The sequence below is a fragment of the Acromyrmex echinatior genome, chromosome 6, assembly GCF_024713525.1.
Source record: "Acromyrmex echinatior isolate Ae372 chromosome 6, ASM2471352v2, whole genome shotgun sequence".
Classification (NCBI taxonomy): Eukaryota; Metazoa; Arthropoda; class Insecta; order Hymenoptera; family Formicidae; genus Acromyrmex; species Acromyrmex echinatior.
Genome location: NC_141857.1, coordinates 9,120,882 through 9,409,239, shown reverse-complemented (window position 1 = coordinate 9,409,239; position 288,358 = coordinate 9,120,882). Strand labels below are relative to the sequence as shown.

The 288,358-nt window shown below is 37.6% G+C and overlaps 13 protein-coding genes, 3 long non-coding RNA genes and 1 pseudogene across 31 annotated transcripts; 10 read left to right on the top strand and 7 right to left on the bottom strand.

The window, feature by feature from the left end:
- The first annotated feature begins 1,315 nt into the window (after positions 1–1,315).
- On the top strand, positions 1,316–1,755 carry LOC147909367 (uncharacterized). The gene is made up of 2 exons (XM_087407228.1): positions 1,316–1,519; positions 1,630–1,755. The coding sequence occupies exons 1-2, from the start codon at positions 1,316–1,318 to the stop codon at positions 1,753–1,755; spliced, it is 330 nt and encodes a 109-aa protein (XP_087263354.1).
- On the bottom strand, positions 1,709–10,228 carry LOC147909366 (uncharacterized). The gene is made up of 2 exons (XM_087407489.1): positions 9,418–10,228; positions 1,709–6,852 (listed from the first exon to the last, which is right to left on the bottom strand). The coding sequence occupies exon 2, from the start codon at positions 3,568–3,570 to the stop codon at positions 3,172–3,174; it is 399 nt and encodes a 132-aa protein (XP_087263615.1). The 5' UTR covers positions 3,571–6,852; positions 9,418–10,228; the 3' UTR covers positions 1,709–3,171.
- Positions 10,229–11,206: 978 nt separating this feature from the next.
- Positions 11,207–11,752, top strand: LOC105150406 (uncharacterized). The gene has a single exon (XM_011063443.2). It carries the CDS (start codon positions 11,207–11,209, stop codon positions 11,750–11,752), a length of 546 nt encoding a protein of 181 aa, XP_011061745.2.
- A 12,907-nt stretch (positions 11,753–24,659) lies between these two features.
- On the top strand, positions 24,660–25,448 carry LOC147909365 (uncharacterized). The gene has a single exon (XM_087407227.1). It carries the CDS (start codon positions 24,660–24,662, stop codon positions 25,446–25,448), a length of 789 nt encoding a protein of 262 aa, XP_087263353.1.
- Positions 25,449–26,800: 1,352 nt separating this feature from the next.
- Positions 26,801–27,382, top strand: LOC105150404 (uncharacterized). The gene has a single exon (XM_011063441.2). The coding sequence runs from the start codon at positions 26,801–26,803 to the stop codon at positions 27,380–27,382; it is 582 nt and encodes a 193-aa protein (XP_011061743.2).
- Positions 27,383–45,131: 17,749 nt separating this feature from the next.
- COX7B (Cytochrome c oxidase subunit 7B) lies at positions 45,132–48,777 on the bottom strand. Its single transcript, XM_011063422.2, has 3 exons — positions 48,558–48,777; positions 47,683–47,849; positions 45,132–45,337 (listed from the first exon to the last, which is right to left on the bottom strand). Exons 1-3 carry the CDS (start codon positions 48,604–48,606, stop codon positions 45,272–45,274), a joined length of 282 nt encoding a protein of 93 aa, XP_011061724.1. The 5' UTR covers positions 48,607–48,777; the 3' UTR covers positions 45,132–45,271.
- Positions 48,778–50,948: 2,171 nt separating this feature from the next.
- NitFhit (ntrilase and fragile histidine triad fusion protein NitFhit) lies at positions 50,949–61,871 on the top strand. Of its 7 annotated transcripts, none has more exons than XM_011063420.2 (8): positions 50,960–51,114; positions 51,584–51,742; positions 52,124–52,265; positions 52,346–52,501; positions 52,599–52,802; positions 53,207–53,419; positions 55,058–55,236; positions 55,527–56,544. In XM_011063420.2, the coding sequence occupies exons 3-7, from the start codon at positions 52,155–52,157 to the stop codon at positions 55,223–55,225; spliced, it is 852 nt and encodes a 283-aa protein (XP_011061722.1). In that variant the 5' UTR covers positions 50,960–51,114; positions 51,584–51,742; positions 52,124–52,154; the 3' UTR covers positions 55,226–55,236; positions 55,527–56,544. The 7 variants fall into 7 exon arrangements, 5 of the variants coding, with proteins under 5 accessions (XP_011061721.1, XP_011061720.1, XP_011061722.1 ...); XR_015545322.1 differs by lacking the exons at positions 50,960–51,114; positions 51,584–51,742 and adding exons at positions 51,747–51,865; positions 61,741–61,871 and having other exon boundaries at positions 55,527–55,631; XR_015545321.1 differs by lacking the exons at positions 50,960–51,114; positions 51,584–51,742 and adding exons at positions 51,747–51,865; positions 57,328–58,476 and having other exon boundaries at positions 55,527–55,631.
- Positions 61,872–119,586: 57,715 nt separating this feature from the next.
- On the top strand, positions 119,587–120,228 carry LOC105150389 (uncharacterized). The gene is made up of 2 exons (XR_846710.2): positions 119,587–119,727; positions 119,809–120,228. It is a non-coding gene; the product is annotated as an uncharacterized LOC105150389 (long non-coding RNA).
- A 995-nt stretch (positions 120,229–121,223) lies between these two features.
- On the bottom strand, positions 121,224–123,313 carry EMC3 (ER membrane protein complex subunit 3). The gene is made up of 3 exons (XM_011063414.2): positions 122,936–123,313; positions 121,918–122,174; positions 121,224–121,778 (listed from the first exon to the last, which is right to left on the bottom strand). The coding sequence occupies exons 1-3, from the start codon at positions 123,082–123,084 to the stop codon at positions 121,405–121,407; spliced, it is 780 nt and encodes a 259-aa protein (XP_011061716.1). The 5' UTR covers positions 123,085–123,313; the 3' UTR covers positions 121,224–121,404.
- A 1,800-nt stretch (positions 123,314–125,113) lies between these two features.
- Positions 125,114–221,831, top strand: Ptp69D (Protein tyrosine phosphatase 69D). 3 transcript variants are annotated; one of them, XR_015545532.1, is made up of 12 exons: positions 125,114–125,779; positions 149,550–149,861; positions 150,052–150,639; positions 151,005–151,298; positions 151,486–151,745; positions 156,813–157,611; positions 157,687–157,933; positions 158,318–159,329; positions 159,712–159,999; positions 161,182–161,610; positions 163,586–164,257; positions 221,567–221,831. XR_015545532.1 is itself a non-coding variant. In XM_011063412.2 (11 exons), exons 1-11 carry the CDS (start codon positions 125,692–125,694, stop codon positions 163,664–163,666), a joined length of 4,398 nt encoding a protein of 1,465 aa, XP_011061714.1. In that variant the 5' UTR covers positions 125,114–125,691; the 3' UTR covers positions 163,667–187,336. The 3 variants fall into 3 exon arrangements, 1 of the variants encoding a protein (XP_011061714.1); XR_846709.2 differs by lacking the exon at positions 221,567–221,831 and adding an exon at positions 167,057–187,336; XM_011063412.2 differs by lacking the exon at positions 221,567–221,831 and having other exon boundaries at positions 163,586–187,336.
- Positions 126,625–135,626, bottom strand: LOC147909364 (uncharacterized). The gene is made up of 2 exons (XR_015545533.1): positions 129,097–135,626; positions 126,625–128,953 (listed from the first exon to the last, which is right to left on the bottom strand). It is a non-coding gene; the product is annotated as an uncharacterized LOC147909364 (long non-coding RNA).
- LOC105150403 (uncharacterized) lies at positions 208,682–209,161 on the bottom strand. The gene has a single exon (XM_011063439.2). The coding sequence runs from the start codon at positions 209,159–209,161 to the stop codon at positions 208,682–208,684; it is 480 nt and encodes a 159-aa protein (XP_011061741.2).
- On the top strand, positions 215,774–221,696 carry LOC147909363 (uncharacterized). Of its 8 annotated transcripts, none has more exons than XM_087407443.1 (3): positions 218,205–220,447; positions 220,528–220,948; positions 221,510–221,696. In XM_087407443.1, the coding sequence occupies exon 1, from the start codon at positions 218,205–218,207 to the stop codon at positions 219,102–219,104; it is 900 nt and encodes a 299-aa protein (XP_087263569.1). In that variant the 3' UTR covers positions 219,105–220,447; positions 220,528–220,948; positions 221,510–221,696. The 8 variants fall into 8 exon arrangements, with proteins under 8 accessions (XP_087263576.1, XP_087263569.1, XP_087263575.1 ...); XM_087407449.1 differs by having other exon boundaries at positions 218,205–220,616; positions 220,697–220,747; XM_087407448.1 differs by having other exon boundaries at positions 218,205–220,616; positions 220,682–220,747.
- Positions 221,832–230,397: 8,566 nt separating the features above from the next.
- LOC147909362 (uncharacterized) lies at positions 230,398–230,787 on the bottom strand. The gene has a single exon (XM_087407226.1). The coding sequence runs from the start codon at positions 230,785–230,787 to the stop codon at positions 230,398–230,400; it is 390 nt and encodes a 129-aa protein (XP_087263352.1).
- Positions 230,788–248,383: 17,596 nt separating this feature from the next.
- LOC105150385 (uncharacterized) lies at positions 248,384–266,282 on the top strand. The gene is made up of 6 exons (XM_011063411.2): positions 248,384–248,661; positions 264,287–264,513; positions 264,599–264,737; positions 264,867–265,022; positions 265,426–265,552; positions 266,089–266,282. Exons 3-6 carry the CDS (start codon positions 264,705–264,707, stop codon positions 266,271–266,273), a joined length of 501 nt encoding a protein of 166 aa, XP_011061713.1. The 5' UTR covers positions 248,384–248,661; positions 264,287–264,513; positions 264,599–264,704; the 3' UTR covers positions 266,274–266,282.
- Positions 266,283–266,284: 2 nt separating this feature from the next.
- Positions 266,285–267,709, bottom strand: LOC147909361 (uncharacterized; annotated as a pseudogene).
- Positions 267,710–280,796: 13,087 nt separating this feature from the next.
- Positions 280,797–287,390, top strand: LOC147909360 (uncharacterized). Its single transcript, XR_015545468.1, has 3 exons — positions 280,797–281,621; positions 281,718–282,084; positions 287,002–287,390. It is a non-coding gene; the product is annotated as an uncharacterized LOC147909360 (long non-coding RNA).
- Positions 287,391–288,358: the final 968 nt, after the last annotated feature.

Sequence of the window (288,358 nt, the reverse complement as noted above, 5' to 3'; positions counted from 1 at the left end):
AAAAATATGGATTTCTAATGATAGACAAGGACAGTGCGCTTAAAGACGGGAAGTATAGAAAGGGATTTAACGAGTTCGCGATATCGTAACGTGACTAGTCGTTATCGACACTTCGCCAGAGACGAACATGAATGATGTGCGCGAGCGTGAAAAAATCGCGAGAGATATTGAGAAGACGAGCGAATCGATCAAGAAACATCGCGCTTTGAAAACCAAAGGTAGAATCAAAGGAGACATGGTATCGAACAAGCATTTTAAGCCTATTATCAAACCTGCGACAGATCGTTGATCCGGCGTGCGATAAAGAGACAATCGCACGACGTCTGGCTCCAAGCGCGAGAGAAAAGAGGAGGAGAAGGAGGGGGAGGAGGAAGGAAAGGGAGAGGAAGAGAAAGCGAGCGAGATGTTTGAGCGTTCCGCAACCTCGCGTAAATCCGATGATCGATCGCACGATCGTGTACAGCCGGTAACCTCCACCCCGCGTACGACAATCGTACCGACGATAGAATCGTTGAAGATCGTTTTTGAAACGGACGATTCGCTAGCAACAAATCGTTCAAAATCGTTTGCAAACGTCGGAAGGTCGAGAGGTATTGCAAGCCGGTTTGGACCCACTGGGTCAAAAGTACGTCGAGTCCTGAGGGGAGCGCGAGATAAATAGAAGAACGGTATAGATTATGTATACGGCGTTTACCTACACAAGGATGGATTGATGTTTGACAATAAACATTTCGACGATGATGCGGACAACATATCTTATTATTCATCATGTCTTATTATAAATTAAATCGCGAATCGACGAAACGAGTCAGTCGAATGGCGTCAGCGAAAAAAAATACTTTTGCCCTTTGTATTATGCGTCGAATCATGAAAAAGAGATCCAGCAAAAAGAGAAAAATTAGCTCCGAGAGACGTCGGCTCGTCGAGGAATTGCACTCTCCGGAGAAGAAATTTTCCGCGAAGGTGCGTCATAGTTCGAGGATATGATGATCTGTGGCAGGCTGATATCATCGAGATGCGCCCATACTCGAGCTTCAACTCGAAGAGAAGCTACCACTACATACTGTCATCGAGTGTTAAGCAAATACGCGTGAGCCGTACCGCTCAAGAGCAAGAGTGGAAACGAGATGGTTGTTGTTATCGCTGAGATAATTCGAGTGAGTGGAAGATGTCCGAAAAATTTATAAACGGATATGGCGATGGAGTTTTACAACGCCGATGTGCAGAAAATCTTGAAAAGACACGACGTTAATCTACATATTCGACATTGAAAGCGTCGGTAGTCGAGCGGTTCAATCGCACGCTCAAAAACGACATGTGGAAGATGTTTACATTCAACGGCAATTACAAGTGGATTGATGAGATGCCGCGTCTCGTATCAGATTACAACGCGCGAAAGTATTGCACTATCGGCATGCGACCCGCCGACATAACTCCCGCGATCGCCGAAAGATTCTTGGACACGGTGTACAGCGTGATAAAAATCGCTGGCCTGGCAAAATTCAAAGTGGGCGATTCGGTACGCATGAGCAAGTACAAGACGATTTTTGAGAAGGATTACACGCCAATTGGACCGAGGTGTTTACGATCGTTAAGCAACGTATCAATCCCATAACCTATCTACTCTAGGACTATCGCGGAAAATCCGTCGCTGGTGCGTTCTACGAGCACGAGTTGCACCACGCTACTCATCCAGATGTGTATCTCGTGGAGAAAGTATTGCGCAGGAAGGGAGACAAGGTGTACGTCAAGTAGCTGGGATTCGAGGGATCGCACAATTCATGGATACATAAAAACAATATCATTTGATAAAATTTTGATTCGTGTATTTTTTCTACATGTAAAAAATATATTATATCAATATAATTATATAAACGTATATTTTTTTTTATTACTCCCTATTCATCATCTTCATTTTTGGAGTATATTTTAGATATAAAATACATAATTATTTGTAAAAACTTATGTATGGAGCAGAATATATATGTACATAGGTAGTTGTCCGAGAGTAAGAAAAAAAGAGAGAGCGAGAGAGTTTGAGCGGGAAGACGTTTTGAGCGAAAATTCCAACCAACGCGAATGTTCACGTAACAGATCACAATTTTATTTTCAACAATTCACAGAGTTGATAATTTCGCAAAAACCATGCAACAAATTTTTAAATGATGAATTTAATACAGCACAAATAAACACGAGTGGAAATCAATGTTTCTTTTACAGGCGAACACCCTTTCGGATTTCTATCACGAGTCGAACGCAGCGGTTTTCTTTCGGCGTCTCAGAGACGATTGATCTAAATTGCAGAGCATTAACTGCAACTAAAAACAAAGAAAAAAATTTGATCACTGCTCGGTTCGACTTTTTATCGATTAGATAGAACAGAGACTCCTTTCGTCAATCACCATGAGATTCTCCTAAATTATGAATTTTGAGGTGACCTCATAATTCGGACAGCCATTGGCAATTTTTATAATGATAGGCAAGCGACACATTATTGCCATGCGCGCTCGCAAAATCAGCGATTATGATGTTGAATCAGCGAATTACGCGTTTCGCGTTACGCGAGTGCGCTGTAATCGATCAGAATTGTAAAAGCTGTTTTTAACAATTGGTTTTTGTATATGTACAACATGCGACTTTGACTTACTCTCTTGACTTCAATAAAGAAAGGTGATTGCCAAGTTCAATTGGAAGCTTTTAGAACAATTTTAAATGATACAGCGTTTCTAGACGTTTCCAAATCATATGCCGCATATACACTAATTCCATAAAATCGGCTTTACGGATGCTAATCTCGGACAGTAGTAATACATAACAGTAATACTTATATAAATGTAAAAAACATACGTAAAGTGTAAATCAAAAGAATAATAATACATAATGATACGCATAAATGATAAAAATATGGGATACATAAAGTGTAAATTAAAATACTAGTAATATATAATACGTATATAAATGTTAAAAACATACGATATATATTATATGAAAATACAATAATAGTAATATATAATAAATGTTATTACATAAAACATACTAATAATATTGTACTTGTATAAATGTAAAAAAAGATGTAAGTTACAATAGTAATACATAATAGCAATATATACTACATATAATATACATAATACATATAATACATATAATACATATATTACAAAGCCAATGCCCTTACGGTAACGTCTCCGTCGAGTCCGGTACGACATATCGTTTGTCGTCGTATGAACTCAGAGCGATTTTCGATATCGTGTACACCTCGTGTAATCTAGATCGTATACACGATTGACGGCGAGTCATTTCGATCTCTTCGTTCAAACATCGCGTGTAATCGTCGAACGTTATTGTTAGCGCTATGGCATTATTCTTTACGCCTTTCGCCTTTTTAATGTCCTTCTTGCTGTCCACCCTCACCGCGTACATCTTTGCTCTGAGTCCAACGAATTTGATCATTATCGCATCGTTATTCTCGTCCTTCATCAGACCGGATACTTTTTTGTTCACGAGAGGCATTCCGTACACGTTATCTGCCGGATAATCGCTCGTGTCGAATCTAGCGATATCGCGTTTCATAGTCTAGTAAACATCGTCGCATTCTATATGATAAATGAGACTGTCCGTGTCGATGTACATGATCTTGCATTTGTCGCGATACATCGGTGACATGTACTTGTGAAATTCGTACAGACTTTCGACATATCGAGTATGCATATACCCACGTAAATCAGCTTGTCGAACTTCACCTCGAGTTTACGCATTTCGTCGGCGAATCAAATTTTCCGCAAAGACGCTGCGACTGTGGAAATTCGGTTTCGCAATCATTGCCTCTGCGCCGTATCGTCCGTTCCATTTTGTTATTAATTTTACATCGGCATGGTTGCGCACATTCTCCATGGTCTTGTCAAATACTACGTTGTTCATTTACAAATTATACAAGTTTACAGTTTATACAAATTTTTTTCAAAATCATTTTTCGCATGCGTTCTAAATTGTGTATTGAATTTAATGTAATCGCGGAGTCATGGAGATTGAGCGAATTGTAGCACCCGGTGGATCTATGTCACGCGAAGACCGTGACGAGTACATTGCTGCAGGTTGCGGTAGTGGATGACGTAATGCTGCTTATATAACATCATTAGAAGTTTATCTTCGCGCTTGCCGGGTGGTTTATCGCACGTTAGACAGAAAGGTAGGTCAGTGTGTCGATCGTGTAGATACTGCGGATACTCGAAATCGACCTTGAGAATATAACCGGTAGGTGAATCCGGAGCGATCGTCGCGCTCACGTCAAAGTTCGCAGCGTCTTCGATCCATCGAAATTCGGCTTATAGCAAAGATTGACACATCGCCCATCTGTACAAATTATTTACACCGTAGTACATCAAGTATGACGACGGTTTCGATGAGTCGAACGTACACATGTACTTGATATTAGCCTGCGCGTATCTATCGGAACATTGATTGAGGCCGCCGCATATACAGCGCTCGATGAACATAATCATATCAATGTCGGTGAGCAACTCTTACGCGCGTATGTTTCAAGTACAAAGCACTGTACTTACCGAGCGTTCGGATGGAGAATCGCTGCCATACATTCACGGCGTAATCGCTCTCGGATACGGTATCGTCTATGAGTGAAAAATAATTCGCGCGGTGGTAAGCGCGTGTCCTGCAATTTTTCGATGCAGTCAATGTATTCGTACAGAAAGACACTTTTTTGTGCAAGAAGATCGAAATTTTCTGCGCTGACCTTACAAAATTCAGAACGTATAATTTTTATTGGGAGTACAAATTAGTTCAGTCCGTTTTTTGTGTTCAAAAATGCATTTATTTCAAAACAAAATGAATGAACAGATTAATTAAAGCTACTTTTTCCCATCTCTCAGGCAATTTTCGAATTCCATCTCGAAAAAATGACTCGTCTTTGGAGGCGATCTAATTTTGGAGTCAATTTTCGATTTCTGCGAAAGAAGTTAACCGGTGACGTGGTGTCCTTCGGAACAACCAATAATCAAAAGGAGCAATGTCCGGAGAATACGGCGGGTGCGGTAAAACATCCCATTTGAGCATTTTCAAATATTTTTTTACGACTTTTGCGACATGAGGCCGAGCGTTGTCATGGAGAAAAATAACTTTATCATGTGTTTGCTCGTTTTTCTCGCAATGCACGGCTCAAACGAATCGCTTGTAGCCATGATACCGATCGCCCGTAATTGAATCGCCAGGTTTCAGCAGCTCATAATAAACAACACCCTTTTGGTCCCACCAGATAGAGAGCATGATCTTCGAACCATGAATGTTCGGCTTTGGTGTTGATGTTGAGGTCGATAGCAACGATTGACCGGGCTTAGCGTAGTATTTTTTCTTCTTAGGGTTGTCGTAGAATATCCACTTCTCATCTCCAGTCACAATCCACTGCAAAAAAACTTTTTCTTTGTTGTCTTTGAATCAGCTGTTCGCAAGTAAAAAATCGCCTTTCAACGTCTTTCGGTTTCAGTTCATAAGGCACTCAATTTTCTTGTTTTTGAATTATTCCCATGGCTCTCAATCGTGCAGAAACGACTTGTTGAGTTACTCCCAATGATTCTGCAAGCTCCTCTTGCGTTTGACTCTGATCTTCTTCGAGTAATGCCTCTAATTCTTTGTCTTCGAATTTTTTTGGCTGTCCAGAGCGAGGCTTGTCTTCAACACTGAAATCTCCATCTTTGAAACGTCGAAACCATTCTCTACATGATTTACTCTACATGACAGTTGGAGCAGTGTCACTATAAACTTCGATAAGTATTCGATGGGCTTCAGTTGCATTTTTCTTCCAATTAAAGCAGAAAATTAGAACCTCCAAATACTGCTTGGTTAACACAAAATTCGACATTTCAAACACAGTAAAAATCAAGGTTTTTGTATGAAACTCAAAGCGATATAAACTGAACATTATTAGCAGATGTCTAACCTCTCTGAAAACCAGCCAAAATCAGTTGTCACTATGAACCATTCACAACCGGAGCCATCTTTTGGAAAACGAACTAATTTGTACTCCCAATAATTTATCTTTGTCGAGACGCCAATTTATCGAGGTTTGCATTTAAAAATTTGAAAGAATCAATGAACCTTAATTTTACACAATTTTTCTGAAAATTCTTTTCATTTTTGTCTTTGGTGCTATCGACATGTTTAGTGAATGAAATATATTTTTCTTTGATTATCGGTAGTACATCTACATATCCATCGTATGCGATAGCAATTTCCTTAATTATAAAATGCGCGTCGTAGCCTGATAAATTGTGAAATACAACCAGAATATAAAACGAATTTTTATTATAATTTAAGTTACAATTCGAATGCACTGGATCGCGGTGTCTACCAGTGAGACAATGATCGGGACTCGCGTATCGTCCGACGCGAACGGTTTCTCGCAAATGTGACAACGCGTCGCGCTACGTCTCCCATTGCTGTTTAAACAACGTTTTCATGGGCACGTTGGCGGACAATATTTTTCACGCAATGCGCCAAATTGTTATCGCGCGAACCAGGCTACAGTCTTCATCGCGATGGAAGTGATACGACGATAGAGTGTCGTAGTACGCGTATCATACATAGTAGCTTATGCTAAATGCTTGTTTGATGCTATTGATACGCGTACGATGACGCGTCTTCTCTGTTGGATTCCGTCTTCCGTAGGACGTATTCCAGGTCAGCATAGACGATGAACGGCACTCGTTCCCAATTGTTATAGTTGCCAATTTGGATATGCACTTGTCATCCTCGCTCGGCAGTCAGATGGCGCAGTCGTTGATCTTCTTGCAGTCCACTTCGTGCGACTGCAATTTTTCGCACAAGCTGAAGTAATGGAGACACCTGTAAATAGAGAAATCATTTTTTTGTTGCTTTTTATTGGTTTTTTTATCGTACTTATCGGTCGCAAAAAAATTTCTTGTTCTTTTTCCTACTAATCTGCGAGCTCACGAGACGCGACAGGTTCTTGATCCACGCAAAGTGTCTAATGTTGTCGTTGCGTGAATCTTGAAGGTACAAGAGATTTACATGCTTCTTCTTCTTGTCGCCTGTGAGCCATAAAGGAAGGACCTGCTTATCTTCGATGCTGTACACGTTGATCGATATGTTGTTGAGATTTTCGAATTTCGGAATGCTTTCGAACGTTCGGAAATTCGATATCCGCAAGATTCAACTGTCATATAATGCGGATACGATGATTTTCTATCCACATGACTTTTAGGCGGGTATAGAGCGGCTATCATCAACCACGCGAAGCATACATTGTCCATCGAATGCACATTGATCACCGTTTTCTTAAGTATAATTTCTCGCGGCACCTCGAAGTGACATCCCGCGCAGGGGATGATTTTTAGTTTGTTCACGTCAAGTTGAGGATTCGCAACAATGCCCGCCCGCTGTCACGTCGCTCTTCGAGCGATGCTAGTATAGACTCGACGACGTGTCGCTTGTACCACTCGCGCATGTCGGTGCATTGATATATCTCGCTGTTCTTTGTAATTATACTTTTATTAGCACGTTTATCCTTCGTCGCAAACTCGCCATTGAACGCGGTGTTCATTTTTACACTACCGTGTCTTTCTACAGCGTCTCGCATTCGCTCTACATTGCCAACGTTTTCTAAAAACTGCCGCGGCTCGATGTAATTAAAATTTATCACCGCACCTGTCAATATACGACTCTCGAACGCGGCATTGATTTCTCGCCAGACAAGAGATCGTTCATTGCCACTCGTCACCAATGTGCATAAAACATCGCTCCAATTATGACTTTGCACCCGCGAGTCGCGCGATCCTCGTCACCGTGGATTTTGTCTGTGTCCAATGGTGAGGCGCGGACGCTTGGCACGACAAAGTTCTTCAAATTGCTTGATGTATTCGTCGTATCATTGCAGCCACGCGAAACACTCCACCAGAGTAGCGATCTGGCCGCACTGTTCCAACCGTTCGCATTCCACTCGCTCGTGGTTTTCCATACTTCTTTTTCGCACTTCCAGTCTTTAGATCACACTCTTATACGGAGCACTTGACTCGTTCACACACGTTGCTGCACGTTGCTTTACATCTAGAATGTCATAATGTTTTATCATCTTGGTATTATGTTCGTCTACTAAAGTAGATTCTTTAGTACACTCTTTACAGGGGTAGCATAATTGATTACGCATATACTTATCACACAGGTCATGAAACACTTTTTTAGCAGGATTCTCCTCGTGGTCGTAGTATGGCATCACTAACTTGTCCGTTATCATCACTTCTCACCACCCGCTGGAATCTTAATACGCCTGCAGCTATATTGAATCTTTTCTTCACTTTTCATTGAATGATAACACTGTTCTTTTATTAAACCGAAAGCTTTGTACCAAAATCTCTCTTTGAAGTCAATGTGCACCGTTTCGTCTCCTAACCGTCCGAACCAATATTCTTTTTCATCATCGTTATCGTCATTGATGACTCCCTGTTTCGCACGACATGTATCTATTTCTTGATCGCGTAGAAACTGCACCGGCGATATTCGCGCATCTTTGTCTCTCCTCCGCGAATCACAATGTTCAGACACTTTTTTTGCATTCATTTTTTTAATGTGTGCAGAGTGCATATACTGCACGAGAATATAAATAAAGGCACTCTGTAATTCGTGCACAATCTGCCGTTCAGCCTATCGAAAGAATCGGTCTCATGCTTCCTGACGTGATACATTCCTTCATTGTTAATATCAGCTATACGAATTATGCATGATGTGCATACGGTTAAAACACCGTTGTATAATAATTGTAGATCATACAGTACGAGAGTTCAACGTATGAATTTCTGGAGACGACACGAATTTTTCTACGCGATCCATTTCATCGCTCATATCATTAGCACATTCACTATCGTCGGATAGCATTTCTTCGTCAGACGACTCTTGGTCCATTATATTCTCAAAATCTACTTCCATTTCATCAAACTCTTCGTCTTTAATATTTGCGTTTCCGATATTCTCGAATTCTACATCGTCCATGTCTTCAATGTTTTCGATATTCTCAAACTCTGCATCGTGCATATTCTCAATGTTTCTGATATTCTCGAACTCTACATCGTCCATTATGTCCTCAATTCTATTTCCATTGCTTTAAATAACTTGTCTGCATTTACCATGTTCGCACGATGGTCAGCCATACTTTTCGCATTACACTTATTGCGATCGATTCGATAATCTTTAATGGCGCCAATTGAGGTGCCGCGCGCTTATGACCCATTATATATTTCATTTGCGACTTCTTTGTCGCTTTGTATACCATCCCTATTAGGTTGCAGCATCGAACATGTCACCGATCTCTTCTTAGAAAAAATATCGTTATCGGTATCTCTTTTTTTGCGACCGATCTCACGGTTCTAGATAAATATTATTATCAATGCTTCTGACCTTGAAAGAAAGAACTGTGAGAACGCACTATGCTTTGGGATGGGTGTGGGATCTACGGCAGCGACCCGAAACGCATTTTGTGGTCGGTGGCGGTGGCGGCGGTGGCGCCGACGCCTGCAACGGGGACTTCTCGCGCCTCCCCCGTCCCTTCCTCTGCGCCTACGAGTACCTCCCACGCCCCGCGCCCCCCTCTAGCCCCATGGTCCAGAACCCGCCTAATATATCTACTAAGTAACTTGTGAAGTATACTTGTGCAAGTAAATTTTGTGACAATTTTTATATGTTGTTTGAAGAAAACTAAAGCTATTATTTCTTGTGTTGGAACAGGAAGACATTGAATGAAAATATTTTTTAAGAATTAAAGTTACTATTTCTTAAGACGTTGAAATAAAAAGGCCTTCAATGAGAATCTAAAAAGATACGTAACATCATATAGTAAAGTACCACTTGGGTCTTTCTTTTTAATTTTACTTTTAATAAATATAACTTTTTTTTTCGACACATCATTTATTCACAATTTTTAAAGATTATAATGTAGCTCCAATTATTGATATCAGATTTTTTATATACCTGATATGTTGTTTAACGGCACAAGCACTTTCGTGATTGTACTGTAGTTTTAATTTTGGACGCGTCAGGAATATCGAGATAATTACACTATCGTTGAATCGCAAAAAATCTATACCTTTGAGCACGATTGCTAAGGTCTCTTTCACTTCGCGATAAAGTCGCGCCAATAATAACGCACAGTTCTAAATACGGTATCGTATCTTCAACGATGAGATCTCGCATATGCTATTATACATGTATTTACAAGATGCTGCGAAATGAATACAAGGACAGGGTTTTATAAGTGTTGGACCGCTAACCATCAGCGTTTGCATGCTGAACGATGCTATGCTCATACGTTTCTTCATCCGTACGCATCATAATAACCGAAACGACACTACGATGTATGTTTGCGTTTGACGGATGTATCGATGTAATTCGAACGATTAGTCCGACTCGTCGATACGGTCGATGTCAAATATACGCGATTCTCCAACATCGCGTTCGAAGATACAATACACGATAGTAACATCTTTAACAAACATCAGCACATCGATTACAAGCTATTGGTTTTAGTTTTTAATACAAAAAAGAAACAATGTAAATTGATAAAAAATTTTTTCGTTCACATCACTATATATGTATTTTCTTTACTTCCCATCCATCCATCCATTCATCCTATACCTCGACGCGCTATCGTATTCCGTTTAGGTAAACAACAGCCAACATTTGTTTTTTTTTGTCGTTTCACGTATGATGTACGTATGTACGCATGTATTTTGTAATTTTGACCTAGGCTTGATAACGTATTCGGACGTAAAATTTTCCGCTATTTTCATTTGTGATGTCATGAATAAGGATTTACATTTGTAAAACGGTACTTTGACCTTGAGTTATGCCCAAGGTCGACCTCAAGGTCAAATTCAAGGTCACCATCAGATAGATCTCCCGAAATCCTGCAAATTTTGTCTGAACCATTTTTTTGTACAAACACATCCCTACCTTTTAAAAGGGTGGTACGGGTGCTCTGAGACCCAGTACAAGGAGTGTGAGTCCATACAACAGCAATTACTAGAAAAAGAGGGCGAATTCAACGACAAGGACGCACTAGAGCAAGAATGTTGCGAGGAAAGATATTTTGAGGTAAAATCTTTGTTAAAACGATGCATGAAGTTATCGTCGGCGTCGGACGCTGTACCGCGGTTATTCGGTTGTTGCAACAGCAAACCGAGCTCAAGAAATGCGTCGCGATGCTCAGCACGAAGGCGCGGACGCCATGACACCGCGTAGTAATAACGAGACGTTGTCGGCCATTCTCGCGCGACAAACCGACATACTTGACCATGTGGCAAACAATGCAAGCACGATTAACGCAGATACTAGAGTAAAGTTGCCTACTATCAAACTACCGAGATTTGATGGCAAAATCGAGGATTGGAAAGCTTTTTCTGACAGCTTTCGATCAATTATACATGTCAGACTGCAACTGTCTGATGTCGAAAAGTTTCAATATTTAGTTTCGTCAATCTCAGGGGACGTCGCTAAAATTATTGAGTCAATCGAGCTAACGGGTCAAAATTATTCAATGGCGATTATTCGATGGGAATTACTGCTAAGTAGATATGATGATCCTAGGTCGCTCAAGAAAAAACATATCGAATGTTTGTTCACAATGCCCGTCGTAGCAAAAGAGTCAGCGAAGGCTCTTCGCGAGTTAATCGATTATATTTCCAGGCACCTACGCATGTTAAAGATTCTAGGATTATCTATTCGATTCATGGGATGATCTGATCATGCACATGATGGAAGACAAGTTCGATGTGAAAACTCTTCGAGCATGGGAAGAGGAAACGAAATCTAGCGAAACAGTGACGTTAAACGACATGCTGGAATTTCTAAAAAATAGAAGCCTCATTTTAGAGCGTATCGAGTCACGATCAAATGACAGGGCTCTCAAAGAAAAGGAGCTGCGCAGCAAGGGCTCTCATGGGCATTCTAAATTGCAAGCTGGAAAGCTCAAAACAAGTTCTCTAACCTCTTCTCTGAATAAGTTTTCCTCTGCGATGGATCACATCTTTTATTTGTTTGTGAGAAATTTCTAGCTCTGTCGGTTGCCGATCAAATCAAGGAAGTCAAGCGTCGCATAAAGCTATGCATAAATTGCCTCAGAAACGACCATTACGTAAAGGCATGCAAAAGGAATTCCTATCGAGAATGTAATGGGAGGCACAATACATGTCATCAACAGCAGGCTGACAAGGACTCTGCAAAATCAGAGCCGCAGGACAACAATCATCAATTAGTTGCTAATGTAGCGGTTAATCATGCATATCATAAGGTAAAAAGGCAACGAATTCTCATAGCTACTGCAAAATTAGAAGCAATGCGATGTAATGGCTCGCTAATTCCGATTTGCGACTTCTTGATAGTGCCAGTGAGGCAAACTTTGTCACTCAAGCTGCGTACAACAAACTAGGGTTGAAGAAAAATAGGGCCTTCGAAATTGTGACCGGTCTAAACGAGATTGAAAACAAGATTCACAGTATTTGCGAAGTTCATGTAAAGTCGAGGTGTTCCAATTTCCAGGCCAGTGTTCAATGTCTGATTGTATCCAAAATTACCAAGAATTTGCCGTCCACGAATATAGATCGTGACAAGCTACAGATACCGAGTAATCTTGTATTAGCTGACTCAGAATTCCACAATAACGATCCAATAGACATGTTACTAGGGGCGGAATATTTCTTTGACTTGTTAGAGGTAAAATCAAGCTTGGGCAGGATCAACTAGTTTTACAAAATACGACTTGGATGGATCGTAGCAGGTTCCGTTAATCCCGGCAGGGATTCGGCCATCGACAGGGGAGCGACAAGCGCATTAGTTTGTTCGGTGGAGCCTCGCGATGGGTTAAAGGAATGTCTGAAAAGATTCTGGAAAATTACGACAGCGACAAAACGAGAGCGTTATCAATAGACGAGAAAAGATGCGAGCAGCATTTCGAGCAAACTGTCACGCGAACAAGCAATGGTAGATTCATAGTAAAATTACCTTTCCGCGATGCGAATTTACCTATTGGTGATAACCGAGAAGTAACTTTGAAGCGTTTAATGCGTTTGGAACGCACACTCAAGAACAATGAAGTCATGCGAGATCGTTATGTTAAGTTCATGCGAGAATATATCGAGTTAGATCACATGTCAGTCCTGAAATCTCAGTCTGATGATTGCAAAGGCGCGGTCTATTTGCCTCATCATGGGGTGTTAAAAGAATCTAGTACTAGTACAAAATTACGTGTTGTATTTGATGCATCCGCTAAAAATAATAAGGGCGTCTTTAAATGATGCTCTTTTGATCGGACCCGTTTTACAAGATGGCTTAATCGACATAATTATTCGTTTTCATACTTACAAAATCGCTTTAACGGCCGATTTACAGAAAATGTATCGCCATGTGTTGGTTTAGAAAGACGATCGCGATTTTCAACGAATTTTATGGAGATTTTCGCCTGAGCAACTTGTACAAGAGTATCGCTTAAATACTGTTACGTATGGCCAAACTTGTGCGTCTTACTTGGCAGTACGTTATTTGAGACAACTAGGTGAGGAGGGTAAAGAGAGTTATCCGCTTGCGTCTCATATTTTATTGAATGATACTTATGTCGACGATATAATTTCGGGGACTAGCACGATTGAAAATGCTCGTTCTTTGCAAGAACAGTTAACTATGTTATTACGAGAAGAAGGATTCGAAGCGCACAAATGGTGCTCTAATTCTGACGACGCACTGAAAGGAGGATTCCGCACGAGCTGAATCTAATCCGCACTCTGTGAATCTAATTCTAGTTTCAAGATTGATGCGAATGATACTATTCGGGCTTTGGAGCTCGAATGGAAGCCAAATTCGGACAGACTTCAGTTTACCACAAATACAATAGATCATGCGTCCACAAAGCGCGAGATGCTGTCTGCAATTGGTAAACTATTCGATCCTTTGGGATTGATAGGTCCCATTTTAACGGTAGCTAAAATCCTGATGCAAAGTCTTTGGGAAATCAAGACAGGCTGGGACGATCCACTCCTAGATTCGGTGCAAGACAAGTGGAAGGAATTCCGAGATTCCTTAAATAATACTCACGAGTTATATGTTCCTCGATTAGTTGTAGGTGTATCAAAGAATTGTCGATATTCCATTTTGTGACGCTTCCGAGAAAGCATATGGCACATGTATCTACATACGATCGGTAAGCGAAGAAACGACAGTTAGGTTATTATGCGCGAAAGCGAGAGTAGTCCCTTTAAAGAAGCAATCTATACCTAGGTTAGAACTATGTAGCGCGTTATTACTATGTAAATTGATCAATAATGTAAAACACGCCATCCACATTGAAATCGATGAAATACGGGCATGGTCTAATTCCATGGTCGTGCTGTACTGGTTTCGTGGCGACATAGTGCGTTGTAAAACTTTCATATCCAACGTGTGTCGGAAATTAGCGAAATATTGCCTGCTATTCATTGGAACCGTGTAAAGGGTTCGGAGAATCCCGCAGATCTGATCTCAAGAGAAGTTTCACCTGCTCAGCTGAAGAATAATTCCCTATGGTGGAATGACCCTAAATAGTTGTCATATATTCGTCCCAACACAAGCGAAGAAAGTTTCGATTTGGAATTCGCCGAGGATGTACACAGAGCCGAGATTGAAGCTAAGCAACTCACAGCAGTTTGCAATCGTACCTCAATTATTGGTTTCCAACGAAACAATCAACACACTCATCACAAACTGTTCAACGTTCACAAGGATTGAGCGAATACTTGCCTATTGCATTAGATTTCTTCATAATTGCCGCAAAGGACATGAAGACCGAGAACTATCTAAATTGACTCTATCTAAGTTGGAGTTATCAAGACGCGAGGTACTTAAGGGGATGCTGGAGTGTCTTGTTTTATCATTAAATTTTAAAAGCACCTTTCTCATAACTGTGTTTATGGACTGAAAAATCCTTCTCCACAATTAAAGTATCGACAACAATGCAAATCGCCAGCTACATTTGAATACGAAAAACGAAAAAAAATTAAAGACTTACAGTTTTGTTATCGGCTTCTGTAGTCAACACATCACAATATGTGTTGCATATAAGAGTTTCAGATCTTGCACGTTCATGAAAAGTAGCTGGCGTATTGCGGAAAACCTAAACGAACAATCCCATGCTTTTAGAAACGCGGTAGGAGTTTTAGTTTAAGAGAAAGGTGCATCTAAAAATTTCGTTTGTATATTACGAGTGAAATTGACGTGAAGCCATGAAACTGAGCAGTATTTTAGTTCCGCGATATTCCGACAGCGGTGCTGTCATGAAAAGTGCGTCGCTGAACCATAGAAATGATCTGAATTGACCTACTCAGGCCCATATCAATAAACATGCCCTGGTCAAAGTTTTTTCTTTTGAGAGGAAAAATAATAATAAAATAAATATGATATTTCAATTTTGTTGAAATAATTTCTTCCTACACAAAAAACATAACATATTATTTACATATGAATACAAATGAAGATAATTATTTTAATTATACTGTTCTGTCTTTTACATACATTTTATTTAGTAAATTATTGATACATATATATAAAATAATATATTAGGTGTTGGAATTAATTCGTAGCGTTTTACAAGTGATGGGAAGTACTTTCATTAATGTATTTTTTAATGCTCATGTGAAATAAATAACATTCTTTCATTAAAAACGCTACGAATTAATTCCAACACCTAATATATATATATATATATAAAATAACATACATATATATATATATATATGTGTATGTATGTATGTATGTATGTATGTATGTATGTGTGTATATATATATATATATATATATATATATATATATTAGGTGTTGGAATTAATTCGTAGCGTTTTTAATGAAAGAATGTTATTTATTTCACATGAGCATTAAAAAATACATTAATGAAAGTACTTCCCATCACTTGTAAAACGCTACGAATTAATTCCAACACCTAATATATATATATATATTATATATATATAATAGCATAAATACACACGCGTGTGCGTATGTATGCATGTGCGCGCGCGCACGCGCGTTTGTATGCGTGTACATATATACAACACATGTCTAAACTTTATTTACTGAATTATTTACACATGCATATATCAAGGTTCGGAACGCGATGTGTGTTTCGGTTTAGCTTTCTTTCTGCTCGGATGTCGGAACGATAAGCGGCAATCTCGTAGCAGACGTAGCATATAAATGAAATTTTCGAATACACTTTGCTCTTATACTAAAGCTTGTAACTCGTTTCTGCAAGCATAGTATTGTTATTTGAGGTTTTCTGTAAATCGCCAGCTAGTTATGCAAGATCTGAAATTATTGTATACAGCACATTTTTGACTCGACTCGGATGTCGAGTCTTAGTAAGAAGCGCCATTCCTCCTATCGGTCGCGCGCAAACGAAGTAGTATTGCTATTCAACTATAGAAATGGATTGAACTATTGTAAATAAACCAGCAATATATTATCAGCCGGAAACGCCATAATAATATATTTTTGTATATATAGAAATATATATCAGGATCGTTGTTTAGAGAAGGAATCGTGCGTCCTTGCTGCATCGACGATGATGCCAGAATCGATAGAAATCACATTCTTGAATTGTAGAACGAATTATTGAAACAGAAGTACGACAGAGTGAGACAGAGAAAAAACAAAAAAGGATGGAAACTCCGATTGTAATCGGTGAGACTCCGCATGCCGAGCTGGGCTCGTCGAACGAAACAGCGAGTCTATCCTTCAGAGTCAGTCTCTCTCTCTCTCTCCCCCCTCCCCTCCCTCTACCTCTCCTCTCCCTCTTCCTCTCCTCTCCTCCCCTCCCCTCTCCCCCCATCTCTTTACGGTCGCTTGTTTCTAGCGACCGAAAATACTTTCTGGAAAATTTCAGCCGCTCAACATGTATAATTAAGAGGAGAAGGAACATTATAGATAACATATAAATTTTAATAAATTATGCTAATCCTATATCCCTCCAATTTATGTATAATAGCAAAAATAATTTCAAAACACGATAATTTATGGGATATTGATATTTCTATGATTTTCCATGAGACTTATATACCACGTTCATAAAAATGATTGCAAGACCTCAACGTGGTCTCACGCGTAAGATGCGAGATCTGAATGTTAGAGATCTCATGATCAATTCCTTTTTTCTTTTTTCATAATTTTTTTTTTTTTAAATAAGTGACATTGTTAACAAACATATATTACAGGCTAAATATATTTTTATTTAATTATTGAAATTATATGTGTATTTCTAAACGTTTTAATTTATCTTTAGAAAAAATCCAAAAAAAAATCATGTTTCTGTAATAATGTTACGTCGATCAGTATTTTCTGTGAAATGTTTTTTTTATAATTATCATCCGAAAGAAAATTCTGATAATCAATCAGATTGCAAAAGTGCGATTAATATAATTATAAAGATGATTAATATAATTATAAGGATGATGTCAATATAATTTTATAATTAACAAATCAAAAAGCCTTTATATGTGCCTTTATATGCAACATACAAATAATTTTTTATTTATCTATTAAAGTGATTCGGTATTCTTCCTATAGTTATTGGAATATATGTTAAATTTTGAGTTGACTTTTGAAGCATCGCTTTCTTTCCCCTCGCCGCCGCCGCTCAATGCTCGACGGCTGAGCAGCACCGGATCGCGCGCGGATGTGTATCTCAAGAGCGTTGCACTAAGAAATATGCTCCGTATCTTCTAGCAAATTATCAATCCTTTACTTTCATTAGTCTTTTGTGATGTCTTCTTTATTCAACATGCCTTCTTTATTCACATGTTGAATAAAGAAGACATCATGGAGTTGTTGAAGTTGAATCATTCCAGTTTAAAATTACGCATCTCGTTCTGTATCGACTTTTATTAGTCTTAAATTGATATTATCAGTATTCTATATTAAAAGATATTACATTTTGTGGCACATAAGCGTCAGTAGCTCTTTGAAAGAAAACCGAATGTAATGTATGAAAATAATAAAGTAAATATTTTAAAAGTACATAATATTTAGTAAAATGTATATACATATTAATATGATGTTCAATCACTATTATTAAGAAAATAACAATTATGTAAGAAAATATTTTTATGATAATTTTCATGCTAAAATGTTGTCATGATAATTTTCATGTTGGAAGGTATGATAGCAGCATGTTTCTTATACTGTGACGCTCCTGAGATGCACGTCCGCGCGCGATCCAGCGGTTCAGCCGTCGACTGTTGAGCGGTTGTAAAGGAAAAATAGGCAGCTTCAGAAATTGGCTCGAAATGTGTAACTAGTTCCGAGCACACTAAAGTACACATATAATTTCTATAATTTTATAAAAATATATTTGGAGTAATATGTTCATTAATAACATTATTTGTTTAAAAAAAAAATTAAGAAAAAAAGGAAAAAGCAGGATTGAACATAGGATCCTCAACATTCTGATCTCGCACCTAACGCCCGAGACCATGCTAAGTTTTTGCAGACCGCCTCTATGAACGTGGTACATAAAATACACGGAAAATCGTAAACTATATCTCGTTAACTATCATGTTTTGAAATCATTTTTGCTATTATATATTAATGAGAAAGGTATATGATTAACTCTTTCACTAATATGTGAGACTCGTGGTAAAGAAATCGGGCCAAACATAAGTATCATTGATGAGAGCCGTGGTATGTCTATCGGGCCAAACATAAACAATATGTTCCAGGCTGTTAATTATGGCACGCGCCATCGTAACTTAAATCATAGAGCAAAGGATTAATATAATTTAATAAAAATTATGTATTGTCTAGAATGTCTCTTTCCTCCTTATAATACACGCCAAGCGGTCGAGATCGTCGAGAAAATATTTTCGGTCGCTAGAAACAAGCGACCACAGAGAGAAGGACAGAGACAGATGACTCATTGTTTTGCTAGCGGGCCCAGTTCGGCGTGTCCGCGCAGAGACTCACCGATTACAATCGGAGCTTCTATCTGTTTGTTTTTTCTCTGTCTCGCTCTATCGAAATAACAGAAATTGAAAGAATTTTAAATCACGAATACGGTTGCCAGATCTCCGTTTTTTTTTTTGACAGACTTCGGTTTCTTGGACTAATATTCAATACTCCAGCAGATGTGAAAATCTCCAATTTTTGTCGAATTAAAATTCTTTCATTTTGTTTTTATTAAATTATATTAATCATATATCTTTCTCATTAACGTAACAAAAATGCAAATGCAAAAATGATTTCAAAACGTAAACATTGATGAGATATACAATAGTTTCCGTGTACTATATGTATCGCGTTCGTCGAGGTGATCTGCAAGAACTCAGCGTGGTCTCGGGCGTTGGGTGCAAGATCAGATAATTGGAGATCTTATGTTCGATTCTGCTTTTTTCTTTTTTAATTTTTATTTAATAAATAACATTTTATTTATCAAATTTTATTAATAAACATATTACTCCAAATATACTTTTTATAAAATTTCAAAAATTATATACGTGTACTTCAATGTGCTCGAAATTAGTTGCGCATTTCGAGCCGATTTCTGAAATGCTGCCTACTTTTCCTTCACAATCGCTCGACGCTTAACGACCGAACCGCTCACGCGTGGACGTGTATCTCAAGAGTGCACAGTATAAGAAACATGCTGCGACCATACCTTCCAGCAAATTGTCATGAAAATATTTTCCTTCCTACATAATATTGTATTTTCTTAATAATGGTGATTGAACATCATATTAATAACTTAATGCATTTTACTAAATGTAATGTACTTTTAAAATATTACTTTATTATTTTTATGATACATTCAGTTTCAAAGAGTTACTGATCATATTTCTATGCCACAGAATGTAATATAAAATTTTACTTTACCGCATCATACATCTGGTCATCTATTTGTATTTTTTTTTAGTGGAATAAACCTGGAGAATACATTTAAATGACGTATCAATAATAGAACTTCAAAGATAATAGAGAGTCTTTTTACAATAACGTGGATTTAAATACGGTGAACGCCTTTTCTTAATTAGTCGCTAAGGAAAAGATAATGTGATCATGATATCGATTATGTATCTTTTTTCTTAGAGTGATAAATAACAATTTTTTGTATGTATGTGTATTATATATATATATATATATATATATATATATATATATACATATACATATATATATATATATACATACATATATCATTTTACGTGACGCTGTATGTGTAGAAAACAACGGCGTTATACGAGTCAATCAGCTGTAACCAGTATGGCCCGCGTTCACAGTATCATTGCCGCACAACAGTATTGTCAATGTAGTGTAGTGTAGTAGTGTTCTACACACACCATATATATATATATATGTGTGTGTGTGTGCGTGTGTGTATGTGTATATATGTGTGTATATGTGTGTATATGAATATATATATATATATATATATATATATATTTATATAGTATTTTTTGTCCACAAAATAGAAAAAATGTAATAGCAGAATATTGTCTGCCTTTGATAAGACAAGGTTATGGGTGCTTTATAACAAGCGACTCAGTACAATACAGTACAATATCTCATCCTTGTATTATCGAACAAGATTGTAATGATGCACCGTGTCGCACTGTGTCTCTTGTTGGAAGGCGCTGTAGAAGGCCAAAATTGGTTATTGTGATGTGTGTTTCTTGTTGGCACCCTATAAAGCCAGAATGAGAAAGGTTAGCATCTTTATGTTATTCGTGAAAATATCACTTTTATTTATCATACAAGTGATATGATTAAATTTATTGTTATAACAATAAATTGCGCTTTGCCTAATTATGATCCAATGTCAGAGGCGTTCATCGTGGGCTGACTATTTTTAATTTACTGCCAGAGGCGTTAATCGTGAGCTGGCTAGCTATAATAAAATGTCACAGCCATAAATCATATTTTGGCTAGTTATAGACAAATGTCAGAGGCGTTCATCGTGGGCTGACTATTTTTAATTTACTGCCAGAGGCGTTAATCGTGAGCTGGCTAGCTATAACAAAATGCCACAGCCGTAAATCGTGCTTTGGCTAGTTACAGATAAATGTCAGAGGCGTTTATCGTGGACTGACTATTTTTAATTTATTGGCAGAAGCATTTCGATTATTAAATTTGGTGAAATACAATTACGGAATCAATTTATAGAATTTTGCGTCTGCAATTAAAGAAATGCAAATAGATGCATTGTCATGATGGAATCAAAAGCTAATTGCTTGACATAACCGAAACAAAGAAACTAATGAAGAAAAAAAACTGAATATCAGTAAATAGCTTCTTTGAAACCTTACAACTTTTGTCTGAAGCGTTTTTTCTAAAAACGTTATGTAATAGCCTCAGCATAAGGATGGTCGTAATTGAATCGTAGAACGTGAATCATAGGGCAACGCATTATATTTTGGCGTACTATACATGTCGATACAAGTTCACATTCCTTTACGATTAGTTATAGTCACTTTTATATTCAGCTCTTAAATCCGGAGTCTTTTTGGACACCCTATATAATATATATGTTATACATATATGTATATATATATATATATATATATATATATACAACATATAATACATTACACAGTCAATAGTCACATGCATAATTTTTGTACGATGCTATACGTTTATGAAATGTATGTAAGTATATTATATTCAAAGTGTTTTAGCAAATATATACACTTACAGGTCAATGTACGTTGACTAACAGCAAGTTACAATAAGTATATTTTTACTAAATGAACACTCTGACTGTGACTTAGATATATTTTCGAATGCAACCATGTATTTGAAATACATGTATACACGTATAATGTAATAGCACTTTTTCCTTTATTCCCAATGTCATTTTAACTTAGGATGTAACATGTATTGTCAGTATGTAAATACATTGCACATACATATGTAGCTATTCCATCTCTTTTTATTATGTTTAATGGGCCTTTTACAATTATAAACCATAAATCAGCCATAAATAAGAAGTCAAAAATCGCTAAAAATTGGCTGTGATTGATCAATTTTTAGCTTCTGACTTCTGATTTGTAACTAATGTGTTATTGTAGAAGGCCCATAATAAAAAGAGATAGAAGTTACTCATACTTAGCTTTTCATGCAGATATAATATAGACACAGTCTATTAGTGAATATTAGAATTATATTTTATGTGCATTATGATGTGTACACATATTATAAAATATATTTCTAATTCATATTCACATACGTGTGTAGCTACTTCATCTCTTTTTGTTACGTATAACAAAAAGGTGTACTGATGTCCTCTTTTTTCTACGTTTAATAAAAAGAGATATATTTTTTTATGATCAAATATTAGTGATATATACTTTTATATTTTCAATATCAGAATATACAACGAACATAAATCAAAGCTAACGATAGTCAAACACAGATGATCAGACGTAACATCTTAAAAAAAATAATCAAATTACGAATCCTCTGATAAATCCTCATTTTATGTGTGTGTATATATATATATATATATATATATATATAATATATATATATATATATAAATGAATACGACATTGCACATACATAATGTAACTCTTTTTACTCTGTCTAATAAAAAGAGATAGATACTTATAGTACTTATACATTACTAATATGTCGACTATATATCTAATATAGAAAATTGTATGTACATTATACTATGATAATTCTAACATTGTTGTAATATATAACAAAACATTATTAGTGAATATAAATTATAATTATATTTTATATGTATTATAATGTACATATACACAATAATGTACCCAAAATATAATTTTAATATTGCATATATCATTAATTCACTAACATGTTTATGTCTTCACTAATATGTCAATAATAGTATAATATTTTTTGTGTTATTATGTATATACACATATATTATAATACACATAAAATGTAATTGTAATTCGTATTCATGAATGTCTTTTTATATACAACGTTAGAATTACATTTTATATATCATTATACACATTATAATATAAAATTTTAATATTGCATAAAAATGGACGTAGAGAATATCTGCATGAATATATATATTAGGTGTTGGAATTAATTCGTAGCGTTTTTTAATGAAAGAATGTTATTTATTTCACATGAGCATTAAAAAATACATTAATGAAAGTACTTCCCATCACTTGTAAAACGCTACGAATTAATTCCAACACCTAATATATATATATATATATATATATATATATATATATATATATATAATGATATAACTAATCTGTGCTTCGCGGGTTTTCTCCATGTCTTGGTCCATTCTTGATGTGCCAACGTTTCGTGGCCTTGCAGTCCACTTCATCAGGGCGAGGAGCAGCCTGATACTGAGCTGTTCCTCCAGGTCCTTCCTTTTTATGTTACGCTACTTGTTGAGGTGGGAGATTTTGGTGGAGGGGGGAGGGTTAGAGTGATGGGAGAGACAGATAGTGGAATCTTGGTCGGTCTTTGCTGGTCGGGAGGATGGTCTTCCATATCTTACTTATGTTATAGCCATTATCCCCCTGTTTAGATTGTTAGGGTGTTTTTGTATTTCTATGGCTTCTCTGTATTTTCTTGGGAAGTATGATGTGGTGTTGGTTATCGTGGTTGCTTGGTCAAACAGTATTTGATGTCCTGTTTCGACGTTATGTTCTGATAGTGCCGACTGTGTGACGTGTTTCAGTCTAACGTCTCGTTGGTGTTCTTTTATCCGTAGGTTTACCATTCTCCCGGTTTCCCCGATGTATACTTGTCCGCAGGAACATGATATTCTGTATACTCCTGCGGAACTGAGTGGCGGTCTTGGATCTTTGGGGTTTTTTAAGATTTGTCCTTACAGGTACACCTAAGAAGGTTCCAAAAGAGGAAATAATCAGCCAAATAGAGTCAACCATTTATCGGCTTCCTCCAGAGCAGGCAGATGATATCCGCAGACAGGTAGCCAACGTCCTGTCCAAAGCCAAACCCCCGTCATCAAACATCACCAGACAGGAGCGATTGGCCTTACAAGACCTAAACAGGGACACAGACATCATCGTGCTACCAGCCGACAAGGGCAACATGACAGTAGTCATAAACACATCAGACTACAAGAAAAAGATGAAAGGTCTACTCTCGGATAAAACGTATAGAAAGCTTGACAAGGATCCAACCAACACAATCACACAGAACACCAGGGACCTTGTGGAAAAAAGCAACATCCCAAACGAAACCAAAAAAAACATTAAAACCCACAAACCCTCTCCCACCAAGACTATACTACCAAAAATACACAAACCCAACGTCCCCCTCAGACCAATTGTTAGCGCCATAAAGTCCCCGACATTTAACCTATTCCGCTTCCTAGCAAAAACACTACAACCTCTGACTGGAAAAACAGAATCACACATAGCCAACTCAACGGACTTTATACATAAAATTCAAGAAATCCGACTACAGCCCACAGATCTACTCGTTAGCTTCGACGTAGAATCCCTGTTTACACAAGTCCCAATAAAAGATTAACATAATAGACGATTAACATAATAAAAACCTCACAAAAAATCTCCTCCGAGCTCATCCCACTAATAGAGCACTGCCTAACGACCACGTACTTCTCCTACGACAACCATTTCTACGAACAAACATCAGGAGCAGCTATGGGCTCTCCGATTTCTCCTGTAATCGCTAACATCTTCATGGAACACTTCGAGAAAGAGGCTCTCAGGAAAGCCCCAAAGAAACCAGAAGTCTGGTTCCGGTACGTAGACGACACATTTGTAATATGGAGACACGGCAGATCTGAACTCCGAAAATTCCTCATCCACCTCAACAAACAACACCCCAATATCCGTTTCACCATAGACATAGAGGAAAACGGGAAACTCCCATTCCTAGATGTGCTGGTGTCAAAGGAGGCCAACGGCACCTTAGGGCATCAAGTGTACAGAAAAACAACACACACGGACAGATACTTACATGCTGAGTCACACCACCACCCAGCACAAAAACAATCAGTAATAAACTCACTGGTACACAGAGCCTTCGCCATCTCCGACAGAGGACATCTACGGACAGAAATAAACCATCTAAAACAGGCCCTACAAAACAACGGACACGACAAAAAAGACATAACCAAAATAATCAACAAACACACAAACAAGACAACGGCTCCGAACACACAAACAGACGACAGGACTCTAACCATTCTCCCTTACGTCAAAGGAACTACAGACCGGATCGGCAGGATATTGAACAAACACAATATCCGAACTATCTACAAACCACCCAAGAAAATAGGACAAATCTTAAAAAAACCCCAAAGATCCAAGACCGCCACTCAGTTCCGCAGGAGTATACAGAATACCGTGTTCCTGCGAACAAGTATATATCGGGGAAACCGGGAGAATGGTAAACCTACGGATAAAAGAACACCAACGAGACGTTAGACTGAAACACGTCACACAGTCGGCACTATCAGAACATAACGTCGAAACAGGACATCAAATACTGTTTGACCAAGCAACCACGATAACCAACACCACATACTTCCCAAGAAAATACAGAGAAGCCATAGAAATACAAAAACACCCTAACAATCTAAACAGGGATAATGGCTATAACATAAGTAAGATATGGAAGACCATCCTCCCGACCAGCAAAGACCGACCAAGATTCCACTATCTGTCTCCCCCATCACTCTAACCCCCCCCCCCCTCCACCAAAATCTCCCACCTCAACAAGTAGCGTAACATAAAAAGGAAGGACCTGGAGGAACAGCTCAGTATCAGGCTGCTCCTCGCCCTGATGAAGTGGACTGCAAGGCCCACGAAACGTTGGCACATCAAGAATGGACCAAGACATGGAGAAAACCCGCGAAGCACAGATTAGTTATATAGAAAGCACCCATGGAAGCATAAAGAAGATATATAATGATATTCATTTATGATAATATATTATCGTAATCTAAAATGGCATTGGATGTAAGAAAAAAATGCTATTACGATTTCGTATCGATATATCTATTAATTAAAAATCTGTATTTTATATATATTACAGACTTTTAGTACTGGTGATATATATTAGAACACGGCCTACATTGCATGTGTATATAATACAACTAAATATGTATATAATGCAACTAAATTTCTAAGGTCCGATTCTACAAATATAAGATTAACTTCAATTATGTTTATTTTTTTTTCAATTCTAAAATTGGAAAATTTTCCAAAATAAATCTTACATTGTGGGACCGACCCTAATACACGTCCCTGTTAAGATGGTAATGTAGAAAACGGAATAAAAATATCGATAATTAATCGATCAAATTTCCTGCATGATCATATTAATTTCAGAGGGCGTAAGCAGCTTATACATTGGAAATGAAAACCTGTAATATCGACCTTGATCAACTTCGGCCTTCGCTCCAGCATCCCCTTAAGCATTCACAACGTGTCTACTTCGCGGAAGAACTAAAATGCCTTCAAACGAGAAATAAGCAAGACTAGTCCATTACTTCAGCTACATCCATTTCTAGATGAACATGATATAATCAAGGTGGGCGGACGACTTCAGGCGGAGTTTCGAAAGGAAACATCCCATCTTACTGCCCGCACAATACAAGATCATACGTTTGCTGATCGAAAGAGAGCATCGTGCTTTACTACATGCTAATCCACAATTGCTGCTGGCATCAATACGCCAGCAATACTGGCCGCTAAACGCAAGAAATTTGGTGCGTCAGGTTTGCCGTTCCTGTGTCTGGTGTGCTAGGCATAACCCAAGAGGACTAATACAAGCGATGGGATCCCTTCTCAGCGATAGAGTGCAGCCATTTAGAGCATTCGCCGTCACGGGAATCGATTTTGCTGGATTAATCACTACCCTTATCAACAAAGGACGAGGTCGAAAAACATGCAAATCCTACATAGCATTATTTATATGCTTCGCCACCAAAACCATTCATCTCGAGGCTACAAGTGAGCTATCTACGACGGCCTTCCTAGCCACGTTACGCCGCTTCATTGGTCGGCGAGGTTCGCCTCGAAAGATTTGCAGCGATAATGCCATCAATTTCGTGGGTGCTAAACGCGAATTACAAGAATTGTACGCTTTTCTCCACACATCTATCATTTGGAAAGTTGGCGGCGCGTTGCAGGAGAGAGGCATAGAATGGAGCTTTATTCCTCCATATTCACCGCATCTAAGAAGTCTATGGGAAGCAGGAGTCAAATCCTGCAAATATCTCCGCAGAGTCATGGGCAATACTTTGTTTACCTTTGAGGAATTGACAATGTCTCTCGTGCAGATTGAAGCGTGCCTGAATTCGAGGTCGTTGTCACCTCTATCCTCTGATCCTTCTGATCTGTTAGGTGGGAAATAGTTCAACGCTCGGTCCAAGAATTTTGGAAACGGTGGGCAGCCGAATATGTCCAATTTGCAAAGCCGCGTCAAGTGGAAAACTCGTCAGGAAAATCTCCAAGTCAACGATCTTGTGCTCTTAAAAGAGAATAATCTTCCATCGTCAAAATGGAGAATTGGACGCGTTACCGAAATTCATCCTGGCAGAGACAATTTAATACGTGTCGCGACGGTGCGCACGACCACTGGTATCGTTAAACGTGCAATTGCTAAACTTTGCAAGTTACCAGTGAATGATTCTAAAGGAAGATTAATTGATTAATCTTGGTGGGCGATATGTTAGCGCGTTGACTATGTATGTTATCAATTCATCGATCAATTCATGCGCTCCATGCCCGCGCTCATTAGTAGATAAGTCCCGTCGTGGTAGGACCCGTTGCCGAGAGAGGGAGTTGCCTCGGTACACATGTGGCTGTTGGAGCGACTGCTGTGCAATATGGCGCTGATGGTTACCAACGAAAGGCGAAGGACAATTGGCGGGAAATTAGGTTGAGAATGAATGCTACTCACTGCTTCTGATTTTTATGCCATAAGGCGATTTAATGCAAACTCGATATTAAACTAACTAAATACTAAATACAAATATAGATTAGAAAATAGAGACGTGATTGCGCGTGAAAGACGGCTCGGATACCGGCATTGTGTCGCGAAGTACAATACAAGAACTATGAAAATACACTCTAAGAAATTATCTGACAACGCTAATAATTATCACAGACATGAACGGTGATCGGTCTCGCGGAATACACAAAGTAATTCGGAACCTTAACTCCTGAGTTCTAACTTACTGACTATCGCAGAGACTTACACGAGGTCCACACGCGGCACGCCATGACACCAGAGAGAGCGAACGGAAAAAGAAACGGAAAGAACGACCACATCAGCGCTGCAGCTAACGCTCGCAACGACGCAACCAACGCTCGCAACGCTCACAATACTCCCCTCCCAGTATAAACGTTAAAGAAAGAAATACTGCTTACAATATCGCTAGAACGAGAATAACAAAAAAAAATAAAAATAAATGGAACAAACAGAACTTATACATATTGGTTTGCTTAACGTCGCTCAGTTCCTGGAGGATGTGGTGGCTGCCCTCTTTCCCAATAGGGAAAGGGAAATACCGGAGAGGGTCGGCCCCCCGTCCGAATGGACGGAGGAGCTGGGCGTCACCCGGGAGGAGATGGTGATGACCTTCGCTCGCCTCAAGGGGAGGCCGCGGGCGCCCGGACCCTCTGGTGTACACGGAAGGATCTGGCTCGCCGCGGCTCCCATAGTGGGCAGCCGTCTGAGGCGGCTCTTCACGAGCTGCCTCAGAGACGGCATATTTCCCAGGCCGTGGAAAAGGGCCAGGCTTGTCCTCCTCCGTAAAGAGGGCAAGCCAGCGGAGAGTCCCTCCGCTTATAAGCCGTTATGCCTGTTGGACGATGCGGGGAAATTGCTGGAGCGAGTCATCGCTGCCCGCATCGTCCGGCACCTGTCCCGGGATGGTCCCAATCTATCCCGCGGTCAGTATGGCTTCCGGGAGGGTCTATCGACTATCGACGCCGTCAGGCAAGTCAGGGCCCTCACGGAGCAGATGACCGCGGGAGGGGAGGTGGCGTTGGCGGTATCCCTTGACATCGCCAACGCCTTTAATAGCATCCCATGGGGCCGGGTAGTGGGGGCGATGAGAGGACATCACCTCTTGCCCCCCTACCTGGTCGCTATTATAGAGGACTATTTCCGGGACAGGCAGCTGGAGTTCCATAACAAAACGGGACTTCAGCAGCGGAGGGACGTGTCGTGCGGCGTTCCACAGGGGTCCGTGTTGGGACCCCTACTCTGGAACGTCGCATACGACTACGTTCTCCGCGCGGCCCTACCCCCCGGCTGCCACGTCGTTTGTTACGCGGACGACACGTTGGTGGTGGTCGGGGCCACGACCTGGGGGAGAGCCGTCGGTACGGCAAACGTCGCAGTGGCGTGCGTGGTCGGCTCCATTAAGGAGTTGGGCCTGAGGGTGGCCCCCGCTAAATCGGAAGCTCTTTTCTTCTACGATGGAAAGAGCGGGGTGCCCCCTCAGGCACATATAGTGGTGGACGATGTCCGCGTCCCGGTGAGGCCAACGATCAAATATCTGGGCCTCACCGTGGATAGTCGCTGAGGCTTCGTCGAACACTTCGACGAGCTAACCCCGCGGTTGGGCCGCCGAGCAGACGCTCTGCTCAGCCTCATGCCCAACCTCCACGGTCCGAACGGGTCGGTCAGGCGGGCTTATATGCACGCCGTCCTGTCCGGGGCCCTTTACGGGGCCCCGGTATGGAGTGGGAAGGCCCTGGCCAGCCGCCGAATAAAGCAGAAGTTGCACAGCGTGCAACGGCGGCTGGCCTTGCGCATCTGTAGGGCCTACAGGACGGTGTCGTACGCCGCCGCCATGGTCCTCGCGGGGATCCCCCCTGCCGAGTACGTGGCCGACGCCCTGGCGGAAACCTTCGCCGGGGTGAAGGCCATTCGGCTTCGGGGGGGGATCGTTACCCCGAGGACCACTGACCGACTGAGAAGGAACGCCCGTCGGCGAGTCTTCGAAGAGTGGCGCTCCACTCTCGAAAACGATCCGCCGACAACGGGCGCTCGGACCGTGGAGGCCATCCTCCCCTGCCTCGAGGAATGGGTAGGCAGGGGATGGGGCGGACTATCGTTCCACGCGACGCAGGTGCTCACCGGACACGGATGTTTCGGGGAGTACCTGTGTCGCATAGGTAAGGAGCCGACCACTTGTTGTCACCACTGCGACGGGGACCGGGACACCGCGCAGCATACGCTGGAGACCTGCCCGGCTTGGGCGGGCGAGCGCGATGTCCTAGTCCGTGAGATAGGGGAGGATCTCTCCCTGCCGGCTGTCGTGAAGGAGATGTCGGCAGGGAGAGTGCTTGGAGGGTTTTCTCCTTCTTCTGCGATCGGGTGATGTCGCAGAAGGAGGAGGCTGAGAGGCAGAGGGAGAGGGCACCGAGAGATCGGGGCCTTCTCCCACCCCCGCCGCCTCCGGGTGGCAGGGCTGACGGGGGGGAAGGAGATGCGAGGGGTGGTGGCGTTGGGAGTCAACGCGGGCGCCGGCTCCAACCGGATCGCTCGCGCCCCGGGTCACCCCTCGCGCGTACCCGCCGCCGGGATTGCCCCACGGGGCGAGAACGACGGCGACCTCCTTCCCCCATAGATGAGAGGAGTGAAGAGGAGGACGGTGGGGTGGTGTGCGGGAGTGTCGGGGTCAGTGAACCCTCCACCTCCGCCGCCACCATCATCAGTGACGGCCCCGCGTCTCGGACGCGGGGCGCAGTGAAGCGGCGGCGGATCGCCGACCCTAGGGTCGATCCGCCGCCGGAAACAGGATGACCCTCCGCGTGCGCGGGGTGCAGTGGCTCATCATCCTCCGGCCGCGTCGAATGCGCGACCGGGCGGGGAGCCCTGCGCCGCCGCGCGTGGGGGGTGCGCCGCGAGACTTCCTCTCGCGGCGCCGAAGCATGAGGGGCGCCAAACTTCTGATTGGCGCCCCTCGGGGGGCTGGGGATCGCGGCAGAGGCCGTGATCCCCAACTCCCGCCCCCCAACACCAACTGGGGCGGCGGGCGCAGGGGGTGGTGTCCCCCCAGCGACCGAATAAAGTCGAAGGTGCCAAGCACCGCCCGGGGTCACGTCGTCTCTCAGACGACGCCATAAAAATCCCCGGGCGGGAATAGAAGTCGGCAATAAGCCGACTGGCCTGAGGGACTCCCAGAAGTATGCTGCACGCGTTCCTGGGAGTCCCTCATGCAAGGCCAGGTAAGGACACTCGAAGGGGTTTTAGTGGGTGCAAGCCCCACATAACCCCGGGCTCTCCCCCGAGGCTCGGGGTATGCGTCAGGCATTTCCTCTCCGTTATCAAAAAAAAAAAAAATGGTTTGCTTAACGTAACATTGCGCGAATTAATTCTTAAAACTAATAGTCTTTCGCTTTGTTGCTGGACTAGAATATGTTTTTGCACCTTGCACTGGAATGTCAGTTGAAGACGGAGACACAGTGGACGGAGTAGTTTCTGAATCTTGGATTAGTACGTACGCGGGTTTAAGTCTGTCGACGTTGCTGGATTTGCTCGATTTCAATGGCGAAGATTTTGTCCGAGATGCGCTCTAGTACTTTATGCGGTCCGATGTATGGTTGATCCAGAAGACGTCTGTTGCCTTCTACTTTGAAGAAGACGTGAGAGCAATTATATAAATCTTTGTGAAAAATAACTCAGGTCTAATGTGATGAGAAGTTGATCTAGGTCGCAACTTTTGCATAATTATGCGGAAATCCTCGACGAAAATTCGTGGGTCGCTCGGCATTTCTTCAGAGGAGAAAAATTCATCTGGTATCTTGAGCGTAGTGCCGTACACTAATTCCGCTACCGAAACGCCTAGATCTTCTTTGAGACAAGTTCTCAGTCCTAGTAATACTACTGACAGTGTATTAGTCCATTGAATTTCACCGTGACACATTAATGCTGTTTTTAGAGAACGATGCTATCGTTCGATGATGCCATTAAACTCTGGGTGGTACGCAGTTGTCCGACATGTTTAGAACTTATGAGTTTGGTTAATGTGTCGAACAGCTGCGCTTCGAATTGCGAGCCTTGGTCGTGATCAAGCGTGGAGCTCCGAATCTGGCTACCCAGTGAGTGAAAAATATCTTCGCCACCGTGTTTGCTGTACAATCCTGTAATGGAATAGCCTCCGGCCAACGAGTAAATCGGTCAATCATTGTTAATAAATACCTGAAACTTTTGGATGGAGGTAGAGGACCGACAATATCGATATGTACATGCTCGAAACGAGTATCTGGTACTGGTATTTTGGTAGGCGGGTATGGTATGGTTATGTCGATGAATTTTAGATTGTTGGCATGCTAGACAAGTGCGGGCCCACTCTTTAATGTCCTTAGCCATGGAGGGCCACACAAATTTTTACGCAATTTGCCGATGAGTTGCTCTACCGCTTGGATGCGACATTTGAAGCACTATGTCAAAAACTCGTCTTCGAAGTAATCTAGGAATATAAGGTCTGATCTCTTCTTCTGAAGTGTCACAGTAAATATTGGATGCTGTTTCCGATAAAGTAAACTTTTTGAGCTTCAAAGACGTCGATGTAGATTGCTTCAGTTGCTGCAATTCATCATCCGAGGCTTGAGCTTCTGCAATCTCTTGCATATCGAGACTAGTTGGCATCACGATAGTGTCGGCGCGAGATAATGCATCTGCTACAATGTTATCGGCGCCTGAAACGTGACGTACATCGGTTGTGAACTCCGAAATGAAGAGTAGATGACGAGTTCTTGGCGACATTTGCTCTGATTTCTTCTTGAATGCATAAATGAGGAGTTTATGATCCGTGATAATGTGAAAATTTCGTCCCTCTAACATATATCGAAAATGTTTGATAGCCATATAGATAATAATTCTCTATCATATGCACTATACTTTGTTTGTGTAGGCGTGAGTTTCTTTGAAAAGAAGCTGAGTGGTTGTAAAAATCCGTTGCTGTACTATTGCAATACCGCGCCGATTGCTTTGTCTGAGGCGTCTGTTTGCAACGAGAGTGTTGCGTTGTTGTCTGGAATTGCGAGCGAGGTGGCTTGAGTGAGATGTTCCTTGACTCGTTGAAAGAATTATTTGAGCTCAGAAGTCCATTCTATTTTCGCATTGTTGTTGCGTTTACGCCCAGAAATTACCTTTAGTAATGCCTGTATGCTTGCAATATCCTTTAGAAATCGGTTGTAAAAGTTAAGCATTCCCAGAAATCGTCGAAGTCCTTTTTCAGTAGCTGGTTCCTGGAAATCGATAATTGCTTGACCTTTTCGGACAAGGGCTTGATGCTTTCGGCGCTGATCACATGTCCAAGGAAGTTAACGCTCTTCTGCCTGAACACGCATTTATTCGGGTTGATCGCGATTCCATGCTGTTGCAGTCTACCAAACAGAATCTTTAAGTGCTCTTAAGTGCTCTGCGTAGATTATTAAACGAGGTTGACCTAGGTGATCGTCGCCCGTTATAATTACTCCGTCGGATGTGAGATCTCGCGCAAAATGGCGCGTCAGAAGAGGTTCTCAAATCTTTATGGCTACAGCGCTTACCACAACAAGTGCAGGCTATACTAGCGACGAGCAAGCACGAACTCGAAGAGCTATCGCAACTAGCAGTCCGAATAACGGACGTGCTATCCACTGGCGTTAATGCCGTCGCAGCGGTTGCGCCGACGAAGGCTAATTCAGTAAATTCGCAAATATCTGCGCTTGTAGGTCGAGTGGAGATATTGGAAACTCGTTTATCGCGCGATAGATCACGGGCCTCGCGAAATCCTCGTCGCAGAAGCCGTTCAAGGTCACAATCGGAGAATAAGCCATGCTGGTATCATCGACGTTTTGGCAGTAAGGCCGCCAAGTGTACGCAACCCTGCAGTTGGGAGCCGAAAATGAAACAGGAAAACTAGGAACCGAACGATTCCCGACGGCAGATGGTTTGGCCGTGGCGAATCGCCGTTTGCTAGTCAGGGACCGCGTTACCGGCATTAAATTTCTGGTGGATACCGGAGCGGATGTCTCGACCATCCTCGCCTCAAGACGCGACCATGCGCATGTTGGCAAATAGGTGCTCTACACGGCAAACGGGACGATCATTCCTACGTACGGACAGAAATTACTGCGGCTCGATTTAGGATTCCGCAGGGTTTTTCAATGGCCCTTGGTTTTTTGATCTATCGCGGAAGTGGATACTTTCATAATTGGCTCAGATTTTTTAACGCGTTATAACTTGCTGCCTGACATTCGGCATAAGCAACTGATGGCGATACATTCCTTAAGGTCAATGCCCAGCTCGTTAGTAAAACCATTCCACGGTTGACAGCGTTTGCCGACAACTGCCCTTTTAAAGAAATCTTAAACGAGTTCCCAGAAATAACCCAGGCATCGATTATGCACAAACAAGCTGCACATGGAGTGGAACACGTTATCGAGACAACGGGTCCCCCGGTGTCAAGCAAAGCCAGACGACTCTGTCCAGAGAAATTAAAAGCAGCCAAACAGGAGTTCGAATATATGGTACAACAAGGCTTATGCAGGCTTTCCAAGCTCTTGGGTCAGTCCACTGCATCTAGTTCAGAAGAAGAACAGCGAGTGGCATCCGTGCGGGGATTACCGCAAGCTCAACGAAGTAATCGTCCCGGTCCGTTACTCGATTCCATTTCTACAAGAGAACACATTTTCTACACGGTAAAACCGTATTTTCCAGAATAGATTTAGTGCGCGCATATTAACAGATTCTAGTCCGCGAATCAGACATTCCGAAAACCGCCATCATCACATCATTCGGGCTTTTCGAATTCCCATACATGACTTTCGGACTTCGCAACGCAGCACAAACTTTTCAGCGGTTTATGGACCAGGGTACGTAACCGTAGGCTTACTCGACTTTTGCTTCGCCTACATCGACGATATCCTAATCGCTTTGCAAGACGAAACCCAGCACCAAGAGCATGTAAAGATCCTGTTCAGCAGACTGCAACAGCACGGAATTGCGATAAACCCGAATAAATGCGTGTTCGGACAGAAGAGCGTCAACTTCCTTGGACATGTGATCAGCGCCGAAGGCATCAAACCCTTGCCTGAAAAGGTCCAAGCAATTATCGATTTCCAGGAACTAGCTATCAAAAAGGACTTCGACGATTTCTGGGAATGCTTAACTTTTACAACCGATTTCTAAAGGATATTGCAAGCATACAGGCATTGCTAAAGGTAATTTCTGGGCGTAAACGCAACAACAATGCGAAAATAGAATGGACTTCTGAGCTCAAACAATTCTTTCAACGAGTCAAGGAACATCTCACTCAAGCCACCTCGCTCGCAATTCCAGACAACAACGCAACACTCTCGTTGCAAACAGACGCCTCAAACAAAGCAATCGGCGTGGTATTGCAACAGTACAGCAACGGATTTTTACAACCACTCAGCTTCTTTTCAAGGAAACTCACGCCTACACAAACAAAGTATAGTGCATATGATAGAGAATTATTATCTATATGGCTATCAAACATTTTCGATATATGTTAGAGGGACGAAATTTTCACATTATCACGGATCATAAACTCCTCATTTATGCATTCAAGAAGAAATCAGAGCAAATGTCGCCAAGACAAACTCGTCATCTACTCTTCATTTCGGAGTTCACAACCGATGTACGTCACGTTTCAGGCGCCGATAACATTGTAGCAGATGCATTATCTCGCGCCGACACTATCGTGATGCCAACTAGTTTCGATATGCAAGAGATTGCAGAAGCTCAAGCCTCGGATGATGAATTGCAGCAACTGAAGCAATCTACATCGACGTCTTTGAAGCTCAAAAAGTTTACCTTATCGGAAACAGCATCCAATATTTACTGTGACACTTCAGAAGAAGAGATCAGACCGTATATTCCTAGACTACTTCGAAGACGAGTTTTTGACATAGTGCTTCAAATGTCGCATCCAAGCGGTAGAGTAACTCATCGGCAAATTGCGCAAAAATTTGTGTGGCCCTCCATGGCTAAGGAGACTTAAAGAGTGGGCCCGCACTTGTCTAGCATGCCAACAATCTAAAATTCATCGACATAACCATACCCCGCCTACCAAAATACCAGTACCAGATACTCGTTTCGAGTATGTACATATCGATATCGTTGGTCCTCTACCTCCATCCAAAAGTTTCAGGTATTTATTAACAATGATTGACCGATTTACTCGTTGGCCGGAGGCTATTCCATTACAGGATTGTACAGCAAACACGGTGGCGAAGATATTTTTCACTCACTGGGTAGCCAGATTCGGAGCTCCACGCTTGATCACGACCAAGGCTCGCAATTCGAAGCGCAGCTGTTCGACACATTAACCAAACTCATAAGTTCTAAACATGTCGGACAACTGCGTACCACCCAGAGTCTAATGGCATCATCGAACGATAGCATCGTTCTCTAAAAACAGCATTAATGTGTCACGGTGAAATTCAATGGACTAATACACTGTCAGTAGTATTACTAGGACTGAGAACTTGTCTCAAAGAAGATCTAGGCGTTTCGGTAGCGAAATTAGTGTACGGCACTACGCTCAAGGTACCAGATGAATTTTTCTCCTCTGAAGAAATGCCGAGCGACCCACGAATTTTCGTCGAGGATTTCCGCATAATTATGCAAAAGTTGCGACCTAGATCAACTTCTCATCACATTAGACCTGAGTTATTTTTCACAAAGATTTATATAATTGCTCTCACGTCTTCTTCAAAGTAGAAGGCAACAGACGTCCTCTGGATCGACCATACACCGGACCGCATAAAGTACTAGAGCGCATCTCGGACAAAATCTTCGCCATTGAAATCGACAGCAAATCCAGCAACGTCGACAGACTTAAACCCGCGTACGTACTAATCCAAGACTCAGAAACTACTCCGTCCACTGCGTCTCCGTCTTCAACTGACATTCCAGTGCAATGTGAACCAAAAACATATTCTAGTCCAGCAACAAAGCGAAAGACTATTAGTTTTAAGAATTAATTCGCGCAATGTTACGTTAAGCAAACCAATATATATAAGTTCTGTTTGTTCCATTTATTTTTATTTTTTTGTTATTCTCGTTCTAGCGATATTGTAAGCAGTATTTCTTTCTTTAACGTTTATACTGGGAGGGGAGTATTGTGGCGTTGCGAGCGTTGGTTGCGTCGCTGCGAGCGTTAACTGCGGCGCTGCGAGCGCCAGTGGCGGCGCTGCATGCATCCGTCGCGGCGCTGAAATTGGTCCTTCTTTCCGTTTCTTTTTCCTTTCGTTCTCTCTGGTCATGGTATGTCGCATGCGGACCTCGTGTAAGTCTTTGCGATAGTCAGTAAGTTAGAACTCAGAAGTTAAGGTTCCGAATTAATTTGTGTACACTGCGAGATCGATACCGATCACCGTTTATGTCTTGTGATAATTGTTGACGTTGTCGGATAATTACTCAGAGTATATTTTCATAGTTCTTGTATTGTAACTCCGCGACGCAATGCCGGTATCCGAGCCGTCTTACACACGCAATCATGTCTCTATTTTCTAATCTATATTTGTGTTTAATATTTAGTCAAGTTTGTATTAAATCGCCTTATGGCATAAAAATCAGAAGCAGCGAGTAGCACTCATTCTCAATCTAACGATTTCCCGCCAATTATCCTTCGCCTTTGGTTGGTAACCTCGGCGCCATATTGTGCACAGCAGCCGCACCAATAGCCACACACAAGCGTTGGCGCGACGCTAGCGAGATCACGCTGGGTCACTTCCACGTGAATCGAGAAAGCGTGCAGAGCTTCGCGATTGCCATTTAGACATAAAATTAATTAAGTGAATTGTATTCGAGTCAATTATCCATACACAACAATTAGAAATTTTACTTAAAGCCAATAATCTATTGTATATGAAACTGTGACGACAGATAAATCAGTGCCTGAGTGTAATGATAAGTGGGAGAAAGAAGATACAAAGGCAAAGAAAATTTTAATAGTAACGATAGATAAGGGACCGCTTCTACACTTGCTCAATTGTACGACTGCATATGAAATGTGATCAAAAATTAAAACAGTCTTCGAGAGAGACAAAAATGAGCAACAAAAATGCAACTTATTACAGAACTTTTACAGCATATCGTTTGACAAGGGCACAGTAGTAACTTATATAAGCTTAAAAATCTTGCCAACAGGTTGAAAACATTGAAAGTTGATCTAGATGATAACATGATAGTTTCCAAGGTGCTCGTGACTTTACCTGAAGAGTTTGCATTTCGCAACTGCATGGGATTCCACAGAAAATAACAATAAAACATTGGAGAACTTGACGGATTGATCGCAGAGGAAATGCGAATCAAAGCAAGACATCAAAAGGATAAAAGAGTTGCTTTCAAGATAACTAGTTCAAGTATAGTAAGTTAGGCTACATCGCAAAAGACTGTAGGATAAAAACACCTTCAACAAACAAACAGATATGTTGTTTTCGATGTAACAAGACAGGTCACATAAGAAAAGTTCTGCAAAGAAAAGGCGCAAAATGAAAGTAATAAAGGTTGCAATATTTGTAAAAAAAATGAATTACGTGGATAAAAATTGTTTTTTTAGGAAAGACAAAAACAAGAAGCCTAACAGTGAAGAAAAAGTATCGTTTCTTGCCTCAAAGACCGAGGAAGGTGATCAGAGAATTGTTAACTCTGGAGCAACTACAAACATGACCAATAAATTTGATAACATCAAATTCTTCAGAAAAATGAATACGAAGTTCGGTGTGGCTAAGGCAAATGAAACAATAGTAGCCAAAGGACTATTGAGTTAAAAAACTGTAAGTTAAAAGAAGTTGTGTATATTCCGGAATTAAGCAAAAATCTCTTGTCGATGAATTCTATTACCGAAAACGGAGGTAAAGTAATATTTACTAAAGAAAAGGTATATTAGTAAGTTATAATAATAAAATAATATTGAAGAGTGATAAATTGAAAAACGAACTCTTTCAAGTAAATCTGAAAGCAGAAGAAAGTAATAAAACCTACCTGACAGAAAATACAATGAATACAGCCACCTTGTGACACAGAAAACTGGATCATATCGGAAATGATTGTTTGAAGGATCTTTTGAAAATCAGCGATGGAATAGATCTTTCTTTGATTGACATAGAAGAAATGGACAAGGTTTGCAAAATTTATGAAGGCGAAACAGACAAGAAATTCAATAATACAAGAGTAAGAGCAAGTAGACCGCAATTGATACAGATCTATGTGGACCCATATCATGAGATGGAAATAAGTATTTCATAACTTTTCTCGATGACTACACGCATTATTCGATGGTATATCTTCTCAAATCAAAACAGGAAGCTGCGGAAATAAAAGAGTATGTTTTGAGAATGAAAGCTGAACTTGAAAGTTTCCAAAATAAGATGTGACAACGGGAAAGAATACGTGAATAACAGTGTTACTTCTTGGTGCAAAGAAAAAAGAATTGAAATGAATATGACAATGCACGCCTCAGCTGAATGGGAGAGCTGAACGCTTGAATAGAATTTTAATATTAGGTGTTGGAATTAATTCGTAGCGTTTTTTAATGAAAGAATGTTATTTATTTCACATGAGCATTAAAAAATACATTAATGAAAGTACTTCCCATCACTTGTAAAACGCTACGAATTAATTCCAACACCTAATAGATAAGGTGAGAGCTTTGCTGTTTGATGCAAAAATGGATAAAAATATGTGGGATGAAGTGCTGTTTTACAGTAACTTATCTAATAAATAAATCCCCAACTCAGACTTTGAAGATTACTCCATATGAAATGTTCAAAGAAAAAAGACCTAAACTGTATAATCTTCAAGTGTTTGGCTCCATGGTATATGCTAAAGTACACGGTGCTTTAAAAAAATTGGATAAGAGAAACAAAAAATATAAATTTGTCAGATACGTACTTATTGACTACAGATTGTGGGATGAAGAGAAGAAAAATATAATCATAGCAAGAGACGTAAAATTTAGACTTACTGAACCGATGGAAAAACAGGGAATAAAAAGAAATAAAAGAACAGTAAACTCCTCTGATGAAGATATTGATGAAAAAGAAGAATTTAGAAAAAAATCTAAAAGAACTTGAAGAAGTAAATCAAAGAGACAATAGTAATGAAGAATAAGACCCCTATGGAAAACAAACTGAAGAGGATGAATATTATTCTGTAGAAAATGGAAAAAAAGTGAAGAAGATAATGAACATAATGAAAAAAGGCAAATATAAGAAGATCAAAAAGAATTAGAAAAACTCCTGCGAAATTAAATAATTTTATGTATCTTACCTATGAAGAAGCTGTAACAGATTTAAACAGAGAAAAATGAACAGCAGCCATAAATGAAGAGAAAAATTTTGAAAGAAAATGATGTTTGGGAAATGTTGCAAGAAAAAGATATGGAGATAAGCAAGCAAAAACTACTTCATTGTAAATGGATTTTTCATGTGAAACAAGACGAGAAATACAAGGCTGGACTTGTTATTAAAGGTATTAAAGGTTATTAAAGGTTATGGGCAGAGAAATGAATTGGATTATCAAGAAATATATAGTCCAGTAATAGGACAGAACGCACTCAGAAGTTTTTTCGCTGTAGCGACATCGAAAGATTACAAAATATTGATCTTTGACGTCAAGACAGCATGTCTCTATGGAGATCTGGAAGATATAGTTTATATGTATTCATCGAAAGGCTATAATTACAAAGGGAAAATTTTGAGGCTTAAAAAGGCTTTATATGATCTCAAGCAAGCTCCATTGAAATGGAACATAAAATTTACGAACTTTCTAAAGGAAAAAGATTTTGAAGTAGTTAGCAGTGAACAATGTTTGTTCAGAAGGATAAACACTGAAATGGTTCTTGGAATCTATGTTGACGATGGTTTGTTAGTAGGCACAGATATTCACAAAAACATAATTATGAAACATAATTATGAACATAATTATGAAACAACTTAGTGAAGAATTTAAAATAAAAATCGCAAGAGAAGTAAAGAGCTTCGTAGGATATGAATTGTGTGAAATCAAAGGACACTTTAATATTAAAAAAAGGGGATTACATACATGGTGCATTCTAAAAGTAATGCGCATTTTCTGGGAAAAATAGATTTATTGATCGTAGCGGTACAAATGCTCAAAATTCTTCAAAATACTCTCCCCCTGAATCAATACACTTGCGGAGACGTGTCTGCCACGCCTGGAAGGCACGCTGAAACTCCTCGACGGAAATGTCTCTTAGGAATGTTGTAACATGCTTTTGGATGTTTTCCACGGACTTCCAATGCTTTCCTTTCAGCTCTCTCTTCAGACGGGGAAACAAAAAAAAGTCGCACGGAGCCAAGTCGGGACTGTAAGGGGGCTGGGGGACCACCGGGGTGTTGCTCCGGGCCAGGTAGTTGGCAACGATGAAGGCCGTGTGGCTGGGGGCATTGTCATGATGGAGCTTGATCGCAGATTCTCCGTCACTATCCCATGTACCGCAAATGTGGACATGTTTAGGGTGTCAGCGATGTACTGGATACTCAATCGACGGTCGGAACGCAAAACTTCGCACACACGATTCACGTTTTCGTCGGTTCTGGCCGTTGTTGGGAGTTGTTCCAAAACGGGGTTCGTCGGCGACCTCCTCCCGGCCCTCCTTGAACGCCTTGTGCCATCTCCCGGACTGTGACCTTGAAATGCAGTCGTCCTTGAAGGCCTCTTGAAGCATCTGGAATGTTTCGGTTGCATTCTTTCCAAGTCGCACGCAAAACTTGATGGTGTATCGCTGTTCAAGCGAACGCTCCATCGCGCCGTGTTACAAAGTCGAAAAACACACTTCACGTGGAGGCACGTCTTTCCACTCAGACTGCTCGGAGCAAACTGGCGACCGGCTGCCTTGGAAGGGCAGACCCCCCACCACATTTCCCGACCCATTTTACCCCGCTGCGATGGATATTCGCGTCACAATAAAATCATGCACATTACTTTTATAATGCACCATGTAAAGAAAATGCTGGAACATAGTAATATGGACAATGTTAAACCTGTAAAAATTCCTTTACTTCAGGGAAAGCGAGTAAAGATTGTACCTAAAAAAAAACAATTATCCCTATAGGAAAATGGTAGACTGTTTGCTCTATGCCTTCCCAAAAACAAGACCGAATATTGCATTTGCAGTGAATTTTGTTAGTAGGTCTGTGGAAAATCCAATGCAAGAAGACATAAATGACGTGAAACATATTTTAAAATATTTGAAAGACAATATAAGCTAGGGAATAAAATTCCAGAAGAATGGAAACCTCAAATTATTGCAAGAGTACTCAGATGCTGATTATGCTGGAGATATGGAAATCAGAAGAAGCACAATAGGTTTTATAATATTCTATGGTGAAGTACCAATTAGTTGATGTTCCAGAAAACAACCGAATAGCATCCATTACCGATAAATCGATCACTGAAGCTGAATATGTTGTGACTGCAGAGTGCAAGAAACTGGTTTATCTAAAATCTATGCTGGAAGAGCTATTAAAGAAAATTAAGATAGAACTAAATATGGATAGTCAGAGCGCAATAATGTTGATAAAAAACGGCATAGTGAATAGGCGAAGCAAATATATTGATGTTAGATTCAGATATATTGATCTGGAAAAGATAATAACTTTAAAATGACAGATATGCTGGCAGACATACTCACTAAGCCGTTAAACTTTACAAAATTTACTAAATTAAAGGATGAAATTGTTTGCAAACTCGATGTAATTAAGGGAGAGTGTTAGAATATATAATTTAAACCGAGTTTGATCTAGGGTTTTTAGAGTTTGATCTAGGGCTTTAATTTCACAATTGTTCAGAATTAAGTTATACCCGTGTTATTCTATTACTTTAAGAGAGCGCGTGCGTGAACAGTAGAATGATATTATCACGATTTGCAACCATTTTTGATTATTTTTTTTCTGGCGGTGAGCTCATCATCGCGGTACGATGATTAACGGATTAAGCTGTAATAATCTGCGAAATAACTTAATAATTAGTGACACAAGCGACTTTAAGTAATCTGTATGATTGAAAGAAAACGTATCAGATATACATATTTCTTGTAACTCAGAAGTATTTAAAACTATTTCCTGTATATATGATATTTCTGTTGACTGTAGAAAGCAATTACAGCGGTATATTTCCATTTTACAGAATTAAATGTTTACTATTTCAATAATTAAATACACTTTAAAGTTTTGAACAGAATGTGAATTAATTAATTTATTTGTTGTCTAAGTCTGGAATATAGCACTGCCAACATAATAACTACCAACATTTAACAAAATAATTGACTACTGTCATACATCTTAGTATGGACTTCTTTTTAGAACTTAGATTTTTGTAGTAACAAGATGATCATTATGTAAGATATCCCAGATAGCCAAGTCTGTAAAAAACAGATTTTTTTAAACGTCTGCTACACACTATGCCAATAAAATAACAATAGAATTAGATGTACATACATAATACTGTTGACAGACTGCTAGAAAAAACGTAAGAATCTGCAAGTATCAGATAATGTCAGCAGGATCTACCAACAATTTGCCTTCACATTATGTCGACAGGCAATGTTAACAGAACACAAGCCTGCGGACGTAGATTGATGGCAGACTGTCGTCTTCTGTTCGAACCTACTGATAGTTGCTAGAAGACTGCAGACATTTTACTATCTGGGTATCATGCGCTGTTAATTATCTTATCTTCAGAATATTTATTTATTTTGTATATTAGGAATAAATTTTAATTTATGTAAATTGAAAAGGACCGAAATCCTTGGTCAAAATGTTTGCACTTTTAGTTCAGAATAAATAATAAATTTTTGTGCATTGTTAATCGCGTTGGCTCTCTGTGGACAATTTTTTTCTCCTTTTGTATTAGATTCTTTTTTAGCACGTAATTGGTGTAGAAATCAAGATTTGACAAGGTGGGCCCAATTCAATAAAAAAAAACTTGAAAAACCCAAGATGAAATGGTGCTCAGAGCCGAAATTGTATCAGTGCCACGAAGTGCAATTGCTGATGGAACGTTCAAAATAATAAAAGTTTTTGACATATAAAGATCGAAGATCAAGGTTTTTTATACAAAAATTTTTAAAAATTTTGATTTTTTCAAAACTAAAAAATTTCAAACTGGCAAATTTTTGTTTTATAAATCACAAAGTAAACAAACAAAAACTGAAATTTTTGCTTTGCAATTTTTACGTAAAATTATTAAAAGCTATGTATGTGTGTGTGATTTTTCTTTCAATTATTTATTAAATTATAATATTATAACGTACAAAATTTGATTTCTCAAAAATTATTTTCTTGAAAAAATTCACAAAAAATCTATTATACATAATAAATATTTTGAGATCTCATGATAAAGTTTTTTCTCAATTTTTAGAAAATTGAAAAATTGTTTAATTTAATTAATTTTTAGCTTTAATTTTCATCCTTCAAATATTAGTTGTAGTAAATATAAATGTATTAATGTATTAAGTATATTATTTATGTATTTTTTTTTAACAAATTTGTAAAAAAATCTATACATAACGAACATTTTAGGACCTAATGTGATGAAACCATTTTATAAAAAAAAAAAATGAATTGAATAAAAAATGATTAGACTTAAATCCGACTGATCTGATATGATATGGTTTCTTATACAGATATATGTGCGTATTCATTATATTAATTAATAAATTAAATAAAAAATCAAATAAATTAAATTGAAATTAATTCACATAATACAATATAATTATGTTATGTATTATATTGGATAGCAAATCTTACTTATCATTAATGGACTATAAAGAACAGAAGCGCAAAAAAACCTAGATTTTTTTTTAAATTCTCTCAGAGTCGATTTTTTTTAAACCCTGATAGAAATGCTTTGAGAACATTGTAGAGTAGTTTAAAATATGTCTCTCAACACTATGCCATTTTTAATTAAAAAAATGAAATGGACAAAATGCATTTTGAAAATCTGTTCCTCATATGATGTTACGATTTTTTATCATGAAAAATTATTAACATTCAACATAATAAAAAGTGGTTATTTTTACATAAGCCTTTCACTTTTTATGAGATTGTATCATTTTTTTGGTAAGATATATTTTCATGAAATAGATCACTTCCTGAACATAATCATAAATATGAACTATTTATTGAGAACAATACAAGTTATTGCATATTACATTCGCACAATAAAGTAAATAACATTCTCAGCAGTATGGCCAGATTGCTGACTGATCTATTTTTCTCTAATTTTATATTTTTAATATTTATTTGTTTTCAATTGGTTCCTCGGGTGGGCCAAAGTTAAAGAAGATAACGCCTGATATTTTTAACTGAAAATAAAATGCAGGATTTATATATATATATATATACACACACACATACACACACACACACACAAATGATATAAACCATCTAATTTATAATACAGGGTGTTTCATGTGTTTCATGTTTTAAGTGATATAGTCGATTATCTCGCGAATCAATAATTTTATTGAAAAATTTTTCGAACGAAAGTTGCATGGCTTAAAGGGAGACATAAAAATGTGGACCTTGAGTGATCTTGTTAAAATCAAATTAATGTTTTTTTAAATGGAAACCCCTATTTTTTATTACATATTCTTGTAGCCAAAACACTATAATAAAGTTACGTTTCATTAAATACTTTCCGAGTTATGGAACTTGAAAGTTATAGTACCGCCGGCGTTATTCATGTACGCATGCACGCGGGATTCTTAGGCGCGCGCGTCTCCGCGACCTATTCACACTGCTTGATATACACTCGCGCAAGGAATTGAGTCCAATCCTTTCCAATTGAACGATTCAACTTTCCTCTTTTTTTTGTATAGCTTTTTCTTTTAATTTTTTACATTAGTGGGTTTTTTCAAAGCTTTTTTCAAAATGGCCACTTACAGTTCAAATGAAATCGTTGATATTATTCTTATGCTCGATGAAGCTGGAAAAAATTATTGTAGAGCAGAAAGATTGTATCGTAATAGATATCCGTTTAGACGACATCCAAATGCAATGCAGAATTTTATTACGAGAGATATTGAATTGATGCCTTAGTTGACCGGATTAATCCCGACCTTGCCTTAATCGGCCGAATCAGTGATCGGTCTTGTCTTATAATTTAAAAAGTATTTAAAAGTAACTTTATTATAGTATTTTGGAAAGCTCTCGAGATAAACTACAAAAATATATAATAAAAAATAGGGGTTTCTATTTAAAAACACATTAATGATCTAAACCTGATTTTGACAGGGTCAAGTCCACATTTCCATCATGTGTTCCTCTTCAAGCCATGCAACTTTCGTTCGAAAAATTTTTTAATAAAATCATCGATTCACGAAATAATCGACCATATCACTTGAAATGAAACATCCTGTATACAACAAAATATAAAATTTAATATATATATAATATAATACAAAAATTCATTATAATTGGATCGGGGAAAGTTTCTCCGTATTTAAAAAAATTTTTTTGCAAAAATTTTTCATTTGTTGCAAAATTGTTACAATTATATCATTTGCTAGAGCAAAGTTTCAGCTTTAAGAATCTATTTTTTAAATTGCGGTATGATTTTTATCAGAGTTATAAGCAATCAAAGTCAGAATGCTCCTTTACTTAACTTGCGAATAACTTAGGAAAATTATAGGAACATTTTTTAAAAATAATTTTGTAGGAAAAGCTTCAAGCTTTCACGATAGGTAGTCGAAAATTTTCATAAATTTTTTTTGAGCACGTGAGAGACTCCCAAAGGGAGAAGAAAATTTTTCATCTTTTTTAGCTCATAGTTTTTTAAATGTAAAAATTATCAAACTCACAGAAACTCAAAAAATATAATAAGATTTCAAGATTTCAAGCTTTAAAACTCTTTTTTTAAATTTAAATTTTCTTCATTTTTGATAAAGATATCGTATATACAATTTTGAATAAAAAAATTTTAAATAACTCCCTTCCTTTTCTCAATCTCAAAACGAATCTGGCAAAAAAAAAACGCGGCAGTCAGTCTCGTGTGAATAGAATTATTAAGTGTTAAAGTTGGAGATTTTAGAGATATCAAGATATCCCGATTCGATACAGCTCTATATATATATATATATATATATATATATATATATATATATATATATATATATATATATACACACACACGTTCTGCATTAATTACATAAATTCACTGCTTTAAAAACATAAATTCTTTGCTTCACAAACGTAAATTCACTGCTAATGCAAAGAATTTGTGTGCTTAAAGCAGTGAATTTATATTTGTAAAGCAATGAATTTGTGTTTGTAAAGCAATGAATTTGTGTTTTTAAAGCAGTAAATTTGTATAATTAATGCAGAACGTTTACATAACGCTATATTGAGTCGGAATGACAGATAGCTTAACCTCTAAAATCTTCAACTTTAACGCTTAATAACTCGAATCATGAGGCCAACCGCGTTTTTTTATCAGATTATTTCGATTTGAGTGAAAACACGTCGAATAAGTGTATTTTTATTAAGATTTGAGGTGGGGAAGAGGTTATTCTATAATAAATAATTACCTTAAAAAATACAAAGAAATGTTTTCTCTGATCAATATATCAAGAGACATGCATTATAAGAATGAGATTTTATAATCTGATATAGTTAATATTATCTGAAGTAACATAAATTTGATACATACATAAGCTATGCTACCAATTAGTATACCAACACCAGCAATTAATTGAGTATTGTAAACTTTCTGTCTTGCGTCATAATGTTCTTTCCATGGTCCACATGGTCCAGGTATGTCATTTACTGTTGGCAATTTAATATCATCCACGGCTTTTGAGCTGGAGGAACGACTGCCTTTACAATGAAAAATATATGTTCAGATGAAATATTATTTTTCTTATTCTTAATTTATATGCAATTTATAGATTATTTCTGATTTATATATTTTTGCAAAGATAATTCCAATTTCAATATTAGGCCTGTTCATGTTGCTTGAAATCCTCCAAAATTTTTTAACTTAAAATAGAGATAAATATACTTAGGCATTGAAAAGAGAAAAAGCAAAGATGCTGAATACAAAAAGTGCAAGCAATGCAAACAGATCTAACAACAATCCTAATTAAAATAAAAAATTTCTTGTATCAATTTGAAATATCTGCTTTAGATAAAATGCTACTGTTAAATATTCGAATACATTACATTAAGTCGAAGTTATATCATAGAAAATCAGAAACTATAAAGTCTAATGTTGAGGTAAAGAATACATTTTATGATAAATTACTGTACTTTTACAAGAGCATTTTCTTATTTAATTCACAATTGATTATTTTCATAAATTCACAAGTCTAAAGTAATTGACAGTCGAAAGTAATTGGTAAGAAAACATTAATTAAAGAATTTATCATTAAGATAAGCGCAAAGGATTTTTATATTTATTATTATTATACGGATTTACACAGAATAACCTTTAGCAGGCATACATAATAGCAAACATTATGTAAGATATAGAATCGATTGTATCACGGATTAACACGAATGGCTCTAAAATAAGAAAAATCTCACCACTTCTGATAAAGTTACGAGTGATCGGTCGCAACACGTGATTAAGCATTTCGACGTAATTAACTTGTCCTCGATACAGTCACAAAAAATCTACGAAATGTGACACAAAGCAGATGAAATCTTTGACAATCGTTGACAATTTGACCAAGAGACATGTGAATCGACAATGGTCGATAAAAGAACAGTGTTGCCACAATATAAGCCTAACCGAGAGTTTACACCGAGGGTTCGATCCGAGTCGGAATGTAAGGGTAAAATCACACGATGTGAAAAACGACTGCGGTATAGGGAATGCGTCATAAAAGCCAATCAGCGTTATTCTGCGTTATTCCGAATAGCACTAATTGAATTCTCTATTCCGCAGTCCTTTTCCGCATCCTAAAGGTGAAATCACACAGTGCGGAATAGGACTGCGTCATTGAAATAACCACTCAGCGCTATTCCATATTTGATTGCGGAATAGCGATTGCGTTATTGTAATAAACCGTCATATTTTGAGAGGTTAAAATAATTTGATGTTGATTGATATGATGGAATTGCGTAATGTCGAGACGAATGAAGCAAAATGACAAAATCTGAGTGCATAAATACCAAAGTCAAAAAAACAATGCATTACGTGCGATTTCAGTATGCTCTTTTCCGCACTTTTTCATCACACCAGTTTTGTATGCTATATTCACACGATGAGGAAAAATGATAATAAATGCGTTAAAGCAGTTCAAAAAATTGTTATGAGATTATAAATATTAATTGTAAAACATTAAATATTACAACAGTGATAATTGTTTTTACAATTTGAAAAATTATATTTCATTTTAATAAGCAAATTATTGAGTCATCTAAAAGTATCCGCGGTACTTTATCACTAGATATATGACCATCAATACACATCTAGTGACAAAAAACCGCGGATACTTTTTAGATGATCCAATATTAACATGAAGTTAGTAATTTTTAAATTATATTTATGCTGGATATATCTTTGACGCATCATGTGAACATAGCACACAAAACTTGCATGATGGAAAAGTGCGGAATAGTGCTGATTGGTTGCTTCAATAACGCATTCTGTATTTCGCAGCCCTATTCCGGACCGTGTGATTTCACCCTTAGAATTTCAACCTATCAGAAATCATGTATTGTGGAATACACCATTTTTGAGATTGAAATTCTTAGGCCCGTATTCAGAACGCGCTTTTATCTCTAAAATTCTATATGCGTAACGTAAATTATAGCATATTAGCGCGCTAACATCGTTGTAAGCGCATTCTGAATACGGGCCTTATTCTCTGTTCTTTATTCAATTCAATCAATCGTTCTTTATATCATGGAAAGGAAGGAAATGGAGGACTTCAATTGGTTTATTTTTTTATGCATTACGTGTTATGCATTATGTAAGAGTTTGTGCTCCTCGCTTAACAGGGAAATGCTCGACTGCAGTTGGTTGGTTTTTGCATTCTAACCTGGATAGAACTCTCTCAATGTAAACTAGGCCAGTGACAAAGTATGCCTTCCAATAAGCGACACAAATGACATAATGGATCATTACATCCTTGTTATTTGTCAATGTTAAACAAAGTTGGTCATTGTGTCGCTTCGTGTCGCTTGTTGGAAGGCACATAAAGCTAGAACAACATTTGTGTCGATTTGTGTTATCAAATAGAAAACACCCTATAAGATTTATTCGCGTCGCATGCTCTAATGGCTCTTACACACAAAACGCGATAAAGCTTGCCGCACGGCGGAAGTTATCGCACTAACCAATAATTCTATGTTCTTAAGTCGGCCTTACCATGCAAAACTTCTAGAGATGATGTAATATTAGTTCCGCCGCGTGGCAAAAGTTGGATTGAGTTCAACTTTTTTTATCGCGCGATGGAAATTATGTATCTATTACTTCCAAGCAAGCAAGACGTTGATTGGCTGTCGCCAATTTCCGTCGCGCGGCGAGCATTGCCGCGTTCTGTGTGCAGGAGCCATGGGCTGTGGTCAAAGTCTTGCTACAAATACTTTGAAGCGTTTGATGGACCAGACGAAAGAATTTTACAAACTGATCAATTAAAAAACGCTTCAAAGTGGTTGCAACATTGACCATATCCGATCTCCTTGGGTGTAGAGAGCCTGTAATTAGAGTGGCGCCATACGAGAGGATGACGTCATATTTTAGCGAAATTCTGCGAGAGAGAAAGAGATATACGGTCTCAGTCTATCCAACACACTGTTTGTTGGATAGACTGAGACCGTATATCTCTTTCTCGCAGAATTTCGCTAAAATATGACGTCATCTTCTCGTATGGCGCCACTCTGATTACAGACTCTCTACTTGGGTGCAGTCGAGTTACCACTATAAATGCTTCGAAGCATTCTTTGATTGGTCAAAATTCATTCTTCCGATTGGTTAATCAAATGCTTCGAAACATTCGTAGTGGCAACTTGACCACACCCCTTTATTATTCTATCAGGGTCAGACTCTGATTAAATGAATCATGTGATCTCTAATCTAGCTTTGCTTTTTGATGATGAATTGTACAAAAGTGTACGAGCAACTATTTTTACGGTAATTATACGGTTTAGCACAACTATCTTAAAAATCAATGAAATTAGGCTTATTCGACACGTTTTTTAAAGTGAAAGAATCTGGCAGAAAAAAAGTGTCGCTTTGTCCCCCGAACCGAGATATTGAGCATTAAAGTTGGTAACTATTGAGGTTAGGAAATCTGTCACAGAGACCAAATCAGACCGGTAATTCTTCAGAAGAGCTACCTCCGATTTCGAAATTAGGATCATTCAAAGAATCTGGCTGAAAAAAGTCCAGGACTGCTCTGCGAAGAGTTACGTAATTAACACTTAGTAAAGTAACACTTCAATTAACTTTAACGCTCAGTATTTCGCAGGGCAGAGCGATACTTTTTTTCTGCCAGATTCTTTTATTTCATGAAAAAACGCGGCGAATAAATCTAATTTTATTAATTTTATTGATTTTGAGTGATTGGTCTAAATTGTATAATTACCACTTTTACTTATAGCATTTTCGACCCAAGAGAATGGATTTGCTCTCATTTAGATTGGATAATATTCTACTGTTGGTTGATGTTACATATTCCATCAAAGGAGAGCATACAATGTCATTAATCCAACCTAGATTGGTACAAATCCACTCTGGTTGAATATGCTATTAGAAAGAAGTACTTATATTTAAATATTGTACAGAATAAAAAAAAGTTAGATTACGTATATTTCACTGCGTGTTTACTTATGTTCGTCAGAAACTGTGAAAGTAGTTTTGGCAATTGTCGCTCGTCGATTAAGTAATTCAATTTGACGTCGTTTGAGAATTGTGAATAAGTTCATCTAGTTGATGTAAAAGATTCGTTTATTTTACTCGTTCGTTCGCGAATTACTCATTTACAAAAAAAATTGCTCTTTTTGTTATATTAAAATTATTTTTATTTGTTATTGTGTGTATTCTGTTCAGAACAACAACCGTTTACTGAGCACTCAGTGAGCAGTTGTCATTCTGAATGCATTTATTATGTTTATGAAATAACCAAGTTCTTGCATTTTAGCATACAACCAGCGAAACGTTACATCAACACAATGATACATCCACTAATTGCAGTATGCCAAATGCGATCAATAGCTGACAAAGTGAAAAATCTACAAGTTGTGAGCGAATTAGCAGCTGAGGCCAAACGCAGATCAGCCACAGTATATACTTTACAATAAAGTGTTTCATATTCTAAATTGCATGACATTAACTTTATTCTTCTAATTTATATATATTGCAGATAGCATTTTTTCCTGAAGCTTGCGATTTTTTGGCAGATAATAAAAAGGATATTGTCACCATGGCTGAACCTTTAACTGGACTGACAGTGACGGCTTATAAAGAAATCGCTATTAAGAATAATATCTGGTTATCTTTAGGTGGAATTCACGAAGCTGTAAATACTTTAATTTTCATTTTACACTAATTCATTTAATTACAAAAGATAAAATAATTATTTCTTCAATGATATATAAAGATATTCATCATTTCAGTCAGACAATGTGGAAAAGATTTACAATACGCATGTATTGATAAATAATGAAGGAGAACTAGTTGCCATGTATAAAAAGTTACACTTGTTTGACATGGATAATAAGGATACCGGAGTACGTCTGATGGAATCGGACTATGTGCTTAAAGGAATTGAAATTGTGCCACCTGTGCCTACACCGATCGGCAAGCTCGCACTTAGCATTGTATCCTTAATTAAAATTAACAATCATGTCATTCCATTTTTAAAAATGATCTTCATATATGATATTAAAAAGTTGATTTTTGTTAACAATTTTATCATTATTTATGTTCTTACTAAATTTAACTTTAACGTAACTTTTTGTTTAAAACACTTTTTGTAAAATTAAAAAAAAAAAAAATATTGGAAGATGGTTGATTAAAGTGGGATTAATTGTACAAATTTGTCTTAAAATTGGGTTAAAATTATAAAAGTAAGTAAATTCACTAGGCGTTGACCAATGAAATTATAAGTATTCTAGTGAATTTGCTCACTGTTGTAATTTTTATCTCATTTATGATATACAATCGAATCGCTGCATATATAAATTATAAATATATAGCAAAACACAACTTAACAACGATACAGTGTTACGACATGCGGTTTCCCGAGTTATCGATAATATTGCGGAATATGGGAGCACAGATTCTCACATATCCATCAGCATTCACATATGAAACTGGCGCTGCACACTGGGAGGTGATGCTGCGAGCACGAGCAATAGAAAATCAATGTTATGTCATAGCTGCAGCACAAACTGGCGCGCACAACCAAAAAAGAAAAAGCTGGGGTCATGCCATGGTAAATAATTATGTATATAGAATAAAAATAAATATAGCATCAGGAGACATTAAGAGTCAGCGCTAGTACTGATTTGCGCAAAAAAATAATAAAGATATAAATTTAATTAATTCTGAACGTTCCAGCTCTATTTTGAGTCATATCTTCAATAGATAAATATATAAAGAATTATCGCAATGGAACAAATATACTACTGATTAATCAATTAAAATCATATTTCATGTAAAATCATATTTCATGCTTTTTCATATGCAAATTGCATGGGTCATGCAGTGAGATGCGATCATTCTCAACATTAACCAATGTTGTAACACTATAGTTTCATAGTTGAGTCGTGATGGATTGCCAATCTCAAAACTAAATCAAAAGAAAATATTTTTCTTGTGTTAGAAATCGGATGGAAATTATGATCTTAAAAAGTTGCTCACCTCACAATCTGCATTGAACAACAGTTCATCAATTAATAATACAAGGAATACACTGAATATTGAACAATAGTCAGACATTAAAATTAAGAAATTGATCGACAAAAAAATTGCCATGTCTTATATTAAATGGTCAAAATGTGACTGTCAAGTACAATGATCAAAATCAGAGATGGTCAAATCAAACAATAAACAATGCTGTTATGACTTATTCAGTATCTCCCTATAAACATGATTTAGACCTGTATCAATTTTCAAATTCAGTCTATCAGGTTGGTAATTAATGTGGAGCATTTTCAACATAAGTCGTTTATTGTAAGACCTCTTTACATCCAAAATTTTTACATTTTTCCAATTGAGATCATGATTGCAATGCAAGCTATGACCTGTAATCAGCGAACGTGTAGTGATTTTTTCTGTGTGTATGATTGTAGTGTATGACTAATCTAGTTTTTAATTTTCTGCCAGTTTTGATCAATATAGAATGCACTGCAATTATTACAATTTATCTTAAACTGACGGCACACGATGCTTGTTTTCCTGCTGAATTGCTAGTTGGATTAAAAGCCACCGTAATGGCTGTGATGCTGTTAGTGCCAGTATCATAACCAATACGATAGCAAGATTCTAATCCAGTTAGCAAAATATTACATCGACCGGGAGTCGAACCCGGATCTCTTGCATTCCGTGCGCACGGATTCCGGCCGATGTAATATTTTTCGAAATAAGAATTAATTATTTATAGATTTTTATATGTCATTCAACATTATTATGATTGTTTTGAAGATGCATCAAAAAATTGTTAAATTGCTAGTCAATTTAATTCGTGATATTACTGTGATAGTTTAGTAGAGTTAACGTTTCAAGACCGAAAAATCATTTCGGCGTGCGTTTCTAAGGACTACATACGTAGTGTATAAATTCACACACGAATCATACAAGCATTAAGATCCAGTTAGACCGTTTAAAGATTTTGATTTCTATAATTTGTGTTATCACAAATACGGTCCTATAATATATTATATTGTTTAATAAATTGATTCAATTATTTAAAAATATAATAACTTACTTTTTGGCACACTATTTATAAAATTGAATTTTTATATTCCATCAATGAACGGAACCATTTAATTGTGTATATAGTATAGTTATTTTTTCGATAAAATTAAAAAATTTCTCATTATAATTAAAAGCGTAATCCGTTCATTTTCAGATTGTGGATCCTTGGGGTACTATTATAGCACAATGTACGGATAAAATGGGTATAGCTATGGCAGAAATTGATCTCACACTACTGGAAAAAATTAGGAAAAATATGCCGTGCGAACAACACCGCCGTAATGATTTATACTCAAGAATGGAATGTCGAAAGTCCACTTAACACGATTAAAGGTTAATTAATAAATAATTATCATAATTATTGTATATTAAAATTCTTGTTCACTCAGCACTACTATTTCAAGGGTGCTATTTCACTTGCATATTAGACTTGTTCGCGTTACTAACACTTTGTGCACTCAGCATCTTTGTTTTCTTTCTTTTCAATGCCCAATTATACAATCTATCTTATTTTAAGTGTAAAAATATTCGGGGATTTCTAGTAACGCGAACAGATTTACTGTTGCAATTGTCGACTGTCAATCGCAACTTCTCTGTAAGAAGTTTTTATTTTTTTTTTCTAGCGCTGTGATTGGTTTGTGCACAATTGGCTCGTGTGCAATTGATATACATCCTATTTCAGATTATGATATCAGAAGTGAGAAAATACACAATAAAATTCTAGCTAGGTAATATTTTTTACAATAAATTTTTTATAGGTTTAAGGTTTAATTTTTTATAGATTTTATGTGTGTCAGTAGCATCAAAGGGTCTAGCCGAATAAGCATACGAAAAATGCCCTTAAACCAATCCAATTTTGAATATGTCACATTGTTAAGCTCGATAAATGATTATTTTACATTAAATTTCAACCTGCTAACTTATCTAACTTATCTATGCAGGAATAATGCAGGAATAATGAAAAACATAAATTTCAATTTTTTATTTTTATTTTTTCTATCGTGTAAATTAAAAAATCTGAAAAATTTGACACACTCTTTAGCATATTACATCTAAAAAAAATTTTGTTTAGATTTTTGACGAAAAATTTGAATAAAAAAAAATAAAAATTTTAATGAATGTTTTTTATTGAAAATATTTAAATATTGTCTTCAAAAAATTATTGTGAATTAATCATTCTATAATATGATGAATGAAATATGTCGTATTCAGATTTTTTAAAGGTATAAGGCACCCTTCCTCCCTCCCTTCCTATGGAGGAAGGGGGGGGGAGAAAAAATGGTAATTTACATTCTTTTTAAAGTGTGACCTAACCGTTTAAATATGAGAATTTATATATTATTAAGTTTACGTAAAAAAACTTAATCACTGTAAGAAATATCAAACATATTAACTGAGCCACACAAAAATTATTTAACACAAACGACATTATTGTAATAATTAAAATTAGAAAAAAAATTAAATATATATATTTTTCTATACTATAATTCATTTAAAAAATCAGTTACTTCTAAATACACATATTGTATAAAATATTTTTAAACAATGTACGCATAATTATGATAATGTACCTATGTATAAATATAATAATATTATATTAAATATATTTCTGGCGGGAAAATATAAATAAAAAATATAAAACTGTTTTTTAATTTTTGCAACAATGCTGCATACCTTTAAAAGATCTGAATACAACATATTTCATTCATCATGGAATGATTAATTTATCATATTCATATTTTTTTGAAGATAGTACTCAAATATTTTCAATAAGAAATATTCATTAAAAATATTTTCATTTTTTTTAAATTTAAATTTTTCGTTAAAAATTTAAAAAAATTTTTTAAAGCTCCTGAGTAGTTACTACAGTCATAGTGAATCGTGACGTCAGAAGCGAAAAATGACACGTTAATTTTGATTACATGCCATTTATAAATAAAGACAATTTGGATAAAATGATGAGATTGATAGTAAATAATCGTAAAAAGTGATAAAAGGCATATTAAATGCTTTTATTTAATGTGCATGTGTAGCTTATTTTCACTTGCACTTGTCTTTTATGACTTTTTACAATTATTTATTGACTATTAGCGGGGATAAACATAGTTTTCGTCCATTTTTACAAATGTTTTAAAGCAATCTCATTATTTTGTTTTATCTAAATGGTCTTTATTTATAAATGGCGTAATAAAAATTAACATGTCATGTCTCGCTTCTGACGTCATGACTCAATATGGTTGGTGCTTCTCTTATTTATTGCTAGTTAACATATTTATATTAGCGATCTTGTTCTAAATTTATAATACTGTTTATAACACTGTGGCTCGCCATCAGAGGTCCAACGGGACTCGCTCGGATTTGCGCGAGCATCGTAGCCACGCGAATATTCCCTTTAAATAGAACATCAATTTAAATTCATTCCAGGCGTCTAAGGCAGGGCCCACATTACATCGCCTTACTGATGAATTTAGTAGTGAGGGACCGAGACGAAACGCCGTGGTCGACCAAAAAGCTTCGAGTCAAGCCTCCTTAGTGGATACGAATATCATTTTCATACAGACATCCACAATACAATAAAAACTCTTGCAAAACATATTAAATATGTTTCAACACACTTACAATCGATAGAACCGCTTATAAAATATATTAAAAAGTCTTCTGTTTCATTAATTAATAAGTAATTATATATCTAGGAAACAATCTCACACGCGCGCGCACACATACGCACACACACTTGGTTCGTGCGTACGTGCGTGCGTGCGTGCGTATGTGTAATAAGAAATATTCAAAAACGAAATAATCTATGTTTATAATTACAACTATGACAAACTAAAATTAATAATATACAGAATATTTCCTGTAACTTTAATTTTAAAATTGTTCAGTTCGAAGATGCACATATTATGAGCAAGAAATTGTCTGCAAGATCATGTTTTTAAAACTTCAAGGTTATCTTCACGATTTTCAAGATAAAAGAGCAAACGAACGCCTCCGATTTGTAATGTCGAACGCATCTGGTAAATGTTAATATTTGTAATAAATAAGTGCATCTGAAACTTTCCTGGGAGCTGAAGGTGTATCATAATCGGGTCATGAAGTGGATTTTAAGATAAATGAAGCCAATATGCAACATGATGCAACAGGTATATGTAATGAAACTGATCACGATGATTGCGAATCAATATAATAACATTCGCAAATATTAATAAGAAGTAAATTGTAAAGAGAAGCTATTTATAAATGTTATTATCGTATTGTTAAGTTTACTACTTCATCACATGTTAGAAAGACCTTGTTTGTCACTTATGTTTTGATTCAGTATCAATAGATTTTTTAATATTAATATTTTTTATTAAAATCAAAATCAGATATTAAGTATTATATTTAGTAATATTGTATCAGTGCAATAATTGTAAATCTTGATAAAGGATAGCAGTTCTTAAAATTTGTTATCATGTGTACAAAATGTATATTGATATATTATAATATTATAAATTATCATGTTTATTAATGACAGATACAGTTGAAGACTCACAAGAACTTGCATTAAATTCTGATAACAAAAACCTACAACATGTTTAATATTTTATCGTTGCAACTGCATTACATCACAGAATTTGGAGAAGCTGTTAAGAAGTGAACAGTTGAGGGTTAAAATGAGAAAAAAGCTTGTAACTATGAAGAAGGAATTGAAGCGTTTAAAAAATGAAGTGCCTTTTGTCAAAGATTTTTAATAAAAGTCAGACAAAATTGCTTTTTAATGATTATAAGAGAAATACCGCATTGGTGTAAGGAAACTCTAGTAAGAGCTTATTCACTAAAGTTTGCATGTGATACGATGGGATACAATGAACTATTACACCAAAATTTTTCTTTACAAAATATTAGAACTTTAAGAAGGAGAGTAGAAAATTTTAAATTTAATAGTGGAATAAGTGAGAAAATTTCTCCATTTTTAAAGATTAAAGTTTCTCAATTTAAAAAACAAACAGATAAATGTGTGTTAGTGCTGGATGAAATATCCATTATTTCGGGGAAATTTTACGACCATAGTTCCAGTACTGAATATGGACATGTCATAATAGGTGTGTTCCCTTTTTACTGGCAGTGCAACCATCATGACATCACAACAGTGCACTGCCGCAGCCGTTCCAAAATTACTTAGATACTGCCAGCACTACTGTAACATCGTATTTCGAAACGACTTTGCAGTAGACTGGCAGTAATGTAAACAGATATGGATAAACCTACTAAATTGTCAATAAATTTTGAACAAAAACAGCAGCGATAGTTCTTCCAAAGAAGATGAATTAATTATGGGATTACCAATTCAAACAGTTTGACCTCGTGATAATGGACACAGTTAATGAATACTTATTTAGATGTGGAATTTAAGAGTCATTTTTGGTAACATGAATATATGTGCATCTTTTCTGCAGTTAAATATAATGTATATATTTTTTTATTTCCTGGATCGAATATTTCGACGCGTTATGCTTCTTTAAGCGATGCCATATTGCATTGTAACCTCATTTCGAAAGCCGCAGTAGTCGCAGTAGCAATATGGCTATCATTTATGATGTCATTGAGGGAACTAGACGCAATCGCAGCGCGCTGCATATTAATAACGAAACAATTTTTCAGTACTGCCAGTACTGACAATATATATCGGAACTATATCAGAGAAGGAACAAAAGAATACTGCAATTCATGCATTGTGTTTTATATTAGCTGGATTGGCTAGTAGATGAAAGCAAATAGTGGCATATTATTTTACAGGAACGACCGCAGGAAATGTTTTGAAATTAATTTATAGTAATCAAAATTATTTCAAAGGCGGAAAATATTGGCCTCTCAGTTCAAGCTGTCTCAGATATGGATACTAACAATGTGGAAGGAATTCAGCATAAAAATATTGCGAATACAGATTAATCATTATTGCCAACATGTTTGCGATGCAAATCGCAAATTATACTTTTGTTCAGATGATCCGCATGCATTAAAAAATATTGTTTGCGGTCTTCTGCTGAATAAAATGTTCAAAATATCGCAATATGTCGTGGACAAGTATAATCTGCCAACCTGTGATGTTAGAGCTTCATACTTATCTGATGTGACGTAATAAAAGAAGATGAAAATTGTGATATAAAATTAGCTTCAAAAGTTAAGAAAGACTACGTAAAGAGAAATAAGTTCTATTTTTAAAAAATAAAAGTATCTTACGCTATGAGCATTATGAGCTATCAAGTTAGTTCGGCATTGCGATTTTTATGTAACAATCTAAAAGATGAACGTCAAAGTACTACGTGGTTTATTTCAGTTGTAAGCAATGGTTTGATTTAATGATTAACCGAAAGTTATCATTGGTTTTAAGTAAATTAAAAATTAAAAAGAAAAGTTTCAAGAAGTTATAGATTTTCTTAATAAAGTAATAATATTCAGAGATTTAGCTATAGGAGATAAAGGTCATTGGAAACCGTTCTAAGGTGCTGTAATTTTATCAACCATGATTTGACTGTAATTGATTTATCACAATATCTTAAATGATTGTGATTTTCTATTTTTTTTTAACATCACGTTTAACTCAAGATACTTAAAAAAACTATTTTCTGCTATCAGAAGAAAAAACATAATTTCAAATTCAATTTAAGAAATTTAAAATTAATTAGTATTTCTCAATTTATAAAAGATATTAAAGACAGTAGTTATTAAGAAGATAATCAAAAGTATCTTTTAGAATTTTTATGTGTCATACAAAACCGTACTTCAAGGTACACATGATACAATTCGATCAGCAATTTAAATCTCGCACAGAGATTTAGTCCAGATTTACAACAGGTGTTTTAAGTCTTAAGTCCATAAGAAATTGACTAATTACAGTCGAATGCGAGGAGAATAAATATTGGGTCATCTAAAAAGTATCCGCGGTTTTTGTCACTAGATGGAGTTGACCATCAACACTATCTAGTGACAAAAAACCGCGGATACTTTTTAAATGACCCAATAATTATGATCCATTCTTTGTGGCTTAAGGCTTAAAAATCTATTGTAGATCCGAGGTAACAATTCTTCAAAACACGTACTGTTACTTTAAACAATACAAACATAAACAAATTGCACTATGTATCTAGTTATTTATAATAATAATAAATATTTTCAAAAACGAAAATGCAAAGCATATATGTTTGCAACAGGAAATAAAAATGCAAATTTTTATTACTATAGTACATTAGAGCTCGTCAAAATAATATCTTATTTTTTATTAATGCAACAACATTACATTTTTTCATTCAAATTGAGACAAAGTTTCGAATATTTCAAGAATATATGAGCAATCACAAAGAAAGTGGCAACTTAAAGAAAGTTTTTATGGAAATCTGCCAAGATATACCATTCTCTTTTCCACCTTGTCACAAAACTACCTTGTTCGAAAACTAAAATTATTTGACGATACTATACATTACGTATGAGATTATTATTTAAAAAAATACCTGATAAAAAATATAACTTATTCTAATAAGAGCATGGCAATGCATCATTACGTATTGTGATTTAAACATTTTAATTTGTGATAAATGTTTATTTTTATGATGTTTAATGATAAATGTTTATTTTTATTTCATAGTTTATATAAAATTTATAATTTTTTATTATAAATTTTATAATAATAATTATACATATATTTTATTAATATAAAATTTATAATAATTTTATTTAAAAGATTATATACATTTATAATAAATTTGTTTAATATACTCTTTGTGTTTCCCTTACTTCTTTATTTTTTTCTTTAATTATGGTGTTAGTTACTAAGAACTAAACTATCTTGTATTTCAGGTGATGCAATCGTCACTTTGGACCGATTTCACTAACATCGATTAGTTTAATGAATAATTATCCAACATATTGAATAAGGAAAACACATGTAACATTCCTTATTTTATTTAATATATTGAACATATATTCAATTATTCCTTTTATTGTGTGTTTAAACCTATTCCTTTTATTATGTCAGCTTTAATATTTGCAACTGCTAGATTACGTCTTGGTGAATTATCGCAATTATTCTCATTTGTACACACTTTTTAAAAATTGAATAATATAAAATTTGTAAGAAGAATTTGATAATAAACAGGATTAATCGCATCTGCATAAACAAACTAATCCTTGCATAAATTCTCAGGGAAATAAATTTATCCTCATTCAGACAACAGCACTTTGACACAGAGCGCTGATTGGAAAGCTGGTTGTAGGGGTAAAATTTACTCTCATCACCCGTTTTTCATCAATCAGCGTTCGGTGTCGCTTTGTTTCCCGTACGAGGATCCGGAGTTGCTTTCCATTTCCACACTAAAGCTTAGGTAATTTTCATTTGTAACATCATGACTTAATTGAATGCACGTTTCTTTTTCATTCTAACAATTCAACCAAGTTTTTGCCAAAAATTGCACAAGCTCGAGACTGTGTGTTTTACCAAGTCTTGTTAACTCGCATTAAAAATGAGGTTATAAACTTGTTAAAGAATAAACGTAGATCATGGTTGTTTTGTAAAAAAAATTTTTTTTAAACAAATGTTTAAAACATGTTTTAAACATCAGATTAAATTACACATGCTTTTTTTTAAAACAATTTAAAACAAATGTTTAAAATGTTATGTTTAAAAAATGTGTTTTTAATACTATTTAATAGAAGAGAAGATGATACTTCAATTACATTTTACACGATAACTTGGTTTACTTGGTTAATAATGAATATGTATATTTAAGTTTAAAACTTGACAATTACATTCATTAAAATGTTGTTAAATCGATTCTGGGCTCAAAATTACAAAATATTTATTACTTAGGACTATTAATAAAAATGTGGCGACATTGCATAATAGCGAATCGAAGAGAAACATGGATGATAATGTAGCCTTCCCTAAAAATAGTTTTAAAAAGTTAATTTTATTTAGAAAACAATAGTTTAGTTATAAAATTAACAAAAAAGTAGAGTGTATTGCAGAATATATGCATGTATACAAATGTATATATACACACATGTATAGGAGAGACCGGGGCTAATAGATTCATTTTTCAGTTTCGGATTTTTACAGACAAAATTAAGAAACTTATCGAAAAAATGAATTCTACACCAGTTATTACATATATTTGACTATCTAATAATATTTTAATAATAAGGGGAAACTGATAACTAATATGAAAAAAATGCATCCTAATGCATTCCATCTGATTCAACTAGCTCCGGGACCGGGGTAATTCGACTAAGATTATTAAGATAAAGATTAATGTATTTTAAGCTACATCTTTGGCTACATATTAATAAAACTTTTATAAAAATATATTTTAAACACAAACATTCGCTTCGCAGGGCAAACAATATTTCTTTTTGCAAAATTTGTTCATTTTGTGCAAAAACACGTCGAATAAGCCTAGTTTTCGAGATTGGACATGAGGGAACTAAAGTTATAACATTTACCACTGAGGAAAATCTCTTTAAAGGAATAAAATTTTGAGAATTTTTTATCAACTTTTTAGTACTGCATTTTCTCATTTTTACCAACAAGAAAATACGGTATTAAAAAATTGTAAAAAAATTCTATGAAAAGAAAATTAACAATTTTTGTCTCTTGCAGTTTTTCTGTAAAGTTGATAGCATTCGAATAAAAAATTATTGAAGACCAATTTTCGGCAATTTTTATCAATTAATATCTTGTTAATTATTGCGAAAATTGCAAAATGGTAGAGGACTTTTCTTCTCAGTTTAGTCCATTCTGCCTCTATGCGAAAGATTTATTATTATTTTTCAAATATCCTGTATACCGGGTGTCTCAGAGCACCCGTACCACCCTTTTAAAAGGTAGGGATGTGTTTGTACAAAAAAATGGTTCAGACAAAATTTGCAGGATTTCGGGAGATCTATCTGATGGTGATCTTGAATTTGACCTTGAGGTCGACCTTGGGCATAACTTAAGGTCAAAGTACCGTTTTACAAATGTAAACCCTTATTCATGACATCACAAATGAAAATAGCGGAAAATTTTACGTCCGAATACGTTATCAAGCCTAGGTCAAAATTACCCTTAGAGGTCATGTGGAGGTCAAGTTACTTTTAGAGCACCCATACCAACCTTCTAAAAGATATGGATGTGTTTGTACAGGGTGGGCCATCTATTGGTACGTTTTTAAAAATGCGATCAAATGAGCATACATTGATATTTTTTATTAATTTTTTTTTTGTTGTGAAGCTAAAAGTATCCGCGTCAAGAATGAAAAACGATTTCGTTCATGTGGCTCCCTCTACTGGCCTTACAGTATGCCATTCGGTCACCCCAATTATTAATGACATTTTGGACTACCTCGGCGCCAATTTCACTCAAAACAGTCGTAATATAATGTCATCCACTAACATCCCTTTCTCACGAACTTTCCTCACCAATTTGCGTATAGCTCCTTCGGTGGGTGCTCTATCACGACCCATATTTCTTTTCAAAATTCGTACAGTTTCGGCGACACAGCACTGACTTTGAAAATAAGTTTTTAAAATTTCAAAACGCTCTTCAAGAGAAAACATGTTGTTTCGTGCCGCGGACGGTATGACTAATAAACTGTCAAAATTTCGGGTCTGTAGCTCGTTCGGTGTTGCCATACGACGAAATTCAAAAACGTACCAATAGATGGCCCACCCTGTACAAAAAATAGTTCAAACAATACTAGGTATTTACATAGCTATGATGCATCCATCTGCTGGTGAATTTGAATTCTACCTTTAGATTCATTTGTAGTCGTGTACATCGATTTTTAAAGATTCCTAATTATCAAGATCTTGAACAGTCGATGCCGCCTGTGTCAGCGTTACCCAAGATGTACCACGTGGAGGTCACAAGGTCGGACTTACACCTCGTCGGGGTGTTTTTTAAGGTGGTTCCCCTTGCCGTCACCTTTGTTTGTACGCATGTGTTCAGTCTAGATTTTCGAAGTGTCCTCCACGTGCATGTATGCAGGCTGTTATTCTTCGTTGAAAATCATCCGTCACCCGACGAATTTCGACAGGATCTAGAGACTGAATGGCTTCTCGAATTCTGTTCTTCATGTCTTCTGAAGTCGTAGGTCGTTCGCGGTATACGAGGTCTTTTATTCTTCCCCACAAATAAAAATCCAAAATTGTAAGATCCGGTGATCGTGGTGGCCAGTTATGTGGACCATATTTACCTATCCATTGGCCGCGAAATATGCGGTTCAGTTGTTGACGAGCAATGACAGACATGTGGGCTGGACATCCATCCTGTTGAAACCACATATTTAGACGTAGTTGAAGTGGAATATCTCCAAGTAAACGTGGGAGTTCGTTTTCGAGTATATCGATTAAACTGAATTAAACTACACTAAACTAAACTAAACTGAACTGAACTGAACTCAACTAAACTGAACTGAACTAAACTTACTTGTTTGTTTTGCTTTTCTCCCTTTGCTCGCTTAAGAGTTTTATAAACTGTCGGTTTTTTTTTTAGGTGCGTTTTATACCTAGGTAGGTAGATACTTAAGTACTTCAATATTCGGGGATTATTATTTATAATATTTATAGGTAGATATGTCTTACTCAAGCGAAGAAGCTGCGTTAATGTTGTCGGTTTTGGGTAGGGCTGGAAGTTTTCGCGAAGCTGAAAGAATGTGGCGAAATGAATATCCCGATTGTACACCGCATTCGCGTAATCGCGTTTTCAGTCGTTTGCAACGGCGGATAATTCAAAAAGGTATCGTCCAACCGGATTATAATAAAGGAATGCAAATTCATCGTCCGCTTCGTGCAGTACGGGCACCTGATATAATTGCTTCTGCTCTTGTAAATCCTACCGATTCTTTAAGAAGACGAGAAAGAGATAGTGGAATAAGTAGAAGCATTATCAATAGAATTTTGCGAGAAAATTCATTTCATCCATATCGAATGTCACTTCACCAGGCCATGACATTGGACGATCATAGACAAAGACTGATATTCTGTAATTGGATTACTCAACAATTACCTACTTTCCATAGAAGTATCTTGTTTTCTGATGAGTGCACCTTCAAAAGCGACGGCGAAGTGAACACACATAATCTCCGTTATTGGGCGCAAGAGAATCCACATTGATATCGAGAAATCGATCAACGTATCTGGAAAGTCAATGTTTGGTGCGGAATTGTTGATACGCATATCGTCGGACCATTTTTCTTTGAAGAAAATCTAAACCGTTTTCTGTATGTCGATTTACTCGAAAACGAACTCCCACGTTTACTTGAAGATATTCCACTTCAACCACGTCTAAATATGTGGTTTCAACAGGATGGATGTCCAGCCCACACGTCTGTCATTGCTCGTCAACAACTGAACCGCATATTTCGCGGCCAATGGATAGGTAAATATGGTCCACATAACTGGCCACCACGATCACCGGATCTTACAATTTTGGATTTTTATTTGTGGGGAAGAATAAAAGACCTCGTATACTGCGAACGACCTACGACTTCAGAAGACATGAAGAACAGAATTCGAGAAGCCATTCAGTCTCTAGATCCTGTCGAAATTCGTCGGGTGACGGATGATTTTCAACGAAGAATAACAGCCTGCATACATGCACGTGGAGGACACTTCGAAAATCTAGACTGAACACATGCGTACGAACAAAGGTGACGGCAAGGGGAACCACCTTAAAAAAGCACCCCGACGAGGTGTAAGTCCGACCTTGTGACCTCCACGTGGTACATCTTGGGTAACGCTGACACAGGCGGCATCGACTGTTCAAGATCTTGATAATTAGGAATCTTTAAAAATCGATGTACACGACTACAAATGAATCTAAAGGTAGAATTCAAATTCACCAGCAGATGGATGCATCATAGCTATGTAAATACCTAGTATTGTTTGAACTATTTTTTGTATAAACACATCCATATCTTTTAGAAGGTTGGTACGGGTGCTCTAAAAGTAATTTGACCTCCACATGACCTCTAAGGGTAATTTTGACCTAGGCTTGATAACGTATTCGGACGTAAAATTTTCCGCTATTTTCATTTGTGACATCATGAATAAGGGTTTATTTGTAAAACGGTACTTTGACCTTGAGTTATGCCCAAGGTCGACCTCAAGGTCAAATTCAAGATCACCATCAGATAGATCTCCCGAAATCCTGCAAATTTTGTCTGAACCATTTTTTTGTACAAACACATCCCTACCTTTTAAAAGGGTGGTACGGGTGCTCTGAGACACCCGGTATAGATAGCTCGGCAGTCTATAAAAATCTACAGTAACGTAAATTATAGATTAATATTAGAATTACAATTAGTTCAAAAATAATTATTTTAAAATAAAAATCTCAAAAAAGAAGCTGTGAATAATCAATACTCATAAAGGACTACATTAACAAAATGCCATGCTATTGTTTAAATTTGCATAACTTAAAATATATACGATCAAATAAAATATTAAATAGCAAACAATACATTCAAATATACCTATATTCATGTGATAATACACTTTAAGTTTAAGAAAAATGAGGAAGTAGGTGGATTATAAATGTTAAAATGTATCTCAAAAATGTTTCAAAATAAAAAAAAACAGCTTTTAAACATATATTCATTATATTTTATTATAACGCATTTTTATTTTCAAAATACTTGAAAATAAAAATGCGTTATAATAAAATATAATAAATATATGTTTAAAAGCTGTTTTTTTTTTGTTTTAAACATGATTTTTTCTAAAGCTGTTTAAAACATATAAAACATTAAAAACATGTTTTAAACAAAAAAACTGAATGTTTTGTTTTTTAAAAAAAGAATACGTTTTTTATCAACTCTGACGAGATGTAGGAGAAAGTGCCAATGTGAGTTGATACCAGTTCTTCTCGTGTGTAATCCAATGTATACAGGGTAGCACAAATATACCCCACTCATCCCGAGCAGGTAGAGCGAACTAAACTGAGTAGAAAAGTCCTTTACTATTTTGCAATACTCGCAATAATTAATGAGATATTGACGTTTAAAGATAGCCGAATACGCGCATCCGCCCTATTGTCCGACTATTGTCGAAGGTACGGTCCATCGAGCGCACGGCGCGCAGACCTCTAAGCTCGAACGGCGCGGCGCGCCTGCTAGGCTATTCCCGCTCCTCACGACCCGCGCGCTATGGGGCCGTATATTCATGCCATTCTGTATATTAAAAATGTGATACAGACGTTTCAATTGGGTCTCGTATTGGGTCCTTTTCAGTTAAATCATGTATGATAAATCATGTAAGGAATGGTTTCGACGTTTCAAGAATAGAGATTTTTCAAAAATTTGAAGACAAAGAATTAGAGGCATTACTCGAAGAAGATCAGAGTCAAACAAGAGGAACTTGCAGAATCATTGGGAGTAACTCAACAAGCCATTTCTGCACGATTGAGAGCCATGGGAATAATTCAAAAACAAGAAAATTGGGTGCCTTATGAACTGAAACCGAGAGACGTTGAAAGGCGATTTTTCACTTGCGAACAACTGATTCAAAGACAACAAAGAAAAGGTTTTTTGCAGATTGTGAGTGGAGATGAGAAGTGGATATTCTACGACAACTCCAAGAAGAAAAAATACTACGCTAAGCCCGGTCAATCATTGCCATCGACCTCAACACCAAAGCGAACATTCATGGTTCGAAGATCATGCTCTGTATCTGGTGAGACCAAAAGGGTATTGTTTACTATGAGCTGCTGAAACCTGGCGATTCCATTACGGGCGATCGGTATCGGCTACAATTGATTCGTTTGAGCCGTGCATTGCGAGAAAAACGGCCGGAATACGAGCAAAGACATGATAAAGTTATTTTTCTTGATGACAACGCTCGGCCTCATGACGCAAAAGTCGTAAAAAAATATTTGGAAATGCTCAAATGGAATGTTTTACCGAACTCGCCGCATTCTCCGGACATTGCTCCTTCTGATTACTGGTTGTTCCGAAGGATGCAGCACGATTTGGCAAGTCACCGGTTCACTTCTCCAAAATTGGATCGCCTCCAAAGACGAGTCATTTTTTCGAGATGGAATTCGAAAATTGCTTGAGAGATGGGAAAAAGTAGTAGCCAGCGATGGACAATACTTTAATTAATTTGTTCATTCATTTTGTTTTGAAATAAATGCATTTTTGAACACAAAAAAACGGACCGAACTAATTTGTACTCCCAAATAATACAAAATGTAGAGTCAATCCATGATGTTAATCAAATATATAAGTAAAACACTCATTCGTTAAATATCGTTAAATCTATTGGCACTAATTAAAATATCTTCAAATGTCGTCTGTTATATTTTACTGAATATACAAACAAAACATATTCAAAAAATCACACTAAAATAAAAGATTTATGATAAAATTAATAAATTAAAAAAAAATTATTTTAGTCATAATTATTAAAACTTACATATCAATATTGTTCGACAGCGAGTTAAAGCGAGAGCGATAGCGAGAAAATTTTGAGTGAGACGGCGTTTTGGCTGAATTTCGATTTACGCGAATTCTCGATTGCGAATCAAACGCGGCGGTTTTCTGGTGACGGAGCGTCTCTTAGACGGTTGCACTTGTAGCAAAGTGTTGACTCTAACCGAGAACAGCGAAGAAGAAGGCATTGCTGTTCGATTTTGCCTTTTATTCTCTTTAAAGAACAAAGGCTTTCCTTTACAATCGCCTATGAGATTCTCGCAAAATTAAAAAATTTGAGGTGACTCTCTGTTTCGGGCAGCGATTGGCAATTTCGAGCGCGATGGCCAAGCGGTACGCTATTGCCATGCGCGCCCGCTAAATCTGGAATGATTGGGATGTACGCATATTACGCGTTTTGTGTCATGCGAGCGCGCGTGCGCTGCGACTGATCTGAATTAGCTTGCCGTTATAGCGGTTGAGATTTGTGTACGTACGACATGCGGCTTAGCTTATGTTTTTTGACTTTATTGACGAGGTGATGGCCAAGTTTATGTTTTGGAGATCTCTAAAGACGCTTGGAATCCTTTTAGAAGCTTCCGATCCGCATGTCGCACGTACGCTAAATCTGCTGTTAGCTGTATCTCGAACAAATATATTTAACGATGGTTTATTATAATAATGCGAGATGAATACAGAAAGAGAGAGAGAGAGAGGGGGGAGAGGGGGGAGAGGGATACAATGAGAAAATCAAATCGCGGTAAGAAATACGAAAGAATAAAGAGAACGTTCGACGATTAAATTAAATATAAACATAAATTATTGGGAATAAATATATAAACATTAACTGATCTATTAAAAAGGAAATGTCAATCTTTAATGACTAAGTCGTAATACAATGGGCTCAATAATTCTGTATTATTTTATAGGTTTAATCCATTTTTTTGCCTATTAATAAATATTGCCTCAGAGATTAATCTCTTATTATAATTTCTTTCCTCTTTTCCAGAACCCTGACATTATCCCAATCAAATTCATTCCTGCTAAAAATTCCAAGCATGTCCGTATATGAATTTGAACTTAATAAATATTCTTATTAGAAAGAGTATGTTATGAGATCATTTTCTGAACCACATTTTGATTTCTATAACATAATATCACATAGTGATCATTATATAAGAAGTCTAGTAAAGGAGTTCTTTTAGATATTCTATTTATGAGATCTCAAATTTGGATGTTACAACGATATCTTTTGAATGATATAATTAATATCAGGTTTAACATAACATTTTGATATCATAAATGAGAGTTTCCATTTTACTATATAATGAGTATAGTTCAATGCATATATACACATATTTTGTTTATATCTTCCTCAAAATAAATTTGAATAAATCAAATTAATATGAGAAGCGCCGGTTACGATTAAGATTAGATGTTAAGAGTAATATACATTTTTAGAAATCTATATAGTATTGTATTATATTTTACATAAAGCTAGAACATTTAGTTTTTTATTAAGATTCGATATTTATGGACTATCTGAAATTAATTTTTTCTTTATATTAGGTGTACAAATAAGTTTCCGCCATTTGACAAAAGACGGCGCCACTAGCAAGCTGATTAAAATTGTCTGATGTAAAATATTCATCACACATCGTAAGGTTGGACATCTGTCAACAACATAACCTTGAAATACTAGCGATTTTGTATCAGCATTATATATTTTTTTTTGTGCGAAAATGCCGAGTTTTGAGCCGAATAAGCGTCATTTGCGGGAACTTTTGATTTACTTCTTTAATTTGAAGAAATCTGCAGCTGAGGCTCATCGATTGTTTGTAGAAGCATATGGTGAGGCTGCCTTAAGTGAGAGAAGTTGTCGTGAATGGTTTCAAAAATTTAAGAACGATGAATTTGACGTCGATGACAAAGAACGTAGCGGAAGGCCGAAAGTGTACGAAGACGCGGAATTGGAAGCACTATTGAATGAAGATTCGTGCCAAACGCAAAAAGAACTTGCACTTACATTAGGAGCGACTCAACAAGCAATTTCACATCTTGAAATCATTGGGAATGATTCAAAAGCAAGGGAATTGAGTTCCATATGAACTGAAGCCGAGAAACGTTGAACGCCAATTTTCCATATGTGAAATGCTGCTTGTCAGGCATAAACGAAAGGGTTTTTTACATCGTATAGTCACTGGTGATGAAAAATGGATCCATTATGATAATCCAAAGAAGAGGAAATCATGGGGATCACCTGGCCATGCTTCAACATCGACAGCCAAGCCGAATATTCATGGAAAAAAACTTATGTTGTGTATTTGGTGGGATCAGCTTGGTGTCGTGTATTATGAGTTGCTCAAACCGAAACACTTTCGGCCTTCCGCTACATTCTTTGTCATCGACGTCAAATTCACCGTTCTTAAATTTTTGAAACCGTTACTGGGGCTCTCTACCGAACACAATTGATGAGATTGAGCCGAGCACTCAAGGAAAAACGCGCCCACTACTACTCCAGGCATGACGAAATTATTCTCCTGCATGATAATGCACATGTTGCGGCGCCGGTCAAAACCTACATGGAAACACTCAATTGGGAAGTTCTACCCCACCCGCCGTATTCACCAGACATGCCCCTTCCGATTATCTATTCGATCGATGGCGCATGGCCTGTCTGAGCAGCACTTCACATCATATGAAGATATCAAAAATTGGATCGATAATTGGATAGCCTCAAAAGATGAAGCGTTCTTCTAACGCAGTATCCGTATGCTACCAGAAAGATGGGAAAAAGTAATGGCTAGCGATGGATAATACTTTCAATAAAACATTATGTATTGTTCTTTCACAATAAATGCTTAATTTTTGATAAAAAACGGCGGAAACTTATTTGTACACCTAATAGTTTATTTAAATATTCATAAAAAATTTTGGCCAATCACATGGGATTTGGTTTTTTTTATACATCAATGATTTTAGGGAAAATTTGTGAAAACATAGGAAAACCATTTATCTATTTTAAATAATTAAATAATAGATATGATTCCATTTTAAATGTAAAATGAAAATGATTTTTCAAAAATAGAAAATACAAAATGCCATTTCCATTTTAAATATATACTTAAAATGGAATTATTTTAAATACATATTTAAAATGGAATTATTTTAAAATATTACCCAGTCCTGTAATTCGCAAATATTATTGAACATGAAACTATGGATGAAATATCGGAAAGTGAACTATTGAACTATGGAAGTTTATTTGATTTTACTCAAAGAACATTCTACTCTTCTTCAGAAAAAGAGTCTGATGTCGATATCTCGCAAGAAAATGGTATAAAAATTAATTCTATCAAATAAATATAAGATTTATACATAACAAAATATACGTAATAAAAAGTAATGATACAAAATTAATTCATTAATTTCTTCCGATATTATAAAAATTATAGATAAATATTCCAAGGACATTTTTAAATAATCTTCACACAGTGATCAGGAGATTACTTCTGAAGTTATTATATAACAAAAACTCCAGTACTTACTTTGTTGAAGATCAATTCTTCAAGAATATTACATAGCAATCAAAAACTCTTGAAATGCAATCGAAAACTTCAATATTTAACGAATTTAAAAATAGTTCTTCTATAATATCACCATCTTCATTTTATAACTCCTCAAAAAAAATCCGAAATATCAAAAGTTGATATTTTGAAGAAAATTTCAAAATCATCTTTCTAATGATCAAAACTTCTGCAACGAAACCGATTCTAAATATAGAGGAAACACGTTGTTGTCATAACGTTTTCTCATTAATTTCATTATTTTTAAAATAATTTTGTATTCTTTTTTTACTTGAAAAGATATTTCGTTATCTCAACTACATGCGTGTGATGGTCAACATAAAAACAGTTCTGAAAATAACAATTTATTCTTACTTTTCAGAAATGTGTCGGACGGAGATATTAAAGTTATTTTACAAATTGTAACATTTATAAAGTAGATTGTTTTGGATTTACATCCAGACTAGCTGCATGAAATAAAGGAAATAAATAAATTTGAATTTATCAGTTTCAACCATTGAAGCTTTAAATCAATTCGAAACGCTTTTAGAAGAAAACGACGCTGCTCAATTACAATATGTGAGTATTTTTTTAGAAAATAAATTAGAGGAAATTCAAGAATTTCTAATTATTTATATTTTATAAAGGTGACGAATTGATTGTTTATAAACATCTCTACATCTAATACTTTTAATACATTTAGTAGTTATATACATATAATACATTTAATAGTTATTTAAGAATAATACTTAATTACTATTATACTGGTTATCTCTCTCTCATTTACATATTTAACATTTTATTTATTTAATTTTTATTAATTTTTTGACAGAAAAAAATGTACTATTGGAAAACCATGTCCAAAAAAGCACGTTCGCACTTAAATTAACTCTTACTGATAACGTTGTTTATAAATTATTTTTGACAGGACAAAAACCTCTATCCAAGCAAAGAACATGAAATTCATTAGTTTTCTTATTAGTATATTGGTTATATTTTATTTATATTAAAATCTAACTTTTATTTTCAATTATTTTATATATACGATTTCATTAAACAAGTATTATATTAAACAATTATAATTATATTATACTCGTATAAACGAGAAGCTGAAAACGACTTTTGAAATGGTTTTTTTTTCTAATTTATATAAATATTTAATGAATAATTATATATAACCAAATAGTTAAAAATAGTATTATATATATTATATATATATATATATATATATATATATATATAATATTTGGATTTGTATGTCTTTATTCATCTTTATATTGTATATGTATTATATTCTTTGATTTCTTTTATGAATTAAATAATTAAATATACATGACAAAAATTCTCGACCAATTTTATACTATTTGCATCTTTAATTTTATTTTATATGCATTGGCATCAATTGAATTCTGTTTAAAGCGTATTGAAATTTGTGGAAAATGAATTTTCTGTAAAAGTTAATACTTCGAAAATTAATGACTGTTTATTTTTATTTTTAGACACAATCATTAAAACCCGCCAAAATTTTACGAAAGTTTTGGCTCAGAGTGTAATAAAAACATGACTTCAAACACGCCGGTGATCGAATAAAAGAAATATCTAAATAAGAAAATTCATAACATAAAGTTACTTAAAAAGCTTAAGTGATTATTTTTTAAATACATTAAGCTCTTCTTTGTATAATAATTTTTTATAAACTAAATTTACTTTATATATTGCAATTTATAAAAAATTATGTATGCAGTTCTTAAATAAATATCAATATTATTTGTAAATATCAATATAATCTTTAATTTCTATCTTTTTCTACGAATAATAATTAAATGTGGAAATTAATGTCTGTTGGGCGTAATAAATAAGAACTCTAATAAAAGTTATCTTTTAGATATCATGTTAAACAACTCAGTTTTACGTGCACTTTTAGATATCATTTACATGAGATCCTTTTCCTTTTTGAACTCGACGCATTGGATAACATTTGGAGAACAATTGATTCTTTTCTAGAGACCTCTTTTAGATGTCCAAATCTGAATTGAGATAGATTATAGAAATCATTCGGATAATGTTTATTGGGAATTTACCTGATCAAATGTGATTTTTGCACTAGGAATCTTGTTATATCCAAATTGCATATGGAGTTCTAGATATGTTCCATGTCAATTCTTATCTGTAAATCTCGTTTTGTTCGAAGCATATTTAGAATTCTAGATCATTCAAGTCGAATTTGCTACACGGAAATTCCGTTATGTCCCAATATTTGGAGTTCCAGATATGTTCCATGCTAACCCTTGTCTGCAAATCCCGGTCTGTCCAAACCATATATTTGGAATTCTAGATCATTCAAGTCGAATTTTTGCACGAAAATTCCGTTATGTCCCAATTCTAAGATTATAGTTCCTAATACATATTGGGACATAATGGAATTTCCATACAACAAATTCGACTTGAATGATCTGGAATTTCAAATATGCTTTGGATAGAACGGAATTTGCAGACAAGAGTTGGCACGGAACATATCTGGAACTCCATATGTAATTTGAGTATAATAGGATTTCTAGTGTAAAAAAGCACATTTGATCAAGTATGCTCAAATTCATATATGGGCATGCTTGGAATTTTTAGCAGGGTACGCTAAAAATACATATGAGAGTTCGCGCGTATGCATGCACGTACACACGCACGCATACACACACACACACACGCGCGCGCGCGCGCACACGCACGCACACATGCACGCACGCTCAAGCACACACAGCATACTATTTAATATTCAAGAATACATATATGCGTACGCCGATCTATTACACATAGAAAAAAATATCTTTACAGTTATCTTAGAGATATAGCAAACACTTAGATTGTGACTTCGGAGCTGCATATCTATTGACTCATTAATTTTCTGTGCTGTATTATAAAATTTTTCACGTTTATTGAGAGGTTTACATTCATGAGAAAAAGGAGAGAAAAACAATTATAAAGACACACTATTATCACCCGACAATTAACAATCAAATACCATACATTAGAAATTGTATCAAAGTAAGGCTCAAAGCAAGGCATATATTAAAATAAGGCTCCATCTTTACTTCTGTACACTGGAAGAATTATCCATACAAACAGCGAGCTCCAGGTAATTGGAGATCAAAAGTTTCCACATGGGATTCTTGCACAAATTTTCTAGGAGTAATTATTGTCAAATTACAAAAAATCCGAAAAAGAATCATATGATGAACAAGATTATAAACACCATATAAAACTAAGCAAGCATGATCAACCTTCTGCTATACCAGTATTGACCCAGGTAGCAAATGTTCGTTGAATGTTTGTTTTGTATTATACTTACTATTTGATTCTGAACAGTGTGACGTTTTTCGTCCGTCACAAGGGTCGCATGGTCTGACCGAACAGTGCAATCTAGCGTCCTGAGTCCTTCCACATTTTAGGGGGCGGACGCATCTGCGCTTTTTCCGCGACATTATTTGCGTGTCTTACACGTTTCGCGTAGCCGTTTTCGTTTCCCTTTTTCTGTGTATTCCCGTACCAAGAGTTATAGAAGCCGGCGACTCCCGCGATCTTGACAGACTGACGTCGTCTCACCGGATTGTGAAGGAAGAAGAAGGAGGACGGTCAGGAATGGGAGTCGAGTGACGACCGCTGCTGATAGATCCGGGGCACACAACATCCTACCCCGGGTCGCACGCAGATAATATCATTCATTATTACGCCCTTTTTGTCGCAAGGCATCTTCTATCGCATTCTCTTTCAGGCACAAGGCGGACCGAGAATTTGGCCGGACGGAGGTGGCCACTCTACGCCCAAGGACAGCGAAAGCCTCGAACAGGCGCCTCGAGGCCACGAGGCGGCCCGAAAAGATCCTGCGGCCTCTCGAATTCGCGCGCCAGGACATGCGACACGGGCATGATGCGGTTCTCGCGATTAGCGGAGCCGCGGAGCCACGCGCCAATCAGGCACGGTAAGGCCCCCTCGCGGGGATAACGAGCTCTGCGTGCTCCCGGGAGGATTAGCGCCCGGCACTTGTGTTGTGGCCCGCTTGGCGAAAGTACGTGGAAGGACGCAGGACGCCGCGGAGACAGGAGCATTTCGGAGACGACCAGGACAAGCACCTGCGGGGGAGTCGCGGTGAGACGAGTGTCACAACCGTACAGTCACCAGTTTCCGAATCCGGGAGGCTTAGTTCTATCGTAATCCTATCGGGCGTATTACAGTAAGCGCATGTGGCATTGCCGTGCATTAGATTTCCGCGGGATTCGAGTACGCGTGTCGCCTCCCGGAACGGTCTTTTATCGTCGGGGAAATCCTATTGCGTTCGCGAAGGCCACAGCCTCGTCATTCGTTGTAAGCTTTTGTCGCGGACCCTGTTTTGTATCGTAACGTGTCGAAGTTCCGTACTGTAATATTGTCGCGTATCTTGTCGTTTTGGAAGCCCGTAGCGTAAGATCTCTATACCTATTAAAGCGTCGGCCCTCTGTGTCATAGCAATTAATGATAATTTATGATAGCAATTAGTAATTGCGCGTATTTTGGCGTATCGAGATTGTGTAATGTCGAGTTTGCATATATTCTATCTTTCTCTGAACCTCGGCTGAACGGCGCGAAGCCCCGCGAGCATGCACGAGGTCACGCCGTGTCCACGCTACAATCGTTGCCGAATTCCGTAGTATTTTCGAGACGGCGAAGTCTTGTTCGTATAATTCGCGAGAGTATCCCTGGGTGAGCTCGTGTCGCGGGAATCTAATGAGATTGATACGTCTAGCGTAAAATTGGGGCCTATGTGAAGCCGTTATCGCGCTTGATCAGAGCTTGTCGTCACGATTTTGTCGGATGTAAATGCAAGTCGAAGACTTATTCAATATATACTTGTTACTTTTGCTATTATTGATTCTTGTGTGCTTTATTGTCGTCTCTATTCGCTCCTCCAAACGATTCGCTATTCTCGACCACGAACCGCCCCCTCTGCCATTTCCGAGGCTGAGAGCCCGTCGACGTTCACAGCTTCGAATATGGCATAAAGAAAATATCGCGTAATTTTGAGAAAGAGTGGCACGCTCGCTCGTGCCTGGCGCCCAACTATTGTTTTGCGATTGTGTGTCGCTCTTAAGAGCGGCCGCGCGAAGACGCATTTCTGTCGCGTCTCGTAACGACATCCGTCATCTGATTGCATAGGAAAATCTCAGCTATGAATGCGCGACGAAGTTGCGCCACGCTCGTGAGTGCGGTTGCAACAGTTAGCTAACATTCCGAAAAATTCTAAGTTCAATGAGTAGGATCAAAACGTTGAACAAACGTTGCAAGTATACTGCTTCGTTATCGTTATTTGTGTTTGATGCGAATTTTTTCGAAACATTTTGCTCAAATACTTCTATCAAAATAAACAAAGGTACGAGGTCCGAATTGTTCTAAAAAACAGATCAGAAAAATATTAAGAATAGGAGAAAAGTGGTAAAAAAGATGTGCGAGAGCGCACCGCGCGGAAAGATTCGAGTGAGAAAACGGCACAAGGTTGATATGATGCACGACAGTAAAGAGAACTCCGTTTCTTTGTAATTTAACAAAAGAATTTTCTTTAATATGCTCAGTTACAAAGTCAAAAATATAATTAATTAAATATTAGATTAACAGAATATTAAATGCGGTCACCTTTTCCAAATGATATTTTGGAATCGCGGTAATGGAAAATCTCGGCGATTTTCTCGGCACTTCTCGAAAGATTCGTTTTATAGCGATTTCACTAAGCGGTTAGCACGGCGATTTTACGAAGCGAGATTATGACTCTAAGAACTCTAAGAACTTTTAGACTCTAAGAACTAAGGACTCTAAGAACTTTTTCGAAGTAAGAAGGAGGACGGCGAGATCGAAGCATTTATTGCTTTCGGCCTGAGCTTTCCTTTTTGGGAAAAATCCAATAAAAATTTGCCACAATCGTAATTATTACGTGGCATTAGGTGTACAAAATTGATTGGCGCTTTGGATTCTTTTCTAACGACGTTCAACGTAACAGTCATACGCGACAGAAAATCCGTGCGTGGGATTGGTGACAGCACGTGACGTATTCGTCGGAGCGCGGCGCTCGCGTGCGCGAATTGAATCGTTCTAGAACTTTCGATTGTCCGTTGCCGGTAACGACAACTTGTTTGCGTGTAACGACTTGTTTTAAAAAGAACAAAGAACGCCAAATCGCTGATTTTTTATCGAGGATTTAGATCATGCTCGAGATGAAATCACGAGCTCACTTTATGCGTGCGTTCAATGACAATTACTGTCGGTCGACTGAAAGAATTCTTGCTTTTCTTTTCGAATTACCGATCTCAAACAAAAGATGAGAGAGAAGGGAATTGTGAGTTTGTTTTCGACCGGGCATACACATGTATATTCTGTTAAGGGTTTTGTTAAGGCCGTAGCACAGACTTTTGTATAACACAATGTATACTATACATAAAGAATTTGATTAGTTTATTAACACATACAAGAAAATGGGCCAATGAAATTTTTTATATATATGCATTATGTGTTCTGCAAAAGTCTGTTGTCGCCCTCTTTATCCTTTTCTTCTTTTTTTTTCTATTTTTTAATGGCGCTCGCCGATGAAATGCCGGCGAATCCGGTCAGTAAGCTCTCCTTAGCTGTAGCGTGGCATTGTGGCAATGTGACTGATCTGATATCACAGCGCGCCATAAAACACTTTTACATGGCGTCGAGCATTATGAGCTTGCTACTCGCTAAAACAGGCCATGTGATTGACGAATCAAAATTGACGAATAGTAAGTTCACGCTTGACGCTCCCATGATGTAAGAAGACAAAATGTTACCATTCCCGAGGATGTGCAGTAGAAGAGTGAATTGTGACCAAAATTTGATTAGCTATTCCAATATGTCAGCACTATTATACGCAAGAAAGGGCATAGAAGCCAAAATTTGATTAATTGTTTCCAGTATCGCTATTATACGCAATGGTACACCTTGTTTTCTTACATCATGGGCGTTCCCATGTATCGGCCCCTATACGTCACATGTCACCGGTTGTTTCATTGCTGTAAATAGTGTCGTGAATGTTTAATATTTTTCCAGTGAACTGCAGATTATACCAGGTAAATCTAGTATCTTTTCTTATCCAGCCTATCCTGCAAATATATTTACACAAACTTGCATAGCAGCATAAACATGCATAAAGAAAATTATCCAATCGTGCTATTTTACGTACTATTTTACATACTTATGATAGAAATATGATTGGATAATTTTCTTTACTTATATATACGTTTGTATGGCTATGCAAGTCTGTGTGAATATATCCTAACTCGTTATGCAGTATCGGTATATGTATTGTAAGAAATAAGTACTGTGCGATTCATCAGAAAGCGAGAACGATTGATATCAAATCTACGACAAAAAACAGTGAGATTTATCGATGTACCGATTTGCGCGAATGGTACGAGCAGCGCGTCATCGAGCCCACGTTGTCGTTTCTTCCAGGAACGCAACAGCGGATGGGCGCTGTCGCGAATCCTTGATTGTTAACGTGAACAAACTAAATCCCATGCATGCAGGATGCCACATCGAAGTGAGAAATTATGTTGAAGAAGTGATCAATGTGAATTCCATGGATAATGCTTCGCGTGATCGGTGCTCGCCGCTCTGTATCCAGCAGAAAGAAATGTGAATCGTAATTTATCATATCCACATTATATTACAGTGTTAAATCTCGCGGACATCGAGTTTCCAATGACTTTAAAAGACATTCCAAAATTCAAACGTTTGAACGTGTCGATCAACGTGTATATCGAGAATAAACAGGTCTTTCTTCTACGGTGACAAGAAGAAGAAGTACGTCAACATGTTGTATCTGGAAGATCCAACGATGATGTCATCCAATTTATGTGGATCAAGAATCTGTCTCGTCTTGTGAGATCGCAAATTACTAAGGACAAGAAGAAGAAATTTTTCTGCAATCGGTAAGTATAATAAAAAATTATAATTTTTTTGAAATAATAATAATATATAGTAATAATTTATGTTTTTCAGATGTTTTCATTATTTCAAACGGAATTCATTGCGTAGTTTCATTTTTGTAGACGATTAAAGCGAACAATCTTTGTATTTTTTGCAAAATGGAAAAAAACGAGTTTCGTGCAGTGATCAAACATATATATATGAAAGGTTTGAACGCCGAAAGAAATCAAAGCTGAGTTGGATAATGTACATAGCACATCTGCATCAGCGTTTGCGATTGTATACAATTGGGTGAATGAATTTAAACGTGGTACATCCACATGTGATTCACCTCGTTCGGGACGTATAATTGAGGCTGCTACGCCAGAAATCATCCATAAAGTCCACGATATTGTTTTGACTGATTGATGAGTGAAAGTGCGCGAGCTTGTTGAGGCCACAGGCATATCACATGGCACAGTGATTTCAATTTTGCACGAACAATTAGGTATGAAAAAGTTATCGACAAGATGGGTGCCGCGTTTGCTCATTGTGGACCATAAGCACGACCGTGTGACGATTTTAAAACAATGTTTGGAGATGTTTCAACGTAATCCAGATGAATTTCTGCATCGATTCATACTGTGGATGAAACATGGATCCATTATTTCACACCCGAAACGGAGGAACAGTCAAAACAATGGAAAACTTTACCGAGTGAACTAGCTCCGAAGAAGGCGAAGACCGTGAAGTCGGCCGGAAAGGTGATGGCCATAGTTTTTTGCACGCGATATAATTCATGTTGATTACCTTCCGTCGAAGCAAACGATCAATGGCGATTACTACGCTGCCTTATTGGACCGTTTCAACAATATTTTAAAGAAAAAACGTCCTCGTTTGGCGAAGAAGAAAGTGCTCTTCCAAGACAAAGGGGTTCACACGTGCTCGGCACTGATGGCCAAATTCAATGAATTCCACTACGAATTGCTTCCCCATTCAGCATATTCGCCAGATTTAGCCCCCTGCGACTATTTCCTGTTTCCAAACCTGAAGAAATGGTTCAGAGGAAAGAGATTCACTAGAGAGCAGCTCATCGCCGAAACAGAGGCTTATTTTGAAGGGTTGAACAAATCATATTATTCGGACGGCTTGAAAAAGTTAGAGAATTGTTGGATCAAGTGTATCAAGCTGAAAGGAGACTATGTTGAGAAATAAAAATGATAAAAAAAATGTGTTTTACTATGTTTTTCTAAAAACTTATTGACTTGCCCTCGTAGCATTATCGAAAGAACAATGGGAGACATCGTAGCGTGACGCGTTGTCACATCTGTGAGAAACCATTCGCGCCGCATAACACGCGAGTACGCGATCATTGTCGCCTCACCGGTAAATATCGCGGTCCAGCGCAAACTGTAATCTAAATTATAAAAATTCGCTATATATTCCGGTATTCACAATTTATCGGGCTACGACGCATATTTTATAATTAAAGAAATTGCTACCGCGTACAATGGAGATCTCCTTCTTATAATGAAGAAAAAATACATTTGATTCACTAAACATGTCGATAATATCAAAGATAAAAATGAAAATAGCTATCAGAAAAATTGTATAAAATTAGGGTTCATCGATTCTTTCAAATTTCTAAGTACGATCCTCGATAAATTACTTCGATAAAAAAAAACTAAAAATTACACAGTCAAAATTTTGCAAACTCAGCGCAGAAGATTTCGATCTTCTCACACGTAAAGCCGTCTTTCTATACGAGTACGTTGATTGCGTCAAAAAGTTAGAGGACGCGTTTATCATCGCGTGAATCATTTTTCAATTCTTTGACGGGCCACACCGTATCCAAGAACGATTACGTTCATGCCGCGAACGTCTGGTAGCATTTCTCTATTCGAACGCTCGGCGAGTACAGTAATCTGTACTTGAAAATCGATGTCTTGTTATTAGCCGACATTTTTGAAAATTTCCGCGAAAGTTGTGTTGTGAGTTACAATTTCAATCCCGTGCATTACTAATCCTTGCCGAGTTTCATGTGAGACGCCATGCTGAAACATACGCGTGTAAGATTTGAGTTGTTCGCTGACATCGATATGGTTCTATTTATCGCGCGGTATACGTGATGGCTTCAGTCAATGTTCAGACAGATACGCGCAGGCTAATAATAAGTACATGTATTCATACTTGTCGAAATCATTGTCGTACTTTATGTAGTACGATGTGAATAATCTGTACGGATGGGCGATGTGTCAACCGCTACTATACGCCAAATTTTGATGGGACCAAGACGCTGCGAATTTTGACGAGAGCGCGATCGCTCCAGATTCGTCCATCGGTTATATTCTCGAGGTTGATCTCGAGTATCCGCAGCATCTGCACGAACGGTACACTGATCTATCTTTTTGCCGAACGCGCGATAAGTCGCCCGGCAAGAACGAGGATAAACTTCTAGCGATGCTGTGCGTTATAAACAACGTTACGTCATCCATTATCGTAACTTGTAGCAATGTACTTTTGCGTAACAAACATCGGGTGTTAATTCATTCAATTCGGCTGGCTAATTACATTAAACTCAATACACAGTTTAGAACGCGCGCAAAAATGATTTCGAGAAAAATTTATATAAATTAATGAACAACACGGTATTTGGTAAAATTATGGAAAATGTTCAAAATCATGCAAATATACAATTAATAATAAAATAGGACGGACGGTACCGTGCGGAGGCAATGATTGCGAAGCCAAATTTCCACAGTCATAACGTCTTTGCGAAAAATTTGATCGCCGTCGAATTGCGCAAATTCAAGGTGAAATTCAATAAGCCGATTTACGTGGGTATGTGTATAGTCGACATATCGAAAGTCTGTTTGTACGAATTTCATCACGAGTACATGTCATTAATGTATCGCGACAAATGCAAGATCATGTACACTGACACGGACAGTCTTATATATCGTATTAAGTGCAAAAACGTTTACGAAATGATGAAACGCGATATCGCTAGATTCGACACGAGCGATTATCCAATGGACAATGTGTATGGTATGCTTCTCGTGAATAAGAAAGTACCCGGCCTGATGAAGGCTGAGAACAACCTTCATGGTATGATAATGACCGAATTCATGGGACTCAGACAGAAGATGTATGCGGTGAGGGTGGTGACAAGAAAGATACTAAAAAGGCGAAAGGCGTAAAAAGTACCGTCATAGTGCAAACGATAACATTCGACGATTACACGCGGTGTTTGAACGAAAAGATCGAAATGGCGCGTCATCAATCGTGTATACGATCTAAATTATACGAGGTGTACACGATATTGGAATCAAAAATCGCTCTGAGCCCATACAATGACAAATGATACGTCATACCATTTTTTTTTTTTTTTGGTAACGAAGGGGAAATGCCTGACGCATATCCCGGCCTCGGGAGAGAGCCCAGGATTATGTGGGATTTGTACTCATTAAAACTCCTCCGGGTGTCTTGACCGGGCCACTGAGGGACTTCCAGGAACGCGTGCAATATACTTCTGAGAGCCCCTCTGGCCAATCGGCTGTTGCCGGTTCTGTCCCGCCCGGGGATCGTCGGAGAGACGGTCCCGGGCGGCGCAGGGCGCAGACTCCAAATCGAGCGTTGAGGGGGGGGGGGAGGACACCACCTTCCGTGCCCACCCCTCCGGTTGTTGTTAGTGGGTGGGGGTTGGGAATCCCGGCCCCCATCAGGACTTCCAGCCCTCCAAGGCGTGCCAAACAAAAGTTTGGCGTGCCTCATCCTCGTAAAACATGCTGTGATTTTCCGCCGCATCCCCCGCGCGCGGGAGGGCGAAGGCCCCGCCCCGGTCACACAGTTGTGCTAACGGGGCGACAAGAACGGAATCCCAACCCCACACGCGAAGGATCAATCCGAGTCTGACGGCGGTGCGCCCCGAGGGGGGCGCAACTCGCCGCCGCTTCGCGGCTCCCCGCGTCCCAGATGCCCCAGATGCGTCCAGATAATAATGGGGAAGGAGGAGACATTGATCCTGCCTCCTCCGTGCCATCTTCGTCATCTTCTTCTTCACTTTCCTCATCTTCTTCTGGTATTGAGGAGGGAGGTCGCCGCCGTTTTTGCCCCGAGAGACGATATCCCGGCGGCGCGAGCGCGCGGGAGGGAGCCCGGGGCACGAGCAACCCGGCTTCGACCGGCGCTCGTGTGATCTCCCGCGGCTCTCCCGCCGCCTATTTCCCTCCCCTCTACCACTATCGTCGTCGGCGGCGGAGGAGGGCCGCCGTCCCTCTCTCTCGCTCTCTCGACCTCCTCCTTCTGCGACATGATCTGTTCGTAGGAAGAGGAGAATGCCGTCCAGGCGCTCTTCCGGCCGACCATCATCCTAACGACGGCCGGCAAGGAAAGATCGTCCCCAATTTCCCGAACAGGACACCGCGCTCGCTTACCCAGGCCGAGCAAGCCTCAAATGTGTGTTACGCGTTGTCCCGGCCCCCGTCGCAATGGAAACAACGCGCGATCGGCTCCTTTCCTATATGATACAAGTACTCCCCGAAACAGTTGTGTCTGTGAGCATCTATGTCATGCGGTACGAAAATCCGCCCCACTCCCTGCCTACCCATTCCTCTAGACAGGGGAGGATGGCCTTCACGGGCCTGTTGTCGGCGGGTTATTCTTGAGAGTGGTACGCCATTCCCGAAAGACTCGCTGATGGCCCTCGAGGTTACAATCCCCCCCCCCCCCGTAGCCGAATGGCCTAGTATAAGTCTCCGCCAGGGCGTCGGCCACATTCGGCAGGGGGGATCCCCGCAAGGACCACGGCGGCCGCATACGACACCGTTTTGTAAGCTTTACAGATCCTTAGGGTTAGCCACCGTTGCACGCTGTGCAATCTGTCTCTGATATGGTGGCTGGCCAGGGCCTCCCCGCTCCATACCGGGGCCCCATATTAGGCTCCAGACAGAACGGCGTGCATATACGCCCGCTTGACCGACGCACTCTGACCGAAAATTGGACATGAGATCGAGCAGAGCATCCGCCCGGCCGCCTAATTGCTGTTGAAATGCTCGACAAAGCTCCAGCGACTATCCGGGATGAGGCCCAAATACTTGATGTTGGGCCCCATCGGGACGCGGACTTCGTCCACCACGATGGACATCTGAAGGGACACTCCACTCTTCCCGTTATGGAAAAAAAGAGTTTCCGTTTTGGCGGGAGTCAGGCCCAACTCCTTTATGAAGCCGACCACGCACGCCACTGCGACATTCGCCTTGCATACTGCCTTTTCCCAGGTCGTACCCCGGGTCATCACCAGCGTGTCGTCTGCGTAGCAGACGACGTGGCAGCTGGGGGGAGAGCCGCACTGAGAACCAAATCGTATGCGATGTTCCAGAGTAGGGGCCCATCAAACCTAAATGAAACAATGCAATGATACATGTATTAACAAAGGAAGTATCACAACAGTCTGGAACCGATTTGATTCTCCATGAAATATATAAAAGACAAAAATCTAAGAGACACGTATTTTTTTATACGTGCGCTAACTCATGTTTAAGAGGTGAAACATTCCCCCTTTGAAAAAAAACAATATTTTTCTTCCGAATCGAATATCGTCGGGAGTATAAAAGATACAAAAAAATTTTTTAAATAAAAATTGTACGATTTCAAGAATGCTTTAAAGTTATAAAGAAAAAAAAATTTTTATTTTTTTGTTTAACAAAATACCCTACCACCCATAATTTTCATAAATTTTTAATCTTTTTTTTTATCAAATTGAAGATTATTTTTTTACAAATTCAACCATGTGTAATAAAGTTACAATATACACATCATTATACATATCATTTTCAAGAATGAATTATTAATGCTTTCGTATATATCGATGCTCATATGCGAAAGTAATTGTCACCGGAACAATAAAATACATAAATCAACGAATAAAGAAATTGACATGATTGATATTTGCAACATTACAAATTATAAATAATATTAAGAGTTATAATAATTTTTATTATTTCTCCTTAAAGTGAGTAAAACTTTTTTATTCATTTCTGTACATTATTTCCTTATAATATCTTAAGATTATTCTCTTAAAAAATTAACACAATATCGTGGCTTATTTCGAGCTATAATTAAATTAACTTTAAATTAATATAATTAACAGACGTTTCGGCTTACAAAGCCTTCTTCAGTGTTACAATATAGAAATACAATCTTACATTAATGAATAAAGAATAACGGATATAAAATTTAACTCTTTAATAAAAACTCTCAATGATGAAATGTCAAAGTATAAAAAAATATAAAAGATAAAAAAATATAAAAAAATTCGAACGTCAATAAGTATTCCGCCAGATGACAAAAAGTTAGGTACATTTGGATACTTCAGTCAACAATAGATCAATTATGTTCGATAAAATAGATTTGCCAAATTCCTCGGTTCAGATCGAGAATTCTGTTTGTCACTTGTATCAAACAATTTGAGAATTCTTTAATTACGAGTATTTTATGATATTCTGTAGAACAAATAGATTTAAGATAATATATTATTAGTGTGAAAAAGAGGTACAGAATCAAATAATAACTTACAGTAATTTATATAAAATAATCTAAACTCTCCATCGATGGAGAGTTTTTTTTATATATTTTTTTATATTCTTTCATATTTTTTTAATACTTTGACACTTCACCATTGAGGATTTTTAAATTTTGTATTCGTTATTCTTTATTCGTTAATGTAAGATTGCATTTCTGTATTGTAACACTGAATGATACTAGCAGGGCTTACTCTTCGATTGTGATCTTGAATGGTACCTGCGACGAGCATTCCGCGAGGCCTGTGACTTGCCACGCGATAAACGAGTTTTCCAATTTCTCCATTCGATCTAGAAGCACAGACATTTGCGAATCTGCCCTGGATTGGCTTTTGTCGGTATAACTGCTGCGATAGCGTTAACGCCAGCGGATAGCATCTGCTAGTTGTGATAGCTCTTTGAATTCATGCTTGGTAGCTGTTAATGTAGCCTGCAATTGTTGTGGTAGGCGATGCAGCCAGAAAGATTTAAGCACTTCCTCTGACACGTCATTTTGCGCGAGATCTCTCATCCGACGGAGTAATTGTAACGGATGGCGGTCACCTTTTTTTTTTTGATGGGGAGAAAATGCCTACGCCGGGGAGGAACGAGGAGGGGTGTGGGACTTGCACCCACTAAAACCTCCCCGAACGTGCATTTTATCCGGGCAGTCCCTCCGCGCCACGCTTGCGCTCTAATCTCAGGGGGGGGGAAGAGGAACCTCGCTGTAGCGCAAGGCACCCCCCCCCCCCGCCCTTTGAACATCTCCTGGATCGCTACCCAGAAGAGGGGGAGTTCTACCGGGGAAGCTCTACTGAGGGACACTACCTTCCCCTCGTCCCGCTCTATCGTGGAGGGCAGAGGTCGCCTCGCAAGTACCCCGCTCAAAATGACCCCCATCTTTCTCCTCGCGCGATAAGGGATTAACATTCTATACTTAACAAGAGTGACAGAGAACGCCGAGAGGCAGGGGAGAAGACAGTCGTCACGAGCAAGAGGCTCAGTGCGACTGGTTGCCGTCCTCCCCTCGCTGTCGTCATAACATTTTCGGAGCCCCACTCGGCGCAGGACTCGCCGGCGCGAACGAGGACGACGGGGAAGCTCTGCATTCGTTTCTTCATCTACAATGCTATTATATATGCAGGAAATCATCCAGCGAACATTTGTTGCCCGCTTACATCGCGCTCTCGTTCAACAACCTCTTTCTGCAACATTACCTCCTCATAGAAGGAGGCTATTGCCTTCCACAACCTTTCGTGCCGAAGCATGGCCTATACCAAGCTCTGAAGCGAGAGGTCCTCGCCGATTATTGCAACCAGAGTTAGATTAGGTTATAATGGCGGCCCCTCTCGTGGGTTGCCACCTTGTCGTGGTGAGGGGCTCCTCCTTGGGTCGCTTTGCGGCTCGGGGGGGTCTAAGAGCAACCTGTATGAACTCTTCCGTTACAGTCTGTACGCCGGGTCTGGCACTCCAAAGGGGTCTCTTTCTCCTCGAAAGACTCTTGAGGGATCTCGTTCTTTTAGGACGGATTCCCAATGTGCCGATAGGGATTGGCGGCCCTGACTTCAATCGTCCGGTGGCACGGCACCGTCAGAGCGAGGATTGCTTCCTTCCCATGATGTAGAATTTCGACTTCCACTGTGCGTGGACCTCTGTAGGGCACACTACTCCCTCCCTGTGGGGTGGAGCGGTTTCCTCGGGATTTTGCGCGCAGAAGTGTCGACGCGGATGATCCCACAAGCGAGCCGGCCCGTGTGCTAGGTGCTTCTGGCTGCGGGCTGGCTCACGCCATGGATAGATGAACTTCCAAGAGCTTCGACTCATTGCACTGGAAGCTCTCTTGTGAGATGCGGACTTTGTCCGTAGAGGAGTGACGAGGAACCGCACGGACGTATTCCGTGGCGAGGTCCTCGCCCCTCCAAGAAAGGAGGCCACGTGGCCGCTCGGACGTGTTCTGAGGTCGGGGCCGAGGGCGATACGTCGTAGCTCGGCGCACCCGCGACGGCGTCCCTTCCGAAGCGGATGCGCTGGGTGGGTGGTTGTTTGCCGTGGGATATGTAGCCCCACGGTGAGCGTGCTGGTCGCCACGGCGATTAGCGTCCGGAAGGAGCACCGCTTCCGTGGCCTGAACCGTCTGTGAAGTGGCGCCACCAGCATCGATGCTGTGGCGTTGCGAGCGTTAGTCACGGCGCTGCGAGCGTTGGTTGCGGCGCTGCGAACGTTAGCTGCGGCGCTGCGAGCGTCAGTGGCGGCGCTGCATGCGTCCGTCGCGGCACTGATACGGTCGCTCTTTCCGTTACTTCTTCCATTCGCTCTCTCTGGTGTCATGGCGTGCCGCGTGCAGACCTCGTGTAAGTCTCTGTGATAGTCAGTAAGTTAGAACTCAGAAGTTGAGGTTCCGAATTACTTCGTGTATTCCGCGAGACCGATACCGATCACTATTCATATCTGTGATAATTGTTAGCGTCGTCAGATAAATTCTTAGAGCGTATTTTCATAGTTCTAGTATTGTAACTCCGCAACACGATGCCGGTATCCGAGCCGTCTTACACGCGCAATCACGTCTCTACTTTCTAATCAACATTTGTATTTAGTATTTAATTAGTTAGATATTAAGTGTGTATTAAATCGCCTCATGGCATAAAAATCAGAAGCAGTGCGTAGCGCTCATTCTCAACCTAACGATTTCCCGCCATTTGTCCTTCGCCGTGGTTGGCAACCACCGGCGCCATATTGCGTAGCACGTGATCCAATAGCCACAATGCTGTGGGAATAAGTGACTCAATTGACAAGTTAAATTCTCAAGACAAGCTCACGCTTGTTGTGTGATGTGATGTAAGGTGTAATGATCGACACTTTTCTTGTAACTAATAATAATGTATTTTATTGCTGGAACACGAATGAATATGACCGTAGAGGATGAGCGCTATAATCTATCTGACTTCTTATTTTTCTCTGACGCTGCTTGTAAGCAACTCGCAACAAAATCCCTAGGCTTTCTACACTCGCTGCGCTAGTGAGATATTGAGAACGTAGTTCCCTACAATGCCTCGAGGTCGAAGGCGAAGGACCTCCGAAAGCCGCAGGTAGCGGGCCGTCCACGTTAAATAAGGGGCTGGAGGCGTCCCCGATTGATTCCGGGAACCCAAGCCATATGCCAAATCCCCGGAGAAATTTGGGGTCCCCCCCTCTTGAACATGTTCGGGGGAAGGGTGAGGATACACCCTGGCTGGAGTCGATGCGGGGAAGGGGATATTCAGTGATGTACTTGCAACAACAATCAAAACCGACGCATAACGAGGAGCAGTCTTACTCGATGGGAGAATCGAGCAGCGAGATAAAGGACGATCGCAGTATGAAGGGATCTGACACTGAGTCAGGCTCCGTCTCGCTGGAATGGGACAGCGAGGGTAAAAACCTCCTGGAGAGCCCCGATAGGGCTATTTATGTCCCCAAACTGGGAAGAAGAAGAGAAACTTTTCTACCATTAGGAGGAGGATTCTGCGCCCGGCATGGACAGTCTGTGATTGAGAGGTGGAATAGGCTTTCTTCCGTCAGAGGACCGACCGGAGAGCTCACCAGTGCCGAGCCCGTCGGAAAAAACGAGGCCTCGTCCCCGAGGATACGGCCAACAGCAATGCGCCCGGGTCCTTGGTTCACCAAGGGACCCTGTGCCACTAGGGCCCACAATAGAAGTCAAACTAGACTGAAGAAGGACAGCACCTCGGATTCGGGGCACTCGAAAGAGGAAGGAAGGAGTAGGAAGAAGCCAGGCTCCTTCTTCCGAAAGCCCGGTGACAACGAGAAGGACGCACTGAATTCCGGGAAATCCCCCGACAAAATCTTAGTGATAGAAAGCGACTGCGATACACTGGACAGCCAAGCTCCTGCAGAAACCATCAGGAAGAGAAAGTTGGGAAGACCACTCAGTCAAGCTCCACCGAAACCAAGTAATACAATGGAGTATTACATAAGCAAGAGGGAGGCAATCAAAATGGCCAATGAAGAAAAGGAGAGGAGCCTCCAACTGGCTAGAGAGGAAATGATAAGAGGCCTATCGAGCAGTGAGCTCCTCAAAAAGTCGAAGCTCGATCTCGACAAGCTGAGGAAGAAGGTGGAGGATAAGTCAAATGAGGACTTGGTAAAAAAGATACACAAGTACCAAACAAAAATTATGAGAAGCATATTATGAGAAAAAATGGCAGCAGCCGCGACATTCGGATGCATGGAAGTGTTCCGTGCTCGGGCCAAAAAGTCTCTGAAGGAAGGGATGAGCAGATACAAATCCTCAGTAAAGAACTTGAGGATTTGAAAGAGACAACAAGACTGGAAAGGGAGAAAGATCACAAGAAATTAAAGGAGGCAATCGACAAAGCAGACAGATATCTCGCGGAGCTAAATACCCTAAAAGGAAGGGACAAAGAAAGAGGCGAAAGTATAGGAAGGATTGGACTAAGACTCAACAAGGAGAACAAGGATAGGAGACTTCAAGCAACTCCGATGGAGATCGAAGACGAGAAGGATCATGGGGACAAGGTAGCCTTATCCCCGAGAGAGAAGTGGTCCCCCGCAATACGACCGACATATAGTATGGGATATAGTATGGGCAGACTATCCAGCGGACCAACCATCCTCGCTTCAATGCGAAGTTCTTGTTCTGGGGCTCCGCCCATATCGATGGGAAGAATTCTCGAAGAATGGGCGACAGCAGTGGGGCTCTGCTGCCTGAACCAGGGAGGGGTAAATACATTCGTGAAAACGACTGGGGAATCCGCTATAGACATCACGTGGGCTTCTCCGTCGGCGGTCTCTAAGATCATGAGCTGGAAAGTACTCCCAGACGAAATGCACTCAGATCACCTCTACACAGAGGTAGGTCTGAGGGAGACCCAGGTGCAGGCCACAAAGCGCGGTCAAACTAGGTCGCAAAGATGGAGCCTCAAACAATGGACGAGGACCTACTGGAAGCGGCGATCCTTGCGGATCTGGACCACAACCAGCGCGGAAAAAGATTCGGACGAACAGGTGGTGGAAATTCAGAGCATGCTCGAGTGTGTGACATAGCAATGTCTACCCAACGACCCAGAAAAGCAACGTACTGGTGGAGCGACTCCATTGCAACAATGCGACACGCTGCCATGCGGTCCAGGAGGGGAATTAAGAAGGCACGAAGAGGTGGAGGCCAGAGTAGAACAATATAGGCAAGCCAAGAAAGAGCTCAGAGTAACCATTTGTTGAGTTATTTATGGAATAATAACAAAGAGTCTACGAAATTAAAGAAGCTGTTATTAGGTACAAGCCTCGTAACGAACTAATTATTGATACACACAGCGTCTCGATCGACGCGCTCGGTACGCGATAAGAAGTAAAAGCAATAGCGTCGCGTTGCGTGCAATATCATAACTGAAATAAAATCTGCTTATATGATAAGATTATAATCGTACATTGCGTACATAACACACGGAATAAAAATATCATAATTTCTAACACTTCCACTTTCCAAGTGTTATCATTAATCATCTAATTCTTCAACACCAATTTTGGATCGCAAGAATTTGAATCTATCTTTCGCGATGTTCTTAGTGAGAATATCTGCGAGTTAATCAGAGGGCACGTATATAATTTCTATTGCTCAACTTTCATATTTCTCACGTATAAAATGAAATATTACATCGATATGGTTCGTGCGATTATGATATTCTGGGTTCTTAATCAGTCTGATTGCGCTCTGATTATCAACATACAAAGTGATTGCCTTGTCGTATCTGGTTCCTAATTCGGTAAGAATTTTATTTAACCAAATACATTCTTTAATTGCGGTGCTCGTTATGTATTCCGCCTCAGTCGTGCTTAGACTTACTGTCGCTTGACGTTTCGAAGCCCATGTAATTGCTCCGCCTGCGAGTTGAAAAAGATAGCCTGTGATTGAGCGTCGCGTTTCAATATCGCCTGCGTAATCCGCATCGAAAAAATCTTTGATATCAGAAGTATTGCAATCACGATACAATATCGTATTTTTCGGTGCTTAATAAATACTTAAATATTCGCTTTATCGCGTTCCAGTAACTTATATCAAACTTATTACAGAAGCGACTTACCAATCCTATTGCGTATGAGATGATCGGGACGCGATCATTGCTCAGAATAGCAAACATCCTACGGCCTCCCGGTATGAGATTTTGTTCGTTTTCTCACACTCATTCTCAAAGATCTTTAAAGTTACATGTGGAGTAGAGGGTACGAATACACTCTTTGCTTCGCATAAACGTTTCAATAATCTTACTACGTATGAAGTTTGATGAATAAATATCGTTTGTTCGATGCGATTTCGCTCTATTTCTATGCCTACAAAATTATTCACATCGCTCTCAGTAATATCAAATCTGTTTCGTACTTTAGTAAAGAAATAATCGATTACAACAGTACAATCCGCTAACACGAGCCCGTCATCAACATATAGGACCAGACAGATCTTTCTTTCCTCGAAATCGTCAAAATAGACACATTTGTCAGACTCGCTTTGCTTTAGATTAAATTTTCTCATAAAATCATTAAACCGATCGTTCCAACATCTTGCTGCTTGCTTTAATCCATATATTGATCTATTTAATCGGCATACTTTATTATGATCTGCACTTATGTCATCAGGAATTTTTATGTATAATTCTTCTTTGACTCTACCATTAATGAAGGCAGTTTTAATATCAAATTTTCGCATTTCCAAATTCTCGATCGCAGCGATAGCAAGCAACAAGCGTATTAAATCATATCTCACTACAGGTGAGTATATTTCATCAAAATCAACGCCAGGTTTTTGCGAAAAACCTTCAGCACACAATCGTGCTTTATACCGAATTGTTTTATAACTTTCGCATAACATTGATTTTCTTTTGAACACTCATTTGTAATCAATGATGTTCTTTCCTTTCGGTGAATCGACTATTGTCCAAGTATCATTCCGTTCGTGAGCTTCAAGCTCTTCATTAATCGCGATAGTTCATTCTTTCGATTCCTTATCGTTTATTGCGACTTCGTATGTTACTGGTAACTGGCTCGCCGTATAACGCAATGCATGCTTCATATCAATCCGGTCGTTTTAAATTATCGCGATTACGCAATTTATAACTTTTGTTTGTTTCGACGACATTCGGTTTCGGTTCATTATCATCTCCGATATTTTCAATCTCATCACAGTTCATTTCGCTAAGAGAATTATTTAAACCGATGTTGAAAGAAACATTGTTCTCATTCTTTTTATATCGAGCCTTCTCGTTAAAAATTACATTAAACGATATTATTATTTTGTTGGTAAGTAAATTAAGGGGATGCTGGAGTATCCTGTTTTATCATTAAATATTAAAAACACTTTTCTCGTAACTGTGTTTATGGATTGAAAAATCCTTCTCCACAATTAAAGTATCGACAACAACGCAATTCGCCAGCTACATTTGAATACGAAAAACGAAAGAAAATTAAAAACTTACAGTTTTGTTATCGGCTTCTGTAGTCAACACATCACAATATGTGTTGCATATAAGAGTTTCAGATCTTGCACGTTCATAAAAAGTAGCTGGCGAATTGCGGAAAACCTAAACGAACAATCCTATGCTTTTAGAAACGCGGTAGGAGTTTTATAAGAGAAAGGTGTATCCGAAAATTTCGTTTGTATATTACGAGTGAAATTGACGTGAAGCCATGAAACTAAGCAGTATTTTAGTTCCGCGATATTCCGACAGCGGTGCTGTCATGAAAAGTGCATCGCTGAACCATAGAAATGATCTGAATTGACCTACTCAGGCCCATATCAATAAACGTGCCCTGGTCAAAGTTTTTTCTTTTGAGAGGAAAAATAATAATAAAATAAATATGATATTAGTTATTTCAATTTTGTTGAAATAATTTCTTCCTAAACAAAAAACATACCATATTATTTACATATGAATACAAATGAAGATAATTATTTTAAAAAATGTAAAAAACAATTGTGGTTATAATTTCAAAAATATGAAAAAAATAATAATTATTATTTTAATTACACTGTTCTATCTTTTATTTAGTAAATTATTGATGCATATATATAAACTAACACACATATATATATATATATGTGTGTGTGTGTGTGTGTGTGTGTGTGTGTGTGTGTGTGTGTGTGTGTATGTGTGTATGTATGTATGTATGTATGTATGTATGTATGTATGTATGTATGTATGTATGTATGTATGTATGTATGTATGTATGTATGTATGTATGTATGTATGTATGTATGTATGTATGTATGTATATATATATATATATATATTAGGTGTTGGAATTAATTCGTAGCGTTTTACAAGTGATGGGAAGTACTTTCATTAATGTATTTTTTAATGCTCATGTGAAATAAATAATATTCTTTCATTAAAAAACGCTACGAATTAATTCCAACACCTAATATATATATATATATATATATAATAGCATAAATACACACACGTGTGCGTATGTATGCGTGTGCGCGCGCACGCGTGTGTGTGCGTGTACATATATACAACATGTCTAAACTTTATTTACTGAATTATTTACACATGCATATATCAAGGTTCGGAATGTTCGCGATGTATGTTTCGGTTGAGCTTCCTTTCTGCTCGGATGTCGGAACGACAAGCGGCAATCTCGTAGTAGACGTAGCATATATGTAAATGAAATTTTCGAATACTCTTTGCTCTTATACTAAAGCTCGTAACTCGTTTGTGCAAGCATAGTATTCTTTGAGGTTTTTTGTAAATCGCCAGCTACTTATGCAAGGTCTGAAATTATTGTATACAGCACATTTTTGACTCGACTCGGATGTCGAGTCTGAGTAAGAAGCGCCATTCCTCCTATCGGTCGCGCGCAAACGAAGTAGTATCGCTATTCAACTATAGAAATGGATTGAACCATTGTAAATAAACCAGCAATATATTATCAGTCGGAAACTCCATAATAATATATTTTTGTATAGAAATATATATCAGGATCGTTGTTTAGAGAAGGAATCGTGCGTCCTTGCTGCATCGACGATGATGCCAGAATTCGATAGAAATCACATTCTTGAATTGCAGAACGAATTATTGAAACAGAAGTACGACAGAGTGAGACAGAGAAAAAACAAAAAAGGATAGAAACTCCGATTGTAATCGGTGAGACTCCGCATGCCGAGCTGGGCTCGTCGAACGAAACAGCGAGTCTATCCTTCAGAGTCAGTCTCTCTCTCTCTCCCCCCTCCCCTCCCTCTACCTCTCCTCTCCCTCTTCCTCTTCTCTCCTCTCCTCCCCTCCCCTCTCCCCCCATCTCTTTACGGTCGCTTGTTTCTAGCGACCGAAAATACTTTCTGGAAAATTTCAGCCGCTCAACATGTACAATTAAGAGGAGAAGGAACATTATAGATAACATATAAGTTTTAATAAATTATATTAATTCTATATCCCTCCAATTTATGTATAATAGCAAAAATAATTTCAAAACACGATAATTTACGAGATATTGATATTTCCATGATTTTCCATGAGCGTTATATATAACTTTCATAGAAATGATTTGCATGACCTCGGCGTCTCACGCATATGATGCGAGATCTGAATGTTAGAGATTCCATGATCAATTCCTTTTTTCTTTTTTCATAATTTTTTTTTAATAAGTGACATTGTTAATAAATACATATTACAAGCTAAATATATTTTTATTGAAATATATAATTATTGAAATTATATGTGTATTTCTAAAAGTTTTAAACTGACAATTGTAGCAAAAAATAATTCGACGTAGTATGCGTCGAATAGATAGAACATCAGTATTTTTATATGTAAAAATATATGTAAGATCTGTTTACCTTTAGAAAAAATCCGAAAAGAAATCATGTTTCTGTAATAATGTTACGTTGATGACGATCAATACTTTCTGTGAAATGGTTTTTTTATAACTATCCGAGTGAAAATTCTGATAATCAATCAAATTGCAAAAATGCGATGATTAATATAATTATAAGGATGATGTCAATATAATTTTATAATTAATAAATCAAAAAGCCTTTATATGTGCCTTTATATGCAATATACAAATAATTTTTTATTTATCTATTGAAGTGATTCAGTATTTTTCCTATAGTTATTGGAGTACATGTTAAATTTTGGGTCAACTTTTGAAGTGTCGCTTTCTTTCCCCCCGCCGCCGCCGCTCAATGCTCGACGGCTGAGCCGTACCGGATCATGTGCGGATGTGTATCTCAGGAGCGTTGCACTAAGAAATATGCTGCTACTTTCCAGCAAATTATCAATCTTTTACTTTCCTTAGTCTTATGTGGTGTCTTCTTTATTCAACATGCCTTCTTTATTCACATGTTGAATAAAGAAGACATCGCGGAATTATTGGAGTTAAGTCATTCCAGTTTAAAATTACGCATCTCGTTCTGTATCGACTCTTATTCTTTAGCCTTAAATTGATATTATCAGTATTATATATTAAAAGATATTACATTTTGTAGCACATAAGCGTGGTCAGTAGCTCTTTGAAAGAAAACCGAATGTATCATAAAAATAATAAAGTAATATTTTAAAAATATATATAATAATATTCAATAAAATGTATTTACTTATTAATATGATGTTCAATCACTATTATTAAGAAAATAACAATTATGTAGGAAGGAAAATATTTTCATGATAATTTTCATGCTAAAATGTTATGTTAATTTTCATGTTAGAAGATAGCAGTATATTTCTTATACTGTGACGCTCCTGAGATGCATGTCCGCGCGTGATCCAGAGGTTCAGCCGTCGATTGTTGAGCGGTTGTAAAGGAAAAATAGGCAGCATTTCAGAAATTGACTCGAAATGTATAACTAGTTCCGAGCACACTGAAGTACACATATAATTTCTATAATTTTATAAAAATATATTTGAAGTAATATGTTCATTAATAACGTTATTTATTTAAAAAAAAAATTATGAAAAAAAGGAAAAAGCAGGATCGAACATAGGATCCTCAACATTTTGATCTCGCGCCTAACGCCCAAAAACCACACTGAGTTTTTGCGGATCACCTCTATGAACATGGTACATAAAGTACACAGAAAATCGTAAACTATATCTCGTCAACTATCACTAGCAAAAATGATTTGAAATCATTTTTGCTATTATATTATACATTAATGAGAAAGGTATATGATTAACCCTTTCACTTACAATATCATGTGAGATTCGTAGTAAAGAAATCGGGCCAAACATAAGTATCATTGATGAGAGCCGTGGTACGTCTATCGGGCCAAACATAAACAACACGTTCCAGGCTGTTAATTATGGCACACGCCATCGAAACTTAAATCGTAGGGCAAAGGGTTAATATAATTTAATAAAAATTATGTATTATCTAGAATATCTCTTTCCCCCTATGATACATGCCAAGCGGCCGAGATCGCCGAGAAAATATTTTCGGTCGCTAGAAACAAGCGATCACAAAGAGAAGGACAGAGAAAGACTCATTGTTTTGCTAGACGAGCCCAGTTCGGCGTGTCCGCGCGGAGACTCACCGATTACAATCGGAGCTTCTATCCGTTTTTGTTTTTTTTCTGTCTCGCTCTATCGAAACAACAGAAATTGAAAGAATTTTAAATCATAAACACGGTTGTCAGTTCTCCGTTTTTTTTTTGACAGACTTCGGTTTCTTGGACTAATATTCAATATCCCAGCAGATGTGAAAATCTCCAATTTTTGTCGTCTACTAGAGTATTAAATATTAGTCCAAGCAATCGAAGTCTGGTAAAAAAAAAAAACGGAGAACTGGCAACCGTATTTGTGAATTAAAATTCTTTCATTTTTTTTTTATTAAATTATATTAATCATATATCTTTCTCATTAACGTATAATAGCAAAAATGATTTCAAAACGTAAATATTGATGAGATATACAATAGTTTATGACTTTCCGTGCACTATATGTACCGCGTTCGTCGAGATGATCTGCAAGAACTCAGCGTGGTCTCGAGCGTTGGGTGCAAGATCAGAATATTGAAGATCTTATGTTCGATTCTGCTTTTTCCTTTTTTCATAATTTTTATTTAATAAATAACGTTATTAATAAACATATTACTCCAAATATACTTTTTATAAAATTTCAGAAATTATATACGTGTACTTCAATGTGCTTGAAATTAGTTGCGCATTTCGAGCCGATTTCTGAAATGCTGCCTACTTTTCCTTCACAACCGCTCGACGCTTGATGGTCGAACCGCTCACGCGTGGACGTGTATCTCAAGAGCGTCATAGTATAAGAAACATGCTGCGACCATACTTTCCAGCAAATTGTCATGAAAATATTTTCCTTCCTACATAATATTGTATTTTCTTAATAATGATGATTGAACATCATATTAATAACTTAATGCATTTTATTAAATGTAATGTACTTTTAAAATATTACTTTATTATTTTTATGATACATTCAGTTTCAAAGCGTTACTGATCACGTTTTTATGCCACAGAATGTATTATTTTACCGCGTCATATATCTGATCATCTATTTCTATTTTTTTTTAGTGAAATGAACCAGGAGAATACACTTAAATGACATATCAATAATAGAACTTCAAAGATAATAATAGAGAGTTTTTTTACAATAACGTGGATTTAGATACGGTGAACGCCTTTTCTTAATTAGTCGCTAAGGAAAAGATAATGTGACCATGATATCGATTATGTATCTTTTTTCTTAGAGTGAAAAATAAAAATTTTTTATATGTATGTGTATATATATATATATACATATATATATATATATATATATATATATATATATATATGCATACATATATCATTTTGCGTGACGCTGTATGTGTAGAAAACAACGGCGTTATACGAGTCAATCAGCTGTAACCAGTATAACCCGCGTTCACAGCATCATTGCCGCACAATAGTACTGTCAATGTAGTGTAGTGTAGTAGTGTTCTACACACAACCATATATATATATATATATATATATATATATATGTATGTGTGTGTGGGTGTGTGTGTGTGTGTGTGTATGTATATATATATATATATATATAGTGTTTTGTGTCCGCAAAATAGAAAAAAATGTAGCAGCAGAATATTGTCTGCCTTTGATAAGAGAGGGTTATGGGTGCTTTCTAACAAGCGACTCAGTACAATACAATACAATATTTCATCCTTGTACAGGGTCCGGCAAAATGATCTCCCACATTTTGCACCGCCACTGTCCCCGAACCACTAAAGAGAGGGGGAGCTTAGCATAGTCGGTTGGTAGCTCGCGCCTTGCCATTTCAGTTGTCGTCATGAATTGGACGGGCGAGCATCGTGCCTTCGTTATCGAAACATTTATGAAAAGTAACGAATCTGTGATTACGACGCAAATCTCGTTACGTGGAGACGTTGGGTGGCCTGCGCGTTCACCCGATCTTGCCCCATGCGACTTTTTCCTTTGGGGCTACCTGAAAGCGAAGGTTTTTCAACACCACTCCCGAACCATTGACGAATTGAAAACAGCAATACGCCAAGAAATTACAGGAATATCGCCTCAAATTATTGCTCGAGTGATGGAAACTTTTAGAAATCAGCTTCGAATGTGTATCGAAAAAAATGGTCGCCACTTGGACTCTGTAATTTTCAAAACTCAATAAAAACAAATGGCATAGCATAAATTTTCAGTTAATAAAAATAAAATCTAAATAGCATTTACAATGGCGTTTTTATTAAAGATTAAAATGTGGGAGGTCATTTTGCCGAACCCTGTATTAGCGAACAAGATTGTAATGATGCACCGTGTCGCACTGTGTCTCTTGTTGGAAAGCACTCTAGAAGGCCAAAATTGGTTATTGTGATGTGTTTCTTGTTGGCACCCTATAAAGCCAAAATGAGAAAAGTTAGCTTTCTTTATGTTGAAAATATCACTTTTATTTATCATACAAGTGATATGGTTAAATGTTATAACAATAAATTGCGCTTTGCCTAATTATGATCCAATGGCAGAGGCCGTCATCGTGGGCTGACTATTTTTAATTTACTGCCAGAGGCGTTAATCGTGAGCTGGCTAGTTATAACAGAATGTCACAGCCGTAAATCGTGCTTTGGCTAGTTATAGACAAATGTCAGAGGCGTTCATCGTGAGCTGGCTAGCTATAACAAAATGTCACAGCCATAAATCATGTTTTGCTAGTTATAGACAAATGTCAGAGGCGTTCATCGTGGGCTGACTATATTTAATTCACTATCAGAGGTGTTAATTGTGAGCTGGCTAGCTATAACAAAATGTCACAGTCATAAATCGTGCTTTGGCTAGTTACAGATAAATGTCAGCGTTTATCGTGGACTGACTATTTTTAATTTATTGGCAGAGGCATTCGATTATCAAATTTGGTGAAATACAATTACGGAACCAATTTGTAGAATTTTGCAATTAAAGAAATATGAATAGATGTATTGTCATGATGGAATCAAAAGCTGATTGCTCGACATGATCGAAACAAAGAAACTAATGAAGAAAAAAAATTGAATATCAGTAAACAGTTTTTTTGAAACCTTACAACTTTTGTCTGAAACGTTTTTTCTAAAAACGTTATGTAATAGCCTTATAGCACAAGAATGGTCGTAATTCAATCATAGAAGAGAACGTGAATCATAGGTCAACGTATTATATTTTGGCGTACTATGCATACCGATACAAGTATAATTAACATTCCTTTACGATTATAGTTATAGTCACCTTTATGTTCAGCTCCTAAATCCGGGGTCTTTTTGGACACCCTATGTATATATATATATATATATATATATATATATATATATATATATGTTATACATATATACAACATACATTACACAGTCAATAATCACATGCATAATTTTCGTACGATGCTGTACGTTTATGAAATGTATATAAGTATATCATATTCAAAGCAAAATGTTTTAGCAAATGTGTACACTTATAAGTCAATGTGTACGTTGACTAACAGCAAGTTACAATAAGTATATTTTTACTAAATACACTCTGACTGTGACTTAGATATATCTTCGGATGTAACCATGTATTTGAAATATATGTGTACACGTGTAATGTAATAGCACTTTTTTCTTTATTCTCAATACCATTTTAACTTAGGATGTAACATGTACAGGGTTGGCCATATTCGACGGAAAGATGTTTTTTTTTCAATCATGGGAAAAAAACACATTTTTTGCTGTTCATTTAAATCATTTAATAGGGTTCAAGATCTTTCCGTCGAATATGGCCAACCCTGTATTGTCAGTACGTAACATATAATACATTGCATATATATATGTAGCTATTCCATCTCTTTTATTATGTTTAATGGGCCTTTTACAATTATAAGCCATAAATCAGCTATAAATAAGAAGTCAGAAAAATTGACTGTGATTGATCAATTTTTAGCTTCTGACTTCTGATTTGTAATGGCTTATTGTAGAATATATATATATAAATGAATACGACATTGCACATAATGTAACTATTTTTACTCTGTCTAATAAAAAGAGATAGATACTTATAGTACTTATACATTACTAACATGTCGACTTATATATCTAATATAGAAAATTGTATGTATATTATACTATGATAATTCTAACATTGTTATAGCATATAACAAAACATTATTAGTGAATATGAATTATAATTATATTTTATATGTATTATAATGTACATATACACAATAATGTATCTAAAATATAATTTTAATATTGCATATATCGTTAATTCACTAATATGTTTATATGTTTTCACTAATATGTCAATAATAGTATAATATTTTTTGTGTTATTGTGTGTACGCACATATATTATAATACACATAAAATGTAATTGTAATTCGTATTCATGAATGTCTTTTTATATACAACGTTAGAATTAAATTTTATATATCATTATAATATAAAATTTTAATATTGCATAAAAATTAGACAGAGTAAAAAGAGTTACATTATGTATGTGCAATGTCATATTTATTTATGATAATATATTATCGTAACCTAAAATGGCACTGGATGTAAGAAAAAAGTGCTATTACGACTTCGTATCGATATAACTATTAATTAAAAATCTGTATTTTATGTATATTACAGACTTTTATATACAATGTATAGACTTTTAGTACTGGTGATATATATTAGAATACGGCCTACATTGCATGTGTATATAATACAACTAAATATGTATATAATACAACTAAATTTCTAAGATCCGATTCTACAAATATAAGATTAACTTCAATTATGTTTATTTTTTTCTCAATTCTAAAATTGGAAAATTTTCCAAAATAAATCTTACATTTGTGGAACCGATCCTTTTTTTTTTCTTTTTGATAACGGAGGGGAAATGCCTAACGCATACCCCGGGTCTCGGGGGAGAACCAGGGATTATGTGGGGCTTGCACCCACTAAAACCTAAAACCCCTCCGGGTGTCCTTACCTGGCCTTGCATGAGGAGCTCCCAGGAACGCGTGCAGCATACTTCTGGGAGCCCCTTAGGCCAGTCGGCTAATTGCCGACTTCGATTCCCGCCCGGGGATTTTTATGACGTCGTCTTATAAGACGACGTGGCCCCGGGCGATGCTGGGCACCGACTACCCTATGTTCGGGCGCTGGGAGGACACCACTCCCTGCGCCCGCCGCCCCGGTTGGTGTTAGGGGGCAGGAGTTGGGGATCACGGCCCCCGCCGCGATCCCCAGCCCCCCAAGGGGCGCCAATCAGAAGTTTGGCGCCCCTCATACTTCGGCGCCGCGAGAGGAAGTCTCGCGGCGCACCCCCCGCGCGCGCGGAGGGTCATCTTGTGTCCGGCGGCGGAGCGACCCTAGGGTCGGCGATCCGCCGCCGCTTCACTGCGCCCCGCGTCCGAGACGCGGGACTGTCGCTGATGGTGGCGGCGGAGGTGGAGGGTTCACTGACCCCGGCACTCTCGCGCACCACCCCACCGTTCTCCTCTTCACTCCTCTCATCTATGGGGGATCTTAGGCGCAGGTCCTCTATTCCCACCTCTTTTAGGGAAATCGAGGACCGCGCCTTCGCCACCACCTCCTGATAGGAGCCTGGGTCGGCACACGTGATGGTCACCGCTGCGCTACTTGGCGACCTCAGCTTCGGAAGGGGAGCCTTCTTGCCGGGGGGTTTAGGCCCCCCGGCCGCGCCCCCCTTCCTTGCTGTTCCTCCCTTTTTCCCGCCGCTCCCCTTTTTGGTGGGAGCGGGGGCTACGGGCGCTTTAGCGCTCTTCGGCTGCGGCCGTGGCGGCGCCGCCTCGGCTTTCGCTGCCTTGGCGGCCACCTTTTTTGCGGCCCTTGAGACGACCTGCGCCCAGGTCGTCTCATTGGCGGCCGCCGCGCGCCCTCCGTCCGCAGCTGTTGGGGGAATCGAAGGGGGAGGCGGGTTCCTCTTCGCGGCGGGAGTGGGCACGCCAGTCGCGTTGCCACCGGCCTTAGGAGGAACCTTCGCCTTCTTTGCGGAGTGCTGGCCGCCTTGTATGACAGGGGGCTGTCCGCTCTGCTTGGCAAGTGGTCCCTTTGGTGACGGCGCCGTCGCCAGGATCACCCCCATTCCCCTCAGGAGGCGGGGGAGCCTTTCGAGGACCCTTTCGATACGTGCGTCCTCATCGTCCCTTCCGTCGGACCTCCCCTTCTTTTTAGAAGGGGATCTCTTCCCGGCGGACGACGCGACCCTGTCCGCGAAGGTCGCCAGGGGGGTTGAGTTGTTTTGACATCCCCTAGAGAGGAGGCCTGAAGTATGGGGACTTCAGGTCCTCCTCCGTGACCGTCACGCGCGGTCGCGGCTCCTCCCCCTCCGCGGGAGCAGTTCCACCCCGTGTCCTTATAGCGCTGCGGGCGCCGGCCAGGCTACCGGGACCCGACCACTCCATGGTCGAGTCCCACTCCAGACCGGTCGCACCGTCCTTCCCCGACGTACAGCGGGAGGTGGACCTCCCCCTGTCTTGCTCCAGGACTGCAACCCTGGAGCGGAGAAGTACCAGCTCTTGGTTGAGCTGTTTTCTCTCCGCCGCCCAGGCCGCAGCCCCGGAGCGCTCCTCCCTCTGGCCGCCTTTTTCTGCCGCCAGGCTGCCGTCACTCGCCCTAGAGACGACGGATGTCAGGGCCGCGGTCAGCTTCGAGTATGCTGACCATAAGTCCCTGACAATGTCCCCTTTGATGTTGCGGGACTTCTCCACAGCCTTTGCGATCGTCCCTAGCTCACGGGTTACCACTGAAGCTACCGATCGCAAAGGCTGCTCGTCGTACTCTAGAGCGAGCTCGACGGCCTTCTCGTTCGCCCTCCTGGCGGAAGCAGAGGACGGCTCGACCTCCGGGTTTATAATAGCCCGGTAGTCCCTCTTCATTTGGCGGGCCTTGGCCTTATCTGCCTTCCTGGCTCTCGCCTCCGCCGTAAATTTACCGACGTTTGCCGGATTTAAGGCTGGCCTGCCCCTTGATCTCTTCGTGATCTCCTCGTCGGTGTCAGACGAGGAGACCACGAATTCGGCCCCGCGTTTACGGCTCTCTCCTCCGAGGGACCCCAACGAGGCCGTGGATTCGGCCCTCGAAAGAGTACCCTCGGAGGCGGCCGCCTCGGCGCGCGCCCCGACCTTGCTGCACGCAGGGCCGGGGCGTTGTTTACGCGAACTATCGCTCTTAATTGAGCGAGCGTCCGTCTCTACGCTCTTCACAGAGCGTTCGTCCTCCACGTTTGTAATATTATTTGAAGTGTTCATTTCTGTTTACGCCCCCTAGCGACTTCGGCAGCCAGGGTGTACCCTCATCCCTCCCCCGGAAAACCAGGAGAGGGGGCCCCGAGTTCCTCCGGGGAGCTGGCATATGACACGGGTATCCGGAATGTTACATCGGGGACACTGGTCTCCAGCCCCTTACTCCCCGTGAGTGGATGTGGTGTAAGTCCACTCACGAGTTTCGGGGGTCCCTCGCCTCCGACCTCGAGGGCACCGCTGCGGGTGGCGCCACCCGGGGCGGCCCCACGGACGGTTCGGGTCACGGAAGCGGCGCCCCTTGCGGACCCTAGCCGCCGTGGCGACCAGCGTAATGTGCGCCGCCTAGTGCTCCGCTTCGGAAGGGGCGCCGTCGCGGAGACATTGGACACACTACTCGACGCCCCCCTCCGGCCCCGATCTCGGAATACGTCCGAGCGGCCCGGAGGGGGCGGGAGCCGCGCGCCCTGCCTCGGAATACGTCCGAGCGGCCGCGCGACCCCCCCACCGGGAGAGATGGGTGATTCCGCGACGGACCGAAGTCCGCGCGGCCCCGTCCTCCCCTAACTAAGTCCGCACCTCACGAGGCGGGAGAGAGGGACCCCTAGTGCAATGAGCCGAAGCTCTCAGGGACCCCCTCCTCCCCTCAGTGGCATGGGCCAGCCCGCAGCCAGGAGCACCCTTTTTTTTTTTTTTTTTTTTTTTTTATAACGGAGGGGAAATGCCTGACGCATACCCCGAGCCTCGGGGGAGAGCCCGGGGTTATGTGGGGCTTGCACCTATTAAAACCCCTCCGAGTGTCCTTACCTGGCCTTGTATGAGGGACTCCCAGGAACGCGTGCAGCATACTTCTGGGAGTTCCTCAGGCCAGTCGGCTTATTGCCGACTTCTATTCCCGCCCGGGGATTTTTATGGCGTCGTCTGAGAGACGACGTGACCCCGGGCGGTGCTTGGCACCTTCGACTTTATTCGGGCGCTGGGGGGACACCACCCCCTGCGCCCGCCGCCCCGGTTGGTGTTGGGGGGCGGGAGTTGGGGATCACTGCCCCCGCCGCGATCCCCAGCCCCCCGAGGGGCGCCAATCAGAAGTTTGGCGCCCCTCATGCTTCGGCGCCGCGAGAGGAAGTCTCGCGGCGCACCCCCCGCGCGCGGCGGCGCAGGGCTCCCCGCCCGGCCGCGCATTCGACGCGGCCGGAGGATGATGAGCCACTGCACCCCGCGCACGCGGAGGGTCATCCTGTTTCCGGCGGCGGATCGACCCTAGGGTCGGCGATCCGCCGCCGCTTCACTGCGCCCCGCGTCCGACGCGGGGCCGTCACTGATGATGGTGGCGGCGGAGGTGGAGGGTTCACTGACCCCGACACTCCCGCACACCACCCCACCGTCCTCCTCTTCACTCCTCTCATCTATGGGGGAAGGAGGTCGCCGTCGTTCTCGCCCCGTGGGGCGGTCCCGGCGGCGGGTACGCGCGAGGGGTGACCCGGGGCGCGAGCGATCCGGTTGGAGCCGGCGCCCGCGTTGACCCCCAACGCCACCACCCCTCGCATATCCTTCCCCCCCGTCAGCCCCGCCACCCGGAGGCGGCGGGGGCGGGAGAAGGCCCCGACCTCCCGGTGCCCTCTCCCTCTGCCTCTCAGCCTCCTCCTTCTGCGACATCACCCGATCGCAGAAGGAGGAGAAGGCCCTCCAAGCACTCTCCCTGCCGACTACCTCCTTCACGACAGCCGGCAGGGAGAGATCCTCCCCTATCTCACGGACCAGGACACCGCGCTCGCCCGCCCAAGCCGGGCAGGTCTCCAGCGTATGCTGCGCGGTGTCCCGGTTCCCGTCGCAGTGGTGACAACAAGTGGTCGGCTCCTTACCTATGCGACACAGGTACTCCCCGAAACATCCGTGTCCGGTGAGCACCTGCGACGCGTGGAACGATAGTCCGCCCCATCCCCTGCCTACCCATTCCTCGAGGCAGGGGAGGATGGCCTCCACGGTCCGAGCGCCCGTTGTCGGCGGGTCGTTTTCGAGAGTGGAGCGCCACTCTTCGAAGACCCGCCGACGGGCGTTCCTTCTCAGTCGGTCAGTGGTCCTCGGGGTAACGATCCCCCCCCCGAAGCCGAATGGCCTTCACCCCGGCGAAGGTTTCCGCCAGGGCGTCGGCCACGTACTCGGCAGGGGGGATCCCCGCGAGGACCATGGCGGCGGCGTACGACACCGTCCTGTAGGCCCTACAGATGCTCAAGGCCAGCCGCCGTTGCACGCTGTGCAACTTCTGCTTTATTCGGCGGCTGGCCAGGGCCTTCCCACTCCATACCGGGGCCCCGTAAAGGCCCCCGGACAGGACGGCGTGCATATAAGCCCGCCTGACCGACCCGTTCGGACCGTGGAGGTTGGGCATGAGGCCGAGCAGAGCGTCTGCTCGGCGACCCAACCGCGGGGCTAGCTCGTCGAAGTGTTCGACGAAGCCCCAGCGACTATCCACGGTGAGGCCCAGATATTTGATCGTTGGCCTCACCGGGACGCGGACATCGTCCACCACTATATGTGCCTGAGGGGGCACCCCGCTCTTTCCATCGTGGAAGAAAAGAGCTTCCGATTTAGCGGGGGCCACCCTCAGGCTCAACTCCTTAATGGAGCCGATCACGCACGCCACTGCGACGTTTGCCGTACCGACGGCTCTCCCCCAGGTCGTGGCCCCGACCACCACCAACGTGTCGTCCGCGTAACAAACGACGTGGCAGCCGGGGGGTAGGGCCGCGCGGAGAACGTAGTCGTATGCGACGTTCCAGAGTAGGGGTCCCAACACGGACCCCTGTGGAACGCCGCACGACACGTCCCTCCGCTGCTGAAGTCCCGTTTTGTTATGGAACTCCAGCTGCCTGTCCCGGAAATAGTCCTCTATAATAGCGACCAGGTAGGGGGGCAAGAGGTGATGTCCTCTCATCGCCCCCACTACCCGGCCCCATGGGATGCTATTAAAGGCGTTGGCGATGTCAAGGGATACCGCCAACGCCACCTCCCCTCCCGCGGTCATCTGCTCCGTGAGGGCCCTGACTTGCCTGACGGCGTCGATAGTCGATAGACCCTCCCGGAAGCCATACTGACCGCGGGATAGATTGGGACCATCCCGGGACAGGTGCCGGACGATGCGGGCAGCGATGACTCGCTCCAGCAATTTCCCCGCATCGTCCAACAGGCATAACGGCCTATAAGCGGAGGGACTCTCCGCTGGCTTGCCCTCTTTACGGAGGAGGACAAGCCTGGCCCTTTTCCACGGCCTGGGAAATATGCCGTCTCTGAGGCAGTTCGTGAAGAGCCGCCTCAGACGGCTGCCCACTATGGGAGCCGCGGCGAGCCAGACCCTTCCGTGTACACCAGAGGGTCCGGGCGCCCGCGGCCTCCTCTTGAGGCGGGCGAAGGCCATCACCATCTCCTCCCGGGTGACGCCCAGCTCCTCCGTCCATTCGGACGGGGGGCCGACCCTCTCCGGTATTTCCCTTTCCCTATTGGGAAAGAGGGCGGCCACCACATCCTCCAGGAACTGAGCGTCCAGGGTTTCCGTTATCGGGGGGGCCCACGGACGAAATTGCTTCGTCACAATTTTATAGGACCTCCCCCACGGATCCCTGTCAAGGGAGGAGACGAGGTCGCGCCAAGCGTCGGCCTTCGCCCTCCTAATGGCCGCTCTAAGGGCGCTCCTAGCTTCACGAAGCGCCTCGGCGGCCACTTCCACCTCTTCGTCGGTGCCCCGTCGTCTGCGGCGAGTGAACCTCCGTCGGGCAGCTACGGCGGCCCGTCGTAGATCAGCTATCTCCTGGGACCACCAGTAGACTGCCCTCCTCGCCACAGGATGGCAGAGGGGCATCGACGCGTCGCACGCGCGCGACTGGCATCCCCGAACCATTCGGCCTCCTCCTCCACCGAGCGGGCCTGGTTGGGTTCCGGCCACGTGGAGGAGAGGAGACTCACCTCGAGGGCGCCGGGGTCCAACTTGCGCAGGGCCCATCGACGTTCCTTCTCATGTAGGCGGCGTCTTATCGACACCTCCGTGGGGGTGGACACCAGCTCCATGCGGATCAGACGATGATCCGACAATTCTCCTAAGGAGCTGGCGTCCACGTGCCAACCACGTATCCTGGCGGCAGCCGCGGGGGTCGCCCACGTGAGATCGACAATGGACTCCCCCCGGGCCCCCACGAAGGTACTGGCACGGCCTCTATTCAACAAAACTAGGCCGTGCCTCGCCGCCCACAGCAGGGTACTCCAGCAGACGACAAAAATTAGAGATTTTTACATCTGCTGGAGTATTGAATATTAGTCCAAGAAACCGAAGTCTGTCAAAAAAAAAAACGGAGAACTGGCAACCGTGTTCGTGATTTAAAATTCTTTCAATTTCTGTTATTTCGATAGAGCGAGACAGAGAAAAAACAAACGGATAGAAGCTCCGATTGTAATCGGTGAGTCTCCGCGCGGACACGCCGAACTGGGCCCGCTAGTAAAACAATGAGTCTGTCTCTGTCCTTCTCTCTGTGGTCACTTGTTTCTAGTGACCGAAAATATTTTCTCGACGATCTCGGCCGCTTGTATCATAAGGAGGAAAGAGACATACATAATTTTTAGATAGACAATACATAATTTTTATTAAATTATATTAATCCTTTGCCCTACGATTTAAGTTACGATGGCGCGTGCCATAATTAACAGCCTGGAACATATTGTTTATGTTTGGCCCGATAGACGTACCACGGCTCTCATCAATGATACTTATGTTTGGCCCTATTTCTTTACCACGAGTCTCACACGATATTAGTGAAAGAGTTAATCATATACTTTTCTCATTAATATATAATAGCAAAAATGATTTCAAAACGTGATAATTAACGAGATATAGTTTACGATTTTCTGTGTATTTTATGTATCACGTTCATAGAGGCGGTCTGCAAAAACTCAGCGTGGTCTCGGGCGTTAGGTGCGAGATCAGAATGTTGAAGATCCTATGTTCAATCCTGCTTTTTCCTTTTTTTCTTAATTTTTTTTTAAACAAATAACGATATTAATGAACATATTACTCCAAATATATTTTTATAAAATTATAGAAATTATATGTGTACTTTAGTGTGCTCAGAACTAGTTATACATTTCGAGCCAATTTCTGAAGTGCTGCCTATTTTTCCTTTACAACCGCTCAACAGTCGACGGCTGAACCGCTGGATCGCGCGCGGACGTGCATCTCAGGAGCGTCACAGTATAAGAAACATGTTATCATACCTTCCAACATGAAAATTATCATGACAACATTTTAGCATGAAAATTATCATAAAAATATTTTCTTTCTTAAATAATTGCTATTTTCTTAATAATAATGATTGAATCATATTAATAAGTATATACATTTTACTAAATATTATGTACTTTTAAAATATTTACTTTATTATTTTTATACATTACATTAATACATTCGGTTTTCTTTCAAAGAGCTACTGACCACGCTTATGTGCCACAAAATGTAATATCTTTTAATATAGAATACTGACAATATCAATTTAAGACTAATAAGAGTCGATACAGAATGAGATGCGTAATTTTACATGATTTTTTTTTTGGATTTTTTTTAAAGGTAAATTAAAACGTTTAGAAATACACATATTATATAATTTCAATAATTAAAAATATATTTAGCCTGTAATATATGTTTGTTAACAATGTCACTTATTTAAAAAAAAAAATTATGAAAAAAAAAGGAATTGATCATGAGATCTCTAACATTCAAATCTCGCATCTTACGCGTAAGACCATGCCGAGGTCTTGCAAATAATTTCTATGAATGTGGTATATAAATCTCATGGAAAATCATAGAAATATCAATATCCCGTAAATTATCGTGTTTTGAAATTATTTTTGCTATTATACATAAATTGGAGGGATATAGGATTAGCATAATTTATTAAAACTAATATGTTATCTATAATGTTCTTTCTCCTCTTAATTATACACATTGAGCGGCCGAAATTTTCCAGAAAGCATTTTCGGTCGCTAGAAAGAAGCGACCGTAGAGAGATGAGGAGGGGGGGAGGAGAGGAGAGGAGAGGAGAGGAGAGGAGAGGAGAGGAGAGGAGAGGAGTGGTGAGGAGAGGAGAGGAGAGGAGAGAGAGATTAGAGGAGGGGGGGAGATAGGGAGAGGGAGGGAGGGAGGGGGAGAGAGAGAGAGAAAGAGAGAGAGACTCTGAAGGATAGACTCACTGTTTCGTTCGACGAGCCCTGCTCGGCATGCGGAGTCTCACCGATTACAATCGGAGTTTCTATCCTTTTTTGTTTTTTCTCTGTCTCACTCTGTCGTACTTCTGTTTCAATAATTCGTTCTGCAATTCAAGAATGTGATTTCTATCGATTCTGGCATCATCATCGATGCAGCAAGGACGCCTGATTCCTTCTCTAAACAACGATCCTGATATATATTTCTATATATACAAAAATATATTATTATGGCGTTTCCGACTGATAATATATTGCTGGTTTATTTACAATGGTTCAATCCATTTCTCTAGTTGAATAGCAATACTACTTCGTTTGCGCGCGACCGATAGGAGGAATGGCACTTCTTACTAAGACTCGACATCCGAGTCAAAAATGTGCTTTATACAATAATTTCAGACCTTGCATAAGTAGCTGGCGATTTACAGAAAACCTCAAAGAACAATACTATGCTGGCAGAAATGAGTTACGAGCTTTAGTATAAGAGCAAATTGTATTCGAAAATATCATTTATATGCTACGTCTGCTACGAGATTGCCGCTTGTCGTTCCGACATCCGAGCAGAAAGAAAGCTCAACCGAAACACATCACGTTCCGAATCTTGATATATGCATGTGTAAATAATTCAGTAAATCAAGTTTAAACATGTGTTGTATATATGTACACGCACACACGCGCGCGCGCGCGCGCACACGCATACATACGCACACGCGTGTGTATTATGCTATTTTATATATATATATATATATATATATATATATATATATAGACATACATACATACGTACATACATATACACACACACATATATATATATATATACCATATATATGTCATTTTATATATATGCATCAATAATTTACTAAATAAAATGTATGTAAAAGACAGAACAGTGTAATTAAAATAATTATCTTCATTTGTATTCATATGTAAATAATATGGTATGTTTCTTGTTTAGGAAGAAATTATTTCAAAATTGAAATAACTAATCATATTTATTTTATTATTTTTCCTCTCAAAAGAAAAAATTTTGAGGGCACCAGGGCACGTTTATTGAAATGGGCCTGAGTAGGTCGATAATTCAGATCATTTCTATGGTTCAGCGACGCACTTTTCATGACAGCGCCGCTGTCGGAATATTGCAAAACTAAAATACTGCTCAGTTTCATGGCTACACGTCAATTTCACTCGTAATATACAAACGAAATTTTTGTACACGCCTTTCTCTTATACTAAAACTCCTACCGCGTTTCTAAAAGCATAGGATTGTTCGTTTAGGTTTTCCGCAATTCGCCAGCTACTTTTCATGAACGTGCAAGATCTGAAACTCTTATATGCAACACATATTGTGATGTGTTGACTACAGAAGCCGATAATAAAACTGTAAGTGTTTAATTTTCTTTCGTTTTTCGTATTCAAATGTAGCTGGCGACTTGCGTTGTTGTCGATATTTTAATTGTGGAGAAGGATTTTTCAATCCATAAACACAGTTACGAGAAAGGCGTTTTTAAAATTTAATGATAAAACAGGACACTCCAGCATCCCCTTAAAACTCTATCTGTCTCGTTTTAAAGCGAAAGAGAAACAGAGACAGAGAGAGTTTTAAAGTAACATTAGTGCAAATGGGCCTAAAAGTTTTAAATTTGGAATTACTCTGACACGAAGCATTTTTATTGTTTGGTCTATTTGAATATAATCTTTTCATAAAATCTATTATTAAATTGAATTCTCTTATAATTAATTTATTTTTTATTGTACGAGGGGTATCCAGAAAATAAGTTCCGTTTGTATTATACGTTTAGTAAGGTCGATGTATGAGCGAGCTGGCAACACAGCATTGAAGAGGGGAAGCTACCGAATAGAATGAGCGGTGTTCGGCGTCAGTAGCTCGTGAAACACGGTCAGGAGAGGTTATCAAAATGGAGTCCTCCACTTCGCGTCCCGCCACCTCCATTCCGATTCCTTCTCGAGTTGTTTTGCGCGGCATCATTCAGTTTCTTTTTGCTCAAGATTTTAAATCGGTTGATATTCACAAACAGCTTGTTTCTGTATATGGAGAGAGTGTGATGAGTGAATCTATGGTGCGGAGATGGGTCCGAGAATTTAAGGAAGACATTCGCTTGAAGACGAAAGTGGGAGAGGCAGACCCTCCCTTATCACGGATGAGTTGACGACAAAAATTGAAAATGCGATTCGCAATGATCGTCGTTTAACTAAATCGTCGTTTAAGCGACGAGGAAGTTCAGACAGCTGTAACTAACTGGACTAAAGAACTGGCGGGAAGTTTCTATGCAGAAGGGATTTCGAAGCTTGTTTCCAGATATACAAAATGTATTGAGATTGACGGGAATTATGTAGAAAAAGACTAGAAGTTGTCAAGTATTATCCATGTAAATTTTAGATTTTTTCAATAAAAACTTTATTTGTAAAAAAAAACAGAACTTATTTTCTGGATACCCCTCGTATATATAGATGTACTTCAGGACATTCAATTTTGGCTAAGAAACATCAATCATTAGACTTTATATATAACGTAATTATAACTTTAACTCATAATTCCATTTTTTTTGCATTTGAACAAAGGAGTAGTTTTAGATTGAATTTTTTACTACTCACTGACACAATGAAGATTTAATTTATTTATAATATTTATTTATTTATATTATTATATCCAACCTCTGATATGATTTCAGTAATTTTATTTATATTTATTCTAACGTTTGACTATATTTTGTTTTTGTTTGACAATATTTTGGTTGGTTTAAAACTTTTAAAGTGTACGTATAAATTCAATAATTATATAAAAATATGTTCGCTTTGATATGTTTATTAATAACTTTATTTTAGAAAATATATGTGAAAAAAAAAGAACGTAGGATTTGAACGTGGGATCTCCAGTTTATTGATTTCGCACCTTACGCGCACCTAACGCAAAATACATGTTACCTTTATGAACGTGATATACATTCTGTCAAAAAAGTACCGGGAATTGGTCAATAAAACACAAAATAGTTATTCATTCAAATTTATTGTATCGCCTTCAAAGTAGGCTCCTTTCGAAATAATACATTTATGCCAACGAATAATCCAATCATCAAAACATTTTTTAAACGCATTTTCCGGAATCGACTTCAGTTCTCGCCGCGAATTCTCTTTTATGTCTTCTATCGACTGAAAACGAGTGCCTCGAAGTGGTAATTTGAGTTTTGGAAAGAGAAAAAAGTCAGCCGGAGCCATATCTGGAGAATACGGTGGTTGTTCGATGATATTTGTTGAGTTTTTGGTCAGAAATTCGTTCACAATGATAGCCTTGTGAGATGGTGCGTTATCATGGTGCAAAATCCATGAGTTTGTTTTCCACAAATCTGGCCTTTTTCGACGAATTTGCTCTCTCAAACGCCGCATAAGATAATATTCTTTATTTACCGTCTGACCTTCTGGCAAAAATTCCGAGTGCAGAACACCACGACAATCAAAGAAAACAGTTAACATCACTTTGACTTTTGATCGACTTTGACGTTTTTCACCACATCTCGATCGCTTTTCAATGCACTGTACCATTCATATGCACGTGTTTTTGATAAAGTCGATTCATCGTAAGCCTTCTGTAACATCTTCAGCGATTCGGCACACGAAATTCCATTTGCAATACAAAATTTGAGACAAATTCTTTGTTCGATGTTTTCATTCATTGTAAAAATCGCAAAACACACTTGAGATGAACTGATAAAATCGAGCACTATAATCACATTAAATGACAGATGGCACTCCAACTCCGCGTCAGTATAGAGGACAGTTATGCCAACTTAGCGACAAAAAGAATTTTGACAATTCCTTTAAGCGGGCTTTTTAAATGATCAATTCCCGGTACTTTTTTGACAGAATGTATAACACATGGAAAATTATAAATAATTAATATCTTGTAAACTATCGCGTTTTGAAATCAATTTTGCTATTATACATTAATAGGAAAGGAATATGATTACTAAAATTTATTAAAACTTGTATGTAATCTCGAATGCTCTTATACTGATATACACCGAGCGGTCGAGATTGCTGAGAAAGCATTTTCGGTCTTCGGTCGCTTGTACAGCGACCAGAGCAAGAATGTCAGTTCTCGCTCTCTTTCGCTGTCTCGTTCGCTCTCGACAGAAATCATATTAGTGTACGTATATGAATACACAACCCATAAGAAGATAAAGATTATATTATCTAAGTTGGCAGCCCTGAATTCAGAGCTTCAAGGTCCAAAGTGAGGTCTCCAAAGTCAAATCAGACTTAGAGTCCTTATAAAAGAGTCGCGACAATCTGAAGTAAAATGGCATCTAATTGGGATTCTCTCTAGTAGAAAGGGACACTAGATCTTATACTACGAAGAGCGTAGAATCATGGTGGCCGGTGGAAGCTTTGACTGCAATAAAGTGACGCGAAATCATTTCATATCAAAATTATAAGTAGGTAAGCCTATACATTATTATAAAGGTTTCGAATTAGAAATATATAAAAGATACAAATATTATGTAGTCGAAAGTGACATTCTAATCTTGTCAATCATATAATTTTAATGTCTTCTTCGCAGAAAACATGACTGATTGTTGTGTGCCTGTCACAACAATAACAAAAAAGGCTTTTCGCTACGACCCTTTCCATGTAATGAAGAACGGAAGGCCTTATGAGTGTCACAAATAAATCATAAAAATTGGCAATCTGTTTAAAGTTCACATATTTGTGAAGTAAGTCATGTAATAATTATTACAATCAAATCAGTGTATAAGAAAATTAAAGAGCCAAAAGGAAGTACGCATTAAAGAAAGTGTGAAAATCTACATGGAAAATACTACATACAATTTTTAACAATGATCAAATCTAATGATTGCAAACAAGTTCTTCTAGAAAGAGAGTATATAAATGGTCTGAGGAAACAATAAAAAAAGCGCTCAGGATAAAATTTTTTTGTTTTAAAAGCGACTATAATGAACTTATTAAACAAAATATTCTTTTGCCCTCTACGTATACTCCAGAGGAGCATTGAAACAATTATTTTTCAACCAGAGATCTGTGATGACATCTTCACAATTTTGAAAGATAAAGTATCACATTTTGAAGATGATGGAGAAAAAGATTGCATGCTAGCGTTGAATAAAATAAATTTTGTACCTGGTGAACAGAATGCATCAGAAAATTGTATTATTATATGAATATTGTAAATATTATTGTATTAGGATATGCTACGATCCACAAACCTGGTACATCTACGAATTCTGTTTATATTATTTATTTACTTACTTCTTACTTATTTACTTATTTATTCTTACTTCTGTTTATCTTTATATTATGTACTTTCCTCGCTTTTCTATACTAGGAGAAAAACCCTTAATTACGCATGGATTGATTTTTGTGCTTGGAGATATTTTCGCGATGGAAACAGATAGTTGCTTATCATTACACTCCTGATGCAGTTGATGGTGCATGCTTAAAACTTATCATTGAAGAAATAATAGAAAAGGCTGAATCGATTGGACTATATGTACATAGTATTACATCGGATATGGGAGCTATAAATCGAGGAATGTGGAAAGGGCGTTTAAAATTACCAATATACAACAGTTTAACGATAGCAAGACATTTTATTGTAAAATAAAATGTCTTACCATCGTTAAATTGATAAATTATATAATTTGTAAATAACTAAACTATAAAATAAAAAAAAATAAACTGCTAAACTATAAAATAAGTAAGTATTATTAAAATAAGTATTATTAAATGAAAATGTTATTTCATTACTGTTTCGTATTACTATTTCAATTCCAAAAATGTGAAACTATAGAATTGTAAAACTATAGTTTAGTTATAGAAAACAAATCTACTTCTGTCAATATTTTATAATTTAACATATATTCTACTTGTCAATATTATATAATTTAACGTAAATTCTATTCTCACAATTTCTAAAAATCTAAATCACCACACGTTATTCAAAAGTGGAGATATAACAGCATCGATGATTGGTTCCGCCATTTTACTTCAAAACCAATGAAAATTTCTATAAGATTGACGCGATTCTCTTATAGGGACTCTAATCGGACTTGACCTATGATTCTTGTCGATCCTTAAACACGTTTTTCTCAAAATCATTTTTCGAACTGACGGAACTGATAACTAAAAAATGGATTAAGGTATCGACTTAATTCTTTTTTTCTCTTGATTCTAATGCTTTTATATATGGCACGAACTATAATCATGATTTTACAAACATTCGATTTGTTATTCACAAAAAGTAACAAATTTTTTTAGGAAAAAAACATTAATTTTTTTAATGCCACTATTTTTACAAATTTCGAGCAATTGACATTATTTTAGTTCATGCTATAGCGATACTCATATAATTAATAAAAATAAAAAAAAATTTCAAATGATTTGCAGAATCAATATTACTTCCGTCATAGAGATGTGTTTTGAAAATGACCCCTAATTCGATCGTCATTTGGAGATATTAAAATGCATATTCATCTAATTAAAAAATATTTTTTTTTATTGTTTAAGCATAATTTTATACAAAACCCCGTATTATTCTGTATATAATAAATTTTCTTTCAAAAATTCATAAAATTGAATTAATTCTACGATCAGCAAAGGTGAAATCCCCCTTAAGAGTTCTCTATATAGAAGTCGTAGACGATCGTGGAGTCTACATAGAAGTCGTAGGAAACTGATCAATTCTAATCGAGTATTTTCCTTATATTTGATTGTAATTAGTTGGTTTTCTATGACTTAAGACTCCACGATCGTCTACTTCTATTGAGTCATCTAAAAAGTATCCGCGGTTTTTTGTCACTAGATGTGTATTGATGGTCATATATCTAGACAAAGTACCGCGGATACTTTTTAGATGACCCAATATATATATAGAGGACTCTTTATGCATGGTCTACAATGTGTAGTAACAGTAGCTGATTAAAGAATAGGCGTAGAAATTGACTAATCATAGTTCATTATTTTTCTCACATTCAACTATAATTGGTCGATTTCTACGCCTACTCCTTAATCAACTACTGCTATTGCCCATTGTAGACCATGCATTAAGCCCATTCTACAATGCAGTAGTAAGACTATCGTAAGAGAGAGTAAAATATGGCGTAAAGCATTAAGACCGAGAGTAAGCGAAATGGGCGGAATTATGGCTTCTGCACTGGACTGCCGCGCGGCAAGTGTTTCCGCGTCCAATGTATAGGAGCCATTATTCCCATTTACACCTTATTACTTTACTTTGCTAACCAATCAAAGCTTATTATGAGATAAGGCGCGCAAGAACTTCTTACTTCCTACTGATTATTATCATAGTGGAAATATATAAGGTAAAACATTGCGCATAATGGCGATAGCAATACTGGAAATAACCAATCAAATGTTATCTAATATGCAATTTCTTATAATAGCGTTAGTATACTGGAACAGCCAATCAAATTTTACTCAAAATTCACGCTGCTACTGCGCAATCATGGAAATGGCTCACCTTTTATATTTATTTCCACCATACTGCTTACTATCATTGTAGAATAGGTTGTACGATTACGGACGACTGAATCGAGCAACGCGAAAACCTACATTGTGTTTATGGTTACTGTTATAGTTACGGAAAGTGTGTATGACTAGTTTAAAGCGCATGTCTAAATCCGCAGCCTAAGAATGTCAACAGAGTTGAAATTCCGTGTAGTAGTTGCGCTGTTTTGCGATAGCAACGCTGAAATATGTTACATAAGGATGTATGTGTTGAGTGAGACAAAATATAATGTAAGAAATGAATCAAAGCTGTCAGTATTATCGAATTTGGAATTAAAAAAAGTCTGCACTATCAACCTTGATTAAGTTCGGCCTTCGGTTTAGGATCCCCTTAAATGGAGTTATGATTTTTTTTCATAATATAATTCCTCCAATTATTCTGAATTAAAGTATAGATATAAAAAAAACAAATAGTTTACAAGTTAACTATTATTTTATATCAATATACCAAAATAACATATTTTATATCTCCTAAATTATATCGATTTTGTTATATCTCTAATACATATGATTCTATTTAAAACACAGTAGGTGACCTTGTAGTCTCAAAAAATATGACTTGAAGAAAAATTTTTTGCTCATATTGGGTCATCTAAAAAGTATCCGCGGTTTTTTGTCACTAGATGATGTTGACCATCAACACCATCTAGTGACAAAAAACCGCGGATACTTTTTAGATGACCCAATACATACATACATACAGGGTTGGCCATATTCGACGGAAAGATGTTTTTTTTTCAATCATGGGAAACGTCGTTACTCGATCTAACATCTCTTTCCCATGATTGAAAAAAAAAACATCTTTCCGTCGAATATGGCCAACCCTGTATATATGTCTTTTCGAATCAAACAATTTTCTCTTGTGGTGTTTTTTTGCATCATCAAAAAACAACAGAGATATTTCAAATGATCAAGTTACAGAAAATACTTTGTGTAAAAATAAATATGATCCTTCATGAAATAAGAGGATAATTTTCGGTACATTTTATCAATTTATCCTACCAATTCCAAATATTGTTTTATTGAAAAATACTTCTGTTCAAATATAATTTCAAATATAAATCATGACTTGACTGCAAATTCAAGTATAATTTATAAGAATTTGTATTGTACATTTCCCCTTCTGATGTCACAATTTGAGACAGTAGTGTGAACAGAAATTTTAAATTATTGTAAAACAGATTTATATATTTAGCGGAATTTGAATAAAAATCTAGAATAAAATTATATATTGCTCTCATCAATTTTATACTTAAGATTGTTATCACAATATAATATTAAAATTAAAATATTATCATATTTTACCATTTTATTTATTAAAAAACAAAAAACAATAACTTTTATGTTATATCTTAGATAGATATCTTAGATAGATAGATACTGCAAAAATTGTTATTTAACATATAAATAAATTTGTTTTTGTGAAATTTGTATAATAAATAATAATTTGATTATTAATATCAATCAATCAATTAATTTGCTTTGCCTTGATGATATATATTATCAGTTAGGTCCATTTTTGATTGGATACCCATGAGCTCAATATCTACTCCTTGTAATGCCCAATTATGTTCACAAATTTCCAATGCTTCCCATTCAGACTTGAAGGCTGCTTTTGGATCAGGTGGCATAGACATTGCAGCTCCTGATACTTGATCTTGTACTACTCTTGTAGTATCTGCAGCATTATTTTCACCAAGTACAAGTGTATAAATGGACCTTAATCCAAATACATTGAGGAAATACCACGAGGCAGAAGAAACCCATGCAGCATCCAGCGTAACTAATTCTATACCCCGTTGCAACATTGGCTTGAAACGTAGGGTTAATGGAAATGGTACTTTAGCTGGAATTGAAGCACTTATGTCAAATTACGTGTACATAATTTTATAATAGTTAAAAATTTAGTTAAAAGTCCAAAGTCTATTTGAAAAAATTATACTTAATAAATATAAATATTTATATAATATTTCAATGCTACATACTTGTCACAAATCCAGAAAACATCCAATTGATCCAACCACCGATTAGTACCATAGGCAAGACATTAGTCACATTTCCCTTCAGCATTTCAGTCATCATATTTGGATCAGTCATAGGATTTTGGGAGACAGGAGGACGCTTCTGAGTCTTAAAATAACCAGTCTCTTCGTTGTTGAAGAAATGTCTTCTTGTCATAAAACCTACTTTTGGTATGTACTGTCCATTCTCCCGGAGCAGCCTTGAGCGTATCATGACTTGACTGCAAAATATTTAATATTGTAAATAATTTTAAGGTAATTCTTCAGAATAGTTTACTCACTTTCGATTTCGATGAAATTAGGTTGAAAGAATCTGGCAGAAAAAAGTCTGGGACTGCCCTACAAAGTGAGATATTGAGCGATTAAAGTTGACAACTATTGAGATTAGGAAATATGTCACAGCTGCAAAATACTGCGCATTTTTTGGCAGTGAGGTAGCCTTCATTTCGCGTAGAAGATTGTAAATCCATGTCGTTTTGTGATACTTTAAAAAAACCTAACTTTAACTAAACTCATTTTTTACTTTCGCGTAGAAAGTTGTACATTCAAGAAGCAAAGTTCTACTAGGTTTACAACCTTCCACGCGAAGTGAGGGCCATCTCGCACAAAAAAATGGATTGGGTTAGAGTTAGGTTTTTTTGGAAAAATATTCCCAGCAGACGAAACCAATAAACTACTGTCTATACATATCATATGACAGATATCTTAATTTCAATAGTTGTCAGATTCTTTCATTTTACGCAAAAACGCGTTGAAATTGGAGGTGACCTAACCTCAATAGTTGTCAACTTTAACGCTCAATATCTCGCTTTGTAGGGCAGTTCCGAACTTTTTTCTGCCAAATTCATTCACTTTACGCAAAAACGCGTCGAATGAGCCTAATTTCATCGAAATCGAAGGTGAGTAAGTTATTCTGAAGAATTACCAATATTAAGCTTCACGTGAAACCTCCAAATTAATCGACACATATTTAAACATTTACCTATCTTGCACTTGATGAAGCTCGACCTTCTTTTGCGAAGCAAGCAATATCGAAACATAGTGGCGGATTATACCGACTAGAAACGTAATCACTACTATAGGTAAAAATACCCAACCTCGGATATTTGGATCCAGCAACAATTCTGCCATGTCACTTGTTTCTGCCGCGTAAATCCTATATTCACGAGAACGAATGATAACGAAAAACGGAACGACGTAAAACTATTCACCGTTCTATTCTTTTTTTGTGACTGTTTTCCTCAATAATTCCAGTTTCATAAATTTTGATTATAAAGGAAGCTTTCCAACAATCGACACATGTTGCCTTATATCGTGCACTTGACGGGTCAATCCTGCAGGTGCATTCACATGCAAGCGTCAAACAGCGTAAGCAGTAAAGTACCTTTTTATGCCGACACTTGAAGCTCATTTTCGGCGTTAAAATAAGTCACGTGATAGAAATTGACGATTGGCACTGACAGCATCGCAGTTAATACAGTAGCAAGATTCCAACTAGCAATCGAACAGGAAAACAAGCATCGTGTGCCGCAGGCTTAAGCGGAGAACACAGACTCTTGTATAATGCATAAAACGTGAAGCATAAGAAAATCAACCAATCAGAGTCCTTTATTTCATGGAAAGGAAGGAAAGAAAGCACTTTGATTGATTGATTTTCTTATGCATTATGTTATGCGTCTTCAGCAGGGAGCACATACTTTTGCATAATGTATAATACGTAATGCATAAAAAAATTAACTTTGGTTGATTTCCTTATGCTTCATGTTTTATGCGTTAGGTATACGTTTATGCGACTATGCAAGTTTGTGTGGTTATACCTTAAGACGCTTTATTGCGACGAATTTGTTATACAAAAATTGACATGAACATCATGTGCACGATTGCATGTATCATAGGTGCGTGAGATATTGATGTGGTACTATACAGGATGGTCCATTTGAATCGAACATCTTGAATATTTCGCTTATTTTTGATGATACAAAAAAATGTTTTAAACGAAAGTGAAACAGTTTCGAGGGGGATGTATTTTGGGGGATGTATTATTATTGTTTTTTTTTCTAGGTAGAGACATCAAAAAGATATAAAAGTTACCTCCACTTTTAAAAATGGAATTGTATGATTTTTTTTACACAATCTGATATTCCTCTAATTATTCTGCATATAAAAGTATTAAGGTAATAATATCAAAAAACAAATAGTTGACTAGATATTTTACATTTTATTTTGGCACATATTGACATAAAATATTAAATAATTAATTTTTTGATAATCGTACTTTAATACTTTTATGAACAGAATAATGAGAATCAGTTGGTGGAAAGAAAACACATAGTTGTAATTATTTGTAGTAACTATTTGTTTTTTGATATTATTACCTTAATATTTTTATATGCAGAATAATTAGAGGAATATCATATTATATAAAAAAAAATCATACAATTTCATTTAAAAAAGTGGAGACATTCATATCTTTTTGACGTCCCCACCTAAAAAAAACCAACATGATCAAAATGCGTCCCCCTCAAAACTCTTCCGCTTTCATTTGAAACGTTTTTTTATATCATCAAAAATAAGCGAGATGTTTCAAATGATTGATTTAAATGGACCACCCTGTATAAAGACATGTCGATACGCTTAGAGACCCTTTAATCTGGTCATAAGGTTTCGTCAAATTTCTTGCATGATGTCTACACACCGGTGGTTATTGGTGGAGGAGTGAGATGGCCTATGCTCCTTTCCTGCTCGAAGAAATTTGACGAAACCTTATGGTCTAATCAGTCTCTGATTAGAGAGTCTCTAGACTAGAGGGCGCTGAAAAAACAGCGACTTCTGGTGACTTCGTCAAAAGTTCGAACATGACTTTATAGTTCCGGCAGTGCGAATATATATCCAATGAGAGTATACCTTTGGAATGAAAACATCGGTAAAGCTGTAGACTCATTGGATATCTCTCGCGTGTCGCGTGTCGCGCTGGTGTGCCGGGGGTATTAGGATCCCCTTTAAACAACACTGGACGCTGCGCGCCGGGAGAGAAATCCCTACCGTATCCCTGTCGATTCCGTTTCCCCGCGCATCACCTATTACGAATCACGAGCGGCCGGAGCGGCGCGTGCTGACTTGCGCATGATGTCAGTCTTTCTAGCGCACCGTTACGGGGTGAAGAGGTGAATTGTCACTGCCACCGTCGCCGCTGCCGCCGTGCGAGAGCGAGCGCTCATCGTCCGATTGTCAATTACGTTCCACTGAATTAGCCGTCAAGCGCCGTCAAGCGCCGTCAAGCGCCGTTGGCTAATACACTGTGCGTGCGCGATACCGTATACGCACTACGGACAGAATTCCGCCGATCGACGACGCGCTTCAGCGAGCTGTGACACGCGTATTATCGTGCGCGGCATTGCGATGATCGAGTAAGCTCGGGCGAAGCGGTATCTACGAGGATTCTTTCAGATATTCCGCGGCGATGCATGCACGGAAGACTATGGAAGACCTGTGAGAGCGGCATCGCGGAAGCCGGGGGTACCCCGGATAAGGGGTGGTCGACGCGCCATACGAGAAGGGTGAGGGCGACGTGGACGTGGACGCAGGAAGCGCGTGTTAGGTGAGGTAGCAGTGGAAGGGGGCTTGGATACTACTGGATCGGCCCATCGGGAAGAGTGAAAGGTGAGCGTTGGCGACGATTCTCGCCGACGTGCACATCCGCACGGCTGTTCGTCTCTCCACGGCGTCCATCCGACCGCCATGTTATTCTGGAGCGGCGGTGTTACGTCGTTGGCGTCGCTGCTTTTGTGCCTCCTCGTGCTCGGCACAGCCGGCGTCGATGAGTCCGGTGAGTAAAGGAAAAGGGAAGGGAGAAAAGTGCAACGAGACGCGCCTCCGTGCAGAGCATTCGTACAGATGCTCGTTTTCAGGGCATGTTCGAGTTCTCACCCAGGTGTTCCTTAGATGTCATGCCATCCTTCTTTAATGTTTGGTAAATAACAAGGATGGAGTGATACCTGAGTGGCATTCGAGTGAGAATCTGAACATAGCTTAGTTTTGACGCTCTGTTCACATCGAGAGTGAAAATACACGAGAGAGAACTAGAGAAGCGTGGGAAAATGTTCAGGATGGGAAACTCGCTTCGATTTCTTTTCTACGAAAAGCGCAGCGATAAGTAAAGACATCAGGCAACGATTGTCGTGTAGTCTCTCTCTCCTTCCCTCCCTCCCTCCCTCCCTCCTTCCCTTTCTCTCTCCTCTCCCCTCTCCCTCTGTAAAAGAAGATGGAATGAGAAATGATTTAAAGTTAAATTTCGATGGATGTGTGTCTTTCACAGAGAGGTCTTTGTTGGAAATATTTATATAATAAAATATCGTACCAGGAAACATAGTAGTGTCAAATCAATCGATTAGACTAACTCCCGAGATCGGGCCATCTATTATACGCGAGATTATGGATGTTGTTAATAATCTCTCAATCAAATTACAAGTAAGCTCAATCGATAATTTGGATTTATATGAGAAAAGTGTTTTTATTTTTTCTCTACTCGCACATTATTCGAGGAGAGATGGGATTCAAGAGCCAAGAAAGAGCACGTGGAAAATCGCACGCCGTTCGATCGATTGAATGCTGGAGCACGCTTGGCAGTAATACGAGATACGGAGGTTTCATAAATCCGGCTTCCAAATCCACTTTTTCCGTATAAAGTGCGATATTTAGGCATTTTATAAGGCATCCTTTTCTATCTTTAGATTATCGAAGATATTAAATGACATATCATAAAAATAACATTTCATATATTTATTTATTATTCTTGTTCATTTTTGCTATTTTATTTTTACCTTTTTATTTATTATTTTTTAATTTGAAATTTATTCCCACTTATAAAAATGATTTGAAGGATTTGCATTGATTTTCAAATTCAGTTACTCGTACTACACTAGATTAATGCATATTAAAAGTTGCTATACATGAAATTAGCAAAGTTGAATGTAAAAACAATATGTTAATATGCCTAAATAGTTAAATATGCCTAATAATAGTAATGTCACATTATTTAACAGAGAGAATATACATACATTATTTTATTATTAAAGTTGATTGAATTTTCCATTGCATTTAGATAAACACGGTTTATTCTAAAAGTTTTCGAACTTTCATTATAACTCACTCTAAAGTACCAACTCTAAAGTAATAATTATAAATTTTTATTTAATTATTCAAAGTATAGCTCTTCGAAAAAAATATTTGCAATGGTTGTTATAGCTTTAAAATTCCGCTAAAAGTTTTCCTATGAGATGGTTGAAATGGCTTTGGTCGAAACCTTTTGAATATCCTAAATAAAGTTGAACTACTCTCTCTTTAGTTTCATTTTTAATTTAATCGGAAGAAAAAATAGTCATATAATGTCAAATCTGATGAATATGGGAAATGATTAAGAACTGATTTGGAAGCAAGTACTTGTGAACCGGAATAGACATGGGAGCGACTCATCTTTCTCGCTTTTTCTCACTTTTAAAAACATCTCTTTTTTTTTTACTTGTCTACAAAAGCTCTTTTCTTACTTTTTTGGGTAAGTGTACATTATTGTTCATAAATTCCGGAACGCTTGTAATTGTCTCGCATTTTACAAAAACTTAAATATCTTGATAAAAAAAATTTTGGAGAAATTTTTAAAAACACAATGTAAAGACAAAAACACCATTCAAAATGGCATTCGAATTTTGTATTTGCGATATTTTTTTCCTGAATTATATAAAATTGAAAATTGATTTTAATATTTTTTATTATTTATTGAAGCGCTATACCTGCATGAAACTTCGTCGGATAAAATGTAACAAATAAGTATTTTAAAGTAGACTTTCTAAGTTTTTTTTAATAAAAATAATTGATATGATTTTTCGCATAGATATTGTATTTTTTATTCCGTAAAATTTTATTGTGTAAAAATTTACTTTTTCTAAAATGTTTTTAACTTCGATACTAAAAGTTTGTGAAAAAAAATAAAAAGATATAAAAAACGCTCGTATTTTGCAAAGCAAGTATATAAAGTAATCTATATAATCTATAATCGAGCAAGAGGTTATTAACAATTTGAGATTATTAACAATATATCATGAATTTATTATATGAAGAACATACAGTATTAACATATAAAATTGAACATGCAGGTCTTTTTGTAATAATGATATGAAAAAAATGATTGATCTCAAATGATTAACATTACGTATATAGTTCGTTACAGTGGAACATTTCACAAATGCGATATGTCCTTAAGCCTTGAATTCCTGTTTTTTAATGTGAGTGCAATTCGATAACATCGTTTTGGATAATGTTTGTCAATATTCAGTGTTGGAATCTGAATTGAAGTCCCGATTATATTACATATGAAATAGATCATAAAATAAAATAAAAAGAGGAAGAATGTTTATTATAATTATGATTGATTCATATAATTTTTTCAAATTTTTGTAAAAACTATTTTGAACGTTAATTTATAAAAATTTTTATAAAAATTGTTACCGAGCGAGAAAAAAATGTTTAAAGCTCTTTTTTTTCTTTTAAATGTATTTTTGGAAACTTTTCTACGATTTTTTTTCACCGAGATATTTAAGTTTCTGTAAATTGTAAGAAAATTGCAAATACTTTTATATTTCTGAATTTAAAAACGTAGTATTAATATCAACACTAAAATTAAAGAAAATAAAGGATATAGCAAATATGTACATGAAAAGAGCCCCTATACCAATTTAGACTTGATGTACGTCGATTGTTAGACTTTTATGAAAGAAAAGTTTTCACCCCTTAACTTTAGGTACTATTGTGGTAATGGTAATCAAAAACATTTTTTATCGTAATTTTTTTTCTAATCCACGAAAAATTATTAAAATATCAGTGATATTTCAGTCATCAAGAAACATTTTTAATAATTCACTAAGTTTATAATTGTCAATGTTTAAATGAAAATCATCAAGTGATTTCATGTTTTTTTGTGACAATATCTTTCCAACATTATTTCAACCTCAAATTATTGGAAGGGTTCCGTTAGCGCACAGTACGATACACATCCACTTACATCGGCCGGTGTTTAGTAATTTTTCATTGCTCTATTAATATGAATATTTTATTTCAAATTGGCTAATTAGCGAGGTGTGCTATCGGAACCTTCCAAATTATTTTAGACTTAATAAATAAACGTTAATAACAAAAAATTGAAAATATGTAATTTTCTCAAGTTTTTGCACAAAAGTACATTATTTATACTTTTTATAATTGGCAGTTCTAATTTTTTAAAAATCTTCTAATTTTCTAAAAAATTTTCTAAAAAATCTTCTAAATTCTTCTAATTTCTTTTTAAAAATTAGAATTTCTATTTTATAAATCTGTAAAAAATACTAGGAATGTTTTCCGGTATTTTTTATTGCCAACTTTTAGTACAGAATATCGCTTCTTTCTAATTTTTCATGGATTATAAAAATAGGAAAAAATTATGATACAAAATTTGTTTTATTATTGCAATAGTAAGAATAGGGAGTAAAAATTTTTTTTTCATAATTTAACAGTCGATATATGTCAAGTCTAATTTTGTACAGAGGCAGTTTTTATATACATATCTTGCTACTAGAGATGAAAATGACCAATTTTATGATAATTTACTCGGTAATTTACGGTAAATTAGTCAGTAATTTATGGAGACTGGTAAAATGGTAATTTAAAAAAATTATAAAGATAAAGTAATTTGATTTAAGAGTACGAGGGCAAGGTGAAAAGTAACCGACCTCAACATGAAAACATGAACTATGTACAAAGTTTTTAGTTAAGTACCAAGTGTTATATATCAAATTACTCGTATTAAAAATATCTATAATTTATACTTTGACCACTTTTCTGAACAATTCATAGCTAAAAAGTTAGAGTCAAAAAATATGTTAGCGCTTTTTTTCAAATCTGCCGCAGCAACTTATAAGCCTACCGAACCTATGCTAACCTGTAGAGAAAAATGGTCAAGGCAGAAATTGTAGCCACCTTTAATGTGAGCAATATGATATATAACACTTGAATATATACCGAAAAGTTTGACTTCGATGACGGCATCTTCAACAACAAGTCGTACTTTTTTTCTTAAATTTTCGTTTTTTGCTTTTTTTCTTCTTATGGTTTTTTGACTATAATTTTTTAGCTGTGAATTGTTTAGCAAAGTGGTCAAAGGAAAAATTATAGATATTTTCAATGCGAGTAATTTGATATATAACACTTGGTACTTAACTAAAAACTTTGTACATAGTTCATGTTTTCATGTTGAGGTCGGTTACTTTTCACCTTGCCCTCGTACATAGTCATTAAGTTAAAAAGTTGAAAAACACTTTATTTAATTTAAATTTTCATTTCGATGTTACATAATTACATATTGATAGAATAATTAAGAAGCTATATAGATATGTAATAACTAAAGAAATTTCAAATAAATTTTTTATTAAAATTTTTAAAACAAAAAGTGTGACAGGTACATAATCTTGTATTATATTTTTCATACCTTATAAACTTATTATAATATTTTTATTTGCTTGCTATTTTCTTTTTTAGACTGTTATGTTTTTACTAGAGCAAAAACAAAAATAATATCACATATATCAAACAAATATATATTAATTATATTTATATTAATTGACGTTTAGCGAGCTTTGTTCCGATTAAATTATACCCTACTGAAAAAGATCACGTAATTTGAAAAATCACAAGATATTAAAAATAATTTTATCTATCATACAATTTTAATTTTATAGTTATTAAATTTTAAATAAATTAAATAATTAATTAATTAAATGATAGAAGTAGAAGAAAAAAATATATATCATTTAATTTTATTTAAAATTTCATACATAAGAACGAAAATATTTGTGCATAAGTCTATTTGTGTGTAATAAAATTATAAGAAACAAATTTTATCAAAATTATCAATAAATTATCATTTTATCACAATTTTACCATAAGTAATTATAAGATTGAATTTTACGATTTTTTTTGCATCTGTACTTGCTACACATTTTATTGATTTTGTTTCTAAAATTTAATTTTTTGAGAAGATACTGAAAAAAATCTTCAAATTCTCAAGAAATACTTATTTTTTAATCTTAAGAAAGTTTACCTTTTTTTTATCGATTCACTATTTTCTCATTTTTTTTTTCGAGAATAAAACTCACTTTTCTCACTGTTTTTGATAACTTTAGCCGTCCCCATATCTGGGAGTATTATTATGCATGCAGAAGCGACTTGCTGCCTTGTATTAAACTCAATCAATTTTTGCCGGCAAATGCTTTATAATATTCAAGTAATAATTTCCATTAATAATTTTGTTTTATAATTTGATATTTGTTATTTGCTCCATTGTGATTTCTCGACAAGTGTCACAAAGGTATCATTGATTTTATACGATGGGGTAATTAGCTGAAATGTTGTTCCACCGATTACATGATTTCATTTGATTTCATATGATTTCATCTGATTACAAATGATTTTATCTAATTATAAGTGATTTCATATGATTACAAATGATTTCGTGTGATATAGTATATCATTTATCCTTCTTTAATATTTGGTGAACAATACAGATAAAATAATACATATGCGCATCATGCATGAAACGGAACGCACTCCCGACGTGAGACATGGCCAATACGAGAAGGAGGGAATTGGATTTTTCATTCTCTCTCTAATGTTCCTCTCACTTGTCTATTAAAAAGACAATAAAAAATCCAATTATTCCCTCCTTGCACGCGCCAGCCATCGATATTTTTGTCTGGCTTATGATAATGCTCGGTCTATCTATACTACGAGGATGGTTCGAAAAGTTCTTGCAAAGTCAGAGAGATGAATGTCTATTTTGCACAGTTGAACTAATCTTATTATTCGCAAAGGATTAACAAATTGGGGCAGCGTTGGATGCATCCTCGTATGTCTAAGCCGTAATCTCGCAAACACAATAGAGTAGTAAGCCTTAAGCCTTAAGGAATTGATCAATCATAGTCAATTCTTTCACATTCGACTGTGATTGATCAATTTTTTAAAGTTTAAGGCTTACTACTCTATTGTGTTTGCGGACTAAAGCGTCTCTGAAATGGCATCATTGCTGCTGGTTACTACGTATTGTGCGTAAGCGCTGAGTCATGTACGTACGTAGTTGCGTTTGTGTGTAAGTCTCGAATAGTCCCGTAACACAATAGGGGTATGTTTATTTTTTACGCTCACGCGCTGTAAACTTCATTCCATCCTTTTTCCGCAAGTAGCAATTAATAAAGATAGAACGAAGTTTACAGTGCGTGAACGTAAAAAGTAAACGCACCCTAGGCGTAATAAGCCTTAAACAATAAGAAATTAACCAATGATTTTTCTCCTTACACTCGACTGTGATTGGCTAATATCTTATGGCTCAAAGCTTACTACATCTATTACGCTTTGGGATTATTCTATGCATTTGATGCATAAACTTCTATATGCATCCCTAAAGTTTTATAAGGGAGACCGGGGTCAGTTGAATATAGGGGTAAGTAGAATAATCGAAATTACATTAAAAACAAAACACGCGAGACATGTGTAAACGTATCTGAGCATGCAGCAGCGATTGCCGCTACAAGTCTGCTATAACATCTTATTGCGAACACTTCTATAATAGAAGTTATGCCACAATTTTAAAAAATCAATACAGTAAGTACAATAAGAAAATATTTTTATTCTTAAAGTTTTTGTTTTACTATCATATAATATATGATTGTCTGAGATATTTGATTTCTACTTAGATAGTAAGTGTAGTTCTTACTTAATAAAGTCCAACAGATTTTTTTTGTTTATTTCTTATCGTATATTATTAATGTTTTTAAAAAATGAACGGATGGGAATAGTAGACTAATCACAGCATGGAACTGTATGATTCATTAGTGACGACTCTTATAACTTACTCAAAATTTTATTCTTTTAAAAAGATTTTCTTCAAATGTTTTAAGTTTAGTTCCCTCATGTCTCGAAAATTAGGTTTATTCGACGTGTTTTTGCACGAAATGAACAAATTTTGCAAAAAGAAGTATTGTTTGCTCTGCGAAGCGAATGTTTGTATTTAAAATATATTTTTACAAAAGTTTTATTAATATGTAGCCAAAGATATAGCTTAAAATACATTAATCTTTATTTTAATAATCTTAGTCGAATTACCCCGGTCTCGGGGCTAGTTGAATCAGATGGAATGCATTTAGAAAAATGCATTTTTTTTCATATTAGTTATCAGTTTCCCCTTATTATTAAAATATTATTATGTAATCAAATGTACATAGTAGCTGTACATAGGTGTAGAATTCATTTTTTCGATAAGTCTCTTAATTTTGTCTGTAAAAATTCGAAACTGAAAAATGAGTCTATTAGCCCCGGTCTCCCGTATATACAATACAAAAAAGCGCATATATATCGCGTCATCTGTGTATAAAACGTCGTTGCATATATTGTTTACGTTCTGTTATAGAATAATTATTTACACTGATTTCATCAGACTTCATGGTGATCACATGATTTCATCACAGATTTTATGATGATTTCCAGTAATTATACAGAAAATTACAATGATTTCTGTTGATTACATATCATTTCATTATGATTTCTGATGATTACACATGATTTTATCTGACTTCATGATTACAGCTGATTGCAAAACAATTACATAGGGACAATTACATATTTCGTAAAGATTTCATAATGATTTCGGAGATTCTGTCCTATGACTTCATTAAATGGATTATTCGGTTTTATACTTGTGATAAAATAACCATTAGAAATACCTCAATTCAATTTACAGAAATTTATAAATGAAACTTCAACGAATAAATGGTGCAATCTTATTTAGGTAGATAACGTTATATATTAATGCTATCCATACGAAGAAAATTCAGAAATTTTTGGTATATGCATATATATTATATAAAGCAGCCTTTAATGTGTACTAATCCAATAATGCTTAATCCAGTGTTCGAATTCACTTTTAGACAGATTCCCTTGTTTCTTGATGTAAAGAAAGCGTGACTAGTGCTATTGTTTCACTCAGATAGAGATAATTCGCCTATGACTAAACAGATGGAACTCGTCTCACTTCGAAGAACCTAATTCCGATGTTGATTCCAGAAACTCAAACGCCCATCTACTCGGTGTCACGATCTCGCGATCATCGTATGTATCGTTCGGTCGCGTACCATCCACAACCCGTTTCCCACATAACATTGGCAATTAAACCGACCAAAATTCGTTATAATCGCACTGAGTGATGTATGTTTTTGGCGGCGTTAATTACGTGTCAGGTGGTTGTCGAGAATTAGAGAGACACAAGAGAGGAGTCTTCATTTAATGCGTCAACTCCGCGAGAATCCTCTTTGTGGCTCGCGAATGAAAATAACTGCTCGCGCAGATATGTATATTTGAATCGCGAGCCGACAACGATATTGAACTGATTTAGGAAAATGTATTTATATATATATGTAAGTATATAGACTGTTTAATAATAGGCATCGATCGTTTCGTGATAATATTGCTCACGAAAAAAACGATCTTAAAAAACATTTCAAACATTGACTTCTTTCGAGCATTTATTATTTAAGAACGAATTATAACGAATTACACTATAGAGATAGATGTATATGGATAATGTTCAGGGTTGTTAGCAGTCAGGGAAATTATTATCAAAGAATTTATTAACCTAAGATAAAATTAAATTATTGTAAAATTCTAAGTTTATAAATTTTACTTCTTTAAAAATTATGACAGAATTTTTAAAATTTTGTAGTAAAGAAGCAATGCAAATTTTTTTTTTAATTTTGCAATGAGCAATTTGCAGAAAATTAACGAACGTTGTTAAAAAGAAAAAAACTTTGCAAAAATCAAAATATGTATATATTAATGTGTGTGTGTGTGTGTGTGTGTGTGTGTGTGAGATGAATATTATTTAAATCATTTCTAATTAAAATTAATTAAAATGATAATTAGAACATACAGTATTTTAATGAAATGATTAAATTTCAATGTGCAAAACAAGGATATAATCTGATATTTTCCGTAATTTGTTTTTTAATTCATCAGTAGTCATACATTCCACTTAACACTCATCGAGCATTGTTTGTCCTTTAACATCTGATAAACAAGGATGAAATGATTTTATGAGCGTTGTGAACGCAGCCTATGCTGTCCAGTGACATCACGTTAGTGTCGCGCGCAGCATCGAAAAAATGCTAGTCGCATATCGTTCGTGTTATGTATAAAATTAGTTACAGTTGTACAAAGCAACAATTAGTTGCACAACGATCATATTAACAGATTTTCATTCGGACGTCAAAGTGTTAACGTTTGCAACACACTCATTGTATTATTATTTATATTTATTATATTTGCAACTTGTTGTTTAAATAAATATTTTTTAATTCATTGTTTGTATTATAATCATGACTTCTCTAAACAAAAGTATACGTAATATCCGATATAAAGTATATGTATCTAATCTAATACATGACAAGAGTATAGCCGGTGTGAAGTTGGCACTCCATTTTGAAAAAAATCGATATTTTATACACAATTCCGTTTGCACCCGCAATAGTTCTACAGTTCCTGTTAAGTTTTAACAATAGTTTCGCTGATTTAGCTAAAAAAAATTTTTTTTGATAAATGGGGTGTCAACTTCGCGTGGCACCCCAAGTATCGCAAAAATTAATTTTTATCACGAAATTCTACAAGAGTTCTCGAAGAGTTCTACAGTTCCTGATAAGTTTCAGCGACAATTCCGGCCTCTAAGTATTTTTAAACTATTTCTTAATGTGAGAGCCAGAGTAAAGTATCGCATAACAGCTAGTTCCCGCCAACTTTCTGTAGGTTTTGCAAAGAGTTCTGGCCTCTATGTATTTTTAAACAATTTTTTAATGTCAGCGCCAGCACCGCACCACAAGAATAAAGTACCGCGTAACAGCCAGTTTCCGTCGACTTTTTGCTATTTTCCTACAGTTCTATAATAGTTCTAATGCTTTCAATATGTCTTGCTTAAAGTTTTCGCCCTTAAGTATCATTAAATAATTTTTTAATCTGATTGCTGGTAGCATATTTTTTATAAGTATGCCATGCCGATAATCTCTATCGTTTATGGTTCTCGCATATCAGCGACTGTTTTAAAAATAGGAACCTTGATAAAAACCTCTAGAAAGCGTTGGAACTATTGCAAAACAATAAGAAAAGTCGGCGGAAACTGGCTGTTACGCGATACTTTACTCTTGTGGTGCAGTGCTGGCGCTGACATCAAAAAATTGTTTAAAAATACGTAGAGGCCAGAACTTTTTGGAAAACCTACAGAAAGCATTAGAACTATTGTAGAACTGTAGGAAAATAGCAAAAAGTTGGCGGGAATTGGCTGTTACGCAGTACTTTACTCTTGTGGAGTGCTGGCTCTCACATTAAAAAATAGTTTAAAAATACTTAGAGGCTGGAACTGTCGCTGAAACTTATCACGAACTGTAGAATTCTTCGAGAACTGTACAATTTCATGATAAAAATTAATTTTTGCGACTTGGGGTGCCACGCGAAGTTGGCACCTCATTTATAAAAATTTTTTTTTTTTAGCTAAATTAGCGGAACTATTGTTAAAACTTAGCAGGAATTGTAGAACTATTGCGGGTGCAAACGGAACTGTATAAAATATTAATTTTTTCAAAATGGGGTGCCAACATCATACAGGCAAGAGTATACGACGTATGTACACAAATGTCTTCTTATGTCTTTTCAAGTCTTCTTATCATTTTCTCACACTTTTTCATTTTTTTTCTTATGTTTTCTGATCTCCGACACACATGCAACTTTGAATCGGTAGTTATTATGTCCCCGCGTGTATATTAACAAAGTGAGGTTATAATACGCTACTATAAATATTATGAAAAATTTTGTTTATTTTCCATTATATTTTATTGTACTGATAATTTTATTGTTTGTAAAATAAAATTTTTTCTTTATTTTTATTCAAAGAATCTTCCAAGTTTTAATCAGGGAATTTTTTCAAAAAGTGGCCGAGAAAGTCAGGGAAATTTTTTTTTCTTTTTCGCTAACAATCCTGAATGAAGATTTAATCTTTGTGAAAATTTTAGATAAATCTTGTCTTGATGGAATCTCGATGCATTAAACGGATGGTAATTTTGAAATTAGGCAAGATTGATGAGATAACACGCACCATTCGATTAAATTTTAGATAAGAAGGATCATTCATCGAATGTGTATATTATCGCGCGCACATTATGCATAAAATCGCGTTATCATTTACAGTCGAACTTTTATAAAAGTAACTAGTCGGGACCGACCTCCATAAAAGTAAACAAATGCACTCGATTACTATGTGGGAAGTAAGACATGACTTACGGAGATTAAAACAAAAATGGAGGTTAACTTTACGGACTGTATCATCAATCGATGTGTGTACATTTGTGCGTGTGCGTGCGCGTGCGTGTGTTATATACTAAAATGATACTTATACATCTGCACATATGTGAGAATTTGTAGACAACCGTATGTATGTAATGCGTGCAAGAATCGTAGATGGTGCATGTGCGTGTGCGTGAAGCACGCGGGGGTGGTCGTTGGCATTGGACATTGTGAAAATAATTCTGCGAGATGCACGAGGACTGAATCCGCCACTTACAATGTTTTCCTCCATTTTGCAGCATTATACGAGAAATTCTAGATTAAGTCGAGAGATACAATTGGAAGGATCTGGTGATGGTTGCATTAATTGGAATTCTAGTTGAAAATCAGAATTTTCTAAGGTTTCTAAAGATTTGAATCTATTATAATTTCGATTGAGATAACGAGAATTTCGATTCATATGATTTAACCAGAACCTTCTGATTAGTTCATTCTCAACTAGAAATTTTTTTAGTATAGATAGATACACTCACTCTTAAAAAAAAACTAAAAATTTTGGAAAATTTTACTAAACTTGAAATGATTATAATTTGGTAAACAATGAAAATAAAAATATGTTTAAAAATGCAAAATGAAATTTGAAATGTCTACTTTAAGAATATTTGAATGAGTATTGGGCTATTATTTTCAAAACGACAAGAATGACAAAGTGAGAAAATATAAAATTGATAATCAAAAGTTCAGATTCGCAATACGTCAGGTGTCACAGCTTAATGGACAAAACGTGAAAGTATAGAATTTTATCTTTAAATTGCTTTTTTAATATCTTTAAATGTCTTTTTTATCGAACTGGATATGATAATTTTTCGCTGAATTACTCCGAATTCAAGATATCGCTGTCATTAGCTCAAATTATGGTTGTAATTCTTTCCAATATGAATGTATAGAGTTTGACTGGTCATTGTGTATGTGTGTGTATGTATGTGTGTGTACATGCGTGTATGCGCGCGCGCGCGTCCTCATTAAGAAATGTGACGGATTGTATGAATGAGGTAATACGCACGAGGTCATATACACTATTAATACACGCATAGACGCACGCACGCAGTTCAACACGCACGCACGCACGTACAAGACATTTCGACCAGTCAAATTCCATACACCCACACAGCAAAAATTGATCTTAAGTACATTCTACAGATGTACGTTGAGGAATTTCAAATATCTAGAGTATCTGAAGAAACTTAGGAAGTATTTAGGATATTGATATATCCGCTTATTCTATATAGGACATTATCGTTTAGATATCAATAACGATAAATGGGCAAATAAGAGTCGATTTTTTTAAAAATGTGAACGTATAAACATTATTAAGAGTTAAATACATACGTAATAGAATCTAGAAATATTATTGCATGTTTTACATTAGCTCTTACATTGACCTATCTTCAGATATTATCCTTCTCTCGCTTTACATTAATTTCCATCGTCAAAGAGATAAAAAACATGATGTAATGTGTTCCAATTTATGTTAATTATTAAGCGATCTTGATGATTGTTACATGGAAGATGTCCGATCATAAACGATTAGATGGTCGATTATTACGGAATTTCATGTTCTGATCAGAAAGTCAAAATTCATTCGCCAATAAATAGATAAATAATTTGATGATTTTTTAGAAAAATTATCTTTTTTATATTCAATAAAAAGTAAGTAAACAACATTATCTCGATGAAACACTCACCACCATGATCGCAGTTATTGTTTCGTAGGATGAACACTTCGTCAAAATCATTAAAAATATTTGTATAAAATATAATTACAAAAACGTCAGTTAAATAGTGACGATAAATATACTTCATTAAATATTCATTAAATATAAACTTCATATTAATAGCTCAATATAGAAGGTTATATTGCAGTGACGCTGCGAGGGCTTATGCAGTACCTAAGATTCATAAACCGTCTTTTTATATAATTATATCTTCAATAGGTAATCCGTTATACTCATTAGCCTCAAATCTACACAACATCATGTTTGAAACAATTCCCAAAGCTGAGAGTTACATAAAAAATAGCTTTTAACTAGTTAAAAATCTAAAGGGAATAAAAATGGAGGATAATTTTAAATTAATCTCACTAGATGTTGTATCTCTCTTTACAATATTCCATTAGACATGGCTGTAGATTGTGAAAATGAAAATTGGAATTTCATTTCTGAAAAATATATAATAACTTACCCAAGACAGAGTTTCTAACGGCAGTTCAGTTCATTCAACATATTTCTTATTCGATAAACCATTTATAAACCGAATTTCGGCACGCACATGGGGTCTCCGTTGTCGTCTATCATTGCAGACCTAGTAATGCAAAAAATTGAGAAAACATCGTTATTATCTTATAATAGTCAATTTCTTTTACCCCTGTGAAGTTAGTCCCTCCATTGTTAAAAAAAATAATTTTTTTTGAGAGTTCTGAATAGTTTTCCAGAGTTCCTGATAAGTTTAAGAAATAGTTCTGACCATTAAAGTCATAAAAACGCGATTTAAAAAATGGGTAGCTAATTTCACGCACTCATTTTCGAAAAAAATCAATTTTTTTTAGAATTCTGAATAGATTTTGAATAGTTCCAGATAGTTCCAGAGTTCCTGATAGGTTTAAGAAATAGTTCCATTCAAAGAAGTAAAAAAAAACGTCATTGAAAAACTCGAAATTGACACCTAAAAACAGCCATAACTTTAAAAGTATAATTTTTACACAATTTTCTCATTAAGATATTTTATAGAACTCTGCGGGGGCTACTCAGAACTCTCGCAGAACTGTGAGAACTCTTCAAAAAAATTTTCGCTTTTCTAAATTAGAAAATGGACACCTATAATCGCTCATAACTTTTTCAGTTCAAATTTTACGGATTTTGTCATAAGGATTTTCGACAGAACTCTGGGGGGGGGGGACTATCCAGAACTCTCGATATTTAAACTTTCTTGATGTCATGATCATGGTCAAAAGAGGGCATCTAATCTTTGATTGGTATTAAAAACCGAGATGTTCTCGGTTTTTAAACTATTATATTTTTTTAATCATTCTGTCTCCCAGAAAAGAAGGATAATTTTTAATTTAGTTGACAGAATTTTATTATTGTTTGACTCGGAATTTTACCAAAAATCTTACATTAATTATTAATATACTCATTGAGAATGATTATCCCCTAGGATTCGTTTTTTTGATATAGTCAATCAGAAGCACAACGTGGAGGAGCAGCGGTACATGATTGTAATAATGAAAATGAGGAATCAAACGTTGCTACATCTTGGTTCACTGTACCATTTGTTCCATCGATAACTGACAAATTCCATAAGTTTAATAGGGAGGACATTAAAGTCTCGTATTAAAACTCGAATAAATTGAATAAATTTATCAAGGTGCAAAAGGATTCTAAACCAGATCTTACAAAGAACAATGTTGTATACAAAATTATGTGCAACGATTGTGATGCATCATATGTCGGACAAACGGATAGACAACTTAAAACTAGAATTGCAGAACACCGCATTCGTATTCGTTGAAATACATCTACCTGTTTTGTAATCACCGAATATAGAATGCAGGTGACATATGATTTTGACTGGAATAACATCCAGATATTAGATGAAGAACAGTGTTATAGTAAATACTTAATTTCTAAGATGTTTAATTAAAAAACAAAAGACAGTCTCTGCAAACCAAAAGTCTTTATAAAGCGTATATATCTATTATAAACAAAATTTGACTTCGTTCTTATTGAATCGTTTTGTCAATTTATAATATTAGTCATTCCTCAGATAGTGACGGTCTGTCATATCGTCAAAATAATATCTCTGGAGGATTCATTCTTTGCATAAAATTAATTTGTTCTCATACGGACTATGAAGTATATTTATCGTCACTAACATTTTGTCATTATAGTTTATACATTTTTAAATAATGATTTTGACGAAGTGTTCATCCTACGAAACAATAACTGCGATCATGATGATGAGTGTTTCATCGAGATGATGTTTACTTACTTTTTACTAAATAAAAAAGACAATTTTTCTAAAGAATTATTAAATTATTTATTTATTTATTGGCAAATGAATTTTGTCTTTCTGATCAGAACATCATGAAATTCCGTAACAATCGACCTTCTAATTATTTGTGAGTATCGGACATCTCCCATGTAACAGTCATTAAGATCATTACATAAAATACATTGGAACACATTACATCATGTTTTTTATCTCTTTGATGATGGAAATTAATGTAAAGCGAGAGGAGGATAATATCTGAGATGGCTCAATGTAAAGCGAGAGGAGGATAATATCTGAGATGTAAGAGCTAAAACATGCAATAATATTTCTAGATTCTATTATGTATGTATTTAACTCTTATTAATAATGTTTATACGGTCACTTTTAAAAAAAAATCGACTCTTATTTGCCCGTTTATATTGATATTGAATTTGACTATTTTATATCGTTTAGATATCATTATGATGTTTTTGGATGACCAAATTTCATTCTATCTTTATTCAGTGGACGTCCTAAAATGTCTTTTAGGATGATTAATCCTTGTAGAAAAATACTACTGAGCATTACTAACGCGTAGTACTTTAGGGGTGTTTACTTTTTTACAAGAGTAATCCGTGTCTCGTATGATACAAAATGCAGAAAATGAGTATGGAGTATGTCTTATAGAAACTAACTATAAATACTTATATTTAAAAAAAGTTCTTTCAAAGGTTACATGAGCACACTCTGATCGAGCTAAGAGTAACGAACTCCATTTGCATATGCCTCTTTAAGGATCCACGTCATTTTTTCATTACGGAAAACGAGTTCATCTCGCGGCGGTACTGCGTACTATGTTATTTGCTTAGCAGTATACGTACGCCTATACTACTGACATCTGACAGGCAAGTGGAGCAGTATCACCACGAGATGGACTTGTTTTCCGTAAGAAGAAAATGACGCGGATCTCTATAAAGAGGCATATGTAAATGAAGTCCGAATAACATTATCAAAATGACGTCTTTAACGTTATTTTGACGTTAAAATCATAACAATTTTTTGCTGAAAGGCTGCTGGATATCGATTACATCTTTAACTTTTACTTTAAAGTGGAAATGTGGAAAGTGAATATTTTTATGTATTTATGCGTATATATACAGAGTGTCTCGCGAGACTTCTTCAATCGTCCACAGGAAGATAGATGGGATCGAAATAAACATAAAAGTCCTTTGTCGTTTAGCGATATTCATAATAATAATCGAGATATTAATGTTTGCAATTGTACTAATGAGAGTGCGCCGATAGAAACATTTTGGTCGCTAGAAGTATAGCCTGGCCCACTTTTTCAAACAGGCTGCGCCGGCAACGCGTTGGAGAGATAAGAGAGGAAGTGCGCCGTTGCTTAGCGCCCGGCATCGCTGCTCACGTCTTATCGCACTGCACCAAAGGACTCGCGTCTATGGCCGCACATTCGCTAATCAGATGTGCGCAGCGGCCATATTTACATACATGTTTAATACTAACATTGCAAAAATAGATCCTGATAAGTTTTGACATCAAAATAATGTTAAAGACGTTATTTTGATAACAATGTTATTCGGACTTCATTTACATATGCCTTTTTATAGAGATCCGCGTCATTTTCTTCATTACGGAAAACGAGTCCATCTCGCGGCGATATTGCTCCGCTTGCCTGATAGATGTCAGTAGTATAGGCGTATATATACTGCCAAGCAAGCAACATAGTATGCAGTACCGTCGCGAGATGAACTCGTTTTCCGTAATGAAAAATAGGTCATGATTACATTACATTTGTGTAATACTACAAAAAAACACTGCAAAAATAAGACAAATACAAACCGTAATAAACTTCGATGAATAAAAATGTCAAGAGATAAAATTTGCAATGAAACATTACGTCTTTATTGATATTTTATCGTATTCCGATGAAATCATACTCTCCTAATAGGAAACGATAGGGAATGGTGGAGAATGATATTATTTCTTTCGGATATCTTTTTCTTAAAATTTTTTCTTTCGAGATTTAGAGAAGCGACAGATTACGATAGAAATTAATTAGATTTTCCGTAGATTTCCATAGGTTTCATCGCTTTCTCTCTTTCTGTATATTTCAAAAATCACTGAAAATTTGTCGTAATTAATAATAATGTATTTACGGTAGAAATTTTAAGCTCACTATCGCATAATTACCAAAAGCTCTTTGTTGTTAACCGTATTAATGATATTTGACATAGCATTGTACTCTCGAGGTATAATTAATTATCGTAGTTGGTTCATCGTAATCTATTATAAAATCGGAGAAGAGTATGTTTTGCTATCATATTATTACAAAAAGTGAAACATATTATGCATAATAAGTATTTCATGTAATTCTCTAATTTCATCGTAATTCTCTAATAAGATGCTTATGAAAGGAGAACGTATAAAGAATTAATCATGAATATTAATTATAACAGACTTTCACGTTTCATGGAAAAGAAATGATAAGGAATGATAAAAGAATTTGATGTTACAAATACAATACACAAAAAAATTGAAGGATCACTTAGTATATCCTCCAAAAATAGGTAATGTTCAAAAGAGTGTAACTTCCTCTCTTATCTCTCCAACGCCGGCGCAACCTATGTTTGAAAAGGTAGGCCGGGCTATACTTTTAGCGGCCGGAATGTTTCTATCGGCGCGCTCTCATTAGTACAATTGCAAGCATTAATATTTCGATTATTATTATGAATATCGCTTAACGATAAAGGACTTTTATGTCGATATTTATTTCTTTCGATCCCATCTATCTTGCTGTGGGCGATTAGAGAAGTCTCGCGGGACACTCTGTATATATAATATATTAGACTGATAAGAAAAAAAGAAAATTTTTTTAAGCAGCCTCTCGGCTCAAAAGCTTCCATTTCATGCCAAAAGAACATACCTAAATTTTTATCAAAAAATATTAAGATTTAGAGGTTATTATGAAGCTAAAGCTAGTAGCCAGAACGCGGCAGCCAGGGGCGAATAGGGTGCTAGGGCCCTCGGGATTAAAAAGTAATAAAATGCATTAAAAATGCATTGAAAGCAAGTCGTACACTTAAGATGATATAAAATAAGTTGAAATATAAAAAAATTATTATAATAACCATAAAATGAAATTAAACAAAAAATGTACTAAACCTTTATAAACAATTTAGCCGGATCGTACGCATACTTGTAGAGACTTGAAAAAAATCACACGTACTCTCCAAGACGAGTACGAAACGATGAGACGACGATTTGCCCGGGGACGGCACTAATTGTTAATATAAAAATTAAATAATATTTGTCCCCGGGTATATCGATACGTCACCGTTTTATATTTGATTTGGAGAGGCTTTGTGATTTTTTTCAAATTTCCACGAGTTTGCATACTAGTCTAGCTGCTAAATTGTTTATAAATGTTATTTAATTTTTTTTAATTAACAACGAATGGCATCCCCGGGCAAATGGTCTCATCGTTTCGTACTCGTCTTGGAGAGTATATATGATTTTTTTCAAATCTCTACGAGTTTGCGTACGGTCTGGCTGTTAAATAGTTTATAAAGATTCAGTACATTTTTTGTTTAATTTAATTTTATATAATAATAATAATTTTGTTATATTTCAACTTATTTTGTATTACCTTAAGTATAGAACTTGCTTTCAATGCATTTTTAATGCATTTTATTACTTTTTAATCCCGAGGATCGCAGCACCCTATTCGCCCCTGGCTGCCGCATTCTGGCTGCTAAGTCTGGCTGCTAGTTTCAGCTCCGTGAGGTTGTTAATGAACAGTTTTTAAATCAAAGTTTCGATTTTCCTTAATTCATGTTTGATTTGATGCAAAAATGGCTTAAACCGGATTTTAAATGTGGCATTGTATGTTTTTTTGATCGCTAAACACGATGCAATAACTTATTCAACTCTACGATATACGCCTTAGGAAATACAGCCCGATTAATGTGAAAAAATGATTAAATTTTGAGTTCAAGGTCGATTTTAGTAAGGCTCCAAGCGTTCAAATGGGGTTATTACTCCCCTCAAATTGTATGTCTGTTCATCCAGTATAAGATCCAGTTGGAATTTTCCTGACCTCCTACAGGGCCTTTAAAAGTTGCATTTAACTGGATTATAAAACATTTAGATAGAAGGATAGACAAATTTTTTTTACAAGTACATCGCTTTGTGGTTTTGACATCCTCAAATCAAATGCCTCAATTCAACAATAAAAAAATTCTTTATTAGGAAATGAAATGAGTACATAACACAAAAAAATATACTACATAATATGCAGTTTTTTTTCAATTAATTAAATTAGTATTTTTTTGTATTATTTTGTATGTACTCATTTTATTTTCTAATAAAGAGTTTTTCTAATAAAGAGTTTTTTATCGTCAAATTGAGGCATTTGATTTAAGGATGTCAAAACCACAAAGCGATATACTTTAGAACTTTTTTAAGGATAGAAACAAAATTTTTTTTTATTCTTAAAAATGGTTTGTAATCCAGTTAAATGAAACTTTTAAAGGCCCTGTAGGAGATTTAGAGAAAATTTCAACTGGATTTTGTTCTGGGTGAACAGACCTACAATTTGAGGAGAGTAACGACTTATTTACGAGAGGAACGCTTAGAACCTTGCTAAAATTGACTTTGAACTTAAAATTTGGTAATTTTTTTCACATTAATTGGATTATATTTCTTAAGACGTATATTGTAGGGTTAAATAAATTATTGCATCGCGTTCAGCGTTCCAAAAAGACATACAGTACCACATTTAAAATCCGGATTAAGCTATTTTTACATCAATTGATCAACTATGATCAATTATTATATATGATTAAATTCTTCTCAAAACAAAGTATAGTCAGTATGTCTGTGTGGGATATTTATATTATATATATTTAAAAAATTAACAAATTAAATTGCAAAGATATGTCTCTATAATATTCGTAAAATACATAAATGTATATGACATATATGTGTCGAAAGTTGAAAAATGCAATTTATATAATAATGAAAATTTTTTTGGGTCAAAATAGAATATTCTAAGGACGTTTTATCTTAGTACAATTACAAATGTCTTGAAGTAATTATATGGATTTAATGTTTTGGATCAAAATGGGATCATTCAAATTAGGATATTCTAAGGAAATACATTGCTATGTGAGCATATTGTGAAGAATTACAACCATAATTTGAGCTAATGACAGCCTTAAATTTGAGATAACTCAGCAAAAAATTATCGTATCGAGCTGGATAAAAAAAATAATTTAAAGACAAAATTCTTCACGCATGTTCCATTAAGCTACGATATCTGATTCATGCCATGTAGCATCGCATATTTGGATGTTAGATTATCAATTTTGTATTTTCTCACTTGGTCATTCGTCATTTTGAAAACAATAGCCCAGTGCAATTCTCATTCAAATATTCTTAAAGTAGACATTTCAAACTCTATTTTGCATTTTTAAACATTTTTTTAACTTCATCATTTACCAAATTGTGATCATTTGAAATTTAGTAAAACTTTCCCAAATTTTTAGTGTACCGTTTTTTTTTGAGGGAGTGTATAAGATGAATACAAATCGAAGTAAAAATGAAAACAATGATAAAGTGAGCAATATATATACAATAAAATGTATAAGCTTTATGTAAAAATAATAAAAAAAGCAGGTGCACAAATTTGTGCATCTGCATTTAATAAATGTCGCATGAAAATTAATCAAAGATGTGCAACGCAAACTAATTATATTATTAATGGCTTACATTTAATGAATGATTATAGAGGAATCCGGGACATAATGGGACAGCAACGTTTTAAACATATTAAAACTAAAACACTTTAAAAAAGTTTTAAACATATTAAAAATAAGCAAATTAATTTGATATTATACTATTGTAAAATATTCTTTACATTATTTACTACAAGAAGAGCATAAGGTTTACTGCAAGAAAATAAATTAAAAGGATGAAATTATTGTTTTGTTGAAAGTGTGTATTATAATTTATGCTATTTATATAAAAAAAATGCGATATCACCCTTGTTTATTTATCAAAAATCAATGTTGAAGATTTCTTAAAAATGACTTACGTAGATTGATAGGAAAACATTTTGTACTTTTAATTAATAATTTTTTGTGACTAACACGTTTCTTGATATATTACTTGATTAATAACTTAAGATTATAAAAATATTTCTGTTATTAAAATATATAAACGAAAATTAAAATTGTTGTATAATATCTGTGTAATATCTGTAATTAACAAAATTTGCAAAATATAACATACATTTATAGCATAAAGAAAAAAATTCTATATACAAGGTGAAGTCATTCATAATCGACGCATTGAAATATCCCGAGAAATATAAAAGATACGAAAAAATGTTTCAAACAAAAGTTATTACTCAGTTGCAAGAAGGAAAGACCTTGATTGGCCTTAAGATGTCCTTAATGTCAGGTAAAAGTTATCTAAAATTTTTTAAATTTAAATCCGCACTTTTTGTTTCATATTCATGTAGCTGACTTCAAAACCTTTTCCAAAACACCGATGTGAACTTGGCGCCTAACTTTATCAAAAGTAAAAATTAATACCGTAACGCGTTTATACTCGTTTGTACCTCTTTTATTTTCGTTTGTACCTTAAAGGATTCGGAAATATAGCGCTTTTCAATTTCTATATAACAAACGTAGCCAATTTTTTTTTCTAAATATTGAAATGGGACCAACGGCATTCGAAAGAAAATTATTTGTACCCGTTTATACTTCTCTTATTTTCGTTTGTACTCGAAAGGGTTCGGAGATACAGCAATTTCAAAATTTCGGAAATGCGCCAAGAGTGGAAGTTCGCCATTAAAAGATATCGAAATGGGACCAATGGCATTTGAAAGAGAATCGTTTGTACCTGTATGTATCCGCTCGTATCTTTCTTACTTTCGTTTGTATCTCAAGGGTTTGAAGATACAGCGCTTTTCAATTTTTGCACAATTCCTATATAGCAAACTTAACCAATTTTCTAAATATCGAAATGGGACCAACGGCATTCGAAAGAGAATCATTTGTACCTGTTTGTACCTCTCTTACTTTTGTTTGTACTTCGTTGTTATACACATATTATAGAATTTCAGAGATAAAAATGCGCTTTTATCAATAAAAGCGCGTTCTGAATATGGACTTTACAATTAGATTTCTAATTTTTCTACTTCAAGGCGCTAGAACTTTTTTGTTTGCGATCATAGTTCTTTAATTATTAAGAATAATTGTTAGAACTCTTTGGAGGACTATCAGAACTCTTTTTAAAACGCCAGATTTCCGAAAAACAAAATTGATATTTTTTTAAATTAAAAAGTTTTTTTTAATAATTAAATAATTTTGTTGCATCAGGAACTCTATTACTCATCAAAAGAAAGTTAAGTATGAAATTAAGATTCCCAGTTTTCAAAATTATGATGATTTTTTAAAACAATTATAAAGATTTGAGGTTTTTTATTTCATCAGGTACTCTAGATCTCGTTGAAAGGAATCTGATGCGCTATTCCGAACTATTCGAGTTTGATATTAATTAAAACAATTTTTTTAATTTTTTGAAAAAATAATTTTTTTTATATTAGAAACTCCAGTACTCGTTAAAATACATTGAATAGGCTATTCAGAACTATTCGGTGTTAATGTTGAAGTTAGCACATTTTGCAAAATCTATTTTTTTGGCGTTTATGAGCGGAAGCTTCCTAAAAATCATCAGGAACTCTCTCTTGTTTTAAAGAATCCAGAACTCTTACCAGAATTCCGATTTCAAAGCATGAGGGTACTAACTTCACACACTCGAATTATGCCTTGAATTGATAAGACGTTTGTCACGGAATGTAGGAAAATTTAAATTCAAATCCTGATGGCGTGATATCTCTTTTGCAATAAATTATTTTAAGATACTCGTTAGTATCTACATTAAATTGCTTATCAAATTGTAGTTTACTTGAACTGGGAATTGTAAGATTTAGGTACGCAAAAATAATATTATTAGGCACAAAAATTTACTTTGATCTTTTTGGTCTTCTTTGCTTAATTATATTTAAGATAATCTCGAGTTTATTTCAAATTTATTGTTTGTGTGTACGTGAATTGATACGAAAATGTATTTTCTTACGATAGGTATAAATAAGTTGGAAGTAGCAGCAGCAGAATCCAAGACCGAGCGGACCGCGTCATTGGAGATTCGATCATCACAAGATACCGAGGGTATAGAGGCAGGCAGCACACCGACGTTATTGTGCAAGCTTAACGTGCCGGGTCAAGTTTGGTGGAGCACCGACGGCAGGAATCTCAGCACTATCAATGAGTTTGACTACATCGGACGATTTGACATAAAGAAGGCCAGCAGAAACGACACGGGCGACTACAAATGCTCCGCGCAGACTGTCGACGGCGAATTCCTCGAAAAAAACATTCATATCAGAGTGATAGGTAAATAATGAGCTAATTTAAATATCTTGTCTTTGTTATGCGTGTGTGAGCGCACCTTTATGATATAAGTATTTTGGATTTTATAATATTTTCTTGTTATTATTACATAACAAAAAAGAGACTTATTATACATAATAAAAGTCAATTTCGAAGTTAAACTCTCGTTGAAATATCGTTTCTCATTTTCCAGAACCCGGCAAGATAACATCCGGCGGGAATGTAAGGGCGAAAGTGTCAGAAGCAGCCAACTTGACGTGCCACATACACGGTTATCCGTTATCCCAATTTACTTGGTTAAAAGGGAATAATTCGGAGAGCAGCGAGCATTTGAAGAATCTCACTGTCGTTGCACAAATAAACGAGACTTACGCCGTTTTAGTCCTGGAATTCAAAAGTTTAGCGCGAAAGGACAATGGCACGTATGTGTGTCAGGCGAACGACTACAACGGGATAGTGAGCGCCTTGACGCATTTATTTGTCACCGATGTGCCAAAAGTCAGCATAGATTTTATGAAGGCGGTTGGTGCAGGCAGCATATTCCTAAATTGGACTGTCAGTGATGGTAACGAGCCGATTAAGAAGTATTTCATCCAGCATATGAAGAAAGGCACGGATCAACGTCAGTACTATGCCGAGCAGATTGGTGGTGGTAATTCGAGCTACGTTCTCAAGGGATTTGAGAGCGACACTGCGTATCAAATCGGCATCAGCGCTATCAATGCGCTGGGCACGTCACACATGCAATTAGATCCACGATGGATCACCACGCTTGAGAAAGGTATTTCTGAAAAAAAAAAATTACAAATTTTTCTCCTATTCATCTTTCCTAAAGTTTAATTCAATTTAAAAATGGATTTTACTTGAGAGCTAAAAAGAATTATAAATTCTTAAGAAGAAATATAAAACAAAAAATGTAAAAAGATTCTAATTTAATAATTTATTCTTAAATTTTATAATTCGTAAAATTGAAAAAGCGATCGTCATAGAATAACTAGTAAAATTATTTAACAGACGTAGACATTTTAAATAATTATCTTTACAACGTTTGATTTCTACAGCAAAAACCAATTTCTGATATATAATCCGCATACACTTAAAACTTCTTTTGATATTTTATTTATATAGGACAAAAATATATTACAGATCCAGTGTTTGTGCCGAAAGTATCCGTGAATGGCGTGACAGAAAATTCAATCACAATAGGTTGGACCGTGCCACCACCGGATTTGAAGGAACATGTGCACTATTACAATCTGATGGCCACTCACGCTGATCAGAAGAGAGAAGCAGTGTATCCCGCTCAGCCGTTCATCGTGTATGCATTTGTAGATCTCGATCCAGCGACCACGTACAAATTCAAAATAGCTGCTTGCAGTGAATATACGAAACAATGCGGTAATTGGAGTGCCGAAGTAAATGGCACCACTTTGGATGGAGGTACGTCAGCGCGTCAAGAAAAATATGTATTGGGTCATCTAAAAAGTATCCGCAGTTTTTTGTCACTAGATGTGTGTTGATGGTCATATATCTAGTGACAAAGTACCGCGGATACTTTTTAGATGACTCAATATATCTATTTTATTCGTTTTGGTAAATATTTAAATGTATTTCATGGTTTTTTCAGTGGCTAGTCCTCCGAAGAATCTCATCGTTATTTGTCGCTATGACAATATAAGCAGTTTCAGTTTTATGTCCATCACTTGGAAACCCCCGGAGAAGCCAAATGGCATTATACAGCGCTACAATATACAATTGAACGGCGTAGCAAGATTCAAGAATGACATGGGACGTTTGGACATTCAAAGTTTCGAACCGCCCAGCTGGAGTGTCTATAATAGGAACAGCACGCATTACAATAAGATACCTCCTAATACAAATTATACGGTATATAACTTATTCAAGTTTAAATCATCTTTTCATCTATTATTTTTATTAAAATATTTTCTTGGTTATTTCTCATTTAATTAGAATAATTTCTAATTTGGTATGGCGATCGTGGCGTAAAGAGTTTTATGTCAAAGGTTCAAATCTAGTCAAAAATATTTTATTTTCTTGGAAAGTAATTGCAAACCGAGAGTATCTTTGCTATGAGAATCTTTCCTAATAGACTATTCAAAATTAAACTATAGGTCTCATATATTTGCTAAAAAAATCGCATGCAGGTATGCAGCTTATTACTCTCCAGGAGGATTGAGCAGTAAGTTAGTAACTTACCCTGATGGAAAAAAGTCGCTAAAATGATTGAAATCGACAATGAAATTGTTAAAATGAAAAGAGAATCACTAAAATATTGTTGAAAATATTTCAGCATAAATAATACTTTTAATATTAAAATCCTATGAATTTTAATGATAATTAATGAAAATTTAAAAAAGAGTAATGAAAAATAATGAAAACTAATGTTTGATATTCATACTGATTTATTCAGAGATTAAACACTGAATTAAACTGAAATACTATGTATCCTAAAGATAATTATTGGAAATGTATGAGAAAAAAATGAAAAGTAATGCAAATATATAATACCTTTACACTGAAATATGCTGAAATATAAATTCTAAGGAAAATTAATAAAAATATCTGCAAAATTTAACGCGAAATGAGAACGAAATATACAATATAATTTTTTTACAGATTTATTAATAAAAGTTATCAAAAACAGAGAATAATTAAAATGTTGGAATTAATAATTGAAAGAATGTAATGAAATCTGTTGAAAAATAATGAAATCAGTTAACATCATAACAAAGAGCGTTAAATTAAAAGAAATTGTGAAGAAAATTTATACAGATTTATATTCAAAGAAATTGAGTACTAAATTTTATCACGAACTGTAAAGATATTTATGAAAATGTATGAAAAAAAGAATGGTGCAAGACATAATATTTTCACAGTTTATTGTACATCGAAATATGCTGAGGAAAATTAATGAAAATATCTGAAAAGTAATGAAATGGGAACGAAATATACAATATTTTTACAGATTTGTTAATGAAAGTTACCGAAAATGGAAATAGGATAATTAAAATGATGAAATTAAGGCTCCTCTGAGTAGTCGCCATGGCCATATTGGAATCGTGACTTCAGAAGCGAGGAATGACACGTTAATTTATATTGCATGCCATTTGTAAATAAAGACAATTTGGATAAATCTAAATGATGAGAGCGTTTTAAAACATATGTAAAAATCTACGAAAACTATTCTTTCCTCCCTTGACAGTGAATAAATGGTCGTAAAAGCCAAGTGAGCCTCTCTGGGCAGGAAACACACGGTCTGACAATTGTTGAAACGAGTGAAATATACACTTTTATGTATAAAATTCCAAGATAACTGTAATTTCCGTTCATTTTTAGGACTTGTGTGAGTATGAGACAAGTCATATTTTCACAATTAAGCAAATAATAACGAAATGATATGCAATATAAATTTCGTCATCAAAACGTCATTTTTCATCGCCTGTAAATTCAGCCATTTATATACAACATGAGCTCATGTATATGTACTCGCCTTCGGTGCGCCGTACAGTGTAAGATTTTACAATTCTAGTGGAATTCTTGACGATTAAACGCTCTAATCAATTTGTTTGAGACTATGTGTATGATAGTTTTTTGAATCATTGATTACGAATCTGCAATCGAAATGTTGATTTTCAAAATGGCAGATCTAACATGACGCATTAAAAACCAAAGTTTGCGGATTTACATGTTATTTTTTAGGACTATTTTTGTTGATTGTGAATCTGATGCCAATAAGTTCGTTTTTAAATAAACAAATCTATTAATTTTTTTATTTAACAATTTTATCTTTGTAAAAATTATTTTTTCATAAAAGGTGGCTTTTCATAACAAGTTGCCCAAAAGCTAAAATTGAAAAATTTCCTCTTTTTTGTAGACTTTTTAATACTGCCATTGAATAAGAAACGGAATAACATCTTTTTTAGATATCTTTTTTCATAAAAAATCGATTTTTTTTATTTTTATAACACAGGTGGAAGGTGTTGATTATTTTGTTTTAAACATATCAATAAGAAACTATGCTAATTTTTTTTATTATTGAAGATAACGAATATTATTGAATGGGGTCTGAATATCTCCGAAATCATGCTAATTTAAATGTCGTGAAAATGAAATAAAACTATAATACTTAACAATAATTTGTAATGGAAAATTTATTAAACTAGGATTTGCTATAGCCAAAGGTATGCCCAGAATGCGCCAGATGAAGGCCCTTTTTATTTGTATCTCTTTTTATTTATTTTTTTTGCTTTTTTATGTAATACAAATAAGTCCTATCAAAGGGACTGTCTCAGAGCAGCTAATCAAGATAGCGACTGCGGTACCCGTGTGACACTAACGCGGTCGCGTGAGGGTGAATGCCGTTTGCCCAATTAGGTACGATCTGGCAATTTCCCGATAGCCAATTCTCGCGACTGAGGGAATCCGCATGTCGATTACTATCACTATCAAATTGTCCTGTTGCGACAGGCTCGCGCAAGAAACTTCTCAAACATTCTTCTAGAACAATACTTGATATACATGTTAATAACGAAAATATGCCTACACAATGAATGAATAATTTAAATAAATATGAAAATAGAAACAACATCGTTACAATATCCCTTTCGATTATGTTCATAATGTAGAAAACCTCAGCGACTATAAAAATCCTTTGAGTATCAAGTTTTATTGAAATTGAGCTGATAGAAAAATCTATACCATACAGAGTTAATAATTATTTCAAAAATCTTTTAATGGCACACTTAAGCGCAGCGTTTTTCTTCAAAATTGAATAAATGGATTATTAACCGTTATTTTGTGATTCTAGTCCGAGCCCTGTATAATTAACTAAAAGTCTACTTAAAAATAGTATTTAGCAATATTTAGTATAAATTATTCGGATTTCAAAGTCATTCTTAAAATTACCATAAAGATTAAAAAAATAAACATTATTTAAGCACTTAATAGTGAATTATATTCGTATAATAAAATATTAAATGGTATTACAAAAACAATTGCGGATAAATATATTGGGAAAATTTACTGATTACTCAAAGTTAACTATGAATAGGCTGTAAAAATGATAAAGAACCCTGCACAAAATCATAGGATTTTGGCTCTCGGTGAAATTGACTGAAATTTTAGTATATTATAGTTCTTGATTTACTGATCAAAAGTATATCCATAGGCATAAAGCCTGAAAATAAAATAGTTTTTTTGTTGTAGCCATTTAAAGTTTTATTTTACTAATGCCTCAAAATCAGATTTCTATAATAAATCAAGAGATTTTAAATAACAATATGTCAACCAGCTTTTCCAACCTCACCTCCACTTCACTCCCACCCTTATTCCTACATACGTCCGCGCGCGCATTTTTATGTGAAAAAGGTGCATAAAAACCGAAATTTCGTATGTGTGTACATGTGTGTATTTGTGTATGCATCAATAGTACATTTATGATTTTAGTTTTTCGCCCGTTCTCAGAATTATCCGGAGTGAACGACGTGGACGTGACGGGCGTTTCATTCCTTTGGGTTGCTTGATTTTCGTGAGTTTCCTTGCGGCATATGAATGTAAACAAAGCGAAGAGGAAAAGAATTTTCTATCCTATGTTGCTATCGCACTTCAGAGAGCACCCGATATTTTTTTGTACATGGAGCTTCACACGCGGAAAGAAACATTCGGGTCGTGATAATCAAGCACTTTGAACATAAAAGGTAAATGGACTCACGCATTTCAAATGATATGCATGAGAGAAATTGTAAAAATTTAGCAAAATTTAAATACAAAATAAAAATGTGCACGCGGACGTATGTGTATGGGAATATGGGTGGGGGTGGGGTTGGGAGTGAAGATGGTAAGGATGACATATTGTTATCTAAAATCTCTCGATTTATTACAGAAACTTGTTTTTGAGGCATTAATAAAATAAAACTTAAAATGGCTATAACAAAAAAATTAGTCATTTTCAAACTTTGTAAATGGACACTTTTGATCAGTGAGTCAAGAACTATAATATCCAAACTAAAATTTCAGCCAATTCCACCGAAGGCCAAAATCCTATGATTTTATGCAAGGTCTTTTTATTATAATGTTTATCTTCCAACTGTCTATAGGGTTAAATTAACAGTTTTTTTTATTTATTATATTACATTTTCTGAACAAGGGGTTATATCCTTAACTTATATTAAATGGTTATTAAGAATTTGTAACTTTGATTTTTTGAATAAAATTCCGCTGAATAAGGAAAACGCGCCGAGAGCACGTGTACATGGGCTTGTGTTTGTGTGTGTGGCTACCGTTTCGATAGGCCGCCGTCTCAACGCAGAGTTCTTAGCTAAGTACTCAGGAGCATTAATAATTGAACGATTGTAATAAAATTTGCTGAAAAATAATGAAATCAGTTAACTGTCACTGTAACGAAAAGCTTTGAATTAATCTTTTTAGGAGTGCTGCAAGATAGTGTATTCTCGCATGTAAAATTTAGTCGTATTCTCTATATAACCAGGTCTATATAAATTTAGATTATCTGATGTGTTAAATTTGCATATAGTTTTTGCATGTATTCTAGTACAAGCATTGTATTTTTGTACGAACATTACGAAGTTAAATATAACATTTTGTATTAAATTATTTATAAAATATTAACTGATTATATAATATTGAATTGTAATGAAATTATAATGAACAGTAATGAAACCTTAATGAAATTTTAATGAAATAATACTAAAAGTGATGTTGCTTTCAACAAGAAATTCAGTGTAATATTTCATTGTTCATTATAATTCAGGAAAAAATTTTCAAATATTATTAAATCCTCAAAGAAGGTATTTAAACATCGATTTGGACTATTGTGCTATTATTGATTGATTGATTGATTTTAACTTGAGATTATTATGCAAATCTATTAATATCAAATGAATTTTTGTACTAAAAATGAACATTTGATCGAAGGTTCGGGTGCACGGAGTAACAAGATCTCGCACTCCTGGCAAGGATGCTATAGGAAACTGTACGACGCCAGTTACGGTTCCAGGTCGCGATAATATGAACATGCGCAGCTGGCGGAAGATTGAAAACCAGGGTAGGCAGTTGTTCAAACTCTATCTACCGCGTATCTCGGAACGGAACGGTCCAATCTGCTGCTACCGCGTCTACCTAGTGAAATTACCGCCGCATAAAACAGTTGGTGATTTACCATCACCTGAAGAGATCGTGGTATATTCTTATCAGTATGTGCATAATTCACCTACCGGTGGTGCATATATTGCCGAGATATTCGACAGCGATCAATTATTGACAGAGATCTTTCTCGGTGACGGCGAGTCGTCTAACGGTGGTGCTATGTGCGATAAGTGCATCGGTTTACGACCCAAACCAGTACCGCCATTATTACACTTTGTTCCGGAAATCTCATCAACTACCACTGTAACTTCAAGTAATATGAGCAGTATCGTTACTAGCACTACGGCAATTACATCCATGCTGACGACAACTGCAAGTAGCAGTGGTAGCAGCACAACTACTAATCCATCTACCACATTATCGATGACCACTACCAGTACGAAAATTGACACAACCATGGCCGTACCTGTGATTATGAATGCCACGGAAAAAGTGGAGAGACGAAAGAGAGAAGACGCGCCGCTGCAAAAGGCATCTATAGATGAATCTGGAGAATTTAGTGTTTTATCACCTTACGATGGTTTTCTTGATGAAACTTCGAATTATACTGGTTTTATCGAAGTTATTGGTATGTACAATTATCGATAGATTCATTTGTGAAATTTAAATTTGATAGCGCATTGTAATGGTTGATTGTTTGCAGTGTTCGATAATGAAAAGGATCAGTTTTTACCGGCTTACAGCAGTTATTTCAATCCTCTTTACGGCGGAGTGGATCCTCTCAGTGTAACGGCTGCGGAAGCGACTACTATCAGAGAAATGATATTACAACTCTTCATCGCCCTAATTTTAACTCTCACAATTCTGTTTATCGTACTCTGTGTATTATATAGATTTACGAAACGTGCGCAAGAGAGGGAAGAGGTTATAACGCTGCGCAATAGTTTCAGGTGAGTTCAAGATGAACATGGTATTCTCTCTTAAATATAAGATTTTTATACATAAATTTTATAAATATTTTATTACATGAATTATATTTTAATAAGTAACAGACTTTATATTTTTAAAAATAATAGACGCTTATTATTTTTAAAAATGATGGACGCTTTTTTTTTTATTTAATAGTCATATTTTTAAAAGACTTGTTTTTTTTTGTTAAATAAAAGAAAGTTATATAGAAACATAGTAGAATAAAAAGTACATAATACCTTTTTATTATTATATATTATATAATTCTTATTATTGATATTAATATAATATTATGCCTAATTTTTGAAGTTTTTGAAGAAGCGATATAAGTACTTTAAGTATTTAATGGATGGATTTTTGCATAGACATCTCTGTAGGAGTTTGAGAGGCAGGCATCAGCTCGTGGCAGCGAGTCCACCAGATATGCCCCCCATACCTAAGAACGAATTATTGCAAGCGTACTTGGAACGCCATAGGGACTCGGATTATGGTTTCCAGCACGAATTTGAACTGCTACCTGATCGATTCACGGATAGAACGACACGTGCATCCGAAGCACAGGAGAATCTATATAAGAATCGTTATCCGGACATTAAGTGTTACGATCAGACGAGAGTACGTTTGGCGCAGATGGACGGTATCTGCGGCTCTGATTACATCAATGCCAACTTTGTATTGGGCTATAAGGAACGCAAGAAGTTTATCTGCGCCCAGGGCCCGATGGAGAACACTGTGTGCGACTACTGGCGCATGATCTGGGAGCAGCATCTCGAGCTAATTCTTATGCTGACCAATCTCGAAGAATATTCGAAGACCAAGTGCGCCAAGTATTGGCCGGACAAACGCGAAACCAAAAACTTTGGTGACATCACAGTGGAACACGTTAAAGAGCGTGCCTACTCGGACTATGTAGTGCGCGAATTGAAGATGACGCGACTAGGCGAGCGCGACGCCCGCGCGATCGTGCAGTATCACTTCCTCGTGTGGAAAGACTTCGTTGCTCCCGAGCATCCACATGCGATTTTACGCTTTATTAAGCGCGTCAATGAAGCGTATTCGCTCGAAAAGGGGCCAATCTTGGTGCACTGCAGCGCTGGTGTGGGCCGCACCGGCACGCTCGTGGCATTGGATTCTCTGCTGCAACAGTTGGCCGAGGAGGGCCAGGTATCTATCTTCAACACTGTGTGTGATTTACGGCATCAGCGCAACTTTCTTGTGCAATCGCTTAAGCAATACATTTTCATCTATCGCGCGCTTATGGAGATGGCACAGTACGGCGACACAGAGATTTCGGCACCACAACTCAAAACCACAATCGTCAAATTGAGACAGCGGGACAACGGAAAAGAGAAGTGTAGGATGGAGGAAGAATATGATGTAAGTTACAGAATTGAAATGTAAGCTACAAATACTTTTTTGTCACTTAATTTTATTTTCATTTAAGATCTGCAAATTAAAATATCATACATGCCATTATTCTATAAATATCCTTTATATCAAAATGATATCTTTGCTGCATCAGTTTATCTTATTTTTATTTTGTAAATCTCCTTTGAATTTTTTTTTAATCGATATGTTCTATTTATGTAATGGATGAGAAAAAATTACTTGCGAAAAAGTTATACATTTTGAACAATCAATATCCAATAAAGTAGGTAAAATATATTAGAAATATACATGATACTCTGTGAACACGTTATATTTTTAAATTTCTCCAAAAATCTTGTTGAGAGGCTAAAGTTTCTATTTTTGTTTGTAGAAAATTAGTTCCATATTAGAAGATCGGAAATCCTTCTCTGTCGGAGGTGGAGACGAGAATAAATTAAAGAATAGAAGCGAATTGGTGATACCATATGATAGAAATCGCGTGATACTCACGCCAGTTCCAGGAAAGGAACATTCAACATATATAAACGCGTCGTTCATCGAAGGCTACGATAACTCCGAATCGTTTGTCATTACGCAAGATCCCCTGGAGATCACTATAACGGATTTCTGGCGAATGATTTCGGAACAATGCATCTCTACGATAGTTATGTTATCTGACGTAAGTGTACATGTGTATATGTGTATATGTGAATGTATGTATATATATATATATATATATATATATATATATATATATATAATGTGTGTGTATGTATATGTGCATGTGTATATATTGGGTCATCTAAAAAATATCCGTGGTACTTTGTCACTAGATATATGACCATCAACACACATCTAGTGACAAAAAACCGCGGATACTTTTTAGATGACCCAATATATATATATATATATATATATATATATATAATATATAATATATATATATATATATATATTATATATAGGATGCTTTTCAATTGCAATATCCCTAGACACTTTCGTGCACACGGTAACACAAGTTGCTTTCCAATTGTCTGTTATCGTCGACACAACATTACACATCTGTACTCAGTCGAGAGCTGTGTAAACTTGTGTTTTCTACAACATTTTTTCTACTGACAATTACATGTTACTACCTACGGCGGCTATAAATAAGATTGGAGAACGTTGAGTGGCCGGCATTTTTATTTATTTATTTATTTATTTTTGTTTAATACAGGCGGAAAAAGCTACATTTAATCTAACTCTATTCGAATCTCAACTGCACAGCATACACATTCTGTTCCAATTGAATCCTGCACAATGTTACACTTTGTGCATTCTTATGTACGTTTGTATTAAGCTGTTAAGCAATTGGAAAGCACCCATTTTTTCCCTTCATCCTTTGTAGCTTTTAATGATACTTGATGATGATTTTGTTGAATTTATTGAAAATTAAATTTGTAGAAAAAATGAAATTGTATGAATATTGCGTTAATATGATATACATGGTATGCAATTTCATACAACAAATTTTTAGTTGGTGATATTTTTTTTATTGAAAACTTTTTTTATGGACATCGCTTTGTACATATGAACAGTATATTCTTATATAATTTAATCAATACAATAATATCTTAAATAATTTGAATAATCAATGTCAATTTTCTAATAATATATATGCCAATATTTTTTTGAGTCTTTAACGAAAGAAAATACATACAATTCTTTATAATCGGGTGAAAAAAGTGTCAGGGTCCCCGAAAATCATAATTCTTAATAATAAGAAATAAGCATGGATATTTTTGAAAGAAGAATGGATTAGGCACGCACCAGAATGAATATAATTGTTTATAAAATAAATAAGTAACATCGTTTCCAGTTGAATGAAGGCCCGCGGAAGTGCCCACGCTATTGGCCTGACGATGAAACCGATTACGATCATATAAGGGTTCGTTACATCCATAGTGAAAGTTGTCCATATTACACGCGTCGCGAATTTTGCATTTTGAACACAAAAACTGACGAGAGTGGAGTCGTAAAGCAGTATCAATATCATGGCTGGCCAACGGTGGAGGGTGAAGTACCTGAGGTGACGCGCGGTCTTATTGAGTTGGTAGATCAGACATTGACGAACGATACCGAGACGAGCGGCTCGCTGGTCGTGCACTGCAGTTACGGATCAGATCGGAGTTCAATGTTCGTGGCTCTTAGCATACTGGTCCAGCAATTACGCACTGAGAAGCGCGTAGATATTTTCACAACGACGAAGAAATTGCGTTCTCAGCGACACGGCATGATCAGCACCTTCGTAAGTATCATAATTTTTATAATTTTTTTCATATTCATCTCTATATTTTCCATATCGTGTTATTATTAATTTAGTTATAAAAGTAATAAATTAGAATAAAAAGGCTCAATAAATTAAAATAAAAAGACAAAGGGCTACGAGCCTAAAACAATCATAAAATAACAAATTTGTATTAAATAGTTAAAAAATAAAATAAAACATATCATGAAATTAAAAAAACATGAAATTGAAATAACATGAAATTTAATTTGATCGTCAGCAAGTAAACAAACACAAACGTTTCGTTCCTGTTAGATCATTTTCAATGTGACGCAAAGATAACAATGGAAATGTTACATAGATAAAATATATAAAAATTAATTAAAAATTCGCTCTCGGACACAATATCAATTATAAATCTCGCTCCATAATAAAAATACATTAAAAAGTTTTATAAAAAGAGGAAAAGATAAGCTTGATTTCCTATCCAATCAGAATGTTGTTTATAAGATCTCCTGTGATGATTGTGAGGCGAGTTATGTTGGTCAGACAAAAAGAAAATTGAGTACGAGATTACGCGAACATATCTCTGACATTAGGAATACGGGTTCTCCTACTGTCGTAACTGATCATCGAATTAATTTTGATTATAATTTTAAATGGAACGATGTGAAAATTTTAGACTGTGAATCTTCTTGAGATTGGTGTCTGAAATGATTCATATTAAAAGACAGAAACAGGGTCTTAATAGACAAAATGATACCGAATCTTTAAATCTGAAACCTACTTACAGATCATTCAATCTCTTTCTCCTTCTTAACTGCATTCTTTTCCTATCCATTTCTTCTCTCCCCACTTTCTCTCCCCTCTACTTTATTTTATCCTTCTTATATTCCCCTTCTTTTTTAGTTTATCATTTCAACTTTCCTGTCTTTATATATGTACTTTACTTTATTTCTTAGCTTCCTAGAGAGATGATCAATTTTCAATTCTTATCGCATTGTCTAATCGATAACACATCATTTTGACACACATAATAAGGTATTTATTCTCAACTTATCTGTACTAAATATATATATATATATATATAATGAATGACGGCATTTTACACTTTCTCTATCGACATTAATAACTCTTATGTACATGTCTTATAATATCAAAAATAATTTTTGCCTCTTTCTTTTAATTTAAATTTATTACTTGTTTGTATGACTTATTTATTATATATTGACTTATTTGTATTTTTTTTTTAATTATGTGTGACTCGATTTATACTTTTCTTATTTTTATTTTTATCTGTCGTAATTTATTATTACATTTTGTACTTGCTAACAGAAACATCGTCCTATATTCTATATACACAATTCGGAGGAACACATTATTGTCAACTACAACTTTTGTATAATTTTCTTTTTATTTTGGAGCGAGATTTATAGTTGATACTACGTCCGAGAGCGAATTTTTAATTAATTTTTATATATTTTATGTATGTAACATTTCCATTGTTATGTTTGCGTCACATTGAAAATGATCCAACAGGGATCGAAACGTTTGTGTTGTTTACTTGCTGACTCAAATTAAATTTCATGTTTTTTAATTTCATAACATGTTTTATTTTATTTTTTAACTATTTAATATAAATTTGTTAATTTATGATGATTTTTTTAGGCTCGTAGCCCTTTGTCTTTTTATTTAAAGAATTCAGTATTATCTACGAAGTTTGACATAAAAAGTTGGCTAGTCTATTTAAAAAGTAGACAATAACAGTTAATATTGTATTACAACATTGAAATATGTAAAGTATATACTATATATATTTTTTCTGTCATCCAACTTTTTTTCAATTATTTACGATGAAAATAAATAAATAAATTACAAGTTTGAGGATTACAATTAAATATTATTTATCGTATTTATTATATTATATCATATATTATTGTATTATATATTGTAATTGTATTTTGTGTATAATAATTATCATTGTACGTGTTGTTAGGCGCAATATGAGTTTCTTCATCGTGCCATCGTGAATTACTCGGATCTTCACAATTTAGCCGATGATGAAACGGCAGCATAATGTTTGAAAAGCAGCAAGAGCGAGACTAAATTGTTCTAAATATTGTTTTGGCGGACATGTGCGCGAAAAAGTTCCGTGACAAGTGTCCGGCGATCCACGAACGTTCAAATAAGCATACATTGCCTCAACCAAAGATGAATAAACGTCGATAAAGATCATTAATGTCATCGTCATCATCACTATTATCATCATCGTGTAAACGGAAAGTGGATCGCGATGCACAAAGCGGATCTAAAGACTACTTGTACATAATATGTTCGCAAATTTTACATGTGCTGACTATTAGTTAAGTGTGGAAGAAGAGCATTGACTGGAGATTAACTAAAAATCGACTCATCGTGGTATTACTACGTGAATTTCCGACATCGTTGGTGAAAACCTTAAAGTGCAGTGCGTGATATTGTCACGAAACACCGTTACAGAAGCTTATTTTTATTGGTAACCTAACGATTTAGCCAGAGCATATTGTCATAGTGTGACAAAGTTTTAATATCGAAATTCGACACAGACACGAATGCTCTTGTCGGTATCCTGCATATGGCTGTACAGCGAAGCTGAGACACACAGGAAGGAATGGATATACTTGTATAGGTATGATAATTCATTCTTCTGCCAAGTATATGAGATATGGTCTGTAACTTTGAACTACTTCGCTCTTGCGAATCGCAATTGAAGCTAAGTAACGAAGGAGACATCATGATTATTCGCACAATTCATGACCGATCCCGAAAACTTCCGAGATCCCGTTAATGCATATTATCCTGGCATTTGCTACAGGATGTTCTGTTTTGACTAAAATAAAGATGAGATAAAATTCGATCAGCTTCATTTGCGGGAAAACCTTCGGAAGGAAGCGTCTTCTGTAACAATGCGCGACGTCGTTATTTTACGATCTGTCACAATAATAATACTAACGATTGTGTGCGTGTTGCGTATCTATATGTTCTTCAACACACAATGTAGAGTTAAATTATTATGATGTATTACGCATATCACGCGTGCACTGATTCCTCCTCTAAAAGAAAAAAGAGACTGATAGTCTTATTCAATTCGAGATACATGCGAGCACTTCGTTTACACAATATTTAGATTTCGCTGTGAATTGTAATATTGCGGCTATAGAGAGATGATCCTTCTTTTTTCTATTTTTATTTTTCATATTTGGGAGAAAGTTTGTAATACATGCGATATATGTGATGTGTTTTTTCCACGCGCGATGACACGAAAATTATGTTCGTGATTTAAATTGAATGGGCTGGGCAAAATATTCGATTACGATTTAGACATCGCAATCGGTAGTGTCTAGGTTCTAAGACAAGCGTAGCGACATCATATATCAAATACAAATGCGATAAATATCGTATTCTAAATTCAAAATATCATTATGAAAAATATTTGAAAGATATATTTCGGAAGGTATACAGATGTGATTCAACAATAGAATATGATTAAGAATACAAAATACAGAGCGTGACTCTCGATGTGCAGTCGCTAATTAGCATTCGAAATACTGCCCAGTCTTGCGAGAAAGATGGCAGAAAAATTGATGAGATTAATAAAAAGAAAGAATGGAAAAATGAGAGAAAGAGAGAGAAGGGGGAAGAATGATATACGTTTATTTCTCCACAAGTTTGTTAGTTCTAGTCAAGTTTCAATACGTGCGCTATCAATAATGCCAATTTTTTGCAGAAGACAGAAGGCAATCAACTTATAGCATTTTCCACTGGTAAAACTAGTGCAACACTAGTTTTACCAGTTGCAATTGAATGCAAATTGGTTTTTATATTTTCAGTGTTAATCAATAATTTAGTCCTTTTAAGTTTTTATGAAGTTTTATGAAGTTTTCGTGACAACAATGTAATTAAAAGGATTAAATTATTTATTAACGCTGAAAATATATGAATTGATTTGCATTCAATTGCACTCAATGTGTACCAGTGGCAAACGCTATTAACTCTTAAGGTTATTGAGGTAAAAAATAGTGACACTTACTGAGGTTGGTCTGAGATATCGATTAAAAAAAAACTGAAATAACACAGGAGATAAATCTTAAGGAGATAAAAGTTTTATAAATCTATGTTCTATAAATCTATGTTTTATTAACCTGGAAGTGATCGCGCTATAAGTCATTTCTTCCGTTTCTTCCGTTTTCTATTTATATCTTTCAATTTATTGGCACTATTATATTTTTACTTTTACATAAATGTTTGTTAATGTTTTTCGTATAGTATGCGAAAATAGATGATGTAAACACGCTTATATCTACATAAAATTGGATATGTTTATCAATGTTCGGTCTAAAAGACCATAGCGCGCGCACTTACATCTTTTTTCTTCTTTTATTGGCTCTCGCAGTCAGGTCGCGATCTGGCCATAAACTAATTCAAAAATGCAGATAACAAATCAAAAAAAGAAAACAATCACGAAAAAGCTCGACAGCTTGACAAAAATTAGGGATGACGCAACACCCAAATCGAGATGGAACATGTCCATTCCAGTACACAATAGGTAAACTCACTTACGTTAGTGTAATTAGTGTTTGTAATTTCATTTTCTTATTAATTATTATAGTAATTATGATCATATATGTATTCTAGTTACAACACATATATGTGCGGAAATATATTTTGGTCAAAATGATCAAGACACACCTACTAACGTTAGTTTCGAGACGCGGCTACTCCCAGGTTAATCAATTAATCGTTATAAATCTTTAGTCTTTATGAAAGTACTGAAAATGAGACAAGATATGGCGTTCATTCTTTTTTTTCGCGTGACCCATGGACCAATCTCAGTATTTGAGGATTAATTACGGATTAATTTCGTATCGCGTCTTGATTGTTTATCTTTTCTACACAGCTTTATTCCATTTTAAGATCCTCCTATGAGAGACACGAAGTAATGCTTCTTTGGTTTTTAAAATTATTATTAAAATAGTAAATATTTTAATATATATAATTGAGACATTATTAAGTGTAAATCATGAAATTCTCTACCAAATTTCACCAGGATAGATAAATGAAATTGGCAATTAACGTTAAAATTATATAAAGTATTGACAAAGCTATTCTTGTATTTATGTTTTTTTAAATAATTTATTTTTCTCTTTTTAACGAATTTATTTTTTTAAGATTTTATCTTTTTTCTAAAATAATTTACACTTCCTACAACTATAAATTTGTAGAAAGAGAAAATTCTGTTAATAATAGTCTACAATAATATTAGATTTTCAAAAAATCTGATTTTGACATTATTGTATGATTCGCATTGGAGGATTTATTTTAATATTAAACGTGCGATATATAGATAAGTTCTGCCTTACGCGACAAGTAGACACATTAGTTTTTATACTAGTTATCGCATAAATAATTCGCTTCAATTTTGTTATAGTTGTTAGAGACCTCTAAGAAGATTGGAGGAATACCCGCTGCCTGTATTTATAAATAAATAAATAAATAAATAAATAAATAAATATATATATAGGGTGTCTCAAAAAATCGCGATTTGAATACTATACGCAAGAAAATTCTCGAAAAATTAAATAAAAGTGAAAATATGCATGTATATATACATATAATATATATAATTCACATTGAATTATTTAAAAGCTCCAGCCTTCGACCGGTATAGGTATTTAATTTCTAGTTTATATTGGTTGTGTTCTCATGTACGGTCTAAAATAAAATTCTTATGTAAGTGTTATTTATAAATTTTTATTTTAGACGGTATTTTTTGAGATAAGAGGATTTTGAGAGGTTTATACAGTCAGTTACAGATTATGTTTAGATAGTCACCTGTCCATGAGTCGTGTGTATGGTGTATAATAATATTAATGAGTGTGGTCAGCGCGTTCACTAAGACTCACAGGTGATCATCTAAACGTAAATTATAATTAGTTATATTTAATTCCTTACATACTCAAAAACTCTGCTTAAAATAAAAATTTATATACAAATTACTTTTTTATTTAATTTTTCGAAAACTTTTTTGTATTTTGAGTTGCGAATTTTAGGATATCCTGTGTATACATTGTTACACTATCGCTTATCGCTGTTACTATTTGTATTAATGAATGGTGTGACAATACTTCTTTTGTACTCCCTCTCGATAATATCTATTATATATACATTTTCTGCAGGGTCACGCGACGTTTCGTTCTATTCTTAGTTATTATTAACTGCCATAATATTATTCTATATCTTTTCGGTTAGATTCACAAACAACAGCGACACAAATGATTGCAAAAAGAAAAGAGTCGTGTGAATACATAGAGCTTCATATAATCTTTTTTTTTTATTATATTCTGTTTTATTACATTCTTAACCTCCGCGAATCAGATGGAAAACATGAATTATATGTAGGTATATCTCATATCTCATGCTATATTAATTAGTACGATTCGTATGATTGATAACGCATTCTCCAGTTACACAAAACGGGCAACATGCGCGCGGCACTTTTTAAGAAATTCATCTTGCTGGGGGGGGGGGATATGTCACCCTACCTGGTTCGCGGAGAGTTTAATAAGAATAATTATTAATAACATCATATAATTATTATTAATTAATGACACAGGGCAACATGGGCAAAATTGTTTTAATCAAAATTGTTTTTTAGTTGTTTCTAATGTTTCTTACCTGCTTAATACGTTGTCTAAATTTGGCTATCGTGTCACAATTTTGAGCAAAATGCCGTTAAGGAGGTTTGGACTGTTAGTTGAAAACCAACTAAAGATTAAATTTTTTTACATAATGTAAATAAATACTGTATATACAAATAATCTCACAATTTGAACAATATTGACCGTATATTTTTCTTAATATTATTCTGAAATTGATCATTTTAAGCATATCGCCTTATGGGAGGCGGTCGTTCCAAAATAGATAATTACCGATTTAATACACACTCAGCCAACTTAGGACTTTGAAAAACTAGGAGTTGACATATCAATAATTGATGAAATATCAACAATTGTGTACAAAAAAGAAAAATCGGATTTTGCTCATTAAAGCTTTATTGTCACAAAGTTTACCTTTTTCTCACGGATTGCATTAGTAGTAACAAACTTGGCAACGCCGTAGTGCTGATACGAAGCCAACTTTATAACCTAAAATCCATCTCGACGTAAAGAAATAGATATGAAAATAATACAAAATCAGCCTTTATACCGATTCTGAATTTCTCCCTTATTATTCGTTATAGCCGATCACTGTCTGCATCATCGCAAAGTGCAACGTTGCTAAGTATACATTCGATCTTTCGAGTCGTTGACAATCTCATACATTTGTTAATATTTTATACACTAATAATTTATTAAAAATATAGCACATGAATAGTATCCACAATTCATTGCACTAATATTATATATGATTTGAAATTGTTGTAATGACAATTTATGTCAGTCGCATTTTTGATTCCAAAGTAATAGTGGAATCTCCTTAAAGAGGAAAAAAAGAGGCAGTATATTTTTAAGACTATAATCTTTTTATTATATTTCGCTTTGTCAATTTTATATGATAAACTTTTACATTACGGACATCTCTTCGATGATTTTAATCTGGACATATGTTGTAAAGGTGAAATACTGATCATACAACTAGTTTCTAAGTTTATACATAGTTTCTAAGATATTTAGATCTTCATCTTAATATTCTAAATGATTCCCTGCTATCAAGGGAAATGAAAGTTGGACGCCCCTGAAGCAGAGTTGGGGGGGAGGTCGCTTCGCCTGGAAGTCGCGCGATATACAGAAAATAATGAAATTTTGAAAATGAGTTTTATGTAAATATATCTTGAAAACTAGAGACCGCCGATTAATTTATAAGGAAAAGTTGATCAGTACCCTTACCTCTATGACATACATATGTATGTTAAGGGTAAGATCATCGAAGAAATGTCCCCTAATGTAAAGAAATACCTTTTATATTTCTTTTTGATTTAATATGTTCTGATTATATTTTTGATACATTTTTAAGTGTTAAATTCTAAAAATACAATAAAAATATTGTACCACGCAGTTATTTAATTTACACGTTAATTTTTTTTATACTGTATATTTTTTTTATACTCTATAAAATATAAATGTGGATTTAATACTGCACGGTGAAAAAATTTATTTACTCTCCCACGGGAATGAAACATTGCTGGATGCTGCACCGTGAAAATCGAAAAGAAAGACACAAAAGTAAAAGCTACTTCTCTGACAAAAGAAGAAGGAATTTATTAAGCCTTTTACATAAGATTTATATAATCGAGTAACATAAATAATCGAATTATACAATTTTTATAAAGTTTTTATAATCTATTTTAAATATATTTGAAATATATTTTAAGAGTTAATTTTTGTTGTAATAGAATTGTGAGCGATGGAGCGAGATTTTTTTTTCGAATTTGGATCATTAAATTCCTATAAAATCAATATATATTTTTAAAACAACTTTAAAAAATTTTGTTGTCCTGTGTAATTATTTCTACACTTTTGAAAACCTTTATCTTTATTATAAAAAAAATTTACTGTTGATTCATGCGACTCATTATGGCTTTCTTTTTATTAAATATATTTATTAAACATAAATTTAATAATATTAAAGCATCGATTTTTATCAGTCAGTAACTTAAAAATGTTGTGATTGATTAGTAATCAGACAACTATTGTTTCGACTATACTGCTATTATAAACGCGTATACTTTTCATACCTAATATGTTATTGCGCCACGCTTGTTATTATAGCATTACAATACATGTCACACGGATGGAAAGTTCATGATCATGCACGCGGTCGTAGTTTCGTATTTATATTTCATAAGTTTATCCGTTTTTTCCAAACGCCTAATCAATTATGAAAAGAGATGACTCTTATGAAGCAGAAAGCTTGCTAACAGCACTTGATTCTTTGTGCACGATTCGCATTGCATTCCTTATTTTTTCATGAGAATTTTATTTGCTTTGATATTTCGAGATCTTTTTTCTTCATTTTCCTTCATCTGCTGGCCATGATTTTCGTGGCAATCTTTTTAGCTTCGATATAGAAGTTAGTGAGAGAGACCATTTCACCAAAGATCTTTTGATGAGACCCGAGATTCAACCGACGTACTTCTTAACTTAATAGATCAGCGATAAAGTTCGATTAAGATAAAATCGATTAAGATTAGAATTAAAGAACGACCGAGAAAAGGTGATTTTTTTCATCTTTTTTTTGTGTCCTCAATTTTTGGATTAAACTGCCAAATAATATTAATCACAACTGTGTGCCTATAATGAGATATTATTTACAAAGAAGTTTCAGGTTGAGATGATAATTGTTATAACTGGAAAAGGGGGGGGGGATCACGTATTACATCTAAAAATCTGAAAATCTGCGAAAATCTGTTTTTTTACATTCAAAACAAATTGATTTATAAAATCACTAGAATAAGTGTGATGTTCGGTTGATCTTATCGTCATCGGCTGGATTGGGAACGGTGCATTTGCATATAGTCCAATTGCTCACACCATTCATATCGGTTGGTTCCTAGTAGTTTTTAACTGCTTCACCAATGAGATTATATTATTTTAAATTAGTTAATTAGTAATGTGATATACTTGATATACACCCAGCTGGAGCAACCTTCTTAAAATATGGACCTAAAAATGATAATTTGATAATGCACTTTGATTCCGTCCCTCCCAACTCTGATAATAATTGTCACCTCAATTTCAAACTTATCTGTGATTAATGTTTCAATATAAGGTAAAATTTATCACACAGTTTCAGTTCCAAAATCAAGGGCTCAAAAAACGGGCGATTTTTTCGGTCACTCTTTGTATTAATGAGTGGTAAGAGAGATTGAATGACACACAAAATGCAAAGATTCGTATTCGTCTCCAGTTCAAAATGCACAAAGTATCTCTGAGAGATAAGACTAGTTAAAAGAGATAATCGTGAAATCGACCTGAAATTTCGAAGTTGACTTTTTTTTAAATTAAAAAAAATTTCATCTTATATTTTTTTCTATATTCTCTTTTCTATATTCTCTTTTATTTTTATGAAATTAAATAATTTATCTCTATAATAGGAATTAAAATGTATATACTAATAAACGAATTTTTATATAATCGCCGAAGCTTCTATAATTAGGAATTTAATTTATAATTATCTTTCAATTAATTTTTTTTTGGAAGTATTTTATAATGATATTGTTTTTATAAATAGTTTTATATACGAGTATATGTAAATTTTTTAAACAGAAAAAAGGTAGATAATTGTGGGCAATAATTTCATAACTGTTTTTAAATAATTTTTTGATAAATATTAGGTGTTGGAATTAATTCGTAGCGTTTTACAAGTGATGGGAAGTACTTTCATTAATGTATTTTTTAATGCTCATGTGAAATAAATAACATTCTTTCATTAAAAAACGCTACGAATTAATTCCAACACCTAATAGTTTTTGATAATTACATTCCTTTGTGGCACGGCGCGGTTCCAAGTGAAATAATACGACATGAGACACCGAATTTTTAATGATATTATCCAATTGTATTGCATAGTCACAATAATATTCTTTCATTTTGTAATAATGGGACTAATGTCCTGTTGGACTAACTTATATTTACATTCGAGAAGAAAGAATGGAAACTACTCGAAAGTAAATTTCAAATACATATACTTACAAAACGCATATTAATGCGTTTTTAACATTAATTAGCATTAACATTAATTAATTCATTACTATGATAATTTCATTTTGATAAATCAGGTGAATAGCTTCGACTTTTCCTGGTCACGCATGATCTCTTGCCAGGGACAATCTCCATCCGCGTTAACTGTTGTCGCGGTAAATGTAACTCTATTTTTACATTTAAAATTTTTTACATTCGAGAAACGAACAGGACAGGAGAAAAAACTGTTCATGAAATAAAAGAAGACGAGAAGGTCCGTTTCCGTGACGGAACGTTTATCTTAAGGTTTATTGGATCATTCCTTGTGGCTAGGAAGTGGTAGAAGCTTTCACCATCTGCGACTGAGGTTCGATACGCAGATAATGCGCTCAGTTATTTGCAAGGCCGTAACTACTATGAAGGCTTGAACTACTATGAAGTTCCCATCGGTATCGCATGCGTACAAGATTGCGTTAATTGTTAAAATGACATGAGGCCTACAAATGCGAGAGGGATAATGAATAAATTGACCTGATGATTCTCTCTGCGATATTCATACAATTTGTTTGATGATTCTTTTCTCGTTGCAATATAAAATTTCTTTCTAAAAAAGAAAAATGTATGTATTAATATTAATATGTATGGCCTAATTCTTTATTATTTTTGTAATTTCAATAAAACAGTCATTGAATGGATAATATAATATTATGTCTTTAAAGTAAAAAATTGATTGATTTCAAGATTTTTCTTAAAAGAATTAGAAATTAGCCAAAAAATATAACGAGTTAAAAGAAACAATGCATTTATTTATTCTTTTTTCGTATTTCATGTATATACTTGCCAATTATTTATAGAAAATTATAAAGATGTGTGAATAGCGTAGAGTGGTTTATATTCTCTATATATTGTCTTTCCATTATTTTATATTCCGACTAACAGGGAAACATGCGCAAATTGCTGACGAAATATTATAAATTCTGTGAAAGATAATCGTATTAACTTTGATTTACAATTAATTGCTATTAAATATTTATTCATGTATATGATCTATCCTTTTTATAGCAATGTAATTTTTATAAGTAGGGAAAACTAGGGTTCGTTGATACAAGAAGCAAGATAACATTGCGTTTTGTATTCATAGCAAAAGAAACAATGGAAAAGTTACCAAAAACTATATTTTATAACATAGGTATTTTTGCTTAAGTTTTATTTAAATTAAACAAATATTACAATAAAAAAGTGAAAGTCTGATTCAAGAAGAACAAGTACATTTTCGGCTTTAAAATTTCGTGTTAATGTTCTTCAGCTTGAGAGAATAAATCTAGATGATGTATTATTAGCCAACACAAATGTTTCTATTACAACATTTTATTGTAAGTAATAACAGTAATTTGATATAATAAAATGATTTAAATGTAGAAAAAATGACATACATTGACTCAAGTTTAAGCTTACAAGGGAACATAATTAACTGTCCCTCTCTGATTTTAATAAGCTTTGAATATGTTAAAATATAGAAAAAAATTGGATAATTATAAGTTTTGAAGGGACATCGCGCCGATGACCTTGACCTTGACATATGTTGTCAAGGTCATGATCCTGAGGAGTGACTTCTAGATAGTTTCAGTTGGTGCTCATTTTTCCTTTAAAAGTTATTAACAAAAAAATGTTAATTATTCTCTCTGATATTTCACTCGAAACGAGATTCACTCCACCTCTTCCCCTTCAAAGCGTACGACTTTCCACGCGAAGTGACTTTTTTATTCCATAACGTTGAATTTTTTTACCGTAACTGTAACTAAATTAAATATTCAGATTATGCTAATATTGGAAAAATTACTTTGAAAAATTAACTTTTCATTATTATGCGTTTACTTACTGAAAAAGATAATTTGTAACGAATAACATTACTCATTATAAATATAAACGATTTTCAAAAAAACGAATAGAAAATAACGCGTATAAATATACAAATATCAAGTTACTTTTCTCAGTAAGTGAGTGACTTTTCCCATTCGTTATGAGTAACAATCAAGTAACTGTCCTGGGTGTTACAATTATAAACAAAATTGTCATCAAATAGTTATTATAATGAAGTAATGATAAGGAATGTAATACAACTTTTCTGCACAACTTCTCTGCAACATCAATTTGTTTTTTTTTTTTGCATTTTCTTTGCAATTTTGTTTCAATGTGTATTCAATTTCTCTCGGTACATGCTTACATAGAAAATGTTAAGAAATTTCTCTTCAAATTACTTTACAGTTTCTTTGCCAATTCTTTGTTATTTACTGTGGAAATTTGTCTTTAGTTTCTTCTCAGTTTCTTTGCAGATTGGTCTTGCAAAGAAAATGCAGAAAAATATCTTCTAATTTCTCTACAATGTTGTTTAAAATTTGTCCGCCTTTTCTTTGTAATTTTGTCTGTAGTTCCTCGTTAATTTTTTGCTAATATGATTTACGGACAAACTTCTCTGCTATTATTCTCAATTTTTTCCACAAACTGCTTTTACAGAGAAATAGTATAAATAGCAAAGAAATTATTTCGCCAGGGCATACTATAAGATAGCATTTTCGCTAAGACCAAGCAAATTATTTCCTTAACCTCGCCATTTTTCTTCAGTTGAAATGCAAAAAGGAGGCAGTGCCTTAAATGATGTTTTTCGAACGATATCGCTTTCATTACTAATGTAATTCACTATAATATTATGGCTGTGTTCCAAAATTTACTGCCAGTATTGAAAATCTATAGTTTACGTAATGTGCACTATAAATTTTCAGTACTGGCAGTAAATTTTGGAACACAACCATAATATCGCCTATCGATAGCATCGTCAGTTATTATTTTTTGTTTTAAAGTTGAAGGATGGCGCTTAAAAACGATTATACGATGGAAAAAGAATTTAAATTTGAATAGGTGCTGTAGTCGATTAAATATAGAGCCGAGAATTAAGTTGTACACTATAATAAAAGAATGTACAAAATACTTTGGACAGTTAAAAACCAATTATAAAGAATATCTCATTTTAAATATTGTATTAATTTCTTGAAAAATATAGTAAATACGAAAAAATGTTTCAAACGAAAGTTGTATGATTCAGAGAGAGACATAAAAAGGTACTATTGATTTTACCTTGAGGTTAATTTTAGCGTCAAGATCAGGGCAAAAGCACTTTGAATTTTTTAAATGAAATTTCTCCTTTTTCATTGCATATTCTCATAGCTTACCTTGTTTATTAAGTACTTTTTAAGTTATAAGGCTTAAAATTTATAAGTATCGCTGGCATTACTCAAAGTGTCCGATCAAAGGCTAAAATATTGTTCAAGACCTGAATAACATTTGTCAAGATCAAGGCCATTGGTTGCTTCTTATTTTCATTTTTACGTAAAAAATTTTAATGCAAAAATAAAAATAAGAGATACAATCTCTAATAGCCTTGATCTTAACAAACATTATTCAAGTGATAATCCTAAACAACATTTAAGAGGTTTTTAGCCGTCGGTTGGACACCTTAGGTAATGCTAATGCCAGCGGTACTATAAATTTTAAATCTTAACATGAAAAATACTTAATGAACAAATAGTTTATTATAGTGTTCTGAAAAGCTTTCGAGGATATGCAAGCTATGAGAATATGCAAAATGAAGGATTTTATTTACAAAATTCAAAGTATCTTTACTCTGACTTTGACGACATCCAAATCAAATTAATAGTGCTTTTTTATGTCCCCTTTTGAACTATACAACTTTTGTTTGGAACATTTTTTCCGTATCTATCAGTTTTCGAAAAATCTTAATGCTTTATAAAAATGAGACACCTTATGAGTAAAGAAATTATTATTTTTATAAAATATTGTTCATTTAACTTTAAACGTAAAGCAGTTAATGGTTATTTTAGTGTATTTTTTTATCACAATTTATATATTCGTAATGTCTTACTGTCGCAATGTTGTGTACGCAGGAAATAGATATGCTGACGCATAATTTTGCTGCCTATATACATTGTTAACAATAATAATGCATTAATAATACGCGTTAGAAAAGTTAATTCTCTCCAGATAATTCTACTTACATATGCACTAGTATATGTAGCAGAAAGAATTTAATACTTTACAGTTATTTATTAACATGGAAGTCTTACATATAAGTTGTGATAATTCTCACTGATCAAAGGTATTACTTATTTTTCACTATTACTAATTTATTGCATTTATTGATTTTTTTTCGTACAGTTTTCTTTCAAATATTGTAAATGCAAAAATATTTATAAAAAAAGGTATATACGGTAAATGTGTTACATAAAATTATTTTTAAATTTAAAAGATATGAACATACGCACACTAAAGAAGAATTTTGCGAAGTAATTATAGGCTATATATTTTTATATAAACTATGTATTACATAGTTTACAATCGTTTTTACAAGAAATGGAAGAAAAAAGTATTTCTTTGTTATTGTTATGTTATAATTATGTTATGAGAGTCGTTTGAAAAGTTTGAGCCTCAATATAAAGATGGCATTACTTATCATTATAAACCATTCTGGTATTACAATTGTACATGTTTTGCAAGATACCTTTGAAAATTATAATCATTTTGGACGCTCAGTTGTTGAGAGTCATTTGTACCAGTCGATGTTTTCGTTTGATGAAAATCTGTGTCCTCTGAGTCTAACTTTGAGCCTAGGAAACAGGAAAAAGTCAGTTGAAGATCAGATCTGATGAATACGGTGGGTAGTTAATTAATTCGAATCGCAATTCGTAAATTTTTATTATGGCAATCGTCGATATTCGATTTTTTTTTCCATTTTTAAAAAAACACTAACATCGACTGGCACAAATGACAACTGTCAAACAACAACTGAGCGTATCAGTAGTAGTATAATTCATTTATTGGCATTATCTAGAGACCCTTTAATCAGAGACTGGCCATCAGGATTTTGTCAAATTTCTTCGAGCGAAAAAGAAGTATATATATAATAGGCCATCTCCACTAATAGTGGTATGCATGATGTACACATCGCTATTGATGGAGGAGAGAGATGGTCTATACTTCTTTCTGGCCAGTTTCTGATTAAAGAGTCTCTAACATTACCTGACGTATAGCTATCTTACAAAGCTTCGCTGAGTCACAACATCAATTCATATGATAGTCAGTGTAGATGTCGCATTATTATTTATGTTATTTCTGAGATTACACATTACAGATCGGTCTCTTTACAATTGTACGCATATAAAGATAAGAAAGAAAGAACTTATATTTAATATCAAGCGTGTATATACTATCTTACGTAGAGGTAGATAAGATTTCCTTACAGTATATGTACACATATATACTATTGTACTTACTAATCTACTAATACTAACTGCTTTATAGTTAAATTTGAATTTTAGAATTATTTAAAATCCACAGCAATTTCTAACAGATTTAGCTTCAGGTTTTTAAAACTACTTTTATATCAAAAGGAAGTTTTAATTCCTTTTTGGCTAAATTTCTTGACCATATTTTTGCATTCCTTGTCATATTTGTTACAGAGCCAAAAAACGTGTTCTAAGTCTTCCGCATCTCGTTCGCGAGAACAGATTGACTGTCCTATATTTAACAAGACTGTATTTAAATGAATAGTGCCCGCTACATATCCGATTAATTGTAACAGTAGCTTTCTTACTTAAGTCAAGTTTGTTAAATCATGATCTTGATATTTGACTTTTGAAATATTGAAGGAATAAAAGCCTTTATTACCTTCCGTAGCTCTTGTGTATAAAGCTATGTTAATATTCCCCACGCACTTAGCTTTGTATTTGCTACTGACATCAGAGTAAGGAATAACTTGTTCTAAAAGAATGCCTTCAAGTGTCGCCTGTTCAGCAAGGGCGTCCACTCTTTCGTTGCCGATAATGTCGCAATGAGAAGGAATCCAGACCAGCTGAATTCCTTTATTTCTATCCTTACATTTAATTAATAATTCACAAATCTCTTGGTTAAATAAGACTGATATCTGAGATTTCTTCTATTGGAACACACACACACACACACACACACACACACACACACACACACACACACACACACACACACACACATACAGAGCCTCTAAAATGCTCTTACAATTTAAGAAGATGTAAAAATTGTTAAGCTCTGAACTAACTATTAAAGAGCATAATGGAGAGTTGGTTTCCGCCGTGAAAATCGAAGTTAGGTCATAAAGTTTGAAACTGAAGATGAATTATTCATTAAGAGACCAACCAGCTATTCCCACTATTGCACTATTGTTTAACTCCGTTCTTGGTCCATCCGTGAAAGTAAAGTGGAAGACTGCTTTATGTAGAAGATATCTTGGAATAACACGTTGGCATTGTTTGACTTAAATATTTTCGCCGCAATATTCAGACAAAAGATTTGATTCTTAAATTCTTTTTGTATACATTGACTTGGAATCTAAAAATGATACTGTTACTAACCTGGACTTCTTCAAATTTGCAGTCTAGCATAGTTTTGTTGAAGATATTAGAACAGTGAGTGTTCCGATAGGTCTTTAATTTCCTCTAAATAATTCGGAAGATAATCACGAACTAGATCTGTTAGAAGAAACTTACAATAGAGAAGTTCGAATCTGTATACTAACAATAATACTTTTGATTCTTCCATTATTATATTGTATTAGTAAGAGTAGAATTTATATACCCCATTGCCAAGTGAAAGCATTTTAGCTAACATTTTTTCAAGTTTGTATAGTTGATTCGAGCTGCAAGGCGAAAGAAGAAACCCGCCATATTCAATCTTTGATCTAATTAGTGTGTTATACAGTGCCCCAAAAGTCCCGGGCCACCTGAATAATTTCTGAATGGTTCGAGATATAGGATTGAAATTTACAAGAATAAAACGGGATCGTAAAATCTATCATTGAACCTGAAAAATTCACCTTAACATTCCCGGGGGGGAGAGGAGAGGGGGTCTGAAAGTCTTAAATGGCATATGAGGTCGAGTGAAGATTCATTTGAAAGGGCTTTTCGAGACGAGAACAACGCGTACTGATCGAGGATTTTTTTTCGCAGAGTTATGATCATTTGAACATTGTTATTCAGAAGAAAGAGTTACATCTCTTGTATGTGCTCATCTTGGCTCGTCTTTAATTAAATCGGAATTATTTTTCAGAAACAGTTGATTTTGAAATTAGATCACGCTCAGGATAAGTGGCATTGAGTAATTGAGTAATGCTAATGCTGGCGGTACTGTAACTTTCAAGCTCCGTACATCTGAATAACAATGTTATCGCACTTTTTGCAATGAACATCGCACTTTTAAATAATATATTTTATATGTAAGTTCCAGCTAAACCGTTTGTCCAATACTATTCCTAAGAATTTAACATGGAAAGATGATTTAATAACGGTTATTGAAACTTAAAAGTCTCCCGTCTTAACGTTACCATTATTAAAAATACTAATTTACACTTCACAACTACTAATTTACTTTTCAGAAGATATTTCAAAATTTCTAGTAGAAAGCCTCCTCGGCTATAGTATTAACTTGCTATTCCAACAATAAGCTATTTTCAATAGAGGAATCAAAGGAATATAGCATAATATCACGCGCGTGTCAAACTTCAAAATTCTTACTTCTGGAGAAATTAAATTATCTAAGTTAATAATGTATAATGAGAACAAGATAGGGCTAAGGAAGACCTTTAAAGGTATTTCGTGAGATGTTGACCGATATGTTAATGGATGTTCCTTTCCAAAATCAAATTGTTTATAAATAAATACTATAAAGTCTCTAGGCAATTTAAGTTTAATCAGATAATTTAATGATTTCAGAACTAACACTGTTGTATGCTTCTTTGATGTCTAGAAACAGAGCTGCTAAATATTCTTTTTTGTAGAATTGCTTATGAATGTCTGATATCAGCATAGCCACACTATCTATGACTTTATCACTGCTTTTGGAATAAAGAAGTATAGATATTCTTTTCACTTGGCCGGAAAACATCCGGTAATATCAGAATGGTTTTGAGTAATGCCATCTTCATGTTGAGGCTCAAAACTTTTCTAACGGCCCTCGTATATAATTAGTGGTAATATATTCTCTCCCACATATTTAGTAGGATCTCTTTTCTCTTTCTTATAGGACAAGATTTCCAAAGTAAAGAATTTTTACATACATTTATTATTTACAATCCTCTCTATAAAACAAAAATTTTAATTTTAAATTTAAATTTTGATTTTTCCATCACGATATAGGAGATCAACAATTAATGCTTAGAGCATATATGTTAACATATATATTTTAAAAAGCTATTATATAATATAATTAAAACATGACAATTTTTCAATCATCATCTTGCAATCAATATAAATTGTACCATTGTAGTATTCACGGCTTACACTTTTTACATTTAAAAATAATTTTATGTATTATTATTATTATTATTATTATTATTATTATTATTATTATTATAATAAAAAGCTCATATTTCAATAATTGCTGCTGATGGACTGTATTATATTTGCTTTCAACATTATCTTGAGCAGTTAATGCAATATGAGAATACACATGGAGCGTGTACATGTATAAAAATGTTTCTCTCTCATTCGTATTTTAAAAATGAATTTTTGAAATATGATAATATTATACATCGTCATTTTTAATATAAAATGTTAATTTTTGTTTTTATACAAATTAAAAAATTTTTTTTAATTAAAAGTGATGGATGGAGATGTATTAAAATGATATTTAAAAAAAATTCAAATACTATTGTAAAGCTTGTTTGAAATTAAAACTTTTACTTAAAACATTTTTTCATATCTCTTTGGCAGTTTAGATGATATTTATTTTAGAAGAAAAAAATCGATTTTTTTCAAGGAAGAGTTTCACCTTCTTAATGTGTGATTAGTGTAATACTTAGTATTTATAAAAAAGTCATGACTCTTAATTTGATTATATTTGGACATATTCAAAGCTTATTAAGGGGATGCTAGCATGATGGCAATTATCACAAATTATAATATTGCAACCAAAATCTTCAAATTGACGTTATGGATTGCAAAATTTTTTTACAGAATTAAAATTCGCTTAAATATGTATATAATCCGGATATGTCAATTTCATCGAAAAATCGCACAAAAAAGAAAAAAAATTTTTTTGCTCGATATAAAAGTTTTATAGTTTATGTGAGTAGTATAAGTCTCCAACGGACTTCGGATTACTTGAACAAACAATAATCCATACAGCAAAGTGTACCTCAGCAAAATCTGTGATTGTTTATGATGCCGGCAACTTGTCGTAGATTTGTCTTCAACGATTTCAAATATACCGATATTATAGTCATACCTTAGAACATACATATTGGAAGGGCTATAGGTGATTGTCGATGATGATCTGTCCTTGTCTGAATGCTTCACCGTATTGCGTATGCGTTGATTATTATTATGTAGTGTTTAAGAGTGTTGTATTATCCCCGCTCTCGCCTTAGAACATACATATGTATTACGTTCAAAGCTCACATATAAATCACGCGCAAGCGCACAGCAAACAAGCTTTCAGACAAAGACAGATAGATGTTGAAGACACTTTTATTACATTAATCAGATAGACGATATAGCCTTTCCAGTATGTATGTTCTAAGAGCAACACGCTAGCAACAATATATATTGTCAGCAGTTCTTAACGACAAGATAGCTGCATCAATATTACCTTGCGTTGTCGGCAATATGATAGCATTGTGTAATTTTACATATTATTACGACAATATGGCAATAGTACAAATTTTGATTATGGTGATTTTAAAATTGTCTGCAAATTGCTGGCAAGAATCACTAAAGTTATCATATCGTGAAGACATCAAATTGCCAATAAAAGCGGATACAGTTACTACAATTCTGACAATTTAGCAATGCATGTGCCAGCAACAAGACACACGTGCTATCTGGAAAGTTTGTAAAACTAAGATTGAAAGTCTAGAAAAAATATATTTTACATTGAACATAATTGTAGTATATATGTATGCTTAACGAAAATTCAGAATAGTAAACAGAGCAGTAATTGTGTTTAGCAGTAGATGTTCGATCTTACAAGAGATGACGCTGCAATATGTTAGATAAAGATAAATGTATGCGTTTGAGTGTGAAATAATGTAAGAAATTAAAGAGAGAGGGGGAGGAGAGGGGAAGGAGGGAGAGAGAGAGAGAGAGAGAGAGAGAGAGAGAGAGAGAGAGAGAGAGAGAGAGAGAGCGTTATTATTAACATTTTTATATACTTGGTATTAAAAAAAGTCTGTATTATCGATGATCAATTTAGCCGTCAATTTAGCTAGCATTCCTTTAAAAACGGGGGCGGGGGGTCTATATAAGTTGTTTCCTTGTTATAGCTTAACTTGTTTCGCGCATAAGAAGTGTGTGAACATTCAGTTATAACCTAATCTAACCTAACTCTGACGCTTTACCTTATATTGAATATTTCTATTCATGCAATCTTCATCTAAAATGGTATACATTTGTTTTTCTGTAATAACATTTTGCTATTCGATTGTTACAAAGTGACACTAAGGTATTTCTCCGAGAAATTGAGTTTCTACAGATTTTTTTGAAATTTGGATATTATGTTCAAAATAATTTTATCTATATATGATTAAAATTTAAAAAATCCTAGCGGTGCCGAAGTGAAGATATTCACCTTCAAAGTTTCAGCTTTTAACACGTAAACTCCTACCAAGTCTTGCCAAAGTAACGTTTTAATACTTTGCGGCAAAAATCTTCCACAGATTTAAAAAAAAAATAAATACCTATGTAATGTAAAAATAAGGAACCTTATAAACAAAAATGGGGAAGTATAGTGATACCGTTTCTGAATTAGAGTAGTTTAAATTTGTAATTTGATGAAATTCTTCTTCTCACACGCCGAGCGGCGAGACAAGAGGTCTGTTCGTGTTGCTCAAACTTTTTTACACTTTTTATACTTAAATTAGAGATGGATATACATTTGGCGTCGAAAAGAGAGAAAGTGAAGATGCTGAGTGTAAAAACTGTAAGCAAGGCGAACAGATCTAATAACATGCTGTTGCCACATTTGTCTTCAGTGCTAAGTTCGTGCACACATACGATATTTATGCGTGTGTGTGTACGCTCGCTTCAAAAGTTGCTTCCTTCAGAGAGCACGCGCGGAGAAGCATATTCATAGGTTGTACGCGATTAATTTTCTAGCGCGATTGTAGCCAGAAATATCTTAAAAAATATAATCTTTATCAAGAACATCTCTAATTGCACACTTTATCCGGGCTGTCCTTAGGATGTTCAAAGGACATACGAACATCCTCTTAACCTTCTAAGGATGTTCCCTGGAGATCTGTGTTGTTAGGATATATTTGTCACTTGTTTTTTATTTTTACGTTTTCATTAATTAATTTAATGTGCAATTTGTCATAGGGACAACTTACATCATGATATTAATATTGTATCAATTTATTCTTCACTTGGAGCAAGATGGCTACAATACATGTTTGTATTTCATTTATTACAAAGAAATTGTACAGTATTATACAGTAAACAATCGTTTCTAGAATAAAAATATAATGAATAATTTTCTTTATCATTAATTTAAGGTGGTTTTTTAGTAAATTGAGTTACCATATCTACTAAATGTCTCATTTCTTTATATAATGATGTTGATATCGAACTTGTCGTGTGCAAATAACCAAATGCAGTCAGTTTGCTATGTTCCCGAAAATCGTTGCAGCAATTAATTTCGATAAACTCGGGATAAGATGAGGCAGTATTATGTCTGTCACGGTGATACACAATAGAGTTCTAATTCTAAAAACGACATTTTGAAGGCAACTTGTTATTATCAGCATACTATTTGCAGCCAACAGCATGTTTACAGCAATATTATGGCAACATGTGAACGTTAAATATGCTACACGTATAATGAACCCTCATAGCAAAGATCACATTCACGTCATAATAGACTCACAATAGTCAGAAAGAAAATATGATAATGCTATCAATTTTATTTCATTATCAAATTTAGAATTCACATAATGACAATATTTTACACATAATAAAAGAAGTATCTTGTCCCTAGTTGTCAATATTTGTTGCAACAGTTGACAGCAACTTGATACCTTGAACTTATTTGGCATGAATTCAAGACGCTATCATGCTATCACGTTGCTATGATGGTAGAATAAAAATTCAATTGTAGTTTAGGTACTTTCACATTAAAGCCCAACTTTGGGCTCACTTCACAGGCGAGATGTTGTGCTCCTTATTCTTTCAGATGATTCTTGTTTACAAATTAATGTATCTTCGCCGTAGCCTTTTGTCGGCGGAGATGCATAATGTTCACGGATGAGTGATTTTGTGATAATATTTTGTTAGCAACGAATTATGATAGCATCGATTAAAAAAACTTTATGACTTGAAGACATATATGCAACAACAAATGGATACCGTTATATATGTTATTTTGTTGCTGTTATTATATTTTCGTCATAATTCTAAGGATGGAATGATTAATCATTCTTTGCTGTTATGTTGCTGTTATCTTGTCGACAGCATAACGCTATTGCTGACCGTTTGTTTTTGAAATTTCGTCAACTGATTGCATGCATAAGCAATCATATTGTAACGTATACTATTTTTATGTTAGCAAATGTATACTATTAGGTGTTGGAATTAATTCGTAGCGTTTTTTAATGAAAGAATGTTATTTATTTCACATGAGCATTAAAAAATACATTAATGAAAGTACTTCCCATCACTTGTAAAACGCTACGAATTAATTCCAACACCTAATAAATATAAGACAATTCATACAATGCATCAGTTTGCTAAATCACGCTTGATTATCTGGGTCATATGTCTTGTATTATTTCATTATGATACAAAATTTTAATATTTTGTCTGAATTATGCAGATATTGATTTTGGATGGCTCTGGTGAAACATCCAAAATTTTTGGTACTTTACTAAACAACCACCTTATAATCATAATTAGTTGTTTTAAAAATTAAATGGCGAAATTGTGGAAACTGTGCCAACAATGTCCCGATCTTTCCTACTATTTGATGAAGATAGAATATGTATAATAATATTAACATTAATCAATTATAGTAATCGCTGAACACATTATTCTTTAAGTCAAATTATTTTTATTTTTGAATTTAGATCCATATGATGCTTTGTCTTAAATTTCTTAATAAAAAATTGTAAGCATGCGAAAAAAATCTAATTAAATAATTGTACATTTAATTTTTTATGATTCAAGATATTTCCTTCCAAGTGATATTTCGAGATTTTAAATGTAAGAGTTGTTACATGCATCATTATCGGCTGGAACGTGTTGCACGAATGCAGAGGTGCGTGCCCTGTGAAGATATGCGTGACGTGTATCTAAGAACCGTCTCTATCAATGTAGATTAATTTTAATCTTTGAGACTTTAATTTATTTTTTACCTTTTTCTACGAGTTAAAAAGGAGATAGAATAAATTAAACTGAGATTAATCATTTCATTGGTGGACAAAATCAATGTTTTTCCTGAAACTGATGAAAGGAATAATTTCGTGTTTTACATGGAAATTTATCTATAAGAGTTTTTTTATCTATAAAAGTCAAAAAGCATATTGTTATGGCACTTTTTTCGCCCAGATATGATTACTAGATATCATTACCAGTGAATTGGTTAAAGTTAATCTACGTTGATAAAATTGGATATATGAAGATATCCGCAAGGAAGATCACAGGAGACGGTGGTTAAAAATATGAGAATAAAATTATATAATTATATAATTCAATGTGGAAAATATTATCGAAGATTACATCGCATTGATGCTATCGTAATAATAATTCATTCTGAGAACAACGGCATGCATCGAGTTACAACACGATTTACATTATAATTATTACAAATTTATGACATTTACGTTGCATCTATATCGAGTATAGAATAACCGTGACCGCGATTGAAATTGTTATTTCTTTTTTATGCGAATCTAATAGCGGATTCGGCAGACTGTACTAGTATGCACTGAGTGCAAACTTTTTCAGAGCCATATATTCGATTTGTGCGCACTGTACACAGAAAAAAATGTTTTGTTGAATTAACTAGAATTCTGGTGGAAAATGAACGATCCAGAATTCTAGTTAAATTTACAAGATTTCTGTTTAAATCTATTAAAATTGTAATTGAAATAACCAACATTTAGTAGATTTAATCAGAAATCTAGTAGATTTCTGGCTCGTTCATTTTCCACCAGAATTCCAGTTAATTCAACCAAATATTTTTTTCCGTGTATCAGTTCAGATTGTCATATTCGGCAAATAAAAACTGATCCAGTGTAGTGCTGAATTTATATTTGGACCAACTGAACCGGAAAAACTGATCGAGTTCAAGAAGTTGCATTGACGTTTCTGATAGTGCAGTTTGGTATAGCACCAAAGTGTTTTTGCATTCACATCGTATTAGCACCAGAGACGAATCAGTGCATGTGTGAATTCGCCATAAGAGACTTTTTCCTATTGTAACTCTATAATCCGTAGACGTGATCAAATGGCTTTTTTTTACTGGAAGGGGTTACCGCCGTCTCCGTGTTGGTCGATTATCGATAGGCTCAAATTTTGTAAATTAACGAAGGTAACACGCGGAACATACCGCCATATATTGCATTAACGTTACATGATAATGAAATTAATTATAAGAAACATTTGCATATATATAGTCTTAGTCTTTTGTATGATATTCATACGAAGGAGAGAAACAAGGTGGATTACGCTGAAACATCTATCTGAGATATTATGTGTACTGATAATGAAGTGATCAGAATAATTGACACGCGTACGAGATTAAGATCAAGAGAGATCACTCTCAAGTTTCGCTATCAAAAGTCAATCTCAGAGAGTAGAACTCACAAGAATGTGCACTAAATTTTGCGACAGCGCTCATCATTGAATCATTCTTTTGTATGAAAAGTTGTAAAACGATATTGGTAACAGTGCACTTGATGTGAAAGGAAATACATGACACAATAATGAGCCGTACATTTGTCTCTCGTTCCTTTCCCAATTATATTTCTCTTTCCTCTTTTTCATATAAATATATTGTAACCGTTTCGATTGACGGCACTTTGTCGCGTTTTACATAACGTTATTCGACAGCTAGTAATCTTACTCAAAGTCAATAGCCATGCATTGAATTATCGCTCGTACGATCTCAGGTGTTTAGGAGGAAAAGAATACGAGTGATAATTCAAATAAATAGAACTTGACAATCATCATTCATTTATAATAATGACTTACATTTATTTAAAAAAAAAATTAAAGTTATAGAGAATATACATATTTATATAAATATATAAGAAAAAAACTTATCATTATTAGTGTAATTACAATTTATTTGTTTATGGTAAAAAAGTTAAAATTTAATTATGGAGATGCGTGCGTGCGTGCGTGCGTGCGTGCGTGCGTGCGTGCGTGCGTGCGTGCGTGCGTGCGTGCGTGCGTGCGTGCGTGCGTGCGTGCGTGCGTGCGTGCGTGCGTGCGTGCGTGCGTGCGTGCGTGCGTGCGTGCGTGCGTGCGTGCGTGCGTGCGTGCGTGCGTGCGTGCGTGCGTGCGTGCGTGCGTGCGTGCGTGCGTGCGTGCGTGCGTGCGTGCGTGCGTGCGTGCGTGCGTGCGTGCGTGCGTGCGTGCGTGCGTGCGTGCGTGCGTGCGTGCGTGCGTGCGTGCGTGCGTGCGTGCGTGCGTGCGTGCGTGCGGGCGTGCGTGCGTGCGTGCGTGCGTGCGTGCGTGCGTGCGTGCGTGCGTGCGTGCGTGCGTGCGTGCGTGCGTGCGTGCGTGCGTGCGTGCGTGCGTGCGTGCGTGCGTGCGTGCGTGCGTGCGTGCGTGCGTGCGTGCGTGCGTGCGTGCGTGCGTGCGTGCGTGCGTGCGTGCGTGCGTGCGTGCGTGCGTGCGTGCGTGCGTGCGTGCGTGCGTGCGTGCGTGCGAGCGTGCGTGCGTGCGTGCGTGCGTGCGTGCGTGCGTGCGTGCGTGCGTGCGTGCGTGCGTGCGTGCGTGCTTGCGTGCGTGCGTGCGTGCGTGCGTGCGTGCGTGCGTGCGTGCGTGCGTGCGTGCGTGCGTGCGTGCGTGCGTGCGTGCGTGCGTGCGTGCGTGCGTGCGTGCGTGCGTGCGTGCGTGCGTGCGTGCGTGCGTGCGTGCGTGCGTGCGTGCGTGCGTGCGTGCGTGCGTGCGTGCGTGCGTGCGTGCGTGCGTGCGTGCGTGCGTGCGTGCGTGCGTGCGTGCGTGCGTGCGTGCGTGCGTGCGTGCGTGCGTGCGTGCGTGCGTGCGTGCGTGCGTGCGTGCGTGCGTGCGTGCGTGCGTGCGTGCGTGCGTGCGTGCGTGCGTGCGTGCGTGCGTGCGTGCGTGCGTGCGTGCGTGCGTGCGTGCGTGCGTGCGTGCGTGCGTGCGTGCGTGCGTGCGTGCGTGCGTGCGTGCGTGCGTGCGTGCGTGCGTGCGTGCGTGCGTGCGTGCGTGCGTGCGTGCGTGCGTGCGTGCGTGCGTGCGTGCGTGCGTGCGTGCGTGCGTGCGTGCGTGCGTGCGTGCGTGCGTGCGTGCGTGCGTGCGTGCGTGCGTGCGTGCGTGCGTGCGTGCGTGCGTGCGTGCGTGCGTGCGTGCGTGCGTGCGTGCGTGCGTGCGTGCGTGCGTGCGTGCGTGCGTGCGTGCGTGCGTGCGTGCGTGCGTGCGTGCGTGCGTGCGTGCGTGCGTGCGTGCGTGCGTGCGTGCGTGCGTGCGTGCGTGCGTGCGTGCGTGCGTGCGTGCGTGCGTGCGTGCGTGCGTGCGTGCGTGCGTGCGTGCGTGCGTGCGTGCGTGCGTGCGTGCGTGCGTGCGTGCGTGCGTGCGTGCGTGCGTGCGTGCGTGCGTGCGTGCGTGCGTGCGTGCGTGCGTGCGTGCGTGCGTGCGTGCGTGCGTGCGTGGGTTTATTGAGTATTAGAGACGAGATGATGATGATGCAGCAGCACATTGGAATGAGGTGTTTATATAGGACGATATAAGGGATGGGATTTCCAGGAATGAAGACTATAATTATTCTATCTCCTTCATTGAAAGGAGGAGAATACAGTCTAAAAAGCCGATCCCAGTCGATCGGCACGGGATCTGGTTGATACGGAGGGATTAGGAGAGAGAGGTTTAAGAGAGGAGGGAGAGAGAATCGTTCTTCGAGAGGAGAAGGGGAATAGTCCAGGATTTCTTGGATAGTAGGATCGATGACAGGAGGAGAGGTGAGGTCTAGCGGTTGTGTTTGGTCTAAAACTGGCGAGTACGAGATCTCGAAGTAGCTGTCATCGGTCGGTTGTGACGGCACGACTTGACTACGTGGACGGTTCCGTTCACTTCTGACATAAGGGGTTCGTTCTCATTTTTTAATTGATGTACGAGCGCATACTATAACTAAACGGAAAAGTAAAAAAAAATATATGTATGTAAGTTACTCGCGTATACATATATATATATATATATATATATATATATATATATATATATATATACACACACACGTATACACACCTATCCACGCACGTACACACGCACATATGTGTGCGTTCTTATACAGGGTTCTTTATACGATGTGTGTATAACCGAATGGAATGGCTGACTTACTATTTAGCTGCTTGATCCACGAGATCTCGGGCAGATATTGGTGAAAGTGTAGACCCGCTATCCACGGAAGAGCGCCAGAAGGACAGTCGGCCAGTGACTGGGTGATCCCAATTGTTGCCCACAATTTTTATTCAATGACGTGAAAATACGCGACTGACGTGAACTGAGGTAGTCTGATTTCCGTACTGACGTGAATTGAGGTAGTCTGATTTCCGTACTAACGCTCTGCTGCTAACGCTTTCATGGAATCTCTATTTATATCCCGAAAAAAGGCCGTGTCCTTTGTCTAACATGCAATAGTTAGTTGCAATGTCACGCGAAATTTATGATTTTTATAGCGTTCTCTCGTTGTTAATCTAAAGTGCATCGTTAGAGGGGTTTCGAGAAGAAAAGAAATGATTTATATTTTCCTTTAAAGAGGCAAGATTGTTCCAGACGGATGACGAATTCTGTTATCCTCGCGGAAAATATGGCTAGGTAAACAGACGGTTACCGTACACAACTGGTTTTGTATGCAGGGCAACCATTGTCAATCGCGAGTCCGATCTTAGATAACGCTACTGTGGGAAGTTATCCCATGCGTTTTATAATTTTTTAAGCGTGACGTGGCGCCTGTTTTCTTAAGATGAAATTGTTGGTCAGTCTGGGACGACAAAGCTTGGATTTTTTTATTGCGTAACTTCGGTGCATTTATAATGTCTTTTGCAATCTTGTCACTTTTCGGGCCTGCATTAAGGTTGTTATTCCTTCCGAGTTGATTGGCATTTACGAATTTTCGCGGAGCTTGTCCGGTCCCTCTTTTCAGTTCTGTCAGACCGTTATCAGAAGACTCCATTCGAATCTCACAGACGCCAATATAGTCGCGACGTGGATCCGATTCTTTTGAAAGAAAAGAATCGTGGCGTCTATAAGACGTAACATTTACATTTGATAATTTTTCTTTTATTAAGTTTGATAAATAAACACATTTTTCCTCAATTAAAGAAGTTATCGTTTTTCTACTCGGAATGATGTATAATGGATTCAAGCATTTCATAAAAAATCTCGAACTCTTTTTTTCTCCACTACAGATAAAGGAATATTTGTCTTCGTTATAAAAAATATTAGTTTATTTGTGATTTCCGCTGCTTTAGATCCTACAGTTTGAAAATAAACAAAGTCGTTCTTATTATAAATTTTAATAAAGAAGTGAAACTGAGATCATTTAAAAAACATTACTCAATTGTTTTTAACATAAAAAATTAGAGATTATTCGTAGTTTTATTTGCATGTCAAAAAATAAACACTAGATAAATAAAATATAATAAGTTTTCGAAAATAAAATTATTACAAGATATATTATTATTATGAAATGATAAAGCTTACATACTTAGAAATGACTTTTGTTTTAAAAAAATATCTTTTAGTCTTGGCTGTTTTAACGATCAGTGAATTCATATGTACCGATGATGTCGTACAATGTTGACAGCGTTGGAGATGGTGGAGATACGAAGCGTAAGTTCATCTAATTCATTACAGCTTTCTTTAGATGTAGTATCTTCATTTGTTTATTTTCATATACAAAAAGAAGATATTTTTATATAAATTATCCTTTTTATGTAAATTATCAAAATATACAATTATATAAAACTTTAGAAATATTATCATTTTTTTCCATTTTCGTGACACGTTAGAACTATCAGAAGTGTCAGAAATTATCGTTTCGATAGTATAAATATCTGGATGCTTTCACTGTAAATGGTATCGTAAATTAGTTGTGTTTCCGGAGGTTTGTATAAATTGTTCGCACTTTACATTTTGCGCCTTTAAAATTCATATCTTTTATAAAATGCTTCCAAATATTACTTTTTGGCACTAAAATATAAAATATAATAATTAATGAAATAAAATAATTAATGAAATGCCCATTTTTAATTTAAACAATCCAAAGATAAATTGAAATTAATGAAATTATTTTAGTAGAGGAGTAATGGAAATGCGTATTCGTTTTAGGAATACAGGGTTGGCCATATTCGACGGAAAGATGTTTTTTTTTTCAATCATGGGAAAGAGATGTTAGATCGAGTAACGATGTTTTCAATGATTGAAAAAAAAAACATTTTTCCGTCGAATATGGCCAACCCTGTACATATACTAGGTGATGTGAAGAATGTTTTCTAATAAAGATTAGAGAACCAAATCCACCAGAATCAAACCAACCAATATCAATATTGAAAAAGTCAAACATGCAAATAATTTAAGAGAATTATAGAAAAGAGCAAAATAGTAATTATACGATAGAAGATAAAGATATGCAGAATGGCGATATATAGATTCTTTGAAATTTATTTCTTTTCGTAGGAAGAGTAGATTTTCAGATACGTATCGAGTAAAATACAATTTCGCATTCCTTTTAGAGATATACATTACACGTACAATAAATGCAAATTGCGAAATGCAGCTAAATGTTCTGATGATCAAAACTTATAATCTTCTGATTAAATCAACCAATATTGAAAAACCAAACTAATATGCAAATAATTTAAAAGAACTATAAAAAGATAATTATATATGTAGTAAAATATTTTTTAAATTACGTTTAAGTACAAAATAGCGATAGAACATGAGACTTCTTTTTAGCTAAACTTTTTACAGAGTTCATCTTTTTTTCTTTTTTTTTCCCACATGGAGACTGGAGAGAAAAAGAAAAATGATAAAAATCATGCAAGAAATTCAGTTCAAAAGAATAGACCTATATTTTTTCCGCATAATTTTACTAGTTTGCCATTTTAGCATATAAATAGTTTTTAAATAAAAAGAAACTTATATTATTTCAGTGTATTTTTCTTTTCTTCTATTTGTTCGCCCCAGATATGAATCCCTGCATCCGGGATTAACAGGGTTCAACTTATTTTTCTTTGAATTAACGGTCTTTGTCGTTCAATAATGCCAAAAAAACAATATCGCCGATTTAAAAATTGAAAAAACAAAATGTAATATCCGAGACAGAAGCGACAACTTGTGAGGACTTGTTCGCTTCGTCTATTGTAGCGATTTTGTTTCGTTGAATCGTTTGGATGAATTCCAATTTAGTATGGCGCAACAAGCACACAATTTAGATTCTTCCTTAATAGCCTGAGTATATACGATAAATGTAATCATCACTCAGTAGCTTGGCATAATGATAATCTTCTTAGCAGTTGATACTACTTGATACGTATGTATTATACTTACTGCATGATTGTACTGCTGCCTACTATATGGAACAGCAAGACAACGAAATGAAGGTCGAACTTGAAGTCTCAAAGAATAACGTCCAATTGTCCAGTTAGTGCTAAGCCTAGATGCGTTCAGGGAATGCTCTGTCAGTGTTGCGTCATTCTAATCTTGCTTTACGTGATCAATCATATGTTTCGAAGCCTTTGTAGCGCTTTGGATCACGTCCGAAACTAATCCATGGGTGCATTCATCGCTTACCCAACTGTTGAATCTGCTGAACGCAGCCATTGATTCGAAAAAATGGCGGAGGGCGTCGCCTAAGGATCATGGCATTCGTGACACCAGTGCACTACAATCTTACGTGTCGAAAGTCGATATCGACATATTTTGTATCGGTATATGAAATATTACTGACAAAATTATCGATGTTTTTTATCGGTTATCGGGTGGAAAAATATCGATATATCTTTATCGATATTATATCGCCCATTTCTAGCTTTGATATTGTGAAATATATCGTGTTTCTGATTTTTAGATTGAATTGAAAAATTCGCTGTCTGTTTTCGCTCTCGACGTCGCTCTCGCTCTAATTTTCTGAGGGAAGGCTATCGTAGCTCGAATTGCTGCTATTTTGTATAGTTAGCCAACGTTTTAATTTGTAAGCGTTACGTAAGACACAATGTAAGATTCAACATTGGTTCGAAATCCGTGATGCGTGCAGCGCCGTCCATGTTCTTCGAAAATCTAATAGATTTTTGAAAGCCGGAGAAATTCTTTCCAGATTATATATGTTTCTGGAAAATAGATTACTCAGATAACGCGCCTTCTCTTGTCCTCTGCTATAGATGTAGCGTGCGCGGCGTGTAATGTCTCGCAGTTATATCGTAAAGTATTTTAGGATTGACGTTTCCATAGAACCATTCGATTCCGTGATAATTTCGTAAGCCAGTTGTTTTCTTGTCTTGCTTTCTCGGATAAATCGCCAAATGGATAAGGCGGCATCATAATCCAGTATTCGGTGATCAGTGCATTAATCGCAAGAACCGCGACTTCTTTTGGAATAAAGTTTTCTTTGACATCGCGAAAATCTTGTATGTCGAAGACTATATCCATTATTCGAATTTTCGCTACTCTTTTTATGTCGCGAAACGTCGGCGTCGGTATCATGAGCAAAACTGAAGCTTTTTCGTCTTGCGTGCAATTCGATGAGAAAAAAATATATAGTGGGGGGAAAATAATTTTCTCGCAACAGTCATAGGGCTAACTGGAAAAGTCGCCAATAACGTGAGGAGTGAATTTTTAAAACGTTATCAAACTCGGCATAGATATAACTAATAGTCAATAGAAAGAGCTTTTTCGAATCTCACTTCTAATCGTAAGCTTCCGTGTTTCACGAGATTCCAATGTTCTGCACAATTAGATCTGCGGATAGAACTGGAGTAAGATCGAAAGCGAAAAGAGTGTAGCCATTGGCGTAATCGTCTCTATTTATAGAATTATCTTCATTCAGAAAGTAAATGCCGATTCCCGAAAATGTGTGATAAGCTTCAACATAGAGCAGCTCGTCTTTCGAAAAATTTGGCTGTAACGGCCTATTGGAGATTGCATACCATCGGCGTAAAGCGAAAAGAAATTTATTCCGTAATTTTTGAAATTAAACGGATTCAATTTTCTATCGCCATTAAACGCCTTGTTATCGATAAAGGTAACTATTATTCGTTTCGGTAGCTGTCCGAGTATTGCATTGTCTATCGATTCCCCCACTATGCCGGTGTGTATCGTGAATGTTTTAACTTCGATCCTCGTAAGGGGATACTTGGCGGTAGTTTTAGCATTCTAGCGTGTACGAGTAGCACACCCGGACTTATTTTTGCTTTTCTTACGAATTAACTGACATCGAGAATACGTATTTTTGATATCATTTTACTCTCCGTAAGGCAAAACGAATCTTTTGAATGTACAAGTTTCATTCTAACTTCCATTTCGTTAATTAAAAATTTATCTTGATTGAAAACGTCGCAGTGAAGGTGACCTATAAGATCTAGCGCACGATTTCCTCAAATGTATTGCGCCCATCTCTCGAGCGCCGAGATTTGACGAGTCTAACGTGTCGTCTATGTAACCGGGATGTATTGCGCCACAAACTACAGGGTTCGCTATATCAGTAACCGTCTACAAGTCGTTTTCCCATCTCCTTATTAAATCCGTGAGTAAGAAAAGTTTTCTCTTCTGTTTCATTCGAATTAGGTTTATATATCGTAGCTTGGGATAAAATGGGTAATTATTTGTGGAAATTGCGAAACCTAGCATTCGTAGATGATTATTGGAAAAATTTATATGATGTAGCATTTTGCACTTCTCATTACAGTTAATATTTATCAAGACTTTATCGTCAGATACTTTTTGCTGTTTGAAATAAAAATGCGATTCGGCAACTTTACACGCAGTATTAATTGTGTCAATAAGCTCATGGATATCGCTGTAAATTCCATTTGGAAGTGTAACTTCTTTTGCCGTAAACGCACCATTCGTCCCTTCATCGGGTTTAACATCGACGAATCCGATCACATTTTCGTTATGACATACATGTAAAAAGCTACAGGGAAATTGAATCTCGCTTATCGCAATCTCCCATTGTCCGTGTAATACTATAGAATAAGATAATCGCCTCGTGGCCTCGAGGTGTCTATTCGGGGCTTTCGCCGTCCTTGGGGCGTAGAGTGGTCACCCCCGTCATGCTATTCTAACTCTCGGTCCGCTTTGCGCCTGGAAGAGGGTGCGATAGGAAATGTCTTGCGACAAAAAAAAGAGCGTAATAATGAATGATATCACCTGCGTGCGGGGTCAGGTGTCATGCGCCCTCGGCGGGTCCGTCAGCAGCGGTCGTCTCTTGGCTCCCATTCCTGGTCGTTCTTCCTCCTCTTCTCTCCGGTGAGGTGGCGTCATTCTGTCAAGATCGCGGGAGTCGCCGGCCTCTGTGACCCTCGGTACGGGAATACACAGAAAAGGGAAAACGAAAACGGCGACGCGGAACGCGTAAGGTACGCAAACAAAAAAAAGCGCAGGTGCGTCCGCCCCCCCAAAATGTGAGAGGACTCAGGACGCTAGACTGCACTGTTCGGTCAGACCATGCGGCCCTTGTGCTGGACGGAAAACGTCACGTCACAATATATAATGTTTTATATCCACAAAATAGAAAAAATATAGTAGCGGAAAATTGTCTGTTTTTGATAAAAGAAGGTTATGGGTGCTTTCTAACAAGCGATTTACTCAGCGAGTGAAGCTACAATACAGTGATTATCTCATCCCTGTATTGGCAAACAACAAGATTGTAATGATGCACCGTGTCATACCGTATCACACTGTGTCTCTTGTTGGAAAGCACTCTATAAAGCCATAATTGGTTAAGAGGTTATTGTGATATCATTTTCTTGTTGGAAGGCATCCTATAAAGCCAAAACGGGAAAGGTTAGTATCTTTTTGTCATTCGTGAAAATATCACTTTTATTTATCATACAAGTGATATGGTTAAATGTTATAACAATAAATTGTGCTTTGCCTAATTATGATCCAATGACAGAAGCATTCATCGGGCTGACTATTTTTAATTTACTGCCAGAGGCGTTAATTGTGAACTGACTAACTATAACAAAATGCCACAGCTATAAATCGTGTTTTGGTTAGTTATAGAAAATGTCGGAGGCGTTCTTCGTGGGCTGACTATTTTTAATTTACTGCCAGAGACATTTCGATTATCAAATCTGATGAAATACGATTGCGGAACCAATTTGTAGAATTTTGCGTCTGCAATTTTGCGAAGAAATATGAATAGATGCATTGTCATGATGGAATCAAAAGCTGATTGCTTGACATGACCGAAACAAAGAAACTAAACAGTAATCCTGTAAAGGATCAAACTTTTCTAAAATTATAGCAGTTTGATATTTGTGGGATCATTTCTATTAGATCGAAAATTTTTCGAACTTATATCTTCGTATAAATCAATATATCAATAATAACTGTATATTAGAGTCTACAATAAAAATAGCATGTTTCATTAAAAAAACATAGATGAGACCTTGACCCTATAGACGCCATCCAAAGTCTAACTGAATATCAGTAAATAGCTTCTTTGAAACCTTACAATTTTTGTCTGAAGCGTTTCTTACAAAAACGTTATGTAAGGGCCTTATAGCACAAGGATGGCCGTAATTAAATCGTAGAACGTGAATCATAGGTCAACGCATTATATTTTGGTGTACTATGTATGCTGATACAAATACAATTCATACTCACGATTAGTTATAATCATCTTTATGTTCAGCTCATAAAGGGATCTTTTTGGACACGCTATATATATGTTATACTTATATATGTGCTATACATATATAAAATATACATTACATAATCAATAGTTATATGCATAATTTTCATATGACGCTGTACATTTATGAAATGTATATAAGCACATTATATTCAAAGTGTTTTAGTAAATGTATACACTTATAGATCAATGTATACGTTGACTAACAAGTTATTAGGTGTTGGAATTAATTCGTAGCGTTTTACAAGTGATGGGAAGTACTTTCATTAATGTATTTTTTAATGCTCATGTGAAATAAATAACATTCTTTCATTAAAAAACGCTACGAATTAATTCCAACACCTAATACAATATATATATTTTACTAAATGAACATTTTGACTGTGACATAGATATTATATATCTTCGAATGCAAACATGTATTTGAAATACATGTATACACGTGTAATGTAATAGCACTTTTTCCTTTGTTCGCAATGCCATTTTAACTTAGAATGTAATATGTCAGTACATAAATACATTGCACATACATATGTAGCTATTCCATCTCTTTTTATTATGTTTAATGGGCCTTTAATAATCCTTTAATAGGCCAATAATAAGCCATAAATCAGTAAATTATTATTGTATTACTGAAGAGGACTTCAAAGTTAGCTGAAATGTACAAAATAAAGAAGATATCATTTATCAGAGGATTCGTAATTTGATTATTTTTTGTAAGATGTTACGTCTAATCATCTGCGTTTGACTTTCATTAGCTTTGATTTATGTTAGATGTATGTATTCTGATATTAAAAATATAAAAGCATAGATTACTAGTATCCGTATATTTGACCATAAAAAACATATCTCTTTTTATTAAACGTAGAAAAAAAGAGGACATCAGTACACCTTTTGGTATACTTAACAAAAAGAGATGAAGTAGCTACACACGTATGTGAATATGAATTAGAAATATATTTTATGTTTTGTATGTATATTATAATACACGTAAAATATAATTCTAATATTCACTATTGTGTCTATCTCATATTATGAAAAGCGAAGTATGAGTAATTTCTGAGTAAGTATGAGTACTCTTCTTATTATGGGCCTTCTATAATAAGCCATTAATTATAAATCAGAAGTCAGAAGCTAAAAATTGACCAATCACAATCGTCAATTTTTAACATCTGACTTTCAACTTACTTTGAAGTCCTCTTCAATAATACAGATATATTACGAAAAGCTCACAGATAAAAAGATTGTTCAGCAACTCGCAGATTACCAGAGATGAAGTGATGTAAAATTTCAGTAGATAGAGAGCGTGCCAAGAAGCTTTGATACATAATTTATCACAAAATTACATTTACATAAATCTATCTATTAAAATTTTACATTTCATCTTTGACAATTTGTAACACAATTTTTTTGAATATGTGAATTTTTCGTTATATATCTATATTGCCTCATTAGCCTTGATTTATGTTAGTTATACGTATATTTTATAGATTTAAAGTTCCCTATATAATAATTGTTTTTTTCAATATTAGACTATTGCATGTGTGTTGTATTATAATGTGTGAACATCTACACAAATTAGAGCTAGAAGTAATTTATACTGAGATACTCATGCAGATACACACATTATTATATATGTATACATACAATTTTAATATTGCATATTTAAACATAGGGAATGCATAAATAGCTTAGCATTAATAACTTCTATCTGTAACGTATGTTTATTCACACATTATAGTATACATTAATATATACTACAATATTGTATAATATTGCCTATATGTGTATTATATTTAAGTACACACACCACTAATATCTGTATATTTTAATATGAGTAACTTCTACATCTTTTCATTAAACGTAGCAAAAATAGAGTAGCTACGTACATTATATATGTAATATATTTATATATAGTTAATACATATTACATGTTACATTCATGGATACGAATTACAATTACATTTTATGTGTATTATAATGTATGTACACAATGACACAAAATATTATTCTATTATTGCATATAGACATTGTTCGAGAGCGAGGCAAAGCGAGAGCGATAGAAAGAGAATTTGAGCGAGAAGGCGTTTTTAGCTAAAGTTCGACTTATGCGAATCTTCGATCACAAATCGAACGCGGCGGTTTTCTTGCAGCGGTGCGTCTCATAGGCGATTGCACTTATTGCGAAGCGTTAACTTTGACTGAAAAAAAGCGAAGAAGCAGGATCACAGCTCGATTTAGCCTTTTATCCCTTTTGTAGAACAAAGGCTTTCCTTTTCAATTGCCTATGAAATTCTCGAAAAATTATAAAAGTTGAGGTGACTCCATGATTCGGACAGCGATTGGCAATTTTCGATTGCGATGGCCTAGCGGTACGCTATTGCCATGCGCGCCCGCCAAATCAGGAATTCTGATTCGGGTGTCAGTATGTTACGTGTTTCACGTCACGCAAGCGCGCGTGCGCTGTGAGCGATCCGAATTTGATTGCCGTTTTAGCGTTTTGGAATTCGTGTACGTACGACTTGCGGCTTTGATTATATTTTTTGATTTTATCAACGAGATGATTGTCAAGTTTGTTTTTTGGAAACTTCTAGAAACATTTGAAATTGGTTTAGAAGCTTCCAATCCACATGTCGCACGTACACCGAATCTGCGAAAACTGATTTTCGGATGCATCTCGAAGACGTGTTAGTGAATTAATAATATATGCAATATTAAAATTATATTTTGGGTACATTATTGTGTATATGTATAATACATTATAATACATATAAAATATAATTTATATTCACTAATGTTTTTTTATATATGTTACAACAGTATGTTAGAATTATAAATGTTATGTTTGTTGTGCGATACACACATTATACAATGTATGTACATAAAATTCTAATATTGCGTATAAATAGATAATATCTGCATGATTATTTCAACATGAGTAACTTTTATCTGTTTATATAATGTGTGCATGTGTGTGTGTGTGTGTGTGTGTGTGTGTGTGTTCACATAGTATTAGGTGTTGGAATTAATTCGTAGCGTTTTTAATGAAAGAATGTTATTTATTTCACATGAGCATTAAAAAATACATTAATGAAAGTACTTCCCATCACTTGTAAAACGCTACGAATTAATTCCAACACCTAATATAATTTTCTACATTGAATATATAAGTCGGCATGTTAGTAATGTAAATACTGTAAGTATCTATCTTTTTTATTGGACAGAGCAAAAAAAGAGTTACATTATGTATGTGCAATGTCGTATTCATTTATTGATAATATATTATTGTTACCTAAAATGGTATTGGACGTAAGGAAAAAGTGCTATTACGGTTTCGTATCGATATAACTATTAGTTAAAAATCTGTATTTTATGTATATTACAGATTTTTAGTTCTGGTGGTATATATTGGAATGCAGTCAACATTGCATGTATACATAATATATGTATTTCTAAGGCCCGATTCCAAATATAAGATTAACTTCAATTTCGGTTTATTTTTTCCTCAATTCTAAAATTGGACAATTTTCCAAAGTAAAATAAATCTTACACTTTGTGGAACCGAGCCTAATATATATTTTCGTCTCTGCTAAGATGGTAATGTAGGAAACAGAAAAAAAAAATCGATAATTAATCGAATTTCCTGCATGATTATATTAATTCAGAGGGCGTAAGCATCTTATACATTGGAAATGAAAAACTGTAATAGTAGGAATACTAGGCGAGTTCTAACCCATGGGGCTAGAGGGAAGCGCGGGACGTGGAGAGTACTTATAGACGCGGGGATACTCATAACGCGGAGAAGGAGGGGGAAAGGTCCCGGTTCTTACGTAAACATAGGACCATTCTTATTTTTTGTCGTCACCCGCCGCTCTCTCTCCAAAAATGCATTGGTAATAAAGGCTTGCATATTAGAGAAAGATAGAGCGCGCGACAGAGTGTGTAACGTGCTATGAGTGAAGAAAGGATGGAAGAATCAATAGAGTACAAGTTTCTTTTTTTACAACACAGTTTTTTCATATAGTTTTTCCTGGCGCGTCGAGGCAAAGTATGGGAAGTAAAAGAAAATACATACGTAATAATGCGAACAAAAATTTTTTATTCACATCTTATTATACTGGTTTTCGTACTTATTAAAAACTAGAGCTAACAGTTCGCAATCGACAACGTTCGAATGCGATCGGTGTCTCGAACATCGCTAGCAGCACTTTCTGGAAAAAGAGAACGAAAAATTTTTTTAACCACTATTCGCTTTTTTCAGCAGAGAATAAAATGCATTAGTACTAGTCACTCTAAATACAATACCTTATGACTTATATTTTGATGACATTGTTGACGTTGATGATGAGCAACACGATTTTAATGCTTTTTCAGCAGGACATTCCCAATATCTCGTTTTTTCCCTCGATGGTGATGGACTTGGCGGACCTGGTGACAAGGGACGGTACCTCTTGCGCTCGATCGATTTTCGACGTATATATTCTTTTACTCGATCCATGTCTCATCGCTCGTAATTAATATTTACGATTGAATAAAAAAAAGCGCTATATACTGTTTATATATACTATCAGATCGGTGACATGTCGCCACGCGTTAATAGCGCCGATATTTTTCGGTTGCTAAACAAAAAAAAACATAACTCTTCTGCAGTAAATGTGGATGACAGGATGTGCAAGTATTCACACAAAGGCGAGTACTCCAAGTCGAACGCATCCTTTTTATCATCAATTTCTCTTTTATTACTTGAACATGCGTTCTCTCGTCTAGAAAATATTTACTTAAATTTTACGATCGACAATCTAAAAAATTAAAAGCTACGCTTTGTGATTCCTCATTTATTTTACCAACTTCCTGTTGTTGACGAGAAAACGCCCTTCAACTTGCTTTTACACGTTTGGAAATATGAGTCTTTATCTATACAGGATCCACATTTAGATTTTGTACTTACTGAAGCGATCGTGTATAAATAGGATTTTCTCTACATGGTAATCTTTGTCGTAAATTTTATTGGATCTAACGATTCTGAGTATATCTATGTTTTTGTTTATGTTTCAAATATCGTTGGAAAGATTTTCTAATGGCACGTTCTTGAATATTATCACGCTCGCCGATAGGTGACCGTTAAAGCTCGAGTTTTATATTCGTGCTTTGTATTAACGACTGTTTTATCAAAATTTTCACGAAACGGAGAAATCTTGGAGTCTACTGGACGTAATAAAATATATAATAGGTCATAAGTGCTCGACACCACAGTTGGTGTCCTGGAAGACGAACGAATCGGTCGTTTCAGTTATTGACTATAAGCATAAGTATGGCTAACCATCGTACGAACATAGCCAACGTAGTTGAGTATATTCGAAACGTGGATTCGGAACAGTTCACAAATCAGAGACGAAGTGTTCGAAGTGCTCCAAGAAGTGGATTTTGAAGAAATAATGGACCAAGAAATCGATTCCGACGAAGAAATATTATCAGACGATGCTAACTATGCTAGCGACTTGAGCGAGTACGATACAGATTACGTAGAAAGATTTGTGCCATCTTTAGAAATCCATGCACTGAACGATCGTACTAAACACTGCATACATAATCCAGTGTTATTGTACGACGGGTGATGCTTTAAGTGTGTGCGGGAGTGCACCGCGCGTAAAGATTAAAGTGAGAGGACGGCACACGGCTGATATAACGCACGACAGTGAAGAGAACTCCGTTTCTTTGTAGTTTGACTAAAGATTTTACTTCAAATTTTACAACCACAAATTCAATATACATAAATAATTATCGCGGAATATTCGATACAATCACCTTTTCCGAATTATAATAGTAATAGAAGTAATAGAAAATCGCGGCGATTTTCTCGACGGTTCTCGAAGGAATCTTCCTTACAGCGGTTTTACTAGGCGGTTATTCACGACAGTTTTCGACACGATATAACAGCAAGACTCTGAACACTAAGAGATCAGTGACGATCGGTGCATATATTGCTTTCGTGGCCTGGGCTCTCTTCTTGATAAAATCCAATAGAATTTTGCCACAATTATAATTTTTACGTGGCATTTGTTGTATAAAATTAATTGGCGCCTCGAATTCTTTTCTAATGATGTTCGACATAACAGTCATGCGCGACAGAAAATCCGCGCGTGGGATTGATGGCTGCGCGTGATGTGTTCGTCGGAGCGCTGCGCTCGCGTGCGTGAATTGAATTGTTCTCGAACCTTCGAGGGTCCGTTGCCGTTGTTTGTGTGTGTAACGAATTAATTTGAAATGAAAAAAAACCGACAAATTGATAGCTTTAGCGAGAATTAAGATTGTGCAAGAAATGAATTTATAAACTCATTTCATGCCCGCGTCTAACAACAATTACTGTTAATCGAGCGAAAAAATTATTACCTTTTTACGAATTAACGATCTCAAACAAAGTGTATATGTAGCATGCATAATCCGTTTGGCTGATACTGATATCGTGAAAATGTATCTCGTAAGGAAGCACGATATCGGTTATATTGACGCGCTAAGCAGTCGGTCTTGCACGAATTGCAGAATGCCAACATATATTATATTTCCGTGCAACAAGTGCCCACACTGTACACATTGAAAAAAACTATTGCGAATAGTATTGTGAGCGAAACACTACACTGGAAAATATGTGGGAAGACTATAATGTAAATGATGTTTTATATGTTCTCGGTAATCTGCGAAAAAGAGACACAAGTGCGCGAATATCGCCGGTGCAATTCCTACGCGATCGAGAAATAGGTATACGTGGTGAGAAACATGGTTATTAGAGAGCCTGTTTCTGACTGTCTTTACTCGGTCTTTATTCGCGCGACAGAAAGTGTATTCACGGTTATGAGACAAATGTTACGAGGAATATGAAAAGAGACATTGTTGGAATAGAAATGTCAATGTAATAAAGGACGATTATTATTGGGGAAGAAAATCGCAGATAAGAGCCAAGGTTGGTGCATGTGCATTAAGATTCCCGCGAGTAATGAAAAGTTCGTCGAACTGCTGATTATTGACAATATATAGATGGAATTTCGCGATTTTGCGCTAAAACTATTTTTCGATGGATGCGATAATCAATGCTTTGAGTGAGAATAGTTTCGCAAACAAACATAATGAAAAGGTGTTAGAACGTTATTATGACATTTTAGATATATCGCGGTGTTGTAACATGTGAACCAGTCACGTGCAAGTGCTCCGTGGAAGAGTGTGACATGATCTAAAGACTGTAAAAAAGACATGGAAAATCATGAGCGACTGGAACGCGAATTGCTGGAGCATTGCGATCAGATCTCTGGTGGAGTATTTTGCATGGCTGTAATGATGCGACGAGTGGCTCGAAGAACTTTGTCGTGCCAAGTCTCGTCATTGGACACAAATCCGTGGTGGCGAGGTTCACGTGACTCGCGGGTGCAAAATTGCAATTGGAGCGAGGTTCGTGCACGTTGGTGGCGAGTACGCGAGTGGCGAGTACGCGAGTCGCAACGAAAAATCTCGTCTGGCGAGAGATCGACGCTGCGTTTGAAAGTCGTATATCGATAGGTGCTGTGATAAACTCTAATCACATTGAGCCGCGACGGTTTTTGGAAGACGCGAGAGAAATAGTGTTCGAGCGTGTACGAGACGCTGTAGAAAGACACGGTAACGTAAAAGTGAACACCGCGTTCAACAGTGAGTTCGCGACGAAGAATAAACGTGCTAATAAGAGCATAATTACAAAGAACAGCGAGATATACCGACACACTGATTTGCGCGAGTGGTACGAGCAGCGTGTCATCGAGCCTATCCTAGCATCGCTCGAGTTCCAGGAACGCGACAGCGAGTGGGCATTGTCACGTATAATGAATTTGACTATCAATGTGAACAAATTAAATCCCATGCGCGCGGGATGTCATATCAAAGTGGGAAATAGCGACGAAACGAGCGGTGATCAGTGTGCGTACGACGGATAATGCATGATTCGCGTGACCGGTGGTCGCCGCGCTGTACCCCGCTGAAAAGTATACAGATCGGGAATCGTCGTATCCACATTATACGACAGTATTAAATCTCGCAAAATATTGAGTTTCTAATGACTTCAAAAGACATTTCTAAATTTGAACGGTTGAACGCGGTGTCGATCAACGTGTATGGCATCAAGAATAAACAGGTCCTTCTTCTGCGACTCACCAATGAAAAGAAGGAGAAACATGTACGTGCAAGATCCACGCAACGACGGTGTTGGACATTTTGCGTGGATAAAAAATCTATCCCGTCTCGTGAGCTCATAGATTAATGGGAAAAAGAACAAGAAATTTTTCTGCGATCGGTAAGTATACATGAAAAATTATTATAATTTTCTATCTTACTAATAAAATAGATAATAGTTATAATTTTTTTTGTTTTTTTTTTCAGATGCTTGCACTACTTCAGTACGAACGAAAAATTGTAGTCGCATGTAATGGACTGCGAGAAGATCAACGACTCCGCTGCCGAGCGTGGACGACAAATGGCTTGAATTTGAGAACCACTGCAATAAACAGCCCACCTCATTCATCGTCGCTGACTTAGAGTGCGTTCTACGGAAGATGGAACTTGACAGGGAAAATGCGTCGTCGTACACGTATCAACGGCACGAGGTATTTAGTATAGGATACTACGTATGATGTTCGTACAACGACGCTTTATCGTCATATCGGTTCTATCGCGATGAAGACTGTATAGCGTGGTTCGCGCGACAACTCAACGATTTGGCGCATCGAAAAATATCGTACCCATGGAAACGTTGTCGAAAGAACAATTGGAGGCGATGCGTTGTCATATTTGCGAGAAACGCCGGACGATACACGGGTCTGCGATCATTGTCACCGGTAGATTCCGTGGTCCAGCGCATGCAAATTGCAATCTTAATTATAAAAATTCGTTTTATATTCCGATAATTTTTCACAATTTATCGGGCTACGACGCGCACTTTATAATTAAAGAAATTGCCTACCGCGTACGAAGGATATGTAGATGTGTTACCGATAACCAATGAAAAATATATTTGGTTCACTAAACATGTTCAAGATACCGAGAGAGCAGACTCGCGAAAATGCATAAAATTACGATTCATCAATTCTTTCAAATTTCTAAATGCAAGCCTTGATAAATTGGCGTCGTTTCTAAGCAGAGACAAATTAAAAATCGTATGTTCCAAATTTTCAACACTATCGGATGAAGAATTTGAATTACTGACTTGTAAAGGTGTCTTTCCGTACGAGTACGTTGACTGCGTCGAAAAATTGCAGGACACGCGCTTACCACCGCGCGAATCATTTTACAGTTCATTAACGGGCGATACATATCCGAGAGCGATTACGCTCACACCGCAAACATTTGGAAGCGATTCTCCATTCAAACGCTCGGCGAGTACAGTGATTTGTACTTGAAAACCGATGTCTTGTTATTGGCCGACAATTTCGAAAATTTCCGCGAAAGTTGTATCACGAGTTACGGTCTCGATCCCGCGCATTACTATACATTACCTGGTTTCACGTGGGACGCTAAAACATACGCATATAAGATTTTACTCACCGACATCGATATGATCATGTTCATCGAGTGCGGTATACGCGGCGGTCTCAGTCAATGTTCAAGCAGATACGCGCAGGCTAATAGCAAGTACATGCGTTCGTACGATTCATCGAAACCGTCGTCGTACTTGATGTACTACGATATTAACAATTTATGTGTCAACCATTGCCCTCCCATATGCCGAATTTCGATCAAAGGCGCTGCGAACTTTGACGTGAGCGCGATTGCTCTGGATTCACCCATCGATTACATTCTCGAAGTCGATCTCGAGTATTCACAACATCTACACGATCAACACACTGACCTGCCGTTTTGCCCGACACGCGATAAGCCGCCCGGCAAGCGCGACGCTAAACTTTTAGCGACGCTGTACGATAAACAGCGTTGCGTCATCCATTACTGCAACCTGTAGCAATGTACTCGTCGGTCTTCGCGTAACAAAGATTCATCGACTACAATTCGCGCAATCTCCATAGCTTCGAGATTATATTGAATTCAATATAAGTTTCAGAACTCGCGCTAAAAATGATTTCGAGAAAAATTTATATAAATTAATGAACAACGCGGTATTCGGTAAAACTATGGAGAATGTGTGCAACCACGTTGACGTAAAATTATTAACAAAAATGGGACGGATAGTACGGCGCGGAGGCAATGATCGCGAAATCGAATTTCCACAGACGTAGCGTCTTTGCGGAAAATTTTACTGCCGTCGAACTGCGCAAACTCGAGGTGAAGTTCAACAAGCCGATTTAGGTGGGTATGTGTATACTCGACATATCGAAAGTCTGCTTGTACGAATTTCATCACGAGTATATGTTACCATTGTTTCGCGACAAATGTAAAATTATGTACACGGACAGTCTTGTTTACAGCGTCGAGTGCGAGGACGTTTACAAGACTATGAAACGCGATATCGCTAGATTCGACACGAGCGATTATCCGGTGGACAACGCGTACGGTATGCCTCTCGCGAACGAAAAAGTATCCAGTCTGATGAAGGACGAGGGAAAATAACGGTGTGATAATGACCGAATTCGTTGATCTCAGAGCGAAGATGTACGCGGTAAGAGTGGACGGCAAGACAGAAACTAAAAAAGCGGAAGGCGTAAAGAGTAACGTCGTAGCGCGAACGATAACGTTCGACGATTACATGCGATGTTTGAACGAAGAGATCGAAATAACTCGTCGTCAATCGTGTATACGATCTAAACTGCACGATGTGTACACGATCCGAATCGAAAATCGCTCTGAGTCCATACGACGAAAAACAATACGTCGTACCGGACTCGACGGAGACGTTACCGTGGGGGCATTGGCGGATACCTTTGTAATATATATATATATATATATATATATATATATATATATGTGTATGTGTGTGTGTGTGCGTGTGTGTGTGTGTGTGTGTATCAACATTATATTACTATTATGTTTTTTACATTTTTTAAAATATTTTCATACAGTATATATGTATTACTATTATGTTTTATGTAGTACCATTTATTATGTATTACTATTATTTTCATTTCATGTATCGTACATTTATATACGTATTTTATAACTGCAAAATGAAGATGAATGGGAAGTAATAAAAAAAATATACGTTTATATACTCATATTGATATATTTTTTATATGTAGAAATAAAATATATGAATCAAAATTTTATCAAATAACATTGTTTTTGTGTATCCATGAATTGTGCGATCCATCGAATCCCAGCCACTTGTTTCCCTTCCTGCGCAATACTTTCTCCACGAGATACGCGTCCGGATAAGTAGCGCGATACAACTCGTATTCATAGTACGCTCCAGCGATGAATTTTCCGCGATAATCCTCGAGTAAATAAGTTACAGGATTGGTACGCTGCACTTTAAAGATCGTAAACATCTCGGTGGTCCAATTTGGCGTGTAACCCTTCTCAAAAATCGTCTTGTACTTGCTCACGCGTACCGAATCATCTACTTTGAATTTTGCAGGACTCGCGATCTTTATCACGCTATAGACCGTGTCCAAGAGTTTTTCGGCGATCGCGGGAGTTACTTCGGCGGGTCGCATGCCGATGGTGTGATGCTTGCGCGCGTTGTTATCTGACAGGAGACGCGGCAGCTCGTCGACCCACTTGTAATTGCCGTTAAGCATGAACATCTTCTACATGTCGTTTTTGAGCGTGCGATTAAACCGCTTGATCTGATGCTTTCAACGTCGGATACGTGGAATAGTGATTAACATCGTACTTTTTCAAGATTTTCTGCACATCAGCGTTGTAAAACTCTTTCCCCATATCCGTTTGCAAATTTTTCGGACATATTTTACTCTTTCGAATGATCTCAGCGATAGCGTTAGCCGTCTCGCTTCCACCCTTGGTTTTGAATGATATACGCGGCCCACGTGTATTTGCTCAATATATCGATGACGGTGAGTATGTAGTGGTAGCCTCTGTTGAAGCCCGAGTACGGGCGCATCTCAACGACATCAGTCTGCCACAGATCGTCGTATCCCCGAACTATGACGCACCTTCGCGGAAAATTTCTTCTCGCAGGAGCGTGCAATTCCTCGACGAGTCGACGTCTCTCGGAGCTAATTTTCTCTCTTTTTCTCAGATTTCTTTTTCATGATTCGACGCGTAATACACTGGGCATAAGAAAATAATGTATTTTTTCTCGCTGTTACTCGACTGAATTGTTTCATGGATACGCGATTTAATTTATAATAAGAGCTATAATAACAGCTTCGCGAAGTTCCTCTATGATCGACAGCATCTCGTTGTCGTGAGCGTTATTGCCTGCTCGGTGTGAAGCGTTGAGCAATCGTAGACGATCCACCAGCTCGTTAGGATCATCCCAGTGCACGTAATCGCGTTATCGTTCAATGTCATTGCATGAGGTAATCCTTTTCCAGATTTCTTCTTCTGTTTCTTGTGTGCGATCGACATCAACGGCGCGATTACGTGTTTGTACTTATATCCCCTATTGTTCAATAATCGACCCTGCGAATGGTTGTGTTTGCGCGTTCGTCACTAACAGCATGCTCTTGTACTTGTGCATATCGTCTTCCATGTAGAGGGAATCGTCGAGAATTCTCTTGAAAATCAATTCGTAAAGACCAGGTGTATCGGCGTATCGTACGCCGTCGATAATTATGTTGTCCACGTCGAAACGTTTATTGCCAAACATCAGTCCATCCTTGTGTAGGTAAACACCGTGATCTATAGCGCTTTCTTTATCTTGCACTCCTCAGGATAGCCTCAACGTACTTTTGACCCAGCGGGCCCAAGCCAGCTGGTAACGCCTCTCGATCTTCCGACGTTTGCAGCTGATTTTGAACCTTCGTCGCTAGCGAGTCTTCCGTCGTTTCTCCAACGACTCTATCGTCGGTTTTGGCACGCGGTGTGGAGGTTATCGGCTGTGCACGATCGTGCGATCGATCATTGGATTTATGCAGAGTCATGGAACATTCGAACGTCTCGTTCGCTTCTCTTCCTCCTCCTCCTCTTGTTCCTTCTTTTTCCTTCTTCTCACGTTTAGAGGCAAACGTTGCGTGACTTTCTCTTTGTCGCGTGCACGCCGGGGCTGTCGATGAAAAGTCGCAGCGGCTCGATAAGAGGTTTAAAATGTCTGTTCAACGCGATGCCCTCCTCGATTCTACCGGTCTTCAGAGCGCGATGTTTCTTGCGGATCGAATCGCTCGTCTTCTCGATCTCCCTTGCGATTTTTTCACTCGTGCACAACTGTCATGTTCGTCTCTGGCTAAGTATCGACAACGACTGGTCACGTTACGGTATCGCGAACTCGTTAAATTCTTTTCTGTATTGTCCGTTTGTGAACCCACTGTCTTTATCTATCATTAGAAATCCATATTTTTGCTGCCAATAGTCGCGGCACGTGCAAAATTTGTCATATGACATGTCGGTATTCATGATCATTGTAAACGTGTTTCAAGTTGGTACCGTTCTGTTTGAACAGCAGGTTCGCGTTGTCGCGTATCAGATGTTTAGGTATCCTCGCGTACGTCTGACAGAGATAGAAGCAGTCGACGTTCGCGTGGCGACCCATCGAAAAGTCTCTCACCGCATTCTGCTTGTCGCATGCCACGTCATCAAAGATAAAAATAGAATTTGGATACGCCTCGCTCGGTGGAATGACGTCGCTGTTGGTGGAAAACATAAAGTAGCCGATTTCGTCGATAGACGTAAATAAATTTTCGAGATATCGATACTTTGACTGTTGCAACGATTTCGAGTAAATGTACATGTTTTCGAAACGTATGTCGTTCGGGCTCTCGAATAAGCTTATAAAAATGTTGGTTTTACCACAATTCGACGGGTCGCAAATGATCGCGCGTATAGTACTCGGCAGCATTTAGCCGTGCTTGCGCTTCTTCATGCTATCTCCCATCATTCGCGATTTCGCGTCGCAGTTTATGACGCGTATCGACAGCGGTTGCAGAACGAATTTCATGCTCACACTACGCGCTCTCGAACGACTATTTAAAGGCGCGCGAATTTATGAATCGTGCAGTAGCAAAATATATCTCGCGCTATGTCATCCTTTCGACATTCAGGACTTGAACGCCGAGCAGCTGCAGTATATACCGAAGGTCATACTCTTACGTGTGTACGGTGACTATATCGACTACGTGTGGGACAAGCTTCCTGAACACGTGAAGGCGGATTCGGAGGTTCGAATGTATCGTCGCTGCGATGAGCACTACAATCAGCCATGGCAAGGGACGCACATCGATGGTCCCGCACCTAAGATAAAGGACTGTGGCAAATTTCAGCGTCGGGTGGCAGTCTGTTGAATCGAGTGATAAATGCACTTCCTTTCGAGTTACATATTCCGGGCTACCAGTTTTGCGGCCCGGGCACTCGGCTTACGAAGCGATTAGCCAGAGGTGACGCGGGCATAAATCCGCTGGACGCGGCATGCCGAGAACACGACATCGCGTATTCTCGGAGCAACGATCTCATCGATAGACACGCGGCAGACAAAGTACTCACCGAGAAGGCGCGGAAACGCGTTACCGTGAGAGATTCGGCTCTGAGCGAGAGAGTTGCCGCTGCTGCCGTTTGGGTAGCGATGAAAGCCAAGACCAAGATCGGCATGGGCATGAAATCGAAGAAGACAACAACGAGGAAAAAAACAACGAAAAAGCGGATACTTCCAATCCTTGATTGGCGAAAGCGGTAAACGATAGCAAAGCCGCGCGACGTCAGCTCGAGGAGCTGCAACGTCGACCGCGCGATGGAACAGGGCCGCGGCCTGTATTTCGCTCCGCACAAATATGGACGCGGATTGTATCTCAGCCGCATTACGATGATCGAAACAACGTATGTTTGACTTTAACGGATGTATCGATGTAACATTCAAACAATTAGCTCGACTCGTCGATACGATAGATACCAAGTATACGCGATTCTCCAACATCGCATCTGAGAACATTATACGTGATAGCGACATCTTCAATGGACATCAGCTCATCGATTGCGAACTATTAGCTTTAGTTTTTAATAAGTACGAAAACCAGTGTAATAAGATGTGAATAAAAAATTTTTGTTCGCATTATTACGTATGTATTTTCTTTTATTTCCCATTCTTTGTCTCGACGCGCCAGGAAAAACTATATTGAAAAAATTGTGTCGTAAAAAAAAGAAACTCGTACTCTATTGATTCTTCCATCCTTTCTTCACTCATAGCACGTTACACACTCCGTCGTGCGCTCTGACTTTCTCTAACATGCAAGCCTTTATTATCGATGCATTTTTGAAGAAAAAGCGGTGGATGACGACAAAAAATAAGGACCGGGTCACGTTACGAGTATCCCCGCGCCTACGAGTACTCCGCGCGCCCCGCGCTCCCCTCTAGCCCCACGGGTTAGAACCCGTCTTTTTTTTTTGGTAACGGGGGGGAAATGCTTAACGCATACCCCGGGCCTCGGGGGAGAGCCTGGGATTATGTGGGGCTTGCACCCACTAAAACCCCTCCGGGTGTCCTGAACGGACCATATCTGAGGGGCTCCCAGGAACGCGTGCAGCATACTTCTGGGAGCCTCTCTGGCCAGTCGGCTTTTTGCCGACAGTCTTTCCCGCCCGGGGAATTTAGGACGTCGAGAAGACGACCCCGGGCGGTGCAAGGCACTGACGGCCCAACATTCGGGCGCTGGGGGGGGGGGGGGGACACCACGCTCGCGCCCGCCGCCCCGGTTGTTGTTGGTGGCCTCCGCCAAGCCCCCCAAGGGGCGCCAATCTTGAGAGTTTGGCGCCCCTCATGCTGAAGCGTCGCGAGAGACTTGCTCTCGCGGCGCACCCCCCGCGCGCGGCGGTGCAGAGGCCCCGCTACCTCTGCGCAGTCATGACTAGGGGGCGGCGGTGCTACACCCCCGCGCGCAGGGTTCCGGCGGCCGTGCGATCCTGGGGCAACCCGCCGCCGCTTCACTGCGCCCCGTGTCCGAGACGCGGGAGGAGGGACCGCTGGCCTCACCTCCACCCCCCACGTACACCCCGTCGTCTTCCTCCCCTGTCACCTCCTGTATAGGGGGAGGAGGTCGCCGCCGTTCTCGCCCCGTGGGGCGGTCCCGGCGGCGCGTACGCGCGAGCGGTGACCCGGGGCGTGAGCGACCCGGCTAGAGCCGGCGCCCGCGTTGTCCCCCAACGCCACCGACCCGCGTATCTCCTCCCCCGTCATCGCCTCCGCCGCCCGGCGGCGGCGAGTGAGGGCCACGGCCTCCCGGGGCCCGCTCCCTGCGTCTTTCAGCCTCCTCCTTCTGCGATATCACCCGTTCGCAGAAGGAGGAGAATGCCTTTCAAGCCTTCTCCCCGCCGACTATCGCCTTTACGACAGCCGGCAGGAAGAGATCATCTCCGATCTCCTGGATCAGGACACTGCGCTCGCCCGCCCAGGCCGGGCAGGTCTCGAGCGTATGTTGCGCGGTGTCCCGGTCCCCGTCGCAGTGACGACAGCGCGCGGTCGGCTCCTTACCTATGCGACTCAAGTACTCCCCGAAACATCCGTGTCCGGTGAGCACCTGCGTCGCGTGGAACGATAGTCCGCCCCATCCCCTGCCTACCCATTCCTCGAGGCAGGGGAGGATGGCCTCCACGGTCCAGGCGCCCGTTGTCGGCGGGCTGTTCTCGAGAGTGGTGCGTCACTCTCCAAAGACCCGCCGACGGGCGTTTCCTCTCAGTCGGTCAACGATCCCTGGGGTTACGATCCCCCCCGAAGCCGAATGGTTTTCACCTTGGCGTAGGTCTCCGCCAGGTCGTTGGCCACATATTCGGCAGGGAGGATTCCCGCGAGGACCATGACGGCCGCATACGACACCGTCCTGTAGGCCCTATAGATACGGAGGGCCAGCCGCCGCTGCACACTGTGCAGCCTTTCCTGTATACGGCGGCTGGCCAGGGATCTCTCGTTCCATACCGGGGCCCCGTAAAAGGCCTCGGACAGGATAGCGTACATATACGCCTGCCTGACCGACTCGTTCGGACCGCGGAGATTGGGCATGAGGCCGAGCAGAGCATCTGCCTGGCGGCCCAATCGCGGGGCTAGCTCATCGAAGTGCTCGACGAAGCCCCAGCGACCATCCAAGGTCAGGTCCAGATATTTGATAGTGGGTCCCACTGGGACGCGGACATCGTCCACCACGATATGTGCCTGAGGAGGCACCCCGCTCTTCCCGTCATGAAGAATATTGCTTCCGTTTTTGAGGGGCCACTCTCAGGCCCAACTCCCTAATGGAGCCGACTACGCACGCCACTGCGACGTTTGCCGACCCACTCTTTCCTAGATCGTGCCCCCGGCCATCACCAACGTGTCCGCGTAGCAGACGACGTGGCAGCCGGGGGGTAGGGCCGCGCGGAGAACATAGTCGTATGCGACGTTCCAAAGTAGGGGGCCCAGCACGGATCCCTGTGGAACGCCGCACGACGTGTCCTGGAGTGTGCTGGAGTCCCCGTTTATCGTGGAATTCCAGCTGCCTGTCCCGGAAGTAGTCCTCAACGACGGCGACCAGGTAGGGGTGCAAAAGGTGGTGTCCTCTCATCGCCCCCACCACCTGACCCCACGGGACGCTGTTGAAGGCGTTGGATGTCCAGAGACACCGCCCGCGGTCATCTGCTCCGAGAGGGCTCGGACTTGCCTGATGGCGTCGATCCTCGACAAGCCCTCCCGGAAGCCTGACCGTACTGACCGCGGGATAGGTTGGGACCATCCCGGGACAGGTGCTGGACGATGCGGGCAGCGACGATGCGTTCCAGCAATTTTCCCGCATCGTCCAGCAGGCAAATTGGCCTATAAACGGACGGACTCTCCGCCGGCTTGCCCTCCTTGCGTAGGAGGATAAGCCGGGCCCTCTTCCACGACCTGGGAAACCTTCCCTCCCTGAGGCAGCTCGTATAGAGCTGCCTCAGGCGATCGCTCGCGATGGGGGCCGCGGCGAGCCAGACCCTGCCGTGGATGCCGGAGGGTAGGGACGCCCGCGGTCGCCCTCTCAGGCGGGCGAAGGCCTTCGTCATCTCCTCCCCGGTGACACTCAGTTCCTCCGTCCATCCGGACGGGGGGCCGGCCTTCTCTGGGATATCTCTCTCCCTGTTGGGAAAGAGGGCGACCACCACATCCTCTAGGAACCGAGCGTCCAGGGTTTCCGTTATCGGGGGGTCCACGGACGAAGTTTCTTCGTCACAATCCTGTAGGGCCTCCCCCACGGATCCCTGTTCAGGGAGGAGACGAGCTCGTGCCAGGCGTCGGCCTTCGCCCTTCTTATGGACGCCCTAAGGGCGCTCCTTGCGTCTCGGAGCGCCCCGGCGGCCGCTTCTTTCTCCGCGTCGGTGCCCCGCCTCCTGCGGCGAGTATACGTCCTTCTGGTAGCCACTGTGGCCTGACGTAGCCCGGCTCTTCGGATCACCAGTAGGCTGCCTTTCTCGCCACAGGACGACAGCGGGGCATCGACGCGTCGCACGCGCGCGACATAGCGTCCTCGAGCCATTCGGCCTCCTCCTCCACCGTGCGGGCCGGGTCACGTTCCGGCCAGGTGGAGGAGAGGAGGCTCACCTCGAGGGCGCCGGGGTCCAGCTTTCGCAGGGCCCATCGACATTCCGTCTCACGCCGGCGGCGTTTTCGTGACACCTCCGCGGGAGTGGACACCAACTCCATATGGATCAGACGATGGTCTGTTAGCTCTTCCAGGGAGCCGGCGTCCACGTGCCATCCTCGTATCTTGATGGCAGCCGCGGGGGTCGCCCACGTCAGATCGACTCCCCCCGGGTCCCCACGAAGGTGCTGGCACGGCCTCTGTTAAGTAGGACGAGGCCGTGTCTCGCCGCCCACAGCAGGGTGCTGTTGCCTCTGGAGTCGGTGGATGGGGAACCTCACTTCAATGCGTGGGCGTTGAAGTCCCCACCAGTATAGGCCTGAGGAGCGTCGGCGTATGTACTCTCCCAGAGCCTCCAGGGCGTCCTCGTATTCCCTCCTGCCTAGGCGAGGAGGTAGCACTCCGCTACGTCGATGGGTCCCCACTCTACCAGCGTGAACCCTTCCCCCGCTAATATGGGAATCATCGGTGGGGTGTCGCGCGCGTGCTGGCTGATCACCGCCACCCGACCCAGAGAGTCCCCCGAGTTGGGGTGACTGTCCGGGATTCGGTAGGGATCTGCGGCGATGGCCAGCCCCCCCCACTCGGCGAGACACTGCATGAGCATGCTTTGTGCCCCGGCCGAGTGGTTGAGGTTTGCCTGGGCAAGGGCGAATGACATTATTTGGTCCCTCGCTCCTCGCCCTCACCGACGTTGTCGGCCGCCGCGGTGGATGTCTCTGCCACGACGGCCATCTCTACGTCGGCCACGTCTGCGGCCGACGGTGCTTCCGCAATGGTTGCCGCCGCCACGCGGGTCTGCCCTGCGACGGTGGTGGGGGGGCCATTGGGTTTCTGAACTCCCCTCTTTCCTTTAGCTTTGGCGGCGGCACATCCGCCGCCGCCGATGCGGTGCCCCGAGGGGCGGCCGAGCCTACGGCACGCGTAGCAGTCGATCGTGGCGCGGCACTCGCGCGCCGCGTGGCCGATGCTCCCGCACCTGTAGCAGCACCCGGAGCGGTCCACGGTGCTTGTGCATTTCTACTGGACGTGACCAGCTTCCAAGCACCGGAAACATTGGAGGCTCCGGGCCGACAGCAGAGCTATCCTGCAGCTCGACCACTCCACTTTAACGCGAGAAGCGGCCACCAGCTGTTTGGCTGCCTCTACGAGGCACCTCGCCCAACATGTGCCTAATTGGGGGCCCTGTTCACTTCGCCCACTTTAAACTCTCGCGAGAGTCGCCCGCAGGCCCTCGCTAGCTCCTCGGTCACCTCTGTGGAGGTGGCCGAGTCGTCCAGCCCAGAGATCTCGGCCGTCTTCGACGGACGGGACACCCTCACATCGTCCCTGTCCGCAAAGATGGCCGATAATCTCTCGGCCAGTGAATCAGCCTTCGCTCGGCTCTCGGGGCCCCTGACTTCCCATATGAGGGCCCCGGTGATGGCCCTCCTTGGGCGCAGATCCTCGATCCCCACTTGAGAGAGATCGAGGATCGCGCCTTTGCCACCACCTTCTGATAGGCGCTGGGATCGGCACACGCGAGCGTGATCGCGGCGCCATTAGGCGACCTAAGCTTAAGAGGGGGAGCCTTCTTGCCGGAGGCTTGAGGGCTTACGGCAGTGCTCCCCTTCTTTGCTCCTCCGCCCGTTTTTCCTCCGCTCTCAGTCTTTTTAGTGGGAGCAGGCGCTTTGGCGCTCTTGGGCGGCCGGGGCGGCGCCGTCTCGTTTTTCGCCGCCTGGGCGGTCGCCCTCTTGACCGCCTTCGAGACGACCTGCGCCCAGGTCGCCTCGTTGGCGTCCGCTGCGCGCGTCCCGTCCTCCGTTGTTTTGGGGACCGCGGGGGGCGACGGGTCCCTCCTCGCGGCAGGAGGGGGCATGCTGGGTGCATTCCCCTCCCGCCTTGGGGGTAGTTCCCTTTTTCTTCGCCGCGGGTTGGGTGGGAGGTTGGCCGCCCCGCTTGGCGGGGTGGTCCCTTTTGGACCGGCGCCATCGTCGGTACCACCCCCATCCCCCTCAGGAGGCGGGGCAGGAGCCGCTCGAAGATCCGCTCCATTCGGCTTTCCTCCTCGTCTCTCCCGTTGGTCCTCCCCTTCCTTTTGTTGGTAGGGGATTTCCTACCTATGGATGCGACCCTGTCCGCGGCGGTCGTCAGGGGTTTCATCTGTTTTGAAACTCCCTGCAGAGGAGACCTGAAGTATGGAGTCTTCAGGTCCTCCTACGTGACCGTCACGCGAGGCCGCGGCTCCTCCCCCTCCGCGGGAGTGGTCCGTCCCCCCCGCGTTCTAACGGGGCTGCGGGCGCCAGTCGAGCTTTCGAGACCCGACCACTTCATGGTCGAGTCCCACTCGTGGCCTGGCGCCCCATCCTTCCCCGTCATTGTACATCGGGAGGTCGACCGATCCCTCATCCTGTCATGCTCCAGGATCGCGTTCCTGGAACGGAGGAACACCAGCTCTTGGTTGAGCTTCCACCTCTCCTCCGCCCAGGTCCCGGATCCGGAGCATTCGTCTATCTGGCTGCCATCGGCCGCCAGGTCGCCGTCGCTCGTCCTCGTGATAACGGAGCTCAGGGCTGCGGACAGCTTCGTGAACGCTGTCCACAGATCCCTGATAATATCTCCTTTGATATTCTTTGACTTCTCAGCCTTCGCGATGGTCCCGAATTCGCGGGTTACCACTGCTGCGATCGCTCGCAAAGGCTGCTCGTCAAACTCGAGGACGAGTTCGACTACCCTATCCCTGACCCTCCTGGCGGACGTGGAGGATGGTTCCACCTCCGGGTCTATGATGGCCCGATGGTCCTTCCGCAGCTGCCGGGCCTTGGCCTTATCAGCCTTCTTTGTCCTTGTCTCGGCAGTAAATTTCCTGGCATGCTCGGGATTCAAAACTGGCCTCCCCCTATCTCTTCGTGGACTTCTCGGAATCCGAGGAGGAGACCACGAAGTTGGTCATCCGTTTCCGGCTCTCCCGGCTCTCGCTCCCGAAAGACCCCAGCGAGCCCGCAGATCCGACCCTCGATAGGGCGCCCTCAGAGGCGGCAGCCTCGGCGCGCGCCCCGACCTTGCTGCAGGCAGGGCTGAGACGCAATTTGTGAGGGTTACTGCCCTCGGTTTCGCCCTTGGTTGGGCGAGCATTCTCCTCGACGCTCTTGGCAGAGCGTATCCCGTCCGCATTGTTTGTATTAATAATATTGATAGACATTGCAAATATGCCCACGGCCCGCAGCGGCTCCGCCAGCCAGGGTATACCCTCACCCCTCCCCCGGAAGAGGGGGAGAGGGGGCCCCAAGTTCCCCCGGGAAGTTGGCATATGGCTCGGAATGTATCATCGGGGACACTGGCCTCCGGCCCCTTACTTCCTGTGAGCGGATGTGGTGCAAATCCACTCACGAGTTTCGGGGGTCCCTCGCCTCCGACAACGAGGACACCGCTGCGGGTGACGCCACCCGGGGCGGCCCCACGGACGATTCAGGTCACGGAAGCGGTCCTTCCGGGCCCTAGCCGCCGTGGCGACCAACGATAGTGTGCGCCGCCCGGTGTGCGACTTCGGAAGGGACGCCATCGCGGAGACACCGGGCTTCTACTGCTCAACGCTCCCCCGGCCTCGGAATACGTCCGAGCGGCCTGGAGGGAGCGGGGATCGCGCGCCCTGCCTCGGAATACGTCCGAGCGGCCGCGCGACCCCCTGCTCCGAGAGAGACGGGTGGCTCCACGACGGATCGAAGTCCGCGCGGCCTCGTCCTCCCTTACGGACAGAGTCCGCACCTCTCGAGGCGGGGGAGAGAGGCGCCCCCGGTGCAATGAGCCCAAGCTCTTAGGGACCTCCTCCCCTCTCAGTGGCATGAGCCAGCCCGCAACCAGGAGCACCCAGCATACGGGCTGACCCGCCTTGCGGAAGCACCCGCTCGCACGTTCCACACCCGGAACCCGAGGGGACCACCCCAACCCCCAGAGGGGAGGGGAGGGCACCACGGGACCCCGGGTGCGGTGGGGATTGAAGCCCACACCCGCAGGGAATAAAAATTCCCCCTAACGGTGCCGTGCCACCGGGCGATTGTAGTCAGGGCCATCAACCCCTACCGGCACAATGAGGACCTGTCCCGAAGGGACGAGACCCCTAGGAGTCCCTCCCACGAGGAGAGGAGACCCCCTTGAGGTGCCGGACCCGGTGTACAGACTCCCCCCGTTAGGAAGGAGTCCGTACAGGTTGCTCTTAGATCCCCACGAGCAGCGAAGCAACCCATGGGAGAGCCCCCTCACCACGACAAGGTGGCAACTCGCGAGGGGGTCGTCTAGTATTCCTACTTATAATATCGACCTTTATTAAGTTCAGCCTTCGCTCCAGCATCCTCTTAACGCTAAATGGTAGAATACTTGTGCACATTTATTAATTGATTGGTTGATAGTAGAAGTAACAGTTATACATATTAGTGTGATTTTTTTAGAAATAAAACTTTTATTGAAAAATTTTCCTGCAATAATGAGCAACCTGAGATAATTGATCGAGATCCGTTATGAGTATTCCGTTGAGGGAGTAAGTAGCTTTCTTCTTTTTTATTTGTAATTTCAAATATTTTTGTGCTTCTAACGTCTTTTTAGTTTTCTTTTTTCTAGTTTCTTATGATCGATAACGAACCGCAGATCAGGCTACAATTACGGAACGAGGTAGGCGTACAAATCATCCCCTCTGTAACTATAATAAATAGATTTATTTTCTAATTCACTTTTTATAATTGTTCGGAATGATCATTAATTTGAATATCTTCTCAGCAATGGTAACCAAACAGCTCACAGACACCGAGCCGTCATTGTTCAAAACATGCGGATATCTCGCTCCTGATCTAATCACGCTATCTATCTCAGATGGTATGCGACCTCCCCTTGCGCGACAGCTGAAAAGATGATCGCGCACACGTTCCGCGTGTGAACGTTCAGTTCGCTTCCCGATCCTGATCAATACGGATCATCTATCGTTAGTTCATTCATAACGCTTCTTAACCCCTGAAGAGCGAATCACACCGAAGTTTCATCGTATATTACCGTTGCATTTTACTTAACGTTTTGAGTATACGCATACCGCGAGAGCATTCAGTGCGTGAGAATTATGTAAATCTCCAGCGAGATTTCCGGTCTCGTTGCTGCTCGCAATACACTTTCTTTCGAACGGCTGTAAGAAATTACTTGATGTCGTACCAAGTGCGAATTACCTGTGCACGCATTGAATCAAGTTTCGGCTTACGAGCATCACTTACCGTCCGAATAAATTTTAATTCGAGTCAACAATAAATTTCAAATTGTTATTACAAAGAGAGTCGTTGTTATTTACACGCCGGCGAGCGAACCTTCCATACAACCTTCCATACATCAGCGTCACAAACACACAACAATAATACTTCTTTTAAATTCACTTTGTAATCCATTTTTCAGGGTGTACTTCGTTATTATATCAAAATAAAAGGATTTATAAATATTACCAATTGACAGATGATACGAACTGAGAGACATTGAGAGCGAGAGGAGCATATAGATATATGGGAAGAAGTGGACTTCTTCGTAGCTGAATTATTCTGTCTCCGGTCATATGAGCCCGATCCAGAGTCTGAAGATTGGAATTGTAAGTATCATAAATTTATATTATATGTGAATTTCTCTTCTTATGTTGCATGCTAATGTAATACTTTTTGTTTTACAGAAACAATCCTGCTTAAATACATATTATTTTATTTAAAAAAAAAACAGAAAAACAAAAGGCTACGAGCCTAAAACAATTATCATAAAATAACAAAATTATTTTGAACAGTTAAAAAATAAAATAAAACATGTCATCAATTTAAAATATGAAATTTAATTTGACCGTTAACAAGTAAACAACCCAAACGTTTCGATCCCTGTTGGATCATTTTCAATGTGACGCAAAAATAACAATGGAAATATTACATGGATAAGATATATAAAAATTAAAATTCGCTCTCGATCACAGTATCAAATATAAATCTCGCTCCAAAATAAAATGAAACTTATACGAAAGTTGTAATCGACAACAATGTATTCCTCCGGATTGTAGAATAAGGACGAACATGTTTCTATTAGAAAGTACAAAATGTAATTATAAATTATCACAGGAATATAAAATAAAAATAATAAGAGAAGTACAAAGCGAGTCGCAAATAATAAAAAGAAAGGTACGAAACGAGTCGCAAAAATAAAAATAAAAATAAAAAGGCAAAAAAACAATCTAATATTTTAAGACGTGTACATTAGAGTTAATGCCGATAAAGAAAGTGTGAAGTACTGTCATATTATACATTATATATATATTAAATTTAGTCATATAGATAAATTGAGAATAAATACCTTTTTTTGTGTGTCAAAATGATATGTTATCTATTAGGCAATGCGATGAGATTGAATGTAATCATCTCTCTAAGATGCTAAAAAATAAAGTAAAGTACACATATAAAGACAAGAAGGTTGAAATGGTAAACTAAAAAGGAAGGGGAGCACAAGAGGGAGAAAATAAAGTAGAGGGAAGAGAAAGTGGGAAGAGAAGAAATGAATAGGAAAAGAATGAGAAAGTTAAGAAGGAGAAAGAGATTGAATGATCTGTGAGTAAGTTTCAGGTAAAGATTCGGTATTTTGTTTATTGAGACCTTGTTTCTGTCTTCTAATGTGAATCATTTCAGACACCAATCTCGTGTTATACGAAGATTCGCAGTCTAAAATTTTCACCTCGTTCCATTTAAAATTATGATCAAAATTAATACGATGATCAGTTATGACAATAGGAGAACCAGTAATCTTCCTAATATCAAAGATATATTCGTATAATCTCATATTCAATTTTCTTTTTGTCTGATCAACATAACTCGCCTCACAGTCGTCACAGGAGATCTTATAAACTACATTCTGATTGGATAAGAAATTAGGCTTATCTTTTTTTCTTTTTATAAAATTTTTTAATGTGTTAGGGATAGAAAATGCTAGTTTACAATGGAACATACTAGAGATAGGAAGGAAACTTTCGGAAATAGATTTAACGTAAGGAATCGTAAAAAATTTGTCTTTCTCACGTGAATTATGTGTAATATATTTATTATATATATGAAATTTTAATTTCGTTCAATTGTAGAGAAGATAAAAGAAAGAGGATAACAATTATTTAAAAAAGTATGAATAGCATCTATCAGATTTTTTTATTGGAACCGTGGATGTGATAAAAGGATAATTTTGTCAATGAAACTGATGATAGTACCTTTTTTATGGCAAAGAGGATGGTTTGAATGGAAATTAAAGAACCTTCCGGAAAACGTCTTTTTATGATAAATGTCAAATATAATTCTCTGATTATCTATAACAAGTATTGTATCAAGAAAACTTAATCTGCCACTTGTATCTGCCAACCTCTAAAGTAAACTGCAATCTCGTATGTAAAGAGTTAAAAATATTTAAAGCGTCATTGATAGTATCAGATGGAAGTGCAAGAATGACATCGTCAACATATCTAAAATAAAACAATAATAATAATTTTTTTAAATTAATTATTATTTTTTTAAATAGCACTATATTTTTTATTTCATAATATTATAACTGATATCAAGACGAGTTCAATGATCTGCTATACTATGACCTTGAGATGATCTTACAATTAGACGTTAAGAACAAACGTAGCCATTTCGGAATGTGTGATATTCCCGAATGTAGTTCACACGTATATGTATAATAGTATGTACGTAGAAAAAATATCAATATAACTTGTAGTATAGCGTAGCTCGAATGCTTCAACAGTTCTTGTGTTTAGTCTTAGTTTATTGTTAGAGCAAATCATAGTTCAGTCTCAGTTTGTCGAAAATGTATTCCTATAAATAAGAGAAAGTTGATATGCTGTTAATATTCGGTGAATGTGAAAGAAATGCATATGAAGCTGCAATTCTGTATGCCACATGACCCGTGTGCAACAATGTTTCATTGAAAAGAATTTAAGAAATTATGGAGAATCTGAAAAGAAGAAAAGGAACAAACCGCATTTAACTGCAGACAATATTCTTATGGTCTTAGCACATTTAAAAGATCCGCACACTTCCATTCTTGCAGTTGTTACTGAAACTGGTTTATCTAAGTTCTGAGTTCTGTTCATAAGATGATAAAACAGAATACATTATCATTCTTACAAAATGACAAAAGTACAACATTTACGTATAACTGATTTACAATGTCGTTTAAATTTTATAGCATGGTTAGTTGTCACATACGAAAGTAATCCTGAAATATTACAGAATATCCTATGGACAGACGAATGTAAGTTCTCAAATAATGGTGTAATCATCATTTTTGGTCAAAGGCTAATCCTCATTGATTTCGAGAACATAATTTTCAACAGAAAGTTACAGTGAATGTTTGGTGTGGTCTAGTATATGGTCATCTGATTGGACCATACTTTTATGAACAGAATTTGACAGTCCAAGCTTCTTAAATTTTTTTCGTTCTCAACTTCCAACATTGTTGCAAGTGTTTCCAAATGATGTTGTGCAACGTATTTATTTCCAACAAGATGGTTGTCCATCTCATAACGCTCGGATTGTTGTTCAATATCTAAATTCAAAATACGGAGAACGTTGGTTGGGCATTTACGAATCAATTCCTTGGCCACCTCGGTCCCCCGATTTGTCACCACTAGATTTTTTTCTGTGGGATCATTTGCAATCAATAGTCTTGAATTGGTACGCAGTACCATTTTTCTTGGGATGCACGCATCGATAATTTATATCGCTTACTTTCCATCGAAGCAAACGATCAATGGCGATTACGCAACTTTATTGGACCGTTTCAACAACATTTTAAAGAAAAAAACGTCCCCATTTAGCGAAGAAGAAAGTGCTCTTTCATCAAGACAACGCACGGATTCACGCTACGAATTGCTTCCCCATCCAGCGTATTCGCCAGATTTAGCCTCCTGTGACTATTTCCAAACCTGAAGAGAAATGGTTCGGAGGAAAGAGATTCATCATCAGAGAGCAGCTCATCGCCGAAACAGAGGCTTATTTTGAAGGATTGGACAAATCATATTATTCGGACAGCTTGAAAAAGTTGAAGAATTGTTGGATCAAGTGTATCGAGCTGAAAGGGGATTATGTTGAGAAATAAAAATGAATCAATAAAAAAAAATGTGTTTTACTATGTTTTTCTAAAAACTTATTGACTTGCCCTCGTATCAATTCACTATAAACAGCTATCAAATTAATATCGAACCCCTATCATCTCAACATCTGATATATTTATTTTAAATGTCTATAGATATAAGGTAACAGAGATAAACATATTAATATAAGACAACATACATTTATTAAAAAATCTCACAATTCTTCCTAGTGTCGCGACCATCAGTTAAATATCTTAAATTTTGTAAAGCACAATTCTTTGCATGTCTTCCACATAGTATAGTATTATAATCATTTAGATTTCGTAGCGATTCTACATCTTTGTAATGCGCAGAGTTTCAGAGTTTCGACAATGACACCATCGATGTCGAGCATATCAGCTAGTCATTCTCGTTTTTCATGTCCTTGATATATGAAAGCTTCATCCTCTTCTATCACGACTTCCGTAATTAAATGCTTCGCCATGCTGTACGGGACTATCCCGTTATCCGCGTACAAAAGATGCGTAGATCTCCTTCCAATAATTGAAGAAAAATATATATCTTTCACTGAACACGTTGATAGTAATTGTGTGCAAAATTGATAAAAAAAAATGTGTGCAATTACGTTTCATAGATTCATATAGATTTCTCGCTTCTAGTTTAGACAAATTATCATCTTTTCTCAACAATGATAAGCTGCGAGTATTGCGACGCAAATTTTCCAATTTATCGGAAGAAAATTTTAATCTTTTGACTCGAAAAGGCGTTTTTCTATATGAATACATTGACTGCAATAAAAAATTGAACGAATTGTGCTTGCCGCCTCGCGATTCCTTCTATATCTCATTGACAACATGGTATCTGAGAGTGATTAAGTACATGCCGTCAATGTGTGCAGCAGTTCTCCATCCAAACGCTTGGTGAATATAGTGATCTGTATCTAAAAACAGATGTATTGTTGTTTGCCGACAACAATTTTTTTGAAAATTTCCACGACAATTGCATTGCGAGTTACAAGACCCCACGTACTATTACATCTTACTGGATGCCATGTTAAAGCATACAGGTTTAAAATTTAGCCAATACATACCGTACAATCAATCAAAACCGTCATACCTGACTATAACATCAACAACCTTTACAGCTGGACAATGTGTCAACTATTGCCCTATGCCGATTTCCAATGGGTCGACGATATGCACAATTTTACGACCATTGCGCTAGATTCACCGACAGGCTATATTTTCGAGGTAGAGTACCCGCAACATTTGCATGACGCGCACATTGACCTACCGTTCTGTCCGACGCGAGACCACCAGGCAAACGCAAAGATTAGATCCTCGGAACATTATGATAAACAATATTATGTCATACATTATCGCAACCTGTAGTAGTGTACTCGTCACTTTCAGTATCGCAAAAGTTCACCGTATACTGCAATTCACGCAATCTCCACGGCTTCGCGATTACATACAGGTAGAACTAAACACAAAATTTAGAACAGTGGTCAAGAACGATTTTGAGAAAAGTTTATACAAATTTATGAATAACGCAGTATTTGGAAAAATCATGGAGAATGTGTGCGTTGACGTACGTCTCATTACGCAATGGCAAGGCAGATACAGTGCGGAGACAATGATCGCGAAACCAAACTTTCAGAGTCGTAGCGTTTTCTCGGAGAATCTGATCGCGATAGAACTCCGTAAACTTGAGATGAAGTTGGACAAACCGATATACGTAGATATGTGCATCCTCGATATATCGAAAACGCATTTGTACGAATTTCACCACAAGTACATGGCACCGGTGTTTCGCGAAAAATCTAAAATTATGTATACCGACACAGATAGCCTCATATATCAGTAGCCTCGTAGAATGTGACGATATGTATGACATCGTGAAACGTGATATAAATAAATTTGACACGAGTGATTACACAGTTGACAACATGTACGGTATTCCGCTCGCAAAAAAGTTCCTGGTCTTATGAAAGATGAGAACAACGGTGCCATTATAATCGAAGGGCTTAGAGCGAAAATATACACAGTGCGTGTAGAAAAAAGGATACGAAGAAGGCGAAGAGCATCAAGAGCAACATTCTAGCGAGGTCTATAATGTTCGAAAATTACAAGTGCTTGAATGACGCAATCGAAATGACGCGGTAGTCGTGCATAAGATCTTAATTTCACGAAATGTACACCATATCGAAAGCAAAAATTGCTCTAAGTCCGCGTACGATGGTAAACGGTATATCGTGCCAGATTTCATCGACACGCTGCCATGGAGACATTACCAATGTAATGTAAGTAAAATACATTTGTATAATATGTTTAATATGTATATAACATTTTTTTTTTGATAACGGAGGGGAAATGCCTGACGCATACCCCGAGCCTCGGGGGAGAGCCCGGGGTTATGTGGGGCTTGCACCCACTAAAACCCCTCCGAGTGTCCTTACCTGGCCTTGCATGAGGGACTCCCAGGAACGCGTGCAGCATACTTCTGGGAGTCCCTCAGGCCAGTCGGCTTATTGCCGACTTCTATTCCCGCCCGGGGATTTTTATGGCGTCGTCTGAGAGACGACGTGACCCCGGGCGGTGCTTGGCACCTTCGACTTTATTCGGGCGCTGGGGGGACACCACCCCCTGACTATCTCCTTCACGACAGCCGGCAGGAAGAGATCCTCCCCTATCTCACGGACCAGGACACCGCGCTCGCCCGCCCAAGCCGGGCAGGTCTCCAGCGTATGCTGCGCGGTGTCCCGGTCCCCGTCGCAGTGGTGACAACAAGTGGTCGGCTCCTTACCTATGCGACACAGGTACTCCCCGAAACATCCGTGTCCGGTGAGCACCTGCGTCGCGTGGAACGATAGTCCGCCCCATCCCCTGCCTACCCATTCCTCGAGGCAGGGGAGGATGGCCTCCACGGTCCGAGCGCCCGTTGTCGGCGGGTCGTTTTCGAGAGTGGAGCGCCACTCTTCGAAGACCCGCCGACGGGCGTTCCTTCTCAGTCGGTCAGTGGTCCTCGGGGTAACGATCCCCCCCCGAAGCCGAATGGCCTTCACCCCGGCGAAGGTTTCCGCCAGGGCGTCGGCCACGTACTCGGCAGGGGGGATCCCCGCGAGGACCATGGCGGCGGCGTACGACATCGTCCTGTAGGCTTTACAGATGCGCAAGGCCAGCCGTCGTTGCACGCTGTGCAACTTCTGCTTTATTCGGCGGCTGGCCAGGGCCTTCCCATTCCATACCGGGGCCCCGTAAAGGGCCCCGGACAGGACGGCGTGCATATAAGCCCGCCTGACCGACCCGTTCGGACCGTGGAGGTTGGGCATGAGGCCGAGCAGAGCGTCTGCTCGGCGGCCCAACCGCGGGGCTAGCTCGTCGAAGTGTTCGACGAAGCCCCAGCGACTATCCACGGTGAGGCCCAGATATTTGATCGTTGGCCTCACCGGGACGCGGACATCGTCCACCACTATATGTGCCTGAGGGGGCACCCCGCTCTTTCCATCGTGGAAGAAAAGAGCTTCCGATTTAGCGGGGGCCACCCTCAGGCCCAACTCCTTAATGGAGCCGACCACGCACGCCACTGCGACGTTTGCCGTACCGACGGCTCTCCCCCAGGTCGTGGCCCCGACCACCACCAACGTGTCGTCCGCGTAACAAACGACGTGGCAGCCGGGGGGTAGGACCGCGCGGAGAACGTAGTCGTATGCGACGTTCCAGAGTAGGGGTCCCAACACGGACCCCTGTGGAACGCCGCACGACACGTCCCTCCGCTGCTGAAGTCCCGTTTTGTTATGGAACTCCAGCTGCCTGTCCCGGAAATAGTCCTCTATAATAGCGACCAGGTAGGGGGGCAAGAGGTGATGTCCTCTCATCGCCCCCACTACCCGGCCCCATGGGATGCTATTAAAGGCGTTGGCGATGTCAAGGGATACCGCCAACGCCACTTCCCCTCCCGCGGTCATCTGCTCCGTGAGGGCCCTGACTTGCCTGACGGCGTCGATAGTCGATAGACCCTCCCGGAAGTCATACTGACCGCGGGATAGATTGGGACCATCCCGGGACAGGTGCCGGACGATGCGGGCAGCGATGACTCGCTCCAGCAATTTCCCCGCATCGTCCAACAGGCATAACGGCCTATAAGCGGAGGGACTCTCCGCTGGCTTGCCCTCTTTACGGAGGAGGACAAGCCTGGCCCTTTTCCGGCCTGGGAAATATGCCGTCTCTGAGGCAGCTCGTGAAGAGCCGCCTCAGACGGCTGCCCACTATGGGAGCCGCGGCGAGCCAGACCCTTCCGTGTACACCAGAGGGTCCGGGCGCCCGCGGCCTCCCCTTGAGGCGAGCGAAGGCCATCACCATCTCTTCCCGGGTGACGCCCAGCTCCTCCGTCCATTCGGACGGGGGGCCGACCCTCTCCGGTATTTCCCTTTCCCTATTGGGAAAGAGGGCGGCCACCACATCCTCGAGGAACTGAGCGTCCAGGGTTTCCGTTATCGGGGGGGCCCACGGACGAAATTGCTTCGTCACAATTTTATAGGGCCTCCCCCACGGATCCCTGTCAAGGGAGGAGACGAGGTCGCGCCAAGCGTCGGCCTTCGCCCTCCTAATGGCCGCTCTAAGGTCGCTCCTAGCTTCACGGAGCGTCTCGGCGGCCACTTCCACCTCCTCGTCGGTGCCCCGTCGTCTGCGGCGGGTGAACCTCCGTCGGGCAGCTACGGCGGCCCGTCGTAGTTCAGCTATCTCCTGGGACCACCAGTAGACTGCCCTCCTCGCCACAGGATGGCAGAGGGGCATCGACGCGTCGCACGCGCGCGACATGGCGTTCCCGAGCCATTCGGCCTCCTCCTCCACCGAGCGGGCCTGGTTGGGTTCCGGCCACGTGGAGGAGAGGAGGCTCACCTCGAGGGCGCCGGGGTCCAACTTGCGCAGGGCCCATCGACGTTCCTTCTCATGTAGGCGGCGTCTTATCGACACCTCCGTGGGGGTGGACACCAGCTCCATGCGGATCAGACGATGATCCGACAATTCTCCTAAGGAGCTGGCGTCCACGTGCCAACCACGTATCCTGGCGGCAGCCGCGGGGTCGCCCACGTCAGATCGACAATGGACTCCCCCCGGGCCCCCACGAAGGTACTGGCACGGCCTCTATTCAACAAGACTAGGCCGTGCCTCGCCGCTCACAGCAGGGTGCTGTCGCCCCTGGAGTCGGTGGATGGGGAACCCCACTCTATCGCATGAGCGTTGAAGTCCCCACTCACCAGTACTGGCCTGGGGGAGCGTCGTCTGATGTGCTCCCCCAGAGACTCCAGGGCGTCCTCATATTCCCTCCTCGTTAGTCGAGGAGGGAAGTAGCACCCCGCTACATCGATGGGCCCCCACTCTACCAGAGCCAACCCCTCCGCCGCCGATATTGGAATTATCGGCGGGGTGTCGCGCGCGTGCCGGCTGACCACCGCCACTCGTCCCAGGGAGTCCCCCGCCCAGTTGGGGTGACTCTCCGGGATATGGTATGGGTCTGCGGCGATGGCCAGTCCACCCCCCCACTCGGCGAGGCACTGCATTAGCATGCTTTGCGCCCCGGCCGAGTGGTTGAGGTTAACCTGAGGACGAGGGACATTAATTGTTGTTACCTCGTTCCTCGCCCCCACCGACGTTGGATTTGTCGGCCACGTCTGCGACCGCCGTGGGGGGTGACTCCTCCACGACGGCCATCTCAATGTCGGTCACTGTTACGGCCGACGTTGTCTCTGCGGTGGTCGCCTCCGGCCCCGGGGGGGCTGTCCCGCAACGGCAGTGAGGGGGCCACTGGGCTTCTGCCCCCCCTTCTTGCCCTTCGCTTTAGCGGCGGCGCATCCGGCGCCGCCGATGCGGTGCCCCGAGGGGCGGCCGAGCTCGCGGCACGCGGGGCAATCGACCTTAGCGCGACACTCTCTCGCCGCGTGGTCGATGCCCCCACACCAGTAGCAGCACCCGGAGCGATCCACGGTGCTTGTGCATTTGGCCTGGACATGGCCAGCTTCCAAGCACCGGAAGCATTGGAGGCTCCGTGCCGGCAGCAGGGCCACCCTGCAGCTCGACCACCCCACCTTGACTCGTGAGGCGGCCACTAATTGTTTGGCCGCCTCTACAGGGCACCGCACCCAGCAGGTGCCCAGCCCGTTGGGGGCCCTGCTGACTTCTCCCACCTTAAATTCCGGTGGGAGTCGCTTGCAGGCCCTCGCCAGATCCTGTGCCACCTCGGTGGGAGTGGCCGAATCATCGAGTCCGGTGACCCGGATCTCGGCCGTCTTCGATGGGCGGGACACCCTCACGTCGTCCCTGTTTGCGAAGACGGCCGTCAGCCTCTCGGCCAGCGCGTTCGCCTTGACTCGACTCTCCGGGCCCCGGACCTCCCAAATAAGGGCCCCTGTGATGGCCCTCCTGGGACGGAGATCCTCGATCCCCACGTCCTTGAGAGAGATCGAGGATCTTGCCTTCCCTATCACCTCTTGGTAAGAGGTAGGGTCGGCGCAGGTCACCACTATGGCCGCTGAACTTGGCGGCCTCAATTTCGGGAGGGGAGCCTTCTTGCCGGAGGCTGGAGGCCTCGCGGCAGTGCTCCCCTTCATCGCCGTCCCACTCTTTTTCCCACCGCTCCCCTTTTTATTGGGAGCGGGGGCCACGGGCGCCCCGGCGCTCTTCGCGCTCTTGGGGAGGGGCCGGGGCGGCTCCGCTTCCGCCTTCTTCGCCTTGGCGGCCGCTCTCTTTGTCCCCCTCGAAACGACCTGCGCCCAGGTCGCCTCGTTCGCGTCCGTCTCCGTCCCCCCGTCCACAAATGTTTTGGGGACAGCTGCGGGCGGTAGATTCGCCTTAGGCGGGGGGAGGCGCGTTGGCTGCGCTCTCTCCCGTCTTAGGAGCGGCCTTGGCGGCCCTCTTCGCCGGTGTGGCAGCGGCCAGACCGCTCCGCGGCTTTGTTGACGGCGCCGTCATCGGGGCGACCCCATCTCCCGCAGGAGACGGGGCAGGAGCCGCACGATGAGCCGCTCGATGCGGCCCTCCTCATCATCGACCCTGTCGACATTCTCCCTCCTTTTATTTTTCGAAGGGGGTGTCTTGCCGACAGGGGCGGTCCTGTCCGCGTCGGCCGCCAGGGAGTTCAGCTGCTTACTAACCCCCTGCAGAGGAGGCCTGAAATATGGGGATCTCAGATCCTCCTCCGTGACCGTCATGTGCGGCCTCTCCCCCTCCGCGGGAGCAGTCCTTCCTCTAGTCCTAATTGGACTGCGGTCGCCAGCCAGGCTATCGGGACCACTCCATGATCGAGTCCCATTCCATCCCCGGCACCCTATCCCTGCCGGACGTGCGGCGGGAGGTGGACCTCCCGCGGCCGTGTTCCAGTACCGCGACCCTGGAGCGGAGGAACACCAACTCTTCATTCAGCCGGCGTCTCTCCTTCGCCCAGGCGGGTCTGGAGCATTCCTCCCTCTGGTCTACGTTCGCGGCCAGGCTGCTATCACCCGCCCTCGTAAAGACTGACGTGAGGGCTGCGGACAGCTTGGTGTATGCTGTCCACATATCCCTCACTATGTCGCCCCTGATGTTCTTTGATCGCTCAACCGACTTGGCAATGGTCGCCAGTTCGCGTGTTGCGACCGCGGCGACTGCGCAAATCGGTTGTTCGTCGAACTCGAGGGCGAGTTCGACAGCCTTCTCTTTGGCCTTCCTGGCCGATGTGAAGGACGGCTCAACTTCCGGATCTAAAATCGTCCGGTGGTCCTTTCTTAGCTGCCGGGCTTTAGCCTTTTCGGCCTTCTTTGCCATTGCCTCGGCAGTATATTTCCCGACATGTTCGGGATTTAGAGCTGGCCTCTCCCTGGACCTTTTTGTTGACTCCCCCTCCGAGGAGGAGACAACACATTCGGCCGGCCGTTTTCGGCTCTCTCCTCCAAGGGAGCTCAGCGAGACCGTAGAACCGGCCCTCGACAGCGCTCCCTCGTAGGCGACCGCCTCGGCGCGCGCCCCGGCCTTGCTGCTCGCAGAGCCGGGACGTTGTTTGCGCGAACTGTCGCTCATAGTTGAGCGAGCGTCCGCCTCTACACTCTGAAGCGAGCGTTCTCCCTCCACATTATGTTGAGAATTTATATTGTCCATTAGATTGATGTCCACGACCCGCAGCGGCTCCGCCAGCCAGGGTGTACCCTCACCCCTCCCCCGAAGAATCAGGAGAGGGGACCCCGAGTTCCCCCGGGGCGCTAGCATATGGCTCGGGTCCCCGGAATGTATCATCGGGGACACTGGCCTCTGGCCCCTTACTCCCCGTGAGCGGATGTGGTGCGAGCCCACTCGAGTTTCAGGGGTCCCTCGTCTCCGATGTCGAGGGCACCGCTGCGGGTAGCGCCACCCGGGGCGGCCCCACGGATGGTTCAGGTCACGGAAGCGGCGCCCCTTCCGGACCCTAGCCGCCGTGGCGACCAGCGTTGTTTGCGCTGCCCGGTGTCCCGCTTCGGAAGGGACGCCGTCACGGAGACACCGGGCACAATACTCGACGCCCCCCCCCCGGCCCCGACCTCGGAATACGTCCGAGCGGCCCGGAGGGGGCGGGAGTCGCGCGCCCTGTCTCGGAATAGGTTCGAGCGGCCGCGCGACCCCCCACCAAGAGAGACGGGTGGTTCCGCGACAGACCGAAGTCCGCGCGGCCCCGTCCTCCCCTACGGACAGAGTCCGCACCTCTCGAGGCGGGAGAAGTCCCCAGTGCAATGAGCCGAGGCTCTCGGAGACCCCATCCCCCTCAGTGGCATGAGCCAGCCCGCAGCCAGGAGCACCCAGCATACGGGCCGTCTCGCCTGCGGGAGCACCCGCGTCGACCCTTTTGCACGCAAACCCCAAAGGAACCACCCCATCTCACAGGGAGGAGGGAAGGGCCCCACGGGGGTCTACGTGCAGTGGGGGTCGAAACCCCACATCACGCACGGGAAGGGAGCAATCCTCTCCCTGACGGTGCCGTGCCACCGGGCGATTGAAGTCAGGGCCGCCAACCCCTACCGGCACACTGGGGACCCCTCCCGAAGGACGAGACCCCTAGGAGTCCCTCCCACGAGGAGAGGAGACCCCCTTGGGGTGCCGGACCCGGTGTACAGACTCCCCCCGTGAGGAGGGAGTCCGTACAGGCTGCTCTTAGACCCCCACGTGTCGCAAGCAACCCGTGGGGGAGCCCTCTCACCACAAGGTGGCAGCCCGCGAGAGGGGATATGTATATAACATGTATGATATGTATAATATGTATAATATGTAGATATAATATGCAATGATATTTCTAATATGTATAATATGTATTTATATTTTTATAATAAATATAAGTTTCACAATACATTGTCTTCATGTATCCACGAATTATGCGAATTGTCAAATCCCAACCACGTAAACCTCATTTTCCCTCTTGTGCAACTCCTTTTCAACGAGGTGCATGTCGGGATTAGCGACGCTGTGCAATTCATATCCGTAGAATCCTACAGCGATGGCTCCCCACGAGAATCTTCCAATAGATATGTCACTGGATTAGTTTGCTGCATTTTGATAATTTTAAACACCTCCGTAGTCCAATTCAGCGTGTAACTTTTGTCAAAGACTGTTTTGAATTTGCTTGGCGTACCAAATCACTCACTTGGTATCACGCAGGTGCGGCAATCTTTACACGATTGTAAACCGTGGTTAAGAACCTGTCAGCAATCGCGGGGGAAACATCGATGGGACGCATACTGATAGCTCGATGCTTGTGCGCATTGTAATTACGAGACGTGGCATGATGTCAATCCAGTTATAGTTTATGATGTGCGTAAATTCTTTCCACATATCGTTCTTCAACGTATGGTTGAACCGTTCGATGACCGACGCCTTCATGGAATACGTAGAATAATGGATGATGTTGCTCTTCTTCAAGAATTTCTGCACATCCGAATTGTATAATTCCTTTCCTCTGTCAGTCTGCAAATTTTTCAGGCATTTTCCATCGTCTCGAATTATTTTGCGATTGCTTTCATCACATTGTTTCCACTTTAAGCGGCACATGCATGCTTACTCAGCACGTCGATAACGATGAGAATGTTGAGATAACCTCTGTTGAGTCGCGTATGAGAACGCATCTCAATCACATCCGCCTGCTACAGATCGTCGTATCCGTGTACTATAATATCTTCGCGGAAAATTTCTTCTTGCCGGAACGTGCAATTCATTGATCAGTAGCCGTTTCTCAGCATTATGAATAATTATTCGGCATTTCTTGAATCATTTTTTCAAATTCTTTTAGCATAACCTGCACATTATTTTGTAAAACTGCAATCTTTCTCTCGATTTTGTTCAGACGATCTTTCAAATCTTGAACACTCTACGTATCTGCTGTTCGTATTTGTTTGCTGCGTCAGCATCATCCACCGGTAGCGCTACTCGTCGAATTTTGCGCGACTTTGAGTGAAAGTCGGCTGCGACTAGACAAAGAGTGTTATCGTGCACGTAATTTTCTAAGCAATTCATGCCATTGATAGTGCGAATCGCTTCCTCTTCCAAGCGATAGTCCAAACTTGTTGATCGGCATTGCGACTAAACAACGTGTGTAAAACGAGGTTAATTTGTAATCAGACCAGCTTTGTGAAGCTCTTCGACAGAAGATAATCAACAGAATCTTGTTGTCGTGACCATTGTGACCAGTCGCTCGCCTCGAGCAATTGCAGACGATTCACAATTTCGTTGGGATCATCCCAAAGGATATAATAGATTTTGTTATCGTACGCGATAAATCCATTTTTTGTTTATTCCTATTCCAACTTTTTTACCGACACCAATGGCACTGTTATGTTCTTAAATGTATCCCTTACCTATTACTTGACTACTCGGGCTATGACTGCGCTGGTGAGCGTTTGTCGTCAGCAGAATGCTTCTGTAGGTTTGTACGTCAGGTACATCTGTACAGGTACTTTCGTTGGAAAATTTCATGAAGATTAACTCATTCAAGCCCGGTGTTGCATTATATCTTTTCTCATCTATAATTATATCATCGTTCTTGGGCAAGATGATACGTTTGTCACCGAGCATCATTCCTTCGTCGCTGAAATAAACTTCATACACGATGTCTATGTTGATGGCTTTCTTACCAAGATCCTTTCAGATATTTCTGTCCCAATGGATCATAGTTTGCATGCAACTTTTCCTGCCCCTCGAATGTTTGAAGCAGGTATCGAATAGGTGTTACGAGCGGTTCATCGATAAACTTGAAAATTTCTTCGAGAGAGAGAGCGTGGTCGTATGATAACTTGTGCGGCTGTATTATTTCGTTTAAAGTGGATGGTACGGTCGATCGATTCAACACTGATTTTACAGGCGTAAAAGCCTGTATAGGATTGTCGTACAAAGCACTCAGTCGTATCCTTTTGAGTTTTGGTTCCTCGTCTTCTCCCGAAAAAATTGTTTTAGTTATAATAGGATCCTTGGAGAATTCAACAGTGTTTTTAACAATCTGTTTCAGCTGGTCGATAATAGATATGAAGTGTCTCTCCAATGATATCTTCCTCCATTTTATTTTTTATCCTCCAGTCTTCAAAGCATTTTTTGCGAATCGAATCGCTCATTAATCTCTTTAGCTATCTTCTCACGATCTGTTGGCCACGTTAACGTATTGAGGTCAACTGATCACATCATAGTATTGCAAAGTCATTAAATCCTTTTCTGTATCGCCCATCGGTAAGCGCACTGTCTTTATTAATCACTAGAAATCTATACTTTTGCTGCCAATATTTATGACATAAATCGAAATTCTCGTAAAACATGACGGTACTCACGTGGTCATTATACACGCATTTCAAATTGGTACCATCCTATTTGAACAACAAATTTGCATTATCGTGTATAAGATACTTCGATATCTTTACGTACGTCTGACAGAGATAGAAGCAGTCTATGTTCACGTGTCGTCCCATTGCAAAGTACTCTCTTATTGCGTTCTGCTTGTCGCACATGCCATGTCATCAAAGATAAAGATGAAATTCGGAAGCGTCTCGTGGAATGATATCGGTGGAATGATATCGCTGTTATTGGAGAATGTAAAATAACTGATTTCCTCAATTGGTGCTAACAAATTTGTTAGGTATCGATATTTCGGTTGTTGCAGCGATTTCGAATACACGTGCACGTTCTCGAATCGTATGCCATGCGGACTTTCAAACAGGCTTAACACGTTCGTCTTGTTGCAATTTGACGGTCCGCACACGACAACACGTATAGATGCCGGTAGCATGTCGCCATGCTTGCGCGTCTCTTTATCGGTTTGCACTTTGCTATCAAGATTCGTCGCTTTGATCGCCCGCGATTGGCGCACAAATCGCATATTTTCTCTTTCCACAAAATACTGAAAACGATATCGCGAGCGGACTTATTTATAGAGCTGCGTAGAGTGAAATCGATCAGTAATCAAAATATTTCTCGTCATGTCGGATGATCTGCACACTTTAATCTCAAAAGAACTGAAATACATACTGAAAATTGTATTGCGACAGTTTGAAAATTGCATAGATCTGTTGTGGGACAGATTACCTGAACATATACGAGCAGATTCGGAGGTATGATGATACCATCGATGTCTGAAGCATTACAATTTACCGTTCATTAAACTCGTATCGACGGTCCGGTGCCTTTGATAAAGAATTGCAGCGAATGTCGTCGAGAGGTTTGTTAAATCCTGCGATAAACGCGCTTCCTTTCGAACTACATATTCTAAGATATCAGTTTTATCCGAGAACGCGATTGGAGAAGAGATGGGCTAGAGGTGATCAAGGAATTAATTCATTGGACGCTGCGTCTTGCGAACACGACATAACGTATTCGCACAGTAACGATCTCGCTGAACTACACGCGGCTGACAATACACTCGCCGAGAAGACGCGGAAACACATTATCTCGTGGTTCAACTCACAGAGAGAGAGAGAGAGAGAGAGCCGTAACCACAGCAGTTTGGGCTACGAAGTCCAAAACGAGGATTGGTATGAGTTTGAAAATAAGGAAAAAGAAGAAACGAATACTTTTGACAGACGTTTATTTCGCTCTCTACAGCGTAGACAAAGTATCGTGCGTAGAAAAAAAAACGTTGATGAAACGTTAAAAATGCCGAGGGGAGTAACTACCGATATGCAGTTGCAAAAATTTGCAAACCATGTGCGCATTCCATATTTTAGAGGCTTTATGCGTACTACATTATCGATCGAAGAAGTAATGTCAAACGAGAGCGGCACCGTAAATCTGGACAATGCCTGAGGAACCTGGTACGCATTGTAGCGTATATGAAAAGAGGGAATCGCGTCATGTACTTTGACAGTTTCGGCAATCTTCAACTGCCGAAGGACCTTGAACGATATCTGACAAACAATGTAATCGAGTACAATCGCACACCTCATCAACGATACAGTCAAAACAATTGCGAGCAGCTTTGTCTACAGTTTCGAGCGGTTGACAAGCAATTTAAGGAGATGCTGGAGTGTCCTGTTTTACCATTAATTATTAAAGACTCTTTTCTTTTAATTGTGTTTATGGATTGAAAAATCCTTCTCCACAATTAAAGTATCGAACAACACAATTCGCCAGTTACAGTTGAATGTGAAAAACGAAAAAAAATTGAAGATTTACAGTTTTGTTATCGGCTTCTGTAGTCAATACGTCACAATATGTGTTGCATATAAGAGTTTCAGATTTTGCACGTTCATAAAAAGTAGCTGGCGAATTGCAGAAAACCTGAAAGAACAATCCTATGCTTTTAGAAACGAGGTAGAAGTATTTTAGTATAAGAGAAAAGAGTCTCCGAAAATTTTGTTTTTATATTACGAGTGAAATTGACGTGAAGCCATGAAACCGAGCAGTATTTTAGTTCCACAATATTCCGACAGCGGCATTGTCATGAAAAGTGCGTCGCTAAATCATAGAAATGATCTGAATTATCGACCTACTCAGACCCATATCAATATACGTTCTTACATGCCCTGGTCAAAGATTTTTCTATTGAGAGGAAAAATAATAATAAAATAAATATGATATTAGTTATGTCAATTTTGATGAAATAATTTCTTCATAAATAAGAAATACCATATTTACATATGAATCGTACATATCATATTTACATATAAATACAAATGAAGATAATTATTTTAACTGCACTGTTCTGTCTTTTACATACATTTTATTTAGTAAATTATTGATGCATATATATATAAAATAGCATATATATATATGTATATGTATGTATATATATATATATATATATATATATATATATATATAGGTATATGTATATACAGGGTGATCCAAAAGTATGAAAACGGCCAAATAACTGTGGAGGAATGCACTTTGGGGAAAAAAGTTTCAGACAAAAGTCTTAGGTTTTTTTCCTGGCTATTCAATAGTGACCTGAGATTTGACCTTGACCGTGACCTTGAATATCATTTCAAAGTCAAATTTACTTTTTTAAATAGGAACACATATTTTTGACCACAGGAATGGAAACAGCGGAAAATTTTACGTCCGCCTGTGACTTTGATCATGACCTTGACCATGCCCTTGAAGGTCAGTTCAACATCAAGTTGACATTATCAATGGAAATTCCTGTAAATTGGTATCTAGGGGTTTTCGGGGTCGCTGATTACGATTTTGAAGTCGATTTTCAAAAATTCAAGATGGATCCAATATGGCTGACGAAATTTGAAAAACTATTGAATTTTTCTGCAAATTGGTATCTGGGGGTTTTCGTGGTCACTGATTACGAATCTAAAGTCCGTTTTCAAAAATTGAAGATGGCGGATCCAATATGGTGGACGAATTAAAAAAAAATGATTGAATTTTCCTTTAATTTGAATCTAGGAATGTTTTGTGTTGCTGATAACGTCTAGGATCTGCTGAAAAAGTAAGGTACACCCAGGATGTGGCACGGGGAGACTCCTAAGTACGATTTACATCCCATTTTTTTTAACTTTTTTTATTTTATTGTTTTTTTTTGGTTTAAAAAATTTTTTTGTGTTTTTTTGTTTTCTTTTTATTTTTTATGATGAAGTGAGCACCCAGCTAACTAAGACAAGATGAAGTGAGCACCCAGCCAATTAAGACAAGATGAAGTGAGCACCCAACCAACTAAGGTAAGTGTTAATGTAGCGGGTTAAGATGATTTTTGTACACAAGCTTTTAAGTGTGTCATCTTAAAATTACTCTCTTCAAAGCTTGTGTTCAAAGATCATCTTAATCCGTTACATTAACACTTACCTTAGTTGGCTGGGTGCTCACTTCATCTTGTCTTAGTTGGCTGGGTGCTCACTTCATCTTGCCTTAGTTGGCTGGGTGCTCACTTCATCATAAAAAATAAAAAGAAAATTAAAAAAACACAAACAAATTTTTAAAACCAAAAAAAAACAATAAAATAAAAAAAATTAAAAAAAAATGAGATGTAAATCGTACTTAGGAGTCTCCCCGTGACACATCCTGGGTGTACCTTACTTTTTCAGGTATAGCAGATCCTAGACGTTATCAGCAACACAAAACATTCCTAGATTCAAATTAAAGGAAAATTCAATAATTTTTTTTAAATTCGTCCACCATATTGGATCCACCATCTTGAATTTTTGAAAATCGACTTCAAAATCGTAATCAGCGACCCCGAAAACCCCTAGATACCAATTTACAGGAATTTCCATTGACAATGTCAACTTGACGTTGAACTGACCTTCAAGGGCATGGTCAAGGTCATGATCAAAGTCACAGGCGGACGTAAAATTTTCCGCTGTTTCCATTCCTGTGGTCAAAAATATGTGTTCCTATTTAAAAAAGTAAATTTGACTTTGAAATGACATTCAAGGTCACGGTCAAGATCAAATCTCAGGTCACGATTGAATAGCCAGGAAAAAAACCTAAGACTTTTGTCTGAAACTTTTTTCCCCAAAGTGCATTCCTCCACAGTTATTTGGCCGTTTCCATACTTTTGGATCACCCTGTATAACAGTATACATATACACGCGCGTACGTATGTATGCGTACGTATGTATGTGTGTACATACAATACATGTCTAAACTTTATTTACTGATTATTTACACATACATATATCAGGGCTCGGAACGCGACGTGTGTTTCGTTTGAGTTTCTACTCTTTTCGGATATTGGAACGACAAGCGGCAATCTCGTAGCAGACGTAGCATATAAATGAAATTTTTGAATACTCATTGCTCTTATACTAAAGCTCATAACTCATTTCTGCAAGCTGTAACTGCATGAGCGTGGCGCAACTTCGTCGCGCATTCACAGCTAAGATTTTCTTATGCAATCGGATGATGGGTGACGTTAAACGAAATGCGACAGAAATGCGTCTTCGCGCGGCCGTTCGTAAGAGCGACATACAATCGCAAAACAATAGTTGGGCGCCAGGCACGAGCGAGCGTGCCACTCTTTCTCGAAATTACGCGATATATTCTTTATGCAATATTCTAGCGAACTGTGACTCTCGACGGGCTCTCAATCGGTAGCTCAGCCTTGGAAATGGCAGAGGGGGCGATTTATGATCGAAGATAGCGGATCGTTTGAAAGAGCGAGCAGGAACGGCAATAAAGCACACCCGAATTAACAATAGCAAAGATAACAAGTAACATATTGAATAAGTCTTCGACTTGCATCTGCCGACAAAATCGTGACGATAAGCTCTAAGCGAGCGCGATAACGGCTTCACACAGACCCCTGCTTTACGCTAGACATATCAATTTCGTTAGATTCCCGCGGCACGAGCTCACGCCACACAGGGATACTCTCGCGAATTATACGAACAAGACTTCGCCGCCTCAAAAATATGATGAATTCGGCAACGATTGTAGCGTGGACACGGCGTGATCTCGTGCGCGTTCGCGAGGCTTCGCGCCGCTCAACCGAAGTTCACGGAAAGACAGAATATACGCAAACTCGACACTACACAATCTCGATACGACAGAATACGCGCAATTACTAATTACTATCATAAATTATCATTAATTGTTATGACACAGAGGGTCGACGCTCTAATAGACATGCAGATCCCCTTTATATGTAAATGAGATCTGTTTACCTTTACAAAAAATCCGAAAAGAAATCATGTTTTTGTAATAATGTTACGTTTGTTGTCGATCAGTACTTTCTATGAAATGTTTTTTTTATAACTATCATCCGAATGTATGAAAATTCTGATAATGAATCAAATCGCAAAAGTGCGATGATTAATATAATTATAAGGATGATGTCAATATAATTTTACAATTCATAAATCAAAAAGTCTTTATATGTGACTTTATATGCAATATACAAATAATTTTTTATTTATCTTGAAGTGATTCGATATTTTTTTTATAGTTATTGGAGTACATGTTCAATTTTGGGCCTACTTTTGAAGCGACTTCTTTTCCCCCGCCGCCGTCGCTCAATGTTCGACGGTTGGGCCGCACCGGATCGTATGTGGATGAGTATCTCAGGAACGTTGCACTAAGAAATATGCGACTGTACCTTCCAGCAAATTATCAATCCTTTACTTTCCTTAGTCTTCTTTATTCAACATGCCTTCTTTATTCGCATGTTGAATAAAGAAGACATTGCGGAGTTATTGCAGTTAAGTCATCATTTCAGTTTAAAATTACGCATCTCGTTCTGTGTCGACTCTTGTTGGCCTTAAATTGATATTATCAGTATTAAAAGATATCACATTCTGTGGCACATAAGCATGGTCAGTAGCTCTTTGAAAGAAAATCGAATATATCATAAAAATATAGGAAAAGTATATGTTTTGTTTATAAATTCTTATTTAATTCGCTCGTTTCCGACTATGACGATATGTGCTAGAGTATCAGCGCATTTGCGCAAGAGCGAAAAGGTACAAGAAGGTGAGAAAAGCGAGTTAGTTGTAAGATGGCGAGACACGTGTGTGGCACAATGAAGCGAATTGAAGTGCGAATTGCGATTCTCTCCTGAATTGTCGTCCATCAATATTGGCTCGCCGAACATTTCCATCATTGGATTAATCTTATTTCCTACAAATTTGGGGGCTCGTCCGGGAAGAGCTGGTGAGAGACAAAAGGGGAGAAAAGATGAAAAGACGAAAAAGACAGTAAGACGAGAGAAGGAAAAGACGAAAAGATGAAAACTTAAGACGAAGAAGAAAAAACGAAAAGACGAAAAAGACGATAAGACGAGAGAAAGAAAAGACGAAAGAAAACACAGAAAAGACGAAAAAATTAAAGACGAAGAAGAAAAGACGCAAGACGAAAGACGATAAGATGAGAGAAAGAAAAGACGAAAGAAAAGACGAAAAAGACGAAAAGACGAAGAAGAAACAAGACGCAAGACGAAAGACGATAAGACGGGAGACGACAGGACGAAAGAAAAGACGAAGAGACGAAAGGACAAAAAAGCGCAAGAACACGACGACGAGAAGGAGGAAAGAAAAAGGAAGACGACATTCAAATCTCGAAGACGCTAAGAATCCGAAAGGCATCGAGTGTGCAACTACAAGGTGACGCAGCGACACCAGAAATACATTGGCAAGACTGTGAATGCGTCGGTAACACCAACATCGAGAGGGCAGTGACGACGCGGGTAAGCGCGCGACAGTAGCGCCGGTAACGACATCAAAAGTGTAGTGGCAGGACTGCACGACGTAAATGAACGTGAGTTGGTAGTTTTGAGTGTACGCGAACAAGACGGTGCAACAACAGTGAGCGCGCGACGGTAAACATTTGTCACATTGCGTAAAGTGCGCAGAGACAAGATGAATAATCTCGCGCAAATTGAACCAATCAAGCAGAAGATACGTACGGCGTCAACCGTTGCTGTGACAGCTTTACACAAATTTATTTTCGAAAAGGAAGGTGATCGAAAAAATAGACAGAGACTTTGAGGGTTTCACGTTCAAGAAAGACACAACGGAATACATGAACAAAATAGAAGCGGCGCGAAAACTTTTGATCGACGATCTGATATCCTGCTGTAATATTCTTGGTTTAGAGTACGGCGGAAACAGAGAAGAGATAATAACATGTATATTATATGGTTTAATGGATTTAGATTCTCTCACGCCTAAAGATAGTGAACAAGACGATAAATTAGATGAAGATGCGAGTGACGAGGGAACAGTCGACGAGCAAGACGACGAAAGAGAGGAAAAAAGAAACAAAGAGAGTGAAAATAACCTCGAAGAGAACCAGAGGCAGTCAAGTGAATATGAAATTCTCAATGACATATCGAGATGTGCAAGATTCAATTAAAACTTTCACTGGAAAAGATACATATCCGGTTGAAAGATGGATATCTGAATTTGAAGATGCGGCTAATCTGTTCGGATGGTCGGAATTACAGAAGTTAGTGTTCGCAAAGAAATCACTAGCCGGACCTGCTAAAATGCTTATCGATAGTGAAGGCATTATCAAGTCGTGGAAGAAATTAAAAGAAATTCTACGAGACGAATTTATAGATAAAATAAACAATGCTCAAATGCACACGATATGCTAGTCAGAAGAAGACTGAAGAGGGACGAAACCTTGCAGGAATATTTTTATGTGATGAAAGAAATAGTTGCCAGAGGCAAAATAGAAGCAGAAGCACTCATAAAATACGTGATTGACGGAATCCCGGAAGACGCACAGGGCAAGATCATATTGTACGGAGCTAAAAAATTGACAGAATTCAAGGAGAAGTTTAAAGTATACGAAGCAATTCGGAAGAAGAATACTGAGAGGATGAGAACGAGAGAGAAAAACAACATGCCGAAAAAGACAGAGGAAATTAACAACATCAAAAAATGGCGAAAAGGAACAAGAGACGTGCATAGACATAGACGTGCGGTGCTACAATTGTGGCGATAAAGGACACAAAGCTAAAGATTGTAAGAAGAAAGAATTAGGTAAAAAATGTTTTAAGTGTCAAAAATACGGGCATACTGCAAATCTGTGTAACACGTCAGACGATAGTGAAGCGATAGCGGATAAAAAGACGACGATAATTAATACGGTTATTGATTCATCGAGCGATAGAATGTTCAAACAAATCACGATAAACGGTGTACGGCGTTAATTGATACCGGCAGTCAAGTCACGGTAATGCGCAAAGATGTTTATGATAAAATGAAATTAGATAAGCTACGGGGAAATAATATCTGTTTAACCGGTTTTGGAAAAAACAAAGTGCATTCATTGGGTCGCGTAAATATAATTATAGAAGTAGATGCTGATGAATATTCGTGTATAGTATACGTTGTGCCAAATGAAGCTACAAATTCAAGCGTCATAATTGGTAGCGATTTTCTAGCGATGACTGAAATGACCATTAATAACAATGGAATAACTATACGAAGGGTAACACCTGCTCAATTGCTGACACAAATCAACGTGATCGAAAAGCAACCGTTAAATATTGGTGACGTGACGGACCCGAAAGTACGCGAAGAAGTAGAGACGATTGTTGAAACGTATCAAGTAAATAAGTGTAAGACAACGGACGTGAGCATGTGTATTGTACTAAAAGATGAAAGGCCTATTTTTCAAAAACCACGACGATTACCGGTACCTGAGCGCAAAATAGTCGAAAATTAAATAGCGGAATGGCTAAACGACGGGGTCATTGAGAAGTGTATGTCGGAATACGCGAATCCAGTAGTCGTTGTAAGAAAGAAGGACGGATCACTGCGTGTATGTATTGATTATAGGAAATTAAATCGAGTCATAGAAAAGGACGGTCATCCCTTACCACTAATCGAAGATCTACTAGATAAATTAGAAGATGCTTGTGTGTTTAATATGTTAGATCTGAAAAATGGATTTTTTCATGTATCCGTAGAAAAAGAGTCGAAAATATACGGCGTTTGTCAAACGATCAATATCAATTCTTGAAAGTCCCTTTTGGATTATGTAATTCGCCGAGGGTTTTCCAAAGATACATTAATGCTGCTTTCTGGGATTTGATTAGACAAAATATAATGTTGCTTTATGTGGATGACTTGATCGTGCCGGCAGCAAACGAACAAGAAGCGTTAGAACGATTGCGAATCGTATTAAAAACAGCTAGCGACTACGGTTAACAAATTAATTTTAAGAAGTGTCAATTCGTGAAAAAAACCATCGAGTTTCTAGGTCAGTAGAAGGGGCAAAATTTATCCTTCCCAAGAGAAAGTCAAAGCCGTGATAGATTATCCAGAGCCGAAAGAAGTAAAAGATATTCAAAGCTTTCTTGGATTAACGGGTTACTTCAGAAAGTTTATATCTTCGTATTCTACAATCGCGAAACCGTTGAGCGACATGTTGCGGAAAGATCAATCGTATAATTTTAACGATAAGGCTCGAAACGCGCTCATACAACTGAAGACGATTTTAACTCAGAATCCAGTACTGAAAATATATCATTCGCGACACGAAACGGAAGTACATACGGACGCAAGTATAGACGGTTACGGAGCTGTACTCCTACAGCGTTCAGACGAAGACAACTCATTACACCCAGTATATTTTATGAGCAAAAAGACTAAAAAAGAGGAATTGAATTGCACAAGTTACGAATTGGAGGCGCTTGCGATAGTAGAGGCACTTAGAAAATTCCGAGTGTATCTGTTAGGAATTTAATTCAAAATAATCACTGATTGTGCGGCTTTTCAGCGAACCATGAGCAAAAAAAAGTTAAGTACACGTATTGCGAGACGGGCTTTAGTGTTACAGGACTATGATTACATCATAGAGCACAGACCGCGAACCCGTATGAAACACGTCGATGCTTTGAGTCGATATCCGGTTATGACAATAGTGAAAAGTCCAATTATCCCACAAATTAGGAGTCAACAAGCAAACGATGAAGAGATTCAAGCGATAAAAGAAATTGTCAAAGACAAATCGTATAAGAATTATCACATAAGCGGCGATTTATTATACAAATTTCAAGACGGTAGGGATTTACTTGTTATTTCCAGAACGCTAGAATTAGACGTAATTCGAATGATTCACGAGAAAGGACATATGACGGCAAAACGAAGAGCGTATTCGGCAGGAGTATTTTATATGCGATTTAAGAAATAAAGTAGAACGACACATTGCGTGCAGTGTATTCACGAATCGCAAAGAAGGTAGGCAAGAAGGATATTTACATCCCATTCCCAAGCCTGATGTGCCATTACACACATATCAGATCATTTAGGCCGTTAGATACTACTAATAAAAACTACAATCATATTCTCGCTATTATTGATAATTTTACTAAATTTGTATGGTTGTATCCGACTAAATCTACCACAGCTCGCGAAGTTACAAGTCGGTTAGACGTTCAAAAACAAATATTCGGGAATTCGAAACAAATCAGGATAGAGGCACAGCTTTTACCTCTCAAGAGTTCAAGGAGTATTGTCAGAGTGAAGGAATTGAACACGTGACAATTACCACGGGATTGCTAAGGGCAAACGGACAAGTGGAACGTTTGAATAGAGCGATCATATCGATACTTTCCAAGTTATCAATCGAAGAACCTGCTAAATGGTACAAGTATATAGATAAATTGCAACGTATATTAAACTCCACGTTCAATCGTAGCATAAATGCGACGCATTTTGATTTACTATTTGGCGTAAAAATGCGCGACGAAACTACGCGAACCTATCTGAAACTATGCGAAGTAATAGAACAAGAATTTCGATCGAAATTTGAGGAAGAGCGTAACGAAATTAGAGCTAGAGCAAAAGAACAAATTCTGAAAGTGCAATCGGAGAATTGTAAAACATATAATCTCAGACATAAGAAGGCTACAGAATATCAGGTAGGAGACTTAGTAGCGATCAAGCGAACACAATTAGGTCCAGGCCGAAAATTACGAGCGAAATATTTAGGACTATCTTTAGGAATATTTAGAAATATCTAATTGAGAAGGTTAAGCCTAACAACACATACGATGTGATTAAAAGCGGATCTCACGAAGGACCTGTAAGTACTTCTACTTGCACTGAATATGTTAAACCTTGGAATACAATCAATTAAAAGTAACCAATATTATTTTTGTAAGACGTAATGTTAAGTTAAAGTAATCAATTTTGTTTGTAAGACGTTAATTATAAGTCGGCAATATTATTTTTGTAAAATGTAATGTTAAGTTAACAGCTGGCGTCGTGTGGGACGCACGATTGTGCAGAATGGCCGAATAGGAAGAGTATATGTTTTGTTTATAAATTCTTATTTAGTTCGCGCGTTTCCGACTATGACGACATGCGCTAGAGTATCAGCGCGCTTGCGCAAGAGCGAAAAGGTACAAGAAGGAGAGCGAGTTAGTTGTAAGATGGCGAGACACGTGTGTGGCACGACGAAGCATTGAAGTGCGAATTGCGATTCTCTCCTGAATTATCGTCCATCAATATTGGCTCACCGAACATTTCCATCATTGGATTCATCTTATTTCCTACAAAAATAATAAAGTAATATTTTAAAAGTACATTATATTCAGTAAAATGTATTTACTTATTAATATGATATTCAATCACTATTATTAAGAAAATAACAATTATGTAGGAAGGAAAATATTTTCATGATAATTTTCATGCTGGAATGGTCGCAGCATGTTTTTTATACTGTGACGCTCCTGAGATGCACGTTCACGCGCAATCCAGCGCTTCAGCCGTCAAGCGTTGAGCGGTTGTAAGGGAAAACAGACAGCACTTCAGAAATTGGCTCGAAATGTGCAATTAATTCCGAGCACACTGAAGTACACATATAATTTCTATAATTTTATAAAAATATATTTGGAGTAATATGTTTATTAATAATTATTTAAAAAATTATTTATTTAAAAAAAAATTATGAAAAAACGGAAAAAGCAGGATTGAACGTAGGATCCTCATATCATAACTGATAACATTCTGATCTCGCACCTAACGCCCCAGACCACATTGAGTTTTTGCGGATCACTTCTATGAACACGGTACATAAAATACACGGAAAATCGTAAACTATATCTCGTCAACTATCACGTTTTGAAATCATTTTTGTTATTATACGTTAATGAGAAAAGTATATGATTAATTCTTTCGCTTACAATATCGTGTGAGACTCATAGTAAAGAAATCGGGCCAAACATGAGTATCATAGGTGAGAGCGTGGTTCATCGGGCTAAATGTAAACAACATGTTCCAGACTGTTAATTATGGCACGCGCCATCGTAACTTAAATCGTAGGGCAAAAGCTTAATATAATTTAATTTAATTAAAATTATGTATTACCTAGAATGTCTCTTTCCCCTTATGATACACGCTAAGCGGCCGAGATCGCCGAGAAAGTATTTTCGGTCGCTAGAAACAAGCGACCACAGAGAGAAGGACAGAGACAGATTCGCTGTTTTGCTAGACGAGCCCAGCTCGGCGTGTTCGTGCGGAGACTCACCGATTACAATTGGAGCTTCTATCCGTTTTTGTTTTTCTCTGTTTCGCTCTATCGAAACAACAGAAATTGAAAGAATTTTAAATTACAAACACGGTTGCCAGTTCTCCGTTTTTTTTGACATACTTCAGTTTCTTGGACTAATATTCGATACCTCAGCAGATGTGAAAATCTCCAATTTTTGTCGCTGGAGTATTTAATGATATGTATCATTCCTATAAAAGATTTGATATCAAAAATTGGCGCCAAGTTAAATCTCATTTATACAATGCTAAATTAAATAAATAATGAATATTAATGTAATGATATGTATCATTTGTATAAAATATTTGATATCAACTGTGGCCAAGTTACATTCTACTATCAAAATAAAAAGTAAAATCCAAGTGATACTATCTTTATTATTATTTACTTAATCCAAATAGTACTATTTTAAATTTTTATGCAATGAAACTTATAATTTAAGTGTTTTCACAAAAAATTAAAGAGTTAACCGTATAAAACGAAAAATTTTAATTTAAATAGAAAAATTTTTCATGTAAAAACACTTGGTGCTGCTCTCGATATAATAACATATTAGTAAAATATGAAAGTAATCTTTAGAAAAATAAGAATGTAATACTTAGTATTTTTACATGAAAAATTTTTCTATTTAATTAATTTTTTTCGTTTTATACGGTGTTTAATTTTTTGTCATAACAAAAAAATTGAGCAAGGTAACGCAATTTGTGATAATGTTTTGTATAATATTTTGAAGGAGAATTAAATAACAACTACTTTAGTTGGAAGAGCAAATGTCTTTGAATGAATTGTAATATAATAATTTCATTTAAGAGGAATTTAAACCATTTGGATTGAAATAGGAAGATCCTTCAATAAGATATACGTATATTTAGGTTTCACGCTTAAAAATTAAAAATAGTACCATTTGGATTAAGTAAATAATAATAAAGATAGTATCACTTGGGTTTTTTTACTTTTTATTTTGATAGTAGAATTTAACTTAGCACATCAGTTGTTGATATCAATTCTTTTATACAAATAATATGTATCATTAGATTAATATTCATTATTTATTTAATTTGGCATAGTATAAAAAAATGGGATTTAACGCTAGTTCTTGATATCAAATCTTTTAAAGGATGATATGTCATTAAAGTTAATATTATTTATTTAATTTGGTATCCGAATTACATAGAATGTAATTTGCGCTAATTGTTGATATCAAATCTTTTTTACGAATAATATATAAAATTTTGAGGAATTTCACTTGGCGCCACTTTTGTTGATATCAAATCTTTTATACGAACGATACATATCATTAGAGATAAGTAAATAACAAGAAATAGTATCATTTATATTTTACTTTTTAATTTTGATAGAATTTAATTTGATTAGGTAAGATTGTAGCATCTAATTAATTTTAATTTTTCATTTGATACATTAATTTTTTCGAAGAGTAATAATTTTTGATAGAGAATTAAAGTTGCCATTACTTTGATTGGAATAGAAAGACTTTCAATAAGAATATCTTCAAAGAAAAATTAAAATTACTATTAATTGGGTTGGATACTTAGTATTATATACAAAGAGCCGGTTTCAACTCGATTAAGCCGAATCGGTGATTAACTTTCAACCATAAATGATCAATTTTATTAAACAGCAAACACAATTAATCAGTTTCACGACCAATTAATTGGTTAGTGAAATCAAAATGATTTTTCACGAAAAGCACGCACGCCTAGCGCTTTTTTTAAAATAGCAGTTTATATAAATAACAAGAAACAGTACCATTTATGTTTTATTTTTTAATTTGAACTTTTATTTAAAACTTAACTTGATTAGTTCAGATTGTAACATCTGAGTTTTAATTTTTCATTTAATACATTAATTTTTTTCAAAAAGTAATAATTTTGACAGAGAGAGAGAGAGAGAGAGAGAGAGAGAGAGAGAGAGAGAGAGAGAGAGAGAGAGAGAGAGAGAGAATTAAAGTTGCCATAAAAACTAATCCCGTTAAGTTGGTTTAATGGAGAAAACTATCTCCTACAAGCGCATGATTAATCAACATGCTGAGACGTGTTCGGATTTCCATGTGGGTGTTCTCCGAGTGTTATGTCATCCTTGTTTAACAAGGTAAATAATAAGAATGGAGTGATATCTGGGTAGCATTCGAGTGAAATCTAACATAACCCTGAAGGTAATTAATTAAGTCTCCAGATAAATATGAAGATCAATATGTCAGAACACGAATGTCGTTTATATAGTATACAGAAAGGCGAAAATGTAAATTAAAATCAAAATGGGTACACAAAATAAGACATATATAAGACTACAACTCAAATATATTAAATACCAAAAATTTTATAACAAAAAAATGTAATTGAAAAATAAATATTTGATATGGCGTCATCCGACTGCTTTTTATAATTTGAGATTAATATAGCATAAATAGAAAAATATTTAAATAAAAAACAATAAATTAAAAAGTTTAAAATAAATTTAATAAATATTAAATAGAAATGGAAGGAGCTACGAGCCGAACAGATTGTTTGTGTTAATTGTATATATTTATAAAATAGACAACATTTTTAGGTGTAACACTCATCATCCAGAATCAGAAAATCATTTTTGATCGATTTCATAAATCTATTTATTCAAGGAGATTTTTAAATTTTCATTCTCAACATCCTATCTGTCACAAAAAAGGAATCATTATAAGCATGGTAAATAGAGTTTTATTTCCATCCTTGTTTCCGCCAAAAAAATATCGAAGAAACTATTAGTATTTCGTTGAACAATCGCTATCCACTTTCTTTTATTTTTACGATACAAGTTAGACTCAAATATTATCATCATAAATTCAACAATAAAGATGAAAATCAATAGTCCACTAATGACAATGTCAATAATGGATTTTTTTACAAAATGCCATATTTAAATACCATCTCAGAAAATTTTATTCCAATCGCTAACAATATTAATAAAAAAACAGTCTTTATTATTCCAAATACAATAAGAAGATTCATCAAAAGAGGTAAAGACTTAAAGACTTATTTCACATCAGGAAGTAGTTTATAAAATTTCATGCTTGGATTGCAATGCATATGTTGAGCAAACTAAACGACCAGAGTCAATGAACATCTCTCAGACATTAATAAAAGAACAGGATCTCTGTCAGTAGTATCAAATCATCGCCATCGTATTAATCATAAGCATAAATTATGATAAGCATGACGTATATTTAATTGGAATGAAGTTAAAATATTAGATAGAGAACCTTCTTACAACAAATGTTTAATTTCTGAGATGACATATATAAAAAGACAGTCACAGGGTTTAAACAAACAAAGTGACACAGAGGCATTGTCGGATACATGTCTTCTATTCTCCAATTGCTATTTCCTTCTTAATGATCCTATCTCTGTTCCTAAAGTTTCTTTTCCACAATACATATTCTTCGCTTTAATTTTCGCATAACTTTAACGTTTATTTCGCAACACACACAAAATCCGAGAGTTGCTCTGAGTTCTCGGTTTCAAGATTGTGAATTTATTACACGCACACTTATTTTTGTATAGCAATCAGATATTTAAATTGAATTTTCATTAATTTACAATTATTTAATTTCATTTATTAATATATGGAATTAAAAGATTCGATTATTATTAGGATTTTAAGCACTGGTTACCTACTGTTTTATAAAATTACCATTGACAATTTGTCAAGACATCAGGACTCAATGACTACCGTCGACCAACCATTTCCTTATGTACTACTTCGAGCAATAATTTAATATTATGCGTAAGAATTGCGTTTAGAGATGATTACAGATATTAATGTGATTTAGGAATAATTTTAAATTTCAGGAAAAATTTTAAAATCATAACGATTATACTAACATTGATAATGAATCAATAGGAGTCAAAACATTTGATATTTATTATTTGTCTATTTCAGAAATATATACAATTAGCGCAAACAACCTCCTCAGCTCGTAGGCCCTTCCATTTCTATTTAGCATTTATTAAGAATATTTAATCTATCGATTTCTGAGAAATCTGTCTGTTTTATTTAAAGAGCTGATTTATTGAAGATAATAGTAGTAATGATATATTATTAATTTTAATTTTTCTAGATTTATTATTTCTTTTTAATTTTAGTTTTATAATTAATATTTATTAATGTGTTAATTATATGAATTCTTTATGATTAATATTATTTGAATCTTTTTAAGTTTTAACTGAAAAAATTTTTTGCCTTTGAAATGTTTTTATTTAATATCTAAGTTTTAATTTTTATTTTCTTTGCTTTATTTCATACTTTTAAAAGCATCGTGTGTATGTGTGAATTTTTATATTTGTATGCAGAAACATTTTTATGTAGCAAAGAGTTTATGTTTCATTTTTAGTCTTCAATTAAAAAAATTTTTAATTTTTTAAGTTATTATTTGTCTTTATTAGCTTTTATTTCTGAATTTTTTAAATTATATTTCTTTATTGTATTTTAAAATATTTCAAATTATATTTTTTTATTTTTAATGTTATTTTTTTACAATTTTTAATATTTAATATTAATAACATTTTAACGAATAAGTGGTGACTAAAACCTGTTGGAAGTCATTCAGAGTCGAGATTTTGACAACATACGTCAAGGTCAAGATCATCGGAGCTAATGACTCTAAAGTGAATAATTACCCAAGTGCACATTATTCAGATAAATCATAATTATATGCGTGACATTTTTAAGGATTTCATTCAAAAGATTCTCGCAAATTGCAATTAATGATACTCTAATACAGAACTGTTCAGAATCGATACTTTTGACTTAAAACTGAAACGTGTCGGTATTCGTGCTTATTAACGTATCTACTTCATTGTTGTTTTATTGTAACGCACGACGCTCTCAAGGACAGAACTCTAATATAAAAAAGTTAAAAGTTTTTGACCTGTGTTATTCATTATGTTTAAAAGCTATTACTAATATTATATATGTATATATAAAATTCATGTATTTTTATAGTTAAATATATTATGAATAATAATATCTTGTAATATTAGTAACAAAATTTAAAAAAAAAAAATGAATGACGCAAGTAAAAAACTTTAACGATTTCCGACTATTTTGTTCGGAATGTTGTGTCCCTGAGACCTAGTGTCGCACGCAATAATAAATTAGCAATGAAATAAGAAGTAGGAACGGTAAGAGGCATGAACATATTTCAATTTCAAGTCAAACTCGGTTCTGGACAGCTCTGAGTAATAAAAATTTATTTATGATTTTAATAAATACACACACAAAGAAAGAATAATAGAAAGGAATAATAAATCTAAAGTTAAGTCTGATTCATAATTTTAAAGATTAAATAGTTTTAATTCGAATATTTTAAAGATTATTGTTTTAAAATTTCGGAAAAAACGTTTTTTTCCAATTTTTTCACTGATTTTCTCAATAAAGATAGAAAATTTGTGTGTGTTTGTAAGATCTGCGACGCCATATTTATTTTTTCCGAAAAGAAAATAATTTTAGTTTTCTTTCTGCAATTTGAAAACAGCAGCTTTTTTTAAAGCTATGTTAAATATTTAATTATACAGACAGATATTATTTTCACGCATAAGCAAAAAAAACCATATTTGGTCAAGGCGGTTCTTTATACCAATCATATTTCTTTTGTGAATTTATATTTTTGTTTATGAATTTATATTTTTGTTTATGAATTTATAATTGCTAGTTTAAGATATTATTCTTCTTGTCGTTTATTAATTATCTTTTATCTCGTTGCTTCCGATGTAAACACGTATCTTTTGATTCTTTATATATTGTAACAACATTTGAAAAAAATCAAAAGGCATATGTATTGTGTTCATTAAGTGTATCAGGATTTCTAGTTCACGAAGACGGAAGGACCTTTCCTATAATAATCATGGATAATCAACGAGCATATGTTATTTAACGATTGAATCGGTCGATCGACGAACCGCGATTCCGCACTGTGTGTGTTTGTGAATTCCGTTCTTATTACTTCGTTTCCAATACGATTCTTTCTTTCTTTTTACGATAAATAAATTGTAGCAAATATTAAAATTGATGTAATTGTATTCAATTCAGATTTAACTTCGCATATTTATTTAAACATATGAAAGAAGTTACTGCATTCGTCCTGAATTATTAAAATACAATAAACGAACAAATTGCTCTTTCTTTAACTTTATCCTTCACGTACAGTATTAGAAATTCAATTAAAATTTCAATTGTTTTGCTGTTATAGTAGCTGTATAAACTTTGTCATGGTTTCCTTTTATCCAATGTAACGGTACGCAGCAGAAATATTTTTGCTCGACACGGCTAGTGAAGATTCATAAGATAAATCAGGTTGCGACATACATTCAAAATTCTGAAAATAAATCCGTTTGCTCACGAAATGAAACTATTCATATAGCATCGAAAGATTGCAATAATACAATATTACAGAAATCTTTCTTTGCAAGATTGCAATATTGCAGAAACGTTGCAAAGTGTTGCTGCAACGTTTGTAACACTGCAGCAACGGTAAAATATCGGTCTTAAAAATATTGCATTACAATATTGTAATTTTATATATATATTGGGTCATTTAAAAAGTATCCGCGGTTTTTTCATTCAAAAATTGAACAAAAAACCGCGGATACTTTTTAAATGACCTAATATAATGGGAATATATAATACAATCCCATACAGCAAAAGAAAAATTGTAGAAACATTGCAGAATAATTTCATTAAAACATTACAATATTGCATGGTGGTTGCGAAATGTTGCTGAATCATTATTGCTAAATTCCAACAATGTTAAGATGTCTGCTTTTTGTTATATTGCAACAAACCGTTCCAGCAATATTGCAATGTAATGTATTTGGATAAATTTTTTACGGAAATTCTAAAATAAAAATTATTTTCTGTACATGTATCAGTTTAATTTTTCTACAAATTTCATTTCTAGTAATATGTGCTTCCAAAAGCAATTTTTTATGATAAAACCATAAAATATTCCAATAAATATTCCAGTATTAATTCTGAAGGATACATTTATTTGCAAGGATAATTAAAGCAAACCCAGCAAACGAGAATGGATTCAAATGAATTGAAATGGATTCAGATTTTCAGAAATATTGATTCACGAATATTAAAATGAATGCTTTTCAATTCTGAATGCATTTTTATTCATTTATAGGAATTACATTAATTAATTTATGGAGCATATCTCTAGGTCTTTTAATCTAAAAATAATATTAGCTTTTTCTGTGCACACAAACATAATTGCGAATACTATTCAATTCAAAATTTTGAATAAGAAATACAGTTTTTCAATCCAATTGCATCCAATTGAATCTAATTGAATCCAATTGAATCCAAAAAAAATCGCTATTTAAAATACGCATTCGGATAGAAAAAAATTTCAATCCATTTTAATCCATTCTCGTTTACTTATGTATGTATTCCGAACAAACTACAAATATTATCCACATTAACATACAGTTACACATTAATAATACAGTTACTTGATAAATTAATTATGGATTAAGTTAATCGCAGTGATTCTTTTTAATTTAAAACCACTCCGAATCAATTAAAATCGATTAGAAAATGACGGTATGAAATTTGTCAATAAAGTTTAGGCACTGGTTTATTCTTGCGTTTACATTAGGCATAAATACATCATCGATCACATAATTAATATTTCGATAAATCGTTTTCAGCAGCTTAATTGCTTATCGTCTTATCCGATGATGGATTTGATATCCAAACTCGATATTATACAACCTTTTAATTTCATATTAAAATAAATAAAATAAATATAAAACTTAGCTAATGAAATGGCCGTTAAATAATAAATCAATAAATTTTTTATTTAAATATAAAATGAATTATACCAATTATTATATCATAAAAATTACTGTTAAACTAAAAAATTGTACTACATAAATATTGTAAAAACTTATATTTTTATATTATTATTATTGTAACAATTAAAGAATTATAGTTTTGGATTAATGTTTATGGAATATTACAAGCATATTATTGACATTTTGCAGACATATTAATATACATTTCTGTAATATCTCTGCAATGTTACATTGCAACCTGCAATTTTGTAACATTCAATCTTCTATGCTGTATGAGTTATCATGCATTACCATACATTGTAATATATACATATATGGGTTTGGAAAATTTTTTAAGATTTCTTCTCTGTTGCAGTTTATGACTCTGATTTAATCTTTACAAATTTTCCTTTTCAAAATTTTCCGAACATATAAGTTTTTCTATTTAATGTGATGTATTTGAATTGTTGAAGGCAAAAATGATGTAAGTTAATTAATTTTACAAAGAGGTGACCTCACAAACAGATAGATACAGTTTAGCAACTTTATTGTTTTGCGATGCCAGCGTAAATGATAAAAAATTAACTTATACTTCTTTTGCTGTTAACATCTTATTACTTATGTGTGGGATTAAGAATAGATATGAATTTTTATTACATTATATATTTATTACATTATATAAATCAATTACATATAAAGTACGAATTTTTATGATAACAGAATAAGAAGTGTAAATTATTATATGATATAAAATAAATTGCATGTTTTGTCATAAATGTAATTAATATTAAATACATATAAAGGTAACATAATTGTGTTTTTAATAGATTTGAACGTTTTTATGTAATATTTTATTTTTTATGAATAAAAAATTTAAAAATGTAAAAACTACATAACAAAAATAATATAAAACAAAATAATTTTTACAAAAATACTTAACGTTCATTTTAAAAAATAAAATTGTTTCAAAATATTATTTTTATGACCGACTGCTGCTATCTGAAGGTTGGTGAAAAACGCAGGGAGTATGCGTTTCATCGAGGCGGATCAATTGTAAGCGCATATCTCCATAATTACAATATATATTCTTATCAATTTTTAGCTATAGATTTCTTATTGACCAAGCTTGGTTACAGTATATAATTATCAATAATTATATTGTTAATAAATAAAAATATTTTCGTTCATATGAGTTTTGTATTGGTTAGAAATAAGTTCTCGTTGTATGTACGTTCTTTGATTGGATATCGGCTGAATCTAGGAACTAAATCAATTAACCAATGAGATGTATTGTCAGTAGGGAACTTCAGTAATTCTCAGTTATGGTTAGCACATAAGCAGAGAGATACCTGAGAGAGGACTTGATGGCTACGCACTACCGTCCTCTGAAGAAATGGATGTTAACTATACAACGATCTTTTTGAGGTGCTCCTGGATGGAAATAGATAGTTAAAATCGCTAAAATAACTAAAATCTATTAAATTAATAATGATTTCAACGATTTCAATGATTTATTTCCATCAGGAGCACTGCAAAAAATGTGGATACTGTTGTTAATATGTACTTTATACTGTAATTAATATGCACTTTTTCAGAAGGCGGGAGTGCGCGGTAATATTTTGCAATTATAGATTTTGAGCTGTTATGTCCTCTCAGGTTTTTCTCTGATCATAAGTTGATTTCAAAATAAAAAAAAAAAAAAAAAAATTAAAATTAAAATAAAGGAATTTTTAAAAATTTAAAGAAAAACTTAAAAAAAGTTTAAAAATCTGTTTTCTTTTCTAAAATATACTCCCGACTGCTGCCAGAAGTTAATTACAATATACTATTAATTACAATATATTATTAATTACAATATACTATTATATTTAAAACATAAAATGTTTTGCATGAGACATAGAAATTCACATACATACTCATACACACGTGTTGCTTTTAAAAGTATGAAATAAAACAAGCAAAAATAAAAATTAAATATTAAATAAAAAAAAATTTTAAAGAGTTTTTTAAATTGAAAGCTTAAAAAAATTACTTTTCTATTTATACTATTATATATTATTTTAAAATTATAACAAAGCAGTCGGGAGACGTCATATAAAATTTTCTGTATTCAATATATTTGACTATTGTAGTTTTACACTTGGCTATATTAAATACAGAAAATTTTATAACAAAAAATGTTTGAAAAATAATACATTTGATATGGCGTTTCTCGACTGCTTTTTTATAATTTTAAATTAATATAATTTTAAATTAGCATAAATAGAAAAATATTTTTTGTAAGTTATCAATTTAAAAAACTTTTTTGCCTTTAAAATGTTTTTATTTAATATTTAATTTTTAATTTTTGTTCTTTCTTGTTTTATTTCATACTTTAAAAGCAACATGCGTGTATGTGTTTATATATGAATTTCTATGTCTTATGCAAAAACATTTTATGTTTTAAAGAGTTTGATTTTTTTAATCTTCATTTAAAAAAATTTTTCACTTTTTAAGTTACTTGTCTTTATTAATTTTTGTTTCTGAGTTTTTAAAATTATATTTCTTTATTTTATTTTTAATTATATATATTTTTAATTAAAAAATTTTTTAAATTTTTTAAAATTTCTTTTCAATTTTAATTTTTAAATTTATTTTTGTTTGATTTTAATTTCAAAAACATTTTTTAAGATTTTCGTCTGTATTGTAATTGACTTCTGGCAGCAGAGTAATCAAGAGCACTGGCAGTCGAGAGTATATAAAAAAAAACAGATTTTTAAGCTTTTTTTACATTTCTTCTTTAAATTTTCTTAAATTCCTTTTTTTATAATTTTAATTTTTTTTTTATTTGAGCTTTCAATTTAAAAACTTTTTTGCTTTTAAAATGTTTTTATTTAAAATTTTTAAAATTATATTTTTAATTCTAATTTAAAAAAATGTTTTTTTTGTTTAATTTTAATTAAAAAAAGTTTTTTTAATTTGTTTTCTTAATATTTCCATCTATATTGTAATTATTTAAAGAACATAGTATGAAAATTGGTCGGTAATATTCAAAAATTTTTGTCATTATATTTGCTGCAATAAATGTACAATCTTTATATCCTTGAATATGGACCCAGTGAGAAATGACAATCGATATCGAATCGAAGTTGATTTGATGATTTCGAATTGACATCGATTTGATTCTATTATCATTTCTTACTGGGGATATATTTATTATAGCACATCACATTTATTACAATGGAACTTTATCCCGTTTTTATATATTTATATTCCTTTTATCTCCGTTTTGATTCGCCCAGTCTTTGGGACAATGCTCGCTTTACCCTTTCTCTGGATTACTTTTGCCACTCTTTTCGTTTACCAATTTCTCTCAAAAAATCTGTAATTGAAATGATTTAATAATTGCACTTAACATAGTTATTTAATAAAAAATATAACCATCATTAAATTATGTACTAACCTATTTTTCACAGCATTTTTTGCAACATAATATAAGCAGAATACATCTGATATTTCATGATATTTCCTTGTTGTGACGTGATGATTGCCCACTAAACGTACAATACAATTCAGCAAAACTTCTTTTTTAAAAGCTCCTAATAATTTTCGAGCAACGTGAGTAAGTCTATGTGAGCTTTCTATTACATAATCATAAATTCTATTTCTGCAATAAATTCTATCTCATAGATGTATCATCTGAAAAAATATGCGTATGCGCACGCGCGCGCACATATAGTTCTGTCTGTAGATGTTCTTTGTCAGAGATGGTGAAAGCTCTATGTATAAATGAATTGATTGCAGACTGTTTTTGTGTTGAGTGGTGGTGCGACTTGGCATGTAGATATTTATCTGTGTGTGTTGGTTTTCTGTACACTTGATGGCCTAAGGTACCATCAGCTTTCTTAGAAACAAGAACAGGAAGAGGAGTTTTCCTCTGTATCTATAATGAAGCGGATATTTAGATGTTGATTGTTGAGGAAAATGAGGAATTTACGGAGGAATTTACGAAGGAATTTTCGGCTTTCCATATCACGATGTGTTGTCTACATAACGGAACCAAACTTCTGGTTTTTCTGAAGGTCTCTTTCTCAAAATGCTCCATGAAGATAGGCGAAACAGAAGAAATAGGAGAGCCCATTGCCGCTCCTGAAGTTTGTTCATAAAATTGATTGTTATAGGAGAAGTAAGTAGTTGTTAAACAGTGCTCTATTAGCGGGATGAGGTCGGAGGGAACTTCACGTGACACTTTATTATGTTTAATGTGTCTTTTATTGGCTTGTGTAAAAAGGGATTCTACGTCGAAACTTACAAGCAGGTCTGTGGGTCATAGTCAGATTTTTTGGATCTTTTGTATGAAGTCTGTTGAGCTGGTTATGTGTGATTCAGATTTTTCAGTGAGGGATTGTAATGTTTATGCTAAGAAGCGGGATATGTCGGGGAGTGTATGACGCTGATAATCAGTCTGAGGGGGATATTTGGTTTGTGTATTTTTGGTAGTATAGTTGGTAGGAGAAGATTTGTAGGTTTTAATGTTGATTTGGTTTTATTGGGAATATTGCTTTTCTCCACTAGGTGTTCTGTACGATTGTATTAGTTGGATCTTTGTCAAGTTTGTTTTTGTATGCTTTGTCCGACAGAAAGTTTTTCATCTCTTTCTTATAGTTTGATGTGTTTCATGACTACTGTCGTGTTACCTTTGTCGGTTGAAAGCACGATGATGTCTGTGTCCCTGTTCAAGTCTTGGAGGGCCAACCGTTCTTGTCTAGTGATGTTTGGTGGAGGAGATTTGGCTTTGGAAAGGATATTATGTTATGTTTGGTATGTTTGTTCTCATTATCTTTTGCAATATCTTCTTTATCGATGAGATATGAATCACGTATAATATTGCTCTCATCGTTTTCATTATTTGTGTTACCTTTTTTTATCATTCAAAGTTTCTTTACTTTTAGATACCTGAGAATCCTTTACTGCATTGATAGATAAAGCATTTGAATTGTTTTGATAAAGCTTTTGATTTTTCGATTAATTTATAGTATCTTGATGCAACTTCTTTTTTAATTCCGCTTCGGTAAATCTATTAATATTGTCGAAATTATTAGAATCTTCCTTGATATGAGCTTTTGTATTAATATTGTAGAAGCATTAATCATCTAGAAATTAATATCATAAATAGTGCTTGGTAATGCATTTATATTTACAAGCATATTTATATTTACATTTTCTTTATGGTTTTCATTATCATGGGATGCATTCGAAGACTCAGTATCACTTGAATCAGTATAAATTTCATCAATTTTTTTTTGATGCTATAATCTGCAAAATAATTATATTATAATACTATTAATTCTTAAAGACTATCATGAATTTCATCCTATTGAAAACATTATTCCAAAGTTGTCTACATCGACACTAAGGCAAAATAAATGCTGGATTTATTCGAGAAAAGAAGATAAGAAGTATAAGATAAAATGCACAATATTAACTGTATTTGCAGTAATCATCGAAATGTTGTAATCACTGCAAAGAATAATTTTTCTACTTTCTATCTAATATTTAGTAATAAAATATTTAATTGTACTTGTTAACTTTTTTGTTTCTAAAATAAAAAATATATATACTGAGATGACATTTCCCTTAATAACATTATATATGATCTACAATAAAAAGTCGTAGCGGTTGTAGAATCTTAAGTCATAGAAAATTGATCAGTTATAGTCGATTATTCTTCTCATATTTGATTATGATTGGCGATATCATTTTTTTATGACTATTATAGACCTCGTATTAATGTGGTTGTTTGTAATGATAGCTTTTAACGTTAATAAAGTTTTTGTATAAATTGTCACACTATATAGAAAATCACAGTGCTTGATTCAGATGCCACATATTATTTACACTTAACGTGTATCAAGCTTGATTATGGCGGCGTATTAATTTATTAACTACTTACTACTACTTTTTATCATTACAAAACGGCATATAATATGTAATATGAAATGTAAAAATGCAATATAACTCACTGTCTGTTTACAGTGCGTCTTATATACATATTATGGTATATAATTATGCAGTATAGGGGCACTTTCCGATGACCTTGACATATGTAGTCAAGTTATAACCCCCAAGTGACTTTTAAAAGATTTTAATCCACGGTCGTCTTTCGTTAAAAAGTTGTTAAACAAAAAAAATTTTTTAAATAACGTATTATTTCTGCTATACATATAATATAATATATTACATTAAATACTATTCTACATTTTGACTTTCAACGTGGATTTGCACATTTCAACTTTCATGTTGTGCAACAACACAATTATGAAAGTCGTACGCCCCTCAAGCAGAGGTGAGAGGAGGTGAGAGTGTCGCTTTGCATGAAAGTTGTGCGCTCCTTATACAATAATTAGCAACTTTGATTGTATAATAACTTTTTGATGAAGGACGACTGCGGGCTAAAATCTTTTGAAGGTCACTCCGGGACATGACCTTAACCACATATGTCAAGGTCAAGGTCATCGAAAAGTGCTCCCCTATACTGCACAATTATCCATATTATTATAGTATTATACTTGAAAGTAACATTAATAATTCTACATTTAACTATTTATATTGTGTGTTCCGATATTCACTACAATACTGCAAATCTATAATATATGTTGCGTATAATATATGGGTGCATTCCGAGTTACGCATGAAGCGCGTAGAAAGTCATTCCGATTTAACTAATGCACAATAGAAGTGCTTTGGTAGTGAGAATTCCCTAGGTTGTACCATCCATATTGTATTCTTAACACTCCTCTTAGCGCATTGACTGTTTCTATTTCGATTTGAGGCAGTTGATGTGTCTGATGCATTCATGCGGTCTATGCGCATGATTTGTAATTCGGAACGAGTAACGGACCAGTAACGGACAACATAACAGTGAACGGACGAATATTTGCGATTTGCAATGGAACAGTGATTACAGCAATTACATGAATTCCCGATCGCGTTAGAGAATAAAAATGAAATATTAACTTTATTTTTAAATGAAGAGGATATTGACGAAAGCAAGCCAAGGTAAAATTAATGCTAATTATTTTATCTTGATTTATTTAATGTATATGTTAGACTTTATATTAATTTTGTGTCGTATTTTTTATAGACTCTACGTTTTTGCTAAATCTTATTGCAAAGGAACAAAATAAAAACAGTAATAACGAGCCAGTAAAAAAACCTATTACAATATAAAAAACCTATTGATTTAATACATGATGAAAATGCTGTTGATCCAAACAATGCTGGTAAGATGCACACTTAATTTTTGTATAAATATTCATACGTTTAAATTCTTTAATTTTATATAAAAGTTTAAGAATATACAAAAACTAATATTTATTGATCTCCAAAATTTGTGTTTGCTTAATTTTCAGATCAATCAAAAACATTTGTATGGCCGGACAAATAGTATTATTATTGTCGAATTATATAGAGAAAGAGAGGAAGAATTTTCAAATGGTTTTAAGCACAGCAACAAAATTTGGGCTGAAATTGCAGCTCAAATAAAGGAAATTAACTCAGCTTATAACGTAAGCACTTCAATGTGTATCCAAAATATCCGACTTGAAGCGGATATACAAAAATATTATTGATTTGAATAAGAAAAGTGGCAATCATAAAAATATGGGCATTTTTTCGGTATGTTTTATCATACACATACACACACGTATACATGAACACACATATATATGTATATAAATGTTGCGATATTCAGTTATGCAACAAGAGAGAGAATCCTGTTAGCGCACATATTGAGAGCATAAATTCACTTACATTAGTCAGTGCTTAATAATTTTTCACTATATCAATGAAAATATTTTATTTTAAATTCAATTAGCGATGTGTACTATCGGAGAACCCTCTCCGATAGTGATTATAGATTAATAGATAATAAGATATATTTATATATTACAATATTTAATTATGTATTAGGTCATGGATTCATTATTTGGCGACAAAGCGTCCATCAAACCTCCTGCAATTGCTACAAATGAAGGTCTATCAGACCCAAATGAGGAAGGATCATTATTATCAACTATTTCATCCCTTCAATCGAAAGGTAAGTTTTTGTATTTATATATTAATGGATTACAACAATTCTAAATAATATATAGTTGTGATCTTATGTAATTTTATAAAATCCCTAACGAAATTAAAAAGCGTAAGTCGAATGTAAAGCGAGAATAACAAAAACGTTAACAAAGCTTCTAGGAAGTAAAAATTGGAACAACGAAATAGAAAAAAACTTAAACGCCTCTTACATTTTGTTCTAATTTTTGTTACCTAGTTTTGTTTATGCTTTGTTACTTTCCTTTTACATTCCACTTATGCTTCGATTTTTATTTTCGCTAGATATGCTGTCATTATGGCTATGAAATGATTTAAAAACGAGTTTGTTTTATAGGTATACTACATTTAAACGCTCAACTTATATTGAAGTTATAACATCTGATGTTATAACTTTGACATAAATCGGGCCGTGAATGTAGTTATAGTATACATTTGTAACTTAAGTACAAAATGTGCAAGATGAAAGGAATTTAATTCGGTTCTTATGTATCAACATAATAATTGTTTTCGTATTATTCATTACAGAGCCTCCAAAAAAGAGAAGACGCATTGAAAACATTATGGAAGAGTTCTTAGCCAATATTATGACAAAAAAAGAAGAAAGAAAAAAAGATATTAAAAAACGGGAAGCAAATAAAGAAAAGAGGCGCGAAGAAAACAAGAAAGAAAACAAGGAACAAATGAAAATGCAGAAGTCATTAATATCATAAGGAACAAATGGAAGTGTAATATCAACATTACAACAATTTCTTAACAAAATATAAGTTAAATTTAAAGTTGAGCATTACTAATTGAACCCTTGAAAGTTTTTTGTTTTATATATTTTATAATTTATTTTATCTTAATTACGAGTTTTAAGATGTTAAACTTCAAAGTTATGTATTAGGTGTTGGAATTAATTCGTAGCGTTTTTTAATGAAAGAATGTTATTTATTTCACATGAGCATTAAAAAATACATTAATGAAAGTACTTCCCATCACTTGTAAAACGCTACGAATTAATTCCAACACCTAATAACTTTATATTATTTTATTTATGAATAATATGTTATTCCGCTTATAAATAATAATAAAACTCATTCATCAATTTATTTAAAAAGAAATGTTTATTTTTTTGAAACGTGAAAATATATTTTTTAAATGTGGAAGAAGTACAAATGTATAATAATACAATAGATCTATTCGCATTGCTAGTATTTTTGCACTCACAATCTTTGCTTCCTCTCGCTTCAACTCTTGATTAAAAATTTATCTCTTGTTAAGTTTGCCAAAAATTTTAAGAATTTCAAGCAACACGAATAAACCTACTATAAGATTGAAATACAATGTAAGAATATGAATAAACCTAAAAATTAAACTGTAATTAATATCTGTTTATTAATTAAAAATATTTCAATAATTTTTTTGGTTTTAAAAAAAATGTTTTTAAAATGTTCATTATTGATCATTATATTATATCGATTAGTGTTCATTCATCAGTTATTGAGCTTCATTTGCAATGCATTCATTATTTTTAATATTTCCCGTATTATCAGTATTATCACTACAAACAGGTGCCTATAATTCTTCATGATGTCGGACGCCAACAGTCATTACATCATTTTGTAAGATGCAAATATTGTGTAACGCTATTATGAACTCTGGAATTTTTTTGACATCCGTCAAAGGTAGACAATCTAAAAGTATCCTAAAACGTATTTTTAATTGTCCAATTGCACGTTCAATTTCCTTATCAACGATAAACAATAATTAAAATTTTTTTGTCGGTTTGACAAATGGCCATTGTCTCGAAACGGGACCAAGAGGATGAATTGCATACGCAGCATATTCGATAATATGAGAATTATTAAAAAAATATACATTAAGCATTTCTAGAAAACATTCTACTGGGGAGTTTCGAAAAATTCAAGCATCGTGAACTGATCCTATTTCTCCTGTATAGCAGTGCGTAAAGAGACCACGTGAATCTACTAATTGGGCATTTAAGGATGGAAAATCTTTTCGGTTTATATAAGAAACTAAATCAATTGGCAGAGCTCGGATTTTAATATGTGTTTCATCTATGGCACCGACGATATTTGGAAAATCAACATTTGGAAAATCACAAGTCTTTTCGAAACATTCCATGACATTGAAAGCAACATCTTCTTTAGGCCACTGTATAAATCAAGGTGCAATATAATGAAGTGTATAAGTAACACGTCTTACAGCCCTAAAAGCAATTGCTCTGCCAACTCCGAATTTGATACAAACTAATCTGTAACAATCCAGAAAAGTAAGTATATGGATTATTATATTCTATTAGGTGTACAAATAAGTTTCCGCCGTTTGACAAAAGACGCCACTAGCAAGCTATGATTAAAATTGTCTGATGTTAAACATTATATCATAAGGTTGGACATCTGTCAACAACATACCTTGAAGTACTAGCGATTTTGTATCAGCATCATATATTTTTTTTGTGCGAAAATGCCGAGTTTTGAGCCGAATAAGCGTCATTTGCGGGAACTTTTGATTTACTTCTTTAATTTGAAGAAATCTGCAGCTGAGGCTCATCGATTGCTTGTAGAAGCATATGGTGAGGCTGCCTTAAGTGAGAGAAGTTGTCGTGAATGGTTTCAAAAATTTAAGAACGGTGAATTTGACATCGAAGACAAAGAACGTAGAGAGTAAAGAAGGCCGAAAGTGTACGAAGACGCAGAATTGGAAGCATTATTGAATGAAGATTCGTGCCAAACGCAAAAAGAACTTGCACTTATATTTTGACTTACATCAATAAAACATTATGTATCGTTCTTTCACAATAAATGCTTAATTTTTGATAAAAAACGGCGGAAACTTATTTGTACACCTAATAATAAAATAATAAACAAAGGATTTTGTACATTATAACTTCTCTTTACATAAAAAATATATACTATCTATAGAAAAAATATATACTATCTTGTGGATGAATGCGTGCGTGCGTGCGTGTGTGTGTGTGTGTGTGTGTGTGTGTGTGGGAAACGCGTATAAATGTATTTATGCACAATGAATGTGTTTTTCCATGCGGGGAAACGCGAGGGGTGGACTGAAAATGATTGCGACTTACTATTAGCTGGCCCAAGATATCGGGTATATTCTAGACGGGTGGTCAAGAAGATCCATCGTCAGCGAAGAGCGTCCGAAGGGGAGTCGCCGTGGCGTAAGGCTGGTAACTTCAGTTGCGACTTGATTATAAGTTCACACTCGGACGGGATCGCGAACTGATGCGTGATTAGCGCGGGTTATAGTAATTTTCGGACTGCCCAAGACAATGAGTAACTGAGCGCGAACTCCACTGACGTGGACCGAATGGTTTAAAATTCTGTACTGACGCTCTGCACTTCCGCGAGACCTCTATTTATACTTCGAAAAAGGGTGTTGAGTCCTTTGTCTAGGATGTTAAGTTAGTTGCAATGTCACTCGGGATTTTTATAACGTTCTATCGTTGTTGATCTAAAGTACATAGAATAGTTTCGAGAAGAAGAGAAAGTGATTTATGGTTTTCCTTAAAGAGCCAAGATTGCTCCGAGACGGATGACGAATTTTGTTATTCTCGCGGAAAATATGGCTAGATAAACAGATGGTTATCATTGTCAGTTGCGAGTCTGGTTTCAGATAACGCTCCTGCTGGAAATTATTCTATGCGTTTACGTTTTTTTAAGTGCGACATGGCGCCTGTTTTCTAAGATAAAATTGTTAGCCAGACTTGGATGATAAAGCCTAGATTTTTACTATTGCGTAACTTCGGTACATTTATAATGTCTTTGCAATCTTGTCTCTTTTCGGGCCTACATTAAGGTTATTATTCTTTCCAGGTTGATTGACATTTACGAGTTTTCGCGGCGCCTGTCCGGTCCCTTTTTTAATTCTGTTAGTTCGTTATCAGAAGGCGCCGCTCGGGTCTCGCAGACGCCAACCATAGTCGCGGCGAAGGAAAAAAATCGTGGCATCTGTAGGACGTATCAATAATTAAAGAATCTTCGTCTTGTTAGTAAAATTGTACAGAAAAAAAATGTCGATGTATGAATTATATTATATGTTGGTGTCTAGAACGAAATATATCACTCAGAACGAAATAAATCATTCTCTTTGTCATAAAGAGGCATAATTATTAGTTTTTTAAACAAAATATTCTATCTGCCACACCTTTGTTTTCAATCAAAAAATTTGATCGATGCAATTCACACTTTTCTTGAAAATGGTCATCCTCTTCCTTCTATTTTTTGTACAATAGAAGGTTCGGGATTTGGTTGAAACGGGAGGAGTGGGAGCTGATCCAAGGGAGGAGGGAGAGAAAATTCTTCTTCGCGAGAAGGAGGGGGAGGGAATCGTTCCTCGAGAGGAGGGAGGGAATAACTCAAGATTTCCCGAATAGCAAGATCGATGACAGGAGGAGAGATGAGATTTAAGGGTTGTGTCTCTAATGTTGGTGAGTAGGAGATCTCGCTAAATTGCTCGTCAGTCGGTTGTGGCGGCGCGATTGTGGGTGGCCCAAGGGGACGGTTCCGTCTACTTCTCCGGACATAGGGAGTTCGTTCGCGTTTTCTAATGGTACGAACTACAAACCGAAGGGTTAAAATGACGTGTGTGTATGTTCGTTGGAAACGCGCGTATGTGTATATAGGTACAAATGTATGTGTTTCCATGTGGGGAAACGAGGGAGTCGACTGGAAGGAATAGCGACTTACTGTTAGCTGCCCCCAAGATATCGGGTAAGTTCCGATGTGTAACTCGTCGAAGGAGATCCGTCGTCCGCGGAGAGCGTCAGAAGGGCAGTCGCAGTGGCATATGCCTAATGATTCCAGTGCCGATTTGCCCACAACTTCGCACTCGTATGGAACTGGCGTGATTAGCGCGGGTTTTAGTCAATTCCGCACTGCCCAATAAGTCAACTCGTGAACCTGCACTGACGTGAACCGAGTTAGTTTGGTTTTACTGACCGCAACAATAGCTTGGATCGCGAACTTCATTGATGTGGACCGAGCGGTTTAAAATTCTGTACTGACGCTCTGCTCTTCCGCGGGACCTCTATTTATACCTCCAAAAAAGGACGTTGTGCCCTTTGTCTAGGATGCAAAAGTTAGTGGCACGCGAGATTTACAATTTTTATAGCGTCCTATCGTTGTTAATCTAAAGTACATCGTTAGAGTAGTTTTGAGAAGAAAAGAAGTGATTTACATTTTTCCTTAAAGAGTCAAGATTGCTCCAGACAGATGACGAATTCTGTTATTCTCGCGGAAAATATTGCTAGGTAAACAAATGGTTACCGTGCACAACTAGGTTTGCATGCAGGGCTATCATTGTCAGTCGCGAGTCTGATCTTAGATAACGCTACCATGGGAAGTTATCCCATGCTTTTATGATTTTTTAAGCGCGACGTGGCGCCTGTTTTCCTAAAATGAAATTGTTGGTCAGTCTCGAACGACAAAGCTTAAATTTTTACTATTGCGTGGCTTCGGTGCATTTATAATGTCTTTTGCAATCTTGTCTCTTTTCGGGCATGCATTAAGGTTGTTATTCCTTCCGGATTGATTGGCATTTACGAGTTTTCGCGGAGCCTGTCCCTCTTTTCAATTCTGTCAGACCGTTATCAGAAGGCTTCGCTCGAGTCTCGCAGACGCCAACATAGTCGTGGAGCCGAAGGAAAGAATCGTGGCGTCTGTAGGACGTAACAACTATATATTTTAAATAAAAATCATATTTCTTAATATTTCTTTATATTCTTTAATATTTTCAATACACTATGAAAGAGAAATATAAATGTACATATATAAACAATTTTCATATTCCTGTCGCAACATATCTTTTATTATAATTAATATTCTATATTATTATATAATTACTAGCATAGTAATTAATACCTTTTTTTATCTTTTTATTCATTTTGAGGGAAGTACTTGGATAATCAGATGGATAATCAGATCATATCTTATTTAGATTTTCTCTTATCAAAGACAATTGTATTCTGTAAAATTGAACTCTTCTTTATATCTTCCTTAATCTTCTTTAATCGTCAAATTTCTTATTTAATAATTCCATATTCTCTGAAATATGTAAACATATTAATAATTTTTGATCATACACATTATTGACATGAATAAATAAATTACATTATTTTACCTGAATGCATAATAATAATTCCAGAAAATATATTCTTATTCCAAAAAAATTTCACAGCGTCTGCATCTTTCACAACCTTTTTATCGTAAATAACTTCATTATTAACTATATAATAGGAGTTGTCTTCACATTTAATGAGGAACATATTCATACCACGTGACCAAATGTTAATTAAATAACTGAGGAAAGTTCAAATAATAATGCGTATTTTAAGCCTTGGCAGAAAAATTTTTATTTTATAAAAAAAATAAATAGACTAAGATAAGATAAGAAGAATAAGAAATTCTTTATTATAGTTTTTTTGTAAATCTTCGTACAGGAACATACAGTAACGTTATTTATTTCAAAATCAAGAATTAAATCTTACTCTCTTTCTGTCTTCTGACACAGTATTATGAATTTTTATGGAAACGGCATAGGATTTCTTGATTTTTCAAACAAACGCTATTCTAGATCCCACTATAAATATCTTTAAAAAACTAAAAATTTCTAAGACCTTGCCTTTATATGACTGTGTTCCAAATCCACTGCCAGTGCTGAAAATGTACAGTTTACGTACTATACATTTTTTTTGTATGTGTATACATTTTCAGCATTGGTAGTGAATTGTGGAACAAGTTAATTTATGTAGTTTTCTGCATTTCTTCATAAAAATTTTTCCTCCAGGGAGTTTACAACAATATAATTACAGCACATGGACACACAGATACTGAAAGTTTAAATGTTGGTTAAGTTTAATCCTCTATGCGAAAGTGTGCTTCTCACTATGGAGGAATTTTCCAGATCATGTTTCCCGTTTTACTGCATATTTGTCGCGTCGCATTCTCTTACTATAGTTCCTTCTCACTTCAGCGCGCTCGTTGACGTCCTTGATGGGCTTGAGAGAAAATGAATTGCTTAGTGCTGTAAGAATAGGGATGCTAGCCCTTCTAAGGGGTCCGCTTTCTACATCTCGCTCTGTGCTTATTTTGCCAGATCATCTATTTAAAACTTTCTCTCGTTAGTGCTCATGGTTGATAATTAGAGGAACGTAGAAAGAGACGATAATTCCGAAGAGAGGGGAGGGAGAGATAGGTTTTCCAGGAGTTATTGGTTCTAAGGAAAATGACCGTGCATTACTTAAAGCGTTTTACCGCTTAAGTAACTCTAAGTAAGAAAGAGATGAATTATTTGAAGCCTTTTACCGTTTAAGTAATTCGTTAAGAGAAAAGATGGGCTGGGGTGTCTCTGCGGTTAAAAAGAGAAAAGATTGAGGAGAAATAAAAGAAAGAGAGAATATTGATGGTCATATAACTTTAAAATTAAATTAATATAAGAAAGAGAAAAAGAAGATTTGTTCTTACTATTTGTTGGCGGTAGTGGCAAACTATCGCGGGAATCCTCGGTGATGTCCCAGTGATATCCCAGTGATCCTAATGATGCCTCTGAACCAAGGATGAAGGATCTTCAAAAATGAGTTGATTTTTCGGATTGCATTGAACCGAGAACTCCGCAAGTAGTATATAGGCAATCATGATCCGTCAAAACAAAACTCTTACTACTCCACTTCCGCCGCCGGGGGCGTAGCCTGTTTGAAAAAATGATGCGCTCTGATTGATCGGTGACGCGAGGATGGGGAAAACGAGGTAATTAAATGGTGCGTTTTGATTGGCTCGATTCATGGCTGCCCATACCGTTGATTGGCTCTGTCCATAGTTACCCACACGGTGACTGGAAAAGGATAGGGTTTCGGCAGGGATAAATACTGTGACAAAATGGTGGATGGGAAAATCGAGAAAAATTGAGACCAAGAAATTTGTTCGTTAGGGGGGAGGAAGATACTTCCAGAAGATACGTCACTGGATTAATTTGTTGCTTTGATAGTTTTAAACACCTCCGTGCTCCAATTCGGCGTATAACCTTTATCAAAGATTGTCTTGAATTTGCTCACGCTTATCAAATCACCCACTTTGTATCGCGCGAGTGCGGCAATCTTTACGTAATTGTAAACTGTGGTTAAGAATCTGTCGGCGATCTCGGGGGTAATGTCGATGGGATGCATACCAATAGTTCGATGCTTTGCGCGCGTTGTAATTGGATACGAGACACGGCAAAATCCATTTGTAATTTCCATTGTGACCATCAAATTGTTTCCACATTCATATTCAATATATGGTTGAACCATTCGACGACTGAGGTCTTCATTATGGAATACGTAAAAATGATGGTTGATGTTGTACTTCTTCAAGAGTTTCTGCACAACTTGTAAAATTCCTTTCCTCTGTCAATATGTAAATTTTACGGACATCTTCTATCGTCTCGAATTATCTTTGCGATCGTCACCTCGTTTCCGTTCTTGGCTTTGAGCAGCTCGCCCATGTGTACTTACTCAGCACGTCAATAACGATGAGAATGTAGTGCTAACCTCCGTTGAATAAGATATAAAGACGATTCTCGACCACATCCGCCTGCCACAGGTCATTGTATCCGTGTACTGTAACGTGTCTACGCGGAAAATTTCTTCTTGCAGAAGCGTGCAATTCATCGATCAGCAGACGTTTCTCAGACGTTGCGAATAATTATTTGGCACGATGCACTTCTCAAATCTTTTAAGTTCATTTAGAACCTGCACATTATTTTGTAGAACTACAATCTTTCTCTCGATTTCATTCAGGCGATCTTTCAAATCTTGAACACTCTACTGAACGTATCATTTATTTACTGCGTCAGCATCATCGATAATGCTACTCGTCGAATTTTGCGTGATTTTACGTCGACTTTCAAAGTCGACTGCGACTATGTTATCGCGCACGTAATTTCTGAGCAATCTACGCCACTGATAGTGCGATCAGTCCGTTTCCTCTAAGCGATAGTCCAAATTTATTGATCAGCATTGCGATATCAACTGAACGATGTGTGTAAAAGAGATTAATTTATAATCAGACTGGCTTTGCGAAGCTCTTCGATAATCGACAGAATCTCGTTGTCGTGACTATTGTGACCCGCTTGACGCGAGGACTTGAGCAAATGCAGACGATCCACAATTTCGTTAGGATCGTTCCAATGGATATTGTTTGAGATCGGTAATTCGAAAGAAAAGCAAGCGATTCGTCGTTCTTTGTTCTTTTTAAAACAATTCGTTACACGCAAACAAATTGTCGTTACCGGCAACGGACAATCGAAAGTTCTAGAACAATTCAATTCGCGCACGCGAGCGCCGCGCTCCGACGAATACGTCACGCGCTGTCACCAATCCCACGCACGGATTTTCTGTCGCGCATGACTGTTACGTTGAACGTCGTTAGAAAAGAATCCAAAGCGCCAATCAATTTTGTACACCTAATGCCACGTAATAATTACGATTGTGGCAAAATTTTATTGGATTTTTCCCAAAAAAGAAAGCTCAGGCCGAAAGCAATAAATGCTTCGATCTCGCCGTCCTCCTTCTTAGAGTCCAAAAGTTCTTAGAGTTCTTAGAGTCATAATCTCGCTACTATATTGTTTCGTAAAGTCGCCGTGCTACCGCTTAGTGGAAACCGCTACAAAACGAATCTTTTCGAGAAGAGCCGAGAAATCGCCGAGATTTTTCATCACCGTGATTCCAAATTGTATTTGGAAAAGGTGACCGCATTTAATATTCTGTTAATCTAATATTTAATTAATTATATTTTTTGAATTTGTAACTGTGCATATTAAAGAAAATTCTTTTGTTAAATTACAAAGAAACGGAGTTCTCTTTACTGTCATGTATCATATCAACCGTGTGCCGTTCTCTCACTCGAATCTTTCCGCGCGGTGCATTCCCGCACATTTTCTGATCCTTCGAGCCGGATACTCGCCGGCATCCGCAGTGTCGAGTGCATCGCGTTCAGTTTGCTAGTGCTGAAAAGAAAAAGTGAGTGATGGGTAAGAAACTGCAGAATTTGCTGACGAGGCAAAACAACCTTCGCAAGCGCATGGCTCAGTCAGTATCAGATCTGGAAGGGCTCGGCGCAGCGAACATTACGCTGGCAGCCGCCGAGACATGCATCGGTCTTCTGGATGGATTTTGGGCGAAATTTGAGGCTCAGCATGAGCTCATCATAGAGCATCTTGAAGATGCATTCGAGGAGAGCGAATACAATTCGACTGGAGTCGATGACTCAGCGAGAGTGACGTACATCACGTAACGAAGTCTCCTTCTCGACTATGTTCGGAAATTCAAGGTGAAGGAACCGAGCTCAGCTTCCAAAACAGAAGGTAATGAGTCTTCCGGAAAACCGTCGCTGCTTCGCCTCAAGATTAATTCTTTCTCTGGCGCATACGAAGACTGGCCTATATTCCGAAACCTCTTCCAATCCATTGTGGGAGACAATTCATCAATCTCAGCAATCGAGAAATTTCATTACCTGAAAACTTGTCTGGAGGGTCCTGCTGAGGAACTGATTCGACCATTAGCAGTGACCGGAGACAACTATCCACGCGCATGGGAGCTGCTGAGCGCGCAGTACGAAAATAAGAGAGAGTTATCACACTCCAATTTCTCCAAGTTTACCGCCGTGGCTAAGATGAAGAACGAAACTGAGGAGGAGCTCAATCGCATCTTCAACGCCGTGACCAGAGTAGTCAACGGCCAGGAGAGCATTGACAGGCCTATCGGCTCTCATGGCTTCGATCTACTAATTCATCTTGTCGTCGAGATCTTCGATCCAAGAACTCGCCTGGAGTGGGAATCACTCTCAAGCGCCTCGAGCGACATGCCCACTCATAAAGAGCTGATGAACTTCATAAACCAAAGGGCACGGATTTTCTGTCGCGCATGACTGTTACGTTGAACGTCGTTAGAAAAGAATCCAAAGCGCCAATCAAGTTTGTACACCTAATGCCACGTAATAATTACGATTGTGGCAAATTTTTATTGGATTTTTCCCAAAAAAGAAAGCTCAGGCCGAAAGCAATAAATGCTTCGATCTCGCCGTCCTCCTTCTTACTTCTAAAAAGTTCTTAGAGTTCTTAGAGTCATAATCTTCGCGCATAAAATCGCCGTGCTAACCGCTTAGTGAAATCGCGATAAAACGAATCTTTCGAGAAGTGCTGAGAAAATCGCTGAGATTTTCCATTACCGCAATTCCAAAATATCATTTGGAAAAGATGACCGCATTTAATATTCTGTTAATCTAATGTTTAATTAATTATATTTTTTGACTTTGTAACTGAGCATATTAAAGAAAATTCTTTTATTAAATTACAAAGAAACGGAGTTCTCTTTACTGTCGTGCATCATATCAATCTTGTGCCGTTTTCTCACTCGAATCTTTCCGCGCGGTGCGCTCTCCCACAATATATATATATATATATATATATATATATATATATATATATATATATATTAATATATATATATATATATGTATACAGAGTGTATCTGAAATAACGTCCACTAATCATGTAATGCTATTCCTGATAAAAAGCTGAGACGAAAAGTCCTCTACCATTTTGCAATTTTCGCAATATTTTTTTTAGTTACTCAATGAGCAAAATGTCTAAAACAACTTTAACATGTTTTTTGAGAATTTTTTAAGAAAAATCTTCAAAATATTTCACGAAAAGATATCTTAAAATTGTCTTATACATCGATTTTATCCGTTTATTCGGCAATATTTAAAAATTAATATCTCGTTAACTATTGCGGAAATTACAAAAGGGTAGAGGATTTAATTTTTTATTAGGAATAGTATTGTATGGTTAATGGGCGTTATTTCAGTTATTGTATATTAATTTTTTCCTCCTCTCAAAATAAAGAGTAAAAATAAATTACTGAATGATTATAAGAAATGAAACAATATTTGATAATCACGATCAAGAAGTAAAAATTATATACGTAAATTCTATTAATATAATAACTACTTACGTTTCTCTTATCAGTTCATTATCATCGCCGATGTCCAATTCAGTTCTTAACCCGTCGGGTTGTTCGACAGCTCTACCCATCACCTGAAGATTCAGCGCATCGTCACTAAAAGTCGCTTTTTCCTCCAACAAACGTGTTTGCATGTTTATATATACTACCCATTAAACGAAATTGATGTTGGCCATCTTTATTATAAAAATCTGGCACAGATCGATTAATAAACTGACTGATAATTCAATCGATAAACAGAGTCAATTGACAGATCAATTAACAGATTGACCGATAGTTCAATCAACAAACAAACTGACAGACTGATTGACCGCGGGGGCTGTGCGAGATTTTATATAGTAAAGATGTTCGTGGAACATGATATCATTCCGAAAAAAGAACAATGCCTTGATCAAAAGTTTATTCCTCAGCCGAAAAATATATCATGTGTTACGGCTCAATGTCGTTATTGAGATTTTTTCTCCGTTTTTGAGTCAATGTATTTAAACAATTTATTCGGGGACCGGAGATTAAGTTGTGTAGTTAAGGATGCGATTCACTGGGAAGTATTGGATAATTTAAAGGAAGGGTAACCTTGAATCCGGTGCCAAAAAGATCGCGAAGTTTATAGGCGAATCTACGTGGATCGTGCTTTGGAATGGTTTTGTAACTAGGAAACGTGTTGACCTCTAATTTATTTAGAGTATAGGCAGGTTCGCGGGGTGAGTCTACCGGTTTGTCTTGGTCTAGAAATTGCGCAAGTTTTTGGAAATAGGGGAAAAGATCTTGATTCGAAATAAGGACCGATTTAACTTGGAATCTCTTTTCCCTTTGTCTTCGTCCGCCTTTGATAGGCATGGAAGTAATGTAAAAAAAAGAATTATAATGTTCTGGAGAACTGTCGTAAACGGGGGCCACGCTATTGGCAGCGACAGTCACAACGACTCCTCAGATATTCATATATATATATATATATGTATATTTGTATGAAGAATTAGAGATTAGAGATTTAGACGTTCCGTCGATAGATTCGATTTGATATTATCGTTTATTAAAAAAAAGATAAATGCGAAAACGAGGTTCTGATGAAGCGCGAGGATAGTTCTTACCTTGACTGTAACTGACTGACTGGCTGATTAATCGAAGCAGTGCGAGTCTGAAAGTGAGTCTAAGTCTAAGTCTAAGTCTAAGAGTCTGAGTCTGAGAGTGAGTTTATATACTGAAAATGAGTATGGGAGTGTCCTTTCAGAACCAATCGACACTTCCCAAAATTTGGTAAAACCTATACTCGCGCTTTCTTTGAGATAAGGCAGCAAGGCTCCGCGTAAGCCCTACTCCCCACTCTACAAGTTTATTCTTAATAAGTATAGTTGAATTTTAACAATTTGTTATAAAAATTCGGTTTTCCTTAATATCCTTTATGCGAGGCGAATTCACTACATTCATATATTTAAGATTTAACTTTATTAGAAAAAGAAAAAGGGAAAAAAAGAAAAAGATATTCGTTCTCGCATTCAGGAAGGTTTCTATAATATTTTACTGCTAATTACTTAATCGCTAATATAATATACGTTATTATTAATGTTAATGTATAGGTATATGCTTGTAATACGCTTTTATATTTTTATTTTATAGGAGGGCTTCTTTGAGAAAGATCGTGTGATATTCTTAGACATTCTTTCTAGAATATTCTATAGATAATTTTTATGACGCATAAACGTACATAACGTGATCTATCTGTTAGAGTTTGAATGTTCAAATAAAGAAACTGAATATAAAAGAGAAACGGAATTTTCAGTTTCGAAATAAGGATAAAATAGGGAAATCTAGCGATAAGATAAAGTAAAGTATAAATTGTATACCTATGACGGATATATTATTCTATTATATAAAGAATAAAGGAATTTTATTGGTATGTAACACATGCATTCGAACGATTCCACGAATAAATTTCAACATTTATCAATTACAATTAGATCATCATAATCAATATATCAGCAGCAAAAAGTACAATGCCTCGAATAAAAGCGTATGCTTCAAAAGGTACGAGAAGATGTCGCGCTCGAAAGATTCCATCTCAGCGCGCGGTGGGGACTGCGACGGCAAGGACTGGCGGTGGCTGGCCATTGACCCGCGCCATGTCATCACCGCGACGCAGACACAAGTTTCCGCACACTCCTGCTACGCAATTTCTCGCTACGTAATTTTCCGCACCCGGGATATTCTCATCTCCCCCCTCCTCCCCCCGCATCGCAACGTCCACTGTGACATTATTTCCCGTGACGTCACCCCCTCACCTAGTGACTCAAACCCATCCCTCCCCGCAGACCCCCCACGCCGCGGGTATCTCCTTACCTCTCCCTCCCCCCCTCCTTCCCTCACTCCCCCCAGAGCTCCTCAGAAGCGGCTTATATACCCTATTAATCTGGATATTACTAATACTGTGCGATATGGGCAACATGTTAAGAATTGCGCGTCACAAAATGTGTTGAAAATTTATAATTGATAAAATGTAAAAAATGAATGTAGTTATAATTCCAAAAATATGAAAAGAAAGAGCATAAAGAACCACAGCACAAAATGTAGTTATATATTTAATTATTCTTTCATCATTACGAATTACAATAAAAACATTAAACGTTTCGGCCACAATCTCGCCATCTTCAGTAAAATTAATAATATTCTTAAGACGCAGAGTTACATCAAGTTGGAATCAAATTCAACCCTCGTATGTTATAATTGTAAAGATCGTGTTTGCATCAAAGCGACGCTGCTTCATATAATAATGTTAGTAAACGTAAATATTTATTAGTTTCTTTTTCTCTTCCTTTGTAATACATGTACGTATGTATGTATGTGTGTATGTATTTATGAACGTATGTATATGTACGTATATATGTATTGTATATATATATATATATATATATATATATATATATATATATATGTACATATGCATGAACGTATGTATGAACGTATATGTATGAACGTATTTTAATTTCAATTTCAATTTTAATTTCAATTTATTTATTGTGCAATACAATACAGGAATTACGTTTTGCGTGGTACACTAGGTACATAAATGATGAGTCATCAGCAAACTGCTGCTACTACGCTTCCCAAAACACAGTAACGTACAAAATATTACAAAATAGTAAATGAACATAATAGTTGAATAATTTTGACTACTAAAGCATGAGATAAAAAACATAATTGATATTATTCAGTTAAATTGTGTAAATGGCACGAGTTCAGTAGGCATAGTTATTACAGAGAATACCATTATAGAAAATAATGTTACAATCGTTTTAATTAATAATAATGACTGGAAATTCGCAAAGTTTTGATAGAAATTGAGTTATTGATTGTTCATAGATTTGAATTTGGCGGCGGGGCGAAAAGAAAGCAAGAAGACAGAAGAACGTATGTATGAACGTATGTACAAATGTATGAATAATGGTATGTACGTACGTATGAACGTATATATGAATGTATGAATGATCCGAAACATCAACGCTTCTGTTAAACGCGTCGCGACATGTTCGATCTGATAGTATATATAGGCAATGTATATAGGCAGTGTATAAGGCTTTTCTATCCAATCGTGAGCTTCAGTTACAAGCGTTAAGACATAGATCGAGTAAAAGAATTTATACACCGAAAATCGATCGAGCGAAAGGGGTACCGTTCAAGTCCACCGCCATCAAAGGAAAAAGCGAGATATTGGGAATGCCCTGGGGAGAAAGCATCAAAGCAATCGTCATCAATCCCATCGAAATATGAGCCATAAAGTATAAACATTGATAAACATGAACAAAGAAAATACGTAAAAAAGAAAGTAAAACGCGATAAAATGTATCGTGACACGTTCGCAATTCTTAGAAAGAGAGAGGGGGTTATCACTCTATGATTCTAGAAGTCATATATGCCATATTATCATATATGCCACAATTTACGCAGATACAATCAGTCTTGCAATATCCGCTTGTACGAACGGTTAAAAAAATGTACATCGCCAAAGACAGCAGTGCATCGTATGAAAAAACTGCAGTAACATGTAAGTTTCAACGTTTTATATATAAAAAGAATTTTTTTAACATTACGTACGTACGCAACATAGAGCGCGGTGTGTTTACGCATGACTTTTGAGCAGACGTTACGATCTGACGGCTACGGACTACAAATATTTGGAAATTGGAATTACATTTGTCCGTCGAATTACGTAGAGATCGCCCTTGGAAATCATCGCGGACATGAATTGTCGCTGTTTTTCGAAATGTGGAAGGGTCTCTACGAGCAAGGATGAAATATTTACAAGATGCGAAACGAAGACAATTCATTTAAAGAACTTATACAAAAAAATTTACATTTTTATCATTTAAAAAATTTTAATTTTTAACAATAAGAATAATAACAAATAGAATGAATAAACGACAAAAATGTGTTATTATAAATAAGCATGTAACCTTATTCACACAACTTTCATACAATTGTATACATGTATACAGTTTATTCTAAGTGTAAGTATTAAACACATTTCCAAATTAACTTTTCTTTGCAGGGACTGTACATGTAATACATTTTTAAGATATTAGTGAAGAGACACAATAATTTTTCACTGTCAATACTAAACATTCGTAGTTTATATACGTTACATATACCATAGATTTTTCGTACTGGTGAATATCGGAACGCAGCCTTATGACATGTTTCTCCATACAAATGTCCATGACCTTGACTGGCACTAATATTAAAAAGTTTGCACATGTTTTTATAAAAATTTTATACGAGTATCTGAACTTCCGTAAGCGGTAGTGTACGTACACGAATAATAATCGGCGCATCCACACAAAGAAATTCCTTCCATTCAAAGAAATGTTTCTTTTCTATTGAAGAAAAAATTGACTAATTTGCTGTCAAAGAAAAATCTCAACTCGCGAGCCTACAGAAAGATTTCTCCGATTTAAAGAAATGTTGCTTTGCGATACGATTAAAAAAAAATTGTCGTGTACGTACACTACCGTTCATGGAAGTTCAATCACTCGCATAAATTTTATCGAATAATCATTTTAAAAATTTAGACTTTATAAAATAGCAATTGTACGAGGGCAAGTCAATAAGTTCTTAGAAAATCCATCAGAGGACACTCGCAGTGTCATGTCACACTACTTTTTGAGTAGCATCTTTCAACTGATTATTGTCAAATTTTGAGCGGAATTCATCATCGTTTTATTTCTGTAGATGATTAAAGCGAACAACTTTGTATTTTTTGCAAAATGGAAAAAACGAGTTTCGTACAGTGATCAAACATCTACATATGAAAGGTTTAAAGCCGAAGAAATCAAAGCCGAGTTCATAGCACATCTGCACCAGCGTTGCGACTATATATTATACAATTGGGTGAATGAATTTAAACATGGTTGTCACATCCAAACGTGATGCACCTTGTTCAGGACGTCCAATTGAGGCTGCTACGCCAGAAATGATCGATAAGTCTACGATATTGTTTTGATTGATCGATGAGTGAAAGTGCGCGAGCTTGTTGAGACCATAGGCATATCACATGGCACAGTGATTTCAATTTTGCACGAACAATTGGATATGAAAAAGCTATTGGCAAGATGAGATGGTGCCTCACTGTGGATCATAAGCGCGACCGTGTGACGATTTCAAAACAGATGTTTGGAGATGTTTCAACGTAATCCAGATGAATTTCTGCGTCGATTCATTACTATTAACAAAACATGGATCCATTATTTCACACCCGAAACGAAGGAACAGTCAAAATAATGAACTTCACCGAGTGAACCAGTTCCGAAGAAGACCGTGATGTCGATCGAAAAGGTGATGGCAGTTTTTTGGGATGCATGCGGTATAATTCATATTGATTACCTTCCGTTGAAGCAAACGATCAAAGGCGATTACTATGCAGTCTTATTGGACCGTTTCAACAATACTGTTTTAAAGAAAAAACATCTCCATTTGACGAAGATGAAAGTGCTTTTCCATCAAGACAATGCACGGGTTCACACGTGCGCAGCACCGATGGCCAAATTTAACGAATTCCGCTACGAATTGCTTCCCCATCCAGGATATTCACCAGATTTAGCCCCCTGTGATTATTTTCTGTTTTCAAACCTGAAGAAATGGTTCAAAGGAAAGAGATTCACCACCAGGGAGCAGCTCATCGCCGAAACAGAGGCTTATTTTGAAGGGACAAATCATATTACTCGGACGGCTTGAAAAAGTTGGAGAATCGTTAGATCAAATGTATTTAGCTGAAAGGAGACTATGTTAGAGAAATAAAATGAGAAATAAAAATGAATCGATAAAAAAAATGTGTTTTACTATGTTTTTCTAAAAATTTATTGATTTGCCCTCGTATTATTTTCGAAATATAATATATTTTGAATCGCTTGTATGTAATACATACTAACAATTGCAAAAGCTTTACAAATTAGTTTTAATTTTGTATGTCAAAAAGTATTGTCTTTACTTCATACAACATTGATATTATAATTAATGAATTTCAAAAATTTGATCAGAGAACACAAATATGGACTCGCGCTATGGTATACTACATGGACTGAAAAGTCCCGGGATTTTTAATGAAAACAAGCGTTTTTTGTGCAAAGTTATATTTATTCCTCAACATAATTGCCCTTCGAGGACGATACACTTGGTATAGCGATTTTCCAACATTTCGATGCCCTTTCTGTAGTACGAAACGTCCAAGTCTTCGAAATACGCCTCGGTTTCCGCGATGACTTCCTCATTTGATGTGAATCTCTTTCCCTGGAGCCACCGCTTGAGGTTTGAGAACAGATAATAGTCATTGGGGGCCAAGTCTGGAGAATACGGTGGGTGAGCAACCAATTTGAATCGTAATTGGTCCAATTTGACCATCGCTTTCAAGGATGTGTGTAACGGTGCGTTATCGATATGATGGTACAGAACTTTTTTCTTCGCCATATGGGGCCGTTTTTTCTTTATTTCGTCGTTCAGTTTGTCCAATAACGCTGCATAATACTCTCCCGTAATTGTTCTTCTCTTCTGCAGGTAAAGATGAAGATTATGCCATGCGCATCCCAAAAAACGGAGGCCATAACCTTCCCGGCCGAGCGTTGGTCTTTTGGCCGCTTTGGTCGGCTTTCGTGGCTTTTCAGCCACTTTGCAGACTGCCTATTGGACTCAGGCATATGGTAATGGACCCACGTTTCATCCATCGTCACAAAACGTCGAAAAAAGTTCGCTCGATTACGCTGCAACAACGCCAAACCGACCGTTGAATCATCAACGCGCTGCTGTTTTTGATCGATGGTCAGCAAACGCGGCACACATCGTGCCGATAGCTTTTTCATCTCCAAAACATCGTGCAAAATGTATCCCGCCCGTTTTTTTGAGATGCCCACGGCCTCAGTTAACTCGCGCAACTTCACTTTACGATCACTCAAAACGATTCGATGCACTTGCTTTGTGATTTCCGCATTCGTAGCCTCTTTTGGCCATCCAGAGCGAGGTGCGTCTTCGGTGCTTGTACGACCCATTTTAAATTCAGTAAACCACCGATAAACTGTTGTTCTCGAAGGAGCAGATGTGGGATAACATTTCTGCAACCATTTCAATGATTGTTCAGAAGTTTTTCCCATCAAAAAACAATGTTTGATCAAGATGTGATATTCCTGTTTTTCAATTTTTTTTACGAAGGCGAAAGTAACGCCACTTAAACGACTGTAGCTTGTAAACGAATGAACGAAATGTCATGAAACTTCATACATAAACTAGTGACAGATGAATCTCTTGAAATGAATCATGTTCATTTTCTAGTGGCACCATCTATTGAAAAATTCCGGGACTTTTCAGCCCATGTAGTATGTTGCCAGCCTTTCCCCATAAGTGGGAGATAGACTAGCAAAAACTTTATAAAATATTTTTAATTTAATTTTGGCACATAAAATTAAAAATAATTTATAAAACTTTTACAAATTGCTAGTATGTGTACAAGTGATCTAAAATATATTTCAAAAATACAATTGCTGTTTTATGTCTTAATTTTTTACATGATTATTCGATGAAATTTATGCGGATGTCCGAAGTTCCATGAGTAGTGTAGAAAAATACAGAAAAATATCATTCTAGTACTAAAAGGGAACGCAATTTTTATTCTTCTTCTTTTGAGTAACAATAATATCATTACAAAGAATATTTTCTTGATAATATAATTTTAAAATATTCTTATTATATACTTGAAACAAGTTAATATTTACGTAACATTTTTTTGTATACACATGTGCATGCTTCAGAACTAACTAAACTGAGTTTTTTTCAAAAGTTCTTAATTATTTCCCAATTTTCGCAATCGAGATATTTCTAAAGCGCCGAATATCCGTCATCGATAGCTTGGCGCGCAGGGAGTGGGGCAAGTGCTCACCGCCTCTAAACTCGAACGGCGCGGCTCGAACCTGCTAGGCTATCCCCGCTCCTCGCACCGTGCGCTCGGTGGGCCGTACCTTCGGTAATAGTAGATCGGGCGGACGCGCGTATTCGACTATCTTTAAATGTTAATATTTCATTATTGCGAGCATTGCAAAATGGTAGAGAACTTTTCAACTCATTTTAGTCTGCTCTACCTGCTCGAGACGAGTGTACATATATGTATATATACAGGGTGGCATGAATATACGGCCCCACTCGTCCCGAGCAGGTAGAGCGGATTAAACTGAGTAGAAAAGTTCTCTATTATTTAGCAATACTCGCAATTAACTCAATAATTAACTAGATATTAACGTTTCAAGATAGCCGAATACGCGCGTCCGCCTGACCTACTCTTGTCGAAGGTACGGCCCACCGAGCGCACGGCGCGCGGGCCGCGAGGAGCGGGAATGGTCTAGCAGGCGCACCGCACTGTGCGCTCGGTGGGCCGTATCTTCGACAATGGTAGGTCTGGTGGACGCGCGTATTCGGCTATCTTTAAACGTTAATATCTCGTTAATTATTACGAGCATTGCAAAATAGTAGAAGACTTTTCTACTCAGTTTAGTCCGCTCTACCTGCTCGGGACGAGTAGGACTGTATATTCATGCCACTCTGTATATATTAGGTGTTGGAATTAATTCGTAGCGTTTTACAAGTGATGGGAAGTACTTTCATTAATGTATTTTTTAATGCTCATGTGAAATAAATAACATTCTTTCATTAAAAACGCTACGAATTAATTCCAACACCTAATATATATATATATATTTATATATAGCCCCTTTTACACTATGTAATTTTGATTCTATAAATTTTTCTCTACACTTTATAGATTAGAAGATATTTCAGGTGGTAATAGTTATATTGATTGCCAAGTGAACTATTAATCAAAATAATTTTACATTAAGATTCTATTATTACAAATTGTAAATGTCTTATTGTCTATCTCTTTAATTTGACAGCAATTCGTAGTGAGCGTTTGATGTTTTCCGATACAATGGAAAAAGAGCAATATCGATTCGTGATTTGTTTCTTATTTTTGGATGGAAAAACGCGCGAAGAAATAAAAACGAAGTTGGATGCCATCTATGGGAACTCTTCTATGATATCCATCTATGATAACCATCAGATATTGGTTCAACGAATTCAAACGTGGTCGTTCGTCTGTTTTTGATGAGGAACGCCCAGGCTGCCCGGCAGACGTTACTGAGAAAATCGTTGAAAAAGTCCACGACATGATTCTCGCTGATCGCCGAACGAAAGTGCATGAAGTAGCAGAGGCCTATTTTGCAGAGTTCGACAAATCGTATTTTTCTGAGGAGTTAAAAAAATGGCAGAAGCGTTGGGAAAAGTGTATCCTCCTAAAAGGGGATTACGTTGAAAAATAAAAAAAATTTTTGTGAAAAGCTTTCGTCTTCATTATTTACACGGGTACTTATTTGCCCGTAATTTACATGAAAACCGCTTGAAATAACCAGAGTGATGATCTCATCATATCGCACGCTCGAGATCATATGACAAGACAGTCTAACTTACACGTCATGTTTTGAACAAAATCTCAGAGAAGAAAGCATCAATTCTCCGTAAACAAATTCGAATATTGCATTAAGAGACTTAGTGTCCTTTTTAATATTGACCATTTTTTGTTTTTTAATGAAAATTATTTCAGATGTTAATCGTTTATGTAAATTTTCTTCTTTATCCAAAATTTTAACATCCTCCCAGTCAAAATCATGGGAAGATTCTATGTGCCATAATTACTGAATACTGTGTAGTATTCCAATTAATGTGATTTTTATATTCATTAACACGTGCTTTAAGGATTCTTCTCCATCTGTCCCATATAAAATGCGTCACAATTTTTACAATTTATTTTATAAACTACATTGCTATGTGATACAGTAGGAAGATCATCTTTCTGAACTCTGATAACTTTTTTAAATTTATTTATACGCTTATATGCTTATTAATTAATCTTTATTGAAAAAGTTTTTTATCTTCTCGATGTGATGTTAGGTATGAAAGGTACCGCAAAAAATCTTCTTTTAATTTCATTATTATTATCTGAATTCTCGTATTCATTATTACTAAGAGTGTTATTATGATTGTTAAATTGAATGAATTTTTTTCTTAATCTCTTATTAATGATATTAAAGATCATATGTAGGATAACCATTATTAAATAATATTCTTATAATTTTATCAAAATTCTTTTATTGAAAAATGGGATGTAATAGCTGAAGAACTCTATTCATTAATCCTATGATAAGGCCTTCTTTTTATACCATGGAATGTTTTGAGAAGTAATTTAAAAATTGT

Excerpts from the sequence above, each read along its gene's own strand:
- LOC105150406 (XM_011063443.2), top strand. The coding sequence starts at position 11,207 with ATGCGTCGCGATGCTCAGCACGAAGGCGCGGACGCCATGACACCGCGT.
- LOC105150403 (XM_011063439.2), bottom strand. The coding sequence starts at position 209,161 with ATGTTCATGCTTAACGGCAATTACAAGTGGGTCGACGAGCTGCCGCGT.
- LOC147909363 (XM_087407443.1), top strand. The coding sequence starts at position 218,205 with ATGGATGCGACCCTGTCCGCGGCGGTCGTCAGGGGTTTCATCTGTTTT.
- LOC147909365 (XM_087407227.1), top strand. The coding sequence starts at position 24,660 with ATGGGCTCTCCGATTTCTCCTGTAATCGCTAACATCTTCATGGAACAC.
- COX7B (XM_011063422.2), bottom strand. The coding sequence starts at position 48,606 with ATGCTTAATCACGTGTTGCGACCGATCACTCGTAACTTTATCAGAAGT. Across the intron at positions 47,850-48,557 it reads TCGTAACTTTATCAGAAGTG|GCAGTCGTTCCTCCAGCTCA; the intron begins GTGAGATTTTTC and ends TTCATTGTAAAG. Across the intron at positions 45,338-47,682 it reads TAATTGGTAGCATAGCTTAT|TTAAAAATATCAGGCGTTAT; the intron begins GTATGTATCAAA and ends TTTTATTTTCAG.
- Ptp69D (XM_011063412.2), top strand. The coding sequence starts at position 125,692 with ATGTTATTCTGGAGCGGCGGTGTTACGTCGTTGGCGTCGCTGCTTTTG. Across the intron at positions 125,780-149,549 it reads AGCCGGCGTCGATGAGTCCG|GTATAAATAAGTTGGAAGTA; the intron begins GTGAGTAAAGGA and ends TTCTTACGATAG. Across the intron at positions 151,746-156,812 it reads CTCCTAATACAAATTATACG|GTTCGGGTGCACGGAGTAAC; the intron begins GTATATAACTTA and ends ATTTGATCGAAG.
- LOC147909367 (XM_087407228.1), top strand. The coding sequence starts at position 1,316 with ATGTGGAAGATGTTTACATTCAACGGCAATTACAAGTGGATTGATGAG. Across the intron at positions 1,520-1,629 it reads AATTCAAAGTGGGCGATTCG|GACTATCGCGGAAAATCCGT; the intron begins GTACGCATGAGC and ends TATCTACTCTAG.
- NitFhit (XM_087406889.1), top strand. The coding sequence starts at position 51,813 with ATGTTCGTCAGAAACTGTGAAAGTAGTTTTGGCAATTGTCGCTCGTCG. Across the intron at positions 52,502-52,598 it reads TAGGTGGAATTCACGAAGCT|TCAGACAATGTGGAAAAGAT; the intron begins GTAAATACTTTA and ends TCATCATTTCAG. Across the intron at positions 53,420-55,057 it reads AAAGCTGGGGTCATGCCATG|ATTGTGGATCCTTGGGGTAC; the intron begins GTAAATAATTAT and ends GTTCATTTTCAG.
- LOC105150404 (XM_011063441.2), top strand. The coding sequence starts at position 26,801 with ATGGGATCCCTTCTCAGCGATAGAGTGCAGCCATTTAGAGCATTCGCC.
- EMC3 (XM_011063414.2), bottom strand. The coding sequence starts at position 123,084 with ATGGCAGAATTGTTGCTGGATCCAAATATCCGAGGTTGGGTATTTTTA. Across the intron at positions 122,175-122,935 it reads CTTCATCAAGTGCAAGATAG|TCAAGTCATGATACGCTCAA; the intron begins GTAAATGTTTAA and ends AATATTTTGCAG. Across the intron at positions 121,779-121,917 it reads GTTTTCTGGATTTGTGACAA|CTAAAGTACCATTTCCATTA; the intron begins GTATGTAGCATT and ends CTTCAATTCCAG.
- LOC147909362 (XM_087407226.1), bottom strand. The coding sequence starts at position 230,787 with ATGCTAATGCAGTGCCTCGCCGAGTGGGGGGGTGGACTGGCCATCGCC.
- LOC105150385 (XM_011063411.2), top strand. The coding sequence starts at position 264,705 with ATGATGAAAATGCTGTTGATCCAAACAATGCTG. Across the intron at positions 264,738-264,866 it reads TGTTGATCCAAACAATGCTG|ATCAATCAAAAACATTTGTA; the intron begins GTAAGATGCACA and ends CTTAATTTTCAG. Across the intron at positions 265,553-266,088 it reads TTCATCCCTTCAATCGAAAG|AGCCTCCAAAAAAGAGAAGA; the intron begins GTAAGTTTTTGT and ends TATTCATTACAG.
- LOC147909366 (XM_087407489.1), bottom strand. The coding sequence starts at position 3,570 with ATGAAACGCGATATCGCTAGATTCGACACGAGCGATTATCCGGCAGAT.